The sequence below is a fragment of the Muntiacus reevesi genome, chromosome 7 (assembly GCF_963930625.1).
Source record: "Muntiacus reevesi chromosome 7, mMunRee1.1, whole genome shotgun sequence".
Classification (NCBI taxonomy): Eukaryota; Metazoa; Chordata; class Mammalia; order Artiodactyla; family Cervidae; genus Muntiacus; species Muntiacus reevesi.
This window is the reverse complement of record NC_089255.1, coordinates 83,914,143-84,202,500: the sequence shown is the minus strand read 5'-3', so window position 1 is coordinate 84,202,500 and position 288,358 is coordinate 83,914,143. Positions and strand designations below refer to the sequence as shown.

General features: G+C 45.5%; 3 protein-coding genes and 1 non-coding gene across 10 annotated transcripts; 2 read left to right on the top strand and 2 right to left on the bottom strand.

Annotated features, from left to right (window-relative positions):
* Positions 1-10,752: 10,752 nt before the first annotated feature.
* GPATCH2L (G-patch domain containing 2 like) lies at positions 10,753-77,533 on the bottom strand. 5 transcript variants are annotated; one of them, XM_065941739.1, is made up of 10 exons: positions 77,458-77,533; positions 74,578-75,253; positions 59,868-59,932; positions 53,838-54,014; positions 51,860-51,939; positions 48,774-48,841; positions 47,841-47,880; positions 45,753-45,838; positions 29,310-29,404; positions 10,753-22,716 (listed from the first exon to the last, which is right to left on the bottom strand). In XM_065941739.1, exons 2-10 carry the CDS (start codon positions 75,237-75,239, stop codon positions 22,556-22,558), a joined length of 1,434 nt encoding a protein of 477 aa, XP_065797811.1. In that variant the 5' UTR covers positions 75,240-75,253; positions 77,458-77,533; the 3' UTR covers positions 10,753-22,555. The 5 variants fall into 5 exon arrangements, with proteins under 5 accessions (XP_065797811.1, XP_065797809.1, XP_065797810.1 ...); XM_065941737.1 differs by lacking the exon at positions 47,841-47,880 and adding an exon at positions 47,735-47,789; XM_065941738.1 differs by lacking the exon at positions 47,841-47,880 and adding an exon at positions 47,735-47,789 and having other exon boundaries at positions 74,578-75,249; positions 77,458-77,514.
* TRNAL-AAG (transfer RNA leucine (anticodon AAG)) lies at positions 48,994-49,067 on the top strand. The gene has a single exon. It is a non-coding gene; the product is annotated as a tRNA-Leu (tRNA).
* A 74,992-nt stretch (positions 77,534-152,525) lies between the features above and the next one.
* IFT43 (intraflagellar transport 43) lies at positions 152,526-258,293 on the bottom strand. Its single transcript, XM_065940551.1, has 9 exons — positions 258,219-258,293; positions 255,189-255,281; positions 213,396-213,460; positions 182,594-182,626; positions 181,892-181,938; positions 153,761-153,833; positions 153,446-153,521; positions 152,903-152,965; positions 152,526-152,774 (listed from the first exon to the last, which is right to left on the bottom strand). Exons 1-9 carry the CDS (start codon positions 258,270-258,272, stop codon positions 152,655-152,657), a joined length of 624 nt encoding a protein of 207 aa, XP_065796623.1. The 5' UTR covers positions 258,273-258,293; the 3' UTR covers positions 152,526-152,654.
* On the top strand, positions 255,245-287,470 carry TGFB3 (transforming growth factor beta 3). 3 transcript variants are annotated; one of them, XM_065940548.1, is made up of 8 exons: positions 255,245-255,354; positions 263,452-264,655; positions 273,446-273,609; positions 274,112-274,241; positions 279,319-279,426; positions 282,038-282,203; positions 284,763-284,916; positions 286,215-287,470. In XM_065940548.1, exons 2-8 carry the CDS (start codon positions 264,178-264,180, stop codon positions 286,371-286,373), a joined length of 1,359 nt encoding a protein of 452 aa, XP_065796620.1. In that variant the 5' UTR covers positions 255,245-255,354; positions 263,452-264,177; the 3' UTR covers positions 286,374-287,470. The 3 variants fall into 3 exon arrangements, with proteins under 3 accessions (XP_065796620.1, XP_065796622.1, XP_065796621.1); XM_065940550.1 differs by having other exon boundaries at positions 255,256-255,354; positions 263,835-264,655; XM_065940549.1 differs by lacking the exon at positions 255,245-255,354 and having other exon boundaries at positions 263,197-263,690; positions 263,835-264,655.
* Positions 287,471-288,358: the final 888 nt, after the last annotated feature.

Genomic DNA, 288,358 nt, shown 5'->3' with positions numbered 1-288,358 from the left:
ATGGAACTGGTTTTGTTTAATTGGTAAAGATAAGATCAAGATTTATACTGCAAGTAAATATTCAGCTGAATGAGCACCTTTATGAAAGATCATCCATTCCTCACTATGCTGCATAGTCATCTTTGTCCTTAGCAAGGGATCGTATGTATAATGGGTCACTTCTTATCTCTATTCTATGCCACTGGTCTACTTGTCTATATGTACATCAATACCGCATAGCACTATAGCTTTATAAGAAGTCTTGATACCTGGCAGTATAAGTCTTCCAGCTTTGTTCCTTCAAGATTATCTTCTCTATTCTTGGTCCTTAACATTTTCATATAAATATTGAAATTAGCTTGTTAATTTCCCCCTCCCACCCCCTCTCCCCCACAAAAGCTTTCATTTTGACTGGATTGCATTCCTTCTAAGAACTGATAGTTGAGCCTTCAATTCATGAACACTGCAACTTCTCCATAAAGTCTTTTTGATCTTTCAATGTTTTCTCTTTGAAGGTCTTGTATATCTTTCATTAGATATATTCTCACGTATTTTGTATCTTTGATGCTATTATAAATAGTATTTTAAATTTTCATTTTCAGTTTATTACAGATATGTAGAAATATGTAGTTCTTGAATCCAGAGACCTTTCTATATTTATTTTTAGTAATTCCAGCTATAGATTCCTTAGAATTTTCTACCTTAAGCAATAATTTTATCTGTGAATAAGGACAGTTTTAATTTCTTCCTTTCTAGTTTTTCTAGAATCCACCTGCAATGTTGGACACCTGGGTTCGATCCCTGGGTCAGGAAGATCTGCTGGAGAAGGGAAAGGCTACTCAGTACAGTATTCTTGGGCTTCCCTGGTGGCTCAGCTGGTGAAAAATCTGCCTGCAATGCGGGAGACCTGGGTTTGATTCCTGGATTGGGAAGATCCCCTGGAGAAGGGAAAGGCTACCCACTCTGGTATTCTGGCCTGGAGAATTCCATGGACTGTATACTCAGGGGGTCCCCAAAAGTTGGAAACTACTGAGCGACTTTCACTTCTAGTTTTTATAACTTTTTTTCTTGCTACAATAGTTAGACTCACTAATTCTTTTTTCTCTTGTTACAGTGGTTAGAATCACTAGAATTCCTAACTTAGCATAATACTGAATAGAAGGAATATTAAGAGGTATTCCTAATTTCAGGGTGAAGGCATTCAATATCTCACTATTAACTATGATACTCTCTATAAGATTTTTATAGATGATCTTCACCAATTTAGTGGAGTTTCCTGCTATTCCTAGTGTGTTAAGAGTATTTGTCATGAAAAGCACTTGATTTTATTTTTAAATGTTTTTTCTATATCTATCTGTATCATTTAGGGATTCCCAAGTGGCACTAGTGGTAAAGAACCTGCCTGCCAATGCAGGAGATGCAAGAGACACGGATTCAATCCCTGGATCGGGAAGATCCCCTGGAGTAAGAAATGGCACCCACTCCAGTACTCTTGCCAGGAGAGGAACCTGGTGGGCTACCGTCCATGGGGCCTCAAAGAGTCCAACACGACCAAGCGCATACTTACATATTTCATTCTACTGAGATGATCTTATCCTTTTTCTACTTTTTAAAGTTAATTTGGTTAAACAGACTCATTTTTAAATTGAGATATAATTCATATACCACAGTAGTCATCCTTTTAAAGTGTACAGTTCTGTGGTCTTTCAGGATATTTATAAAGTTGTACAAGCATCAACAGTATTGAATTCCAGGACATTTCAGTCACCCCCAGAAAGAAACTCCCTACCCATCAGCAATCATTCCTCATTAACTTCTCCCTCCCAGACTGTCGTAGCCACTAACCTACTTTCCGTCTCTGTAGATTTGCCTTTTCTGGACATTTCATATAAGGGGACTCATAATATGTGGCCTTTTGTGCCTGACTTCTTTCACTTAGCACAGTGTTACCAAGATTCATTCACATTGTATTGAGTTAGTACTTCATCCCCTTTCATGGCTGAATAATATTCCATCATATGGATAGACCACATCTGTTTGTCCATTCATTAGTCAATGGACATCTGGATTGTTTCCACTCCTCTTCTATTATTATTATCCATACTCCTATGTACATGGGGAGATAGGCTCATAGGTTTTTCGTTCTTGAGTAAATACCTAGGAGTAAAACTGCTGGGTCATATGGTAACTTGTGATTAACTTTTTGAGGAACTGTCCAGCTCTTTTCCAGGGTGGCGTACACCATTTTACATTCCCACAGCAATTTGTGAGAGTTCCAATGTCTTCACATCCTTGCCTTATTCGTTATTGCCTATATATATAATATTTATATATATATATATATTTTTTTTTTTATTACAGTCTTCTTCATGGGTGTGAAGTAGTGTACCATTGTGTTTTGACTTACATTTCCCTAATGACTAATAATGTTGAGCATCTTTTCACCACTTATTGGCCATTTGTATATTTTCTTTAGAGAAATGTTTACTCCAGTCCTTTGCCATTTTTTTTTAAGTTGGGTTGTATGTCTTTTTGTTGTTTCATTGTAAGAATAACTTAAATATTCTGAATTTAAACCCTTATCTGATATATGAATTGCAAATATTTTCTCCTACTTTGTGGGTTATCTATTTTCTTTACAGAGTCTTTTGGAGGACAAAAGCTTAAACTTTCGATGAAGTTCAATTTATCTTTTTTTGTCTTTGCTTGCTTGTGTTTTTGGTGTCATATCTAAGGAACCATGGCCTAACAATGTCATGAAGATTTACACTTGTATTTTCTTCTAAGAGTTTTATGTTTCGGCTCTTACATTTAGATTTTTGATCCATTTTGAGTTAATTTTTACATATGGTATATGAAGAGATCCAATTTTGTATTTCACATGTGGCTATCCAGTTGTGCCAGCACCATTTGTTGAAAACAGTTTGATTTTGTAATGTTAAGCCAAACTTGTATTCCTAAAATAAATCATGCAATTTGACACTACTTGCTACAGTTTTGTTTAGTATATTTGTAAATGTGTTCATGAGAAATATTGGTCTATAATTCTGCTTATTATAGCATACCAGCCACCCTTTGGTATTTAAAATTATGAGTTGGAAATTTTCTCTTATTTTTCTATTATTTGGAAGTTTATGTAAGATTATGGTCATTTCTTTAAATATTTAGACAAAATTGCTAGTTTCAGTTACAGATACAACTTCTTAAACAAATATAAAACATTTAGATTTTCTTTTTCCCCTTTAGTTGGTAATTGTGTTTTCCTAAAAATTTCATGTAGATTTTCAAATTTATAGGCATGAAATTCTTTGTAGTATCTACTTATGACACTGATAACTTGTACCTTCTTTTTTCTTCTTTATTTTCTTGATCTGGCAGTTTTTCCCTTGTTAGCAGTTATTAATTATATTGGTCTTCTCAAAGAACCTACCTCTGGATTTGTTGACTTTCTTTTACCTATTTTTCTGTTTCATTACTTTCTGCTAGTATTTTCATATCTTCAGTTTTTTCCTCCATTCCTCTATCTTTGGATTTAATGTGCTATTATTTTTCTACTTTTTGAGACAGACACTTAGCTTTATTTTTAACCTTTATTATCTTTTATTTTATGAAATTTTAAAGAAACAAATTTCCCTAGAAGTACAGTTTTAGTTTTGTTCTTCAAATTTTTGTATGCCATATTTTGTCATTTAGCTCAAAATACTAATGCTCATTGTAATTTCTTTTGAATTATTGTTTATTTAGAATATATTGCTTGATTTCCAAATATGTGAGGGTTTTCTAGTTACCTTTATGTTATTGATTACTGCCTTAATCCCAACTTTGGTCAAAGAATATATTTTGGATGGTTTTACCTTTTGGAACTTGTTGGAACTTACCAGCATATGGTAAGTGTTCCATGATTACTTAGAAAGAATACATACTCAGATAAGGTTGATTGTAGTATGGTATGTATGTCAATTAGATTAAATTTATTACTCACGTAGTTGCAATCTCCTATGTGTACACTCAGTCGCTCAGGCGTGACCGATTTTTTGTGACCCCATGGACTGTAGGCCTCCAGGAGCCTCTTCCCATATTCTCCTTTTTTTCCCACTCTTTATTCCATCAGTTCCTTATAGTTCTGTGATTGTGCTTTTAAAGCTGAATTAAGTGCGTCAAAATACAGAATTATTATATCTTCTTGTCAGACTTGTCTTTTTATCTTTATGAACTGATCTTCTATCTTCAGTAATACTTCTTGACTTAAATTTACCTTGACTGCTATTTGTATGGCTACATCAGCCTCCTTTGGGTTAGTCTTTGCTGGGTGTATTTTTTCATTGCTTTGCTTTCGATCTTTCTTTGTCTTTACACTTAAAAGTGTGCCTCTTGAAAGCAGTATACAGTTAGGTTTTTAAAATGTTTTTCCACGTAGTAAGTAGTTTCTTTAAGATGATTTCAAATGATCTTCACCTCTTGTCATTCAAGCCCTTGTTAATCTCTTCCCACTAGCATGTGCATTGAACCTGACACACCTCTAGTGAATTCTAATGGCCAGCAAAGTCAGAAGTTATTTCACACATACACAACTGTATGTTAGGAGCAAAGCATGGCATCAACTAAATTTTTTCCAGAATACCATTCAGTGGTCCCCACTTCCTGAATATTTTCCGCACTGAATGAAAAGCTGCCTTAACCATATACTCAACTCCCATACATATTTAGGTCTATTTCTGAACTGTTTTGTTATGCTGATCTATTTATAAAGTATGACCACACTGTTTTAATTGCTGTAAATTTACAAGTTTTAAAATATCTATGGAGTTAATCTCCCTCTGTCACCATCCCTTTCTTTCCTGTATATTCTTGCTTATTTGTTTTTCCATATCAATCTCAGAGTCAGCCTGTGTAAATCTTTTTCTTTTTAATCCTATTGGTATTGATATAGGATATCACATAGATTAAGAAGAGGTGACATCTTTATGATACTGATTGTTCCTACTCAAGAACATGGTATGTCTTTCCATTTATTCAGGTCTTGTTTTATGTCCCTCATTAGCATTTTAAAGTTTCCTATAAAATAATGTTTCTTAAGCTTATTCCCAAGTATTTTGTATCTTACGTTTTTGGCTATTATAAAATGACCTTTTCGTTCCTTAGAGAATGTAATTGGACATTGTGCATACAAAGGCTATTTCCTGACAATTAATTTTGTACCTATTTAATTTATTAAATTCTGATTTGTTTTTGGTTGGTCTTCCTTTAGTTCCTAAGTAAACAATCCAGTCATATCATCTACAAATTATAAGCCTGTCCTCTCTTCCTTTCTAATTTCTGTACCTTTAACTTCTTTGGTCTAATTGTTTTGTCTAAGTCCTAGAGAACAATTTTAAATGATGGTAATGATTAGTAAATGTCTTTGTCTTGCTTCTGACTTTAATGAAATTGCTTCTCTAATTCTCATTTAAGCATGATGCTGGCTTTGGACTGAGATAAACATATTTTATCATATTAAGGAAACACTCAGTTAGTTAGTCTTAATATGAAATGAGCCTTGTTTTCCTGAAACAAAATAATGTTTTCCTCATTTTGTCATGAACTACTAGGAGTAGGTGAACTACTCCTAGCTAGAGTCAGCTTGATTGGGTTCAAATTCTGTTACCATTATTGACTAGTTGAGCATTTATTAGGACACTTGATCTCTTTTGACTCAGTTTTATTTTCTGTAAAATAGGAATGTTAAGAATATCCACTTCACTCACTACGTTGCTTTGAAAATCAAATAACTATGGAAAGTTGAGCATTTTTTTCAAATGTTTAAGGGGCATTTGTTTTTTTTTTCTGTAATCTAGTCATATCCTTTCCCTATTTTTCCATAGGATCTCCTCTATTTTTAGAAGCTCTTTATAAATTAGAGGGGTTTCCCTGGTGGCTCTGGTAAAGAATTTGCCTGCAATGAGGAAGACGTGGGTTCGATCCCTAGGTTGGGAAGATCCCCTAGAGAAGGGAACAGCTACCCAATCAAGTATTCTGGCCTGGAGAATTCCATGGACTGGGGTCTACGGGGTTACAAAGAGTCGGACAGGACTGAGCATCAGTTTAGCTATAAATTAGAGAGACTAGCCCTTAACCTGTGAAATAAATTGATGATGTTTTCTTAGTTGTCACTTGTACTTTACTTTGGTATATGTGAGATGCAAAAGGGATGTTTTTGTTTTGGTTTTTTAGCATAGCCAAATATAGCTCTGTTGTATCTAGATTTTTAAGTTGTCTTTAGTCTGGAGGATACATTAGCCCCAGTTCTTCACCCTTTATCTGTATCCCCATGCTTTGCCATGTGAACTTACAATCCCCTCCACCATCTGGGTGGAGAATATTTTCCTACTGACCCAAGGAGACTGAAAGTCATGTGGTGTTATTATGCAATGACTAATCATTACTGTTAGGAAAGTTTCCTCACTCTCAGGTTATAGAGCAGGAATGACAACTTTTAAAAAATATTTAAGTAAATATTTTAGAGTTTACAGCCAGATATGTTCATGTATTATTCCTTCTCCTCCTTATTAAACTGTTCAAAAGTGAAAAAAAAATTCTTACTTAGCTTTCAGCAGTCCAAAAATAGTCTCGTAGATTTGGACCAACCTGTCTACTGAGGAATTCACCTTATTTTTTCCAGTATGTCTTAATATTGTACAATTAAATCTCTGATCAATTTGAAAATTATTCTGGCACATAGTATGAGGAATAGATCAATTTTCATTTTCATATGACTATTGAGCTATCCCAATACTATTCATTTCTATAGTTCATCTTTCCTCCTCACTGACTTAAGGTACTACCTTTTATTTTCTTTTTTATTATATAAAAAAATAAGTATAGTTGACTTACATAATTATATTTCAGGTGTATAGTGCAGTGGTTCAATATTTTTATAGATTATATTCCATTTAAAGTTATTACAAAATAAGGGCTATACTTCCTGTTCTGTACAATATATCCTTGTTACTTATCTATTCAATATATAGTAATTTGCATCTTTTAATCCTGTCTGTTTTGAGCTCCTTCCCTCTTCTCTCTCTCCACTGGTATTAAATAGTTTGTTTTCTATAACTGTGAGTCTGTTTGTTTTGTTGTTATATACATTTATTTATAGATTCCACATACAAGTGATAACATTTCAATAAGTATATTTTCTAGGTCCATCCACATTGTTGCAAATGGCAGAATTTCATTCCTTTTTATGACTGAGTAATTTTGTTGGTGTTTTTCAGTTGGATGGTCATGTCTGACTCTTTGCAAACACATGGAGTGCAGCACACCAGGCTTCCCTGTCCTTCACTATCTCTCAGAGTTTGCTCAAACTCATGTCCATTGGTTCAGTGATGCCATCCACCTATCTCATCCTCTGTTGGCCCCTTCTCTTCCTGCCTTCAATCTTTCCCAGCATCAGGGCCTTTTCCAATGAGTCAGTTCTTTGCATCAGATGGCCAAAATATTGGAGCTTCAGCATCAGTCCTTCCAATGAATATTCAAGGTTGATTTCCTTTCAGGTTGATTGGTTTGATCTCCTTGCAGTCCAAAGGACTCTCAAGAGTCCTCTTCAGGACCACAATTAGAAAGCATCAATTCTTCAGCGCCCAGCCTTTGTTATGGTCCAACTCTCACATCCATATATGACTACTAGCAAAACCATAGCTTTGACTATACAGACCTTTGCTGGCAAAGTGATGTCTCTGCTCTTTAAAACGCTGTCTAGGTTTGTTCACAGCATTTTTCCAAGGCTTCCCTGATAGCTCAGTTGGTAAAGAATCCACCTGCAATGCAGGAGATCCTGGTTTGATTCCTGGGTCGGGAAGATCGGCTGGAGAAGGGGTAGGCTACCCACTCCAGTATTCTGGCCTGGAGAATTCCATGGACTGTATAGTCATGGGGTCGCAAAGAGTCAGATATGACTGAGCGACTTGCACTTTCACTTTCTTTCAAGGAGCAAGTGTCTTTTAACTTCATGACTGCAGTCACCATTCACAGTGAGTCTGGAGCCCAAGAAAATAAAGTCTGTCATTGTTCCATTTTTTCCCCCATCTATTTGCCATGAAGTGATAGGACCAAACGCCATGATCTTCGGTTTTTGAATGTTGAGTTTTAAGTTGGATTTTTCATTCTCCTCTTTCACCTTAATCAACAGGCTCTTTAGTTCATCTTCACTTTCTGCCATAAGGGTGGTGTCATCTGCATATCTGAGCTTATTGATTCTCAAGATTTTCCTGGCAATCTTGATTCCAGCTTGTGCTTTATCCAGTCTGGCATTTCGCATGATGTACTCTGCATATTAGTTAAATAAGCAGGGTGACAATATACAGCCTTGACGTACTCCTTTCCCAATTTTGAACCAGTTCATTGTTCCATGTTGGTTCCATCTGCTGCTTCTTGATCTGTGTAAGAAGGTTTCTCAGGAGGCAGGTAAGGTGATCTGCTATTCCCATCTCTTCAAGAATTTTCCAGTTTGTTGTGATCCACACAGTCAAAGGTTTTAGTGTAGGCTGAGAAATACTCCCTTGTATATATAGACAGAGTTATAGATATAGATATGCACCACATCTTTATCCATTCATCTGCTGATGGATGCTTGGGTTGCTTCCATATTTTGGCTATTGTAAACAATGCAAGTATCATTTCAAATTAGTATTTTGGGGTTTTATTTGTTTGTTTTCAATAAATACCCAGGAGTGGAATTGCTGAACCATATGGTAGTTCTATTTTTAGCTTTTTGAGGAGCCTCCATACTGTTTTTTCAATTGAGGTATTGTAGATGTACAATATTAATTAAGTTGCAAGTGTATAGTATATTCACAATTTCTAAAGGTTATAATCCACTTATAGTTATTATAAAATATATTCCCCATGTTGTACAATATATCCTTGTAGCTTACTTATTTTATATAGAATACTTTGTATCTCTTAATCTATTATCCCTAACTTGCCCTTCCTCCTTTCTATCTCCCCACTGGTAACCTCTAGTTGTTTTTTAAAAATAATTTATGTTTATTTTTGACCGTGCTGGGTCTCTGTCCCTGCATGTGGCTTTCCCTAGCTTGCAGCAAGTGGGAGACACTCTCTAGCGGCGGTCTGCAGGCTTCTCACTGTGGTGGCTTCCCTTGTGGAGCATGGGCTCTAGGGTGCCCAGGCTTCAGTGGCTGTGGCACAGAGGCTTAGCTGCCCCACAGCATGTGGATTTTCCTGGACCAGGGACCGAACCCAAGTCCTCTGCATTGGTAGATGGATTCTTAATCACTGGACTATCAGGGAAGCCCTAACCACTGGTTTGTTCTCTATATCTGTGAGTCTGTTTCTTTTTTCTTATATTTACTTGCTGTCATATTTTTTAGTTCCACAAATATAGTATTTGTCTCTCTGTGACTTATCATAAGTTCACTTATCATAAGATCCTCCAAGTCCATCCACACTGTTGCAAACAGCAAAATGTCCCTCTTTTTTCATGGCTAAGTAGTAGTAATAGTTCATTGTATATATATACCACATCTTCTTTATCCATTTATCTGTTGATAAACACTTAGGCTGCTGCCTTATCTTGGCAATTATAAATAATTTACACTTTACTGGTATATTTACTACTGTATTTGAATCCTTTTACCATCTTGTATACTTTTTATTTTTCTTAACTTTCTAGTTTATTTTCTTGCTTTACCTTTTATCCATTATCAGTTTAAATGCTATATTCTTTATATTTATTCTTTTAATAGTTACTCCAAATATTTTAACATATCTACTTACTAAAGTCCCAAATTAATAAGATTCTTTAGTCCCCTCTTGAACAATTAAAGGGCAGTAAGACATGTTAACTCTCATCAACCCCTTTCAAAAGTATATGCTTTTGTTGCCTGGTGTTTTGAAGCCTCTCTTTGACTTCCTGAAATATATTTAAAACATGTATAACATGTTTATATTTTGTGCTTATAAGTGCAATATCCACGTTGTTTGTGAGTCTGATTCTCCTATATATTGTTTCTCATGATTTTCACTCACGGTATCGTATTTCCTTCTTGGGTTTGTGGTTTTTAAGTGTGAGCTACCCATATTCTTTGTAATTTTATCTGTGAAAATTTTTTTGATACCTAGATTGGAGTTTCATTCTTCCAGAAAAGTGTATATTTGCTTCTGCCAGTCATCTGGAGTTACCACCTACCTTGGTCCCCTATAAATTAAATTCCTACTTGCAGTATTTTGGACCACCAAAGTGGTATAAATTTGGGCCACAAACCTCTGTAAGGGACAACTTGTTAAAGATTTTTAGGTTAAATTAAAAGTCCTTCCTCCATCCAGGGCTAAGGTCAAGAAAATTATGTTCCCTTGCTGTTATTTCTGCTTGGTGTGTTTATTTAGTATTTACCCTTACACTGCAAGTGTAGCACTTCCGAGCTCCTCGCTCTGGGAGAGCTCAGATCTTACTGCCTTGAGCAGACCCTGCTTTCCTCCTCACTCAAAAGTCATCAGGACAGAGACTCAAGGAGACCAAGTCTCAGCAGACACCTTCAGGGTGAAAGATGGCTTTCGTCTTGACTCCCAAGTTTCGAGCTTTCCCATCCCTTTTGGCCTCTCCAGATTCTTTCATTTCTTGCCTCTGTTCTGTGCACGTAGAAAGCTAATTTTGACCCTCAACGATAAAACTAACCCCAAAAGTAAAAGCACTAGGTAAGTTAGCAGGATAAAAAATTAGCATATAATAATCAACAGCCTTCATACATAAGAACAATAACCAAGTAGAAGACATAATGGCAGAGAAAACCCCATTTACTAGCAACAAGGATTAAATACATAGGGAAAAACCTTAACAAGAAGCACATTAAAGCTATTCAAGGAAAATTTTAAAGCCGTCCTTAAAAGGCACACAAATAGATTTGAACAGTAGAAACACGCCCCCTGTTCTTGGATAGGATGATTCAACAATGTAAAGATGTCCGTTTTCTCTGTTAGTTAATAAATGTTTTATGATCTCAAAAATATCAAGACATTATTTTTATGGAGTTACATGGGTTGATACTAAAGTTTATAAAGAAATATAAACATGTAAGGTTAGGAAAACACTGAAAAATTATGACAGGGACTAGCTCTCCCAGACATTAAAATATAAGTTTTCCATAATTGAAACAGTGTGGTATGTGTACGAGGAGACAAACAGACCAATGGAACAGAAGAGAAAGTTCAGAGAGACACAAATGCATGTCGATCCCGGATTGAATCCTTAACCAGAGAAAGCACGTTATTGGGAAAAGTGGTAAAATTCAAATGAAGTATGCAGTGCAGTTAACAGGATCGTGTCAGTGTTCATTTCCTGGTTTTGACACTTGTTTCTTGGCTACGTAAATTTGCCAACGTTAGAAATTGGGAGAAGGGCATATGTCAATTCCTCGTCCTAGTCTTGCAGTTTTCCTTCAGTCCAAAATTATTTAAAAATAAAACGTGTGTTTTAAGGTTTTGAATCACGGACCCCAGAGAATACAGACAGAAGACTGAGTCACAGTAATGTGGCGCCAGAAAAAGGGCCACTGCTCACCACTGTTGGCCAGAAACACTTATTGGCTTTGCTTTACACAGTTCCGAAGGGTTTCACTCACCTTATTTACTTACAGCGTGGTATCAGTAAGGTGAAAATCACAGATCAGCACTAAGAGTGGGCCAGCTGCTTGGTTTCACCCTATGGATGTTTTCTACAGCCTTGAAACTGCCAAGATTGTGAAGGGCCCTGATCTAAAAAGTGCGAGAGGATCAACACATTTACTGTTACTACGGAGAAATAAAGCCTCAAAGGCATAACTGGGGGTTGGCAGCAACAGCTCTGTTACTGAAGAACAGTACTAGGGATTAAGACCATCACATTGTGCTTTAAATTCTACCAAGATAAGATGATTCAAGGGGAATAACTTCAGGCCGGTATCACCAATAGAACAAGTAAGGGAACTGGTCAGCCATGGTATAAACTGGTATTTCCAATCAGGTTAAATGTATGTCCGAAGTATGTCAGTAGCTCTTACAAACAGGGAGACCTGATTACATTTCCCAGAAAAGTAATTAAGGAGGTGCAAACCAGTTTCCATCTCAGTTCCAGGGCTTTGCTGGCACACTGGGCTGGTTGCGGTAGGGTTTCCATGACTGCACAGAGAATTCTATCACAGCTCTCCAAATCAACAAGCAAGCCTGTGTCCACAGAGCCCTCGACCTTCTGTCTCCCGCCTACCGTTCCCTGCTCCTCTGTATGCTTTATATGCCAGCCATGCCAAAGGACTTGCAGGGCCCTAAGCAGACCATGCTCTCTACCTTTGGATGGCCTCATCCTCTCTTAACACTTACTTATCCTTCAAGATCTGTTACAGTATTTTTTTAATCTTCCCTCTGTTCATGTTGAGTTGAGTCACTTCCTCCTTGCTGCCAAAATACCTTAAAATTCTTATCTCAAAATCACTCCACATTGTAGTATTTGCTTTCCTTGTCTCTTCTTCAGAAGACCATGAACTTCATAAGAGCAGAAATGCCTTCCCTCTTTGCTCCCAGCAGAATGGTTGGCATACAATGTGTTCTTTTTTTTTTTTTTTTACAATGTGTTCTATACACATCTATGGGGCTTCCCAGGTGGCACTGGTGGTAAAGAACCAGCCTGCCAATGCAGGAGACATGAGACAAGGGTTCAACCCCTGGGTCGGGAAGATCCCCTGGAGGAGGGCATGGCAACCCACTCCTGTATTCTTGCTGGAGAATCCCATGGACAAAGGAGCCTGGTGGGCTACAGCCCATGGGGTCGCAAAGGGTCAGATACGACTGAAGCGACTTAGCAGGCAGCAGGCAGGCATACACATCTACTGATTGAAAGCACATGTATGAAGGCCAAGACTTAAAAGACAGCTATTTGACTAGCAGTTCCATAAGGTTAGCAAGGTGTTACAGTCCCTCACTACCCGTAACAACTCAAAGCCGTGTTCTCCTGGTTTAGGGATCAGTTTCGCTTTGGCACACAAAGGACAGTACCTTTTTATAACCATTGATTGGTTAGGTTTTATTGACTTGTGCTCTTGTCACTCTCAAAAACAAAAGTAGGTCAGTGTAGGAGGTGCCACAGAGGCTGGCTGTCTTCTTTCAGGGCTATAAGCACAGAGATTAGACCAGGCCGTGTATAGATGCTCTCACAGAGAAACAGCCCACCAGAAGCAACACATAAATGAAGTAAAGGCATCTCACCAGACACCCGCCCCTGGGTCCAGTGCACAAGTTTATTTCAGATATACATGCCCACAGTTCATTAGTATTGTAAAAAGGGCAGCGTAGGGTATTGGTTGGGAATAGAACCTCCAGCATCAAATAGACTTAAATTTGAATTCTGGTTGATACTTAATAGTTATGTGACTTTGAGTAAGTTAATTAAAACTGTAAGTGTATTTTGCTGATTTAAAACAGAGATAAAGTCCCTATCTTAGAGTTGCTGAAGATTAAGGAAGATGCTGTTTACAAATAGCACATAATACTCAGTAAACAGTCACCATTATTAGGAGGAGGACGATGGGCTCTGAATAGTACTCTACTGGTTTCCAGCAGCGTCTAGGGACCCAGGGATGTCCTGCTTTGTGGCAGCCACCCTCTTCCCCAGAAGTGCCTGACAAGGCAAGCTGAGTGAGTTCTCAGCAATCACCTGTTGTATCAGTGAACAGGGCAATGGTTCTAGTGGACCTTTATCATTCCCATCAGCCGTTCAGTATCTAACCTGCCCTCCTGTGTTTGGAGGACTCATCCATACTCAACAGAAGCTAAACATTCCAGATGATCTCATTCTCCCTTCCCACAGTCAGGACACAGGCAACCTGACGACTAATCAGACCTACCTGTCCCAGGTTTTAAATCAGAAACTAGTGATGTGAAGAAGCCAGAAACATACGGAGTCCCTTCTGGTGATGGTGGAACCCCTACACAGAGATCAAGAGGCAGACGCAGTGATGTGGAAAATCAAGTTCCACTTCATTGTTAGTAAGGATACTGCCTGAGACACCAACGAGAAGTTCTCTGAGAAAGGAAGCTCCAACAAGGCACCCAAGGTCAAAAAGAGGTGACAATATGGGTCTGTCTCATCCCTGAAACCCAAACTAAACTCCTGGGTTTAGCAAATAAAAAAACCACTAAAGCACGCACTTGATGAGGGGGTAGTCTCCTTATTTGTAAAAGTGGGCCCAGGCCTCCTTGACAGTCCAAGACCCTGGAAGGGAGAAAGCAGAAAAGGGACCACAGTTTAGCCTGACTTTTCAAGAACAGCAACTCCACCCACTAGTAAGTAGGGGTGATCCATCATAGAGCTTGACTAGCGTGGTTAGCAATTCTTCCTACTCTGGTGGGTTTGAAGGAGGAACAAAGAGAAGTGACGAAAGGAACAGACACCTTGAGTTGGCTTTTCTTATGGATGATAATTATCCATGAAAGAAAATGCTTCCCTCCAATCAGTGCTTTAAGCCAGCACACTAAGGCGGCGTGGCAAAGGAACTCATCAGCTCATGGGTATTCATGAAGTAAAGGCGGCGAGGACAGAGGCAGACTTCAGTCTGTGCTGAATTGACCTACCAACCAGTCTGCCCATCTGTGAAGGCTGAGGCAGTATAGAAGTAGGAGAAAGATCAGGGAAGCAGGCTCAGAAAAGGCAGAATTCCAGAAAGGAAGCAGTTATGTGGTATCAAGACATCAAGAGTGTCTCTTCACATGTACCCCAATGCCCACTGCAGCACTGTTTACAATAGCTGGGGCATGGAAGCAACCTAGAAGTCCATCTGCAGACGAATGGATGAGAGGTTGTGGTACATATGCACAATAGAGCGTTACTCGGCTATAAAAAAGATTGCATTTGAGTCAGTTCTAATGAGGTGGATGAAACAGAAGCCTATTATACACAGTGAAGTAAGTCAGAAAGAGAAACACCAATACAGTATGCTAACACATACACATGGAATTTAGAAAGATGGTAACTACAATTCTATATGCAAGGCAGCAAAAGAGACACAGATGTAAAGAACAGACTATTATTGGACTATGTGGGAGAAGGTGAGGGTGGGATGATATGAGAGAATAGCATTGAAACATGTATTTTACCATATGTAAAATAGATGAACAGCACAAGTCCAATGCATGAAGTGGGACACTCAAAGCTGGTGCTCTGGGACAACCTAGAGGGATGGGGAGGGGAGGGAAGGGAAGTGAGAAGGGGTGTTCGGGATGGGGGAGGGGTGCAGGTACTCCCGTGGCTGATTCATGTTGATGTGTGACAGGGGCCACCACAGTAATGTGAAGTGATTGTCCTCCAATTAAAAATTTTTTTTACAAGTGTCTCTTATATCTCCTGCATTGGCAAGCAGGTTCTTTACCATGAGCACCAGCTGGGAAGCCCAAAGATCAACCTAAAGACTAACTTTTGGCAACTAGAGGTCATTGGTGAACCAGGCAAGAACAATTGTAACTGTTCAACTGATGAGGGTGGCAGCCAGGTTTTAGCATCTCTGTTCTCAGCCCCAGGGGCACGTTGGCTGCACCACCTTGTTTTAAAGACTGTCCCGCCACCACCCCATTCCTGTGTAACTGGCCTGGGGTTCAGTTGAGGGAATTAGGGTTTTTGTTTTTTTTTTTATCTCCCCAGATGATCCCAGTGTGCAGCCAGGGTTAAAAACTACTGCTTCAGTGGATTGAGAATTAACAGAAAGTGCAGGAAAGGGCAGTACTGTTAGTGCTAGTCAAGAGGTTCAAAGAGTTGAGGAAAGGTATTTTTGTTTGAAGGGGAAGTCTTTGAACATGGTTAAATGCAAAGCTGTACGTGTCAGGAGTGAGAAGTTGTCTTGAGCAAGGCATCTGATCTAGGGAGAGGCTCTGAGTGTAGGAGAAGGGATTCTTTAGGGGCAGGACAGGCATTTCCAAGACAAAGAGGAGGTGAGGAAGGGTGTATGTGAAGGTGTGTAAGTGGGCTTTCCCCCTCTAATGCTCTATTATCTCTTAGGGGAAAGTGAGAGTCCCAGCTGGGAGTGAAAGGTGGGAACTGAAAGGGTTTAAAAAGGTCAGTTTGTGAGAGCTAGTGACAACAGGTGGGAGAATGAGTAAGACAAATATTTAGAGCAGTTGAAATTGTCACCATGATTTGGCGGTGACAGATGTTTCATGGAGAAATACATGGCCCACTGTGGGGTGCGTGTGTGTGTGTGTGTGTGTGTGTGTGTGTGCACGGAGCAAGGTGTAGAATCTATACCCAGTGAGTTGACTTACATCACCAAGGCCGCTGGGGAGTTCTTGGATAATTTCTTTCCTTTTTTAATTAAACATTTGCATAAGGGATCTGCAATCACTTCTAGGGAAAGAAAACATTGATTTTCATAAACTTTTATGTCTTGAAAATTTTTTATACTCCCATACCATGATAAAATCTAGTAAAACTACCATGATTAGCCAGAGGTGCTTTTTAACTAGTTTTCAAGATTGAAAAGAAAAATCATGTGATGCTTTAAAACACTACAAAAATGGAAAGGTGAGCTAAACAGTCTATTACGCATGTGTATTAATCATGTTTTTTATTTCTTATGTATTATGATGTTTTGACATCTTAAATAAGGTTTCTGGATGGGGAGACTGTCCCTCCCAGGGTTGGCCAGTTCTTAGACCCAGCAAGGGACTCAGCCCCCAGCGTGCGTCTGATGTGCAAACTAACCAAGTCCATGGAGACATACCTCCTCCCTTTGGGCTGCACATCTCAGGCTGCAATCATCCCAGGCCAGGCACCCGGCAACTAGAGCCTACAATGTAGCCTTAAGGACTAGGAATTATTGGGAATTATTCACTAGCCATTCCTAAACTGTTCTCCCTGCCCTGCTTTGCCTTTCCCAAGAAAACCCCCATCAAGGCTCTGGCCTAAAACTATCGCTTGTTCCCATCCCCTGCCTTCTGATCCAAACTTGGTGTGGCCCTGCCTGGCAAACCATGCCTCTTGTTTCTAGGGGAGCTGTAACATCAGACTCTTCTTTCAATGGCACTGACCTCTCTCCATGGTACCACTCAGTTGCATTTATAAAAATCCAGGCACAAAACATGAGCATCGGAGGAAATGATACTAGACAACTCCTCTGTAGCTACACATATTCCCAGGTTTTAGTAATATAGTCGGACCCAGGTCAATTCAAAGAAATAAAATCTAAAGGAAAAATGGCCATGACTTCATTTCAAAGCTTCAAGATTATTGTCTTCTGAAACACTGAATAGGAAGTCAGCTAAAGAAAACATGTAACACGCTGTTACTACGGGTCCCCAACCCCCGTGGAATCACTCGGTGAAATGTAAAACAAAGACGATAGGGTGTGATTAACTGGGACCACTGAAAATTGATTTTCACATGCTCTGAAGTACTGAGATTAATTCCCAACAAAAGACTACCAATAACCCAACGGGTATTTATTACACAATAGCTATGTATTGGAGGTGGGGATTTTTTCCTTTTTTTTTTTGTGAGCCACACTTTAAAGGCTTCATCATTATGATGCTGGAGAATACATGACATTTCCCCTAAGATGTAATGAACAGGTATCATAAAATCATGGATAGCAGTATCTTGCACAAATGTTTTACCATCAATGGCGAAAAACAACTTATCACTCACAGACTAAAAATCAACTGTTATATTTTAATCCACTTTTTAAAAAAGCTGTTTTCCATCCATCTAAAAACGTCCTCGATGGCATTTTTCTCCACATCACCCTATCTCAGTATTTCCAGATCTTTCAGGACCTTGAGGGGAAAAGTGTGGTAAATAAGACATTTAATATTTCTGCAAAGAACCATACACAAACATTTCTATACTTATGGAGGAAAGTATAAGAGCACCTCAGAGCTTAGGGGGGATATCGGTATATTAAAACACTTCTTTCCAACTATGGCAAAGCCTGCAGTTCTAACACATCATGTGGAGTCCCCTGGAGGGCTTGGAAGAGTGCTGGGCCTCACCCTCAGCTTCTGATTCAGCCGATCTGGTTGGCAAGAGAATGTGTGGGTGCTGTTGGTCTCAGGGTCCTAGCGTGCCTGCTCTAAGCGTCTCCTTCTCTTCCCCTCGCCTTCTCACTCTGGATCTTGCCAATATTCCTTTCCTTGGTGAACATCTTCAGGATCTGCCCCACTCTTCAAATACTGTGCTTGAAAAATTTATTCCCCACATCTGGCAGTTTTACCTAGAGCAGTGGCAGGAAAATGTTTTCTTTGGGCCATTAAGTTTGTTTTGCTGAGCTTCTTACAAACTTTATAATTCACACTCTTCAGTCAAGATTACTCGATATCCTGTTTCTTTTCAACGTTGCTATTTGTAGGCATTTGATGTTCATCTGTTTTGTGACCTTAACAGAGATGAAGGCGTCACTGGACCACTTGTGTTCAGTGCTAACAGCAGAACCCACCAATTTCCTCACCTTCTCCCTCTGTGCCAGTTTTCTAATGGGGTAGAAACCCAACCTGAATGCTGTCACTGTCGGTCACTCCACTAACTGTCATGACTAGAGTGGGAGATCAGGAGATAAGGAAATACTGACAACTAAAATGGGCATTAACCAATGAAGCTGCCGACAGTAAGAGCAACCTGCTTCCACAACCCCTCCCACCATCATACGAACCATGATACAGTCCATCAGCTGTGCCCCAACCAGAAGGGAAACACAGCTGCCAGACAAAGTCACTCTGCTCTCATCCCAGCTCAAGGTAAGGTTCACCAAATATACAGAATGCTGAATACGGATTCTAACACTGAGATTTTTACCTACCCAGATCCCCAGGAAACAAAAGCTTGTGGCTCAGAATCATGTAGTAAAGTCAAAATAAAGCAAAGACTTGACATGAATCATGCATCACCAGGAGCCTTTGCCTTGAGCCAAAGTGGGGAACCCATCACACTAGCCACGACAGTGCTCACCTGGCTTCCTCGCTCAACACTGTGATTTGTTTGACTCTAGATGATTTCTGTGATAACTCTGCTCCTGTACTTGGGAGCATCTAAACTTGCTGTGCTGTGGTCTAGACTGCACTTCTGGTTCCAAAATGCAGCGATATCTGATTCATCCATTTGGGATTCAGAAATAGTTTAATTACCTGTCCAAGGTGTTGAGCTTCACTTAGCAAAGGATGCCATAAGCATCACAGATTAAGAATCTTTATTTCAGCTTTTGGTAATTTTGTTGCCAAAACGGCCTTTTTTGCAGCCTATCTGTACAGCCCAGCAAAACAATGTCACCTGAAATTTCCAATTATGCTTGATTTCTATAGAATTCAAGGCCTATTTATCAAGAACACACCACTCAACAAAGATCATGCTCTGCTCCTCCAAATTTGGCACCAAAAAACACCTACTAGTTTCTTCTGAATAGTTCTTACCAAAATGCAACAAAAGTTCTGATGTAAATGAAGTTGTTCCCTTTAAAACACTGAATTTGAAATATAATCTCAAATTTTCTTGAATCTGTAAGCAGAATTATCCTTTATGAAAGATGCTCATGCAAATAGATAATGTCTTGACTTTCGTCAAATGTGAAAAATACCCAAGACTAGGATCTAGACAGGCAGACTACATAGCATGCTGGGATAGATCAGAATCCTGAAATAAGGAAGAACTGTGGAACTCTGCATCAGTTATTACTTTTGAGCAGATCATACGTATGTGGGCTCAAAAATTATCCTCAAAGGAAGTCAAGCTATTGGGTTTTCTTCCAACAGATTACAAAACTTGATTTTGAAATTATTTTTTTGTTCAAAGGTAACAGATTTTTCTTAATTTGTAACATTACACACTTTGCTGTATAAAAAGGAAATTTAAAGCTTAAGATTCAAAATACGCTTGATTCTAAGGTTAGTCCTCTGGAATGGACTCACAAAAAACAAGCAGACTCAGTCAGTCTTCTATAAGCATGCTCATGCGGCAGCTTTAAAGGAGCAGCACAGTTTACAACCCTGTGTTGGAAATGTACTTGTGTGCTTAATGGCTATTCTCTTAGGCAATTAATTTTCTTTCCTGCTTGGCATTTTGGGGCTTCCCTGGTAGATCAGCTGGTAAAGAATCTGCCTGCAATGCAGGAGACCCCCGGTTCAGGTCCTGAGTCGGGAAGATCCCCTGGAGAAGGGACAGGCTACCCACTCTAGTATTCATGGGCTTCCGTGGTGGCTCAGACAGTAAAGAATCTGGCCGCAGTGCGGGAGACCTGGGTTTGATCCCTGGGTTGGGAAGATCCCCTGGAGGAGGGCATGGCAACCCACTCCAGTATTCCTGCCTGGAGAATCCCACGGACAGAGGAGCCTGGCGGGCTGCAGCCCATGGGGCTGCACAGAGTCGGATACGACTGAGCGACTAGGCACAGCAGAGCGTGGCATTCTGGGGTGCTCCCTGCTCAAAGTACTCAAAATACGCAGGGAAGACTGATCAAGAAAGGACATACAGCTGGTCTGGCATACCGTTTCAAAAATATGAGCCTCAGAGTGACTCAGTTCTATCAATGAAAAACAAAAGATTACAACCCAGGACTAAGAAAGTCTGCAAGTCTGGGATTTTAGTCTTGGCTTGATTATGTGATTTGGGGTAAGTCACAAACTTCTGTGACTATTCTTAACCTTATAAAATAGTAGTAATCACCCACCTTTTCATCACAGAGATATTTAAAATGTAAGTAAAGCTGTTCATATAAATTAGTTTTAATCACAGGTAAAAAGAATTATTAGGTTATGTGTCATGAAGAAAAAGATGCTACCCAAACTACAGAGGTCTCAACAGGCCGTTGTCACAAGACTGATCTCTGCATGAGCCATGGAGCTTACTGCAGAGAAAATAAAAGCATTATGTTCGTGGATTTCTCCCCCAAATCCAACAAATTGTTAGAGATGTGTGCCTCAGGACACTCCTGGGACTAAGTAAGGATGCACATGACAACAGAAAGCTGCCTCCATCACTGAAAACAACAGAGGAGAGCCACTCTGCAGCCAACAGACCGTGCTCCCTACACCAGTGCGGGTGCAGCCCGTGCGGCGAGGAAGGCCACGCGCCGCTACAGGAGCTCCCGGGTGGCTCCCAGGGAAGCTGGGCTGGCTTGAGCACTACTCCTCACTCCGTAACCTCCACCTGCCCCTCGCTCCGCCACATCCCTTGTTATGGATGACGGCCAGGTTCTCAGTCTTCGACAAAGTGCTACGGAAACTTCGCTTCCGGTCCCCCTTGCCCACCGGATTCACACCCACCTCACTGATATGGACCACTGACCAGGATGACAGGTTTCAAAGGACCACAGTGGAGCGGCCACCGTTACGTCCTGCGTGAGAAAAGAGGCGCAGCTGCGCTTCCGGGAGGGGAGGCTCTGTCCCGCCAGGGGCGGGCGTGCGAGGTGCTCCAGAGCGTCACCAGAGCAGTGGGCACTTGAGAACGGCTCCTGTGTATTTCAGAGGAAAAGCACTCAATTTGTACCAAAAAAGAGCCCACTGCCAACCAGGTCCCGGGATGACAGATACTCTTGATGATACTTTTTTACAAAGGGTGGCTTTTCTCCAATAGCTGTAGGCAGTCACGTACTCCTCATTTTGACAAAGGATCATCCAACTTCAAGCATGGCTGTATATATAACTCCACAGGCAGCTAAGCCGTCATAAACACGCCAAGTATAAAGCCACGTCGAAAAGGCATTTTTCCTCCCCAAAGTATGGCCCCAAGAAGCCATTATTATAATAGAGTATGAATTTCTGCTACAGGTTATTGACCTATAATACTAACAATAAAAGTCTCATTTAGTACATAAAGGCTTACACTGTGACATGAAGTATTTAGACACAATTCACTGACTATTTTAAAACTGCTGTATACCTAAAGGACCTTCTTCATTATACCAATCTGTATATATATATAGATCCTCTTTCGGTAGAACACAGACTTTGGAGATGAGGCAACATACAATGCAGCTGCTGGCGATTCCAACAGGCCATCTAGAAAAACAGAATAAGTTCCCAAGGCCCATGCTGCTGGTGTCTCTTCTGAGGCATCAAATTAAGAAACGTTCTGGATTTATCTTATTGGCACTCTGCTTGAATCAAGACCAGGCTCAAAGGCAAGACTTATCTCCTGCAAGTTAATTCCACACATAGGTCTTAACTCTGTGTTTGGAACTGACTGCAAATTTAGAACTTCCTCAAATGGTATTAAAAGCACTACACAAAAAATACACAAAAGCAGTTACTGGTTTTTCAAGAAAAACAAGACATATCTGCAAACATCAGCAGCTGTGTAATAGAGCTGTAGGTAACTGACGGACAACAATAGCAATTTAACACATACAGCGTCCGATGGCCTTTTTAAAAAAACTGTGGTCTCAATACTTCATAATAAAAAAAAGATCTGCACAACATGATTTTCTAAGAGAAAGAGTTCACTTCTTTGTGTGAAGAGGAGTCAGTCCCGATGGCGAAAGGACTGGGAATGTCAATTAAGATACGCAAGACAATATAATACAAAGTCTAATATTTGTTTCAACAACATCCAGTCAGCTCCTGGTGGGTGAAATACTGCGGTCTAGCTGTATCCAGGGCTCTTTTCCTGTGGCATTTTAAAAAACGTAGCTGCAGCTGAGTCAGTGGCTTTCTCTGCGCCAGAGGTCCTGACCAGCCACTCAGAGTCTGGAGGTTTGGGTGCCTGTGACGCTGGTGTGGCGGACTCCACTGCATCCATGTGAACTGGGGTAAGGGTGTCACCATTAAAGTAAAGAGGAAAAAAGTCAGAGAGAGACAAATTAGAATGAGAGACATGTCAACACAAGACTTTCTTAGTCCTTATATTTTATGTCCTATTAAACCAAGCAGCTACATAGTTACATAGGGTTTTTTTTTTTAACTAAAAACTAAAGGCAAGATTTAAGTATGATAAGTATTTCTCCACATCAGAAAATAGGTTTAACTGAATAAATGAATAAATTCAGGAGTACAAATTCTTAATGTACTAATAACCACTTATGAAGCATTTATGTGCCAGGAACTGTACTATATAAACACAGCATACTTAACAATCTTTTTTTTTTTTTAACTGAACATAGGTTTAATATTTAGTACATGCACAATAATCAAGAAATTATTATTTTTATATAGTTATTCTTCTGACCTTTTGCAAAGTTCATTAATTAACCCAATGTTACATACAATCTTATTTCTTAATGTAAACTCTTAGAAATAGGTATTGCCATCTCCATTTTTTTTGGGTCAGAAAACTGAGGCATAGAGGAAGCAGATAATTCGTTCAGATACATGACTGTTTAAGCAGCAAGACACAAACTCATATACTAGACTCCAAGCCCTCTGCTCTCTCTATAATGTTCCATGCCTCCAATATGACAGTGTCACCAATAAACACTGAACAGTAAGGAAAATGGTAGAAAAATTACACAGCCGGGCCATCTGTTTTTCAGCAAGGACATTAAGACATTCTGGATAGGATAACCACTGCTTGTGCAGGGCTGTCCTATTCCTTTTAGGACACCTACCCTTCTGGACTCTATCCCTGAATGCTCAAAGCATTCCCAGTCACTGTGATAATCCAACACTGCTCCCACATTTGCAAATGCCCCCTGAGCAGAGTAGCACAAACCACCATCACTCTACTGAAAACAAATATACACTAAAATAAAGCAAAACATTAAAATTTTTCATTTTTATCCTGTCACAATAATTCTACTCCCAGGAATATAATCTAGAAAAGTAATTTTCAAATTATGGGTCACAAAACCAATGTAGTAGGTCGTGACAAATACTTTTTTTTTTCTTAATGAAAAAGAATAGAAAATATCAGAGGGCACCCAAAGGTTTATTTCAGATTTTACAGGTACACCCAATATATATTCAAACATGAATTTCTTACTGTGAGTTATCAGGAAAAAAATCGAAAGCTATTACTCTATGGCACACATACAAGTTTTTTAGAGGGGAGTAGTTTTCAAACAGTTCAGAACCTCAACCCCAGCAGCAAGAAATACATACGACATCATCACCCAAATCTCTCTTTTTCATACATAAGTATGCATGCTCATTCATTCTTATATAAGTGAAAATAAATTTCATAAAAACCATACCTACCATTACCACAAGGTCATCAACCATGGGGAAAAAAACTTTTCTGAGAAAAACTTTTTGTGTTGGCTACAAATATATATTTTTTTATTATGGCAAAATACACATAAAATGTACCATTCTAATAACTTCTAAACATACTCCTCAGTAGCATTCAGTACATCCGCACTGTTGCACAACCATCACCACCACCCATGTCCAGAACTTTTTCTTCATCCCAGATGGAAATTCTCAACTCATTAAACAATAACTCCCCATTTTCCTCCTCCCCCAGCCCTTGGCAACCACCGTTTTACTTTCTGTTTCTATGAATTAGATTTGTTTTAGGTACCTCTTGTAAGTCGAATCAAATAACATTCATCCTTTTGTGTCTGGCTTATCTTCCTTAACACACTGCCTTCATTCATATTATAATGTGTCATAATTTCATTCTGATAATGAAAGTTTTCAGGTTGAATAATAACTTATTGAATGTATGGATCACATCTTGTTTATCCGTTCATCCAGTGTGAACATTTGGGTTGCTTCTACTTCTGGACTACTGTGAATAATGTTGCTGTGAACACAGGTGTACATATACCTATTTAAATCCTTGCTTTCAATTCTGTTGGGGGATACATATCCAGAAACAGAACTGCCGGATCACAGGGTAGTTTTATGTCTAAATTTTTGAGGAACCACCAGATCTTTAGAGCGGCTGCACTATTTTATAGTCCCACCAACAATACACAAGGTTTCCAATTTTTCCACATTCTTCAAACAACGTATGCTGTTTTTTGTTTTTGTTTGCTTGTTTTGATACAGCCATCATAAGAACTGAGAAATGGCCAAGAAAAACTTCTGCATATGTTCTTCCACAGAATGGTGCAACACTTTCCCCAGCAGCACAAACCAGCATAAGAATATGATTGAAATGTTTATCAAGAATGATTAACTGTAATATATTCATCATGCTCAGAAATGGAATACTATACATATGGCAATAATGAATGGATTCTGGTAGGATAAAATGTGAATGAATGAAGAACTAGGTGAAACTTGTAACTTATAAAATATGACATTCCATTTACAGAAGCTTCAAAAAAATGTAAAACCAGACAATATAATGCTTAGAGATACATGTATCTGTCAAAACTATTTGAAAACAACAAAGAATGACAAATAATTAACCAAAAATATATACTAAGGTAATATATTCCCACTCTCCTTCAGAGAGTGGGAAGAAAATTTTTTAAAAAGACATTCTTTTTTTCCCCCTAAGGGAATCTTTTTTTGTTTAAATATTTATTTATTTGACTGCGCCAGGTCTTAGTTATGGTACTTGGGATCTTGGGTCTTTGTTGCAGCATGCATTATCTTTAGTTGCAGCATGTGAACTCTTGCAGTTGCAGCGTAAGAGATCTGGTTTCCTGACCAAGGATTGAATCCAGGTGGAGTCTCAGCCTTGGACCACCAGAAAAGTCCTGATGCTCTTTTTTGTAAAGTAGATGGTGAGTACATAGATACTTGTATTGTTTTTCTTTACACCATGTATATATTCTATAAATGTTCTTTTGCAGCCATTCAATATTTATTTTCAAAAACATTTTTAACTTAAAAAAACATTTAAACCTAATTAAAAGGCATAGTGGGCAATAAGAATCTGCCCTATGACTCCTGAGACAAGGGCCAACCTAAAATGGAACTACTGAATCCAATCACAGGGTTAGAATAATATTGAGAATAATTCTGTTTTAAAGATTCTACTCACTTAATTCATACATTAAATATCTAAGGAGATTGTTCTATGTGTGGAGTACTGTTTTTTTAGATGCTGGGGGTACAGCAGTGAGTAAGACAGGTAAAACTTCCTGCCCTGGTGAATGCACTGTTAGCATGGCTGGCCTGGTATCTGAAATCTTATACAACTAATTAACAGGTTAACTGTTGGGTACCCTTTCAAGGACACATATCCTATCCCAAGAAGGTCAAAAAAGGCTCTTGGAAGGGCCAATACAGTCAAGGTTTTGGGGACTTCCCTGGCAGCCCAGTGGTTAGGACTCTGTACTTCCAGTGCAGGGAGCACAGTTGGGAAATTCAGATCCCCATCCCCCTCCAACCCCCCCCACACAAAAAAAGTCAGAACTCTCAACAGAACATCTTGTCATCCCAATTCTCCATCACTTAAGGCTATGCGTTTACCTTTTGAAAAAAATGGAATTTGCACCCCCAGAGCTCTGATCTGCCACCCTGATGAAGAAAATCATCACAAGATAAAGAAGTCCTGTTTCATCTGAGCTCCTCACCCTTCTTTTAACTACTAAGTCTCTCAAATTTTCAAGAAAATAACCCTTTTTTCTTTTCCAGTTGCATTCTTTAAGAACACACACAATGGCTGGGTGACTGCAGCATGGGACATCCGGTGCTGGGCATTCCCTGTTCTGGTGTATCAACCGTAAAGGCGGGTTAACACACTCACTCACTAGGGTCCAGGGTGGACCCCTGTGCACCAGGCACAAGCATGTTTCAAAGCCACAGAGGGAAGAGGAGTGGAGATGGATCTACCCAACGACCCCACGATAAGGCTCTTCTCCCTGGTCTTCCTTAACATTAATACAAAAAGACAGGAAGGCACGTTTTTCCTTTTTGTTCTTCACCTTTCTAGTCTTATTAATATCTTTAAATCCAGTCAATTTCAACTCAAAACTTTCCACTAATGGGGGAGGGGGAAAGGGAAAAGATTTGTGGCTGCATGTTTAAGAAAGAAGCTGAATTCATCACGGTGACAGGGGAGAGTGTTGGCAGAGATCTGAGCTATTTATTCTTTTAGGAAAATCCTATAAAGAATGACACAAGGAAGCCTCTATCTGCAGTCGTGTTCATCACACTGGTGAAGAGCCCGATAACAGATGTATGCAGGAGCGTGATTTAGTGCCAGGAGCTGGCCCCTGATGTGTATTAATACACGGCAAAGCGGAACGCACCTCTCTTCATCACTCATTTCTATAAAAGAGGTGGAATCCGAGATGGCCCGATGTTAGGCAGAGCAAGCCCATTTGTTCTACTGACTGATGGCACGGGCTTGGGCTATGTCCTTCACCTCCATGGGGCACTCAGGTTGTGGATAGGGGAGAAAAAAAAGAAAATGTTCAGTGAAGCAGGCCTTAGTCAACAAGTGAGAGGAGTTGGGCTCAAAAGGGGAAATGTTTAAGGCTCAAGTCTTCTTAATACCTCCCAGTACACTTCCTGATTTGAATATGGAGTAAGGACTGTCAACTCTTCTCAACAGTTCTGTTATTATCAGCAATTAAAAGCTAAAAACATAAGCTAGATATCAAAGGGGGAAAAACAACAAAAAGATGAAAAGGGGAGACTATGTTTCACCACTTCTATTAATTTCACAGACTCGATGAAGACCTGAGTTTTGACATGGAGTCATGGTTTGGAAGCAATCCTGTCATATACAAGACCAAACACCTGCCATGTTTAAGAGGGCAGCTTGAGAGTCATAGGGAAACTGGACTGAGTCTTGGTCTACAATTTATCAACCATGTAACCTCCGTGACTATTTTAACCTCTTTAAGCTTCAATTTTCCCGTGTGTAAACTGGGAATTAAAAACAGCATCTCCCTTGTTAAGTTGTTGCAAAGATTAAGTGAAATAATTCAGACAAAATGTTCAGTTCATGGTATGGCCATGTGAAAACTCACTTAAAAAAAAAGTTTTCTACAACCATCAGAACTGTGATTGAGACTGTTCAATATGAACCACTATCAGGTAGCCATCCAAACAGAAGCTTACACAGGTCAATTTCAGAGTATGCTGAAACTTGCTAATAAGTTAGAGAGGTAAGAGTTCCAATCTGTCTGAGGTCTACTCTTTTACTCAGGTATCAACTGCTCTGATCTATATATTATTGGGCTGGACAAAAAGTTCACTCCGGTTTTCCCTTAAGCTATAATGGAAAAATCTGAATGAACTTTTTGGCCAACCCAGTATCTATTTTCTAAAGAGAATAAAATAATTTATGATATACTCAATTCCCTCAGAGTGAATTCACCATCAGTAAGAAAATAGCCATAAGTACTTCTGATAGGTCCTACAAGCAGATATGGTCTTTTTAACCAGACTGTTGCTGCTGCTGCTGCTAAGTCACTTCAGTCGTGTCCGACTCTGTGCAACCCCATAGATGGCGGCCTCCCAGGCTCCCCCGTCCCTGGGATTCTCCAGGCAAGAACACTGGAGTGGGTTGCCATTTCCTCCTCCAATGTATGAAAGTGAAAAGTGAAAGTGAAGTCGCTCAGTCGTGTCCGACTCGTAGCGACCCCATGGAGTGCAGCCCACCAGGCTCCTCTGTTCATGGGATTTTCCAGGCAAGAGTACTGGAGAGGGTTGCCACTGCCTGCTCCGTTTAACCAGAGTAATTTATCCTAAAATGTACTGCAATACATAAAGTATTTCCCATGATTACTAATTACATTTAATTATCTTAACTCTGAAGAAAAACATCTACAGACATCCAATATTCTTGGTGATATAAATGTATAATCATCCCCCTTTTTTCCTCTAAGGCTAACATACATACAGAGCACCTAAATCAATGAATCTTTATATGTGCATATACTCATGTAATCCCCACCTAGTTCATGATATAAAGCATTTCCAGCATTGCAGAAAATTTTATGTCATCCTCTGGTCCCTACCCTATACTGAACGTAACTACTATTTTGGTTTCTATAACTAATTTTGCCCAGAAAACGTTTAAGTCTTAACTTGAAAACTTAATTAGAAATTTCATGAATAGAAAAATATTAGCACTCTACTAGACATTAAAACAGTGATAATGTATTGTACTGTACACCAAACACGAAAGGAAATAAACCCACGTGGCTCCTTTACTACTGACTAAACTGCCACCCTCCCAGGGTTTTCATTACCACACGTCTAGCTTCCTGTCTGTGCTGCAGCAGAAGTGCAGATGACTCCAGATTGCTGATGGTGAAATACAGGGATTCAAACTCAAGAAAGCATAAGACAGTGAAAAAGCATAGACTTTTGGGTCAGAGAGACTTTAAGCAAATTACTTTTCACATTCTCAGTTTTCCCATATAAAATGGGAATAAAATGACCTACTTTCTCATAAAGGTGAGATGAAAAGGTGTATAAAACATATAATTTAGTGCCTGACACACAGCAGGTAGTCAATAAAGGATAACTACATATATAATTACCGGCATTTGGGCTGGACAGAGACGCTGTGGCCACAGGTTTCCGTTTCCTCTTGATGTCACGTGAACATGGGGGCCCCAGGTGTATGTTTGTCTGTCTGCAGATATGAGGAAGAAAAAATACTGCTTTAACTGTGTAATTCTTATTGTAAGACATTACGTTCAGCCCAGATGAAACTCCTCACCCATTACGGACATATACTAACAAAATGGGCACCACCCTTTGTCATCAAGTGTCAGTACAAGATTATTCAGAATTAATTCTAACTTATTCTTTACACACAGTATATACCCATTTTAAACTTATTACCTGAATTCAGAACAGACATTCAAGATTAATTTCAATAAATATGTGCTTCATTACATGCTGATTTTGTACAATTATTTTTCATAAAAACTGCAATTGTTCTAAACTTGTTAATGAAATACTTACTCCCAAGTGGTAATATATTGAAAAGTTTAATGCTGCATGAACAGAGACATTTGCATAGAATTTTAATGGCAGGTTTAACACTTCTATCAGTACACATCTGGATTTTTAACAGTGACTGTATCGCAAAATAAGTTTAGTTTCTGTGATTTTAAAAAATATTAATTTATGTGCTAACAATAGGTTCCCTGAAATAAATATTCAGCTTATTTAAAAAAGAAAAAAATAAGAATTTCAAAGCTAGAAAAGCAAAAGATTCTCTGAAAGGCAGTGGACTTAACACTGAAATTGCTGGCAGGCTATTTTATTTAATTTTTATTTTATATTGAAGTATAGTTGATTTAATATCTGTCAAGATGGCACCCACCAGAACAAGACCCAGTTTTACCCACAGCCAGTCACCAGGAAGCTTCTACAAGCCTCTTATCCTCATCCATCAGACGGCATACAGAATGAAAATCATAATCACAGAAAACTAATCAAACTGATCACATGGATCACAACCTTGTCTAACTCAATGAAATTACGAGCCATTTCTGTGGCTGTGTAGGGTCACCCAAGACAGACGGGTCATGGTGAAGAGTTCTGACAAAACGTGGTCCACTGGAGAAGGGAATGGCAAACCACTTCAGCATTCTTGCCTTGAGAACCCCATGAACAGAATGAAAAGGTGAAAAGATGACACTTAAAGATGAACTCCCCAGGTTGGTAGATGCTCAATATGCTCCTGGAGTAGAGTGGAGAAATAGCTCCAGAAGGAATGAAGAGGCTAAGCCAAAGCAAAAACAATGAAAAATTGTGGATATGTATGGTGCTGAAAGTAAAGTTCACTGCATGTTAGGTCCATGCATCAAGGTAAGTTCGAAGTGGTCAAACAGGAGATGGCAAGAGTGAACATCAACATTTTAGGAATCAGTGAACTAAAATGGACCAGAATGGGCAAATTTAATTCAAATGACTATTATATCTACTACTGTGGACAAGAATCCCTTAGGAAAAATGGAGTAGCCCTCACAGTCAACAAAGAGTCCGAACTGCAGTACCTGGATGCAATCTCAAAAACGACAGAATGATCTCTATTCATTTTCAAGGCAAACCATTCAATATCACAGTAATCCAAGTCTACGTCCCAACCACTAATGTCAAAGAAGCTGAAGCTGAACAGTTCTGTGAAAATCTGCAAGACTTTCTAGAACTAACACCAAAATAGATGTCCTTTTTCATCATGCAAAAGTAGGAAGTCAAGAGTTATCTGGAGTATCAGGCAAGTTTGGTCTTGGAGTATAAAATGAAGCAGGGCAAAGGCTAACAGAGTTTTGCCAAGAGAACACACTGGTCATAGCAAACACCCTCTTCCAACAACACAAGAGAAGACTCTACACATGGACATCACAAGATGGTCAACACCGAAATCAGACTGATATTATTTTTTGCAGCCAAAGATGGAGAAGCTCTATACAGTCGGCAAAAACAAGACTGGGAACTGACTGTGGCTCAGATCATGAACTCCTTATTGCAAAATTCAGACTTAAATTGAAGAAAGTAGGGAAAACCACTAGGCCACTAAGGTATGACCTAAATCAAATTCCTTACGATTACACAGTAGAAGTGACTAATAGATTCAGGGATTAGATCTGACAGAGTGCCTGAAGAACTATGGACAGAGGTTCATGACATTGTACAGGAGGTGGTGATCAAAACCATCCCCAAGAAAAAGAAATGCAGACAGTCAAATGACTGTCTGAGGAGGCCTTACAAATAGCTGAGAGAAGAAGAGAAGCAAAAGGCATAGGAGACAAGGAAAGGTATACCCATCTGAATGCAGAGTTCCAAAGAACAGTAAGGAGAGATAAGAAAGCCTTCCTCAGTGATCAATGCAAAGAAATACAGGAAAACAATAGAATGGGAAAGACTAGAGATCTCTTCAAGAATATTAGACATACTAAGGGAAGTTTTCATGCAAGATGGGCACAATAAAGGACAGAAATGGAATGGACCTAACAGAAGCAGAAGATATTAAAAAGAAGCGGCAGTAATACACAGAAGAACTATAAAAAAAAGATCTTCACAACCCAGATAATCACGATGGTGTGATCACTCACGTAAAGCCAGACACTGTGAAGTGTGAAGTCAAGTGGGCCTTAGGAAGCATCACTACGAACAAAGCTAGTAGAGGTGATAGAATTCCAGTTTGAGCTATTTCAAATCCTAAGAGATGACACTGTGAAAGTGTTGCAATCAATATGCCAGCAAATATGGAAAACTCAGCAGTGACCACAGGACTGGAAAAGGTCAGTTTTCATTCCAATTCCAAAGAGCAATGCCAAAGAATGTTCAAGCTACTGCACAACTGCACTCATTTCACATGCTAGTAAAGTAATGCTCAAAATTCTCCAAGCCAGGCTTCAACAGTACTTGAACTGAGAACTTTCAGATGTTCAACCTGGATTTAGAAAAGACAGTGGAACCAGAGATCAAACTGCCAACATTCACTGGATCATAGAAAAAGCAAGAGAATTCCAGAAAAACATCTGCTTCACTGACTGCTAAAGCCTTCGACTATGTGGATCATAACAAACTGTGGAAAATTCTTAAAGAGACAGAACTACCAGACCACTGTACCTGCCTCCTAAGAAACCTGTATGCAGGTCAGGAAGCAACAGTTAGAACTGGACATGGAACAATGGACTGGTTCCAAACGGGGAAAAGGAGTACATCAAGGCTGTATATCGTCACTCTGCTTATTTAACTTCTATGCAGAGTACATCATGTGAAATGCTTAGCTGGATGAAGCACAAGCTGGAATCAAGATTGCCAACAACTAAGATCATGGCATCCAGTCCCATCACTTCATGGCAAATAGATGGGGGAACAATGGAAACAATGACAGACTTCATTTTCTGGGGCTGCAAAATCACTGCAGATGGTGACTGCAGTCATGGAATTAAGACACTCGCTTCCTGGAAGAAAAGCTAAGACAAACCTAGACACTGTATTAAAAAGCAGAGGCACTACTTTGGTAACAAAGGTCCATATAGTCAAAGCTATAGTTTTTCCAATAGTCATGTATGGATGTGAGAGTTAGACCATAAAGGAGGCTGAACGCCAAAGAATTGATGCTTTTGAATTGTGGTGTTGGAGAAGACTCTTGAGAGTCTCGTGGACTGCAAGGAGATCAAACCAGTCAATACTAAAGGAAATCAACTCTGAATATTCATTGGAAGGACTGGTGCTGGTTTCAATAATTTGGCTACCTGATGCAAAGAGCTGCCTCATTTGAAAAGACCCTGATGCTGGGAAAGATTGAAGGCAGCAGCAGAAGGGGACGACAGAGGATATGTTGGATGGCATCAGTGACTCAATATACGTAAGTTTGAGCAAGCTCCAGGTGATAGTGAAGGACAGGGTAGCCTAGTGTGCTGCAGTCCATGGGGTTGCAGAGAGTTGGACACGACTAAGCGACTGAACAATAAATACCTGATTTACAGTATTGTGTTAATTTCAGGTGTAAAGCAAAGTGATTCAGTTATACATATACACCTAGCCATTCTTTTTTATTTTTTCCATATAGCTTATTACAGAATATTGAGTTCTTTGTGCTATACAGTAGGTCCTTGTTGATTATTTTATATATAGTAGTGTTTACATGTCAATCCCAAACTCTTAAATTTATCCCTCCCCCCAACCTTTCCCCTCTGGTAACAGTAAGTTTGTTTTCTATGTCTGTGAGTCATTTCTGTTTCGTAAGTATAATTCATTTCTATTGTATTTTAGAGTCCACATATAAGTGATATCATGTATCTGTCTTTTTCTGACTTACTTGACTCAGTCTGATAATCTCTAGGCCTATCCATGTTGCTGCAAATGGCATTATTTCATTTTTTATGGCTCAGTAATACACCATTGTGTGTGTGTGTGTGTAGTACACATGTATTTTCTTTATCCATTTCTCTGTCAATATACATTTAGGTTGCTTCCATGTCTTGGCTATTGTAAATAGTGCTGCAATGAACACTGAGGTGCATGTATCTTTTTGAATTACTGTTTTCTGCAGATATATGCCCAGGAATGGGACTGCTGGACCATATGGTAATTCTATTTTTAGTTTTCTGAGAAACCTCCATTCTGTTTTCCAGTGGCTGCACCAAGTTACATTCCCAACAGTGTAAGACGTTCCCCTTTTCTGTACACCCTCTCCAGCATTTGTTATCTGTAGACTTTCTAATGATGGGCATTCTGACTGGTGTGAGGTGGTATTTCACTGTAGTTTCAATTTGCATTTCTCTAAGTATTAGTGATATTGAGCATCTTTTCATATGCTTTTTGGTCATCTGTATGTCTTCTTTAGAAAAATGTCTATTTAGATCTGCTAATTTTTTGACTGGGTTGTTTATTTTTTTGATATTGAGCTGCATGAGCTGTTTGTATATTTTGGAGATTAACTGCTTGCTGGTCACTTCACTTGCAAATATTTTCTCCCATTCTATGGGCTGTCTTTTCATTTTGTTTATGGTTCCCTATGCTATGTAAAAGTTTTTAAGTTGAATTAGGTTCCACCTGTTTATTTTTGGTTTTATTTTCATTACTCAAGGAGGTGGACCCAAAAATATATTGCTGTGATTTAAGTCAGAGTTTTCTGACCATGTTTTTCTCAGGGTTTTAGAGCATCTGGCCTTACACTTAGGTTTATAATCCATTTTGAGTTTATTTTTGTGTATGGTGTTAGAGGGTGTTCTTTTTTTTTTTTTTTTTTGCATTTTCTTTTCTTTTTCTTTTTTTTTTCTTTTTCTTTTTTTTTTATTTTTCAGTGGGTTTTGTCATACATTGATGTGAATCAGCCATAGAGTTACATGAATTCCCCATCCCGGTCTCCCAGCTGTCTAGCTTTCCTAGTACAACTTATGGAAGAGACTGTCTTTTCTCCATCGTATATTCCTGCCTCCTTTTATCACAGATTGATCATAGATGTGTGGATTCATTTCTGGGCTTTTTATCCTATTCCACTGATGTATATTTCTGTTTTTGTGCCAATACCAATACTGTTTTGATAAGTGTAGTTTTGTAGTAGAGTATGTGGTCAGGGAACCCAATTCCTTCAGCACTCTTCAGGATGACTTTGGCTACTTGGGGTCTTCTGTATTTCCATACAAATTAAAATTTTTTGTTCTAGTTCTGTGAAAATGCCATTGGTAATCTGATAGGGATTGCATTGAATCTACAGGCTGCTTTGGGTAGTACAGTATTTTGACAATATTGATTCTTAAGAACATTGTATATCTTTCCATATGTTGTGTGTCATCTTTGATTTCTTTCATCAGTATATTAACAGTTTTCAGAGTACAGGTCTTTTGTCTCCTTAGGTAGGTTTATTCAGAAGTATTTTCTTTTTGATGTGATGGTAAATGGGACTGTTCCCTTAATTTCTCTTTCTTATCTTCTGTTGTTAGTATATAGAAATTCAAGAAATTTTTGTGTATTAATTTTGTATCCTGCAACTTTACTGAATTCCCTGATGAGCTCGAGTAGTTTTCTGGTAGCATCTTTAGAATTTTCTATGTATAGTATATGTCATTTCCAATTTGGATTCCTTTCATTACTTTTTCTTCTCTGATTGCCATGGCTAGGATGCTGGTATGCTATTTTAGTTCCCTGCTTCCTCCTTCCTCTCAACCTAGACAGATCCTACCCCTGATTAAGGACCAAGCTGAGTGAGTCTCACATCTGCACACAGCTCTCCTTGAACATTCTAGGCCTTATCGCCCATTACTCATTATTTAACTGGTGTATATGTATCTGATTTCTCTAAAGAGGCTAACGTCCTTGAGAACAAGGACCACGTTTACATTTCTTTCATAATCTTCCAGTGACCTATCAACTTCAGCACAAGGCACATAGCTGACCCCCACTAAGTATCTGTTGACTAAAACGGATATGAATGAATAAAGGTTTTAAAAACAAAAATTCTCAATTGTACACTTACGGGGGATTCAAATGGCAAATTTTTTTTTAGCCATGCCACACAGTTTGCAGGATCTTAGTACCCTGACCAGGGATCAAACTTTGGCCTATGGCAGTGAAAGCAGTCAGTCCTAACCACTGGACCACCAGGGTATTCCCTAAAATGGTAAATTTTATGTTATGATATTTTAATACAACTTCAAAAACACCACCAGAGTACAAAGCATATACAAAAGACTCTAATAAAATTATATCAGATGAATTCCTAATTGGTATGAATAGGTAGTCCTAGCTGGGGAATCAAGTCTCATGGCTTAATAGCCTTAAAAATGAAACCTCAGTCAAATCTAAGAGAATCTAGTTAGCACAGCAACAAGACTACTGTTGAATAGGCAAATTTTCCTATTCAGAGGTCCCCAATCTGGCAACTTGCACAGTTTAAAAGCATATGGGGATGTGCACCCACATGCTTCCTTCTCACCCTCACACACACACATATACTCTCTCTCTTTAAATAGCAAAAGTTTAAAGAGTCAATTCAGTTTATAAACAAGAAAAAATAAGAATTTGACTGAAATCATAAGAAATATTTTAGAATGCAAAGAACACTACAAAAGGCAGATATTTACAATATAAAGCCTATGGTCCAAAAAATTCCACCTAAGTTTCTTTTTATTGATCATTCGCATCTATATGGCAAAAGACTGTAAGTTAGGTACTCCATGAATAGTTAATTCTGAAATCCCAAGTGAAATGTAAGCATAAATATGTAAAATAGCAGAAATGATCTATTTTTTATACCTTACAGAGTTCTGGGAATAAGTCTAAATCAGCATGCTGATTTAATAATAAGAAACACATAAGACAGAATGTCAGAGGTAGACAGGTCTAAATGTAGAGGTATTAATTGCCTTTGAAGTCAAAGACACGACAGAAAAGAAAGTGACACTACAAATTTTGTTTCTCCTCAAAACAGCGAAATGTACAGAATAGCGCTTCCATCTTTTCCACAAGCAAGGTGCTTGAGTAAATACTATCCAAGCCCTTTGTTCTAGTTCAATCAAAAGTGAAAGTGAAAGCTGCTCAGTCTGGTTTGACTCTTTGCGACCCCATGGACAGCCCATGGACTTCTCCAGGCCAGAATACTGGAGTGGATTGCTGTTCCCTTCTCCAGGGGATGTTCCCAACCCAGGGATCGAACCCCAGTCTCTCGCATTGCGGGCGGATTCTTTACCAGCTGAGCCACCAGGGAAGCCCAGCTCAATCATGCTTCTCCTAAAGACCTGGAGAAAGAGAAAGTCAAGCAAAATGGTAACAGTTTACAGCCATGCTCCTTTCTTCTTTACCTTAAGCTCACCAAAGGACTCTTTAAAATGTTTCAGATTAAACATTAAACCCATTTCTTCAAACTAAACTATGTTACTGGACATCAAGACAGTGGCTACCCTTGAGCTGTGGATAGTGGAGGAAAAGGGACCGCGACCAGTAAAGGCTCCAAGGAACTTGTGGGATTCTTTCTGGGAATGTTCCATTTCTGGATCTAGATGCTGGGTTACCTGGATGTAGCTTCATGAAAATTCATCAGGTGTGTATTTCTTTGTACATATATTACTTCTCTGTACATATATTATCCTTCAGTAAAAAGTTTAATTAAAAACTATTGCTTCTTCAAGGTCAATGTTCATGAAATGCTAAGTTTTGACAGATACAAAACAAGCATAAGAAAAACACTCAAAGGGGTTTTAAGGTAGTAATTCTCAAAGTATCAACATGAGCTAAACAAAACAAACACTGCCTTTTATTTACACATCATCCATCATTTCACAGCTCTGCGTGCTTGATACATGTCAGCAAGGTGGCTGAGGGCACATATTATCACTCTTTATGGACCTAGTCAGTAATATTTGTCCCACATTTTCAAGGAATGAAACATTTTAGAATAAAAATGTTTACATTTTAAACCACTTTAAATGGAAATGTGATGGGTTTTTTTAATGCTTATTTTAGTAAAATGAAAATAAGTATTACTTGCCTACTGTTCTACATACAGGTATCCACTGCACTATACAGTGCAACATTCTGAGGAGGCTGCTGTGTGCTCAAGGTGGTCCTTGCACCAGCTGCCCCCTGGGCCTTGCTTCCTGGATCCCCCACTGGTCTCTGCTCAGTGATGTTGAGAGCTTCAGGGTTAACTGTCCCTACATTAAATGACTTGCGACTGCGAAAGTCTTCAGCCTGTCACTTCTCTGCAGTAAACAGTCTACTTCTACCATCCCATTCCCACTCCTAATTGTTACATCTTCAAAGTTCATAAATTCCTCTTAGGAAAGAACTAGGGGCTTTCTGAAACCAGATAACACAGTTAAATCGATAACATTATTTTGTCATAAAAGTATGTAGTTCTGTGTGGACTATTTCCTTTCTACTCAGGAGGGGAGTTTTGCTCCTTTCACTGTTCACTGAGTTACTACCTGGTGGGGGAGATGATATGGTGGTGAACAAAACAGTCTCCTCCCTAACGGGCTTTATAGCCTGGGCCCACTTCCAGAAGCACAGCTTTCCCAGTTATAGAACCTGTAGAGAAAGGAACTGAGGCAGGCCTAAAGAGACGTCACGCTCAGTCCTAAAATTCAGGTTAGCGCTCCTTCCCTCTTAAAACATTTCTCTTAAGACCATTTCCAGGTTGGAGAGTTATTTCGTAAGAGGCAGAATAACTTCACAACCTAGGGCTGAGTAACAACAAATATTGTGTTGTTTTCAGTCTGACAATGTCGCTGTCTCTTAAGACAGAAACTGAAAAGGGACAACACACAGGTGAGGAGCCATCACAAAGGACTGGGCAACAGTCCCTTCTCGCTGGCTCACAGACCCCGATCCTTATCCACTGAGTGGTAGAAAATTTAACTAGATTTCTTTTTTTTAAACCCTTTTTTTTCTTTTAAAGAGCAGTACAAGTTGCTCTTGTGTGGTGAACCATGTACTGTGTGAGGAGGGAGGTGATCGTTCAATTATGCAGAGGCAAAAAAAGGCTAAGTACTAGTTAAGCTAAAGCCACCACCAAGTTAAAACTCCCTTCTCAACTGAAGTGTCATATGGTTAACAGAATCATGTAAGGAGCTTTTGCAAAATACACATCTCCCACCATGCAGGGATGGAAGAAGAATCTGTAATATGTTTATTTTGAAATTCTACCTCAGGTAATTCTGATAAGCTTCTACCTACTGTGAAAATTACTGAGCTTAAAAAAAAACAAAACTCTCAAGGCCAAGCTAGTCCATAAAATAGATCTAAATATTTAACTTAAAGAATAACAGAATGACTAAATGAATATAAATGTAGATGAAAAATGTATTTATTATTCCCCAGTATGCAAGCAATTAACCCAGAGAAAAGACAGACTACGTTCTGTCTCGTCTGATCTGGGCCTCAGTATTCTTCGGGCACTACTTCTTTCACAGCATGAGTGCTGGGTCAGTCCTTCTCCTAAAAGCATCACATTCAGCAGCACTTGCTGAAAAGATCTGGGGGCGGTGGGGGTGGAATGAACATTAAAGACATTAAATACAGTCTTTAAAAATTCTTACTTCAGGAAAAAAAATCACTAAATTCACATTGTAACTGTGAAGGTGAATGCTGAAGATTAAAAATTAATTGAAAGAGTATTCTGTATATTCACACGTAAACACGTCTATTTTATTTTTTACTGCAGGTAACTAAAAAGATCAGGTGAGTTGTTAAAACTGCGGTGTTACTTAGGAAACTGGGCAGGTCACTATGTCCTTGGGGCAGGAATGTACTTTAAGGGGAAGAAAAACTTACTTTGAGAAATACATGCATGTTTAATACAACCAGTGTTGGCAAAAAATAAATAACTGAAGTGACTGCTTTAGATTTAGAACAAAGATGTTTAAAGTCATTTCTAAGGGAAGAAAACAGTCTTCCTCTGTCAACAGCAAACTAATTTTTAAGGAATGGTTCACCTTCAAAAACCACTCATTTTTAAAATTCATTGAAAAGTTCATGTTTTGGTATGAAATAAAAATAAAATTTATTTTAAAGAGATATTTATTTGCCGTACTTTTCCTTTAAAACACACAAATAAGTAACACCAGGAAGAAACTATTGATATTTCTAAAGACCAAAGGTCACATACATCATATATTCCAATTATTCCCCTTAATTACTAATCTATTCACCTCGATTATTTTTAACAAAAATTTATGAGGCCTACACTGTGCTGGGTGCAGAGGTTATACACAAAATGACTGAGCCAGGGGTCCGTTCACCAGGAGCTCACAACAGAGGGAAGGCGGCTGATGCATAAAGAGCTAACAGGTGATACAAGACACGGAGCTGTAATCCAGGAGCAAGGGAAGTGAGAGGAGAACAACAGAAAAGAGGATTAACCCTGAGGAGCACAGACCCCTTCCCTCACGTGTGATTTTACCTTCAGGGTTAGGCGACATTTATTAAATACCCAGTCAGGGAGATGTATCTTCACAGACTTGCACATATGACAGGATCCAGGCCTATGACACTAGAAACAGGAGTGTTGTAGGGAGGAGAGAAAACCACCCCCCGATCAGAGGACACAAAGGAGGTTTTAGGAAGAGACCCTGGCAATCCCACTCGTGTTTTCACCCAAACCAAACCCTCAGCAGTTTGTGACAAGCTGCTCGCCAGCACCTGGACATGCTCTGTAATCTGCTTACTTCCCTTCGCTGGGCGAAGGCTGGCACATCCTGAAGCTGTCTCATGCCACCCACAGGAACAGAACAGCTCCATATCCATTGGAAGGATGGGTATATTACAGTAGCAAAACGAGAGAGAGAGAAAATGCTTTCATCATTCCACACCTGGCAGTAAGATGCCAGCTGGCTGAGCGCTGCTATAAACAAGACTGTCCAACGGAGGACAAAAGATTCCAGAACTGTGCGCTACAGAATGGGAAGTTCCGGTAGGAGTGGGCTGCCTTATGGACAACATTTCAGCGCAAACATTTCCTAACACATGACTGAAACCAAGCACTAAAGAGGTGAGCAGAGCTGCTGTGCATCACAGCATCCCCAGCAGACAGAGGACTAATAAAAGGTTCTCTCCCCCAAGCCCTGAGGTAAAACCTGAGGCTGTTTACTATGGCTCCAAAGGTCAAAATTAATAGCATGAATTGAGTCTTCTTTTTGCTCTTTGAAACTCCTTGTCAAGCGGCACAGCCAGCTGGGCACACAACTCTGATATGCAGATCACAGCGTTTGTGAACAGATAAAATGAATTACAATGAGTGCAGCCCATCATATTTCAACTAACAGGAAGGGCTCTCTTCTTCACCCAAGTGCTGTCCAAATGTCTTCTCTTACAGCCCACTTGGGGTCATTTTAAACACCTCGAGAGTCTATACTAAATACTCATTAGCAATGACTCTGGAAGCCAACTCAAGGTTTGTAAAACTGCAGCTATCCTTAGAACAGGGTAGTGTAGTTAACTATATAACAAAAATAAGTATCAGCTACCAGTATGCTAAATATCCAAGTATATTATTTCATTTTGATCCCCACCAGCCCCCAAAATAATGATATTTTCATTTTTAAGGTGAGGAAATTGAAGGATGGGGAGGTTAATTCTTGTGCCCAGGTAAAAGCCAAGACTCTTACCTGAGTCTGCCTCAAACTAATATGAGATTAAAAACTTAAAAGAAGGAATAAAAGAAATGGTGATATACTATGAAGTGATCACCCAAAATAGAGGAAAGATCAGGAAAGTTGAAGAAACTCAAAACTGCCGCAAGATATTCAAAAACTACAACTGGCGACTTGTGCATCATACAAAGAGATGTAGCAATTTATAAGTTCCAGTTATGGTTCTCTAAGACAATAATGGTTTAAAAAAAAAAACAACAACTACCTTTCAATCAATAAATCTCTCATTTTGGAAAAAGCTGCCTACAGCACTAGTTCCTTATTACCATTATGGGACTGTGTCCTTGACAGCAATACCAGCGCTTCCACCAGAACACCAATCACACCATCTGCTGTCTGAGCAGCAGCAATTCTTAACACTGGCACCCGGCCTTACTACTTTAATAGCAACAGCCCAAGGCCAGCAACCAAAACAACCAAACCCAAACAGCTGGCTTACGAATTTTATCCACATATACCCTGCCCACGATCCAGCTACCCACAAACCCACCCACCAACTCTGCCCATTTGCCCACCACCGCGTGCTGGGCACCGTGCTGGACCCACCTGCAGCAGTTCTCCAACGTAAGAGAAGCCCTGCATTGTCCCTTCCACACAGAACTGTGCTCACAGCACCCAAGCACAGGCCAATTATGAAATGGGCTTTCCTGTTAAGTAAATTACAAAGCACCAATCATAAAACCATATGCATTTAGGGCAACAGTTCCCAACCCTGGCTGCATGTTAGAGATACCTGGGAGCTTCAAAATACTGCCAATGCCTGGGCCTCATCCCAGGCCAATTAAATCAGAATCGTGCAAAGTCGGGGACCAGTCTGGATATACCTGTGTTTTTTTTTTTAAAGCTTCTCTTGTGACTCAAAAGTACAGCCAGGGTTGAAAAACAGCAAACTTCAGTATTTTTAGGATGGTATTTCTGAACACCTCTTAGCCCACAAATGAGTTAGGTGGTATAAAGACCACAAAGGTTCGCGCTCACTGCACCCGCCATCTGGGCGGTATTAAGATGATACGCTGATAAAATGTTCTCTTAAAATCAAGTCCCCATTATGTCTTTGTTTATAGCAATGGAATGCTAAACAAGAGAGTACCTTGAGGTCACTCACCGCCCCCCAGCGGCCCCAAGCCTCACTTGGAGAAGGCTCTTGCAGTGAGGAGGTGCTTGAGGAGCCCTCCCTCTCTCGCAGCTGAGGGTTTGGGGGGGAGTTGAACCGGTCCCATCCAGGCAGGAAGCAACCTCAGCTCAGTAACCCGACAGGAGGAAACCTTCACAGTTCAGGCATGATTATCAAACTCTTTGTGCTCTTACAGGAGAGTAATTATAGGCATGTGAAAAAAGGGAAGCACTCCCCGAGGAACTCTTCCTCACATGCTTCCCAAGAGGCAGTAGGGCCATTAAAAATTCCATGATGAAGAGGAAAAACAGCCTGGGAACAGCCAGGAGGCAATACAGCAAATTAATACACCAGGCCTCCTCGGGGAAAGCTGTGATAAAACAGGAAACACTTCTCTCTTCGCAAAATAAAATTATACCGCTAATGATAACATAGTCACCACACACACACACGCACAAATCGTTCTAATGATGGGTGTGAAATTCCCAATGCTGCCCAGATGCTTTGAAAGGAATCTTTACGGCAAATAAAATGAAACAAGAAGACAAAATTTCCATTCAAAACAATTTTTAATATGGCAATTCACCTGCTTCTTCCCTAATACCACTGCTCTTTTAACAGTCCTTCCCTAGGTGCCAGGTTTTGTTAAATGGTCCACTCTTTGCAAAGCCCACCATCCACTTCTGAATCCAACTGCATCCAGTCAGCCACACTGGAGCTAGACTGCTCCTTCTCTGCTGACCGCTTGTCGGGCAGGGACCTCACTGTTAAGGAAAACAGGGAGCCCCGAGGTAAGTGTCTCATCACCCACATTTCCTAAAACCTGTGGCAGTCACTTGTGCTGACCATTTCCCACATATTGGGGGTTCCCAAACTTTACTGCTCGTGTGCCCTCATCAGTAAAAAATCTGAACAGTCCTTATATATATAATACATACACATAAAACAACAATATGTGCTGCTAGACTAATATATGTATAACTTTAAAAATAATTTTAAGAATAAGATAATAAATAAACATAAGTTAAAAAATGTTCTTCCCTTGCCCCAAAGAACCTTCATGTTTGCAACCCCACTTTGTATCCACCGCCCCAGGAATGATGTCAGGCAGGACAAGGATGAGCTGTAAGCGTCCACACTCTCTCATCCTACTTTCAGCAATAGTCTGAAGCAATAAGCATTATCTCCACAGAGCTGAATGCACCAGAAACACGGCCTCGGCTTCCTTATGTTTCCAAATCTGGCCACAAGCACGGCCAGTAAGAGAACAAAGATAATGATGTGGATAATGAGACACACAAAGAAACATGAAGCTCACACCCACTCCAACTAGGATGAGGCCTTAAAGGCAATAGGAAACCTGACAAAAGCGTGGCTATATCAATCTCAGCACAGCTCAAGGCAGCAGAAGTAAGGGGAGGAGGACAAATAATCCACCTTCAGTTTCTGACATGACACAGTGTTACTCATATAGTCTTCCTAAAGAGCACACATGGACATTATTTTATTTGGTATTAAGAAAAGTAGCCGGAGGACTGCTTTCCTATGAACTGCAACTTCATTTTCCAAGACGGCCTGAGCACTACCACCTCTAAGAAAAGCTCCCTGAGCCTGAGTTAGGAGCTGCTCTTCTAAGTTTCTATCACTCCGGTGGACACATTTAGGTACCTGTCTGTCATTCCTAACTGTAGTTGTCCATTTCTTTAGGATAGTATTAAATATCTAAACAAAGTACCTGGCACATAGTAAAGTGAAAGGAAGTGAAAGTGTTAGTCACTCAGTTGTGACTGACTCTTTGAGAACCCAGGGACTGTAGCCCACCAGGCTCCTCTGTCCGTGGGATTTTCCAGGCAAGGATATTGGAGTGGGTTGCCATTCCCTTCCCCAGGGAATCTGTCCCACCCAGGAACTGAACCTGGATCTCCTGCATTGCAGGCAGATTCTTTGCCATCTGACCCACTAATGAAGGTTTCCCAGGAAGGCACATAGTAAGGAGTCAGCAAATGATGAATGAATGATGGCTAAATAGCATGTGACTAAGAAAAGGCATTACAGTAGTTTACTAATATCCTCTAATTTTCCAAGCTCTTACTTAACACCATGCGTGACAGTCTCTCTTTTCAAAAGATTTTTCCTACTGAAATACTACTTTTCCAGTAGAAGGCCAGGCAGGCGGTTATAGTGCAGAGTTCATTATTACAGGCCATAGCAAATATCCTAACTATATCCATGAAAAAAATAATTTCTTTGTGCAGCCTGCCCCCCAAATCTATGAATATATCCGCTTAACAATGTGTTAGGAAGAATAAAGAAAAAAAAAATCATTGGAACCTTGGAAAGAAATTCTTTGTGCCACGAGAAATAATAAAAGTTCTATGGTTCAGCCTATTAGCTGCTCCTTGTGCGTAATAACCCACTAGGGCATGCCATCATAGAAACCATATTTACTCTGCATTTCACCCAACTTGAGAGAATGTATATTCAGAGGCACTGATTTCATTCTGCTATGCAAGTGCAGGATTTATCCTGACAAATTCATACTGAATGCCCCGTAAGTGCCAGACCACTGTGTTAGGTGTGGGGGACGGACTTATCAGGGAACAAGACAAGGTCCAGGCACTCTGAAGCTTAAGAGTCTAGTGACAGACAAGAGGAAAAGTAAGAAAAACAAAACAACAATAAAGTCATTACAGACTGTAATTAAAGCTCTAAAGGAAAGAGAGAGATAACGAGCAGTGAGAGGTACAGGCAGGCGCTTTTACACAGGATAGCCCGAGGGGGTCCTCCCAGAGGAGGTGGCCCCAGCTGCAGTGAGAAAGAGCCAACCACAGGAAGAGCTCTAAGACGGCAGTCCAGCAGAGGGAATGCGTGTGAAGGTTCAGCAGCAGGAAAGAGTTGTGAATCTGAAGAATAAAACAGAGCTCCCAGGCACAGCTGGGTCTCTCCCTCAGTGAGGAGGAAGAAGTCTATGAAAGGAGGCTGGACAAGAAGGCAGGAGTCAGATCACAGAGGATGAGTCAGAACTTAGGTCAAACCTGAGGTTTTAAATCATCTAGTAAGCCATGGGACCACAGGAAAGATACTTCAACACTCTGCCTCAGTTTCTGCCTCTCTAAAACAACTCCTGACCTCAGAAAGTTGTTGAGAAATCAAAGTGGACAGTATACACTAAGATACTTTAATCTGAAAAGGGTTATAAAAGGACAACAGTATCATCCAGAAAAAAACAGTCACTAGAACACAATTACCTGGCAGAGCAGTGTGCTGGTGAACATCTTCGGTGAGAAGCATCAGCAAGAACATCCAGGGAGTAAAGGGGAGAGAGAGGATTAAACTGCAGGAATAAATAAGATTATTTCAGTAAGGCTTACATGAAACAGACCTAATCCTAAAGGGCTACATGCTACTTGTTTACTTTTCCCCTTTGACTCTTCAACTCTCCTGTCATACCACAGACACCGTTCAATCAACTGCACAGTCAGCAGTGTACCCACAAATGTAGTGTAACTAATCTAACCAGCCTCAAAAACAGACTATTCCTTGGTAAGCAGCAATTTTTCAAAAACTTCTGATACATAATAAATACTTAAGTGGCAGAATACAGTACTTTCTAACTGACATAAAGGGAACTTATGCCTACTGATTTTCAGCCCTTGTTCCCAAGAATACTAGCATGAAATTACCGTGTCCTTATCCTGGCAGATGTTTCCAGTGAATAACTGGTTAGCACAAACCAGCAGCAGTGTAGTGGAAACAGAACTAGATTAGGAATTAGAATATCCAACGTTTAGTTCCAGCCTACCACTGAGTTGTCATATATTAAAAACTACAAATTCTCTTTGGGCTTTACTATCCTCATCTGTAAAACAGATGTATTACTATCTGTCTTACCTATTTCATGGGATTACGGTGAGGGCTACATAAAATATTGCTTTTGCTTTAGAAAGTAATTTCAGTTTCTCATCTGTAAAACACCTATTCACCTCAAAAGCGGGGGTGGGTGGTGGCAGTAAGGATCAACTGGGACACTATATAAAAGTACCTCACTTTATGTTGGCTAGCCTTCTTTGGATTTTTTTCCACAATAAATACTCCTCCCCACCACATTTCAGAAATAAATATATATGAATACTAGAAGAACAGTGAATGGTGTTAATAATTTCAAAAGAACTTAAAAAGTACACAAATAAAGCAATTGTCTGTCACAGAGGTTCCAGTCCCAGTGCTGTCTGACTTTGGGCAAATAGTTTAAACCTCATTTGTAAACAATCCATCTCATCTGTAAATAACAGGTCTGGATGAGATGATCATCACAGGTCTCTGTGCCTTTAGATTCTGAAGGAAACACAGTTGATACTCTAGCATAGCAATCCCCAAACTTCAGTCTCTGACATTCCACCTTAATGACTCTATCTGCCCATCACCTGCTCTACTACTTATTTCATATTTTCCATCATATTAATTTTTACTCAGCATTGTCATCACTATATTTCTGTGAAATAACAAGTTTGATAAAATGATTACATTTTTCTATAAACTATTATAACTAAAGTAAAAACTGGGTACCCACATGCCATCTAGAATCATATAGATTCATACCAGTTAGGTCTATCTCTGATCTAGTCCATTTTGAAATAGTAACTTCAAGACAAAAATTCCAAGTCTAAAAAGTATTATCAACTTATTAACAAGCTAATAAGCAGAAAAATCAAAACACCTATCAGTATTCATCTACTTTACAACTAATCATCAAGATGACGCAAACTCTCCCAACAAGACTCAGAGGCTCGGACATTAAAGGGCCACACTGAGAGCCACGGACAGTGAGTTTAAATCAGGTCCCTTATAAAGTCCTAGACGTGCCAAGGGCCCCTCAGGAGCAGCTGGGGAAAAGAGTAAGAGGCTCTAAGGCCTCAACCCCATTTCACCCAAAGCAGCTCTACCTTCCTCTGCTTCATGTGTTTAGGATTCAACATTGCATTTCTCAGCATGGGATGCTAATACTGAACTCAAAAATAGGCAAATGAAGTTCATTCTGATTTCTTACTGCAAAGTTTAAAACCAGAATAAAAACTGGATTCCTATGAAATATGTTACAAGTAATAAAACAAAGATCACAGTTGAACCTAAAAAGGGGAACTGGCTCTTGTTCTTATTAGTGAATACTAAGATATTTTTGGAAAACAGTTCTCCAAGAAAATCAGAATAACTTAAGGAACAGGAACCTTACCTCATGTGCACAAGCAGAAATGTGAGGAAAATCAGAAGCCAAGGCTTTATTCTTTCTAAAGAAAAGGAAATCAAATGATAAAGATGACAAAGAAAAATAATCTTACCTGATTTCGTTCTCTTTTCCCAGCTGATGGTAACCAGAAACTAAAGAGAGGGAGAGAATAAGAGGAAAGAAAACAATAAAAGAAGTGGTAGGAACATTATTAGAGATGAGAAGATAAAAAAGATATTGAATTAATGAAGTGAAGAAAAAAGAAATCAGGAAAAAAAATGGAATCAGAGGAGAAAAGGAGATGTTAAATGTGTATGAACTTTTTTTTTTTTTTGGCAGAAAATGACTCTTTAAAGTAAAAAGTTGGAATACAGAAGACTGGACACTAAAACAACTCAAGATGATGGTGTGAAACCAATGCACTCTCAGCTGTGTAGTGAGAACAGGATCCCAGTTCAACAAGAGCACAGACCACACCTTGTCAATTTTATAACAACCAACCAGGCTGAAAGGATATAGGATCATAACTGGACACTAACCATGATACAAACTAGAGACACCAAAGAGGCAATCATGTTAGGAGGCAAGGCTGTCACAAGAAAAGGTAGAACGATTCTTCTGGAGCTACACACAGGCTCTCCAGTAGCACTTATCATAGTAGTTAGAACAAAAAGATATTTCTCTGTCTAGAGGTTTAAAAATGGGAAGTGCATACAGAAGAGAATACAGAAGCAATCACATACTTTGAACGAAAAAATTTTAAAAGATGGAAAAACTGATTTAAAATATAACATTCTCATTAGAGGCTACTTTTATAACGGAGCACCTAGAGATATAAAATGCAAAGAAATAAAAACTAGTCTAGAAAGGAAAAAACAATCACTCTCACGAACTTAGCATGTTAGCCATGGCATAAAGTACCAATCTTTAAGATGACCTCATTCAGTTCTACAACAGAATCTCCAGGTTTCTTCATAAAACATTCTTCTGCGGTCTCCTCCAAGGAACAGGATAGGAGAGCACCGGTAAATACAGAAGCACTTACTCTTTCTGACGAGGGTCACTAATGAGGTGGCCTATCCTCTCAGTACCCAGATTACTTATGCTGGACTCCTGAAAAGGCAAAGAAGGTAAAACAAGCATTAAGTATGATCTGTCACCAAACTCACACCTTCCCACGATTATACCAGCAACCCCAAAGCACATGTCAGATGTCAATCTTAAAATCCAATAGCAACTAGACAGCTTTTTGTGGAACTCTACAGGGCTGGTTAGCTCAGTTGGTTAGAGCGTGGTGCTAAGAACGCCAAGGTCGCGGGTTCGATCCCCGTACAGGCCACTCTCCTTGACTTCCCTGGTGGATCAGACGGTAAAGTGTCTGTCTACAACTCGGAAGACCTGGGTTCAATCCCTGGGTTGGGAAGATTCCCTGCAGAAGGAAATGGCAACCGACTCCAGTACTCTTGCCTAGAAAATTCCAAGGATAGAGGAGCCTGGTGCAGGCTACTGTCCATGGGGTTGCAAAGAGCTGGACACGACTGAGCGACTTCATACCTTCATACCTACTGTAAAAGTATTGCATATTATTCTAGACTTAGTTTTTTTTAGTGCTCAAAAAAAGTCTTTTTTTGAAACTATGTATAGTATTTTAATATAACCTCCTGGACTTATTAAAAAATGTCAAAATAGAAACAGCTTTTAAAAAATCCAACAGCAGCCAATTTTTAATAAGCCAGCACACCAAGATCCCTAGAGTCATTCACTTAAAGCCTCAAGAGCCTTCATAATGTGACATTTACAGAGTCCTCACTAGGAACACCTAAGTATCTACTGACTAAATGTATGCATGTCAAAAGATTCCTGAAACTTATAAAAATTATCACCCTGTATTTGGTCTGTTAAACATCATCTCCTAAAGTAAAAATACAAGTTTGTATAAACTGGTTCTTAAATTAGTGGTTCTCAAGATTGTAATACAAAATCATACCCATACCACCACGAGCAATTCAGAAACTAATCATCTCTAAGAAACTGGAAAATGGCAGAAGGCACTCACCCTTCATTTAACTTGAGTACATTTACAGTGAGTATCTATCACAGAACTTGGGGAAGCGTATTGACAGTACATAAGCAAGAGTTACACGCATATGAGGACTTGTTAAGATGAAAGAGCATAAGTCATGGGCATGAATGTCAAAAATGTCAAGCCTGTTACTCAAACACATTTGTTTCTGGGCCAACACTATTATCTGTATTCATCTGTGTGTGGATTAGCCTAAATATGAGGGTACACATTTCAGCAGAACTGGCTGTAGAAAAATTAACTTGGAGGTTAGATTTTGAGTGGGAGTGGAGCTAAATGAAAATGCTTCCCATACTGTATTCTTCCTATTTTTCACTCCTTACACCTACGCCTCTTGGTCACCGGCACAGCCACAGTAATGCAGCCAAGAGAAAAGATAGGTGAAAAATGAGCTATTTGTTACAGCAGAAAAATTATTAACTTAAAGTGCCGTAATGTTTAAATTTACAGTTTATTACTGTGTAAATTACAAGCAGTACTTTGCGTAATTAGCAGCTCGCTGGCAGGGAGCTGTGAATGAAACTCATTATTTATGATTACAATTTAGAAAAAGAGGAGAGAGATAGGGGAGGTAGAAGAAGGGGGGCAGAACAGTGACCTCTGCTAGAAATGACAAATATCCCTTTAAGGTGATGAAGATGAATTAACCAAGTAAATATTATCCTATTCATTTGACATCATTATAGGCACATCCAACAGGCCCTACTTTCCTTCCAGGCAAGCTAAAGGGGGTCTCCAGGATGAAATTATTTACTTCCATGGGCGTGGAAGGCTCTTATTTTATAGGAGCTGAAACAAAAAAAGGTAGGTGTTAGGGAGAACACCATGTGTCAAGCCTAACCAATAAAGAAAAAAAGTCAAACCATTGCTCTGTTCCCCACTCCCAACATCCTGGGGCCTCCCTCCACTCCATGTCTTCCTACCTGCTAGCTGTCCTGTTAGAATAAGCTCCCACAATAGCAAATGCAGCCCTGTATTGTCTATAAAATGAGTAATCCAAAAGAAAAGATATTCTTCCAATAATCAAATATTTTTCTAATTACAAAATAGAATTTAAAAACAGATAAAAATATGAATTCATCTGAAAATAAACAGACTAATTTCTTTTGCAGAAAACAGTCCTCTGATTAATCTATAAAAACAGTAGCTCCCTGAAGGCAGGAAGACTATGGCTCTGATCACTACATACCTGGCTGGGCACAGGGCCTGTCACACTCAGGTACTCTAGATACTTACTAAATGAGCAAACATATCAATGCTCTAAAAATGCCTCTCCCACCCTTACTCTTTTCTCCACCACAATCTTCTCTGACTGGTATTGAGCCCCAGTCTTATTTTCAAGCTCAAAGCCAGAGTGAAAAATAAGTAATTAATTATATTTAAAAAGATAAAAGAGAAGTAGACCTGGGTTCAATTCTCTGTGTTTTGCCACTTCTATCTGGATAACATCAGACATTCCTTAACACCTTTGAATCCATTTTCCTCATCCTTTAAAGAAAATATCACCTTTTTAACAAGAGTTTTGGGAAGACTGTACTTTCCCAGTACAGTCCCTGGGAAAGGCAGAACTGAGTAAGCTGGTAGACAGTCCTCCCTTATGGCCAAGGAGGGATTTTGAAATCTGATAACAGGTCTTGTTTCCCATTTCTTTTTTTAATGAATTCTAGAATAAAAGACCAAAGTTAAAACAAAAGAAGCATTTGTGAATTCAAGAGGAGTCATAAAGAAGCCAAGAGCATTTCAACTTCTATAATAATAATATGATCAGCAGAGTAGAAGGGACAGAGATCGAGCCTCTAGGTTTACAGACCACTGACACTGTCATGACAGCCTTTGCTTTGTCAGAACTTCTGTATGAATCAAGCTTCATCTTTCATGTATGTATCCACTCATGTCCTATATAACATTCACTCTTGTGAACGTGCAAGATACATCTGGTTTATTAACCCCAAGGAGTTCTTCAGCACCTTTGATTACCAATAGGGTAAACAAATCTCTTGGGGAACATTATCCTCCCAGTGAGCCTAGGAAATAGTGAGAGCTATCACCTTGCCCACAAGCCTTCTTCGCCCTTTTCTGAGGCATCGAGCTGCAGCTCCAGGCAGACGATTAAAGCGAGCGTGGTACCCTAAACAAAAAAGAAGACAGACCTCAGTAACTGAATGCACAAGATTCATTAGCAGTGATATGCTTCTAATACACAAAGGCCTTTCAAATGGGATCTTAATAGATTGACCCTTAAACTAGTATCATTAGGCTACTTGCCAAGTATTTACTATTCCTTTCTCTTTGTCACCAGTGGTATGATCTTAGGCATGTCCTTTACCCGTGACCTAGGCATCCTTGTTTATAAAAAGGGAACAATCATTTGCTCAGTCCTCTTTTACAGAATTTCAAGACTCCATGAAACAGCACATGGAAGGTATTTTATAAACTGAAAACACTACATAAATATAAGGTATTCTCAACAACTTCTAATTAAAAATTAAATGTTAGCTATCATCTCACAAGCATTCTAACTCAGGAGCTTCCCTGGTGGCTCAGGGGTAAAAGGAACTGCCTGCCGGTGCAGGAGACACAGGTTCAATCCCTGGTCCAGGAAGATCCCATGTACTGCGAAGCAGGTGAGCCTGCGGGCCACAACCACTGAGCCTGAGCGCTAGAGCCCACGGGCCGCAACAACTGGGGTCGACGTGCCCTAAGCCCGTGCTCTGCAACAAGAGGAGCCACGGCAATAAGAAGTCTGAGTGCCACAGTGAAGACTGGCCCTTGCTCACCATAGCTAGAGAAAAGCCTGCAGAGCAATGAAGACCCAGCACAGCAAAAAAATAAATAAATAAACAAGAGTATTTAAAAAAAATTTTTTAAAGACATTCTAGTTCATGAAACAGGTAAAAACAAATAGCATGTATAATATAATCCCATTTTTCTAATTGCTGTATATGTTCTATACATAGAAGAGACTACTGGAAGAATCCACATGAAAATGTTATCAGTGAGTCTGTATGTGGGATTACAGGCCATTTAAAGTTTCTTCTTTCTAGTCTTGCTTGTTTGCATGTACTTTAAGTAGTCCATAAAGGACTTTTATGAATGGTCATTGATGTGTTTATGAAAACTATTAAGGTACCAAATGATGTGCCTCGGCCAGGCGTCCTTACCAAGAACCGACTGCTTTGAGAAGGCGTTTCAATCACCCAAATGCATAATGAAACACCGCAGAGCAGGAATTTACAACTCTTAGTACAAAGCTGCCCCGACAGATGCTCAACATACACTTGGAAACTGGATGACTATTGGCTTCTGCGGATCTTTGCATCATAAATTTATAGAGCTAAAAGAAACCTCTGAAACAACACTGTTCAATGTCACGATATCCTAAGTCATCACTCTGATGCTCCAGGAAAAGGAAGTGACTGCCAGTCACAGAGCTAGGAACAGTCCCAGAAGCTAGTCCCACCTTTCCTTCCCCTGTCCTAGGCTCTACCCACTCCACTCTGTTACATCATCATCTGTGGGAAAGCCCAGGGAAAGGATGCACATTTGTGTTAAAGCCCACAATAACAGAATTACTAAAATTAAAAAAATTGTTAATATTTAAAACTCATCCATTTAAAAAATGTCATTATGCCTGTTGTTGTGAATGTTGTTACTGAAATCTGTTCTCTTCCAAGATCCACGATTTCAGGCTTCTACTGAGCACTCAGGAGCCCATCGGCTTCACAGCAGGACACGCAGCAGTGACACAGCGCTAGGCTTCTTAAATCCGGCACCGACGGCAACAGCAAGCTGAAGGAATGCCTTGCTAACATAAATTCTGAGGGTCTCCGTGGACTGATTCAGGTGAGAATGGAGGGAACCTCAAGCTTTGAGACTGACCGTTGAACCTTCTGGACAACTCCCTGGCCTAGTTCTAAAATTCACAGTCAATGCATGCTTACAGGCATGAGTAGGCTGGCCATGGGCGGACTGCCCCCAGAGAGAACGTAAAAGTATGAGGTGTGTTTTGGTCTCCTTGGAACTCACCTCTTTGAGCTGGTCGAGAAGGTAAAAGGAATGTGGAATCGGAAAGTTTATCCAGTCCAGAATCCATTCTCTCTACTTCGGAGCAGTGGTCAGGAGCCCAGCTGGGCAGCAGGTTAGGGACAGTGAATCCTGGGACGCATTCTCCTTCATAGAACCAATCACTCTGCTCATCGTCCCCTAAAGGAAAGAGATTCTGTCATAAGCTGGGATTTTCAATGTGCTCTAAGAGAAGCCAAATGGGAAGATGATGTCTCGGCGCTATAGGTTTGATTATATTTTTTTACATAAAGTCAAAATACCAAAAAAAAAAAAAAAGAAAAAATGTTTGCTACTTCTTGATCCATACTATGAGAAAAACAGGGGCATCAAACTAGTTTCACATAAATGTCACATTGAAGCAAACTGTGAAGCTTTTGATAGCAAAAACTAACAAAGTTACTGCTTACTAAATCCTGTCCACCTACCAGAACCCATGATAAAAAAATCTGTAAATTTGTTATCTCTTCCAAACATTACACTAACTTCAACTTATCAATTAGGTAACTAAAGCCCAGAAAAATCAAGATAAGAGTTAGTAATGGTGAGCCACGGTATGAATCCAAAGCCTGAATAACTCCAAAGCCTTTAACATAAAAATAAACTGCCTCTCATCTACCATTCTAAGTGGCATAAATGAACTTGGAGGTTAAAAATCCACAAATATTTCTCACTTCGCATTGCTATTTCTGCAGGATTTCTTGCTGTTATTTCCTGTAATAGGTGAATAAAGGATGTATATTCACACCTTGTTTCTTCCTTGGTACCTCATTAATGGGACAAAAAATCATCTTGACAGTAGCAACCCAGGCTACCAGAAAAAAAAACTAACCACAAAGACAATATAACCCCCCAAGGCTTGTCGAGAAGTTATACCATTTGCCCAAGGCCATACTCAATTATTGACAAAGTCAAGACTAGAACCATACAGCCAGACTCTTGGTTCAAACTTCTTTCTACCAGCTACTATGATAGCATCTCAATTTCCAAAAGAGCTTATTCCTGCCCACAAAGAGTAAGACGGATAACTTTCTGTCTGCTACCCCTCACCCTTTTCAAAACAGCAAGGATGAAGGAAATTATACTAGAACATCTAAAGAGTTCACATTGCATTCATTCTCTGATGGGTACTGGATCTCAGGGAAGCTGCTCAGACCTGTTAATCACAAGAAGTATCAGATTCATGGATCACTAATGATAACTCTTAAATCACTGCAGAGATCTTTAAAAGGGAAAAGAAGCCACTAAAGAAGCTGCTCCAAATATTCCCTTATAAAAACACAACATCAACAGCTGTTTTTCAAAACAGTGGTTCTCAATCTTTAGTGTGCTTCAGAAGGATGGGGAAGGGCTACTAGAACACAGACTGCTAGGCTGTACTGCCAAAATTTCTGATTCTGGCCTAAACAGGACCAAGAACGCACATTTCTAACAAGTTCCCTGGAGATGCTAAACTGGTCTGGAGATCACATTTGAAGAACCATTAGTCTAAAAGCATCTAACCTAACCAGGTACAAGAAAGAACAAAAGATAGGCATCAGAATTAACAATGATTAATTTCACTGCAAGTCAATACAGTGATTCCTTCCTATTCATAAGCATTCCGTGGGCCCTTTATTAATTAGTATATTTACCTAGATCATAATTTTCTGGTAACAAATGGCAGACTATAAGCGAATTTTTTTGTTTGTTTTGGTTCTCAAGCATTCACTCCAGATTTTTGATAATACAAAAATGGACTCACTGAACTGGAAGGAACCTTGTGACATCATCTAGGCCAGTAGTCTTCAACTCTAGTTCACTAGGATGCCTGATGCAGGAGCTCCTCAAAAGAGGGCTGCCAGAGAATAAGGGAGAGGCTGAGTGGGTCAGGCTCTGACCTCCTGCTCCTCTAGGAGCTTGCTTTAATCACAGTGAGTTTAGTTGTTTTATAATTTGAGGTTCTGTGTACAATTTTGTTTCAGGAAGAGAAAGGATAATTTCCCCCTTATCTGTGTTCCCCAATAATTATTAAGAGCTTATTATATGCCAGATAATGTGTTACTACTGTGGTAGAAGATAAAAAAAAAAGACAACAACCAAAAACTCCTGCCTCTGAAAAGCTTCAATGGAAAACGCATGCATCTTTTAACAACAAAGTAATACGGCTAGTGAAGAAAGCAGTAAGTTCAGGGAAAGAAAAAGAATTAAGAGTTCTAGGAGATGATGTGTACGCTGATTGTATCAGAATCCCTTTAGGAAACATGTACATTTAAACAGGGTATTTGAGACTTTAGTGATTATTTACAAACATGTAGACAGTACTAAGAGACGCCAAAGGGATGTTGAAGCACCCCGGGGCAGCAGAGCAGTGAGTCTTTACCATTCCTAGACCTGAAGAAGCAAGGGGAAAGAATGGTTACCAGAACATAGAGAACTGTGGTTATAGGGGAAGGGTCCAAACAGGAGTGGTAGCCTTCAGCAGAACACAAATATGAGCACCCGGCAGAAAGGGAGCCAGGGACAGTTCTAATCCAATGTGGTACCCTGCAATATGGTTTTCACCTCTTCACTGCCTCCCCATAATAGAATGATACATTCACACCCTTTGCCCTTTGCCCTGGGATTCCACAGAGCCTACCCTTTGAGGAAGAGCACACTTTTTCATCCCACAGACATGGGGCTTAGTCATCTGACTGGCTTCAGGTAGAACATTAGCAGATGTGATTCAAGCAAAAGCTTTAAATATTCATATATGATCTGGTTTGGTCACTTGGCATTCATGTCCTCTGCCCTGAGAAGTCCATGTCATGCAGAGCCATTCCTCCTTTAGCCTAGGTCCCAGAATAAGAAAAAATTGAGTAGATACAAACCTAACTTGAAGCTTGGAGACAGGATGAGCCCAGGCAAGAGCAGCTGAACCACAGCCAACCCCCAGCCCCATAGCAAGAAATGAATGTACCGGATTGGCCACAAAGTTTGTTCGGGTTTTCCCATAGCATCTTACAGCAAAACCTGAACAGACTGTTTGGCCAACTGAACAATAAACCACTGAAACCTAGGGACTGTTAAACAGTATTATCATAATAAAAACTTGACTGATACAACCAATCTCATTCACCTCCCCCCTACACACACACACTTCCACTGTTGCCTCCTGAATGGCCAAACCCAACCAGAAGCTGAGAGCAAAAAACCCATGGATGTAGTCCATAAACATGCCCCGGAGGAGCAAACTGAGAACAGTCTTGGAGGACGACCAGCCATTCAAGGAAAGGGAAAGATGAGATTTCAGGCAGAGAGACCAACAAAAGGAAAGACACAGAAGCAGGAAGAAACAGACCTTTGTGCTGAGAACTCTAAGCATCTAACTATCACCAGAATGTGTGAAGTTGAGGCAGAGACAAAGGGAAAAGCTGGGGCTATAAAATAGTCTGTGACCTTCCATAATACACCAAGGATTTCTTGTCATTGGAAGGCCTTCCAAAGGCCCAAAACTTAATCTGTTGTAGTAACTCCACACTTTCTTACACCTCTGTATACACATCATAACCTTTGAGAGACGCATTATGAACTACAGTAAAAGCAAAGAAAAAGAGCAAATATTAATATTAGTAATTCTGAAAGTATGTTCCAGTTCATTCATGAAAAGACAACCAAACTTTCCTGGTATGAAATAAGAGAATCAAAACCGTACCTACAGACTATGCAGGAGTATACATGCACAGTTTCTAATGACGCCTAGCTCCCTCAGAACCAGAAAGGGATAGGAATGCACTCACAACAGCCTCCATTAGAGTGGGAAACTCAACAGCTCCACTTGTGCCCACAACTCTGAGGCATGGGTGAGACACCTCCCCATGGTCTCTTTCCAAAATTAGGATTTGGCACCTAAGTCTCACAGTCCTGGGATCCCTTCAGTTACTAAGGAGCCAATCTGGATCACCCTAGACATATAGCCACTGTGCTTCTGGCTTTCAATCACTTAACCCTCAGAGAAAAATCACTGGATTTCAGAAGGGACTTTAGAGATCTACAAATCACTCACTTAGATTAAGAAAACCACAGTCTACCCTTTATAAAATTACATTCTCAAACCAGTTAATCCTAAAGGAAATCAACCCGTAATATTCATTGGAAGAACTGATGCTGAAGCTGAAGCTCCAATACTTTGGCCACCTGATACGAACAGTCAATTCATTGGAAAAGACTCTGATGCTGGGAAAGATTGAAGGCAAAAAGGAGAATGGGGCAGCAGAGGATGAGATGGTTAAATATCACCACTGACTCAATGGACGTGAATTTGAGCAAACTCCGGGAGACAGTGGAGGATAGGGAGGCCTGGCGTGCTGCAGTCCATGGCGTCTCAAAAAGCTGGAAACGACTGAGCGACTGAACTGAACTAGCAATAAAAGGGAACAATACTCATAAATGAAAATATCACAGATAAATTTTACAGACTTTAGATGAGCAGAAGAAGCCAAACACAAAGAAATGAACATTCTGTAATTCCATTTATGAAGTTCTCCAACTGGCAAAAGTAATCTAAAGTGGAAAATAAAATCAGAACATTAATTGCCAGGGCAGGGAATGACAAAGAAAGGACACAAAAGAAATCCCTGGACAGATAGCAATGTTCTATATTATGAGTTGGGAGGTTACAAGACTTCATTTGTTTGTCAAAATCATGTAGCTAAGATATGCACATTTCAATTTATATAAATTATAACTCAAAAAAGTGATAAAAATAATAAATGGAATGTGGGGTGGAGTGTGGGTGGAAACATGAAATAACGGCAGTAAGTTGATAAGTGTTGAAACTATCTGGCTCATGAGGTTCATTATTCTATTTTGTTTACTTTCCATATGATATCTGTTTAGAATTAAAAACTTAATATATGTAAACAAATAAATAAATTGCCTTATACCTGACTTCTGGAAAAGATTAAAAAAAAAAAGAAAAGAAAACCACAGTCTAAAAGAGCTATATAAAATTCTTACTGTTACACACTTAGTATAGCACCAAAGTGTATATAGTACAAGATCAAGCTACTGTTTAAATAGTAAAAATTAAAGAACTGATAATTAACACACACAAGCCTTCCTCACAGGAAGTTTCTACTAGACTTTTCTACTTTTCTAGTAAAAAATATCTTTTCTATAATCTATTCACCCAGAACACTATGGTCATTTATTGTTGTTGTTTAATCGCCCAGTCGTGTCCAACTCTTTTGCGACCCCATGGACTGCAGCACGCCAGGCCTCCTTGTCCCTCACCATCTCTCAGAGTTTGCCCAAGTTCCTATTCATTGTTTCAGTGATGCCCCCTTCATGGATCACAGCCTTGTCATGGCGAGTGGGCTTGCATAACTCAATGAAGCTGAGTCAAGCCGTGCAGGGCCACCCAAGATGAATGAGTCATAGCAGATGAGTCATAGCAGAGTTCTGACAAAACGCGATCCACTGGAGGAGAGAATAGCAAACCACCCCAGTATACTTGTCATGAGAACCTCATGAACTATATAAATGGTCATTTATAAGTAAGGTTAAAAAAGTGAATTTTCTCCATGTGAAAACAAGACTGTCTTACCATCCAGTAATACAATGTTACAAAATAACCTTGTGGTTATTCTTTGGTTTTAATAAAAAGCAACTTACCATCCAGTAATACATAAGGTTATTTTTTGGTTTTAATAAAAAGCAACTTTCCAAAGTTCCATCCTTGACACTATAACACCCCTGGATCAATGATCCTCAAATTCTGAACTACCTGCATAAAAAAAAAAAATCACCACAGGTACTTACGGAAAATGCAGACTCCTGGGGCTAACTCCAGACCAATCCGAGGAGCTCAGGAACTTGCAGTTTTAACAGTTCCCCACATGGTTTTTATGCCTTAAAGTTTGAGAACCACTTTCACAGACAACCATCAAACTCGCAGTGAGGCACTTCTAGAACCATCCGAATCCTCCCAGAAACGCTGAACCAACGTCCCAAAGCTAGGATCATGATTACCTTGCCGGCCTTCATCGTTGGTAAAGAGCCCCGTGTCACTGCTGCTACACACACTGCTGGTTTCACTGGAAAAAAGTAAAACACAAGAGAACACATCAGGTCCAGTCAAAACGAAACTGTCCATTCATCTTCTGGTTTTCAAGTCGAAAGATCCCAAGTTTCCCTCATTTCACTCTAACTCATTAGCCAATCAGAAATATAAATTTCACATTTAAGTATAGGGATAAATTCATTTTCCCCCAAACAAAAGAAATGTAAGAAGAGGAGAATTGTAAAACTTTTACTTATATTTTAAACTACTTTCAAAAGATCACAAGTCACTTTGTTAGTTTACCAAGAAGAAGTTATTTATAGACGCTCATGGAGGTCATTTCCAACCTGCTTTGGTATATTAAACAACACAAATTTATCAACCAATTTTATTTTTAAATATTGTCAACTATCAATTTCAAATGAAGCCATGCAACTTAAAAGATATCCAGCATGTTTCAAGTTAACAAAGCAGCAAACAAAAATCAGGAAAAAAAAAAATCAGTATGACAAAAATTATATTTTCTAAATTTAACGTCTCTTGATATCAAGTAGATACAACAAAAATTCACTTTAAAAATAAGGTTAAAAATGAAAATGTAAAAACAAATTCCATGTGAATTCACCAAAATAAAAACTTTGGTGCCACAGAATGCTGTCCAAGTCAGCTTCATCCTGTGCTAATTCTAACAACTGATTCTGCCTCTTTGGATGCTGCGTTTCTCCCACCTAATCATCAAATTCGATTTATCTGGCGCAAGAAAAATTTCTCTATTCTTTACAATACTAGCCATTTCCTTGATGGGGATATTTTCTTCCAAGCTAGTCAAGTTCATTCACGTGCTCTAGAAGACAGAAGCATCCTCACCCTGCTGCATAAAGAACAGGCTTGGCAAAACCCCAGTCTACACTTCTGGATCCAAACTCTGAAAATATTTTGTATTTTGCAACATTTCCAAATGTCTTGCCAACACTAAATCCTAAAAATGCCAGTTAAATTATGTAGCAGTGCTTCCTCACTTAAGCTTGTCTGTGGGTAACAGATCCAAGAAATTTGTTGCAGTAAGAGCCAATAAAACATACCTGATTTCTTTAAAGCTTCTTTCATTTTCCTCTGCACTTAAAAATGGGAACATTCTCCAGTGTCATTCTGAGAAATGTCTCACAAAACTTAGCACCACTGGATTCTGATGGATTTAGAATCTTCAAAGCACTCTGCAGTTAAATCCAGAAGACATCCTCACGGGGTACTTACTGCATTCTTCCTACTTCTGAGTTTAAGGAATGGTGCCTGCTAACTTGATGGTGCTGTTTTTGTTTTGAGCAAGTTCCTGAGAGTATTAGTGGTATACTCTAACTCCACTCAATCTTACTACACATTCTCTCATATCAACTACTTTATTACTATCATCTTACCTCAAAGGTAAAGCATATTTTGTTTATTTTTCAGCTCCTCTAGATGTTAAGGAGGGCTTAAAAAGCACATCAGACCATAAAACAAATATTCTACTCCACCATTGTGTTATATGCATTCTTGGTTAGCATATCACTGAGATGTAAGGGTCATCAAACAACAGTCTGTCAACTATTTTTGTATAGGCTGTGAACTAAGAATGGTTTTTATAGTTTTAAATCACCGGGTTAGGGGAAGATCAAATGGAGACTATTTTGTGACATAGAGACATGACACAAAATTCAAATTTCAGTGTCCATAAATGAAGTTTTATTGGAATAAAAGTTCCAATACAGTTTTGTTCATTCATTGATTCTGGCTTCTTTCACACTACAACTGCAGAGCTGAGGAGCTGCAATAGAGAACATATATTACCCACGAAGCCCCCAAATATTGGCTAACTGGCTTTTTACAGAGGAAATTTGCTGCTTCCTGCTCTATGAGTGTTACAAGTTCTACCCTGCAATGTCTATGGGCTCCTCTATTTGAATATTTCCAATTAAGAAATTAAAACTATGGCCTTTTTACAAAGTCTGTGGATTCTGCCCCCATTTATTTCCAGCCACCTGTAAGCACTACAAGATACCATGTTTCTTTCATCCTTTTTTGCACGGATTCCATTATCTCCTCTGACTCTAAATAAAGGGAATGATCTGCTGGATCCAGGAAGGTATGGGTAACCTAAAACCTTCCTGTCCCTGTATATTTTCTATTTCTGTCAACAGTATTTAAGGAGACTCACTGTTCTTGAAAGAGCCTGAACTAAACTTGTCTGTAAGTTTTCTATATATAGTTAGAATAACAGCAATGATGTCACAGAAATATCCCTAGGATTTTAAGACTGTGTTCAAGGGAGATATGTATTTTCTTCATTGAGAAAATAATGTGTGCCTTACAGAACACTTATTACATAGAAGTATCATCATTCCACCAATATCTGGAAATGACTGTTTCATCTGATAGCGTCTGCTAATTCTATCTATGTCCCCAAAAGAACCTGCATGGTGAAAATCTAATTGCATAATTTACTGAGGACAAAAAAACAGAACTTCATGGCATTATCTGCACATAAACACTATGATACAGCATACAAAAATGTAGGGCTAGCTATGAAACAGAAGCAAATTTTTCCTTTTCCAATTTATAGGCCAAAGTCCTGTGGCCTTGATTCACTTCTGAATCAGAGATTACCATTAAAAAAAATAATCAGATTAGTAGGATTTTAATAATGATTCAGTCAACTGTAAAATGTTAATTCAGTTAATTAAACAGAATGTTTAATATTCTGTTAAAAATAAGCACTTATCTTCCAATAAAAACAACTGTCTTTTAGTACCTTTATAGATCACAAGGTCAAAAAGTTAAAAGATGGTAGACTACTACACATTTTTCCTATTACAAAATCTTGACGAGCTTACACCTTTTTTTTGATATGGGCAATTTTACTAGGCAAGGAAAATAGCTCTGTTCCTCATTTTTATAAGAAAAAGAAAATGAGATCCTACCTCTAGTATCCACTTCACTATAGTTCTCTGAAGCTTAGCCAGTAAGACAGAAACTCAACCTTGATTAATCATCAGAAAAAGTAACAAGACAAAGCCCACAAAGATGGCAGGTAGTGAAATCTTCTTTTCCTAAAATGACAGCAACTCCTACAGGCACCAGGCCTCCTGCCTTTGCCTGGGGAGCTGTTCTGTACTCCTTGTCTCACATGATTCTAATCCGTAGAGAGTTTGCATATAAAAGTCTTCATTGAATATTTCGAAAATATTTTGGGGCAGAAATGTATCAATCCTACAATACATCATTCAAAAATATTCTATTGTAAATTGGGGCAATAAAAAGTCTCTAACAGGAAAAAGAGGAGGAAGGATTTTCCCCACTATTTCCCCTAAATTTTCACTCATTCACTTAGTAAGCATTTATTAAGTTTTACTTTATACCAGACCCTGCTATAACCAGCACTAAAACTAACAAGGAAGCAGGCCAACTACGATTTAAATGCATGTATTTAAAAAAAAAAAAAAAAAAAAACACTTGGTCTAGTCCGTGGGAGAAGACTGTGAAAACACGTAAAGAGTGCTTTCCAATGAAGAAAATTCTTCAATGAGGGATGGTGCAAGTTCAGAATTTAACCTTATAATACTGAGAAAATCACCCCATTTTAGAAGCCAGAAAATACCTCAAAAATATTCATATGTGAGTAAAAATAGTAGTAATACATCACACTTCCCTGGTTTTTAGTGAAAACAAAAAAGTTCCAAAATTTAACAGCATAGTCGCTATTTAAGATAAGACCAAATAAATAAATAAATAAATAAAGCCTAGATTTTTGGATGACCAGTTAATTGTATTAATATTACCTACTTTTTACAATATTGTTAGAAAAAAGATTGAACCATATCCAACTGAAATACATAAATGTAAAGAAAGTCAACCTAACCAGCAGTTCCAAAGGTTTTCCTCTCTCAACATTTTATTATGAAGATGTCCAAACAAACAAAAAAACTGAAAGAACTTACCGCTCACACTCTATCACCTCGGTATTGCAATTAACATTTTGGTTTTCCTGTCTTGTCACGCATATGTCCGCCTAAACTTAACCAAGCATCTTGGTAATTCAAGGCACTCTGGGTAAACCAGATGACTGGGCATGGCATCCATTTTCAGAGGGATAGACTATTATAGGAATCAAGCCTAATAAAATACTATTGATATTTTTCATCCACTTAAATAGTTAATTCCAGGGTAGAGTTAGCTAAACATTGTAAATTTTGGTGCAAATTTTTAAAAGCTTTCATCTGAACTGCTCTTCTTTCCAAGTTCTGAAAATGAATTGCCTGTCCTTTTCAAGAACAATTTTAAAACATATGGTTTTCAAATTAGGAAAAACTCTCCATTTTTAAATCATAATATTTTTATTCTATAGAATAAATCAATGTTTTGGTCTTACTGAGTATTCTAATTTGAAAGTCATGCTTGTTGGTAAAAGCAGAGTCAATGAAGTAAAAAACTCCATCTCAGTACCAGAAACATCGAGAGCAGTGGTTCTCAACTAGAGGTAATTTTGTTCCCCTTCTCCTATCTTCCTGCCCCACCCCAGCCCTTGGGGTCACTTGGCAATATCTGGGAAAGGTTTTTCTGTCAGGACTTGGAGGCAGGTAGAGGGAGCTAGTATTCTATTGGCAATTAGCAAGCAGAGGCCAGGGATGCCACTAACATCCTACAATGCACAAGACAGCCCCTACAACAGAGAATCATCCAGCCCAAAACTGTTGGCAGCATCAAAGGTGAGAACCCTCATCTAGAGTGATGAATAAAGTGGAGGGATGAAGGGAGTGGGACATCACAGTTAAGGAGGGAAAGCACTTCAGAGGAGGGGCAGAGGTCAACATCGTATAGAAGAAACAATGTCATTCTGTCGCCAGGACTGAGTCAGGGCCTCAGTCTGAGGTCTAGCAGATCCCACCATGAGCAGGTAGCTGGACCTTCAGGCTAACTGGTCTGAAGAACTGAAACTCCTTACGAGTTGCATAGGTCACCCTTCCCAGCTTAGCCCAGACAGAAAGAATATCCTACAGCCATGGAAGAGAAAGATCCAGGCTGGGAAAGAAGGAAATACGTCGCTCACCTCAATGTCCCCGATGCCTAATGTAGCACCTGGCATACAACAGGCACTCAGTAAGTGTTGCGTAAATGAAATGAACTCATTCAGATCAGCTCTGTCACCTCCCCTTGTACAGCTTTTGTGTCATGCCACTGCACCTCTCTAATCCTACTTCCACGCACGTTAAAATGCGGATGGATTGTTCTGAGGATGTGATATGAGAACACATAACGTATCACGTACGTTATCACGTATGGAGTCTAGGATGTATCTGTGGAGTCTAGAGCTATTATACAAAGGCAAAGGATGAAAGACTCAAAGGTTACTTCTAGGGTCGTAATTTTTGTATGTTTCCAAATAATATTATTTTAGAGGCTAATAGCAGTACTCTCCTCATTGGCATTCTTATTAAAATAATCATCTAAATTCAATGGGACTTTCAATTATACCTCAATCTAAAAATTCTGTAGGACTCAAATCTATTTTCACTTTGAATGGAAAATTAATATGTGACCTACGAAACCTAGCATTTTTCCCACACTGGGTTTCACCCAAGAGAGGCAGACACTGCTCTCAGGAGATATTAGACAAGGGTCCCAAGAAGGGGTTCGGCCCTTGAATTACTAGAAAAACTACTAATACAGAAAGCTACTGTTCTGTATGACTCAGGGAACTCAAACCAGGGCTCTGTAACAACCTAGAGGGGTGGGTTGGGGAGGGATGTGGTAGGGAGCTTCAAGAGGGAGGGGACATAGATACCTATGGCTGATTCATGTTGATGTTTGGCAGAAACCAACACAATATTGTAAAGCAATTATCCTTCAACTAAAAATAAATAAATTTAATTATTTAAAAAAAGGCTACCATTACCTATTGACACCAATAACATCATTTACTGCGTTTTACTATAGACCCAACAAAGTACTGTTTTATATTCATTATTTCATTTCTTTTACCCTAAAGGTCTATGAGATAACTATGTCAACCTCATATTATAGATGAAGGAATGTGGCTTAGAACGATTAAGCAACTTGTCCCACACTGCACAACAAGCATCAGAAGCTGGGTAGTATATCTCCACAGCCCAGGTACTCACTGAATGGCCACTAAAACACAGGTGATGCAATCATCTCACTTACTGAAAGTCAATTCAGGTTTACTCAGAACGTAATTATGAATTTCAGCACTTCTCATTTTCATTTACGTGAAAACGCAAACAGACTGACTGAACTAGGGAAAGAGTTTACTCTTTGCTTTTCACTACTTAGAACATTCAGACACAGCTGAAATTCTAGCTGTATTTTGATGACTACAGCTTATAAGCTAAAAATACATCATACATGCTGAATAGCATCAAAATGATTTACAAACTCACTCCAGAAAAGATCTTCTCTCCTTTCGTGCTACATCTTAAAATTTAAAATATAAACATCCATTTTCAGTATACTTAAAATACAACAATACATTCTCAGGAATCTACATCTTGCTTGCCTTTATAGTTCCTGAATGTCCTTTCTTTGAAATCAAAGTAAAAACATTCTCTTAGTTTGTTCTGGGGAAATAATTACTCTGAGAATATTATTCCTGAATTTAGCTTCACGCTAAGTAACAAAAAATTTTCAGAAGACCAGTAGCCACCTGTGGTAACCAGACTCCCGTGTGACTCCCGATGACGCCAGCCTTCTGGTATTTCACACCCTGGTTGGCCTGTGTAACCAACAGCACAGGCAGATGTAATGGTATGTTCAAGTCTGAGATTTGGGTACTTAAGGGAGAGCCTGCTCTCTCCCTCTCTCCTGTCAGACCATTGGCTCTATGGGAGGTCAATGACAATTTCTCAAGGATGCTAACAGTCCTATAAGAGGGGCCCATGGAAAGGAATTGAGACCCTCAATCCAGCAGGCTATAAGGAAATGAGATCTACCAAGAGCCCTGTGAGCGAGCGTGGAAGTGGATTCCTCAGCCCCAGTTGACCCCTGAGACAACGAGAGCCCTTACCGACCGTGAGACTGCAAAAGAGAGATTCTGAACCAGAATCGCACAGCCAAACTGCTCCTAGATTCCTGACTTCAGGAACTGAACTTGAAGCCAATGTTTTATAAAGCTCCTAAGTTTTAGGGCAACATTTTCCGTAGCAATAAATACAGCATCTTTATGAATTCTCCTTGCCTTCTAGCCCTAATGAGAAGCTTCTAACTTCAAGAAGTCGAATCTCTCTGAATTCCCACAACTAAGAGCTTGTTCTCTGACCTGTGCAGTGTTTAGTCACTCAGTTGTGTCCGACTCTGTGACCCCATGGACTGCAGCCCGCCAGGCTCCTCTGTCCATGGGGATTCTCCAGGCAAGAGTACTGGAGTGGGCTGCCATGCCCTCCTCCAGGAGATCTTCCCAACCCAGGGATTGAACCCAGGTCTCCCGCACTGCAGGCAGATTCTTTACCATCTGACCCACAAGGGAAGCCTCTGACTTGAGAGCTTACTAATTCTATCAAATTCCTGACCATAGAAAACTACATATTGAGACCTGAATGGGAGTACTTTATACCTGTCACCATTACAGTAAGGAGGTACAGAATTTGTGCTATCAGTTATACTCAGAAGTTGTATCAGTAACTTTACCACCTGGGATTCTCACCCATTTAAGATTATTAACCAAGTAGCTTAAGTAAGATGTATCTTTTACAACTAATTTTAAAAGAAATAAGCGGACGGAGTTAATGGCTTATAGTATCAGGCTAAAAAATAAGGGGTTCCATTTTAATTTTTATTAAATAATAATAAACACATTAAAAAAATTTAATTGTCTTAGAATTTACAAAAACAGAAAGGTCACTCCCAGACCTATCACCTGAAACACCTCTCCTGGATTTTTTTTCCTTCTTTTTCCTAAACTAAAGTGGTATATTTGTAATCATATGTAATCAGACTTCTAATTATGAAAGCAAACATGAATGAGGGACAGATTTTTCAGAGAAGTATCTCCCACCAACTGCAAAATTATTCCCACAGTAAGTTATGAGAATATGTAATGAAGGAGGTTATTTTTTCAGTTTCTTCAGATGGCACCCATGAAAGAAGGCAGCAACCTCTCCAGTTTCACAGGTCAATTAACATGGCCACTGCAATCAGGTATACTTCGTGGAGCTAATGATCTCTGTCAGGATTTTGTTACTGAGCTGTGGCAGTGACTTAGAGAAGTCCACCCCCTCCTTTTACGGCTGTTAACAGATTCATCCTCAGTAAGACAAGATGCCTATTCAAAGTAAGTTTTTAAAAAGCGTGTATTTTGAGACTTGACTACCTGAGAATCTTTCTGGCGTCTTCCCAGCTATCTGAGCTATACATAAAATTCAGGGTAGGGAGGGGAGAGGAGGAGGGGTGCAACCTGTCCCCCCTCAAAATTCTACAGGCAAGTCTATTAGCCTCTGGAGTATAGTACTCTAGGGATGGACACCAACCTTATTTTCATGCCTTTAAAGACTCTTTGTAACTGTTCCACTCCCACCACCAATGCAGAATGCAAAAATGTTGCTAGGATATGACTTGGTAAAGGTCTCTTTTCATCAGCTTTCCCTTTTAATCTATACGCTTAATTTGTTCAACCCGGGAACACGTTCTCTCTTCAGTTAGATTTTTTAAATCATTCTTCTATCCCAATGCTTTGGTTTCTTCCTTGGGAGTATTCACGTACCTGCAGACTGGGCCTCCATTCCTGTGCTCCAGATCTATCACCTTCTCTCTCATTTTTATCTCCTCTGTGCATTTTGGGAGGGCTTCCAAAGTTTTCCACATCATCAACTCAATTTTCTGCAGAATGAATTGTCCTTCATTTTAACATTACATTTCAAATCTCCCTACACTCTTTCCTCCCATACTGCTGGGTTGTCAAACAGCTATCTTTCTGTCCTTATGACTTATTGGTCCTGTTTCAAAGTGATTATACTTCCTTGCATCCGTATGAAGATTTTCTAAAATGTTCTTCCGGTTTTCACTGGCTGGCATTTTCAAAGATGTGTGTGTTCTTCCTCTGAACACTCAGGAGGATGTGCCCTCCGCCTTATTCTGCAGAACTTGCTCAAAAGCCTCTTGCTGAGAACTGGTTGACCTAGAATTTGGTATCTGCCAACAGAAGGGGTAGCTAAATTACTCCTGGTCCCATTCTCTACTCCCTTGGATACAGGTAACACGCTCTTTTCATATCTATAACAAGTTAGGAAGATAGGCAGAGCCCCTGGCCTAATTCACCCATAGATTTTTATCTCATACAGCTATGTGGGAGATTGAGATGGGATCTTCTTCTGATCCTCACTGCCTGATTCTGACCCCATTCCAGGAGTCTGCAATAAATGAAGGTATATAAAATACTACAGTCTCCAGAATGCACTACTAATAGGAGTGCTTTTTCCTTCTCTGTCTACGCCAACAGTAAACTACTCTTGGAGACTTATTTCCCAGGCCTCAGTATGCTATGACTGCCTCCTACTCCCAAACATAAATATACACACAGAAAACACTATGATTCCCTATCCAAGTACATTCTGGGAGTTATAGCCTCCAAACAGAAAGTCAAGGATACTGATTGGGAAGTTAAGGGTGCAACAACACTCTGGTTAAAACTACAGCAGCCCAATTTCCTGACTGAACCGGATCCTGCCTTTCTGAACCAAGGGTAGACTATACGGAAAGAATGCAGGGCCTCAGTACTGACAGTCAGGGTGTGCTCAGCACTGCTATGGGCTTCCTACTGCACTCTCCAGAGCATTTCTATCAGCCTTGGAGTTTGACAAAATCTTGGCAATAAGTCAGCTTTAAGTCCTGGTCTCTGGCAATGTGACTTTGCAATGTTTCACATCTTCATAAATATTTTAGGGGGTGGCTGAGGTTACTTATCAGATGCTTTTTAAGATGTGAAGTTATAATGATGTGAAGGAGATTGTGACAAAACAATTACAGAATCTCAGTGTTACAAAGGACCTTACAGATCATTCAGTTCAGCCTCTCCAACTCTATAATTCAATAAGTGGTCATCAAGCCCAGACCTGAAGTGATCTACCTGGTAAAACAACTAAATTTTTATGGAGATTTCATTTTCAGAATGCTATATTTTATAGTGAGGCAACACTTCACACCCTGCACTTTGTATCTATGAATTCTAGTTCCTTCCTCTAGAGTCACAGAATAATCATAACATTTAAGAGACAGATCTTCAAGTACAATAATGTAACATTAAATCCACCTCCCAAGTTGTTTTTTCCCCCCCAGTTATTCCTTAGCATATAGTAGCAGAGCTTTGAATAAATCTATGTAAGCACACTGTGCCAGCTATGCAATACTCTCAAATGTGACGGTACAACGGCAACAATGGTAAATATCCTCTTGGTCAGCATCCCTATTTACAGAATAGAAAACAGAACATCCTCAACCTACCACATATAGTTTTTTCCACAGCTCCAGTAAACCCCTGATTAATGACCTCCACTTGCAAAGGAGGCTACTTACCTTAACCATGAAATAATGAATGCTATTGATCCAACAAGCTACTGCTATAGAGTGTTATTGATCACCCAATCTTTGGTTAAAATGGTCCTCATTTAGCAATTTCACTGTTGCAAACACCTGGAGCAAAGCATGCTCATAATTAAAAAGAGTTTGGGAGAGTTAAAGTGAGAGGTGATGGACAGAGATCTCAGCTTTCCACCATTTATTCTTGCTTCTGAGCTATTATTTGTGTCAGAAGGGATATTGATTTTCTATAAAAATAAGAAAACAAGAGGCACCAAGGGGCCGCAGAAGGTCAGCTTGGGCTAGAACAGGAGGGGGGAGGTTTAGCACTCTATCTCTGTCATTTGGCTTCCAAGAGAAGAGAATATTTTCTTTCCTGTGAGATTGGCTTCTAATACATCACCTTAGGAAGGCTCCTGACTGCAACTTCAGGCCACCACCAAACCAATTCACTTACAAAAGAAAAGAAGCTAAATTATATTCAAGGGGAAAAAAATGAATGATGTTAGTGAAGAATAAAGCAAAATTGGGCTATGACTCACCTAATTAATAGTCACTGTACAGACAATTTGAATAAAGATCAGTAGAAAGTAATTTTACAAAAGAGTTGATCCATTCTAGAATGGAACACACACGGATGGAAAAATATTAAAATAATAATTGAGCTTTTTACATCATAACCACTTTCAGTCCCTCAGAACTCTTGAGGGATTGAATTGAAGAAAGAAGAGAAACAGAAAAGCAAAAAGAATTATAGGTTAAAGTTAAAACTACTCTATATTTGTAAGTATAAATTTTAAGGAAAGTAGAAATAAAGTTTGCTGATCGAGACATAGATTTTCAAACCTAAAACACCTAATATATGCTTTTTAAAAGAACTATCTATTTACTAGGCAAAGTAAAGCTTAATGAGCAACTTCATCCTAACAATTTTACAAACTGGATCATATATTCTGCCAACCCTCAAAAACACTGATATAAAGTTCTACACTTTGATCTGTATGCAAACTGGCACATCCAAGCAGATTTATGACAGAGTAATAACCAAGAGGATTCTTAAAAGGATTTCTTTCAACGCAGAAAAAAAGGTTGAAAAATTTTGATAGAATCAACTCACCAAGACAGTATAACATCTAAATCATGAATTACTGCCTACTTAAAACATATGCTAATGCTAGTCCTGTTTATAGGGTGCATTTAATAATCTAAGGCAGAGATTTTGGTTCCAATTTACTGTTGACAGGCAGAACATAATGTGCAGTCAAAGAATAACTAAGAATCACCATGAGACTTTCCTGGTGGTCCAGTAGTTAAGACTCTGCACTTTCACTGCAGGGGACACAGGATCCTGTTCAATGAACTAAGACCCCACATGTCACAAGGCATGCCCCCCCCCCCCAAAAAAAAGAATCATCTTCCTTCCTCATAGAGTATATTTAGGAGGGGAAAAATACAAAGCACATCTGCTTGTAACTAAGATGAATCAGCATCAATCAAGGTGAGTTGAAGACTCCTAAATACACTCTAAAGAATTTTTCTCATTCTGTGTCTGCTACTTCTCCACCCAACATTCCCTTAGCTACAAGGATTTTGGTGTCCACCAAAAATCTCTTGTTCTTTGAAAGAACTCTGAAGTTATGGGCCAGGAAGAGAGCCCCAATGTGGGAACAGGTCTCAATTTGAAGAGAAGAATTTCCTAAGAACTACTGCCTACTTCAATTTACCCAAGCTCGCAGATAACTAGATATGTATTGTCACAATCTGACTATAACATGTGACAGATGTATCTGGGGTAAGAAGGACCTAGAAAGACTGAAGTGCCTCACTGCAAAGTTACAGGCTCTGTATCTGCAACCACACTTGGGCTGTGATCTTAGAGAAGACAGAGTTAACAGTCACTCACACACACAATTAAGTCACAGTTTAACAAGAAATTCTGGGGAAGAAATACATACACCTGAAAATAACATCCCAAAAAGCTGTTGTTGTCTCTTTAACTGTCATTCTTAATAGTAAGATGATTATTATTTGGTATGTAAGCTTGATATTGAAACAAACTTGAACACCTCAATTGAGAGTTTCACCATTATGAAAGGATACAAGTTAACTAAGCATTTCTTGTCTGATTAAATATAGCATGATGAGAAAAAAAAAAAAGGGTTTATAATCCAAAATCATACATTTAAATTGGGTAGAAAGGCCCTAGAATATACAGTGAAGGAAAATCAGGAGAGCCAAATTATAAGCCTACCAAGTCCGACTTTCTGCAACCCTATGGACTGTAGCCCACCAGGTTCCTCTGTCCATGGGATTTTCTAGGCAAGAGTACTGGAGCAGGTTGCCATTCCCTTCTTCAGGGGATCCTCCCGACCCAGGGATCAAACCCGTGTCTCTTGCATCTCCTGCACTGGCAGGGATGTTCGTTACCACTAAGCCACCTGGGAAGCCCCACCTAGTTGCACAGCCTTGCAAACATCAAGTTAGTAAGAAAAAATTTTAAAAATAGATTAAAAACCATCCATGAAAGGTACAGGCATACAGACCTGAACAGCTTTTCCTATTCCTGACAAAGTCTCACCTTCAAGTTCCTAAGATTTACACCTTTGTTTTTCAGACAAATGTCAGAAGAAGCAAAACCCTAAGAAAGATCATCTGTTCTATCCGTTGTAAAAGTTAAGCTGAGACAGAAAAGTGCCATGGAAAAAGCAAGCTCAAAGAGCAGTGAAACACAGTGGTTACCTATGAGCTATGGAATTAGGTTTGATTCCCAGTTTTGCTACTAGATGACCTTGGGCAAATTATCTCCACACTCATAAGCTCTATTTCCTCGTCTATAAAATACAAACGGCGGTCCCTACCAGACAGGGGAGTTGTGAACATTAAAAAAGAATATATGTTCTGCACAACAGTACAGGGCCTGGCACACAGTTAGTGCTTAATAAATGCTAACTAACACTGTTAAGGGCTTCCCTCAGAGCTCAGTCGATAAAGAATCTGCCTGCAATGCAGGAGACCTGGGTTCAACTCCGGGTCGGGAAGATCCTCTGGAGAAGGAAATGGCAACCCACTCTAGTATTCTCGCCTGGAGAATCCCATGGACAGAGCAGCCTGGCGGACTACAGTCCATGGGGTCACAAGAGTAGGACACAACTTAGGGACTAAACCACAATAGTAACAGCAATACACTGGTCCTCAACTGAGAGTACTCACTACGAGGGAGCATCCATGAAGGCTGGTGAGAACTACATAGGATGCCAAACATGGGACATCCCTCATCACAGAGAACTGCCTCACCCAAAACACCTACAGCATCAGCATGGAGAAACAGACATCACACATTAATATTCATTACAATATTAAAGCATCAAGCTGGGGAGTATCGATGTTTCTAAGACTACCTATTTGAGACGTAAAAAATTTAAAAGTCACCCAAAACTACACTGACATTTTAAGCATGCACCCATCAGAGACAAATTTTGCTGGCTCAATGACATCTGGTATAAGACTAATGGGATTCAGTACTGTTATTTTCAAAGTCTACCATGTGTTTCGACAACTTGAATGTCAGTCATTAAAATAAACTCACAGTTAAACTGTAAGTAGTAGAGAACACAAATAGAGCCCAGAAATATTACTATCTAAAGCCATGGTTCTTAATGGGTAAAGGCAGCTTACCAAGAACATTTATAAATTCCATATGCCTGGCACCGGCATTTTCTCTCCCACACACATGCACACGCGCACACACACATACACGTGTCTCTGCTGAGGCCCTGCTTCAGCATAACTATACATAAAGAATAGTTATGTATGTATGAACTGCATGGCATAAAGAGCAGCAAAATGTTTTAAAAATAAAACTCTCGGTTATGCGTTTGAGATACACATTTTAAATAACTTTCAGAAATAAATGTGTTGGTATAAAATATAGCCTTCTTGATATAGGGTAACAGGATCATGAAGCCAGAGATAAACACAACCTGACTGGTTAAAAGAAAGCTACAAAGTCAGTGTATCAGAGGCTGGTTTGAAAAAAAGTTGAAATCATCAAGACTGTGGATTTGTGCTCTGGGTAAAATTAATCAGGAAAATCTTTTGACTTAGTAAGGGAGATCTCACCATTCTGACATGTTCTCATCAGAGCCCTGTTTTTGTTCATCTGCTTCACACTCCATCCTTTCTTTCCTTCCCGTTTTGCTTAGGAAAGTCCTGTTTTCTGCTGATTCACACAACCCGTGACCTGATGAGGTCCAGGGAGTATTCTCCTTCCAGCGGGACAGACGCTGCTTCTTGGCCGACTTGAACCTGCAGCCTCTCTCGTAGCTCCAATCTGACACTTTGAGCTTCTGCTGAAGGCTGGCGGCCACCTCTGACGTCACTCGCTTCACCTTCCGCCTGCGCCTGAGCGGTCGACAGGGTGCATTTTCAGTAAAGGAGTCAGATTCATGCCAAGAATGCTGCTTACTCTTAACAATGGCGTTGAGAGCTGGGTGCCGTTTGGCTACCATCGTGTCATCAGAGTCACTGAAATTGGTGACCGGGGCCATTTCTCGACAGTCCTTGAGAGCCTCATCCAGACTGGACTCGGAGGCCTCACTGTAGCAGCAGGTATGCTCCGCCAGGTGAGTGAAGTCTGAACGGCGCTTCCGGCCTCTCCGTTTGCGAAGTTGCCGCCTCTGCTGCCGCGGGCTCAGAGCCATCTCCTCCCAGAGCTCACCAAGCTTATTCTGCTCAGATGTCTGCTCTAAGGCTGAGGCTAAGTCATGAACCAGCTCATCCATGAGGCCACATCTACCTAAAGGAGGTTCAGAAGAAAAGAAGACAAGAGAAAGACTGAATAGGATCTGTTGCTTTAGGATAATTTTTTAATAGATTGTGGCACTGCAGAGTCCACTCCATCTATAGAAAATTAACCTGTGTTCACCTGGCTACACACAAGATTATATTCCTACCATCCATGCTCCATTAAATCACTAAAAATAGGTGTCTGGCCCTTGTTAAATGCCTATAGCCATCATGTTCTTAAGCACAAAAACTCAAAATACTCACCAGATGACAAGTGGGTTATTAGAAAAAATAAGCAAACTCAGGGGAATAAATCACTCCCTTTTCCCAATTAAACTTGCTCAACAAAATTACCTGATGATGAGATCTAAAAGGTTTAGAGAATGTCTCATTAGACAGGAACAGACAAACACTCAACTTCAAAACCACAGATGAAAAGACTGTTCTATAGTCTTGGGTCCCTCATAAGAAGTGTTCTGGCAGGAACAGAAAAACAACCTAGTGACACACTCTACAGAGGGCTGCCTGCAGCTTTGGTGATCCAAGAATTTGTAGTGACCCAGGTGCGTACTGTGCACGGGGGGAAAAAAAATAAAAGACGGTTTGCACTCACTCTGGTTCCAGCTACCACCCAGAGGCTATGAAGTAAAGAGCTTTAAAGAGTTTGTCATAAACTTGTGAATAACTAGCAACTTTAAAGTTCTTCTCACTCTCCTTCAGAAAATAAAGTGATCATCCAAATTCTGTGCTTCGGTGCCAGACAATCACACAGAAACAGGATGTACCTGAGGCTGAAATGACAATGAGTGCAGTCTCTAAGATTTCTAGATAATAGCTTTCCAAAATTTCCTATTTTTCAACTCATTATTGTCAAAACCATCATACTTCAGGGATCACTTCAGAGGCAAACCTTCCAGAGGCAGAGAGCAGGAGGAACAATTTTCAAAATGCCCTTTTTTAAAGGGAAATATATAACATACTTCGTACACCTAAATAAATACATGTTAAACTAGCACTTTTCCCCTAGCCGTTACAAGTTCAACCTATTTCAAGACAGTAATTAGAGCTTAAAACTCTATGGTGCCACTCTCAGACAGTATTTCCGTTCACACAGTTTACATTTTGCAAAGGACTTTCTAAAAACCTATTTTCATGCCATCCCCATGTCAACCAACTCAAAGGCAGGAGGAGCAATGGCGATACCTTGTGCAAAACCACCAACCAAACAAAACTTCTCAAAGTGTCAAAAGCCACACTCACTTAAGCAGTAAGTAGTTTAAAAATGCCATGACGGGGGTTTAGAGAGACAACTATCCCTAAAAACCAAATAGGTAGCAGGGACACACTTGTCTATTTTCCTCATTGAGAAATCCTGCTTTAAAAACTCGGGTAAAACTGTACAAACTTTAACACGGAACGAAGTCACCAAACAACTAGAAGCTGAATGCCTTGCCTGTGCAGTCGGATGCCAGCCTTTCAAAGACTGCAAAAATTGGAACAGCAGGTGACAGAAGAACCCTGGAACTCCCACCCTCCCTGGATGCACCGTCCAAGAGGATCCGGGGCCAGGCAAGCAAGCACTCGGGGAGAGGCAAGGCTGTCCGAGTCGCGCAAAGAAAGAGCCCAGAAACCAGCAAAAGTTTAAAAAAAAAAAAAAGAAAAAAGAGGCAGGCAGGGCAGGGTCGTGTAGGTGGAGACCGGGTTGGGGCGGGGGGAGACGTTGGGGGAAGACAGGAGGGAACTTATCAGTTGGGGCGACCGAGGAGCAGAGAGTCAGCTCTTCCAGGGCAGAAACTGCCAAGATGCAAGCCCTGGCGATCTAAACTCCCTCCGTGCCAGGGGTCGTAACATGACCACATCTTTGAGGGAAAAAAAATGTGTTTCCAAGGGCTCTCCCCCCACGCCAGGGGCCCGCCCCCGAGGACGAGGGCGACCACAGCTCGGGACACCAAACCCTGTCGCCAGCCCCAAAAGAGCCAGAAAGGAGAGGAGAGAGAAGATGACTGTCGCCTGGCAGATGGCCCGAAACCCTCATCCCCCTCGGATTCGGGGGTAGATGGGCCCTGAAAAACAAGGCCCGCCACCCTCACCCCCTCCCGCCAGCCTCTGCCGCCCCCCCTGACGCCCCCGGTCGCTGCGCCGCGGCCCAGAGCCCGGAACCCCGATGGCGCCGACTCCCGCGACCCCGACCCTCTCATGCCCAGTCCCCCTCACCCGCAGCCGCAGCCACCTCCAAAGGCCGCCGCTTGAGGGGCCGAGTCTCCCCGCCCGAGCTTTCCTCTCTGACCTCATTTCCGGTCTGGGCCGGAGGGGTGGGGCGGCGGCGGGATAGGAGGAACTTGGAGGCGCGGGAGGCCCCGCCCCAGCACGGCGCTTCCTGCCATCAGCCCCGCCCACTTCCGTCCCGTGGGACGCTGGGGGCAACGAGAACCCGGAAGGAAGGCGAGGGGGTCAGGATCGGTGGTGTTTTGGGGGCAGACCAAGGACCGGGGTTGACAGGACCGTGGCGCTGAGATGCCCATCTTGGGGAAGAGCCTACCCCGTGCAGGCCTTGTCTGCCTTGGAGACGTCAGGAAATTGGGCCCTAGGGAGGGGCGTGGGCCTTGTCCTTGCTTGCTGACCGGCTTTATACAAGCGTGTGGAAGTTAGGGAAATGAATCTTCATTTCCTAACTATGGGATTTGTACAGCCTTTGGCAGGATAGCGTCGTAGTGAGTTAGACTATTAAAGATGCACTTTGCCTTGAGTAACAAAAAAGTAGTACTGGATTATAACTTGAAGTGTAGAATTGATGCTTTTGAATTGTGGTGTGGGAGAAGACTCTTGAGGGTCCTTTGGACTGCAAGGAGATCCAACCAGTCCATCCTAAAGGAAATCAGTCCTGAAAATTCACTGAAAGGACTGATGCTGAAGCTGAAACTCCAACACTTTGGCCACCTGATGTGAAGAACTGACTCATTGGAAAAGACCCTGATGCTGGGAAAGATTGAAGGCGGGAGGAGAAGGGGATGACAGAAGATGAGATGGTTGGATGGCATCACCAACTCAAGGGACATGAGTTTGAGTAAACTGCAGGAGTTGGTGATGGACAGGGAGGCCTTGTAGTCCATGGGGTCGCAAAGAGTTGGACACGACTGAGCGACTGGACTGAACTAAACTGAAAGGTAACATCCATAGTCAAACTGGGGTAAATGAATCACTTATACAAATAAATGTATAAGTGGGGAAGGAGAGGTTAAGTCTTTGGTGTAGAATTCTAAACAATTTTTATAGATACTCCACCATGAGGCCTAATTCCTCATTCTAAATGTGGACTGTGCAGTGACTTCCTTATGAAGAGTACCATGTGAAAAGTGGGTGAAAGAGAGTAACTTTTATAGTGGAGAAACTAAACAAGCACTGCCTCAGTCAGGTGATCAAGGTTATTATCAACAGTGATAGATCATGTTGATAGTATGTGCACTACCAATGATATGACAAAAATGGCTTTTTATCTCTGGGATACTTTCCTTCTAAAACTCATAGTCCCAGTCTCAGTGAAAGGAAAAAAGTGAACAGCCCCCACATGAGGGACATTCTACAAAATGTCTGACCAGTATTCCTCAAAATTGTCAAGATTTTCAAAGACAAAGTCTGAGAAACTGCCACAGCCAAAAGGAGCTTATGGAGACGTGCCAAGTAAATAATATTGTATCCTGATGTGATACTGGAATAGAAAAAGGATATTTGGTAAAAACTAAAGAAATCTGGATAAATTATGGGCTTTAGTAAATAATAATGTCCCAACATTAGTTCATTAATTGTGACGAACGTTGTTTACTAATGTGAGATGTTAATAATGGAGGAACCTGAGTGTGGGGTATGTGGGAACAGTAGTACCTCTGAATTCTCCTGGAAACCTAAAGCTATTGTGAAATTTAAAATGTATTTTTAAATAACTTTTGACCCTGAAATTCTGCCTCTATGAATTTTGTCTAAAGAAAAAATTAGAAATGGACAATGTAAAGTACAGATAATTAATCTTTGTAGTACCAACTTAAAAAAGAAAAAAATGCCTAATGTGAGAGTTGCAAGTTAAGTTTTATTGGGGCAAAATGAGGACTATAGCCCAGGAGATAGCATCTCAGATAGCTCTGAGAAACTGCTCCAAAGAGGTGGAGGGGAAGGTCAGTGGATATGTGGTTTTGGTAAAGCGGGAGCACATGCAACCAAGCACGTTTTCTTTTGTTTGGCAGAATGTTTCTGCTAGTCACCAGAAGCAGTCATCACCATGAAGGACTTTAGGACTTCTCTGGATGTAAGGAGATACAAGAACTGGGCTCATAAAATCGACTCTGAAATTATTTAACCCTCTGAAGACCTGTTCTGCCAGTTTTCCCCAGAGAACAGAGTGCCTCATTTCTGCCCTCCACCCTGAATTGTTGAAAGTCAGTATGATTTAATCCTTGTAGAGGTAGATGGCAAGTGCCAGTTTGTAGTTGACAGGAGCACTGTGGGAGGGAGGCGTGAGAATACTAGAAAAAAGCCAGAAATCCTACAGCAGGGATTGCTTATCTAAACTACAGTATGTCTATGGGATGGAATATCTTGCAGCCTTTTGACAGTGATTATAGAAGAATATTTAATTTCGTGAAAAGTCATCAATTTCTGATTGTGTACATTTCTGTACAATGGTTGTGCTTTAATTAAAACATTCCTTTAAAGAAGAAAGTGGGGGAAAAAACTTCTTTTAAAAATGTAGAGACTCATACATTTAAAAATATATGAGACTCTTCATGCATAAAGGAAATTAAATCTATATTTACATAGGAATATGACCATAATAATACATTACTTATCATCCAAAATAGTTCCATTATAAGTTATTGTATCTCCTACATGTTGTTTTTATGGGTTTTCAGAATTTTCTATAGGTGAAACATTGTGTAAAGAATGAAAGGAGTAGACAAAAATGACTGAAGTTTTGAGCCAGAGTGACTAACAGAGTAAAGTGAAGTGAAAATCAGTCATGTCCAACTCTTTGCAACCCCATGGACTATAGTCTGCCAGACTCCTCTGTCTATGGAATTCTCTGGGCAAGAATACTGGAGTGGGTAGCCATTCCCTTCTCCAGAGGATCTTCCCAACCCAGGGATCGAACCCAGGTCTCCTGCATTGCGGGCAGATTCCTTACCAGCTGAGCCACCAGGGAAGCCCAAGAATACTGGGCTAACAGAGGGGTTGGTGCCTTTTGCACAGCTGGAGAAGTCAAGGAGAGAAAAAAGTTTGGTAGAAAGATGATTAATTCCACTTTGGACATGCTGAATTTGTGACTCCCACAGGACAAAAAGATGGGAATGTTCAAAAGGTGTCCACAGCCATCAGCCTCTTTTCTGCTTAAGTGAAGTTCTCTCCCATAAATCATATCAGCTCCCATAGTGTCACTTCCCTCCATCAGCACTGAACGCTCCCACATTTCTTGAAATCCAGCTTTTGGTTTCAGATTTATACTAGATAATTTCCACTTATTTTCTCAACCAGCACCTCCAGGTTAAGATGTCAAAACAAATCTTAGTTTCTTCCACAGTCCCTATCATATTTGTCCTTCCCCCACTGTTCCCAGTTTGGGAAATGTCACCGCCATCATGCAGTTACCCAGGTGAATTAGCTGTTAGCCCCTGTTTTTTTCCTTAATACTTTGTCTTCTAACTAAATGCCAAGCTTCAGGGCTTCTACTTTGATAGTATTCTTGCATCCACCCTCCCCCTTTTGCTTTCTGTCTGTCGTGGGCCACATTTGGGTAGGCAACCACTCCTCTGGATGGCATAGCAGCCTCCTTACTGGTCTTGCCACCTTCCATTCTCTCCCCCAAAAGTCATTCTCTACACAAGGCACCAGAGTGAGATTCCTAAAACACCATTTCACTTCAACTGTCGTCCACTATCTCCTGCATCACGCTGGGCACACTGAACCACTTGCTCTTTCTTGAACACCCCTGGGGCTTGGGATTTAAAGGCTCAGTGTCAGGGTCACCTCCATGAGGTCTTCACCGTGCTTACCTACTCTTTGGGATCTCTCAGAACTTGCTGGTATCTTTTTTTTTTTTTTTTTTTCCTTGCTGGTATCTTTATTAGAGAATTTCTTCACTCAACCTTGAATCTGAGACAATTCTGTGCAAGTTTGCCTCCCCAGCTAAATTACTCTTAAAACAAATATTCACTGAGTACCTATCACACACGTGGCCTACACTAAGCCCTGGAGATACAGCTGGGTGAAGAAGAATGAAGCCTACTCCACTGCCCCAGGGACTCTTCTAGCCATTGTATTTCCCCCAATTCCAGGCACAGTGCTTTGTACATGGTGGGTGCTCCCTAACTACTGTCAGTTGACAGAAGTAAATATTTGTTTACTGTGCCAGAACAGGAAATTAGAATTGCTTGTCTCAATCTTAAGAGAAAGTTGAAATGAAAGCCAGTGACGGTGGGAGCCATGGGCAGGGCCACTCACGGAAAGGGTACAAGAGAAGAAACCCAGGGAGGGCAAAGCAGTGAGCTCAAAGGACAGAGAGCAGTGGAAAAGAACCAGTGTGTGAAGCCAGAAAAGGGTGACATTTACGAAAAAGAGACCAAGAGGACAATTAGGGAGAAACAGGTCTCAGGAGAGGCCATCACACTTGCTAAGTGAAGCAAGCACAGATGATAGGGTTTATTTAGACTTGGAGCAGGTAAAGTGGAGGCGGGAGAGAAACCAAGAGTGAAGCTCCATACGTGATAAGCTGTGTCCTGCCCTGACAGGTTAACTTCCTCATCTGTCTGTCACAAGAGACAACAGCAAAACATACTCATCTCTTGGGTGGAGATTAAATGAAATAATGCAAAATGTTTCATTTAGAGCCCAACACAAATTAAGCACTCTAAAAATGTTAGTAATTACAGAGTCAAGTCAGTTCAGTTCAGTCGCTCAGTCATATCTGACTCTTTGCAACCCCATGAATCGCCGCACGCCAGGCCTCCCTGTCCATCACGAACTCCCGGAGTTTACTCGAACTCATGTGCATCGAGTCAGTGATGCCATCCAGCCGTCTCATCCTCTGTCGTCCCCTTCTCCTCCTGCCCCCAATCCCTCCCAGCATCAGGGTCTTTTCCAATGAGTCAACTCTTCGCATGAGGTGGCCAAAGTATTGGAGTTTCAGCTTCAGTGTCAGTCCTTCCAATGAACACCCAGGACTGATCTCCTTTAGGATGGACTGGTTGGATCTCCTGGCAGTCCAAGGGACTCTCAAGAGTCTTCTCCAACACCACAATTCAAAAGCATCAATTTTTCGGCGCTCAGCTTTCTTCACAGTCCAGCTCTCACATCCATACATGACCACTGGAAAAACCATAGCCTTGACTAGATGGACCTTTGTTGGCAAAGTAATGTCTGTGCTTTTAAATATGCTATCTAGGTTGGTCATAACTTTCCTTCCAAGGAGTAAACGTCTTTTTTTTTTTTTTTTTTTTTTATTTATTTATTTTTAACTTTTTTTTTTTTTTTTTTCATTGGGTTTTGTCATACATTGATGTGAATCAGCCATAGAGTTACACGAATTCCCCATCCCGGTCTCCCATCCCACCTCCCTCTCCACCCGATCCCCCTGGATCTTCCCAGCCCAACAGGCCCGAGCACTTGACTCATGCCTCCCACCTGGGCTGGTGGTCTGTTTCACCACAGATAATATACATGCTGTTATTTCGAAACATCCCACCCTCCCCTTCTCCCACAGAGTTCAAAAGTCTGTTCTGTTCTTCTGCGTCTCTTCTTCTGCCCTGCATATAGGCGTCTTTTAATTTCACGGCTGCAATCACCATCTGCTGTGATTTTGGAGCCCCAAAAAATAAAGTCTGACACCACTTCCACTGTTTCCCCATCTATTTCCCATGAAGTGATGGGACCAGATGCCATGATCTTAGTTTTCTGAATGTTGAGCTTTAAGCCAACTTTTTCACTATCCTCTAATTACAGAGTAGAGGAAGTAGAAAAAGTTTCCCTTAACTGGCCATCAGGATGGAACTTCAAGTTGAATGAGCAAATCACCAGCTGAAAAGGATCTGCACACAGTAAGGAACAACAGGCTTCTCCCTTCTTTGTTTCCCACAGAGGAAAAAATAAGTACCTCCAGTGTCTGATTCATCAGATTCCATGCAGTTATAATAACCTGAATGTCCTCTGCATGCTGCACAACCTAGGATATGGTCCCTGCCCCATGCTGCTAGTACCAGCCCATAAACTCTTCCTCCATGTCTCCCCACTCACACCCCAGGGCCTTGATATATGCTGTCCTGAAACCAAGAATACCTGTCTTTTAGGGCTTTGCAGGTGGGGGTCATGGAATATCCTCATCTTTGAAGTTTTGGCTAAAATGTCACTTCCACAAAGTGGCCTTTTCTAATACCATCTTACTTAAGAAATCCTACTCCCCTAAAGCCATTTTCTATCTCATTGTCTTCTTTATTTCACTTATGGCCTATTTTATAATCCAACATTACCTTATTTTGTGTGTATTTGTTTATGCTCTGTCCACCTCCCACTAGACTATAAATATAAGAACAAGGAGACTGTCTTTTCTTATGCTTTTGTGTTCCTCCACAATTCGTCTCAGCAAAGTTATGGTTTTTCCAGTAGTCATGTATGGGTGTTGGAGAAGGAAATGGCAACCCACTCCAGTATTCTTGCCTAGAGAGTGCTGTGGATGGAGGAGCCTGGTAGGCTGCTGTCTGTGGGGTCCCACAGAGTCGGAAACGACTGAAGCGACTTAGCATGCATGCGTGCATGTATGGATGTGGGAGCTGGACTATAAAGAAAGCCGAGCACCAAAGAATTGATGGTTTTGAACTGTGGTGTCAGAGAAGACTCTTGAGAGTCGCTTGGACAGCAAGGCGATCCAACCAGTCCATCCTAAAGGAAATCAGTCCTGAATATTCACTGGAAGGACTGATGCTGAAGCTGAAACTCCAATAATTTGGCCACCTGATATAAAGAACTGATTGATTGGAAGAGACCCTGATGCTGGGAAAGATTGAAGGCAGGAAGAAAAGAGGATGACAGAAGATGAGATGGTTGGATGGCATCACCAACTCAATAGACATGAGTTTGAGTAAATTCCAGGAGTTGGTGATGGACAGGGAGGCCTGGTGTGCTGCAGTCCATGGAGTCGCAAAGAGTCGGACACAACTGAGCAACTGAACTGAACTGAACAATTCATCTCCTTGTTCAGAGCTTCTCTAAACTGATCCAAGACATTCTGAATCTTTCTCCCAAATATTCCAATAGCCACTGAAGAGATGTTGTTAATACTAATAGAAGCAGTGTCCACTAGGGAGGAGAGGAAGTGTTTGCATTTACCTGAAAAATGGGTGACTCCCTGAAACTTGCCCTCCTCCCTGGCCCCAGCCCTTCTGACACCTTCTCTTTGGCAGGTGGCAGATGGCAGAGATTTGTCAAATTCTACCTATGGCCCAGCTCGCTTACTCTCTCACTTACCTTCCTCAACAACATCGAATTTGGGGGGTTGTCAAGGTAGCATTTATCAAAGGCTTCCTATGGGCCAGGCATCATGCTAAAGACTTTAAATTCATCATTTCATCTTCTCAGTATCCTTTTTGATGTTGGTGTGTGTATTAATTTCCTGTTGCTGCTAAAACAAATCACTACATGGTGACTTCAAACAACACAAATTTATTATCTTAAAATTCCGTAGGTAGGTCAGAAGTTCCACATGGATCTCACTAGGCTAAAATCAAGGTGCTAAAATCATGGCTTGTTCCTTTCTGAAGGCTCTAGGGGAGAGCACATTTGTTGGCTTTTTCTAGCTTTGACAGGCCTCCAAAATTCCTCAGCTTGTGCCCTCCCACCATCTTCAAAGCCAACAATGTCGAGTCTCTCTGATCCTCCTTCTGCCACCACGCCTGTCTCTGACCACAGCTGGGAGAGATTCTCTGTTTTTAGGAACCCATGTGCACCCACGTGAATAATTCAGGATAATCATTCCGTCTCAAGATCCTTAACTTTAATCATATCTGCAAGGTGTATTTGTTTGCCAGGGCTGTCATAACAAAGTACTACAGACTAGGTGCCAAAAACAACAGTAATGTATTTTCTCACAATTCTGGAAGTTTAAAGTCTAAGATCAAGACGTAAGGAAGTTTGGTTTCTTCTGAGCCCTCTCTCCTTGGCTTATAGATAGGCTGTCTTCACTGTGTATCTTCACACTGTCTTCCCTCCAAGTATGTCCATGTCTCAAGTTCCATTTCTTTTTTTTTTTTTTCATTTATTTTTATTAGTTGGAGGCTAATCACTTTACAATACCGCAGTGGGTCTTGTCATACATTGACATGAATCAGCCATGGATTTACATGTATTCCCCATCCCGATCCCCCCTCCCACCTCCCTCTCTACCCAATCCCTCTGGGTCTTCCCAGTGCCCCAGGCCCGAGCACTTGTCTCATGCATCTAACCTGGGCTGGTGATCTGTTTCACTATAGATAATATACATGTTTTGATGCTGTTCTTGCGAAACATCCCACCCTTGCCTTCTCCCACAGAGTCCAAAAGTCTATTCTGTACATCTGTGTCTCTTTTTCTGTTTTGCATATAGTTCCATTTCTTATAAGGGCACCAGTCATTGGATTAGGGCTCACACTAACAGTCTCATTTTAACTTAATTATCTCTTTAAAGATCCTATTATCAAATATAGTCAAATTCTGAGATACTAGGAGTTAATACATCAACATATGAATCTGGGGATACAGCCCATAACAGTTAGATTTAAATCTATCATCATGCCATGTATTTTCAATCTGTCCCATCTGTTCTTTGTTCTTTTTCCCTATTTTTCTTCCTTCTTTTGGATTGAGTGTTTTTTATTATTTCATTTTATGTTCTTTGTTAGTTTATTGGTTTTATCTCTGTTTTATGTTTTTAGTGATTGCTTTAGGATTAATAACTTATTAATTTATTCTGACTTCAAGTAATATTATAACACTTTATACCTCATATAAAAAGCTTACAACAGTGTCCGCCATTTCCTCTCTCCTAGACTTTGTGCTATTGTTATCACACATTTTACTTCTAAAATATAGCAGAAATCCCCAAATACATTCTTTTTTAAAAATTAATGAATTAATTTTGGCTGCATTGGGTCTGTGTTGCTAAAGTGGGCTTTCTCTAGTTGTAGCAAGTGGGGACTACTCTGTTGTGGTGCGTGGGCCATTGCAGTGGTTTCTCTTGTTGTGAAGTATGAGCGCTAGGTGCACAGGCTTCCAGTAGATGTCTGGGCTCAGTTCCAGCATGTGGGCTCTGTAGTTGTGGCTTGAGGGCTCTAGAGTGCAGGTTTAGTAGTTGTGGTGCATGGAATTAGCTGCTCAATGGCACGTGCAATCTCCCTGTACCAGGGATCAAACCTATGTCCCCAGCATTGGCAGGTCGATTCTTATCCGCTGTACCACCAGGGAAGTTCCCCACAATACACTCTTATTTGTTTGCCTTAAACAATCTGTTATCACTTACAGAAATTTTTTTTTTTAATTAGGTAAAAGAGTTATAATTTCATAAATGCCATTTTTGGTGCTTTTCATTTCTTTGTATAGATCCAGATTTTTATGTAGTATAAATTTTCCTTCTACCCAAAGTATTTTACCTTAACATTTCTTGTAGTTCTGGTATGTTCTTGATGATTCCTTCAGGTTTGTCTGAAAAAAAAAAAAAAAAAGCTTTATATCATCTTCATTTTTGAAAGATAGTTTGCTGAGTATAGGATCTTAGGTTGATGGTGCTTTCAGTATTTTAAAGATATTGCCCCATTGTCTTCTGGCTTATGTTATTTCCGAGATAAAGTCTGCTGTTACTCTTATCTTTGTGCCTTTTCCAGAGAACACCTTTATACTGTTGCTGCTATTTTTTTTCTCTGTATCTCTAGTTTTAAGCAAGTTGACTATGATGTGTCTTAGTATTCTTTTCATCATGTCTATTGTCCTTGGGATTCATTGACCATTTTGGATCTATGGGTTTATAATTTTCATTCAATTTGGAAAGTTTTTGGCTCTTATTTCTTCAAATATTATTTTTCTCCTCTCACTTGCTCTCTACTTCTGGGACTCCGATTACACATATTTTAGATTGTTTCAAGTTGTTCTCTAGTTCTTTCTTTTTTGTTATTGTTGTGTTCTATCCCCCCCTCCCCATGTGCTTTATTTTGAATAGTTTATATTGCTATATCTTAAGAGTCACAATAGTTTCTTCTATATCATCTAATCTATTGTGACTCTCACCCAATATATTTTTCATCTCAGACATTATATATTTTTAGAACTTAGATTTGGGGCTTTAAAAAATCTTTCATGTTTTTCCTTAATATGCTTATATTTTTTCTACCTTGTTAAACATGAAATATAGTTATAAAAGCTGTTTAATGTCCTCATCTAATAGTTCTGTCATCTGTGTAATTCTGAGTCTGTTTTTATTGATTGTTTTTTCTTTACATTATGATTGTATCTTCATGCTTCTTTGTGCCTGGTAATTTTTTAAACTGCTTTTCAGACATAACTAATTTTATGTTGTTGTATAGTGGAAAATTTTGTATTCCTTTAATTATTTAAGGTGGGAGTAAATACAGCCCCTAGCTGGTACAGTGGTAAAGAATCCTCCTGACAATGCAGGAGATGCAAGAGATGCAGATTTGATCCCTGAGTTGGGAAGATCCCATGGAATAGGAAATGGCAACCCACTTAAGTATTCTTGCCTGGAAAACTCCGTGGACAGAGAAGCCTGGTGGGCTACAGTCCATGGGGTCTCAAAGAGTCAGACACAACTAAACGCACACACATGCACAAGCATATACTCCATTAATGCCAGAAAAAGAAGTCCCAGGCCCTGGATTACATTGAAAATATTTTATTGGCTTGTGAGACTAGAGATTATTTTTTAATTCAGAAAGCTCTAGTCCCTTTATATTGCCTCTAAATTCTGTTGACAAGCTAGTTGTTTCCTTCTGAAGTCGACCTCTTACTTAGAAAGAGCCAGCTGATCATTTCAATACTCTACCTGGAAATTTCACTACTCAAATCCATAAGTTGATTAAGTACCTTTTCTACTGTCCAAATTACCTCAGACAAGTTTTACTGATTGTTTAACCATACATAATATGGGCTACCTTTTTTCCAACCTGCTATAGTAGTATCTTTATCATCTTTCCCAGTCTACCTACTTGCTTTCCAATCCCAAAATCAATGTTTGTATCTTTGTCTTGGGTTTTGATTTATTTTTGTTTTTGGCAGCATCAAACTTCTAAGTACCAATTTATGTATCAGTTATCCACTTCAGAATAATACTGCATAACAAGTCACTCCAAAATTTGGTTGCTTAAAACAACATCCACTTATTATTTCTCACAAGTCTACAGGCTGACTGATTAGGATTGCCCATCTGGGGAGGACTGGCAGATCTCGTCTGGGCTTGTTCATGTCCCTGCAATCAGCAGGGAGACAGTTGCTCTAGTGAATCTTCATCTGGGACAACTTGACTGTCTTCCACATGCCTCCAACACAGTCATGTTCTCATGACCAGAGTCTAGCCCTGGTATGTTCTCATGTGTGTTAGTCGCTAAATCGTGTCTGACTTTTTGCAACCTCATGGATTGTAGCTCACCAGGCTCCTCTGTCCGTGGAATTCTCCCAGCAAGAATACTGGAGTGGATAACCCTTCCCTTCTCCAGAGGATCTTCCCAACCCAGGGTTTGAACCCAGGTCTCCTGCATTACAGAGGCATTCTTTATAGTCTGAGCCACCAGGGAAGCCCATATTCTCATGAGTGTGGTCGTGTTCTAAGAGAGGTACACACAGAACTACACATTCTAAGATAGAAACACACAGTGATGACTCTACTCCAATGAAGCTTATAATTGACACATTGGCCAAAGCTAGTGATGTGGCTAAGCCCAGAGTCAGCATGGAAAGGCATTAACAAAGGGAGGCATGAAACACCAGAACAGTGATGCAATGAGCTATCCTACCCCTAAGTTTTATCATTGCCCCCATTTTACAGATAGGAAACTGAGGCATACGGAAGTTAAATGACTTGCCCAGGGTATCAACCCACGTGTGGGGGAGCTTGGGTTTGAACCCAGGTGATCTGGCTGTGGAGGCATGTACACAGTACTGAACTACCCTCTGGGAGTAGGCATTATGAGGGGTCTCTACCCACCGCCCACCGCTACTTGGATAACGGGTCATCTAGCCTCCTCTTGGGGCCTTCCAGAGACAGATGGAAGCCACTCCCTCCCCAGAGGTCAGCCGGAAGTCACAGGCCTACAAGGTCTTGGAGCAGTGGTCCATGGGGTGGGCCCTGCCAGCCCCTGTTTCCCGGCCTCCCCGTGTCTGTGGCCACACGGCGAAGTCTTTCAGGGGTTAAAGGCAAGGAAGAGGGAAACAAAAGAAGGAATAAAGTCAAGAAATGTGCCATGAAGCTTCTTGCGGCGGCGGCGGCGGCGCAAAGCAGAGAAAGTCATTTCCAACTTCTTTCATCTCCTAGATGAAGCCACTAAATAAAGGGGCAAAAGCGGCGAACACAAGGGCTTTTAATCTGTCTCATCTCCTTCATAATAACTGCAAATTCTCCCCGGGCCCCTGGGAGTGAGCCTCTTCCCTCGGCTCGGCCTTATCTCCCCCCTCCACATTTCGCGGGCGCCGCGCCGCCCCCCGCGCGCGCTGCCCCGGCCGTCCCGGCGAGGCCTGGGGGAGCCGGCGCTCCCCGCCTCATTGTTCCGGCGGCCCGGGGCTCGGAGGAGGGATGAAGGCCGGTCAAAGGGAAGCGGGCTCGCCGCGGCTTCATTAACGGCGGCCTTTCAGCGGCGCGCATATCAGAGCCCGGGCTTTTCAGAGGCGCTAATTAGCAATTTGGATCCTTCCCCCCTCTGGAGAGGCGCCTTCAATCTAACAAGTGGGAACAGCGCGGCGCGCTCGCTCTCTCTTTTTCTTGCACTTAATATTTATTGTTTTCCGTTTCTCTCTCTCCTTTTCTTCCCCTTCCCCACCGGCCGCATTGTCCGGCTCCGCCACCAGATAAGGCCTGCGGGCGGGGGCTGGGGGTTGGGGAGCTGGGGAGGGATGCATCATTAACCGCTCTTAATTTCTTTGCGAATGATAACTTCCTCTCTAGCACGGAGAGAAGTTAATCTTTCTGGGATGTTGAGAGAAAAAGGAGAGTTGGGACAGGATGGAGCTGGGGTGGGTGACCACAGAAGGGCGGAGATGACGGAAGGGATTACTCTCCTCGAATCCTCCCCACGCACCCGACTTCCCAACTTTCCTGCCCGACTCCTTGGCCTTAGAACTGGATACTCGCATTCTTTGACCCGCCCCGGCTCGGCTCCGCAGCAACCTTTCCCAACCTATAGAAATCGAACTCACTCTCCAAAGGTCAGGTCGGCTGCCACCGCCTCTGTGACGCCCACCTTGATTGCCCCGGCCTGCCAGAGTTTCCCTCCCTCCCCCTTCTGAAATCCCATAGCAGTCGGGACACCACTTTTATATGGTGAATTCTGCCTGCCTTCTGGGTGTTCACGACTCAAGTGTAGGGACCACCAAATCTTTAAAATGTCTATAGGATCAGCACGCAGTAAATGTTTGTTGAATGAATAGTCAGGAATACCAAATTCCTGACTGCCACCAGAGTACAGGTTTGTCTCCTGTGTCAGTGTTATTTTTACTTCCTTACCAAATATATAAATAGTACCTGCTGCCTCTCAGGTACTATTCTAAGTAAACTACATTAAATTAAAATGTCATTAAATGACATTCAGTCATTTAATCCTCATACAGCCCTAGGAGGTAGGTGTGATCTGCATTTTACATATGAGAAAACCAAGGCACAGAGAGATTAAGTAACTTGCCTATGATCACAGGGACTTCCCCAGTAGCTCAACAGTAAAGAATCTGCCTGCAATGCAGGAGACGCAGGAGACATGGGTTTGATTCCTAAGTTGGGAAGATCCCCTGGAGGAGGAAACCGGCAACCCACTTCAGCATTCATCCCTAAGAAATCCCATGGACAGAGAAACCTGGCAGGCTACAGTCCATGGGTTGCCAAGAGTGGAACACAACGAGCAACAGTATTATGGTCACAGAGATGTTCAGCAGAGTTGGGATTCAAACCTAGGCTACCTTGCTCCAGACTCTGTGTTCTTAAAACCACCTTGCCAGAATATGATCTTGGCTTCCACGGAGACTTCTGCCTCTCTAGCTGGATGGGAGGGAGGCCCAAGCCAAAAGTCCGGGCAGGCACGGAAGGGATGGGTAAAAGTGGTAAATTAGCAAGGCCTTCACCTGGAAAGTCCACACAACAGCCAGATTTGACACCTGGTGTTTGGCATTTGGCCACTGAGTCAGCGATATCGGTGATGCCCAAAGTCCAGGTCCCGTGGACCATGCTGATACTCCCCAGCTAACCTGATCTCCTTGCTCATCCCAGGCCCGCTCTGCTCACAGAGGCAGCAGGGCAAAATCCCCAACAAACTCTGGTTTCTGCTATTCCGAAGTGCACGGAGCGGAGAGGGAGGGAGGGCAGGAGAGCCCCTGAAAATCCCCTCCGAATTATAAACATATCCTCTTTAAGTACATTTCTAAGGATAACATTTGTATTACTCTGTCCTGTGCCTGCAGATAGGGCCGTGCCTATCTCTTCCATCTCCCCTCCTTTCTCTCCACTCTGCTGGGAGCGGTCCCTATCTGAAGCGACGCTGGCAATCCGGCTTCCCTGCAATTGTTTCGATCGAGGGAAAAAATTAATTTCTGCCTATCGTTAATTGAGAGAATTGTGTGGAGGGCGAGGGAAGGGGAGGGGAGAGGAGAGGAAGGAAGAAGGCGGAGGGGAGCAATCGTGTTATTAACCGTGTCCCTTTCATAAGCAAATATTCTGATTGCCATCAGTGAGATGAGAGGCTCATTAATGCAGGAAGCAGAGAGGTGATTAGAGAACTTTCAAGAGCTATTGAGCTAAGTGGGAGGGAGGGTGGCAGGGATCTGGAGGCCGAGGGAATTTGGGAAGGACTAGGATGTTGGGGGTGGGGGAAGCCACTGGCCTTTTAGATGGGCTTTCCTGCTCTTCTGCCCCCCCTTCCCCTCTTCCCAGTACTCACTTCCAAATGGTCCCCAAAGTCATCAGCCAGAGTTGGGAAAAATGCAAAACGGTGAGTGAAAACTTTGCAAAAGACACACCTTCTCCAAAGACTCCGTACATCCTGATGCTAGACTAGTAGTCCACAGGTCAAATTGTCTAGCCCCTTACAGGTTTGTCTTATGCCTGTGTTTTAAAAATTATGTTGTTATCTTTACAAGATTGCCTCTACTCTCTGATGCCAGTCCCCACCAGTTCCTGTTTACTGCTCTCCATTCTGCCTCACTTGTTTACATCCTTCACTTGTTTCCTGCTAGTCTGTGACAGCATTTATGTCCCACTGGAGGCCCGGGGGAGTGGGGATTGAGAGAGGGGGGCTGTTGAGAAGAGGTGGGCATGTGAAAAGGTAGCAGGAGTAGATGCCACTGATGTCACCTCCCATCCTCCTGGCCCCCCCCCCCCACCTCTGGTTTCAGCCATAGCTGTGCTCACCAGGTACATGTGAACCCACCCCAACCAAACCTACCTCCAGCCAGAGCCTCGCACTTCTCTCCAGTTTTCTGTCTTAGGGACTTCTCCAGGAAGACGGTGCTTAGCAGTACCCATCACCAACACACAAGCATGGTGGAGAAGCAGGAGAGAGTTGAAGTGTATACCTGTGAATGACTGAGTCACTTTGCTGTAGAGAGAAATTAACATTGTCAATCAACTATACTTCAATTAAAAAGTATATCGCCCTAGGGCCAACCCCTAGCCAATGGGGCACAGAGGTCCGTGGACAAATACCCCAACCTTTCCAGAAGCACAATTCTGGGAGGCATTCTGAACCCAGTACAGAGCACCTGATGGAGCTGAACCCCATTCCCCATAACAGCCCTCTCAATAATCCCCCTTTTATTCTCCTCTTTATCACTCTCGTTTTCTTCATCCTTCACTCCTGCTTCCTGGCGTCATCTCTCAAACTATCTATTCCCAAGTCTACCCAAGCTCTGCTTTCAGGGGAACACAAATGAAGATGGTGGCCATGTGTGTCCCGAACACAAAGGACAGGAGATGATCACCAGGGAGAAGTAGCATGTGCCCCATCAGTGATGGCTCCATGTGGCTCTGGGCAGCAGTGGTGTTAAAGACGAGCGCGTGTGTGTGAGGCCAGAAGAGCCAAGGCCAGGAGCCAAGGAGGGCATGGAAGCTGTACACTGTGCTCAGGTACTGAGACGAAGCCATATGGGGACGCAGAGATGGGAGCACCTGGAAACCAACACCCTGCCTTGGTCAGGAAGAGCCCTGGATGCAGCCCCGTGGCAGTACGGCCCAGTGGCCAACCTCCCGCTGTGGCCAGCCACGGCACCAGGGCTCAGCCTGCTTCAGGACACTGTGCGACCAGCTCCAGGTGCCTCCCAGCCCCTCCCAAACCTCCCCTCCAAATGTGGATATGACAAAGTCCCCATGACAAATGGGAAACCTGCCCATCCTTCCTCACACCATGGTACTTTACCTCCCAGAATCCAATGCCAATGCCTGTTTTCACAGTAAGATGGTCCCAGCTGGAGGCACAGACAGGCAGAGGCTGCCTCTGGCCAAGGAATCCCAGGGAGAGACAGCTGGAGGGTCAGACAGCTGTGGTGGTTCTGCCCCCAGCCCCCACATCCAAAGAACATTCGGATTCTCTTCCAGGAACCAAATGTTCTCTTCCATCATATTCGGACTCTAAAATCCACCAGCAAAGAGACCAAGACCAAAAAGAGGCCAAGGAAAGAACTGGGAAGAGGAAAAGCAGAAAAGGGTGAAAAGTGGGGGAGAAGCAAGAGAGCCGAGCACTTGGAGATTTTCAGAACAATCTCCACTCTCTACGGTGCTTTCTGTTAAAAAAAAAAAAATGAAAAAGGAATGATGGAGAAGGGGAGAGAGTCAGACAAGTTTAATGATGTGTGTTCAAAGCTCAGATTGGAAAAATGACAGAGAAAAGCAGCCTGTTTCGGCACTAATAAATTGTTCTCTGCCGTAAGAAGCGCCTGTCGCGGCATTAATACAGGCCCCTAATACACGGGTCAGGGTTAAGTAATTCTCTCCGGCAACTTAAGCGAATAATGAAGCTGGCAGCGGCTGGTGGTGCGGTGGGAGAGATGGTCTATGCCGCCAGCACTTTGTCTTCATTTATTATGCCAGCGGCCGCCCGGACGGGAAGCCTCCGCCGAGGAGATATCGCTTCATTTCGGCAAGGTAATGAAAGCCGGGTTGGGGGGAGGATAAACCAATTTGCCGGCTGACACTGGAAGGAGTGATTTGCAGACTCAAGAAGGGGAGAGGAGGGCCCATGTACAAGGAGGCACAAGGCTAAGCCAAAGTGGGCCAAGGCCCTTCCACTGTGCACAGACCACACGGGGCGCTGAGTGGGAAAGGCATGCCAAGCCAGGGGAAGGGCAGAGCCAAGTCAGGGCCCAGGCCAGTGGGGAGGTGGCTGGAAGGATCCGCTAGGAATAAGGGGAAGGAACAGAGGATAGCCAAGGAAGAGAAAGGTCTCAGACATACTGGGTGGAGGCTTGGGCATGAGGCATTGTGAGAAGAAAACAGAAAGTGGAGGACAAGTAAAAGGCAAGGCTAGTCTGGCATGGAAAGCCAGATGAGAATGGCAGCGGGGAAGAGTATATGTTGGCTGATGACAAACTTGAACTACCTGGAGCTAAACTGTCTTTGAAGGGAGAGTCTGAAATTTCCACAGAACACCCTGATGTTGAGTGATTGCTTCCTCTATGGGCAGCGTGGGCCAGCTTGGCCATCTGAATCATCTTTGGCAGTTTCTGTTCTCCAATGATCTCCTCAGACAATCTAAATTTGGGGACAGAGGGTCTGAGATTGTTATTAAAGAGGAGTAAGTTGGAGGTGCATCTCTTCGGAGCATTTCTTCAGTCTGGATATGTCCAAGTCACAGCAGAAGCCCCTCACACCCACACACCCCCGCCATCAGTTCTGTCTTAAAAATCGGGGGAAATCTTCCCCCAGGTCAGGTGTTCAGTTGAGTCTCCCTTGCAGTTGAGTACCTCCCTTGAGCAGTCTGGCCCAATTACAAGATGCCATTCTTCTCTGCCACACAGGAGGTAGAGATGATGAAGAGACCTAATCCTGCCAGTCCTCATGGAATGTTTATAACTGGGTGTTACCAACTTGCACATGTTTCATTTGAGCCGGATGAAATACCTATAGGAGCGGGCATAATGCCAGGGATCTAGAAAGGGTCTAGTAACATAATCCTAGGGATCTAGTAACATCGTCCTGTAATCTTCCCAAATATTATCAAATTTCTTTCATCCTTTCAGCACCAAGACTTTTGGACAGCTCCAGGCAGACATTCAGGTAATTAAGCAGGCTTTCTGCCCCCTATATTAACTCATTTTCAAACCTGTTCCAGGTTTCCCAGGTGGCTGAGTGTTAAAGAATCTGCCTGCCAATGCAGGAGATAAGGGTTCAATCCCTGGGTCAGGAAGATCTCCTAGAAGAGGAAATGGCAACCCACTCCAGTATTCTTGCCTGGGAAATCCCACAGACAGAGGAACGTGGTGGGCTACAGTCCATAAGGTCACAAAGAGTTGGACATGACTTGGCAACTGAGCAGGCATGCAAGATCTATTCCTTCTCCCTTGCCCCAAGGTTAAGGTGATCGGATCTTCAGCAATCATAAATGGAGAAGAATCTCAACTTCTCTGTCTTCCCCTTGCCAACATGCATTTCTCTCCCTCTTGCCCTACACCCAGTCCTCCTCCCCATCCTCCCACTCACACACTCCCAAGTAACACTGCCACTTTTCTCCCCTGATGTGGGTTAAGGATTTCCAATAAGGACCAAGTATTTGAAGCTTAGCACTGCAGTCTCTGGAGGAGCCAGGCCAATTTCACACTAATCTAACCCATGAAGGGAGAGAGCATCGGAAGCAAAAATTACATCAAAGAGAAGTTAATGCTGAGAAGCAGGCGACATAAAAAGGAGCTGCTTTCAGTTTCAAATGACTACACCAATCTGGATTAAGAGATCAGCCTGCCGAATGCTTGTATCACCATTTCTGTGCCCGGGCACCAGGCAGAATGAAGTCTTGTCCTCAGGCACTTCTCTGAATGGGGATCAGGGGAGAAAATAAAGCTGCCAACTTACCTGCACATTCAGTGAGGTAGGACAGGCCCTGGGCTAGGCACTTTTGAGGGAGAAATAGTTAGATATATAAGAAAAAAAGACTAGAAGGAAGCACACACTACTGTATATAAAATAGATAATCAACAAGGACCTATTATATAGCACAAGGAACTCTACTCAATATTCTGTAACAACCTATAATGAAAAAGAATCTGAAAAAGAATAGCTATAGGTATAATGGAATCACTTTGCTGTACCCCTGAAAATAACACAACATTGTAAACCAACTATCCTCCAATATAAAATAAAAAAAATTTTTTTTAAAGACTAGAAGGAAGCATATTAAAATGTTTGTTTTGGAGTGATTTTTTCCCTTTCTCTATTGCTCCACATGTTCTGTAATGAAGTTACATTATTTTCACAGTGACAGAAATAAAGTAGATGTTTAAACAGCAATGGAAATTGAGTGTTTTTCTCTCCAGCTGGAGTTTATATCTCCAGGTATTTTCCCTGGCACAGCACTAGGCATGGTTATGCTTATATGTGAAAAAAATCACTCTATAAAGAACTACACTAAGGATTCTAATGGTGTGGTCAGTGATGGAGGGGAACTATAGGTTCCCTGACGAAGACAGAAGTGGCAACCTGAGAAGTTCTTAACACTTTAATTTTCCCCTTTCTCATAGGATCTGGGGGCTCTGCGTTTTTGAATTCTTGGCACTTCACACAGAGACTGACTGAACATCACTTATTAAATGAGCAAAAGAACGAATGAAAGGAAAACTAAAGATCTTCTCCATTTCATTTGACCACAGATAGAATTGCTCCAAAGTAGTCAGTTTAAATCTATCCCCTATTCCCCACCAGGCCACATGGCTCCCTCCCAAACACACAACCTGGGGCCCAGGACAGAATCCTTTTTTGCCCTCAGACGCTCTCAGCCTGACAGAGTCCCTTGGGCAGCCACTACGCCCGCCCCAGTGGGGTCCATCCGCCCTAATCTTCCCACCGTTGGGCTTCTTCCCACTCCTTGAGCCTGTTCCACTGACCCCCGGGGAATGACCCAGAGGATGAAGTGGAAAGTCAGCGAGAGCCAGTGGCCTCAGTCTGCCCGGCTCCCCGGGTGAAAAGCCGCCAAAGCCACGAGTCATCCCGTCTTAAGTAAGTGGAGCTGAAGTGAGACCAGCCTGCTGCCCACCCCTCCTCCTGCCCACCCTCAGGCGGCAGCCTGACAAGTGTAAATCCCAGAATGAATGAAGGCGCCCGGCCTCGGGGAGCCGGTGTCTCCGCGCGCATCTCCGCGCTGATTGACTTGTCGCCTCTGTGAGGCTGACTCTATCAGCTCCTCGGCGCCTCCAATTCCAGGTGTGATTTAGTTTGGAGATGAGAGGTGACAGTTAACATTGGTACTCGTCACTGTAGATCAGACGCAGTCACGCTGTCTTCCCCCTCTTCTCCTCCCCGGCCCGCCCGGCCCTCCTCCGCGGTCAGCGCACCGGCTCCCGCCGCGCCCACCCACCTCCCAGCCGGCGGCCGTGATCCGGATCTGCCCGCTCCTGGCCGAATCCTTTCCGCCCTCTGCCTTCCCAAGGGTTTTCTCCAAGCCCGGGGCCTTCCTGGAACCTGACCCCGGACGGTCCACGTACCCTGTCTCCCCCGCGAAGCCTGAGAGGCTTTTTGGTTCTTTCTCCTCCTCATTTTCTCTTTCCTGGTAACCCCAGCCTCTGGGTGCCCTCCTACCTGCTGGCATCATACTTATGACATCAAAGAACCGGCCTGGCGCTCACAGCTAGACCGTGGCGCTTTCCTGGGGATTGCAAACAAGTTCACAGAACACCAACGCCAGGCAAAGCCACTCCCTGGCCACGGTGAGCCAGGGTGAAAACAAGACCACTTCACCATCACACCTGAACACAGATAAAAACAAGAACCTCATCCAAAGCACAAAATGACCAGCCACCCCTCTAACCTAGCCAATAGGATGACGGCTGCTTCTTTACCTATCATAGCTTTAGCCGAGGTCTAGTCTTGTCTTCTGGATAAGATTCATGAAAATACCCCAGTCATAGAATTAGCCCAGCTTCCTGTCAGCATCTCACCCAGAGCACAGTCCCGATTCCTTGAAGCCTGCCCTGTATCACCTAGCCTGAGCCCAAATCCTCTAATAGCTAATTTCTAACACCTCCTTATCCAGACATCCTACAGCGCACTATGGTGAGCGCTCTGCATCACCGCAAGTTAGTACGTCCAGCTTTGCTCACGTCCAACTTTGTTCAAGTGCAGGTACGTTCCTGAGGGCTTTGGCTGGGGGACGTCGGCACACACGTTGCATTTTCCCCATTCACAAACTTTAATGCAGAGGCCCAAGGACAGAAAGTGATGTGCGTGAGTGAGGGAAGTTGGCAGGAGTATGTGTGTGCTGGGTCAGCAGGGAGCAGGGTTCAAGTCAGAAGGAAAATGAAAAATGTGTAAGTCTTCCATCTCTCATATGGGTGTTTCAAAGCTCTCCACACTCCAGGGAAGTGAGGGATGCAAGCCCCATTTTTACAACTGAGGAGACAGAGTTTGAGAGAGAATAATAATTTGCCAGAGTCACATAGTAAATGACTGGGATTCTAACTCAGGTGTTATAGAATAAATATTTGTGACTCTCCAAAATTCATATATTGAAGTCGTAACCCCCAGTGTAATGGTATTTGAAGGTGGGGACTTTGAGCTTAGATTTTGATGAGGTTATGAAGGTCGGGTCCACCCCATGATGGGATTAGTGTCCTTATAAGAAGAGAAAGATAAGCCAGAGAGCTCTCTCCCTCTCTCTGCCTTGTGAAGACACAGCAAGAAAGTGGCTCTCTACAAGCCAGGAATTGGGTTGTTACCAGGACCTGAATCAGTTAGCACCTTGATCCTGAATTTCCCAGCTTCCAGGGCAATGAGAAATAAATGTCTGTTGTTTAAGCCACTCAGTCTACTGTATTTTGTTACTGCAACCTGAGCAAACTAAGACATTAAGATCTACATCATAGAAAGCCACACTCCTGGGACTTCCCTGGTGGTCCAGTGGTTAAAAATTTACCTGCCAAAGATGGGAACATGGGTTTGATCCTTGGTCTGGGGAGTTAGATCCCACATGCTGTGGGGCAATTAAGCCCATGCACCACAGCTGCTGAGCCTGCATGCCCTCGAACCTGTGCTCCAAAACAAAAGAAGCCACTGCAATGAGAAGCCACTGCACCACAGCTAGAGAGTAGCCCCCACTTTCCGCAACTAGAGAAAGCCCACATGCAGCAACAAAGAGCCTGTGCACCACAAGGAAGATCCAGCACAAGCACGAATAAATTAATTAATAATAAATAAATAAGAGAACCCCACTCCCCGATAGATTCTCCCCATTTTAGTATTAAAATTTAATTATAAAAGTAATACACTAATAAATTAGCATCATAAAAAATATATATTACTGCTAATGTTTGACCAAGCTTGATATCTCCTTGATCTTTCAGAGGTATTGCCATTAGCAGTTTGGTATACAAACTTTCAGTTCTTTTTCTATGTACTTACATCCATATATAAATATCCATAGAAAATATATATCATTGTTCCGTGGTGTGACGTTATCTTTACAGAAAGTCTTTCTCCAGGAGCCCTACAAGCTCAGGGATTTTTTTTTCTGGATCTTGAACCTCCATGTTCACAGCTGCATCTCCAGGACCTAGAAGAGTGCCTGGCACATACTCGGTGCTCAGTAAACATTTGTTGGTTGGATAAATGAGTGAAAAATCGTGGGATCTTAGAAAGTCTTTCATGTGAAGGCCTCGGGAACTACCACATTCTCTTCACCACCTCCTGGCACTCCATGGTGGGCGGGGCAGGATGGTTCTGTCGTTTGTGCAGCAGTGCCCTGTTGATGGACACTTTGGTTGTTCTGGTTTGTCACCACCATGCAGTGGACATTGTATGCATCTCACCTTGTGCACGCATGCACAGGTTTCTTTAGAATAGACACCAAGAAGTGGCACTGTGGGTCATAAGGAATGCGTGGTTTTAATTGTCTCTTCCAAACAGTCCTTTCCAAGAGGCTTTCAATTTATTCTCCCTCCAGCCGTATGTATGCCCAAATTCTTGATAATACTTGATATTGCATGCGTGCGTGCTAAGTCGCTTCAGTTGTGTCTGACTCTTTGCAACTCTGTGGACTGTATACTACCAGGGTCCTCTGCTCAGGGGATTCTCCAAGCAAGAATACTGGAGTGGGTTGCCATGCCTTAACTTCAGGAGATCTTCCAGACCCAGGAATTGAACCCCTGTCTCTTAAGTCTTCTGCATTGGTAGACTGGTTCTTTACCACTAGTGCACCTGGGAAGCACTAATACTCGATATTAACTACACTTTAAAATGTTTACCTACTTGAAGGGTGGGAAATGATACCTGCTTTTTTTTCCCCACATGATTACTTGTACCAAAAGTTCCCTACTATAATTTCTGTGCAAGAAAAGTAAAGAGAAAGAGGAACCTCAGAGTATATTCACGGAAACCAAATAAAATTATAATAGCTGGCATTATTAAACACAGCCCTGTGTAGATGCTAAATAAATCCATACCTGGGAGGCAGACACATCTGACTTTCAATCCTGGACAAGCCCCATGCTAGCTGTGTAATCTCAAGGGAGTCATTTAGCCTTTCTGGGTCTTGGGCCTCCTTATCTATTAAATGGGGGAAATAATGGTACCCACATTACAGGGTTGTAAGAAGAATTAAGTGAGTTAATATTTGTCAAGTTCTTAACATTCCTGACCATCACACTCTATAAGTGGTCATTGGATAACTAAAAATGGATAGTTATCTATTGGATAACTAACATGTCAGAGTCTACTTTTTTATTATGTATTGACTCATTTCAGTCTCCCATCCGTTTTAATGAGGCAAAAACAATTGTTAATCTTCTTTCAAGAAGAAAAAGAGGTTGAGAAATCCATCCAAGGTCACATAGTTTTGCTGTTACAAGCAGAGCTAGGATTTGAACCCAGATTTCCAGCACCACTTAACCACTGCACTGTATGTCAATGTTGGCAAAGGGGAGAGGCAGATTTTTCTTTTTGCAGGAGCTGTGAAAAGTGGAGGAAAACTCTGAGGCATTGAGGAAGAGGCCACCATAGCCTCCATCAAAGAACACCCCAGCCTTGTCCAGAGAACCCAGCCTCTGGACCGGGCACTTCCCTCCATCCTGACTAGTTCTGGTGTCCAGAGTCCAAAACCTTGTGTCCACACTGCAGCCCCAGCACTACCTTGCTCTCTGAGCTCAGGCAAACCTCCCACCCTGGAGAGCCTCCTGTCTTCCTCTGTCAAAACTCCATCTGAACAGGCTTCCCAGGTGGCACTAGCGGTAAAGAATCCACCTGCCAATCCAGGAGACAAAATGCCGGCAGAGTTCCCCTGAGGATCAAAAGCAATAATCCCACAAAAGCCCTGAGTCTAACAGAGGCCCAAGAAAACCTCATTGTCCTTCCTTCCTGGGGATTTAGGGTCATTTCTCCAGTCAGCCTCTTCCCAATTCTCTCCCCTTGAGGCTCACATCATCATGAGGGTGGACCAGTGACACTCCAGGGATGGGGCGCTGAGCACAGTCTGCACCAGGTACTGCAATAACGGGCTGCATTTTCATAAAGAATTTAAAGACAAATCATTGAAACTCAGTCTGCTTTTTATTATTAACATGCTGTAGTGATTTTAAACTATACCAGTGATAAAATACTCCTCCCTGAAAAAAAAAAAAAAAAAAACAACTTTTGTTGATTTAAGTTCTAAATGCCTGCACTCAGGGTGGACCAGCTCCCCACCTTGCCCTTGGTACGCCACTGAGCAGGAATTCCACTTGGTGCAGGAGCATCTGCTTCAGTAATGAGTCCTCACCTGGACCTCTTTGGGGGAGGGTAGCAAGAGGCAAGGGAGCATGACTCAGTGGACCACAGAGGAGAGTCCTTTGTTGCTGCATAACAAATCATTCCAAAATAACATGGCTTAAAACAAGCACTATGCTATCGCTTACGATGCTGTGGGCTGGTTGGGCAGGGCTCAGCGGGGATGGCTCATCTCTGCTCCATGTGGTTTTTCCTGGGCTTGGTCTGCGGCTGCAATTTGGGCTGAAAGGAACAAAACAGCCTTCCTCTCCTGCCTGGCCCCTCAGTGGAGATGGCTGGGACACTGCAACTTTTCTTTACTCCTTGTTTTTCATCTTCTAGACTCTTCTCTGCATGTCATTGTTCTAACAGTATGACCCAGACAGTTTTTACCCTGTGGCTCAGAACTCCAGGACAGTGAAAGTAGAAGCTCTCAAGGGCCTCTTTGGACCTGGGCCTAGAACTTGTGCAACCTTCCTTTGGCCACCAGTCATGGACCAGACCAGGTTTGGTATGACTGGGAACTACACAAGAATGTCAATCAGAGAAGTTCAGTACCCCACCCAGCAAGGTACCATCTGGAAGCTGTGACTGTCCTGCAGTCAGGGAGTGGTTGAGCCTGGGTGAAAGAGCTATGCAGATGAGGGTTTCCTCTGAAACCTTCTACAGCCCCACCCAAGGACACACTTACCTTCCTCTGAGTAAGGCCCAGCCTCCCCAGGACCACCCTCCCCCCAAATCCACCCACGGGAACAACCCTTTCCAACTCCCATGAAAACTTACTCTCAGGACTGAAGTGCCCTACTGACCTGGGCTGACATGTCGTGCTGTGTGTGAATAAGCCCCGGGCAGTCCTGGGCCTGGCCCTCCCACCCCCCAGGGGGCCACAGCGGAGAGTGAAAGTGTTAGTCGCTCAGTCATGTCCGACTCTATGTGACCCCATAGAGTAGCCTGCCAGGCTCCTCTGTCCTTGGGATTCTCCAGGCAAGAATACTGGAGTGGGTAGCCATTCCCTTCTCCAGGGGATCTTCCCTATCCTGAGATCGAACCCAGGTCTCCTGCAATGCAGGCAAACTTCTTACCACCTGAGCCACCAAGTCCCTTGGTAAAACTCCAGGCACTTCAGCAACTGGGTGCAGGAGAGGTTCCCAAGCAGGTGGGGGTGTGGTATCTCCCAGTTGCCCATGCCCCTGACTGACTATATGCCAATGGGAACTGCCCATCTGTCCAGAAAATTAGAGCCCCCTCAGTCCAGGCCATCCGGGGGTTTTCTATTCATTACCTTCTCAGTTTATTCTCCGGGTGCCTTTCCGTAATCATTTCCTTCAGAGCTAACAGCAATCACTACCGCAACGGCAAGTACCGCTTCTCTGTCCCAGGCTTGTGTTGTGGTCTTGGGGAGCTGCCTCACTGCGAGGAGGGGGCTGCTGTCTGGGGGGGGGTGGGGGGAGCCCACTGATGCTCCTCCATCCTCTGTGCTCTAAGCCCACGTGCGAGGCCCATTACCCGAGGCCCCTTCCGGCAGGCCCTCCCAGCGCCTCTTAGCATCGCGCCCTCCCCCTCTCTCTGAGCTGCACCCAAGTGTGTGTGTCTATTACAGGAAGGGGGAGAAGAACCCAGCAGTATGTCACGGGAGTAATAATTACATCCCCAACTCCCATCATGCCGTCTGCTGCTGACCTTTCACCCTTCCTCTCTTTTAATCACCCCCCAGCATCACTCACGCTGACAGAGCAGCAGCACGGGCCCTGTGACCTGTCAGCCTGGGGACATGACTTATAGGGCCTTGCAGGTGGACAAAGGGAAGGGAGATAGGCCACATAAATCTCCCTGGTGAATAAAGGGGAGTAATGGAGTGCGCTCCCCAGGCCCGCGCTAGCAGACTCCCGCGGTCTCGTTATTCGGCACAGAGTTTCGGTGATGAGGAAGTGGCCCCGGCTGACATGTGGGCCGCAGGCAACCTTGCCAAAGCCAGCAGCTCTACGGGAGCCCCAATGTCACATCCACCCTGATGTCCCCAGAGAGGGCAGGACGGGGAGGGCAGCTGGCTCCCAGGCTGGTTTATTGCATCTGCAAGTGGAGAAGGACTTAGTCGCTCAGTCGTATCCGGCTCTTGAGACTCATAGCCTGTAGCCAGCCAGGCTCCTCTGTCCAGGGGATTCTCCAGGCAAGAATACTGCAGTGGGTTGCCATTTCCTTCTCCAGGGGATCTTCCCGACCCAAGGATCGAACCTAGATTTCCTGCATTGCAGTCAGACTCTTTACCAACTGAGCTACAAGGGAAGCCTGCAAGTGGAGGGGAGGAAGGGAACCCACCTAAAGCCAAGCAGCGCCTGGCCCGGCCCCTCCTTGGGTGGTGGTCCCTAAGCAGCTTGGTCAGGAGCTTCTTCCAGGAAGGAGAGAGGGCAGGAGCATCCCCAGGCCTGGAGCTGTCTCTCTAGAGAGAGCCCAGAGTGGTGCCCCTTACCTGGGAAGGGGTCCCCTGGACAGAAAACACCAAGGGGGTGACTTGGCAGATTGTATGCAGGATTCACTGGGATCCTTCCAAGCTTCACTAATTAGCATGAGAGAACCTGTCCTCACTAAGGCATCTAGGAAGAAATGGGTGCCCGATGGCCTGGAACCCTGAGCTAGGCAGGAATGACCCCCTTTCATGGGCAAACCCTTCAAGTTGGGATGAGTTGCTGATTCTGAAACTCACTCATTCATTTCAACACCAACTGCCTCTCAAGACTTTCTTTACCTGTTTGTTTAGCTGCTGGGCTGCAAGCTAGGGTCCATAAGCCAAACACAGCCCACGGGTGTCTTTTGTTTAGTCTGGAGTTGTTTTATCAAATTAGAATTTGCAGTTCTTTAGACGGTACTGGCTCACTCCAGTACACACTCCACAGACACCTGCCATCACACTTAATCCTGGTTCCAGTCATCCGCATCACCTGCCTCTTTCCTGTAGACAGTTTGACCCCAAGGAAGCCCAGGCCTGGTTCCTAGGTGGTCCCACTCAGACCCTCCATCCTTCTTGAGGACTGTTTCCACCTCACCTCCTACCTCTGCCTGGAGAGCACATCAACTTGCTTGAACCTTTACAGCTTTTACTGCATCTGAGCCTCAGAATAACTCCCTGAGACAGCAAATGGCATTATCCCCATTTGGACGGGTGGACAGGTGGAGAACATGGGTAAGAAGAGTAACTGGCTTGCTTTAGGCCACACAACTGGTCAATGAAAGACAGAGGAGGACCCAAAGTTTCTGATTCCAGATGTCTTTTTTTCTACCAGATCATCAGTTCAGGCATACCAGGCTTCCTTGTCCATTGCCAACTCCTAGAGCTTGCTCAAACTCATGTCCATTGGGTCAGTGATGCCATCCAACCATCTCATCCTCTGTCGTCCCCTTTTATTCCTGCCTTCAATCTTTCCCAGTATCAGGGTCTTTTCTAAGGAGTCAGTTCTTCGCATCAGGTGGACAAAGTACTGAAGCTTCAGCTTCAGCATCAGTCCTTCCAATGAATATTAGGACTGATTTCCTTTAGGATTGGCTGGTTTGATCTCCTTGCAGTCCAAGGGACTCTCAAGAGTCTTCTCCAACACCACAATTCAAAACATCAATTCTTTAGCACTCAGCTTTCTTTATGGTCCTGCTCTCACATCTATACATGACTACTGGAAAAACCATAGCTTTGACTAGATGGACCTTTGTTGGCAAAGTACACCAGACCATAATTCTAATGAATTGTTGCCCCCACCACACCCAACTACACATTTATAGTTGGATCATCATATCTCAGAGTGCAAGGGCTGTTGGGTCCAATTCTCTACCTTGATGCACAAACAGCCTTCGTGATAACTCCAACACAGATGGTCCCAAAGCCCCTGCTGACACCTTCTGGGGCCAAGGGACTCACAATTTCAGAGGGATGGTTTATTCCATCCTTGTGGAGTATTTGCCTTTAGAAAACTCTTTATCATCTTTCTGGAGCCCAAATCTGTGAGGTCCTCTTTCCACCATCATTGGCTCTCCTGCTGCTCTTAGTATCCACATGGAAGCGGCTCTCTCACTTGAAGGATCTGAAGACCCTTTGTCAGGCTTGACAGGCTCAGTTGCTTTATCGGTCAGGATCACAAGGGACAAAATACTGACCCTAAAGGGAATTTATTGATTCATGAAACTGGCAAGATCCAGGATTAGGTGTTAGGGGACCCAAGGGTACAAATAGCATCTGAGGAGCTTGTCCCCATTTCTCAGCTCTGCCTTCCTCTACACTGACATTGTTCTCAGATAAGTGCTCCAGATGTGGAGGCATCTGGGCAGACTCAGCCTAAATCCCACCAACTCAGTAAATGCCATGAGAAAGAGATCCCCTTTCCCAAGAATTCCAGAAAAACCCATGGTAGAACTGTCTTTGATGGAGCTTTGGGTTACATGTCTACCCATGAACCAGTCCCTGTGTCCAGGAAGATGGAGATCTTTGAATGGTCAGGACTGGGTCATACATCCACCTCCAGGGATTGGTCTCACCTATATGATATGCCCAGCGAGGTGGGGGGAGTCCCCGAAGGAAAATCATGGAGCACTTTACAGAACATGGGAAGGTGGAGATTGGCCCACTGTAGTAGTCATGGTTTCAAGGCCTATGCCACCCTGATCATTCTCTGTGCGTTCTCTGGTGTATTTCTTTCTTTGTGTAGTGTAGTGGGTTCAGAGAGTAGGACACCCCACTTCTATCAGACATGAAGGGTCCCATTCGGGACCACACTGCTGTTCTGGCCCCCTGGGCCTGCAGTCAACTAACACGCCTGGGTCTCGTACTGCCCTTTGGCCACCAACCTCCACCTCTGGGTTAGTACAATGGGGATTTTGAAAACAAAGGTGTAACCCTATTCCATCAAGCTTAATCATTTCAGCCCCATCATTGCAGCTCATTAGAATCATTTAACATATGTTCGTTCTGGCAGTCCAAAACTGTGGTCATATGTTTTTTATTCTAGTCTCTGTCATATAAAGCTTAGTAGGACAGGATTAAGAGCATAGCCCTATGGCCTGCCTCTAGAGACTCCATTCAGCCTGACATCAGTTCAATGATTAGACCTCTTTAGTGAGAATAACAATAGAACCAATCTCAAAAGATTGTCATGATGATTAAATGAACTAATATTTGTAAAGCCCTTAGAACAGGACCTAGCACATGGTGAGTGATATGAAAGTGTTGGCTAAACAGACAGCTGGGCCTTGATTAATCAAGAGATATGAACTAGAGCTGTGCTATTATTCAACCCCCATTTTCTGTACCAGGCCCCACGTCTCTTGTGATAGGTTTTATCAAATGCCTTGACATACAAGAATGATATCTCTGCCTTTCCCCTCATCAGTGTTATAAAACACAGAAAGTGAGGTTTGGCTGGTATAAACAATGATGACCCCTTGTGACCCACATTCCTTTCTATGAGCTCCAAATCCATCTACTTGATAAGTGTACTGTTCTAAAACTAGGGACTATCAATCTTTCTGATTAAGAACGTGTGGTACCACCTATTGGAAATTTCGGACAACGTGGTATTAGTGTCTCTGTTCTTGGAGTCAAAGTTATACTCAATTAAGGAGAGTAAATTCAGTTTCCTTGAGACCCAAAACAACAATCCCCAAAGTCAGGACCCTGCCCCTGATCACTCACTAAACCAAGCTAAGCAATAGAGGAAGGTGTTTGGATCAGTTAGAAGTGCCGTGTGTGACCTGCAAGTAACAGAACACACAGACACCATAGCTTGATCATAAGGATTGGCATAACCAAGAAGTTCAGAGGTGGCAGGTCTTAGGATTGGCTGAGCATTGGTTAACCATGTATTAAGAACCCACACTCTTTCTGTTTCAGTTCTGCCATCCTTAGCTTTTGGTTTGTGCCTCATAGTTATAAGATTGCTGCTGTGCCTCCTTCAAAGAGCCACAAAGAAAGCGGATTCTCTTCCTTTTCCTATGGGGTAACAAAATATATTATCTAGAAATCCCCAGTGTACTTCTCGCTTGTACATCATTAGCCCTAAGAAGGTTACATGGTTTTCCCTAGCTACAAGTAAGGCTAGGGACTGGAGTACCTATGTTGTATAGAGAGTGGTGGCAAAGGATAAGTGGGTTAGGAATGGCTGTTAGGTAGCCAACAAACAAGGCCTACCATGACTTTCCAGGCAGGACGGAAGCCCTGTTTATCCACCACCACACCCCAGAGCCCCTGGAGGAGGGCATGGCAACCCATTCCAGTGTTCTTGCCTTGAGAATCCCCATGGGCAGAGGAGCCTGCAAGGCTGCCGTCCATGGGGTCGGGAAGAGTTGGACGTGACTGAGAGAATAACCACAGCATAGCACCCCCTAGACCATATGTTAGCACTAGAAGTAACCTTCAATTCATCTTGTGCAGCTTCATCTGGCTGTGATAAAACAGAGACCCAAAGAGAAAAAGACTTGTCCAAGGTCACACAGCTAGTTAGTAACTAGTGAGTAGCTGAACAGTGTTTTTAATCCATAAATGAGGATAATAAAGTTTTAATCAAGCTAGGTTCTCTCTCAAAGAGAGAAAGAATGTTTAATTTTAAGGCTCATTGAATTGGGCAGGCCAGCAGCCTGGAAATTCAGGTAAGAATTGATGTTGCAGTTTTGAATTCCAGCTCTTAAGGGCAGCAGGCTGGAAACTCAGGCAGGATTTCTATGTTGCAGTCTTGAGAATTTCTTCAGGAAATCTCGGTCTTAAGATGTTCAACTGATTAGATGTGGCCCATCCACATTATAGAGGGTGATCTGCTTTACTCAAAGTCTGCGTGCTAAATATACCTAAAAAATACCATTACAGCAACATCTAGATTGGTGCTTACCCAAACAGCTGGCTACTAGAGCCTCATCAAGTTGGCACATAAGTCAATCATCACACAATAGCATCTATCCAATAAGATTGTTATGATATTAAATGAATTAATACTTATAAAGCTCTTAGAAGTACAGAATCAGTACTTGAACCTGTGCTAAATAAATAGATATATAAACGAAAAAACAAACTGGGACTTGAACCCAGGTCTTCCAGCACCATGGTTGCCAAACTGTGGTCTCCTGGGCACTCCTCACACACGGGGGCATCACAGGATGTTATAAACTTTCCCAGCAAACAGTCAACAACTGCCAGCGTTGAGGAAATACTTGATATCTGCCAAACACGATGTGAATTACCAACCTGAGGTAGTTCACAGCTTCAGCGTTGGATCATACTACATTCTTAGGAGTGGTTGCATATCTTCAAGAAGCTGGATTTTCAGTGGTTGCTACAATAAAAGTCAAAGCAGAGCTGGTCAATCTTATTCCAAAGTCTGAGAAGATGTGTGATGGCCAACAGGCACATATGTCCCATCAGTATGTGATTATAGTTAACAGTGAAATAAAACATTTTTAAATTTAAATTTATGTCAGGACTTCCCTCATGGTCCAGTGGCTAAGACTCTATGCTTCCAATGCAGGGGGCCCAATTTCGATCCCTGGTCAGGGAACTAAATCCCACATGCTGCAACTAAAAGTCAACATGGCGCAGCGAAAGATCCCACGTGTTACAACAAAGATGGAAGACCCCACGTGCCACAGCTAAGACCAGGCTCAGCCAAATAAATTACAATAATTTAAAAAATTTATGTGTACCTTCCTTTTTTTCAAACGGCTAATCAGTTTTGAAAACACAAATATTTCAGCTGTTTAGACCTAACTACTTAAGAAATACAACTTTTAGGTATTTCTTTGGACCCAGGGGTATTGCAAAAAAATTATCAAGACCCTAAGAGTGTCATGAATAAAGAACATTTAGAAAACTTCGTTCCTTCTGTTTCATTACATTTCTTGTTATTGCACCTAATGCTTGTCCACCCCAAACATCCTGAAAGACGACAGGAAGGGTAAGGAGTTTGGCAAGGCTTCATTTACTCAGTGACTGAAAAAAGCCCTGGGTGGGGGTGTTCCAGGTGAAACCAGGAGCCTGGCAGGTGGGCCAACGGGTCGCCCTGTCTGGCCCTAGAGACAAACCCAAACCCCGGCCCCCTTTTCCTCTGGGACAGCATCTGGATACTAAGCCGCGTTGCCCCCATCCCCCCTCTGCCAGCCCCACCCCCACTCCAGCAGTGTGAGGCTCAGCTGAAAGGCTGCATTCTTGCTAGAAAGGGCGATGCCATGCAGCCCTGGGGCAAGGCAGGGGAGAGAAGACCTTCCCTAGCCTCCCCCGCTGGGCGGGTACCTCGGAAGAGCTGCAGGACCCAGCACCCCTGCCCTCCTCGCATCTGCCGTTTAACGATGATGGAAGCTGCTGTCAGTGCGCGGGGACAGTAATAAACACTCTTCTTAATAACACAGGGTGTACCTCTTATTAAAATGAATGGACTCCCACGGCGCAGCCTGGGGCTGCACGGCTGGCAGCCAGCCGGGGCCGGCAACCCTCAACTGGAGCAGTTTATCTGCTGTAATTACTGGCAGGACAGCACCGTAGGGGCTTCTGGGGGCAGGCTGGGAGTGGGTCCAGGCCTAGGCTCAGCTTAGAGCTACAATCACACACGTGGAGACACCCCACACAGACCTCACACCCAAGAGCACACCTTCCCACATCCAGGGGTGTGAAGACACACCTATCCAGAGTCACATGCATACACCTGGAGTTGACACAGGAACCCTCTGATGGGATCCATGTGCCTGATGTGGCAAAAGGCAGCAAGAGGAACTGCCGTGTTCTCAGGGCTGGCCCAAGACCACAGGGATGGGTGAGAAATGTGCACTGTGCTTAGTCGCTCAGTTGCAACCCCATGGGCTGCAGCCCCGGCAGGCTCCTCTGTCCATGGGGATTCTCCAGGCAAGAGTACTGGAGTGGGTAGCCACACCCTCCTCCAGGGTGAGGAATAGGGCTCTGCAAATAAATAAAGCTCAGAGAACACCCACAGAACTTCAAGGGGTGCGGGAACCAGGTGGTAAGCTACTTGGCAGTGCTCGGGATCAGAGAGACCTACAGAGAGCTCTGGGCCCATGACATCACAGGATCATGGGCATATGCTCTCATGGAGCCATGGGAGGCACTTAACAGAATTAGAATTGACTATCTTAAGATTTGTTACTTAAGAGTGTTAAAGGAATATGTGACTGGAGGAGTGAGTGCATTAGTGAAGTGACCAGAAGTTCTGCAGGGAATGTGATGAGCACACATCCAGAGATGCACACGTGAACACGCACTCAGGCACAGACACACAGGCAGAGGCACACACAGACACATGTACATGTGGATGGACACACACACACAGGAACACACAGTCACACACGCACACACCTGCACAGACACATACACGTTCACAGCTCACATCTGACACACCCCTTTTTCTGGCTCAGCCAGTGCTAGCAACGTCGGTCAGTGCTAGGAACACACACACTGTCAGCTCAGGCAGGTGACCTCAGATCCACTATGAGAGACTTTGATTTTTAAGATACTTTTCTTTTGAGAAGTGAGAGATAAGTGTTTTGTGAAGACCCAAGAGAAGGTGAGACAAAGGGACTCAGGGACCCGCAGCATTCCTTCCTTGTGACCCCCAGTTCAGCCCAGCCTGCCCGTGATGAGGTTGAAGCCCCATCAAGCAGAGGTCCCGCCCTGCCTCTCCATGGAATCTTCCAAGCCAGAATACTGGAGTGGCTAGCTTTTCCCTTCTCCAGGGGATCTTCCCAACCCAGGGATGGAACCCAGGTCTCCCACATTGCAGGCGGATTCTTTACCAGCTGAGCCACAAGGGAAGCCCTCCCACAAGGTAGTGGTTTCCAACTCTATTCCTCCCCTGGTTTTGCAGGAGTTCCACTGGAGGGGGCAGTGGGGAAACAGAGAGAGAGGGAGCGGGGTGCGGTGGTGGGGGGGAGGCGCATGTCTGTAGGTGGATGTGTGTGCCTACAGCACAAGGAGAGCCAGAATTTCTATTCCCCCATTGGAGCAAATCTCCTCTTCCATCCTAGTATGGGGCTGCACAAAAGAATTTGCCCAAAGGGCTCCATTCTTTACAAATATACAAAAATTGAAAACCACCAAACTAGCCTGGGAACAACTACATCTTGCTCATCTCAGTCCAAGCTGGACATCAGAATGGAGATGAAGTTTTAACCCATGAGATGCTGATAAAATCAGTCATTTCCAGCTTCTACCAAGCATTTCCTCTGGGCCAGGCCTGGCTGTGCACTTAGAGAGGCCATCTCATCAAATTCCCACATCAACCCTGTCATCATCTCCACTTTATAAAGGAACAAGTAGGTAGGAAGTAACAGGACCAGGACTCACTCCCAGGCTGCCTGATCCCAGAACTCATGTTCTCCATCAGTATACAACACTGCCTTTGGAGGTAGCAAGTACATGAACTTGACCTCAGCAACTGACACGGCAACTATCAGCATTTTCCAGCTTCTTGGAAGCTACTCCTCACAAATGAGATGCTAGGTGGGAGGTAGCCTCTCACACTAGCCTCCTACAGGCGATCGTGGCTGCAGTAGGGGAGCTGGTCCTGCACCTTACAGCCATGAGAGTGCACTGCTTCTAAATTTGGACAGCTAGCTTGTACCTGGCCAACTCCAGCTTCTGAGAATAACTACTAAACCTGGACTTAAAAACACAATATATACAAACATGGATGACCCTTGGGAACATTAGACTAAGTGAAACAAACCAGTCCCCAAAAGACAACACTGCAGCACCTTTTCTGATCACAACTGTGTGAAACTAGAAATCAATGATAAGAGGAAAACTAGAAAAGTCACACATATGTGGAGATTAAACAACATGCTACTGAATGGCTAATGGGTTACCATTTCCTTCTCCAGGGGATCTTCCTGACTCAGGGATTGAACCTGGCTCTGCCTATTTGCAGGCAGACTCTTTACAGACTGAGCTACAAGTGAAGCCCTTAATGGGTCAATAAAGAAATAAAAAAGAAATTTAAAAATATCTTGGGACAAGTGAAAATGGAAATACAATCTACCGAAACTTATGGAACACAGTTATAAGAAGAAAGTTAATAGAAATAAATGCTTACTTGAAACAAGAAAAATCTCAAACAACCTAACTTTTTACAAGAAACTAGAAAAAGAATAAATGAAGCCCAGAGTTAGTAAATAACCAAAATCAGAGCAGAAATAAAAAAGGCTAAAGAGGAAAAATATAAGATCAATGAAACTAAGAGCTGTTTCTTTAAAAAGTTCAATAAAATTGACAAAACTTTAGACTCACTCAGAAAAAAAGAGAAAGGACTCAAAAACCAGAAATGAAAGAGGAGACATTACAATTGTTACCACAGACATAAGAGACTACTATAAACAATTTTATGCAAACAGATTGTACGACCTAGAAGAAATGGATACATTCTTAGAAACAAAAAGCTTTCCAAGACTGAATCAAGAAATAGAAAATCTGAATAAACCAACTACTAGCATGAAGATTGACTCAGTAATCAAAATCCTCCCAATAAACAGAAGCCCAGAACCAGGCAGCTTCGTGGTGAATTCCATCAAACAGTCAGAGTAGAATTAACACCAATCCTTGTCAAACTCTTCCAAAAGATAGAACAAGAAGGAATGTTTACCAACTCATTTTATGAGACCAGCATTACTCAGACATAGGAACCAGAAAAGGACACCACAAGAAAAGACAGTCACAGGTCAATTTCCTTGATGAAGGGCCTTCCCAGGTGCCTCAGTGGTAAAGAATCCACCTGCCAATGCAAGAGACACAAATTTGATCCCTGGGTCGGGAAGATCCCCAGGAGAAGGAAATGGCAACCCACTCCAGTATCCACATCCAGAGAATCCCATGGACAGAGGAGCTTGGCAGGCTGCATTCCATGGGGTCACAAGAGTCAAACATGACTTAGCAACTAAACAACAACAGCCCCTGGTGAATAAAGATGTAAAAATCTCAATAAAATATTAGCAAACCTAATTCAACAGTATATTAAAAGGATCACACACCTCAATCAAAAGGCATTTATTCCAGGAATACAAAGATGGTCTGACATATATATACACATTATTATTAGTAGTAGTAGTAGTATTAAGAAGAATGAAATCTTAACATTTGCAACAACAGGACGGACCTTGACGGCATTATGGTAAGGAAAGTGAGTCAGACAGAGAAAGATGATACACTCTCATTTATACGTGGAATCTAAAAGAAAAAAACCAAGCTCATAGATGCAGAGAACAGACTGGTGGTTGTTAGAGGTCGGGGAAAGCATGAAAGGGGTAAAGGGAGTCCAAATGTATAAACTTCCAGTTATAAAACAAGTCATTTGGAGGTAATATACAGCAGAGCGACTATAGTTAATAATACTGTATTATACATTTGCAAGTTTCAAAGAGAGTAAATCTTAAAATATCTCAGTACAAGAAGAAAATCTGTAACTCTGTATGATATGGATATTAATTAAACTTGATTGTCATGATTTCACAATACATGCAAATATTAAATCATTATGCTGTGCGACTGAAACTAATATAAAATTGTATGTCAATTATAAGTCAGTAAAGAAAAAGAAAGAAAAAAAGAAAGTGGTTAAAATGGTTAAGATGTGTCTTTTCCCACAAATACAAATGGAATGAAGGGTTTGGAACAGCTAGGCCAGCAGGAAGTGTCCCCAAAGAGGGCTGCAGGGGATCTGGGTGTCAAGCCTCCAGCATCCATCTCTGGTCCTTCTCCTACCACCGCACATCCTGAGTCTTCCCACACTCCCCAGATGATGAACAGGTCAGTCTTCAGCTGAGGGTGGCCCTGAAGCAACATCTCCAAAATTAAGCCCTTGATCCCCTTCTCCTCCTCCTCTTTTCCCTTCTCCCTCTCCCCATGGTTTGCCCTCCTGACCTGAGCCACAGCTACAAACAGCTGGTATGCTCCTCTGGTTCCTCTGGTTTTGTGTTTCCACTATGCTTAACTTGGCTCCAATTATGGGAACCACAGCGAAAGAGGAGAGTGAAAAATTTGGCTTAAAACTCAACATCCAGAAAACTAAGATCATGGCATCAGGTCCCATCACTTCATGGCAAATAGATGGGAAAACAATGGAAACAGTGAGGAGCTTTATTTGGGGGGGCTCCCAAATCACTGTAGATGGTGACTGCAGTCATGAAATTAAAAGACGCTTGCTTCTTGGAAGAAAAGCTATGACCAACCTAGACAGCATAATAAAAAGCAGAGACATTACTTTACCAAAAAAGGTCCGTCCAGTCAAGGCTATGGTTTTTCCAGTAGCCATGTACGGATGTGAGAGTTGTACTATAAAGAAAGCTGAGCACCGAAGAATTGACACTTTTGAACTGGTGGTGTTGGAGAAGACTCTTGACGGTCCCTGAGACTGCAAGGAGACCCAACTGGTTAATCCTAAAGGAAATCAGGATTTCCCTAAATATTCATTGGATGGACCGATGCTGAAGCTGAAACTCCAGTACTTTGGCTGCCTGATACAAAGAGCTGACTCACTGGAAAAGACCCTGATGCTGGGAAAGATTGAGGGCAGGAGGAGAAGCGGATGACAGAGGATGAGATGGTTGGATGACATCACCGACTCAATGGACAAGAGTTTGGGTAAACTCTGGGAGTTGGCGATGGACAGGGAGGTCTGGCGTGCTGCAGTCCATGGGGTCGCAAAGAGTCAGACATGACTGAATGACTGAACTGAACTGAACTGATGGGAACCACCAAGTTAAAGCAGAACCAGTTTAAAACTGCATTTACCATCACAGTTCAGGTTGTTCTAGGACCAGCTTTTGACGGTGGGTGATGAGGAGGCAGGGTCCAGAATTTAAAGATCATAAAATGACATGCCTTTGGTGCATACCATGTGAAAAGGGTTTCACAATCATTGTTTCCTTTCATGCTCACAACAAAGCTATGGTGGTAGTGTGAGCCCGTTTTACAGATGAGGAAACTGAAGCTCTGAGTGATTACCCAAACTGCCCAAGGCCCCAAGCTTTTAATCACTGAGCCATGCTGCTTCCTCTGCTCTTGGAGGAATCCAGACACCTCTTCCCCTCCCAGGAGGAAAGAGGACGGCAAGTGTCTTCGTTTGGGATGAAAGATTGGGACTGTAATGACTTCCGTCGTGCCTTTGGGCAGCTGTGACGACAGGAGTGAGAAAGTGGCCGGGCAACACTCACTGTCAGGCCTCCAGTGACTAAGCTCATCAGACGCTGGGTCTAAAGACGTCTAATGAACAGGCTGGCTGCTGGGCCACCCGTGGTGGGGCCCTGCAGGTGAGGCTTTCAGTAACCCTCATCTTGGGCCCCTCCAAAATTTGTGTCCAGGTGTCCTCAAGGGAAGCCTTAAATGGAACAGGAAGTTGTGAAGAAGGATGCGGCACAGAAGGGGCAGTCTCACCTGATCTGCGTTGGCCGCGATGACATCACTATTGGCAGTGATGACATCACTACTGGCCACGATGACAATAATAACCGAAGCACCACTGTTTGAGTACCCACCATGAACCAGGCCCTTGCTCTGATCGTCTACGCCCTTGTTACTAAAATTGTGATCCATTGGCATCACCTGGAAGCTGATTACAAATAAAGGCGCTCAGGCCCTATCCCAAACTTGCTGAGTCAGCATCTCCTTTTTTCACCAGGTCCTCAGGTGATTCACAGGCACTGCCTCACACCTTGTCTTATTCAGTCCTTAGTGCCATGTTCCCAGGAAATTGTGTTTTTTCTGCTCAGATTTTACAGATGAGGAAGCTGAGACCCAAGAGGCTGAATTTCATTGTCCAGGGACAAGAGGAGGAAATAGTTGGAATCTGACCCTGTGGGCAATGCGGCTTCAAACCTAAGAAAGAGGTGATGGGAAGCTTATGAGCTGTCCTCTGATTCTGGGCTTTTGATTCTTGTCCCAGGCTGCCCCCTGGAAGGACACCTGAGGCTCCCTGCAAGCAGGAGGAGTTACTTGAGGGCTGCCCTGGACCTCAGTCTTGCTCCTTCCTCCTGCACCCCAAGTGGGGCTTCCCCAAACTTGGCCACAGCATCCCCTTAAGGGAGGTGCTTGGGAGGGCAGTGCTCAGAGGGAAACAAGGACGCTCTCTCACCTGCCGCTCCAGCTTGGTCCTCCTGACACTCACAGGCAGCCAAAGGGGGCCAACCTAGGGCCTGCCGGGTTAGCCCAGCTCCCAATGAGCCAGAGACATTCTCTCCCCCGCCCAGGAATGTGGCGCCCGCTCCCTCCTTCAGGAAGCCCACGAAGCCACGCGACCTACGCCAGCAGCATCCTTGCCCATGGGGCTGTGGCCCACGCCGCATCTCATTCCGAACGCCTCAATCTCTCCCATTAGCTGAGACTGCAGGTTCAGAGCACAAACATCGCCGCCTGTCACAGCCGCTGCACGTCCTCCACCAGCCGGGAATGGTCTCGTCTCCTTCAATCCATCACGGAGGGTTTGTACCGCTCTCCCTCGGTGCGCCCTTCCCCCAGCGCCTGGCCCAGGGGAGTGGCTGGGCTGCCAGGTGGGCGGAGAGAGACGGCAGGAAGCTGAGAGCAGGGACCTCTCGGGGCCCTGAGTCCTGCAGAACTTAGCACCCAAAGAACCCAGCGCCGACCACAGAGCAGGCCTGCTCCAGACCCCGAGGAAGCAAATGAGGAGGTGGCGGGAACAGAAGGGTTAGTCGCTCAGCCGTGTCCGACTCTGCAACCCCACGGACTGTAGCCCGCCAGGCTCCTCTGTCCCTGGGGATTCTCCAGGCCAGAATACTGGAGTGGCTTGCCATTCCTTCCTTCAGGGGATCTTCCTGATCCAGGGATCAAACCTGGGTCTCCTGCATCTTTACCATCTGAGCCACCAGCGAAGCCCCCGGTAGGAGCAGAGACCTTCCCTAACACTCCCCAGGCCTGGGATGTACACTTGCTGCCCCCGGAGATGAAGTCACTGGTTTTAGAATTGTGAATCTGGGGGCCTCATCCCTGGGCATTCTGACTCCGGGTATCTGGGGCATAGCCTGAGAATCTGCATTTTTTAACAGAGCTGCTCCCTGTGATTCTGAGATCATAGGTCCCCGGACCCAAAAGTTGGCAACTTGGCTGATGGAGCCTCTTTTCAGTAGGTTAGACCGGATGGCGCTGTCGTAACAAACAACCCCTACATCCTCAGGGGGTTAATACAATAACGATTCATTTCTTGCATCTCCATGCCCAAAGCTAGTTGGCTGGAAGTTCCTTTCACTGGGGTTATTCAGAGACCCAGCTGAGGAAACTCGTCTGGACCAGATTTCTGTGATTGCCGGTGAGGAGCACAGCTGAGGGGTCAAGCCGACCAGTGCTCCAGCCTGAAAGCAACACGAAACACCCCTGCCCACAACCCACTGGCAGAACTAATGCTAGAACCCTGCCCAGCTTTGAGAGGATGGGGAGAAATAACCCCTCAACGTGTGCCAGGAGAGAGAGAGAGAGGAGTGGAACACGGGGGAACCATCTGGGCGTTCCCTCTGGATGGCACTGCCCCTGCCTGCTGATGCCTGACCCACTGGCTGCAGCGCAGCAAGACGGACCACAGGAGGTGAAGGCCTGGGCCCGCTGTCTATTTCCACGGCACTTAGTCATCGCCAAAGTTTAGTCACATGCGTTATTGCATTCATGATTCTTGCTGCAGCAGGATTATCTATACATGCATATTATTTGTTATGTTGTGTGTTATGCTGTGCATGTGTGTCACTCAGCCGTGTCCAACTCTGTGCAACCCCATGGATTGTAGCCCACCAGGCTTCCTGGTTCATGGAATTCTCCAGGCAAGAACATTGGAGTGGGTTGCCATGCCCTTCTCCAATGTTATGTTACGTTTTATCATTTCACTTAGTTTTTAGAGCAGTTGAGCGTATAACCCTTGAGGCCACACTTAGTTACAGGGGAGGACTGAGCTTAGTGCCCAGGTGTTTGGGATCCTAGGCCAGGGCCCTTCTGATCAGGCTCAGGCCAAGGCAGAGCCAGGGCAGGTTGGTCCCATGAACTTCAAGCTTGTTGGTTTGGGTTGGGCCTCCCCCACTGGACTGGGTCCTCTGCTCTTGGAAGTCTCATGTTAGATCCGCAAGGGTCCAACTCCACTCTCCCACCCCTGGGATGCTACTGTTAGCCCCAGAGCTAACCAACTTTCTTTCTCTTCCATCTGCTAGGAAAAGGGAGACTCCATCAGCCCCCGACCACCAGCAGTCTCCCTATTAATATTTAGGCCCACCCCTCCAAGCCTGGGGCTTCCTTCAGTTGGTAAAGAATCCGCCTGCAACGTAGAACACCCTGGTTCAATTCCTGGGTCAGGAAGATCCCCTGGGGAAGGGATAGGCTACCCACTCCAGTATTCTTGGGCTTCCCTGGTGGCTCAGCTGGTAAAGAATCTGCCTGCAGTGTGGAAGACCAGGGTTTGATCCCTGGGTTGGGAAGGTCCCCTGGAGAAGGGAAAGGTTACCCACTCCAGTATTCTGGCCTGGAGAAGTCCATGGGGTTGCAAAGAGTCGGACACAATGGAGCGACTTTCACTTTTCACTTTCACTCCAAGCCTGGCAGACAACATGTGCCAGGATTCAAGTTTAAGGGTAATGGGGAACTCGCAAGTGAGTGGTGTATCTGAGACTAGGTAGGTTTTCTATGGGATATCAAGGCAGGAGTTTGGAGGCAGGGAAGACTTGTCTAGTCATTTTTGGGAAATTAAGGAGATGAAAAAGTTAGTCTAATCAAACTCTTATTTTACTGCCTAGCTATGAAACCCCGGCTAGAAAAGGCCAGTGAAAAGAGGAAAATTGGTTACACAGTCCACATTCTCAAATGTTCCCAGGGCCCCAGGAAACTGTGGAGGCCCACAGACGTCCCGAGGCTGTCTTCTGGTAGGGCTGAGTGCTTGCCACAGCCAGTGCAGCGAAGCGACTCTTGTGAACACAAGTACTGAAATGTGGCCACTTCTGTACTTTTCATGTTAAAATAGGTTTGTGCCCCCTCATACATGCCTTTTATTTTCTCCTAAGAAAAATACAACATGGGGGCTCAGGGGTTCCCAGATCCCTTGAGAGAGTGTGTGCTGTCACTGAACCACTCCACGACCTTCAACCCATACCTCATTTTCCCCTGCCTCATCGTTTTGTACCCACTCTCACCCCAGATAGTCAAAGGTGGGGTGGAGAAGAATGAGCTTGAGCCCGCTGACCCTCCGCTGGGGTGTACTCATGGGGTGTATGGCCTCAGATCATGAAACTTCACAGAGGCCGGGAGTTGGGGGGCAGGGGGTAGGGATAATTTTCAAGTTCAAAGACCTGGGATGGAGTTCCTGGCTCAATGATTTGCTATCTACATGGTCTTGATAAATCTCTTAATCTTATTAACTTCCTTATCTGTAAAATTGGACGATAATAACCATCTGCTTTCTAAGACTTTTCAGTTCTTTCCTCCAACAAATATTTATGGAGTAGGTGCAACAGTTGGTGGGGTGGGAGGGAGTAGACAATAAGCAAGGGCACTAAGGAGGTACTTACCGTGGTGGTAAGTGCCATGAAAAAGGCCATCTGGATGGTGAGATGAAGGGTAACGGGGTGAAGCTGGGAGATGGCTATTTAGACTAGGAGATCAGAGAACATCCCTCTGAGGAGGTTGCATTTGATCTCAGACTAAAGTGCATGTGAAGACCTGGGGCAATGCATTCAGACTGAGGGAAGTGCAAAGGCCCTATGGTAGGAAAGGGTTTGTCAGGCTGACAGGCACTGGGGCAGCCAGTGTTTTGGGAGAAGACAAAGCCCTCAGTGAGGCCAGCCCTGGGAGAAACGTGAGCTCCAGTTCAGGCCACAATAAGCAAGGCCTAGGGCCTAGTAGGTGGAAGTCCAGGCTCCTTGCCTTGGGATTTCTCCCCTCAGACCTGTCCCTGCCTTGTAGCTGCCCCAGGGGAACCAGAAGTGGTTAGACAGCTGGTTAGACTGCCCTGGGATCACAGAAGCCTTCCCGCCTCACCTGGGCAAGCTCACACACTCGGTTGGTCTGACTCATAGGAGAACTGCTCATGACCTCTCAGGTCCAGACAATGGGGAAGGCTGGTGCTCTCACTCCTGGTCAGGTAGGCTTGGATGAATCTTCTCAGGAGATGCCTGGGCACCCACTCAGCAGTCCTATTTCTGCCCTTCAGTCTACACACACAGAGGAAGAGTGACCTCTAGTGATGGATGCCCGGCAGAGAGCTCAGTTGCCCAGCTGGCTGCCACCAGGCCTTGCTTCAGAGCCCAGAGTGGGCAAAGGTGGGGCAAGACTTCGTGGGAACCAAGGAACCCAGGGCAACTGTGGACCCAGAGCACAGGCTGTTCTCTGAGGGGTGAGAAACAGCCTCACGTGCTGGCCAGGGCACTCAGCTGGGCTAAGGAACCCTAAACAGAACCCAAGACTGGGTGACCTAGGGATCTGAAAGTCCCCCAGCTTCAGTTTCCCCTTCTAGGCTGTCCATGATCCCCATGAGTCTCCTATCAAGACTCTACGGTAGGTATTGGTCTCTTCATTTTAGAGATGAAGACACGGAGGCACATATGGGGAGAGAAAGTACCAGAGCCAAGATTCAAGTCCAAATCAGTGACATCCAAAGCCCACTCCTTTCCATTGTGCCTCACCCTCCCTCAGCCTGGACCTCACCGGGAACCTGGCCGTCTTGGGACACTGGTGAGCTCCAGGGCATGGTCAGCCCTCTGCAGGCCCATCTGGGGCTGCATGGGAGGCAGAGACAAGTCAGTGTGCCTGAGCAGGAAGCCCGTGTGGCAGGGTACTTGTGGGTGCGGGACCCATGTGTGTTCAGGGTCCACGCATGTGTGCAGGGTCTGTGTGTGCAGGAGATGGTTTGTCCAGCAAGCCATGGGCCTTCCCAGGTCTACCAGGTATCCTCCTTTTCTTCTTACCCAGGAACTTGCAGAGCCCCCCACCTCAGGATTGAGGGCGGGGGTGGGGGTAAATGCTGAGTCTCCCCTCTATTGTGTTTTCCTGTTCATTTGCATTTCCATCTGCACAGCTGAAGAACTTGACAGGAAGACCCTCAAAGGTCCTGATGTCTGAGTCTTCTCTACAACATCTAGCTTCAGGAGGGATGCCTCCGATGGGGAAGACCCACTGCCTCCATCACCACAACCCATTCCAATCTGTAGCATCCATTAGTCACAGAAAACTCCTCTTTATGCTAAGCTGTCATCTGCCTCCAATGAACTTTGAACTGTCAAGTCTAGCTTTCTTCCTAGAGTCATATGAGATAACCCCATGGATCCTTCTTATGATATCTTTGAAAACACCTATTAAAAACTCTTCTAAGAGAGCTCCTTCTACTTGCAGAGGGATTCCCTCTAGTTATTGCCTGAGAACTGGTCAGTACATGTGTGAGAAGCTGCTAGAGGTTGAGAAAGAACCACTGCAAAGCAGTAAGTACTAAATAGGTTCTCAATTTCACACCCGGCTAGATCTAGTTTGTATTCCTGCCAGCCCAAATGGAAAGACCTCATAATAAACTGGGCATGGGGTAAAATCCTTGGAAGTGGGAACACATTAGATCTAGACGACAGACTATTCTGGATCAGCATGATAAAGCATAGAAGTGATGAAACCTCCTGGATGAATGATTGTGGGGAAGAAAAGGGGAGTTGAGGACCAGGGTCAGGGCTTGAAGTATAGCTTCCTGTTCACTACACACCTTTTTTTACTGTTTGAAATTTTTACTGTGTATATACATTCCTTTTAAAAAACTTTTTTTTTTTTTTTTTTTTAAGAGGGCAGGCTCTGGAGTCAGACTGTTTGAGAATCTGACTCCATCTCTTATAAGCTGGTTAAACTCAGGCAAATCACTGAAACACTCCAAGCCTTGGGATTCTCATGGATGAAATGAACTTTGTCCTTTTGTTTCAGGCGACCATGACCATCCCTCAGTTCCAGAGATGGGCATATTATGATGATCTTAGGTGTTGGGGTGATTAGATCATGAGGATGGAGCCCTCAGGAATGCAGTTAGTGCCCTCATATAAGAGCCCCTGGATTTGAAAAAAAATTGAAGAAGAGGAGATACATGTATATGAATCACTTTGCGGTACACCTGAAACTAACACAACATTGCTAATAAACTGTCCCAATATAAAATAAAAAGTTAAAAAATTAAAAAGAAAAACTCTTCTGCAGGAAAGATCTAAATAGACGTTTCTCCAAAGAAGACATACAGATGGCCAACAGACACATGAAAAGATGTTCCATATTGCTAATTATAAAAGAAATGCAAATCAAAATTGCAGTGAGAATTATACTCCAATAAGAAAAAAAAAAAATACAATGAGGGGTCACCTCACACCAGTCAAAATGGCCATCATCCAAGAGTCTGCAAATAATTAATGCTGGAGAGGGTGTGGTGAAAAGGGAACTCTCCTACACTATTGGGAACGTAAATTGGTGCTGCCACTATGGAGAACGGTATGAAGGTTCCATAAAAAGCTACAAACAGGGCTACCGTATGATCCAGCAATTCCACTCCTGAGTATCTATACCCAGAAAAGAACTGACCACCAATTCAAAAATATACACGCACCCCACGGTTCACAGTAGCACTATTTACAATAACTAAGACATGGAAACAACCTAAATATCTACTGATGACTTCCCTGGTGGCTCAGACGGTAAAGCGTCTGCCTACAATGCGGGAGACCCTGGTTCATTCCCTGAGCCGGGAAGGAAATGGCAACCCACTCCAGTACTCTTGCCTGGAAAATCCCATAGACGGAGGAGCCTGGTAGGCTACAGTCCATGGGGTCGCAGAGTTGGACACGACATCTATCCACTGATAGATGAGTGGATAAAGAAGATGTGCCATATACATACAGTGGAATACTACTCAGCCATAGAAAAGAGTGAAATAATGCCATTTGCAGCTGCATGGATGAACCTAGAGATTATCATACCAAGTGAAGTAAGTCAGAGATAAAGGCCATATATTCCACTTATATGTGGAATCTAAAAAAATTACACAAATGAACTTCTTTATAAAATAGAAATAGATTCACTGACACAGAAAACAAACTAATGGTTATGAAAGGGGAAAGAGGGGAGATACATTAGGATTGATAAATTTTGATGAACAGGTATACACTACTATATATAAAATAGATAAACAACAGGGATCTACTGTGTGTAGCACACAGAACTATATTTAGTATCTTTTACTAACCTATAATGGAAAAGAACCTGAAGCGGGACACCTGAAACTAGCACAACATTGTAAATCAACTAAAGTTTAATAAATAAAATAAAAATGAAAAACATGGAAAAGAAATGAAAAAGATTCTCTTCTGCAAGAAAAATAGTTTGGGTTCCTTTGACCATTTCTAATTGTCTAGCTTCTGTCCTACCCTGGCCGCCTGCTGACAACTTGTCTCTTCGAAGCAAGTCAAACACTTTGGGAAACTGTATGTGAAAAGGACTCATTATGATAAAGAAGCTTGGGGGAGAAAAAAGCCATGAACATAACCCAATTTTACTATATATGCTGTATGTTCCTACAAAATAGGAGGAAAGATTGGAATCAATTAGTTTAGAAAGAGCAGAAATAGTATAGTTTCTTGTTTACGTTGATTCAACAGCCATCCTAGAGCTATCAACAAAAAACCCATATATTTAGTCAATATACAGTTGCTTAATGAAAAGAGAAGGTAGACAAGAAGAAGAGAGAGACACACCATCGCCTTATTTTCCCCACCCCGTCTCCTTGCCATCAACCACTGGGCCCTAGAACATACCTTCAATTCAATAAAAATTTACAGAGAATCTGGAGGCCTCAGAGCTCTGGCTCACCTTTCTGTTGGGGAATAAATCCTTTTGTTCGCTTGTTTTGGCTGCACTGGGTCTTCGTTGCTGTGCTCGGGTTCTTTGTTATGGCATGGTGACCCGCAGCATCTGGGATCTTAGTTCCCCAACCAGGGACTGAACCCACGTCCCCCGCACTGGAAGGCAGATTCTTTACCACTGGATCACCAGGGAAGTCCGTGGGAATAAGTTCTTGAATTGCCCTCATGTGAGGTGACCAGATATTCAGAGTGGAGAAGAAGCCATTGTGTGAGTAATAGAAAGTTTTTTAAAAAGGAAAATTTTTTTCTTCCAACTGTTTCTCCCCCAGTCTCAGCCCTCTGCAGCCCCAGCTCAGAGCTGGTAATCTAGTCTGGAGCCAATTCCAGCTTCTGTCATCCTGTTCCCACAGCTGCTTTATAAACAGGGACCTGCCTCAGTCAAAGCCAATGGGACACAACGAGTCTATTATTTCTGGGAATCTGAAAAGAGGGTCCTCTCAATAGATCTGAGGACCTAGCGTGTGAGATGAGTGCAATTATGCAGTAGTTTGAACATTCTTTGGCATTGCCTTTCTTTGGGATTGGAATGAAAACTGACCTTTTCCAGTCCTGTGGCCACTGCTGAATTTTCCAAATCTGCTGGCATATTGAGTGCAGCACTTTCACAGCATCATCTTTTAGGATTTAAAATAGCTCAACTGGAATTCCATCACCTCCACTAGCTTTGTTTGTACTGATGCTTCCTAAGGCCCACTTGCCTTCCCATTCCAGGATGTCTGCTTCTAGGTGAGTGATCACACCATCGTGATTATCTGGGTCGTGAAGATCTTTTCTGTACAGTTCTTCTGTGTATTCTTGTCACTTCTTCTTAATATCTTATGCTTCTGTTAGGTCCATACCATTTCTGTCCTTTATTGAGACTCTTGAGAGTCCCTTGGACTGCAAGAAGATCCAACTAGTCCATCCTAAAGGAGATCAGTCCATTGGAAGGACTGATGCTGAAACTGAAACTCCAATACTTTGGCCACCTCATGCGAAGAACTGACTCATTTGAAAAGACCCTGATGCTGGGAAAGATTAAGGGCAGGAGGAAAAGGGAACGACAGAGGATGAGATGGTTGGATGGCATCACCGACTCAATGGACATGAGTTTGGGTAAACTCTGGGAGTTGGTGATGGACAGGGAGGCCTGGCGTGCTATGATTCATGGGGTTGCAAAGAGTCGGACACGACTGAGCAACTGAACTGAACTGAACTGAAAATCTGGAGCTGCTGCAGCCATCTTGTAATGATGAAGTGAACGGGCTGTAACATATTTAAAAATGTAAAAATGAACATGTTGGTTTGTCCCCAGAAGGATCTTGCTGTCCTGCCTCTGTGTGTTTAGGTTTATATGGTATGGGGGACAATCTCTGTTCCCTCCATCTAGCCCACCTTCCCTCACAGCCACCCACCTGGATCTCTGAGCTCCCAGACTTGGTGCAGGTTCCAGGGTCACTGCCTTCTGCATTACCATTCTCTGAAGACACTTTCTTCCCATGTTGGCCAAGAACACTAGACCCCTTCGATGTCCACAACCAGAGTTTCTAGATCAAAAGTCAGCCCCCGCGCCTGACCTGCCTGGCTGCTATAACAACTCAGTTAATGAGACCTCTGATTTCTGGAAAGGTCTGGAAAATGTTTTGCCTATGAAGGGAGCTGGATCTTGACTGAACACACACACAAAAAAAACCATGAACATGGTCCTGGCTCCTAAGTGAGGAGAATCACCCTGAGCCTTAAAGGGCCAGTGGCACAGGCCCAAATGTAGGCTGCCCAGCATCACCACTGCCCCTTTATTGTTCTTAGTCCTGGAGAAAAGAAGAGAAATCAAGGGAAAAGATAAGGCAAAGTCTGAGGTCAGGTGCCTTGGGACCTAGAGGAAGCAGTCTGTGGGCAATCCTTATACCCAGTGTTGGGAGGTGGCATCCTGAGGGGGCTTTTGGACCCTGGAGGGGACCCAGGCCCTGTCCTCTGCATTCCTGCCCCTGCCTTCTGAGTCCCGCAGCCCTGAGTGTCCTCTCCAAGATTGGCCCCGATCTCTGCCTCACCCTAACTCAGGTTCTGGCTCACAGGGTCTTCAGGAGTGGGGACCAAATCTCAACAGCTGCCTGGGGCCTCTCACAGCATTGAGCACACTAGAACCAGCCTCCCTGCCCCAGGGGAGGGGTGGAGAGGATTTGCAGGGCTGGGTCAAAGCAGGGAGAGTGTGGTTGCTGTGATGGAGTTTTGGGAAGGGCTGGGGGACAATATGAGGCCTCCAGCATTTCTGGGGCTTGGAGACACAAGCAAAGGTCTTCCCAGCCATTTCTCAGGTATAAACACCTTCTTCCCCATTCGCCCATCACAAGGAATGACAGTGCACAACAGCCGTGTCGGGCTGTTCTCAGGCTGGAATAGACCTCGTCTGATTTCATTCATGTCACAAGTCAATGAGCATGCGGCCCTTCTAGGAACTGGAGAGATAGAGCGCACAAAATAGAATCTCCGTTCTTCTGAGGACTCTGCTCTAATGGGGCAAACAATGAATAAAGATGAACAAGAAAATATCCGATAACAAATACATGCCAGGCAAAAAATTTAAATGGGGTGAAGTGACAGAAGACTACTTCAGCCTGGATGGCTGGGGAATCTGAATTAAAAGTAGTCAACCTTGGATGTCCCTGGTGGTCCAGTGGTTAAGAATCCACCTGCCAGTGCAGGGGACATAGGTTCAATCCCTGGTCTGGGAAGATCCCACATGCTGCAGAGCAACTAACCTCTAGCACCATAATTACTGAAGCCCCAGCGCCCTAGAATCCATGCTCCACAACAAGAGAAGTCACTGCAATGGGAATCCTGAGCACCGCAACCAGAAAGTAGCCCTTGCTTGCTGCAACTAGAGAAAGGCCCACATGCGCCAATGAAGACCCAGTGCAACCAAAATTAAATAAAAAAATTTTTTAAAAAGGAGTCAACCTTAGGAAAATCTAGGGAAGAATCTTCTGGATAGAGGGATGGGCTAGTGCAAAGGCTCTGGAGTGGGAAGATGCTTGGCCTATTGGAGGAAGAGATGCCAAGTAAGAACGTCTTGCCTTTTATCGACCACTTATTAAGTGTCAGGCAATGTTCTAAGACATTTACATTTCATTTAATTCTCACAATCACCCTATGGGATAAAGGACTTCATCACTGCCCTTTCAAAGATGGCAAGCCCGACACATACAAAGGTCGCCCAAGGTCTCATAATTAATAAATGGCTAAAGTGAAAAGTGAAGTCGCTCAGTCATGTCCGACTCTTTGCAACCCCATGGAGTGTAGCCTACCAGGCTCCTCCGTCCATGGGATTTTCCAGGCAATAGTACTGGAGTGGATTGCCATTTCCTTCTCCAGGGAAACTTCCCGACCCAGAGATTGAACCCGGGTCTCCTGAATTGTAGACAGACGCTTTACCATCTGAGTCACCAGGGAAGTCTAATAAATGGCTAAGTTGAGACCCAATTCTAGGCAGTCTGACTGCGGGGTCTGTGCTCTTGACCACCATGCAAGGCTTCTTGAGGCAAGGGCAACGCTGCAGAAATAGACATGAGAGTCTTGGACGTGGATGACCCTTGAAGTGGCAGGGCTCACTAGGTGGGTCAGGTTCAAGTCAAGAGAGAGGAAAGAAAGAGAAGAGTGCCCATAGGAGCCCTCCAACCTTAGGAGGTGGAGCAGAGAACAAGGAACAGAGAAGGAGCAGCCCAGGAGGAGGGAGGGAAACTGGAGACTGTGTTGTCATGGCAACCAAGGAGGAGGCTGTTTGAGAGAGTGAAGTCAGTGGTACCTGTGTAACACGCTGGGGAGAGGCCAAGTGAGTTGAACACAGAGAAGTGACCATAATTTGGTATCAAGAGGGGTCGCTGTTGATCTAGAGAAGAACAGCTTCAATGCGGTGGAGGGGTCAGAAACCACTGGAGAGGTTGAGAGAAGAATGTAAGGTGAGCAAGCAGAGATGGCAAATTCAGTTGGCTCTGTGATGGAGGAAGAACAGGAATCTCAAGACTCCCCAAGGACTGGGCCTGTGGTCTTGAACCAGGGGTCTAACTTTTCTGAGCCTCAGTTTCCTCATCTGTAAAATGGGGATAACAGTAATACCTCTTCTGCAGGACTGCAATGAGGAATCAAATGAAAGAAATGAAAATGCTTCAAAACTCACAAAGCCCTGTGAAGATGTAAGATATTTCAGGGCTCTCGAATGCCTCTATGTGTGTGAGTTGGGATTTGCTCCCCCCCTTTTTCTGCTTTAACCATCTGTCTCTCCAATCTGAAATCTGTTCTGCCTGACCCCTAGCTGACCAGAGCCTTCCTTCTCCCTCTGTCCTGCCACAGCCTCCTCTTCACAATCCTGACTTGGCTCTGGGGGGCTCTGTTGAATATGCAAATGTCTCCCCAGCCAGCTGGTGTCTGCCTCCCAGAAACACATGTTCCAAAGCCCCTCTGCTTCACCAGGGAGGGGGGCCAGAGCCTCTGCCGTCCCCCCTCCCCAGCCCAGAGAAGACACATGGCCGGGCAAGGAAAGACATAGCCAGCAGATGGGGAAGGGCTGCTAGGCACAGGCGAAGATGCCAGGAGAGGGGCTGGGGATGCGTACCAGTGGGCAGGGAGGAAGGGACAGAGTGTCAGAGGCAGGCCCATACACCACGGGAGCACACTGTCCCCCGATGCATCCATCCCTGTTCGTCCATCCATGGGGCTTCTTGGTATATTTTACAGCCTCCAAAATTCTACTGGGTTTTGCAAAATCAGCCTTGCCTACAGTAAAAAAAAAAAAAAATATATATATATATATATATATATATGTCATAAAATACTTGAGACCTACAAAAATGTCTCAAGAATAACACAAAAAGACAAGTATACACTGCGATATTTAAAATGTTTAACCAAGGGCCTACTGTATATATAGCACAGGGAACTCTGCTCAATGTTAGATGGCAGCCTGGATGAGAGAGGGCTTTGGGGGAGAATGGGCTTCTCATTGCGGTGTCTTTTCTTGTTGCTGGGAAAGACTGAGGGCAGGAGGAGAAGGTGGAGACGGGAGCTGAGATGGTTGGAGTTTGAGCAAACTCTGAGAGATGGTGAAGGACAGGGAAGCCTGGTGTGCTGCAGTCCGTGGGGTCACAAAGAGTCGGACACGACTGAGCGACTGAACAACAATGCCTAGTAGGGCTGGAAGGATGAGCTGCAGGAGCAGGGCTGCTAACCACCACCAGCCCCACCATCACTCGGCACAACACAATGTGCCAAGCGCCATTCCAAGCACTTGTTAAAAAAATTTTAATTTATTGACTGTCGGTTGCACTGTGTCTTTGTTGCGGTGTGAGGGCTTTCTCTAGTTGCGGTGAGTGAGGGCTTCTCTTTGCTGCGGTGTGTGGGCTTCTCACTGTGGTGTCTATTCTTGTTGCAGAGCATGGGCTCCAGGTGCTTGGACTCAGTTGCTCCGCAGCATGTGGAACTTTCCCAGACCAGGGATCGAACCCATGTCCTCTGCATTGGCAGGTGGATTCTTAACCACTGGACCACAAGGGAAGTCCCCATTCCAAGCCCTTTAAATGCACTGATTCATTCAATTCTCATACAACCCCATAGGGTAAATACTATTATTTCCCCCATTTTCCAAGTGAGGAAATGGAGGCAGAGAGTGTTGAAATAACTTGCTCAAAGTCACAGTTATAGAGCCAGGACTTGACCCAACCCTGCACGTACCACAACACTGTTGCCCCAAGTGTACCCCAGGTTTCACCATGTGCCGCTCCTCATCAGCCAGGTGATGGTCACGTCTGGGCCCGAGAAGTTGATGCCCAGGGGCTGTAAGGTCCTGAGCCTGGGGACACAGCTAACTTGGTGCCTAAGGAGCCCTAGGAAAGCATCAGGCAGACAACGGAGCAGGGGTCTTCTTTCCAGGGTATAGGTGGTTGTGAGCCTGGCTTCCTGAGAGCGGGAGGCATGTGCCTGAGGGCAGCCTGGAACAGCTGATCAGATGCAATAGGTGTTGTGCAGGTTAGGAAAATGGGTGGACAAAATAAGACAGCGTCAAGGTTTTTGACTATGGTTTGTAAAATCTCTTCCATCTCCCAAGTCACATGATTCTACAACAGAAGCTGGCAAATATATCTGTGGTATATGCATGTCCGACTCTTTGTGACCCCATGGACTGTAGCCCATCAGACTCCTCTGTCCATGGATTTCCCAGGCAGGAATACTGGTCATGCTCCTGCTAAGTCGCTTCAGTCGTGTCCGACTCCTTGCGACCCCATGGACCGTAACCCGTCAGGCTCCTCTGTCCGTGGGATTCTCCAGGCAAGCCTATTGGAGTGGTGGCCATTTCCTTCTCCAGGGGATCTTCCCGACCCAGGGATCGAACCCATGTCTCTTCCATCTCCTGGACTGGCAGGCAGACTCCTTACCCGTCGCGCCACCTGGGAAGCCCATTTCTGTAAAGGCCCAGAAAGTAAATACTTGAGGCTTTGAAGACCATACAGTCTGTGTCACAACCAACAAACTTGGCCAGTGAAGAGAGAAAGCACCAGACAATATGTAAAAAGATGGGTGCGGCTGTCTTCCAGTAAAACTATGAATATTAGAAAGTTGAAGTTTATATCATTTTCACTTGTCCTTAAGTATTGTTTTCTTCTTTTCATTTTCCCCTAACTATTTAAAAATGCAAAAACCTTTCTTAGTTCACAGGTCACGTGAAAAATGGGTGGCAGGTGGCAGTTTGCCAGCTCCCGCTCTAGAAGAGCCCGGATGGGGAGACTTGGAGTCCTGGATTTGAATGGCACGTCTGCCATTCTTAGCTATGCCATAACCTCTCTGAACCTGATACCTCCTAGGTACAAAGGAGGTACCACCGTCTACCCACCCCCACCAGCTTGGACTGAAATGAGAAGATTCGAGAGCATACAGTCAGGTCTTGGCAGCAGAGGTGGTCCTCTGGAATATCAGTGGGTCCATGATTTATCCCCGGAAAGCCCTTCCAAGCTGAAAAGTGGAGGACACGGTTGGTCCTTTTCCATCCTTTGCTGCCACCTCTTCCTCCATCCCCCAGCCCTGGGTCACCTCGGCTGCCCAGCACCTGCTCCTCTGAAGGTCCAAGCCATGTGTCACAGAAAGCCCAGGGTCAGAGCATGCTCCGCTGGCCATCCTGGCCCCTGAGAGGGGCGTGTCCATCATGTCAGGGTCCTTGGGAGTATGCACACACATCGCTCTTATCAGACATTCAGACCTTGGAAGGCTCTTCATTCATGCCTCCTTTTTTCCTTTTTAAACAGCTCTTTGTTCTGGAATTTTATTGACTGGGTGGTTCTAGTTGTACCAGGAATCTGGCTTCTGCAAACGCCCTGTGTCACCAACATGGGATACTCTTTTCTGAGCAATGGCAAAAAGGGATGAGGCCTAAGAGCAGAAGCAAGGGATGGAAGCTGGACCTCACAGATCTGTGAGCATCCCATCCTCAGGGCCTGAGGGTGGGCAGCACTGAGCCTCGGAGGAAGGACCTGGGCAAAGGTCGGCATGCACAGTCCCTTCTGGTATTCACATGTCATCTAGATTCTGCCCCACTGGGAAAGGGAAGCAGCTAGAGTTTCCGTCTTTGGTACTTTCAAGCCCACATTATGTATGTCTGGGCCAGGGAGGGAGGGGCCCCAGGACAAGGAGCATCACAGGCAAGTTTCCTGCAACATCTCACCCTCTGTGTTAGCTTGCTGGGGCTGCCAGACCAAAGTACCACACTGACTGACTAGCTTAAGCAACGGAAATTTATTTTCTCACAGTTCTGGAGGCTGGACATCCAAGATTAAGGTGCTGACAGGGTTGGTTTCTCCTAAGACCTCCCTCCCTGGCTTGCAGATGGCCATCCTGTGCCCTCACATGGCCTTCCTCTGTACGAGCATCCCTGCTATCTCTCTCTCTTCTTCTAGGGACACCAGTCATTTGCACTTAGGGTCCACTTATTGGACCTCTTATTACCTTAGCTCAGTTCAGTTCAGTTGCTCAGTCATGTCTGACTCTCTGTGACCCCATGGACTGCAGTACGTCAGGCCTCCCTGTCCAACACCAACTCCTGGAGTTTACTCAAACTTATGTCCATTGAGTCGGTGATGCCATCCAACCATCTCATCCTCTGTTGTCCCCTTCTCCTCCTGCCTTCAATCAGGGTCTTTTCAAGTGAGTCAATTCTTTGCATCAGGTGGCCAAAGCATTGGAGTTTCAGCTTCAGCATCAGTCCTTCCAATGAATATTCAGGACTGATTTTCTTTAGGATGGACTGGTTGTCCTCTCAAAGACCCCATCTTCAAACACGGTCACAGTCTGAGGTACTGGGGGTCAGGACCCCAACATAGGAATTTTGCGAGGCCCCAGTTCAGCTGAGAGTACCGTCTCTCCACCTCCAAGCCTGAGCTCCTCAAAGCCTCCCCACCCTGTGATGAGGTGGGCAGTGGGGGAGCCCTTGAGGTCCCCAGCCCTCAGCTTCTTGCAGACAAGAAAGGGGAGCCTTACAAGGGAAGGGTAAATGTTTTTGGAGGTGGCAGTGAAGGTATGAATGAACAACACGTGAGGTGGGTAGGAAAGTGGGTCGTTCCGTGTAGAAGTGGCACATTCCTTGAGGACCTGAAGGAGGAAACAGACAGAACAGGCTCCATCTTGAAAGCAGGACTCCGTCTTGGGCCGGACTGTGGACTTTGAGCTCTATGCTCAGTATCTATAGAAACGACATACCAACTGGAACACTAGACCGCCCAGATGGAAGAGCCCCAGGGCTCGACCTAGACTCTCCATCGCCTAGAAGAATACCCTAATCATCCATGTAACCGGATAGAATCATAAATTCTATTATGCTTCTAGGGGTATGACCACAGGCCTATTGATAATTGTCACTGTTAACTACCTAGGCTTAAGGCATATGAATCACGGTTAACTTTGATTGTATCTTTCTTTTCCTTTGTTCCGGCTAGTTTCAGGGAATTTGGGGAGGTGGGTTTGAGCACATACACTTAGGGTATATAAGGTTTTCACAAAGACTGGTCGGGGTCCTTGGCTAAGAGGAGGCTCTGCCTTGGGCCCGCCGCTGTAATAAACTGCACTCCACTATCTGCATTGTCCTTCTGAGTGAGTTTGTTTCCCAGAGCCCGCGGCTACCACAGACCACCAGGACCGTCTGTGATTCCAGGGACTGATGGGTTGGGCTCCCAGAGGACACTCTTGACGCCCACAGACCCACAGCCTGGAGACTGCATCTGCCCCCTGAAGGGCGGCACCGACCCCAGCTCCGCGTGTGGCTGGCAAACCTGAGTAGCAGCCCTGACCTGAGTTTTTGATCTAAAGAGAGTCCCACTGCAGCCCGTTCAAAATTACCCCGGGCTCCCCTGAGCTCCGCCCACCTCGCCCTCCCCTCAGAGGAGGTTGGGGGCTGCTGCAGGCTGAGGGTGCAGAAGGGTGGAAGGGAGGGCACCCAGCACGTTGACACGGCCTTCCTCTCAGCCTCTCAGGCCCGCCCCCAGCCGTGCCCTCTCTGCCGCCACCGCCCCGTGGAGAAAACTTTCTCTAACTTGCGTGCTTCCTTCCTGAGCTCTCTCTCCCCGCCGCCCGGCCCGGGGTTGGAGGGAGGCCGGCTGGGGGGCTGGGAGCTGGCTCACGCGCCGCCTCTCCCCGAGCGGCACCTTCTGGTACGATTATTAAACGCAAATTACAAAAGACGTGACCCACGTGATCTTTATTTCTTCTTTCAACAAGTGCTGCCTGCAGGGCCCTGATTCCGAATTCCGTTTCAATTATCTCGGCTATTTTAGACACAAAGCGCCTGGTGTTTGTGATCTGCCAGCGACGAAGGAGGCGGAGAGAGGAAGGTCCGGTGGCTCAGACAGGCAAGCCTGCCTCTCCCGTCTGAACTTGCATTTGCGGCAATTAAAGGCACCTAAAGCCAAAGGAAATGGCAACCCACTCCAGTATTCTTGCCTGGAGAATCCCATGGACAGAGGAGCCTGGTGGGCTACAGTCCATGGGGTCGTAAAGAGTCGGACACGACTGAGCGACTTCACTTTCACTTTCAAAGTCAAAGATGAGACCGGCTGAAACAAGTCGCATCCCCGCAGTACTCGATGCACTGGGGGTGAGGTTACAGACCCACAAGCCCCAGTGGCTCCCCGGGTGGGAGAAGGTGCTGGAGCAGTCCTCCTGGGGGCTTCCCCTAGTACTCCCCGCGCTCCTCGGTGCTGCCAGCACCCTCAGTGCTCCCGGATGGAGGAGGCTTCCCCACCTCTCATCACTGGTTCTGGGCTGAAGATGCAACACAGCTCCCCTGCACAGGGCTGGTGGTGCCGGCAGGAGGACCCTCGTGAAGCAGAGAAGGAAACCAGTTGTGAAGCCGTTATCTTCCAGCAGGACCCACAGTGCCCGCAGTGCGACATCAGAAACCCTGGAGGAGGGAGATTACATCCTGCTCCCTGACATGCCCAGCCCTGGGCCACGCACACAGGACGCGGTGATGACGAGTCCTGATTCCCGGGTCCCGGTCCCCGAAGAGCCTTGAGTCCCGGAAGTCTGCCCTCCCGCTTGCCATTGACAAGCCAGACGACCTTGGGCAAGCTCTGTGACCTTGCTAGACTGACATCAGGGTTTTCATCCGTGTGAGATAGGGACAGTCATGGTAACTGCACCTCGTAGAGTTTTGGGGAGGATTAAAGACAATATGATGGCGAGCTTCAGCGTGGTGCCTGGCACATGGAAGCGTGCAGAGCGCCAGTGGAGCTCTGGCCCAAAACCAGCAGAAGTCTGAGCGGCTCCAGCCAAAGCCACAGGTGTAAACATGTCAGGGGTCCCTGCCCTCCCACCTCCCACCCTGCCCCTCCTGGACGCCTGTGATCCTGGGAAGGCCTTGGGGGTGCTGGCCAAGGGCTGGTCCGCTGGCCGCCCGTCCCTACTGCCCGGCTGCGGGGACCGGGCCTGCCCAGCCACGGGAGGGCCGATTTATAGCTGCGCTTAGATGGCTGGCGAGCCATCTGTCACGCGGGCTCGGGCACCTTGTTCCACCTGTGTTGAGTGTGTTTTATTGGTGTTGAGCAGAGTGAGGCCAGAGTCGAGTCGGGGATAGGAAACCCACTCAAGTGAAAAATGAGGAGAGCCAAATGGGATTGAGAGAGCGATAGGGGGAGAGCCAGCGAGAAGGAGGTGAAGGGGTGGATTGTAAAACACAAGACAAATGGGTGCTGTGGCCTTGGGGCTGCTGGAGATGGGTACTGAAGGCTGGGGCCTTCTACACCTTCCCCGCTGTGTCGGGACCCCATGGGGGCCCAGGGAGTCACCAGTGGCTGTGATGGCAGGCAGGTCAGAACCATCCAGAGAGAGAGACATAGACACAGAGACGTAGGAGCAGGGGCTGCAGGCTCTGGACTGGTGGAGCCTCTGAGCCTGCAGGTCATGGTACAGAAAAAAGGTTTTAAAAAGAAAAGCAAACCCATCTCGGGGCCCGGGGCTCCCCAGTCCTCCCCCGGCAGAGTCTCACTCCCCAGCCTACTCTGGGAAAAGAAGGCCGGGCTGATCAGCTTCCAATTTCACCCCATTGCCTCGGTGTCCCACAGCACAGAAGTTTCAAGTCCAAAACCATGCAAAGGGGCTGCGGCGAGGCAGATTTAGAGATCTCCCTGTTAGAAACAAGAAAGGAAAGAGAGGGAGACAGAGGCAAAGAAAGAGGGGGAGAGAGTGAGGGAGACAGAGAGAGAGAGACACTGGGCTTTGTGCCTGCAACAAGCCACTGAAGGTGCATTTTTAATTAAATTTATACAAAATGTGTCAGTTTTATCTCTAGGTTTCAAACCTGACTCTTTTTCTATCAAAGAGGAGTATTGATCTCCATTGCCCCGGAGCTACCTGACTGAATTAAACAGAATAAATAGAAGGAGGAGGACTGAAAGGGCTCAGAAACAACTGCAGAGAGGCAAAAATCTAATGGCTCCACAGTCATTTGCTGCAATTAAAAAACAAAACCATTTAGAGAGCCTGTTAACACCTTGAAGTTAGAAAACTCTCAGTTCAAAAAAAAAAAAAAAAAAAAGGCTCCAAACAGCTCCCAGGCAAAACATTTTAATTGCTCTAAATCCTTCCATCTCTGGTGGGCACTTGGGTATCTATGCATTTCCCTGTGACACCCAGGCACGTGCGTGGTTCCGTCCCCTGGCAGTCCCGCCCTCCCCAACCCCTCCCGGTATTGACCCCCTAGTTCTGGGCTTGTTTGCACTGAGCCACTCCCAGCCCCAGATGCACACTCAGGCTTCAGCAGCTGGCTCCCTCCCTCACTAGGCGAGTGACCGGACCTCTCTCCACCTCAGTTTCCTCATCTGTAAAAGACAGACAATAATACACACTTTATGGGGTAGTTGCAAGGATAAAGTAATATAGTAAATGACTCTGCAATGCCTGGAAGAGGTAAAGGCATAATCACTGGTCATTCACAGACCTCAGGCTCTCAAGGTGGTGATTTTGCATAAATACTGGCTATGGTACCCTTCCCTGTGTCCTGCTAGCAACTTCTTTGAGGTATGATTACCCAATCGTGTTTTCCTAGTTGGGCCTTTCTTCTCATAAGATGCTCAGTTGCGATTCTTGGGCCCTGTGACCTCTGGTTTAGTCTCTGTGGCATCGGGAGTGGACGTTCCCATCACCGAGGAGACTGGCAGTGACCGAGGGGCCCTGAGGTGGTGGTGGTTCTATGTGGCTCTGACGCTGCTGCGGGGAACCTCAGACAGGCGGCGTCCTGGCGTGTGGTCGTGTCGTCCCACAGAGCCCTGCACTTTATTGTTAGTATTTTCCTTGGCGTAGAGTTGTTCTACAATGTTGTGTCAATTTCTGCTGCACGGCAAAGTGAATCAACTCTGTGTTTACACGTATCCCCTCTCTTTTGGGTTTCCTTCCCATGTGGGTCACCAGAGAGCACTTGAGTAGAGTTCCGCGTGCTCCAGAGCAGATTCACATTAGTTATCTATCCTATCAGCCCTGCACTTTAGAAAGGTCCCAACACTGGGGCTGATGCTCTGTGGTCCTCATCTTGAAATCCTCAATTTTTGAACAATAGGCCTCGCATTTTCACTTTTCACTAGGCCCTGCAAGCTCTGTAGCTGGTCTTGACCTTGGCATATCCCCACCTCACCCTCATGCATTCCCTCTGTACTTAATTCTGTCAAGTAGCACCATGCTGCCATTTACTCAAAATCGTGGAGGAATCTTCACGTCTCTCCTTCACTGCCCCTTCTGTTACCGGGACCCTGCTGCCGCTCTAGGCCAGGTGTCGAATCCACGTTCATCCCTTTCCTTTCAGTCCGAGCTCCCCCCAGCTCAAGCCCTCCCCACCTCACATCTGGGAACTGCAGGAATTTCCCCCTGCTCAAGTCTCTTCCTCTGCAGCCCACGCCCATCAAGGCACACTTGGGCCTGGCCAGGGTCTGGCACTCAGCTGAGGTCAGCCCACTCATGCGGGGCTACTCAAAAATGCAGTCCTTTCACCTGCCGCAACAGCACCACCTGGGAGCTTACCAGGAGGAATTCAGATTCATGGCTGCCTGCCAAATTAGAATCGCTGATGGGGTCCGGGAATCTGTGTCTCAACAGGACCTCCCGGTGATTCTAAGGCTGAGGTTTGAGAAAAGTGAAAGTCACTCAGTCATGTTTGACTCTTTGCAACCCCATAGACTATACAGTCCATGGAATTCTCCAGGCTAGAATACTGGAGCGGGTAGCCTTTCCCTTCTCCAGGAGATTTTCCCAACCCAGGGATCGAACCCAGGTCTCCCACATTGCAGGCGGATTCTTTACCAGCTGAGCCACAAGGGAAGCCCTTGAAAACTGGAGTGGGTAGCCTGTCCCTTCTCCAGTGGATCTTCCTGACCCAGGAATCAAACTGGGGTCTCCTGCATTGCAGGTGGATTTGAGAAGCACTGATTTGAAGTGCTTTAAAAGGTTTGAGAAGCACAGCTCTTAAAAAAAAAAAAAGTACAGAAAAACAACCTTTTTATCTTCTATTGAAGCATAGCCAGTCAGGAGCCTGGTGGGCTACAGTCCATGGGGTTACAAAAGAGTCGGACATGACTTAGCGACTAAACAACAGGAAGAACATATTCGATCAACAATGTTGTGCCAGTTTCAGGTGAACAGCAGAGGGACTCAGCCATACAGACAGACATGTGGATTCATTCTCCCCCAAACTGCCCTCCCTTCCAGGCTGCCACACATTTAATAACACTGAGCAGAGTTCCCTATGCTACAGCAGAGTTGTTGCTTATCCAGTTTAAATATTGTGTACATGTCGATCCCAAACTCCCTAACTATCTCTTCCCCTCATCCTTGCCCCTGGCAACCATAAGTTCGTTCTGAGAAGCACTGCTTTTTGATGAATATTGGTCATCAACCGGCCATGACTCCCCAGTCTTCCAGACCCGATGTGGCTCTGCCTGGGACACGTGCTCCTACCCTTAGGCCCCTCTGGGAAAGTGGAATGTCCAGGCCACCGAGCCCATCAGTCCCCTGCCTATCAGGTGAACTGATCATGCCCATCTCCACGTGGGCAGTAGTGGGCTGCCCAACGTGGCTTAATTAAACAGGGGAAAAGATCAGGTTAATGGCAGATAAGCAGGCAGGATTAAAACAGACAGAAAGAATGGACAAAGGGGGAGTTGTCAGCACCCTGGCCTGTCTAGAATGATTATTAATAATGATAAGCTGGAGAACAAGAATAATAAAGGAATAATGAACTGGTTCTGAAAGTGACAGGAGATGGGATCTGATAGAGGGCTGAGCCCTGGGGGCCTGATGACCTGGGGGTGGGCAGCAGGGTTTGTGGTGGAGGCTCAGGGCTGGGGAAAGGACTCTTTTCCTTCAAGGAAGCCAAAGACCCAGGAAGTCGATTGGACCCAGGGCCCAGTTAAAGCTATATTCACTCTCCTCCCTCTAGATGACTGCAGGTCTTAAAGCCGTACAGTGTAACAAAATCACCTGGAGTACCACATTGAAAATGCAGATTCCTGGGCCTGACCCCAGAGGTGCTTATCCCCTAGGTCTAAGGCGAAGGCCAGGCATCAGCATTTTGGCCGCCTTCCTAGGAGGATCTGCTGTAGTGGTCCATGAACTTTGCTTTTAGAAACATTTATCTTATATGCCAGGGACGGTATCTACCTGGAGCAGGGGGTACATTTCATGTTTGGATCATTCTGAAAACACATCTGGCAGCTGCTGCCAAAGGAGAGAGAGAGAAGAGGGCAGGGAAGGGTGAACGGATGCCTTCCATGTGAGCTCTGCAAAGCAGGACGAAGGCAGGCCTACATCCAGGGAGGAAGCTGCACCAGCTTTGGCCTTGCTGTCATGCCCTGGTGCCTGGCATTGGCATTGACAGGTACAAGCCCTGCCATCTCCTCTGGCCAGGGGCCACAAACTCACAGTGGCCATGGAAGCAACGGAAGAGGCAGGCCTGGGGGCGCCTCCAGGGTGCGCAGTAAGGGAAGGCAGGTTCGGTGCCACCGGATCTTTGCAAGAAGTGGAGGTCCGTTTGCTTTTTCCTGTGATACTCCTGATTTTTATATGTTGTCAGGTAAGGCATAAATGTCAAGAACACTGTTTCAGCCAATACACTATGAGTGCAGACTGCAGTCTGTGATGTGACAGTTTGCATGCTTCTTGAACAGGGTCGGAGGTTTGGCAAGGTGATCGTTCAAAATGCTTCTACTCAGGTGCCCCCTGCCGGGTCTCTAATCTTGCAGGTCAGGCTTGGGAACCTGTATGTTTGGTAAGGTCTGTGGAGTCCTCAGAGGCAGGCGGGCCGTGCCAGGCAGCCGCCTCTGAGAAGCCCTGGCTTGCAAGTATTGTCGTTTTGCCTCTAGACTCTAGGGTAACACTTTAAACAGCCCACTGAAAGGTGGGCAGACGGAAAACCTGACGTCCTTGTCATCCTGTGCCCGGTGCTCCTGTCCTGCTGAGTGACGGGCAGAGCTTCAAGGCTCTGGCATTGCTGGTACAAAAACTGCCCCTCACGGGAGAGACCCCAGTGTGAGGTCAGAACCTTGTTCCAGCCCCCGTCAGGAGAAGGAACCAACAGAACACTGGATGTACTCCGAAGAGGAATGGACACTTCCCCCACTCATCTAGTGTTTCGTGAAGATGGAATGAGAAAGCCCTGGGTTTAAGCCTTACTTTCTCTTACTTGTAAAATGGGCACAATTGCAGTACTCCCTCGTTGAGTTGAGATGATTGAGTGAGATACTATGCAGAGAGCTTTGCATCTGTTGCCTGAAACCTGATAAGGGCTTCATAAATGATAGCTATTATTGTTGTTGTTCAGTCACTAAGATGTATCTTCACTCTTTCCAACCCATGGACTGCAGCCTGCCAAGCTCCCCTGTCCCTCACTATCTCCTAGAGTTTGCTCAGATTATTCATATCCATTGAGTCAGTGATGCCATCCAACCATCTCATCCTCTGTTGTCCCCTTCTCCTGCCCTCAATCTTTCCTAGTAGCAGGGTCTTTTCCAATGAGTCGGCTCTTCACATCAGATGGCCGGAGCTTCAACTTAGCAATCCTTCCAATGAATATTCGGGGTTGATTCCCTTTAGGATTGACTTGTTTGTCCTCTTTGCAGTCCAAGGGACTCTAAAGTCTTCTCCAGCACCACAGTTTGAAAGCATCAATTTTTCAGCACTCAGCTTTCTTCTTCTTCTTTTTTAAATGGACCAACTCTCACATCCATACATGACTACTGGAAAAACCATGGCTTTGACTATACAGACCTTTATTGGCAAAGTGATGTCTCTACTTTTTTAATATGCTGTCTAGGTTTGTCATAGCTTTCCTTGCAGGGAGCAAGAGTCTTGTAATTTCATGGCTGTGGTCACCATCTGTAGTGATTTTGGAGCCCAAGAACATAAGATCTGTCACTGCTTCTATTTTTTCTTGACCTATTTGCCTTGAAGTGATGGGACTGGAGACCATAATCTTTGTTTTTTGAATAAATGATAGCCACCGTTGGACATAAACATGAACTGGGACACATGCTAACAGGGACACAGGAGGTGCTTGGCTCTCAGTCTTGGCCGGGACAAAGCTGTCTCAGGGGACAGTGCCTGACACTGTGCCTGCTAAGAGTGCGCATCAGTGTGTTAGACACGTGATCAAGAGGCCAACAGCGAATTCCCACTCTGATTTTCCCTCTGGGACCGACTAGGACAGGCCAGCCTCACCCTCCCCCACACAGACTGGTCTAGCTTTTCAAGTCAGGCCTCCCCTGTTTCCACCAGCGTCTTCTCCCTGTGGGCTCACCATCACTCTCCTAAGGCCCCCTTTGTCCTGGACCAGCCATCCCAGGGGACTGCTCTTCCCTCTGCCATTTCTTACCTGGTGGGCAGCTGGAATGAACAGAAGAGCTGCCTGTCTTTTCAGGGGCTTGATGGGAATTGGGCAGAAGGAACTAGAGGTGAGGCAGTGCTGGAGGGCAGCAGGTCCCTCAGAGCTGTCAGGGTGGAAGGAGGTTGGCTCCGTCTGAATGATCATAGCGTAGAAGGGCTAACGAGGGGATGAACTGTGAGCAAGCCAATCTACAGAATAACGCTCATCATTGAAAAGGATGCAGGAGAGAGGTACCGAAAGGAAGGTTCTACAAGATGTGTTGTTAAGCAGAAAAAGCAAAATCTAGGCCATCCTTGCAGAATGGTCCCTACTACCTAAATAAAACTAAGCTCTGGGTCTCTATTTTTATGTCCATGTATATGTAAGTGCACAGAAATCTCTGGAATGATATCACAGTCACCTCTGGGGAGGGCTGTGGAATGGAAGGGGGCAGGGCAGTGTAAAAAAAGATATTCACTATATTTAGATATACAGTTTTAAACATAGTGATTATGTATCTATGTATATAATTTCATGAATATGTGCAAGTTAAAGATCATATTTTAAAAATGGGATTTGTGAGCTTTTAAAAAAAAGAATTTTTTTTATTTTAAAGAGCTGGCATCAAAAGTTCCTATATCCCTGCTCATCCCCCAGGTCAGAAGATTTATTGCAATGCAAAAGATGGCATACCCTGTTCTCTCTGGGGTCACATCTGTTTTAATCGGTCTTGGGTCTTCAAGGTTCCCTGAGTCCTCCCTTACTCTGGGCTCAGTGGACCTGCACTCCCATTAGAAAGTCAAATATGAATCCCAAATGCCTGTGCTTTACTTCACATCAGACTACCTGTGGTAGGCAGACTTACTGGCTTTTCTTTTCATGGAAACTCACAGAAGACTAAACTTCAGAAAAGACTGTGAAGCCAGCTCTGGAGGCTGAGTAGACTCCTAGTCCGAGAGGCAGGGGCTGAAGTGGCCTTTCTGCAGGGCCTCTTTGCTTCCCGAACCAGTTCTCAGGGGCGGCCAGGCTGCTGGGACACAGGGCACAGGGGATGTTGCAAAAACTGTATGATGCTCTGCCACCTCCGCTATCTGAGGGGTGAGGGGACAACAGTGAGAATCACATTCACTGATGTACAATTTACATACCATAAAATCACCCTTTTTTAAGTGAATCGCTTGATGAGTTTTATAAACAGACATGTGACCAATTGTACAATCAAATTATGGAACATTTCCATCCCCCTAAAATGTTCCCTCCCGCCTCTATGTAGTATCCCCACCCCACCCTCCCCTGCCTCACCTAGGTTTGGGTTTTATTTATTTATTTTGTTTTCTAGTTAAGGAATTAAGTGTTAGTCAGTCAGTCATGCCCGACTCTTTGCGACCCCAGGGACTGCAGCCCACCAGGCTCCTCTGTTCATGAGATTTTCCAGGCAAGGATACTGGAGTGGGTTGCCATTTCCTTCTCCAGGGGATCTTCCCAACCCAGGGATCGAACCTGGGTCTCCTGCACTGCAGGCAGATTCTTTACCATCTGAGCTACAGGTGAAGCCCAAAGGCTACACTAATTTTTTTCTCTTTGCTTCAGCTTCCCCTGCCGGTGCTATCTCCTCCAACTACACCCTAGGAGGTGGCTTTCCTGTTCAGTCTTGGTTCCATTGTCTTTGTCCTTAAAGTTGCATGAGCCCCCTGGAGAGCGTGTGTCTCGGGTACAGTGCAGACTGCCTGCTGAGCTTCCATCAGAACAAACCTGGCCCTTCACAAAGCCCCCAGCAGCCTCCCCTCTGCTGGGGGAGAGCATGTCATCACGACAGCTGTGAGCAAGAGTGGCTTGTCTACCAGGCCCCGCCCGCGGAGAGGTCTGGGGCACAGTCGAGCGGCATCTCTTCTCCCACCTTCAGCAATGACCATCCCTCCCTCAGACTCCGAAGGAGGGCACACCCCATCTCCTGGCAGGCCTGGTATCCACGACACCCCCTGTTCTCTGCCCATAAAGCCACCAATAGAGTCTTCAGGCCTGACCTCAGCAAAAAAGAGAGAGCTGTTTTCTCCTCTGGCTGAGAGGACACCGGATTCTTTCGTCAAACACCTGCTGGGGGCTTCAGCTCCTCCTCGGTTGGACTGGGTTCTACACTGGCACTTCGATGAGTGAGAGGAACCAAGCTCTGGCCAACCTCCCCCCGTTCCTCTCCAGGAATCCCAAACCTACCCGCACCCCAGCCAGACCACAGGGGTCTGGGAGGCGTCTGGATTTTGGAGAAGCTGTTGCCTACCCCCCTAACCAGGTGCCTCCTCTCAGCCCTGCTCCAGAGTCTCGGCTGGACCACCACGTCTAGTGGACTACCCCAGGCCCACTGTTTGGGCCCTGCAGGAAGCAGACACCCAGACTGAAAGATAAAGACGAAAGGAAGCAGGACGTAACAGGAAGAGGCTTCAGGCGGGTATGAAGGGCTGACAGCTTGGGAGAGAGAGGAGAGGAAGGAGGATCGGATAGCAAGGATCTCAGACCGCCATGCAGCTCTGACAAAGCTGCCGCCAGCCCCAGGAGGAGGTCTGGTGAGAAGACTGCTCTAGAGGAGTCCTGTGCTGGCCTGGACTGGCAAGCCCCAAACCACAGGTTCAGCAATGGTCTGGGAAGCTCGCAGCCTGGACCTGGAAACAGATCCTGAAGGCACGTCACTTCTTAAGCAAATTTCCCAAAGGGTGCAACTGACACGTCCATCCTTCTGCACCTGGCATGGAGACCCCGGTGGCTGGCAGACAGGGTGGCTTCTCCTGCTCCCAAGGCCTGGAAGCCAGGCACATCCCCGGCAGCCTTATCTCCGTCACACCTCTGTAGCATGACTGAGGCACTGGGGGCAGCCACAGAAAGAAGGCAAACCTGCTAACATTCTTCTGCTGAGCTGGACCTTTATCAGGAGCAGACGCCATCAGCTCCAGGGCAGAGTTTAAATGGTTCAATGGAGGGCAATGACTGAGGGTCCAGTTATTGGCCCTGCAAGTATCCCGGACTCTGCTCAAACTCTCTTCAGACCCATGCTGGACACCGAGTTAGACTTCTGATCAGAGGGGGATAACCCCAAAGTAGGTAACACGGGACCTCCTCCAGAGCTCATGTGGTTTTAACGTGTCCGTCAGGCAGGGGGCCTGCTTACTGACAAAACGACACTGGCCTGCCAGTCAGGACTCAAGTTCCAATACCCATGACCTTGGATGAACGCCCTTGAGGAACAGGATTTATTGTTCAGTCATTCAGTTGTGCCTGACTCTTTGCCGACCCCATGGACTGCAGCACGCCAGGCTTCCCTGTCCTTCACCATCTCATCCTCTGTGGTCCCCTTTTCCTCCTGCCTTCAATCTTTCCCAGCATCGGTGTCTTTTCCAATGAGTTGGCTCTTTGCATCAGGTGTCCAAAGTATTGGAGCTTTAGCCTTAGCATCAGTCCCTCCAATGACTACTCAGTGTTGATTTCCTTTAGGATAGACTGGTTGGATCTCCTTGCAGTCCAAGGGACTCTCAAGAGTCTTCTCCAACACCATGGTTCAAAAGCATCAATTCTTCGGCGCTCAGCCTTCTTTATGGTCCAGTTCTCATATTCACTGGCAGAGTGAGGAGATGGGGCAGGGTCTTGCAGTCAGCGCCTGGAGCGTCTGGTCAGAAATGTAAGTGAGGGTGGGGTGGGGTGTGCTGACCTGCCCCTATTCAACGGAGCTCTGGCCTCACTGCTCATGGCAGTCTCTGCCCCAGGAACTGTGGCCTGGTGGACAGAGCTCCCAATTTCATAAGAGAAGCTGGAAATCCGGGTTTAAAAATGAAAACTTTCCATTTTAAATGTTGATAATTAACCAAACAATGAAAAAAATCATGCGTTAGCGAAATCACACATGTCCCGTGGGTCAAAATCAGCCTGTGGACCTCCCACTCATGACCTTGGGGTAGACGTCCACGTGTAATCAGTGCCAAATATGCAGCCATCCGGGCGAGAGGGCATTGTCTGTCCAACCAGCGTGATCAGGGCTCAGCTCCGTTGAGAGCTGGCTTCGTACGGGACACTGTTAAAACAACACAATAATGCTTTGGTACAGGAACTGTTTTCTACAGATGAGAAAACCGAGGCACCGGGAGGCAGGGAGTCTGCCTGAGGACTTGAGGGCAAGTGCAGGGATTTGAACCTGGGATTGTCTCCATTCTCAGCCTCTGCGCCCTCCTGCCTTGCTCCCTCCATGCTGACCTCGGACTCCCAAGGGACAGTTAAGCACCAAGCAGGCTGAAGAGTACTCGGGGGGTTGGGAGGTGCGGATTTGGGACTGGTACTTAGGAGGGCGCCCCATCCCTGTGCAGTCCTTCCATGCAGGGCTGTGGGTCCTCTGCCCCTGCCCTTCCCAGTGCCATCGGTGGTCTGTCTGCCAGCAGGACCTGTGGCTGGTGGGTGGCGTCTACTGCAGCCTGAGAGAGAGCTCTGGAAGAGGTGGCCTTCTGCGGGGCTCTTCCTGGTCTTCGCCCAGCCCCTCCCAGCAGGTGTCCTCCGGCGGGGGAGCACTCCCCCCGCGCAGTGCTGTTCGCTGCAGCTGCAGCAGATGCTGCCGGGCTGAGTTGGCCAGCCCTCGTTCTGTGGGAGCCAGGAGCCCCTGCGGCCCCCGGGGAATTCGGGGCTAATGCTCCACCCCGGCACGGTCCCCTCTCTTGCTGAGCCCTCCGGTCCAGGTCACCATGACAGATGCTAGGAACATATGCCGGGAATTAATTCACTCCAGCTCAGCCACGAGAGGGGCGGCCTCTTCCTCCGCTTGCTCCCGACACCCTTCCTCTCTGATGTCTGCTTCGCCAAAGGAAAAAAAAAATCAGGCTTTCCCTTCCTCCTTTGCTCCTAACCTCCCGCCACTGGGCTTCTCACCAGTATTCTGAACCTGCTGCCCAAGGTATCTGAGTCCTGGAGACTGCCCCCTCCCCTGCTCCTGTCTTAAATACGACCAAAGGCCAAGCATCCCAGTTAGTCTCTCCAGCTTTTTGCTTCCTGACAGATTCTGTCCCAACTGAAAATGATGAGGGGGTTTTTTGCTTGTTTTTTCCTTTTCTTAAGGGCAGTTTCTCTCTCTCTCTCTCTCTCTCTCTTTTAGGAGCCCAGAATCCCCCCATCCTTCCAGCCTTTCTTTCCATCTAACTCAGCTCACTCCTGCTGTGATTGCTTTTCTGAATGGTGACACGCAGCTGAACTTTGGAAGCCTGCGGCTCTTGTTATTTCTTTTTCGTCTAAGGAGGGATTGGCAAACTTTTTCTGTAAAGGGCTAGAGAGTAAATAATTCAGGCTTTGCAGCCCACACGGTCTGTCACAACTAAGTTCTGCTACTACAGCCCCAAGGTAGCCATAGGCAGTATGTAAATGAAGTACGTGGCCGTGTTCCAGTAAACTTTACACAAGCAGGTGGCGGGCTGGATTCGGGCCACAGGCTGCAGTACGCTGACCCCTGCTCTAAGCACACCAACCCCCCTCTGCATTTCTTGGTGGACAAACCAAGCTCCCTCTCTCTTCCTTCATCTGCACTTTACAGTGGATTATTTGGGTTCCTGCACTCGTCTGGAAAGCCTCTGTGTTTTTCAAAACCAATGCATTGAGAACACAGAGGAATCTTGTGTCTTTCAGGCCATGTCTTATTTGACTTTGAACTCCTGGAATATGCAAAAGCCTGGAAAGAAACTCAAACAACACCCCTCTTATCCTGGAGAAGCTTACAGGCTGGTGGGGAGAGTGGACAGATGAGTTCTGTGTTCTCAGCAGAGATAAGCTCACTGACAGGAAGAAGGCGGAGAGGGAGGAACCAGGAGACTGTGCCTCCTATTAACTTGGCAGTGACCTTTGAAAAAACTTTCGGGAAGGAGATAAGAAAAAAAATCTTAATTTTTACTGAATTAATCCTGATACGATAAAGCACTGAAAAGCCAAACAAATAAAACTGATGCCCTGGAAAAGTTTGGCAGTTAAAAGTTAAACATAAAGGTACCATAGAATACTGGAGTGGGTAGCCATATCCTTCTCCAGGGGATCTTCCCGACCCAAGGACCAAACCCGTGTCTCCTGAATTGCAGGCAGTTTCTTTACCGTCTGAGCTACCAGGGAAGACCTAAATATACCATGTGACCCAGGAATTTCACTCCTAGGAATCTACCTTGGAGAAATGAAAATCATGTGTCCACACAAAGACATGGACATGAATGTCCACAGGGGCTTTATTCTTAAGTCCAAACTAGAAATGACTCAAATGTTCAGGAGCTGGGGAATGTCAAGCAGAACATGGTATGTGTCCATATCAAGAGAAGAACCTTCCGTAATCCACAGGATGAAGCACTGGCACAAGGGAATGACATGGATGGACCTTGAAAATATGGTAAGTGGAAACAGCCAGACTCAAAAGACCACAGGTAATAGGAGTTCCACTGACATAAAATTCCCAGAAAAGACCATTTGAGGGTGAGCAAGCAGATGAGTGGTTGCCTGGGGCTGGTCGTGGAAGAGGAGGTTAACTGTAAACTGGCACAAGGGAGCCTTAGGGGATGATGAAAGTGTTCTGGAGACAGAATTATGGTGATGGTTGCGTAACGCCATCAATTCACTAAAATCGCTGAATTGTATACTTCCAGGGGGTAAATTTCAAGGCCTGCAAATTATGCCTCAATAAAGTTGTTCTAAAAACAAAACAACCCCGTTGCCAAACCATTATCTAGCCATGGCTGAGAGATGATGCAGGCGGGGGAATGGAGGGTGGGAGCCCCTCGCGAGATGCAGGTGCTTGCTGCCGCAATAAAATATCCAATGTGACTTTCCCTAGGCTCACTTTCCTACCCCGTTCGCTTCCAAAATCTAACAGCCGTCAGCTTTCACTGGGCATCACAATCCTAAGATTATCCCCATTTTAGAGATGAGAAAATAGGGTCAGAAGGGGAAAGGAGCTCGCTCAAGGACCCAGAGTGACTAAATGGCAGAACTGGGCCAGGACCCTAGGACTGTCTGACTCCAGAAGCTGTGTTCTTGGACACTGCTCCCTTCCCTCCCCCTTCCATTCATCCCCTTCCCCACTGACTCTTTGCCTCCCCCGCTCCACTCCCCTACCCCGGGTAGGGGGAAGCATAGCACTGCTTGGAAAAGCAGAGCAAGGATGCTAAAGCTTCCTTATCTCGAAAATCTTTTCATTCAAGCCTCCTGCACCCATGCTCCCAGGAGCCACCCTCACCAAAGGTGTTGACTTCCATGAGCAGCCATGCTCTCTGTTCTGGCAGCCCTGGACTGGTACTAGCATCAGTTTCCATCTGGAGCCTGTAGCTCTAGAAGCCTGTCTGGGAGGTGTCCTGGGGTTTAGCAAAGAGGAGCCAATCACCAGGGGCAGAGATGACCTCAGGTTCAGCCATAGACTGGCCCAGACGAATTTCTTGCTTGAGCGTCTCATCAGAGTTACAAGTTTCCAGGGAGTGTTCCATGCAGGGGTCTCACAGTGCCGCCGTCTGCCCTGCACACAGCAGGCCCTGGCCTGGGGAAGCTGACCACAGCCTCCGGACCTCTATTTCATGTCCGAAGAGCTCATGGTTCCTCTCTCCCTCAAGGTGGCATTAACCCCTCTCTCCAGGCCGAGGCACAAAGAGGTCCTGCAGGCGTTTGAGGAAACTTTTCCCCAAGGCTGCCTGGCAAGCCCACGGAGGCCTGAGGTGCTCGTGTCACTGGAGGGAGCGGACCCCACACGTGCAGAGGCCTTTTCTGTGATGAGCCCGGCCGCCCAGCAAGACACAGCATCTCCTCTCTGCTGGCCCCCTCCTCACCAGGCACACCGCCTCCTGCTGCTACTCAAAGCAGCCAGGCCTCCACTGCACTACAGGCTTTCATAAATACTGCTCTCTCTTCTTAGAACACTCTTTCCCAGGTACCAGTCCTGCTCCTTCCTTCACCTTCTTCAAATCTTTGCCCACCCGTCACCTTCTCAGTGAGGCATCCCCTAAACGCTCCACCTAACACTGCACCCCCTGAGCCCAGCACCCCTGTCCCCGGCCTGCTGAGATTCTCTCCCCAGCACTGATGACCATCTGACATCCTCTTTTACTTACTGGTCCATCTCCCCCACCGGAACGGAAGCACTTTGAGGGAAGAGAATTTTGCTTGTCCTGTTCCCTGTCTGTAGAGTTTGAAACAGCACCTGGCATGTATTACTACATAGTCACCAGAATCTCATGAATGAACTTCCCCACCAGGGCCCAGCCTATGAACTTCAGCTCTGTGACTACCACCCCACGCCCAACTTAGCCGGGCACCGGCTGGGGCTTCTCTGACACGAGCCAGTCTGGGAGAAACTGGAAGGGAACCCATCAACCCACCACATGCAAGAGGCCCCCTCCATGCCTCCCACCCCCAGTCCCCCACCATGTCTGCAGAAAACCACCCTGGGGTGCCTGTCAAAGCTTGTCCGGTCTATCGGGCCTCTTGCATCATCTTGGGAGGCCCTCTGCAGTGGCGGGCTGGAGGGCACGCAAAGGTGTCTGAGAAGTAAAGGGAGGGAATCAAAACCCAGCCCCGGCTCAAGCTGCTGGCTGAAGACCTCCAAGGTTGCCAGGGTCCCGAGGCACTTGAACGTGCCAGGGATTAAGGTACCAGAAACAGACAGTCTTCGGGTTTCAGAATCTTGCAGGCTCAAGAAAAACCAGCCTGGACGGAAACTTCTCAGTGACCATGGGAATTATTCCAAAGAGGGGCTAAAAGTGTGACTCTGGAAAAGGATGAGACAGGACCCAAAGCCCCTAAATCCCTGAGTTTATAATTAACACACATGCGTTCTCTTTGCCTGCTCCGAGCCAAGCCTGGTGGCTCACCGGGGGAAGGGCACCGTAGTCAGACAAAATCACCCCCCAGTGGGTTTTTGAAGTGTTGAGCCTCTTTGTTTTCCTGAATTTTAATGAAGGGCTTTCCAGGCAGGATGAGAGCAGCACTCAGCGCTCCCCACAGCCAGGAGTGGGCCTTGGCTAGCGGCCGCCAGCCTGCACGGGCCTGATCCAAAGTGGCACCTAGGAGAAGCAGGCGGGAGATGTCTTATCCTCAGACAGGATGTCTTGCGCAGAAAGAGAAAAACAAAAACAAAAGATGTCTCTGTTTCGATCAAGGGCTGGGCTCCGCTCCAGATCTTAGCACACTTTGGAAATAGGCGGTGATGATGCTTGGAGTTGGGGAGAGCAGTGGAGATAAACAGCTCTGTGTTGGAAATGTTGCGAGTAGTCAGGGGAGAGGCCTGGGATTCCCTGAGAGTTTTTGCAGACATCTCAGGGCTGCCGAGCTGCCCTCTGCTAATGAGAACCAGAAACAAGACCCTGGGAACCTGGGGTGGGGGTGGGAAGAAGGGAAACACGTGCTTTGGGAGCTCCAGGCCTGGGTTGCAGGAAGCAGGAGGGAAGGGGCCCACTGTCAGAAGGGCCACCAAACCCTGACATGGGCAATGGGGTCAACTCATCACGCTTTCTGCTGTGCTGTCTCCTAAGTGGCCCTGAAAGCAGGAAGGAGACAGTGCCACGTCACCAATGTCACTGACCATCCAAAGGGAGAAAGGCGTCCAGCCAGGCCCTCCCCAGGACCCCAGCAGGCAGCCGCCTGATCCCCCCACATCCCTGCGTCCAGGCGTTCACAGGGAGATGCTCCCTGGAGCTGCTGTGGCCTCTGTGAACAGAACAGTTTCCAGGAGCGCAAAGCCTTCTCCTCCCCGCATCTAGCTTTCCCTCTTGCTCTTCAGTGATGGGGCGAGTTCCCATCAGTGGCTCGAAAGATGCCTTCCTTCACTCCTGATGGATTTTTCCAACAGGGCGCTGCAAATGATTTGAAGAGAGGGCTACAAAGCAAAAGCAATTTCTTGTCACAGAACGATGCAATTTCTTACAACAGAAAATATTTTTATTACAAAATAGTCCATATATAAAAATCCTGAGCCGCTTGCGAGCGTCTTTAGGTTTATGGCCTTTTCCTTGAGTCCAGAGTGGAGGTGTACACATGCAGGGAGCGCAACCCCCCGGCTCAGGTGTGTGCGGGCGGCCCCACGGGGCTCTCCTTGTCCGTCTGCAGTGCGTCCCACTCGCTGAGGAGCTCGGAGGACACCTCCGTGTACAGATGGTCCCAGTCCCAGCTGACATCGTCCTGCCGAGAGAGGCATCCTGGGGTGAGACAGCGGAGGCCCTCCCCTTGGGCACGGCCAGCCTCCCGCCAAGGTCAGCCTCGGGGCCCGCTGCCACGGCCGAGGGGCGGGACCTGCCGCTGCCACGTACCTCTCGAACCTCATGCTCAGGCGCCAGGACTTTGGTGAGGAGCTTCAGGTCAATCTCTCCATCCTGTGAACATGGTCGGGGGGAAGGGGTTTGTGTACCGTGGGGCCTTTGGACCTCTGGGGACCAAGTTGAGTGGGGTAGAACTTTCCAAACCCAGGCCTGCAGGAACAGCTTGTGAACCAGCAAAATTGCGGGTGGACCACACGGCCACTGAGAGCTGGGGGGATACCCACACCACGATGTCCTGTGGGCTCGGCCCTCCTTGGGGCAGAGTGAACACCAGGAGGGGGCAGGCATGACGCAGCACATCTACTGATTCCGAGGGGGCAGGCGGGGGCACGGGGGAGACTGGCCCTGAGAACACTGGGACAGGCTGGGTCCAGGGATGCTCTCACACCCGAGGAGGATGTCTCCAGCAAAGGGACTGTCGCCTGGCAGCCTCAGAGCCGCACAGAGGAGGGGCTGCAAGGCCTGGGAGGAACTGAGAAATCCCCGCATGTGTCGATGGGAGTCTGCCCCTCTGCGTAGCAGCTGTCCACTCACCAAGGTCTGAAAGGCCGAGTACTTCATGAGGTCACTGTCCAGGTCTCGGTAGGTCATCACTCGGTTCACCTGGATGCTGTGGGAAAGAGAATGTGGGCAGGAACTGATGCCAGCAGTGCTGCCAGGCTGCCATCCCCAGAGCCTCCCGGCAGCTGGGAAGGACCAAAATGGGGGAAAAATGTGCAATAAAATGGGAACCCTGGGATGGGGCCCATCACTAGAGACGTGTGGATCTCCCCAAGGGGGCAACATCACTGCTAATGGCGCCTGGCATGTTCCCCAGCCTCCCGCCAACTTCAGGAGAATATAACATACCTGGGAGGGGCTGCCACCTGCAAGACGAAGTCTTCCTCCTGTACCTCTTCCAGGTCCGGAATAACAGGGATATCTGCAATGAGAGGGTAGGCAAAACTCTCAGCAGCATGAGCGGGGATCTAGTCTGCTTCCCCACTGATGACTTACCACCTTCAATACCCTGGCCACCGTGAGGGCTACAGGCTTTGGGTAGAATGGACACTCCAGATAGTCTCTGGCCTCCAGGCCCCCCCCTGTCCAGGGTGGGGGAACTGAACTTGAGGTGTGCGTGAGAATTGAAGGCAGAATGTCAACAATTTCCAAATCTCAGGCTTTACCCCTGAACCTGCAGGAATTAAAGTCTTCTGGGTGGGGCCTGCTGGGAGGCTGAATTTTTCCATAAGATTTCTTGGGTGGTCCTGATGTTTGGTCCACGTTAGGAGCTATGGGAGTAGCTCTCCATGGAGAAATGTAAAGAAATGAGAAAAAAGTCCTAGACAGCCCTGGGGGTAAGTGCTTAGAGGAGAGGAAGGAAAAGAGGAGCTGAGTGAGCCTGGCGTGGGCAGAGACAGAGGAGGGGAGCACTGAGTGAGCCTGGTGCGGGCAGTCAGAGGAGGGGAGCACTGAGTGAGCCTGGCGCAGGCAGTCAGAGGAGGGGAGCACTGAGTGAGCCTGGCGCAGGCAGTCAGAGGAGGGGAGCACTGAGTGAGCCTGGCGCAGGCAGTCAGAGGAGGGGAGCACTGAGTGAGCCTGACGTGGGCAGAGACAGAGGAGGGGAGCACTGAGTGAGCCTGGTGCGGGCAGTCAGAGGAGGGGAGCACTGAGTGAGCCTGGCGCGGGCAGTCAGAGGGGAGCACTGAGGGAGCCTGGCGCGGGCAGAGACAGAGGAGGGGAGCACTGAGTGAGCCTGGCGCAGGCAGTCAGAGGAGGGGAGCACTGAGTGAGCCTGACGTGGGCAGAGACAGAGGAGGGGAGCACTGAGTGAGCCTGGTGTGGGCAGAGACAGAGGAGGGGAGCACTGAGTGAGCCTGGTGCGGGCAGTCAGAGGAGGGGAGCACTGAGTGAGCCTGGTGCGGGCAGTCAGAGAAGGGGAGCACTGAGTGAGCCTGGCGCAGGCAGTCAGAGGAGGGGAGCACTGAGTGAGCCTGGCGCAGGCAGTCAGAGGAGGGGAGCACTGAGTGAGCCTGACGTGGGCAGAGACAGAGGAGGGGAGCACTGAGTGAGCCTGGTGCGGGCAGTCAGAGGAGGGGAGCACTGAGTGAGCCTGGCGCGGGCAGTCAGAGGGGAGCACTGAGGGAGCCTGGCGCGGGCAGAGACAGAGGAGGGGAGCACTGAGTGAGCCTGGCGCGGGTAGTCAGAGGAGGGGGAGCACTGAGTGAGCCTGGCACGGGTAGTCAGAGGAGGGGGAGCACTGAGTGAGCCTGGCGCGGGCAGTCAGAGGAGGGGAGCACTGAGTGAGCCTGGTGTGGGCAGAGACAGAGGAGGGGAGCACTGAGTGAGCCTGGTGCGGGCAGTCAGAGGAGGGGAGCACTGAGTGAGCCTGGCGCGGGCAGTCAGAGGGGAGCACTGAGGGAGCCTGGCGCGGGCAGAGACAGAGGAGGGGAGCACGGAGTGAGCCTGGTGCAGGCAGTGAGAGGAGGGGAGCACTCAGTGAGCCTGGCGCAGGCAGACAGAGGAGGGGAGCACTGAGTGAGCCTGGCGCAGGCAGACAGAGGAGGGGAGCACTGAGTGAGCCTGGCGCGGGCAGTCAGAGGAGGGGAGCACTGAGTGAGCCTGGCGCGGGCAGTCAGAGGAGGGGAGCACTGAGTGAGCCTGGTGCGGGCAGTCAGAGGAGGGGAGCACTGAGTGAGCCTGGCGCGGGCAGTCAGAGGAGGGGGAGCACTAAGTGAGCCTGATGTGGGCAGTCACAGGAGGGGAGCACTGAGTAAGCCTGGCGCGAAAGAGACAGAGGAGGGGAGCACTGAGTGAGCCTGGCGTGGGAAGACAGAGGAGTGGGAGCACTGAGTGAGCCTGGCGTGGGCAGAGACAGAGGAGGGGGAGCACTGAGTGAGCCTGGAACAGGAAGACAGAGGAGCGGGGAGCACTGAGTGAGCCTGGCATGAAAGAGACAGAGGAGCGGGGAGCACTGAGTGAGCCTGCCATGAAAGAGACAGAGGAGGGGAGCACTGAGTGAGCCTGGCGCGGGAAGACAGAGGAGGGGGAGCACTGAGTGAGCCTGGCGCAGGCAGAGACAGAGGAGCGGGGAGCATGTGTGTCATCAGAGGCAGATGTCTCCACGAGCGCACCTCCTTACGACCGAGGCCCACACGTGCATCAGCTCGTTCTAGTCTTTGCAACCGTCACAGCCCTGAGACTGTATCTGCAAGGTCACTTTACACGTAATGATGTGACCTGGATCCCCAGCAGTGTCCAGGAGCAGAGTTTCCACTGAAAGTGAAAGTGAAGGTCACTCAGTTGTGTCTGACTCTTTGTGACCCCATGGACTATACAGTCCATGGAATTCTCCAGGCCAGAATACTGGAGTGGGTAGCCTTTCCCTTCTCCAGGGAATCTTCCCAACCCAGGAATCGAACCGGGGTCTCCTGCATTGCAGTCGGATTCTTTACCAGCTGAGCCACAAGGGAAGCCCAAGAATAATGGAGTGGGTAGCCTATCCCTTCTCCAGGGGATCTTCCCAACCCAGGAATCAAACCGGGGTCTCCTGCATGGCAGGCGGATTCTTTACCAACTAAGCTATGAGGGAAGCCCGAGTCTCCATTGCCCAGGTCTAATATCCTAAACAATGCTGACTCTAAAGATGACACTTCCCCTCCTGTCCCCTGGAGATTCTTCTCTGAATTCTCCCTATGAGATGGACATACAGACACAGGAGGAGACACGAGGCCATTTCTTTCGTCAATCTAACAAGCTCATGCAAAGGGAGAAACAGAGAGATGGTGCATCACTTTATTGTGGCAACGAGCTTACAGCAGAAAAACCATCCATCTTCTCGAGCACCCTAGAGAAGGACTGCCTTCTCTCAGTGAGTATCACTGACTGGCAGAGGGGTTTCTCTGTTTTAACCAGTCTGCACAGAGATAAAAAGAGATGGGGCAGAGAAAAAAGAAGGGGGAAGCAGGGAGAGACAGCCCTGGAAATCCCAAACCAACTACGAATATTAAAAGAAGGGAAAATTCCAGAGAGGAGACAACAGTGCAGACACGCTTCGTTTTTGCTTCTATGAACTAAATTAACTTTTTTTTTTAAGAGACAGAATCATTCCAAGAGCAGCTGGAAAGGACCCTTCCCACTTTCAGCTATTCATTATTTAGACTTTGCAATGGTTCTAGTCAAGCTTAGCCGGAGTATATATAAATGTCAGTTCACAGCCTGGTGTCTTTATTACTGCTAACGATGGCAGAGTTACAGATGTTGTAACTGGAAAGACAGAGAGAGAGAGAGAGCATGCAAGGGAGAGACGGAGACACGGAAAATAAGACAGAGAGAAAGAGACAGGCAGAGAAAGACAGTGAGTAAAAGGATGAAAATAAAAAGAAATGGCTGATAACAGGGAAATAAAGAGGACGCACACACCAGCCCCGCAGTAATGAATCACACTCAGCAAGTCCTCTACCCAGAAAGAAGCTGTTCAGAGCTTAGATGGTATCTCTCTATCCTGCTAGAGAATTAGATACGGAATTCTCTAATTTTCTATTTCTTATGCTAATAGAAATTCAGCGTGCTCTGAGCGGATCCAGTCCACTGCTGGCTGACGGCACAGTCCCTGAGTCTGGGGCGAGGGGCCTCCCAGGCTGGTGAGCCAGGGCGGGCCCTGCGGCCGGGCCAGGAGGAAGCTGGCCATGCCACGTGCCATCAGCACCGTGACAGGTCCGCTGTGAGACAGCAGGCTACTCTTGGCTCTGCTCGGCGTGGGGCCCAGCCTGAGATGAATATTCAGGAGCTGCTAAGAAAATGCCCCCCCTCTGCTGAGCTTCAGGCTCAGGCCCGGGTCTTCCCCAGTCCTCCCTTGCTCTGCAATGTCAGCCTCTGGGTCCTGTCAACCCTGCCCAGTTCCTCCCAGCGCTGAGGAGCTGCACTTCGGCCCGCGGTCCGCTCCAGGTCCCCAAGGGGCTTCCCCCCCTCATCCCCGCCTCCCTCCTCCAAATGCGCAGGCAGGCGAGTGGGGCTGGCCCCATCTGCGCCAGAGCGGAGGTCAGCGCGGGCCTTGGCAAAGGGGCTGCTCGGAGGGACGCGGGTGGCGCTGGCCACACAGTGGGGTCTCTCTCTAATTGGAAGCCTGGTGCCCGACAGAGCCCAGCGAAGCGCCGGAGAGGGATGGAGCCAGCGATGACAGCCAGGCCGAGGCAGGCTGGAGCATTCCGGTACAGTGACAGCTTGAGCTCGTCGCTGCAGAGCCCTGGCCATCCAAACCCAGCCCCGGAGGAACAGGGGGCTGTGGAGCAGGTCTTCGGCAAATTTCAAAGAACTTCCTCATTCTACAGTTTCTGATTTACAGTCACAGACTAGGGCTTGCTTATGAGTACGTGACACGTTCCCAACAGTTTCTGTCCTCTTTGCTTCTTTCTTTCCCCCCAGTTCCACTCGCCTCTCTCTCACACACACATACGTGATGAACCAACCTAGAAAAAGAAAACGGGCTTGAGAAATCAATGCGCTTCTTTACAAAATGACCTGCAAGGAATGATGCAGCAGCACCTGCAGTCAGCGACGGCTACGTCACCTGTAGGCCTGGACTGGAGACCTGGATGATTCAGGGTGTCAAGTTTAACATCCCAAGGTGTATGACTTTAACAGCGACGATAAGAGGAATAAAGGAATTTGCTCTAGCACCACGGAAAGTTCAGTCATTCTTCTGGCTTTAGCCTCATTTTCTTCCATGCTGCTAACAGTAAGAATGTAACAGAAACAGTGGGTTTGTTAAGCATGCGGGCAGGACGCCTGTCCAGTGGTAAAGTGTGCAGGCACTGGAGGCCTTCACAGCCTGGCTGGCTCCCCCACGGACAAGCTGTGTGACTTTACCCTCCCGATGCCTCAGCTTCTACAGCTGTAAAATGGGGATCATAACTACACCCATTTCATATGTTGCTTAAGGAATGCATGGGACGCTTTTTATAAAACACTAAGCGCTATGCTGGGCACCTAGCAAATATCCTGTACTATTCTTATTTGTCTGACAGATAAAACATTGAGCATGGAGAGAAGCTACACAGCGTTATCCTCATTTTCGCATTTAATCCTGCCCATTTGCCTCATTTCCCAGACGACACTGAGGCTCAGCAAGATGGAGCAGTTTGCATGGAGTGAGGCATTAGGAACGGACAGAGCAGGCTTCCCACTCCAGTTCAGCTGCAACCACCCCCGACTCCCAGCTTGTGCCGCTCTCAGGCTTTCTTTGCAAAGGCGCAGGGACTTCAAGCCGCTCTGGCTAGTGGAGGGGTGAGACAACCGCCTAGAGCAGGGGCAACCTGTTTGGCCCGGAGCTTCGGGGTCCTCTGTGTTCGGGCATTCCTCTGCCTCCCAGGAGCCACAACTAAGCTAACTCTCTCCCTCACCATCCGCCCCACTGGCTACGTGCCTACAACAAGGCCGCTGGAGCAGAGACGAAAACGGACCAACAGGCGAGAGCCCAGAGACTCCCTCCCCTGCTGGCCATGTGGCATTAAACCAGTGAGGAGGAGGAGGTGGCTGAGATACCTCAGACACACCCAGGAAAGGGTCTGGCGAGGCAAGAGGGCTGACATGACAGCACCCCGGGAGCAGAGCCCTCATCCTTGATCTTGGTCCCCAAAGAGGGCGCCCCCCACTCCCAACCTTCCACTTGGGCTCCTTAATAAAACGGGCCTTCCTGCTGGGTATTTGCTCTGGGCCTGTCACGTCAGCAGTCTCACTTGCTCTTCACCTGCTTCTGGGCCCACGTGGTGCCCAATTAGTCACACGGTGGGGAAACTGCATTTGTGCAACTCCATGGACTGTACGGCCCATGGAATTCTCCAGGCCAGAATATTAGAGTGGGTAGCTGTTTCCTTCTCCAGGGGATCTTCCCAACCCAGGGATCGAACCCAGGCCTCCCGCATTGCAGGCAGATTCTTTACCATCTGAGCCACCAGGTAAAAGTAACATCATATATGGCAACAAATTCAAATGCTACAGACAAGTTTAAGGCGGAAAACATCCTTCCCTTATATGAAACCCAGTCGTCTCCCTAGAGGTGATCGCTATTAATCATTTCTCATATATGGTTACTGAAAAGAATTTCTGCATATACAGCATGGAAGGACTGATGCTGAAGCTGAAACTCCAATACTTTGGCCACCTCATGCGAAGAGTTGACTCATTGGAAAAGACCCTGATGCTGGGAGGGATTGGGGGCAGGAGGAGAAGGGGATGACAGAGGATGAGATGGCTGGATGGCATCACTGACTCGATGGACATGAGTTTGAGTAAACTCCGGGAGATAGACAGGGAGGCCTGGCGTGCTGTGATTCATGGGGTCACAAAGAGTTGGACACGACTGAGTGACTGAACTGAACTGATGTCCTTTTAAAGATGTTTGCAAACGGCACACTACATATCCATTGTTCTGTGACTGATTTTTATATTTCCTTTTCAGTATACAGATTCATCTTATCCTTTTAAATGGCCACATAGTATTCTATGGGTTTCCCTGATAGCTCAGATGGTAAAGAATCTGTCTGCAATGCGGGAGACCAAGGTTCAATCCCTGGGTCGGGAAGATCCCCTGGAGAAGGGAATGGCTACCCACTCCAGTATGGCTGCCTGGAGAATTCCATGGACAGAGGAGCCTGACGGGATAGTGTTCTACTGAACGGATGCTGCATAATGCACTCCATTCCATCCAGAGAGAATCTAACTTGGGGTTTTGAGGGGTGGTGTGAGGGGTGAGGGGAGGTCTCAGAACTTGGCCAGAGCAGCTGGAGGATAAACAGCACTAAGCCAGGCAGGGACAGCATGCCCAAAGGCGCCAGGAGACGAGGAGCAGCTCATAGAGGAAGGCGGGTGTGGCTGACGTGGAGGGCTCGGGAGAGAGCCGCACAGAGCGAGGCAGGAGAGAGGGCGTCAGGTGCCAGGTGGGGCAGAACCTGCATTGACCAGCCAGGAGACACGTGCCCGATGGGTGCCTGCTACAGGCAAGACCCCTCCAGAGGCACCTTAGGGGCAAACCAAGACGGACTGAATAAGCATGGACAAGTTGCAGTGGGAGGGCCTATACACTTACAAAATGATGACAAATGAGCAGAATAAGTAAAATGAACATCCCTTCCTTTGCAGATCATCTGGGAAGCCAAAAGCAGAATTCAGAGTTTCCTCTGTCTTTCCATAATACTTTACTCAAGGCCACAGGATGGACCTGATCACCTTGCTGTAGGTAGAGTAAGTGAAATTTGCCCTCGACCTACCTCCTAGATGATGAACTAGTTGAGGGTGAGGACCGTGTCTCAGTCACTTCTGCATTCCCAAAGACAGGCAAACTAAAGGACAATCGAACAGAACTGACATCAATAAATGTCTCTCAAATCTGAAAGCCACACCCATAGAAGGATGCCATGTTCACTTTTCTCTAGATTGTTCCAGTTGTAGTATAAGTGCTATTGAGTCTCAGAGCTGCTTAAGCAGGATTCATTTCACAAGAACAACCAAGAGCCATCCTTAGACACTTCCTGGGTTTGATGGCATCATAGCAAAGGCTTTGCCTTACTTGAGAGCTGCAAGGCCTGCTGGGAAAGGCCTGTGCATATACAAGAAATGACAGAGCAGTGAGGACAAAGTTACAGAGGAAGAGTCACTTAAATATTGTCCCTACAGACCCCTTGGCTTCCATCCTGAGGCTGGGTCACACTGCCCTTCACCAATCTCCCTGAGCTTCCTCTTGATCTCTGGCGTGCCCCAGTCTTACCACTCCACTTTCTGGGAGTCCCAGTAAAGGCTTGTTAACGTACGGCAACAACAGCAGGAACTACTTCCAAAGGGAGAGGTTGCCAAATGGAAAACTCATCACGACACCAGCACACCAGTCTGCCAACAGACCTACCAACCAACCAACCATCAGGTGAAACCACAGAAATAGATGAGGGGTGCTTAAATAAATAATAGAAATAAATAATAGAAACGTGGGAACATCAGCAGGATCAATTACAACTGATTTCAAAGATGTGAGAAGCTGCCATTTGCCCTGAGATCCATTCATTATGGATAATACCATCACACCCTCGAACTAATATGCGAAGTACCCAGGAAGTCCCAGTGGGATCCTTTTCAGCCGCTGTGGCTTGACAGCAAGAAGCCTGCCTGCCTCTTGCAAAAACCCTGGCCCCAGATCACTGCGATGAGCCTGCCTTCACATCTGGCTGTCGTCTGCTTGTTTTGGTATAAGAACAGAAGGTGATTTCTTGGATTGGACTCCACTTGTGATGAGGGCACCCTGAGCATAACTCAGGCTCTTCCCCTGGAGCATAAATCTTCCTGCAGAGGAAGGAGACAACAAAGGAGACACCCTGATCCGGCCCCTGGTCCCATCCAGGCAAAGATGGTACAGGCAGGGAGCTACTCCTGTGTTTCTTTAGGTTCTACTCTGTGCTGATGTTCTTGGTTGGGGGTTTCTGAACGGGATTCCATAGTTGTGGCCAGAAGGGTTTCTGGAGAGCTACATGAAGTCTCTTCTAAACTCTGGCACATTCTGATCTTGATGCCTTAGTAAACGGTACTGGGGTTGGCCTACCTGGCCAGGTCCTTCTAGATGCTGACTGATGACATCTGTCCCTCTCGATTCACTCACTAAGCTCACCCCAGCTCCCCGGGGTAGAGGACCCACACAGCCCCACACAACTCTCCTCTGGCAGTACCCCGGCCACTGCAGAGCACTCGTGGGCTGCCAAGGACTCATGTCCACCCTTTGTAAGGCACAGCCAAGTTCAACAACCAACCCACCTGAAAGGGACCTGACACGCTGCAGAGGGGACACCCCAAGAAGAGCAGTCGAGACAACCCCCAATGTGTGTTCAAAGTCAACAGACCCTCAGCAGAGTTCATGAGCTCTCCAAAGGATGCTCACGCTTCTAGGAGATGGCAACTTCACGCCCAAGATCATTATCATCTTTCTCTGCAGCTGCAAAACTTTGTTTTACTGAATGCTGTTACCTTCTGCATCACGTACGGGGAATTTTAAACAGGCAAATGGAAGAAGGTCTGATTGAAGATGAAGTTAAGTGAAAGAAATTGGTCTCATTTAGCACATGACAGGATTCATCTGTGTTCCCAAGTCCACTGAGGTGGCATCATGGGCGTTTCATATTCATGAGCGGCTGCGACACTGTGTCCCCTCATTTACAAAGAGCCGTGTTCAGCAAATTCTGTCCCCGTGGACACTCCATGCATTTCATGGTCTTGTCAGAGAGACATCAAACGCTCCAGTAACCAAATACCAGAAAATGGCTTTAATTAGTGTGGATCTCAATCGTATAAATAATTTTTTTTCTAAGTGAAAAAATGGAGCCTTTTTTTTTTCTTTTAAGGGAGAAGAAAAGGGGAAAGCAGTAGGCAACAGGCTTCAAACAGCCAAAGGAACAAGGGGAATGGACGCTCTCAGAGGAGCTCTGGGCCCTTGCAGTCCCCGGGTGGACTTGGGTTCCAGGGCAAAAAGGCACCCGCGGATCCCGGGCAGGTCTGCTCCATGAAGACTGGTCCCCAGTCGGGCCACTGGGCCGGGAGGAGATGGGCGGCCCTCAGAGAAGAGAGGCTGAACACTGTGACAGCACTGGCCAGGTTCTGACTGTGAGCAAAAGGCACACAAGCAGGTCCCTGAGGAAATCAGTGCCAGAGACAGAAAGAAGATGCCCGTCTCCCGAAGGGCTGGCTGCCGGGGGGTGTGGGGGTCTTCATCCATATCCCATATACCTTGAGAAGTCTCCATGCTTCTACCCAAACAACCCCCTTCTTCATGCTGCTGGGGAGAGATCACCGACCTCAAGAAGAACATCAAAACAGCTGGTGTTGAACTTCCGTGCCAAGCAGAAAGAGAGACAGGGACGCAGAGAAGAGACGGACGGACACCAGCGGGGGAGGAGGGTAGGATGAACTGGGAGATTGGGACTGACATGTATATCAATACGTTACTGTGCACGGAATGGATAAGTAATGGGAACCTGCTATATAGCACAGCGAGCTCTCGTCAATGCTCTGTGGTGACCTAAACGGGAAGGAAACCCAAAAAAGAGGGGATATATGTATACATATGGCTGATTCATTTTGTTGCATGGCAGAAACTAATATAATACTGTAAAGCATTTACAGTCCAATAAAAAAAAAAAAAAATGGAGTTGGTTGCTCCGTCCAGCCCCCCACGCTGTGGCAACTGTCCTGGCTGATGCTGGGCCGGGAGAGCAGGGCTGGGACTGAGTCAGTGTCTGAGACAAGCCAGGTATCAGCGGGTGTGGTGCTGGCTGGATGGTGGGCAGATGGGAGGCGGTGCTGAGTGGTGACTCAGCTTGTGGCCTGCCTCGGGCATGCAGGCCCGGCCTCATCATGCAGGGGGACAGTAGCACATTCCAGAAGCAGCCTCGAATGTGATGCTCCAGAAGGAGACTGCCCCGTCATCCCAGCCAGTCCACCCACCCCACAGGCTACGCGAGAGTCCATATCGACCACATGAAGGGTCATCAACCAGGGCTGACCCTTTTGCAGCAATTAAAGGTGGTGTTCCTGAGAGACAAAGCAGACCCAATGATGGCCTCCACAGGGAAACACCTCGTCCAGCCCAGGAGCCTAACACGGGGAGGGAGTCCAATGTCACCTGAGAGGGGTGACCTCTAGCGAACGCAATGTACACGACTTCCCTGGTGGCTCAGATTGTAAAGCGTCTGCCTACAACGCAGGAGACCCTGGTTCCATCCCTGGGTCGGGAAGATCCCCCTGGAGAAGGAAATGGTAACCCACTCCAGTATTCTTGCCTGGGAAATCCCATGGATGGAGGAGCCTGGTAGGCTACAGTCCATGCGGTGGCAGAGTTGGACACGACTGAGCGACTTCACTTTTTTGATACACTGGTTACTACCAGTTGAAGGAAAGGAAAATAATGAACAGGGAGGCTCCCGGTTACTCCCAGCAGCTCTCACTTGGCACTTCACTGCAGTTCCAGCTTTGATCTGGGAGAGACGTGTTAAGGATGGGGAGGGGTAAGGGTCTTTAAAGGTGACGAGGGATGAAGTGGCTGGAAGGGACGGAAAAGGGAGGACCTCTCTGCTCTCTTCAACAAGGCCCGAGACACAGCGAATATAGAATGAATGTGACAGACAGCGGCCTTCTCAGAGCCGCCACTAGAAGTGTGTTAGAAACCCAGCATATCTGATTCTATTTCATCCTCTTCGTGTTATGCTGGGAAAAAAAAAAACAACAAGACAAACTCCACTGCTTTTATTCTAAATCCTTAGGTTTTGTGTTTTTCCTTATATATATTTATTAAAAAAATGCTCCTTTGATCGGTGCCACCCGTGACACCCCCACATACGGAACGGCTTCTGAGCGGTTTCCTCCGTGCAAGGCCACCGCTGGTGACAGCCAGCTGGTTTTGATCACAGTCATTCCGAATCGGATTTTCATAAGATAGATGAGGAGTCTTACCGCTGCTCTGTCTCTTATCAGATGCGAAACAGAGGGGGCGGGGGGGCCACGGGTCCTGAGGGAACAGCCCAACAATCAAGGGCTGCCTGGCTCTCTCTCCGTCCCTCCGCTGCTGCAATTTTCAAAGGCGTTTGCCTCGGGCACTTTTAAATGATGGTGTCTCAATTCTGTAATCATCTTTCAAGAGCTTTCTCTTAAAGGGTCTTTTAGGTAAACCCAGTCCGTCAACCACACTTATGGACTCAGGAATCATTTTCCCTACATCTGCCCTCCTGCGTGTGCGTACGTATAGGCAGGTGTACCCATGCACACATGGCAAACATCTGGGCATGTTTAGAAAGCTGGGAGGACCTGAAACTGGAAAGGAAGACCCTACCGGTTGGCCATACCAAGTTCATCTCTTGCTAAGGTAAGAGGGTCCCCTATCACCCCTATCACCACTCCCCTGGACTTCTAGGCTTTGCTATCTGCAGGTGTTGGAAGGGAAGACTTCTCCCACTGAGGCCCAAGTGATGTGCTGAGTCCCAACCTCAGATGCACAATCAAGCCTGTTCCTTCCCGTCTCACCTAAGTGCTGTCTGACCCTCAGACTTCAAGACAAGTGAGATACCACAGCTACCTGCTTGGAGAATACAGTCCTCAGGCCACAGCTGACAGTGGCTTTAATTACGGACTGTTTGGAGCAACTCCTACAAATCCATTTGTCTCTTTTAGTTGCGGAGAACACTGCGCCTCTTCTCTATATAGTCCCCATCGCTTGAAACAGACATCCTACAGCATCGAGCCTCTATTTCTTTCTAATCACATAAAAACCTAAGGAGCCTAAGATGTCCCTGGGCAGTGGTTCTCACCAAACTGGCTTTGTCTCCTCTCATCCCTCATCCATCATTCCCTTCACAGCTCTGTGGAGAAGGAGCTGTGCTTCTCCCCAAAGCTGGACCGTGGCTCACAGTCACACCTAGGACCATCTCACACAGGTATGTGGGATTAGCTTTGTCCTACCCCAATCCTGTCTTCTGTATTCAATAGGGAAAGAACCCAAGGAGTTATAGAGTAAATACCCAGGTCTCCATAGCTATTTCAGGGAGGCTGAGCTCTCTTTTGCCTTTGTCAGTGCCTAATGTTGGAAGATTTATTATTAATCACATTCTTCCAAACAGACCATGGCACCACGGGATGCTGACCGAGCCCTCCCTGTGTTCCTGGAGGAAGGTCAAAACAGGCTGCTTCGTTTATGACGGTCGTGCATGTGTGGTGCAAAGACTTGCTTCGTCCTCCCCATCCCACCTCTTCGGACAGGGACATCCCAGAAAGCTGCTCACGTGAACAAAGAAACTGGAGCCCCAGAGACTGGTCACTGTCAACTGCCTTTTGGGTAGAGATGTTCGTGATGGAGGGTTTGGGAAGGCTGGTGTGACCCAGAGAGGGCAGGGGACCCCCAAGCGGCCTAGAGATGGTGTTCCAGCTCCGCCAGTGAGCGGGAGGTCTGCTCAACACTCCGGGCTGTGCTCTGCAGCTGGACTGGAGGAGATAGGGGGCAAAGCAGAGCCACCAAAGCCTGGTCCACGCTTAACTCCGTTTCCAAAACCTGCCCTGATGCTGCCTTTTTGAGAGGCAAGAAGAACAGAGCCAAACCAGTCTCTATTAAGCTAGCTGAGTCAAGACATCCCATTAACTCCCAGACACCTACTCTGATGGCGTATGCTTTTCCCATGGTGGGATCACGGGACCTTGAACATAAAACCAAGTTACAACAACTTCTCTTGCTGCATTAATGAAACTTCAGGCCAGTTCCCTATAACTTCTCTGGTGTCTCATTGGCTCTGGGGACCAGCCCCGGCCAAAACCACAATGAGGAGCTGTGAAGTCAGCCACTGGGGCCTCAAGAGTTTCCATCTACTGCAGTTCATCTCTCTTTTCCCACAAGGAGTGCGGCTTTCACTGTCTATCACGGAAGAACCAAATCCAGACTCCAGCTGTGCAGAGCTGTCCCAGAGGGCAGACCCAGTCAGGAGTCAGGAAACCGGTGGCCCACGTCTGCCCCTTACCTGCTGACCTTGTGCCGTTATTTGTCAGCTCTGCTCCTAAGTTTCCTTATCACCAAAACAACATGCCTTCTACCTCAAAGACATCCTTATTTCTGGGGTGTCCACTGGAATATATCTCATGATATAATCTTTAAAAAACACCTTACTTACTGTCACATTGGCCTGTGGCGCAGTCTTCCCAAATATTCCAGCCACAGACACCACCTACGTGTCTGTAAGGCAAGCTGGGTCTTTTGTTTAGAGAATCACTGTAAACTGACCTCCCTGGTGGTTAGGAATCCACCCCCCAGTGTACGGGACTCACGTTCAACCCCTGTTCGGGGAACTAAAAATCCCACATGCCATGGAACAATGAAGGCCAATGTAAGATCCCTCATGCTGCAATGAAGACCTCATGCAGCCAAAATAAACAAACTTTGAAAAAGGAGAATTGCTGTATGGAAAGTTCATTATCTCTAATGCAATGAGCCTGCATAGACTCCTGTGACCCACAGTGAACTCAGCTCAGTATTCGCACCATGATCCAACACCCTGAACTGGGGAATCTTTGATGTCCCATGCAGTGTCTGTGATGTCCTAAGTCTCTGGGACGTCAATTTGTTCACCCTCAGCTGCGTCTCAAGGATGAGGCTGGTGGGAGAGTTCCAACCAGAGCCCTTCATGGCCCAGGGAGCACCCTGTGGGGGTCTCTGTTCTTCTAAATGTCCCACACTCCCTGGTGTTCATGCTACCACCCTCACAAGGCTCTCTTTCCTCTCACCCTAAGACAGGAGCTCCTCTCTGAAAGACCCAGCAGAGTCGAAGAATTCCTTATTTAAAAACAATCCCAGGACTTCCCTGGTGGTCCAGTGGCTAAGACTCTGTGCTCCCAAAACAAGGGGCCCAGGTTTGATCCCTGGTCAGGGAACTAGATCCCACATGCCACAACTAAAGATCTTGCCGCAGCAAAGATTGAATGAACGAATGAGTATTTTAAAATGTAACAATAAAAAAGCAATCCCAATGGATCTGATTGAAAATAAAACGTAAGATGGGGGAGGAGTGGTCCAACCTGAAGATTCTGTTTCGTGTCACAGAGCTTTAAAGACCTAGCTTCTCTGGCTTTTCTCTACTCAGCCCCGGTATTGTCGACAAGACTTCACCGAGAGAGCATCAGTGGAGCTGAGGACAGGGGCCAGCGGGTTAATCTGAGAACCAGGAAAGGAGAGCAAACTTGCACCAGGGCGCTGAGAAGATGAGTGGAGGCCAGCTTCCCAGATAAGCAAGCTGGAGAAAGGGACCTAGCGCTTTGACAGTAAATAGGAAGGTGCTAAGAGCAGGTGATTGGAAGTCACGAAGGCCACGTCCCAACTCCAGCTCTGTCATTTACTAGCGGTGATGTTCTGGAGCAGTTCGGGCTGTCTAACATGTTTGGGAATTTCGCATGCAGATTGTTACACAGAAACATTATTAAAGATTACATTATATATTGTTGTTGCTGTTCAGTCCCTAAGTCCTGTCTGACTGACTCTCTGTGACCCCGTGGATTGCAGCACGCCAGGCTTCCCTGTCTTTCACTATGTCCTGGAGTTAATTAAATAGGGCTTCCCTGATGGCTCAACAGGTAAAGAATCCACCTGCAATGCAGGAGACACGGGAGATGTGGGTTTGACCCCTGGGTTGGGAAGATCTCCTAGAGGAGGAAACTGCAACTCGTCCCAGTATTCGTGCCTGAAAAATCCCATGGACAGAGGAGCCTGGCAGGCTACTGTCCAATGGGTCGCAGAGTCAGACATGACTGAGCGACTAAGCAGAACACAACACAGCATAATTAAATAAGTTATATTAAAAACAAAGGTAATACTCAAAACTTGCCACTTTCTACGTTTTACTGCATTTTACTTTACCTATGCTTATGAACTTATTTACATCCAATGGACTATGTGTTTAGTTGCTCAGTTGTGTCCGACTCTTTGCGACCCCATGGACTTAACTTTCCCCTATGGAGCCCTTTCCCCAGAGGAGCCCAGGCTCCTTTGTCCATGGAATTCTCCAGGCAAGAATACTGGAGTGGGTTGCCATTTCCTTCTCCATCCAAAGGACTGGTGTGATGGGAATACAATATGCTGGTGTGCTACTGCTCATCTCTTCCCGGTTTTGTGGTCTCTGGTGTCATGCTGGGAGCTTGAAACCAGCCATGGCAGGAGTGTGTGTGTTCAATCACTGTAGCCCACCAGGATCCTCGGTCCATGGAATTTTCCAGACAAGAATACTGGAGTGGGTTGCCATTTCCTCCTCCAGGGAATCTTCCTGACTCTTGGGTCTCCTGCATTGGCAGGCAGATTCTTTACCACTGCGTCACCTAGGAACTCTACCCAATGAGGACTTTGCCCCCTCCCCACCTTGGAGAGATGGTTGTTAAATAAGTACATGTCTGCTTATTAGTCATGTGACCTCTGAAGCTATTTAACTTCCCAAAGCTTCAATTTCTTTTCCTGGAAAAGGGTAATGATCACAGTGTCTCCTCATAGAAATGCCGAGAACTGACTAAAGTACTGCAGGGAAAATAGCACAAAGCCTGGCTCTTGGCAAACACACACATTAATTATCAATCCCATTTTCTTGTAAGAAGGACTTTTTCCAATCTCATACTTACTATACTATAAACAACAGCAAGTTTAACAAGGCAGAGACAGCAGACCCGACAGTTACTCCTTGGATTATTGAATCCCACCCCACCCCACCCCTGCCTTCTTTCCTGCTCTATGTTTAGTTAAAAGGAACCCTGGTTAGAATAGCTTTTTTTTTTTTTTTTTTTAATTAGGGAGGCAGGACTTCCCTGGTGGTCCAGTGGTTAGGAATCCACCTGCCAAAGCAGGGACACAGGTTTGACCCCTGGTCCAGGAAGATCCCGCAGGCCACGGGGCAACTAAGCCCATGTGCCGCAGCTACTAAAGCCCAAATGCTTTGGAGCCCGTGATCTGCAATGAGAAGCCACGGTGATGAGAAGCCTGCGCACTGCAACTAGAGAGCGGTCCCTGCTCGCCGCAACTAGAGGAAGCCCGCAAGCGGCAACAAAGACAAAAGGAAATAAAATAAATAAATAAAATTAGGGAGGCAAAGGGACTAGGTTTGGGTACCACCTGAGAAGTCTGATGTGCTGTGTTAAGCTTAAGGAGGGAATGCCTAATGTTCCCTTAGTCAGGGAACACTCTGACTAAGCAAGAGAAAAGAATTGAGACATCAGGGTTCCAATTTATCCGCACTAAGAGAATTCTTCCCACTCTTTCTCCGCATGAAAACTGCTTGGGCTAAGACTGACTGCTGTTTGCAGGAGAATGGATGAAAGATATGGTGGCAGAATTTGGAACGAGAAAGAGCCCAAAAGAGCCACGGAAAGCCTGGGGGCAGGGATGAACAGGCAAAGGGGCCACAGAGCAACAGCCCACTACAGACAGTGCTTTTCTAACTGCTGACAGGCCGGCGCCTCACATCTCATCCAACCTCATTGCTGGGATGAGTTCAGGCACTTTTACCTATTTTCCCTGTTGACATGGATAGAAAATTGAGCAATTACCCTTAAACTCAGAGCTCTCAGATCATCCAGATTGTTACACTCGCAGAATTAAGTCCCCAATTGCCCCTGGCTAAAAGGGGCTCAACTCAGCCTGTCCTTTAGGAATTACACACTTTTGGGTTGGCCATGGGATTTATTATTCCTCAGGTTTTGAGGTATTTGATTCTGTCAAAACTGGACCCCAGGATACAAAAAGCACCACCCTCTCCAGCGAGAAGCTGACGTACCCCAGAGGCGTGGGAGCTGCCAGGAAGAGTTACTGAAAATCCCACCTGCAGTCCTGGATTACGCCAAGATGCGATGGTTACATCCAAGAAAGAGCTAATTCTTTTTTTTAAAGCTCCTGTTTCCTGAGACTTTCCCCTTTTCCTGAGACTTTCCTGGTTTTAAACCACGTTCTTTCCTAATTTGAATTTACCTGGGAGGTAAGCTTTTTGAAAGTTGAGTCCGTATCTAGTTGTGTTTCTCAGAGATTCTCTCGCTCTGAAGTCTGTTCATCTTTTCTAAAGACAAAGAGTTCTTCTCTCCCATTTGCGTGCTGCTCAGTGTTCCAAGCTTTACTATTCCTCGGAGTTCACTTTCTGAGAGTTGGATTTCAGAGCTCAAACAGCCCTGGGAATTCTAGTCTCTGATGCTTCTGGCATCAGAGAGGTGACTGGACGCTGCGTCTGCTGTCTCCTCTACCGGCGTCCCCGAGCTCCCAGCACCCACCCGGCTGTTGCTGGCAGCTTCTGTATGTCCTTCAAGTTTTGACGTTTGAAAGCCATTTCTTCAGAGAGGTCCTCCCTCATCACCCAACCCAAATCAGGTCTCTACATCATTCTCTTCCATGGCACCCCGACTCTCCCTTCAGGAGACTCAACTACAATCTGTACATACTCATTTAATGTGTGACTGTTTGCTCAGTATCCCTTTCCCCAACTAGACTGTAAGCTGCATGAGGGGAAGGACTAAGAAAGTCTTCTTGTACACCATCATGCCCCCAGTGCCAGCCCCAAGCATCATACATAGTAGGTATTCAACAAATGGTGGTTAAAGAAATGAATAAATGAATTACCTGCCCAGTATCACCTGTAGAGACTGGATCCAATTCTATTCCAGATCTGATGTTTTCTCTTAACACCATGCAACCTTTCATGACAGAAAAAGTCTAGAGGTCTTAGGGCAAACCAGAAACTTGATTCCAAGAATAGGGATGGATAATTAAGCCACTAAAAGGAAGATCAGTCTTGCCATCCTGCAATTTGGGGACCCTGAGATCATCTGGGGGCTCTGGCTGTCCATTACAGGGCTTTCCCCATGGCTCAGAGGTAAAGAACCCAATTGCAGTGCAAGAGATGCGAGAGACACAGGCTCGATCCCTGGGTCAGGAAGATCCCCTGGAGGAGGGCATGGTAACTCACCTCAGTATTCTTGCTGGGAACATCCCATGGACAGAGGTGCCTGGCGAGCTACAGTCCATGGGGTCACAGAGAGTCGGACATGACTGAGCAACTGAGCACAGAGCTGTCTGCTACTCTCAGCTCTTCTCCATAACCATGAAGCCCAACTTCCCTGAAGCACTTTACCAGTTCTAGCTGCGAGCCAACCCAGAATCAGCAAATTAGATGACTGGCACTCTTCAAACTTCATGAAAGGCGGTTTACATGAGGATATTGAATATGTGTAGTTGAGAATGGTCCAGAATTAGGGCTTGGATCTGCAGAACCAGCTTCTTTCCTAGTAACAGTGAATTCCTTATTCATCCTCCAAGTGGAGTCACTCCTGATGCCAGGAAGCTTACCATGGAAGGCTGTGCACACGTTTCTCTGCCTAACCTAATCCTATCTAGCCTACAGAACCCGAGCGAGTTCTACTTTCTTCCTGAAGGGCCGGCAACCCACAGAGATCGCTTCCTCTTCTGACCTCACAGCACTTTACAAGGTAAATCACTAATATAGTAACAACTGCTTGTTAACTTTGCCACTCACCACACTGCTACTTTAGTTACTTAATCCTTGGATAGATTTTCATTTTTCGTGTTTGGTCTTCCCAGCAAAGTTCCCTGCTCCTTTAGAGCAGAGCCCTCCAAGGTTGTTTGTTGTTTTCAGTTGCTAGGCTGTGTCATGACACTTTGCGACCCCATGGACTGCAGCTTGCCAGGCTTCCCTGTCCTTCACTATCTCCTGGAGTTTGCTCAAACTCATGTCCATTGAGTCGGTGATGCCATCCAACCATCTCATCCTCTGCCATCCTCTTCTCCTGCCCTCAATCTTTCCCAGAATCAGGGTCTTTTCTAGTGAGTCGGCTTGTTGCATCAGGTGGACAAAGTATTGGAGCTTCAGCATCAGTCCTTCCAAAGAATATTCAAGGTTGATTTCCTTTAGGATTGATTGGTTTGATTTCCTTGTTGTCCAAGGGACTCGCAAGAGTCTTCTCCATCACCACAATTCAAAAGCATCAATTCTTCGGTGCTCAGCCTTCTTTATGGACAAACTCTCATATTCATACATGACTACTATAAAAATCATAGCTTTGACTATACAGACCTTTGTCAGCAAAGTGGTATCTCTGCTTTTTAATACACTGTCTAGGTTTGTCATAGCTTTTCTTCCAAGGAGTGAGCATCTTTTAATTTCATGGCTGCAGTCACTGTCTGCAGTGATTCTGCAGCTCAAGAAAATAAAATCAGTCATGGTTTCCACTCTTTCCCATCTATTCGCTGTGCAGTGATGGGATTGAATATGCCATGATCTTAGTTTTTTTAATGTTGAGTTTTAAGCCAGCTTTTTCATTCTCCTGTTTCACCTTCATCAAGAGGCTCTTTAATTCCTTTTGCTTTCTGCCACTGTCTGTATCATCTGCATCTCTGAGGTTGGTGATACTTCTACCAGGAACCTTGATTTCAGCTTATGATTTATCCAACCTGGCATCTCGCATGATGTATTCTGCATATAAGTTAAATAAGCATGATGACAATATACAGCCTTCACATACTCCTTTTGCAATTTGGAACCAGTCCATTGTTCCATGTTTAGTTACAACTGTTGCTTCTTGACCTGCATACAGGTTTCTCAGGAGACAGGTAAGGTGATCTGCTATTCCCAGCTCTTTATGACTTTTCCACAGTTTGTTGTGATCCACACAGTCAAAGGCTTTAGTGTAGTCAGTGAAGCAGAGTAGATGTTTCTCTGGAATTCCTTTGCTTTTCTATGACCCAATGGATGTTGGCATGGTCTTATGAAGGATTTACAAATCACTTCCTAAAGGCCTAATCCAACTTGAAGATGCATTTTGTTCTGTTCATACAGTGATGTTTAAAACTTGCCATTATTTGAAAAAAAATAAATAAATAAAACTTGTCATTATTTGAAATATGAATTTGACAACTTTCAGGTCATGCCATCTCCCCTCGAAGCTCCCCACAGGCCTCACCATTATGGTCAAAGACGCCTGCTGTTTCAAGTATTTATATTTTCTGCCGAGCCCCTACAAACATCTGAGTTCACAGTCTGCCTTGGTCTTGCAAACAGTCCCTCTGCAATACATTCTGGTTAACCAACAGATCCCCACACCACCTCTGCATAGCACTTACTCTCTGCTTCTCATTCAAAAAACACATCCCATCCCAATAGCTCCTTCCTTTCTGTTTTTCTGTTCTCTTCCCTCAGAAGCCCGAGAGAAACATCAATAAACAAGAGGATATGTTTCTCTTCTCTCCCTCAGCTTCTTCCCCAGGGAAGGAGGAGGAGCACCAGGTATCAAGAGAGATGTAGGACTTCTCTGGCCCTCCAGTGGTCAAAACTCCATGCTTCCAATACAGCGGATGTAGGTTTGATCCCTGGTCTGGAAATTAAGATCCCACATGCTGTGCAGCGCAGCCAAAAAAATAAAAATAAAGCAAAAGCAGAAACATTTTTTGAAGAGTGATCTAGGGAGGTTGAATGATGAGAAATATATCTCAAGAGACAGGGCTTCTCAAAGTCTATATAAAAGACGAGGAGGAAAGAAGGCCAGGCATGCCTCACTAGATCACAGAATCCTGGAGGGCAGGGGCTGTCTCACTCACCACTATTTCTGAGACCTGGAGCAGCACTGGCCACAGGAGATGTTTCATGAAGACCCCCTGGCTTTCCTCGGTGAAGGTTCATCTCCAAGAGGCTCAGAGGAGGCCCTGGACCTTGGCTCCTCACTTCTGTTCCTGGAGGTTCACCTTCTCCTTTGAGATGGCTCGTCAATCACACAGCCCTACCAAGTACCAGAAGACGAGTGGCCCCTTCCCAGGTGAGAACACGCCTCACTGATGACCTCAAAGAACCCGGATGTGATTTTATCTTTTTAATTAAAAAAGTGTATTTATTTATTTGGCGGTGCTGGGTCTTGGCTGCTGTGGGGGCTTTTCTTTAGTTGCGGCGAGCGGGGGCTATTCTCTAGTTGCTGTGTGCAGGGTTCTCGTTGTGGTGGCTTCTCCTGTTATGAAGCATGCGGTCTAGGGCATGCCAACCTCAGCAGTTGTGTCTGTAGTTGCAACTCCCAGGCTCTAGAGCGTAGGCATATGGCCTTAGCTGCTCCGAGCCATGTGGGATCTTCCCGAACCACGGATCAAACCGGTGTCTCCTGCACTGGCAGGCAGATTCTTTAATACTGAGCCACCAGAGAAGCCCCCAGATGTGATTTTATTAAGGGAACCAGTAGGTTTCCTCACAGGTGCCCAGAGATCTGTTTAACGTCATTGCCGAATGAGTGTCCAGGATGGTTCAGGGCAATCATTCATGGAGCTTCCCCACCCACTGGCTATTCTAAGTTCAAAGGAGCAGCCTTAACTAGCCAACCAAGTAATTCCCTGAGTAAAGATAATTCTAGAGACTAGTTATATGTAACATATGATTCCTACTGCAAAATGGATTCTAAACATTCACATACAGTGAAATGGACTAAGTCGAGTGTGAAGTGTAACATATGAACTGATTTTCCATTAAAGGACTCAGGAATAACTGCATGGAAAACAGATTTATGCCAGGGCAGAGACATACCTCCTAGAAGGTAACATCAAGTGTACTCTGACAAGAAAGGCTTTTTTTTTTTTGCTTCAAACCCCTGGAGCCAAAATAAAGGTCAAATCAAAATTTTCACATTCCAAGTTTATGAAGGGGAAAAGAATACCAGAGGTATTCTCCAAAAACAGTGACTTTCTTCTCTCCTTCCTTAATGGAATTGCATCAAGCATCCTATCAATCATGCCAGCATTCTATCTTATACACTGGGGAGCTGACATTTACACAACTGACCTGTGCAAGGAGATGCCAACACAGTGGAGGGTCGTGCTATTTGTTACAGCCCAGAGGCCAAGAGCAGGGACTCTGGGGCCAAGATATGTGTTCAAATCCTGGTGCTGGGCTGCGCTATGCTAGTAACACGTGGTGAACACAGCTGCCTTCCAAACCCTGGTGTTGCCACTTACTGGTCATATGACCTTCGGCAAGGTTGCCTTTCTTTGCCTTAGTCTCCCCGTCCTTAAAATGGGGATGATGACCAATTAAAATGTCCTTTAACAGGTGAATAGATAACCAAGATAACCAAAATGTGCTATCTATCCATTCAAGGGATATTATCAATAAAAATGAACTGGGTAATGATACACGCAACCAGCTGGATGGATCTCAAAATCGTTCTAATGAGTGAAAAAAGTCAATTTCAGAAACTACAAACCACTCCATCATGACAAAAAAGAGATCACAGTTGCCTAGAGACAGGGGCAGAGGGAGGATGGACTGAAAAGAGCGAGAGCAACTTCCGGGGTTGATGGAAATGTTCTGTAAGTTGATGGTGATGGAGGTTTCAGTGGGTATACACAGCTGTAAAAATTCACACTGTGCACTTTGAATGAATGCAGTCTATCATATGCAAATCAGACCTCAATAAAACTGATATAAAAAAAAACTCTCCCACAGGTTTGAGAACTCGACGAGGAAAAAAACGTGCAACACACTAGGCTCCGTAGCTGGCACACGGTGCTGGTGGAGACCACGGCAAGAGAATGGAGAGCTCCCGTGGGAGTCAGAGGACCGGAGTCCCTATTCAGCCCAATAAGTCCGTGTAAGAGTGCTTAAGCCTCAATCTCTCAACAAGTCAAATGGCAGGCCTGGACACCAAGGCATACAGAGACGCCAAAAGCTGCAACGATTTGATTCTAACCTGATGACGCCACAATGGCAACCAGCGCCGCCTTCTAATGATGCATGTGTGATGGATGTAAACTTCAGCATTCAGAGGGTTTTGCTGTGATATAGTTACTCCTTGAAATGGAGCATTTTCACACAGTTGAGGGCTTCCCTGGTGGCTCAGACAGTCAAGAATCAGCCGGCGATGCAGGAGACCTGGGTTTGACCCCTGGTGTTGGGAAGATCCTTTAGAGAAGGGAATGGCAACCCACTCCAGTATTCTTGCCTGGAGAATTCCATGGACAGAGGAGCCTGGTGGGCTACAGTCCAGGGGGCTGCAAAGAGTCAGACACGACTGAGTGACTAACACTTTCTTTTTCTCCCAATTGACAAAAATGGAGAAGGGAGGATTTCAGAAGTCCTTTGAGGGGAGTTGAAAAGAAGTCCAAGCCAGGGTGGGAAGAGGTGTGAAGAGTTCCAGTTGAGTAGACCTTCTGCAGACCAGGAATTCAATGAGTCCTCCAGCGTCATCAGCATCACAGTCTCCAAGCACACCATACCTTGACCACCTGCTAGGGACCCTGCCTCCTTGAGGCCATTGGCACATCCTCCTGAGTGGTTGCCCTGCAGCCCTGTGTAACCAACGGCTGAAGCCACAGTCTCTGAGGACAGGCCAGCCCGAAGTGTGGCAGAAGCCACCAGTCAGTGAGCATCACAGCTGTCACTGTAGCGGCGGCAGGAACACGTCTGGGAAGATAGACTCTGGGGACAGAAGCGAGGGGTACCTTGTTGACCAGCACCAGCAGGAGTTATTGGTGGATGGAGTAGCTTCGCAGCTGAGAGGAATTGAGTGAGAAGAGCTGAGGGGGAATATCTGGCAAAAACAGATGAACTTGTTGATGAGAGACAACGGAAAAGCAATGAAAGTGGTGAAGAATGATGGGAGGAGACTCAGGGGCTCTTACTAACTCCTAGAGCAAGTGCAGACTCAATTCCTGACCTCTAGAGACTACCTTTCTACCTTCACACCCCTTTGGGACACGATGAGACAGAAGTACTTGTGCACACGCCTCCCTCTCCTGTCCTCAGTCCTGGCTTTGGAGGCATCACAGCAGGGTTGTCAAACTTCAATGCGCAAACTATTTATCTGGGGAGCTTACTTTGATGCAGATTCCCGCTTCTGCTTTGCCAGTGGCTTGGGAATCTGCATTTTTAAACTTTTTATTTTGTACTGGGGTGTAGCCAACTGACAATGTCGTAATGGTGTCAGGCAAACAGCAAAGGGACTCAGCCACAGATACGCATGTATCCATTTTCCCCCAGGGCTTCCCCAGTGGTTCAGATGGTAAAAAATCTGCCTGCAATGTGGGAGACCTGGGTTCGATCCCTGGCTGGGGAAGATCCCCTGAAGAAGGGAACAGCTACCCACTCCAGTACTCTTGCCTGGAGAATCCCACGGACAGAGGAGCCTGGCAGGCTACAGTCCACGGGGTTGCAAAGGGTCGGACACAACGAGCAACCAAGCACTAAACACGTTGTCCCCCAAAAGCCCCCTGCCACCCAGGCTGGCACTTAACACGGAGCAGCGTCCCCTGCGCTATACACAGGCCCTTGTTGGCTATTCACACTAAACACAGCAGTGTGCACATGTCCCCCCAAACTCTGGGAACCTGTATTTTAACCGCCCGCCTGGCATACTCATAACTGTCCTATATGACTCTCACGCTAATCCTGTGCAGTACTATGGCACAGAGAATCATCTCTGTTCCACAGATTTAATTCTCCCCTTCACCTTAGTCACATGCAAAGGTTAGTGAATAGAAGGCTTTGGAACTCCACTTCTAGCCATGAGAGAGTAACTGGTGCCAGACTTGCCTTCCTCCCAATAAACAATCAGAAAACTGGAAAAAATACAAGAAACAGCTGTTTTCACACAGCGGACAAGAGGTAACACAGAACTGAGATCCCCGAGGAAAGGGAAATGCATGAAGTGGGCCCTGCAGTCACCCTGGCTTCGGCTTAGAGGTGCTTCCTGGGCACTGGTGCAGGGGAGGGAACGCCGAGTGGGGCACCGGGAGGTCTGGCTGAGTTGAGGAGACACAGGTCAAAGTTTAGGTGGCCGGGATTCGAGAAACAACCTAAGTGTCCACAGATAGATGAATGGATAAGGAAGATATGGTGTGTGTGTGTATATACACACACACATACATATACAAGGCTTCCCTGGTGGTGCTAGTGGTAAACAACCTGCCTGCCAATGCAGGAGACTTGAGAGACACAGGGTTTGATACCTGGGTCAGGAAGATCCCCTGGAGGAGGAAATGGCAAACCCATTCCAGTGTTCTTGCCTGGAGAATCCCATGGACAGAAACGCCAGGCAGGCTACAGTCGAAGGGTCGCAGAGTCGGACATGACTGAAGCAACTTAGCACACAGCACACACACACCCATACATATATACACACATGCATGTGTACACACGTATGTGTATATGCGCATGTATATCCATGCAGGTGTATGTATGTGCATATATACATGTATGTGTATATACATGTGTGTGCACACATACATATACATGTGTGTGCGCGTGTGTATATATACACCTGTATGTGTGTGTATATATATGTGTATGTATCTATGTGCGCTGTGTGCTAAGTTGCTTCTATATATATATATATACAATGTAAATATATGTGGGGCTTCCCAGGTGGTGCTAGTGGTAAAGAACCCGTCTGCCAATGCAGGAGACGCAGGAGACCCAGGTTTGATCCCTGGGTCGGGAAGATCGCCTGGAGCGGGAAATGGCAACTCACTTCAGGATTCTTCCCTGGGAAATCCCATGGACAGAGGAGCTTGGTGGACTACAGTCCATGGAGTTGCAAAGAGTCAGGCACGACTGAAGCGACTTCGCACAGCATATGTACACTCACAGACATATGTGCGCGCGCGCGCGCACACACACACACACACACACACACACACACACACACACACACACACACACACACACACACACACACACACAGTGGAAAGCTGCTCAGCCATGAACAGTGAAATCTTGCTGATGTGACAACATGGATGGGCCTGGAGGGTGTTAGGCTTAAGTGAAATAAATCAGACAGAGGACGACAAATACCGTATGATCTCACTTATGTGTGGAATCTAAAAAACAAAACAGACAGGAAACATAACAGGCTTATACACACAGAGAACAAACAGGCGGCTGCCAGAGCAGGGGGTGGGGTGAAATTGGGGAGCAGGATTAAGAGGTACAAACTTCCAGTGATAAAGTAAGTAAACCACTGGGAAGTTACATACAGCATAAGGAATATGGTCAATAAAGCTGTAATAACTTGCATGGGGAGAGATTTATCATGAGATCATTAATGGATGCAAACGTCAAACCAACACATGGCACACCTGATACCAGCATAACACTGTACATCAACCATGCTTCAATTAAACCAAAAGAAACAATGGCCACAATTATCTGAATCTGATGAAAACCATAAATCCACAGACTCAAGACGTTCAAGTAGGATAAACCCAAAGTAAACCCCAACAAGGCACATCGTGACCAAATTGCTGAAAATAACAGATAAGGGAAAATAAGTCTTAAAAGCAGGAGAAAAAGACAGTGCATACAGGGGAACAAAGATAAGGATGACCACTGACTTCTCAGCAGACAAAGCAAGCCAAAGGACAATGAACTGAGTATCTAAAAGACTAAAAGGAAAAACAGAGTCGTCAGCCCAGAATTCTTTATCGGGTGAAAAGTAAAGACATTTTCAGATGAACAAGACTGAGAGAATTTGTTGCCAGAGGACCCGCTCTACAAAAAAATAAAATGTTACACGAAGTGCCTCAGGCACAAGGAAAATGATACTAGATGGAAATTGAGCTCTACACAAAGGAACAGACTGAGGAAATGGTAAATATGTGAGTTAAAAAAGAGGCTTTGATCATTCAGGTCCTAAAGATAACCTCCCCTCTAGTAGGTTTCTTGCAAAAGGTACACACAAACTTTATCTCTTCTCGAGTTTTGAACACGGGCTTCAGCTGTGACATGGCTGCTGGCCACTGAAGTGCTATTTCTCCCTCATTTACAGCGTCAGCCTTTAACCAACTAGGTGCCATGCACTAGAGATGCAAAGGTAAATAAGGCACAGTGTCCACTATCAAGGGGCTCAGAGCCTGGTGGGAAGAACAACTGAGCCAATAGAGAGTTAAAAAGCATGAGGGTCACTCAGTCCTGTGACCACAGGCAGCTCAATCTCTCTGTACTTTAGTTTCCTCAAATATAAAAGGGGGATAATAACAGTACTACCTCGTAGGGCTGCTATGAAAATGAAATGCTTTAGCATCTATAAATTGGGAGAACAGTGCCTGAGACATAATAACGAGCTAGTAAGTACCAGCTACTATTGCTGTTTGCCCTCCTGGGCAAACAATGGACGTTTGCCCAGGAGGTTGTGGGCACATGGAGAAACAGCACCTGAGTCAGAGAGGGGGGGTGGGATGGAAAGGGAACAGAGGAGGTGATGCTTCTGGCTGAGTGCTGAAGGACGAGGAGGATTAAAGGATAAGGAAGTGGGGAGGGACCCCAGGCAGACGCGGCAGCACTCGGCCAGGCACAGAGATGCAACTGACAGGCTAGGACGAGGCCACAGGGATGTGTCCAGTAAAGCCTGCAGCAAGTGGCACCTTGCTGTAGCCCAGGAGATGCTCTGGGACGTCTCTGGAAGCCCTTCTGACTTCCTCCACGGGCATCTTACCTCCTCCGTCATCTGATCTATCCAGGCTCTGCTGTCTGAGGCGGCGGCTGCCCCCCAAAAAGAAGGAAAAGAAAGGAGGAAGTGAGTTTCAAACACAGGAAGGAACAACCTATTACACTTTGACTGCTTCCATTCCTTTTCCTAGGTGAAAGTGTCTCTGGACCCACCTTCCTCCAGCAGCCCGGTCAGACCTGCTTCGTCAGTCGGTCTGTGCACGGCGCACAAGCTGTACCAGCCCATCAGCAGCATCACACCAACTGCGAAGGGATGCTCCTCCCACCCCACAGGTGTGAGCGCGGTGGCCCTACCTGCACACTCCGTCGTCACCTAGAAACCTGCCTTCTTTCTCTTTGATATGTCTGGGGAGGAGGCTAGGATTAGAAGGCTGGTGTTACTTCTGCCCATCTGCGTCGATAAAGCAGAACCTAAGGGTCAGTACTTTTGACACCTGAATGTACCATCTAAGAACCAGAGGGTGGGAGACAGGACATGGGCATCGACGCCAGAGTCCAGCCCTTCAGCTGCAGAAGCAGCATTCGCTGAGCCCTTGACTAGCGCTCCGATCTCCTGCCCGAGCCCAGCCCGCTCCCTACTGTCTATTTTCAGATGCTACATTCAAGAAAGGCTGAACTGATGAGGACCGCACAGACCGCATGGCTGACTAGGGTCACACAGGATGCCGTAAGAATACTGGAAACATACTCTTCTATTTCTTTAGAAGCCCTCCTTCTTGACCTGAAAAAGAGAGAGAGACAAAGTTTATGAGAACCTGCTAATCTCTGCACTGGTGTGGCACGCTGGCAGGGTGTTTCAATAGGGGGATAAAATGAGAATAACTGAAGTGATCTATTTGTCTGGATTCCTCTTTATAGACCAAGGCCCACAACCGATGAGAGACAATGACGGTAATGCCTTCTTATGTCCTTCTTTCAGCATGTCTCCACATTAAGTTGTTGAGCTCAAGTGCTTAAATTGAAGGAGAAGCTTAAAACTCCAAAGCGGTGTGGATGATACCGTGCCTTCTTTTTCTTTCAACAATGAACTGATCAATTTACAGGAGCACACTCTTAGGACTGAGGTCGTGGGTCTCGTTTGGAGCTGTTGTGCTAACACATGTAGCTCCCCATGAGCAGAAGGGGATGAACCAGCCGTGCAGTTCAAGCCTGACTTCTTGCCTCCCCCACGGGAAGGACCGCAAGGCCCTGTGAGTGATGGTGGCCTGTTCACATGCTCATGTGAGGCCCGGGTTCTCCAACCTGAACGTGTGTTAGAATCATCTGGGAAGCTTGTCAGACATGCGGATCGCTGGGCCCAGCAGTGAGAGACTTCTGGATCAGCTGTCTAGGGAAGGGGGAATACATCTTAACTTTAAAGGTCGTCAGCCTTTAGCCAGTCTTACTTAGAAGACTTAAGACCACCATTTCTCAGAGGCTCAGTAGTGACCTGCTTGGATTAGAATTCCTGGGAACTTGAGTGTGCATTACACAGAGATTACTTTTCTGTGTATGTGACGATCTCTGTCATAACAGAGTATTTGTTTTTTTATGAATTCTTTTAAGTCAGAGATCAATCACCACGATCAGTGCGGGCACAGGGTGATGGCGATGCCATGGCTGGGAGGCAGGATGCCTGAAGTCCCTCCCCAGGAAAAGCGACCTCGGAACCAACCGGCACCTTCTGCAAAAATGCAAATAATTCTCCCCAAGAGGGGAACGGGAAAGTAAACCCTGGGACCACTGCCTCTGACTGTCGTGGTGAAGTTGAACACTATAAACCTGCTGTCCGAAGGACCCAGTCCTCTGTCACCAGCAGCAGGACGGCTTGGATGGAAACCGGGATCAGAGCAGAGGAACAGGCTACAGGAGGGTGGTCGCCCAGGCCAGCACCTTCCCACTCTACAGAAGGGGCGGTGCCGTCTCTGGTTACCCTCAGGAGTCTTAACAGAATCGTTCCTTCCGAAGTCCTGTGCCAGGGGAAGCAGCAGCAGTGACTCGGTCGGAAGGAAACCATAACGATAAGGTTACTCTTCGGGGGAAGGCTGATTAATTGCCATTTATTCACTCATCATCTGAATCGGTGTAATTGCTGGTGAGCCCACGTCCTGCTCCGTCCTACTCTCGGGGTAGCCCAGGATCTTCGAGCATCTCGTTGCATCCCACAGGGAAGGAGCTGGAACTAGAGACCACGGCCCCCAGGGATGGAGGGCGGGGATGTCCTCAGGTGGTATTCTGTCTGTCTTTCCATCTCTCCTGCCAGAAATAGCAGGTTCTGGGTGAGCTTTCTGTTTGAGAGATGGAAAGCCTAGTGGGAACCTGGGTGGGGCCCCAGAGAAACGGCGTGAAACCCTGCCTGTAGAACAGGGGGCCACTTTCAGGCCATACCGAGCTTCAGGAAAGTTTGGGCCACGCCACAACACTGCTGATTTTGATTTGGTTTCATTTTGTTCTGTTTTAACATGAATTTGGTGTCCAAATTGGTATATTTTGTACCAAAAAAAAAAAAAATCTGGATTTCTGAATTCTTCAAATACAAACCCTGGCAATACTGCACTTACATTCCCTTAAGGAAAACTTGGGGAAGCCGGGCTGTGCCCAACCCTCTACCCACTGGGAGCCTGAGCTCCGCCCTCTTAGAACTGGGGGGTCCCTACTAGCTGAGGCTGGGAAAGATTGAAGGCAGGAGGAGAAGGGGATGACAGAAGATGAGATAGTTGGATGGCATCACCAAGTCGATGGACAGGAGTCTGAGTAAACTCCAGGAGTTGGTGATGGACAGGGAGGCCTGGTGTGCTGCAGTCCGTGGGGTCGCAAAGAGTCGAACACGACTGAACTGAACTGAACTAGGTGTTCATCACTGAACCTGCAGTGCCAGTTTTCCAACAGAAGTGAAGGAGCAAGTGAAGCATTTCCTGCAGCTGCTATGCAGCTACCAAAAGTGAGAAAGCAAAAGGCAGTGGGACGCATGCTTCAGGAAAACAGGCAGAGGGTTCCTTTCTTTACAGAACTGTGACTATGCAAACAACTTCTGTACCTCAGTGATAAAATTTAAGGTGCTATTCTGAAATAATCCCCACTTCACAGATTTACTATACTTGCCCAGTCAGTCCCCAGAGGCACCTCAGGCCATGCAGTGACGGTGAATCCAGTACAAGGATTTTCAAGTCACAGGTCGTGACCCATTAGTGAGCCGTGAAACCCATTTAGAGAATCACCACCAGCCTTTCTTTTTTAATCTTTCTTTTTGTTCAATAGCAAAGAATAGTGAAGAGAGTGTATTGCAAATCGTAAAGATAAATATCACGTAAGTTTTTTTTCTTAGGTTTATATATATAGATATACCCTGTCATGATGTAGAGTGCATTTTTAAAATTGCTGGTGACAGGTTAAAAAAAAAATGAAAACATGGTGTTCTATCACTGCCCAGTAGGTAACCGGAGAGGGAAGGACGTGGGGCTGCAGTCCTGTCTTTCCCAGGCTGTGTGGGTGGGTGGAGGCTGACGGAGGGGACAGAGGTTCTGGGTCATCTCTTCCTTGCAGACACATTTCCGGGCACACGGTGTGAGCCGGTCCAACCCCGAGGCGGGAGGACTGCAGAGTGGCGGCCAGCTCCGCCCCGGGCTTTGGGTCACTCATCGCCCTTGTAGCTTCCCCAGAAGTGCTGTGAGACGGTTTGGGAACCTGGCAACTATCATACTGGTGAGCCCACTGTGTAGAGACCCAGCACGCTCTGGGACCGTCAGGGACTCTCGTGTCTATCAGCATCAGTTTTGGACAGGAGGCAGCCGCAGGCTCCAGGAGCACCACGTCACACAGACTGGGACCGTGGGCGCCGCGCCCTGTGCTTCTGTCCACGCCACAGAGCCGGTGGGCAGTGAGGCTGAAACGAGACTCCCCATCTCCCACCTGCCACCCTAGATTCCAAATGCGCTGCCCCGAGCCCTTGCAAAAGCAGGTACCCGCTGATTCTTAGCTGTCCCCGGGGCTCCCCAAGCGATGCTTGGATTTACTGGGCTCACATGTTTCCCATACTCACAGGAGACAACAGACAGCTCATTGAAAGCTTGAGAGAACCCTTTACACGAGGGGTCTTAACCAGTGGACCGCAAGAGAATCACCCCTGGGGAGCTTTTGCTGTGTCCATGTGCTAGGCGTCACCCCAGGCCCCCTGAGGGAGTAACTTCTAGAAAAGGAACGAGTCATGGACGTGAGGATCACTGCCTGAAACCTTATGTCAGAGAGCAGGCTGAACTTGCTAGCTGCTAAGCAGCAGGAGGTTAGCCTTTTTGCCTCGTCCTTCCGAGTCGCCTGCTTCCTCCTCTGTGTGTCAGTCGCTCAGTCATGTCCAACTCTTTGAGACCCCATGGACTGTAGCCCACCAGACTCCTCTATCCATGGAATTCTCCAGGCAAGAATCCTGGAGTGGATAGCCATTCCCTTCTTCAGGGGATCTTCCCAACCCAGGGATCGAACGTGGGTCTCCTGCACTGCGGGCAGACTCTTTACCACCTGAGCCACCAGGGAAGCCCTTCCTCCTAACACAAGTGGCAGGCTGAGGGGAGGGAGGAAACGGCCTCACGGACTAAAGGTTCCGTCCCAAGTGACCCTGGACTGGCTTTCCCGAGACTCAGCCGGGATTCCCTGGTGTTCAAAAGCTCAGCAGGTGCCCTCCACCCGGGGAGGCCCAGAAGCAATTCAGATCCGATTAGAGATGCTTGTTCAATATTCAAAATGTAAAACACAGAGGTTGCTGAACCAGCACTTTGAAAAGTTAATTAAATGCCAGGTTTCTTTTTAAGAGCTACTCCATCACTTGCTGATTGCTTTGGCCATTTTGCAGAATGGGGCTTTAACTCCGGACAATGAGAGCACATGTTCTCCCTCACCTCCCACCTTGGGGAGACAGGGTGACGGGAATAAGGGCACCCTGGTCTCCTGCTCTGCAGAGAGCGACGGCTGGATCTGGTCGGTAACTTGCCAAGAAGGGAAACCATGGCCCTCTCTGTGTGGAGATTTTCAAGTCACTAAGATCGCTCGGCTTCACATGAAGCTGTCTGCTCTTTAAACACTGAGTTCCCAGGTGGAGACTTGAAGGTTAGAGGCACTGTCTGGTTTTCCCTACTTTACTTTATTTAAAACTTATTTTTATTTGTTTTTATCTTTTGGCTGTGCCACACAGCATGTGGGATCTTAGTTCCCTGACTAGGGATCGAACCTGTGTCCTCTGCGTTGGAAGAGAGGCGTCTTAACCACTGGACCAACAGAAAAGTCCCCTGGTTTTTCCCTACTTTCTTTAAAGCCCAGCCCTCCAGCTCCACACTCAATCGGTCCCTTCCTGGTGTTCACCTCTGCTTCTCCACAATCCACACTAGGGTGTTTCCTCCTCAGCTCTACACATTTACCCTCAATTCTCAGGGAAAGGACCCTTCCCAGGCCCTTGCCCCCACAGACCTGTAAGGCTGATGACTGATGATAGCAACAATTAACATTTATAGAGCTTGCTGGGTGCTAGGCACTCTTATTTAAATATCAGTGTTATATAACACTATATAAGAATTACACATTCACATATTACCTTATTTATTTATCACATTATCTTCTTTAATATGCTCTCTTTTATAGATGAGGAGCCTGGAGCTCAGAGAAGTAAAGTTAATTTCACTAAAGTCACCCAGCTGGAAAGTGATTGGGCCAGAATGCAAATTCCAGTTCTTAACCCCTATGTGATACAGGCACACAGGCAGCTCTACTGACCAGGGGAAGGGCTCATTCTACATTCTGCTTCAAACTCAATTCACACTTTCCACGATGAGATGAGCACATAAGACTGTAAGACTTTCGCCTTAGAGTAGCACGGCAGCTTTGTACCATGGGGCAGTTAATGTTGGCCTAATTGTTCTGACTGTTCGTGTATTTTTATTTACAACCTGACAGCTCACGTAATGGCAGAGAGGAGACCCCATCTAGCCAGGTCACCCTTCCCTCCATGTCCTCACCTTTCCAAACTTCCTCTGCTCAGATGCAATTCCTTTCTTTTGACATTTAGAGACCACGCTGACATGCGCTGGAAATGATTTTGGTCAGCAAGGACAAGCTTGATGGCTTCCGGCACAACTCATGCCTGCAGCCACACAGAACCACGGCCCGATCCCGGATGCTCGGTTTCACCCTGGGGCTCAGCGGCAGAGGAGGACCTCAGTGTGAAAACCCTCCCCGCCTGTGCGGCCCATCTCCTCTGCCCGCCCTCCTGCATCAGGCAGAAGGCCTCAGCTGCTGCCTACACGGGTCACGTGCTGAAGGGTGAAAGGCGGCCCTAATGTAGACATCATCTCAGTTAAAATGTTGCTCTCGAGTTTAATGGAATACCGCAGAGATCTAAATGGAGATAAAGTACCACGGCTCAGAGAACAGCCAGGATGCTATCTTTATGCGGCATGACAATGTTCAGTGGTTAATTAGACACCGTTAACCTATTTTAGCAGGGGACATAAATGGGATAAATGGGGGGAAGTGTCCTTGAAGTCTCTTAATATCCACAGCACATATTGGACCCTAGACTCACCTCCCTGCTGCAAGACAGCACAGGCTTAAAATAGATCAAAGAGCTGGGCATGGACGTGCCCAGCGGGAGACGCTCTATCAGCCCACCCCGCCTGGGCCACGGCCTCTAACCAGTGAGGGATGTGAAGGGTTTGGACAAGTGGTTACTAGTGCCACTTGTTGCCCATGAGAGAAGTGCTAAAGCCACCGTAGGGGGCTTACGGGCTCCGTGACAAAAGAAGAAACTGCAGCCAGGGACCAAATTCGTAAATACTTAGCAAGGGCAAGAGCAGGAGTGAGAGAACAGCTGAAGTGAAGCTAAGGCTACCTTATATTTTCAAAACATATCACTCCTCTGGAGGAAAGGCAGGCCAAATACCACTTTCTTGCGAGGTTTTCAACTGTCATAATTCTTAAATGTCCAATAAAAATCTCACAAACCTCGCTGAGGTCAGTTTTACCAAGATGTGAGAGAAGGGAAGTCATTTGTCCCAGATCATATAACACATCACCAGTACATCCAACATTGAGGCTCTACTTTATAAACTGTATGACCCAGCAAATAAGCCTTCACAGCAAAAACCCGAATCTGAGCAGACGAGAAATTTTCCATTGTAATCTCGGCTACCAGCTCCATTCAGCATTAGGCAGAGGACCGCTAAACCCGGGTCTCTCTGCTCTAAGTGTCCCCACCACCTACAATACTGATTAACAACCAGATAGTTCTCATGAACTGAAGATTTCTTCGGCTAAAAGATTTCTTCTCATTGAAAATCTCTCCTGAAAGTTGAAACCCCCACTCTTTCCCCCGGGTTCCTAATTCTTGCCACTCATGCATTTAGAGTCTAGAATGTTTTTCGAGGTATTGTTTGCTTTCCTTTCTTTTTAAAAACAAACACGAACTCCCACAGCACCCAAATTCTGGCACTTTGGAATTTTATATCACCTTACTGTACAGTTAGCTCCTACTGGCATTATCAGCAAACAAGGTGTCTAGTAGGAAGACAACCTCCAAATCCTATCTGTAGATTCCCAAGCCCTACCAAGTGGAAGGGATGGGGAATTACACGGCAATTCCTGGGTGAAGTCTGCCCCCTGCTGGTCAGATTCAAAACAACATCTTTGTTCCGATTCAAACTTGAAAGCAGCATATCCATCAGGAAGAAAAAAAGAGATTGAAATATACAGAAGCCGTCTTAGTAGCTAAAAAGTAATTATGGGAACATATAATATGCATATACTTGATATAAATAAACAAAAAAGTTGAAGAGTTCACACCTCTAGATCTTAGGTACCTTGAATGAACACTTAATCAGAAAAAACGGCGGGTGTTGGGATTTGCGGATCTTTTGCTCAGGATTTTACAATTGGGCTGCATAAAAAGAACCCTATAGAGATGACAGTAATGCTCCAGAATTCTGACCTACCGCAGTGCCTGAAAGACTGCCGCCACCCTGCCACCTGCGCATCTTGTAGGTATGTAAGAGGAAGTAAGAGACCAGGAGATGCCAAAGCAACTTCATTACAGCCCCAAAGTGAGGTGGACACACAGCTGGAACTAGAAATCAACAATTCCTCACCTACTGTTGGTTCTATTACGGCCCAGATTTGACAGAATAAGTGTGTTGATCACTCAATTGTATCAGACTCCTGTGACCCCATGGACTGTAGCCCACCAGGCTCCTCTGTCCATGGGATTCTCCAGGCAAGAGTACTGGAGTGCACAGTCATTCCCTTCTCCAGGGGATCTTCCCAACCCAGGGATCAAACCTGGGTCTCCCACACTGCAGGCAGATTCTTTACTGCCCGAGCCACCATGGAAGCCCAAAAGAGCAAGTGAGGTCAGAGCAAAATATCATGGTAACACTAAAGACAGAACTAATCCTTCCGGCTGGGTGACACTGGAGAGACTCCCTAAAAAACGTGCTTGAGACTGGCAGAAAAGTTGCAGGAGGAAAAAAACCTAAATAAGGGCAGGAGGCGTAAAAGGGCCAGGTGTGCTCAGAGAACTGCGGGGGAGCTGGTACAGCTGAAATACAAAGGGTGGTGGCTGAGAAAGGGAAGGGCGGAGGAACTGACTGGACGTGCTGACGGACTGGAACAAGATGCTCTTCCACGCAGGTATCAACCCCAGAAACATAGACGCTGACACGGCTCAGGCAGGGCTGGAACGAGGGGGCTACACATTTTTCACTGGGCTCCTTTCTTCCCCTTCAGGTTACTAAGACAATTGAGGGAGGGCACAATGAACGGTAGGCCACCTACCACATAGCTGGCAATACAAAACCAGCATTTATTAAGTGGAAGACGCTCAGTCATCCTTCCTGCTGGAGAAGAAGGATGGGGAGGAAAAACCTCTGGGAAGAAGTGCTGCCGAAACATCTACCACGCTCACATGCCACCCTCACGTATTTTGCTGTAAGTAGACTTCCTGCAACTACTTTATACGTTGACGCCTTACTTTTACTTTAATTTACTTAAAAGAAAACTTTACATTCTCAATGGAAATTCTGCATTACCAACCATAGAGAAGGTAGTTACAAAAAAACAATACAGCTTAAACAAAACACAACATTTATTATAGCTACATATTGCTATTTGCCAAAGTCTGAGCCTATGGCATATTTCTCCTTTGCTAAAAAGGTAGATTAGCAAGGTTAGAAAGGTATTAAGGAAATACGAGGTGCAAACTGAGACTTTCCTGCTGATATAACTGGAGGGGGCTGAAAGCCGATGGGAGAGACAGTAACTTTGAGATGTAGGGCTGGTCTCTGGGAAATGTGGCCACAAGGATGAAGAGTGAAATGACACAGGCTGTGGTAACCGAAACAAGTGGAAATCATGGCTCCACAAGTCATTTTTGTTGTTGTTCAGTTACTCAGTCGTGTCCGACTCTTTGTGACCCCACGGACTGCAGCACGCCAGGCCTTCTTGTCCTTCACCATTTCCTGGAGCCTGCTCAAACTCATGTCCATTGTGTCAGTGATGCCATCCAACCATCTTGTCCTCTGTCATCCCTTCTCCTGCCTTCTATCTTTTCCAGCATCAGGGTCTTTTCCAATGAGTTGGCTCTTTGCATCAGTTGGCCAAAGTACTAGAGCTTCAGCATTAGTCCTTCCAATGAATCTTCAGGGTTGATTTCCTTAAGAATTGACTGGTTTGATCTCCCTGCAGTCCAAGGGACTCTCAAGAGTCTTTTCCAGCACCACAGTTGAAAAAGCATCAATTCTTCAGTGCTCAGCCTTCTTTCTGGCCCAATTCTCACATCCATACATGACTACTGGAGAAACCATAGCTTTTATGGACCTTGGTCGACAAAGTCAGGGGGCAAACTTTCATCAGTTCAGTTCAGTTCAGTCACTCAGTCGTGTCTGACTCTGAGACCCCATGAACCGCAGCACACCAGGCCTCCCTGTCCATCACCAACTCCCGGAGTCCACCCAAACCCATGTCCATCGAGTCAGTGATGCCATCCAACCATCTCATCCTCTGTCGTTCCCTTCTCCTCCTGCCCTCAATCTTTCCCAGCATCAGGGTCTTTTCAAATGAGTCAGCTCTTCGCATCAGGTGGCCAAAGTACTGGAGTTTCAGCTTCAGCATCAGTCCTTCCAAAGGACACCCAGGACTGATCTCCCTTAGGATGGACTGGTTGGATCTCCTTGCAGTCCAAGGGACTCTCAAGAGTCTTCTCCAACACCACAGTTCAAAAGCATCAATTCTTCAGTGCTCAACCTTCTTTATAGTCCAACTCTCACATCCATACATGACCACGGGAAAAACCATAGCCTTGACTAGATGGACCTTTGTTGGCAAAGTAATGTCTCTGCCTTTTAATATGCTGTCCAGGTTGGTCATAACTTTCCTTCCAAGGAGTAAGCGTCTTTTAATTTCATGACTGCAATCACCATCTGCAGTGATTTTGGAGCCCAGAAAAACACTGTTTCCACTGTCTCCCCATCTATTTCCCATGAAGTGATGGGACCAGATGCCATGATCTTCATTTCATCAGTGCTTCTGAAAACTTTTGTTTTAGTCCATTTAAAAAAAAGCTAGAGTTGATTTACACTGAATGGGTTGTATCTTTTACTTCTCCTAGAATTTTCTTCTCCGTAATAAAGCAACTGGTAGAGACTTCCTTTTAGTCACTCACTAGTGGTCTCCTCTGTCTTTCCGTTGCATCCTGTGGTCCCCCACAGGCCCGCAATCACACTGGGACTCCCCCAAGTGAGAAGCTACCCACATGGAAGGTGGTGCGGTGGCACCTGCCCCTAGAGGTGGCCCCCCTCCACTGCTGGTGTGCAAGGCCCTCCTGGGGCCTGGCAGGGTACTGTGTGGGGCAGCCTGCTGGAAGGCTCAGGATCCAACCCGGGGACTCCCAGGTACAGAACCGAGGATACTCGGGTACTTCTCAATATGGCCTCTTGTGTGATGACTGCTGGGAAACCAGGAGAAAGAGGCCTAGCCCCCAGTAACCAGTGGTGGTGAGGGTAGACGGGACAAAAAGTAAAACCACCAGCAGACCCACCAGACCAGAAAAGAACCGAGCTTATATGAAAGGGGTTCTATTTCGTGTGCATAAATTATACCTAAGTCTGCCCAGGCTGCGGCTTCGACAACGAAAACTGCTTTCAGTTACTTCTCAATAAAGAACTAAAAAGAGAAGGGAAAAGGCAGGTATGATGTTCACAGATGCATTTTATTTTTGAGAGACTGAATCCATCAAAGGGAGAACAAGGAGATCATGTATGCCGGGAGAATTCTAACCAATGGCGGGCGCCCCCATCGCTCCCTGCTGGCTTTCAGCCGGCTCACTCTGCGAAGCGGCACATCCCCCTTTAGCAGACGGGCTGGCTCAGGGGACACAACTTCTTTTCCTTGAAAGTTTTTTTTTTTGGTTCAGTAAGATTGCTTCATATGATCAACATCTCATTTCTGCGAGGGTCCCGGAGGACCACAGTAAAGACGGGTTTTATTCTCACAGACGCGCTGTTGCACAAATAGTGTAGTGCACGGCCTTTTCATGAACTTGAGATGAATGCCTGCCGCTCTCCAGGTTTGAGAATGGCATGGCTGCAGAATGAGAGGCACATTCTATTACACTAATTAGCTGGATGACCTTGGGCGGCGGGGCAAGGTGACATCTGCCGGCTTTTCTAAGTCTTGAGATTCTACCCCTGAGCCACTGAACCACCCCAGGCCTCATTTTCTCCATCTCCAAACTGAAGGGGCCCCACCTCGTGACCTCTCAGGTGCCCCCTCGGCTCTGTGAATGACACTGACCCTGCCTCCACTGGCCCCCACGCCCCAGTCTGTTCCCATGAAAACCACTTCCTACTCTGACAGCCTCCCTAGCCGCCCCTTTCCCACAACTGGTTTATGTGCTCAGCCGCTAAGTCGTGCCGACTCTGCGACCCCACGGACCGTCGCCCACCAGGCTCCTGTGACCATGGGATTCTCCAGGCAAAAAATACTGGAGTGGGGTTGCCATTTCCTTCTCCGGGGGAATCTTCCCAATCCCCACAACTGGTTTAATCCAGCCCTAAAATTTCAATCTCTGTCATATGCTGGTTTGGAGATTCCCAAAGTCAACATATGGGGAAAACAAAACCTAAGCGGAAAGGGGAGGAAGGGAGGAGGAGGGCAGGGAAAGAGGAAGGGAACAGTAGGAAAGGAGGCGGGGGGGGGGGGGGACCCTTCTCCCTTATTCAGTCATTTCTAGAGACAACAAAGTTAACACAAACTCTCTTCCTACTGAAGAATTTAAGACATTTTCCTGCTTGGTCCTCCCTTCCCATTTCTGGTGCGCTGTCGCTTCGGCCAAGTCTGACTCTGCAGCCCTAGGGAGCATACCCCATCAGACTCCTCCGTCCGTGGGATGCTCCAGGCAAGAACACTGGAGTGGTGGCCATACCCTCCTCTAGGGGATCTTCCCGACCCAGGGACTGAACTCGCATCTCCTGCATCTCCAGCATTGCCGGTGGGTTCTTTACTCACTGAGCCCACCTGGGAAGCCCTCTTTTCTTGAAGAAGTGAAGTGAAGTCACTCAGTCGTGTCCGCCTCTTTGTGATCCCATGGACTGTAGCCCACCAGGCTCTTCTGTCCGTGGGATGCTCCAGGCAAGCATACTGGAGTGGGTTGCCATTTCCTTCTCCAGGGGATCTTCCCAACCCGGGGATCGAAGCTGGGTGTCCCGCATTGCAGGCAGATTCTTTACCGTCTAAGCCACCAGGGAAGCCTCTTTTCTTAGGTGTTATCATAACCTGCCACACTCTCCCAGCCTCAACAGGGAACCTTAACCTTTCCTTCCCACTCCTCTGCTAACCCCGGTGGCTCTCTTTCTCCTGACTCTGATTCCTTTCTACTTCCTTTTCCTCTAAGCAGTGGGAGAGAAGGACCTGCTGACCCTCCGGACCTTCGAACAGGGCATGTCAGAAATCAACGCTCTGCTCTCCCAGTCCCAGAGGGCTGGAGGCCCCGGGGCTCAGCTGGCTCTGAATACCAGCTCTGGAGTCAGAGGGTTCAAAGCCGAGCATCACCATTCACTGGCTGTGTGCTCTTGGGCAAGTCACTTAAACTCTGCAAAACTGGTGATGGTACCATATTTTGCTTCACGGGGTTGTCATTAGAATCATGTAAGTTAATTTACATCAAGTATTTAGCACAGTACTTGTCACACAGGATGAAACGGGGAACAGCCGTTGTGACTGCCATTACAATCATAACGAGGATGCTTTTCACTCTGGTCTCCACTCCCTGTGCTCAAGACACTGTCTTTCTCCTCCTCAATGCTATAACTGAACCCCTGCCCAGAGATGGGTGCCAGCTAGGTGTGCACAGCCACTGCTTCATACTTTCTGCTCCTAACCCCCTCACTCCCCTGCTTCCCACTGCTGCCTCTGGCTCAACCTGTTGGGAACCCCTCAGCCAAAATGCCGGGCAGCCAACCCTGGAGGAATGAGATACACCCGCCCTCCCCAGCTGGCCGGCTGCCCGCCATCTACACACACCCCCGTCCCCACGCCAGCCGCCCACCACTTCCCCCGACGCTGACTCGGTCTCCAGGCTCATCCTCAGCCTTCTCAGTGCACACCCTTCTCGCACTATCCATCTCCTGCGTTTCACTTTCTCTGCCTCTTGGCTCCCTTCCTTCACGTCAGCCACTTTTGTTTATCCCTGTCTCAAAAGCAACTTTTTCTGCCTTTTGAATCCTTTCTAAACGATTCCCCATTTCTAAGAAGCTTCCAGCATTAGGTGAGACTGTTTTTTATGCTCCTTAGCACACCCGACTCTCTACATCACATGACACAGTCTCAGAAAGAATCCCAAACCAGTGATTTCTGTCTCTCGGTCTGATGGGGTCGACCAGAGAAAACAACATGGCACCTACTCAGAACTCATGTCCTCGTCCTGTCAACTGAAACCCTAATTCTGCTTTAGTTGGTAACAAGCCTAACTAAAAATATTCCACTCCCCAGCCTCTTCTGCACTGAGGGGTGAGCATATACATTCCTGATCAATGAGAAAGGTGCAGCAGTCCCTGGAAACCATATTCTACCCCCTCACCTCCAAAAGACAAATTCTTGCTAGGAAAGAACCCTTTGTCTTCTCCTCCATATCATCCGCCATTCTTCTTGCCTGGAAAACAGAGGTGAGGTCTGGAGGCACAGCAGCCATTATACCACTCTGAGGCATGTGCATGATGACAAAGGCCCACATGTGAAGGATGGTGGGCAGGAAGATGGAAAGAGTTCCATCCCTGCTGTCACCACGGAGCTGCCACATCAGCCCTGGACCACAAAGTCCTGGACCTCCTATTTTCTGAGATAAATCTCTTTCCATTTAGACCTCTGCTAATACAGTTCTCTGCTGCTTGCCAATGCAGGAGCCTCAGGAGACAGGATTTCGATCCCTGGGTTGGGAAGATTCCCTGGAGGAGGAAATGGCAACCCACTCCAGTATTCTTGCTGTGATAATGCCATGGAAAGAAAAGCCTGGTGGGCTAGAGTCCATGAGGTCACAAAGAGTGGGACACAACAGAGTGACTGAGCACACATGTACGCCACTGCTTGCAGATGAATTCAACCTCAGATGAATTCAACCTCACTAATACAACAAAACTGATGGCAAATGAGAAGTCATTCCAGGTGAGGAGGAACACATATCCTATGGAAAAACCACCCTCATGAAATCATAATTAGGTAACCTTAATAAATAGTCTCATAAGAGAAAGTAATGATTTGAAATGGATACAAGGAGAGAGCAATTCACAGGAAATGGATGAGTGACACCACCAAAATCTGCCGGAAAAAAAAGGGATGTCAAACTCAAGGGGAAAGCTGAGCAGGCCTCTCCACAACTCCATCTAGCCTAGAGAGAGGAGCACTCACCATACAGAGTGGAGCTGGGGCAGCCCTTAAGAGGAGGCCTCTGTGGGAGAAACAGGTGACTTTTTACATCTGCAAATACCCCAAGATGGTGCCACATCAGAAAGGCATTCAGAAGAGGTGTGATCGTGCCCCTTGCACCACCGGTCACAGCTGTCAACACGTGCAAGGCTCCTGGTAAAGCACACACCTGGAACTCACGGCCCTGCATACAGGCTTTCTCTACCTTGTCCACCCACTTCCTTCACTCCTCCAGGCAGGCCATGGGCTTCCATTTCCCCCGGGCTCTGCCTACTCCAAGCACACAGGGGCACATCCAGGCCCCCTCCTCTGGCCCCTGTGCCTGGGAGGCCTGCTGCATCTCGGGGTCTGTCAACTGTTCCATTTCAAGGCCATGGTTTATGCACCCAGATGATTTGTCTCGAGCAGCTGTCCAGAAAGCACAGTTCAGACGGGCAGACACTCTTCCCAAGTTGTGCAGGGCCTTAGAGACCATTCAGCTCTAATGCTGAAGAGACACAGCCCAAGGGTGTGGAGCTGGGAGCACCAGGAAAAACTGGACCATCCCACTCTCTCCCGGACAGAGCTCAGTGGGAAGAAATCCCAGGACCACAGGCCCTGAAAATGGGGGATTTCCCAGGATCGTGACATCCTACAGCTGAACGGGGGAGCTTCGAGATCATCTAGTCCAAATCCTTTGGGACCCTCAGCCCAAAGAGTCCATATGACCCGCCTGTGCCAGGGTCACAGGGGAGTGGGTGACAGACAGGGTGATGGGACTAGACCACGGGCAGATGTTTCGACTTCCAACAGGCACAGGGCGGGGGAGGGTAGGAAGGAGTGACCCTCGGAAGGCGGGTGATGGGGAGGGGGGAGTCTGGGGAAGGTGGGCACGGGAAATAGCCCCCCAGGCAGATGCCTGCCTTCATTTCATGAGCGCTTGGAGCGCCTGCTCTGGGCTGAGAGCCCATGGACCACTCTGCCCTCGGCCCTGGAAGGAGTCACGGACGAAACCTGTAAGTAGAACTGGCTCCCGAGCTGGCTGCCTGGGGATGGATCCAGTTCTTGGAGGGCACAGCAAGCTTAGAAGTAACGAATGCCTAATGGAACTGAACCATGAGCCTAACTAGGCATGTTGACGGTGTGACTGGCGTGACCTTGGCCTGTGTAGACTGCATCCTTTGTGCTCACCGTCTCTGTGGGCAGGCAGCTGTGGGCCACATGTTCACAGCGTGCTGCTCTGCCCTCGGGGAACATCCGCCGAGACTCCAGCCAGTGCACACACACAATGCCAGGGGTCAAGGGCATGAAACGGAAGGTGGCAAGGCCCCAGAAGAAGAGCGTGACCCACAGTCAGACTCACCTGGTTCAAATCCTGCTGGGCTCTTCCTGGCTAGGTGACCGGGAGGCAGGTTAGTCAGCCTTTCTGAAGTCTGGTTTCCCCGTCTTTTAGTGGGGATAATAAGAGAACCTATCTAATGGAGGGGGGGGGGGCGGCTTTGAGGATAAATTAAGACAACTGTGCTTAGCACAGTAGCCAGGGCAAAAGCCACAGTGAATGTTGTGTGTGTGTGTTTCCCCTTCCATGGAAGAGGGATGGGCACAACATGTGGGTTGTCCACACACAGTTCTGCAGTGTGGCCCCAGAAGGTGGACTCCAGGTCACAGGATGGAGCTGCAAACTTCCTAAAGAGGAGCTGTTTAAAAAAACATGGCAGGGGTGGGGGGGTGTTTGTATATATGTGTATTTACGTGTAATATATATGTGTGTACACACACACACACACACACACACACACACACACACACAGAGTCCTCCCTCCATATCCATGGGTTCTGCATCTGCGGATTTAACCAACCATGGATTGAAAACATATGAAGGAAAAAAAAAGTCTCAAAAAGCAAAACTTTAACTTGCCACACCCTGCCAACTCTTTACATAGCATTTACATTGTATTTACAACTATTTAAATAGCATTTACATCGTATTAAGAATCATAAGTAATGCAGAGATGATTTAAAGTACATGAGAGGATGTGTGTAGGTTATATGCAAATGCCATGCCATGTGATATAAGGGATTTAAACACTGATGATTTTTATACCTATGGGTGTCCTGGAAGCAGTCCCCCTTGGATCCCAAGGGACAACTACATATATATATATATATATATATATATATATATATATATATATATATATATGTACTTTTGAAGGTGTATCTATTGTGCAAAATTATATAATATATATATTGTTGGTAAAAGATACCAACAAACTGTTATGAGTAGCTATTTCTAGCGAGATGAGTAGGATTGGAGGAAATGGTAGTTTCAGGCAAATTTAGCTTCATGTCTTGTTTGAATTTTTTTTTTCTTGTTTGAATTTTTATATCATTAAAGTGTCCTTGGTTTGCTTATATAACTACAAAAGACTTTAAAAAAATATAAATGTTTCCATTGAATCCCCCAGCAGTGGAAGGAGTTCAGTCAGACCCAGGGTAGCAACTGTAGAGGCACCAGAATCTGAAAGGATTTGGACAGAACCTTCTAGTTTCAAGATCTCTGCACTAAGTGATAATCCAGAGAGACATAGGAACATTCCATGGACGTTTGCTTTTTCAGCTACTGTTAATTAAGGGACCCCTCTGTGGGCCTGTCAATCCCTTCCCGAACCTCAGAGACTCCCTCTTTTATGATCCTACCGTTGGTTCCCAGCTCTAGTCACACGAGAATTTGCACCTCTGCAAAACTAGAAACCGCAAAGGACCAAAAAGTCAAAGCCTTCACAGGACATGCCAAGAACCTATTCTAGAATCACTCCTGGCTTTCAATCATAAAGATAAAACTCAAGGGTAGTTTAACTCGTCAAGAAAAGCTGCAGGCCTGAAGAGAGGCTGGGTGCAGGTTCTGGGCGGGGTGGGGATCGGAGCCTGTTACTTTGCAGTCTTAGGCAGCCTTTCCAGCAGGTCTCCCACAGGCGGCTGGGAAGCAGGACCCTGGCGCGGGCTCCAGAAACACAGCTCCTGGGCACCGTGCAGCCTCCGGGCTCAGCTGTCCCCTCCTGGTGCACAAGCGAAGGCAGCAGGTCCCTCTCAAGTCACTGCGTGCACCCTCCCCACCTCCCTGGGCATCAGGCGCTCACCTCTGCTCCAGGGAGGGCCTGAGCAGGGCTGCCTGTCAGGAAGACTGCTCCACCTTTCAGAGTGGGAAGGGAAGTATCCAAATGCTACTCCACGTGGGGCTTACGGGAACAGACTGCTATCACCCTCAACTGGGAGGCACTTGACAGAATTGCAAGATTCCAATTATTTCATATTTAGTCATTTGCATAAGTAAACTGGGTTCTGTGACACTAGACAAGCCATCCAGGCCCCTAAACTGCAATGAATATAACACAGAACATCACTTTTATTGATCCAAATGGCAATGCATGAAAACGCCCCTCTCTCAATCTTCAATGAAAAAAACATTGATGTATGCTTCCGATTTGTTCTCCAGCCCATGGAATTTATATGTATCATATCTGAAGCCTTTGGTATTTTCTAAAGAGTCATGTTACAGCTATTACATGAATAAACTGCCAGTCTACTTTTACAGCCCGGGAAAATATCATATCTATTGTCTGCTCATGATTACTTTTATTGAGATAGGAAATTTTGGAGTACTGTGTAGCCCTTAAAAATGAGGCAGTTCTACTCTGTATTGAGATTCCGCAAGATCACCAAGAAAGACTGTTATATGATAAAAGAAAAATGCAGAACAGACATGCTACCGTTTACTGGGGGGTGGGGCGTAGTTATAGAACACTTTAACTTATATTTTTTGTAAATGCACAGAGTATCTTTGGCAGGAAAGTCAATAAAGCGAGTGAACAGCGGCTGACACAGGCAGGGAATCTGAGTATCTGGGGACACAAAAAACAGAGAAAGAAACCTTCCTTTTATTTATTTATTTATTTTTTTGGTTTATTTTATTTTATTAGTTGGAGGCCAATTAGAAACTTTCCTTTTATATCCCAGCCTCTTTTTTTTTTTAAGCTTTAATGAGGCACAATTGACTGAGATTATATATATTTAAGGAGCACAATGTTGATCACAATCAATACATCCATCATCTCACGCAGTTACCATTTGTGTGCATGTGTAGTGGGAATATTTAAGATCTACTGTCTTAGCAAATTTCACGAACCCAGTCTCTTTAATCTTTTGAATTCCATACCATGATCTTTTAAATACAGGGAATATCTAGAAAAACGGCACAGATGAACCTCCTTGCAGGGCGGGAATAGACACAGACGTACAGAGTGGCCTTGTGGACACAGGGAGGGAGCAGGGAGCGTGGGATGAACTGGGAGGGCAGCTCCGGCAAATACACACCGTCACGTGTGAAACAGCCAGCAGGAGGCTACTGTGCAGACGGGGGCCGCGCTCGGGGCTCGGTGACGACCCAGAGGGCTGGGGTGGGGGTGTGGGAGGGCAGCTCAAGAGGGAGGGGGTATGTATATATATAGTTGATTCACTTTGTTGTACAACAGAAACTAACATGACATTGCAAAGCAATTATACTCTAATAATAAAATAAAAATAATAATAAGAGTTGAAAAAAATAAAATGTATTTAAAATAAAATGAAAAATTCACTCAGAGTTCTAATGTCGCAAAAGATGGGGTGCAGTTATACAACGTCTAAAACGTAAGGATCTGCGCTGTCTCTGCATCCTACTCTTTCTCTCTCTCACAGTTCTCTTCAGGAAATGAGCCACCTTTCTCAACTTAGCTACATTTGAGTTTTAAGGTCAAATAGACCTTACTCCCAGAGAAGGCAATGGCAACCCACTCCAGTACTCTTGCCTGGAAAATTCCATGGATGGAAGAGCCTGGTGGGCTGTAGTCCATGGGGCCGCGAAGAGTCGTACAGGACTGAGCGACTTCACTTTCACTTTTCACTGTCATGCACAGGAGAAGGAAATGGCAACCCACTCCAGTGTCCTTGCCTGGAGAATCCCAGGGACGGTGGAGTCTGGTGGGCTGCCGTCTATGGGGTCACACAGAGTCGGACATGACTGAAGCGACTTAGCAGCTTAGCAGACCTTACTCCACAAAGAGGCAGAATATCCTCATTATGAAAAGGGGTTCTGTCTACCAAAGCTGGACCTGGGGGCACGCGCTGGCCCAGGCACAGTACTCTGTCCACGTGTCTGCAGGATGAACCAACGCTCACCTTCACCTCTGCCCACGGGGCGTGACCTGCAGGGCGTACCTCACGGCCGTGCGCACTTCGGGGCTGAGTCGGAAAGGACAGTTCAGCGGAGTCCTGCTTCATGCCCCCTACCTACCAGCCACCAACACAGTACAAGCGTTTGAAGACAAGAGAGTCTAAGGACAGAATGAGCTCAACAAATCACACACTCTTCCCCACTTCCTAAGGACACGTTTTTCACTGGTTATTTCAATGGACGCAGTTTTGGTATCTATTTCATCTTCAGGTCCAACTGAACATAAATGATTTACAGCGATAAACAACGCAATGAAATTCTCAATGATCTAGACAAACAAAATCAGCAAGCCGAAAAAATCCCTATGAATTCTCTAAGTTCATTAAAGTAAAAAACTTAACTAGATGGTCCTTTATCATCTTTCCATCCAGGTTCTGAACATAGCTTAAGAGCAAGGCAAGAAATTCCTTTTTTGGGAGCCCACATAGATCAAACAAATGGAAGGTGTGCATTAAAAATGTATCTTGTTGCTTGGCCCTGAAGCCACCTTTTTTTAATCTGTTGCGTCTCAGAAGCCATGTGGAGGAAAAGAACATGTGAAGGCAGAAGCAGTAAAGACAAAGATGAAGACAGAGGTTCAAGCAGGGGCTCGCATGGGCATCTCCGACAGCCTCAGTAACAGGGACACAGCGCCCGAGCCCTGGGCACAGCCTTTGGAAACAGATGTACAATACCTACTAAGACTTCCCTTCTCAACCATCTCATCGTGTGCTATGGCCTTATCTGATTTCATCCAACACTAGACACTCATCTCCGATACCTGACCAACCTCACTGAGAGCTAGATAAATGTTCAGTCATGGTGCTCAGGACCCCTGCCATGTTATACCAGTTCTGGGATCTCTGTGGCTCAGCAGCATGTGGAAAAGAAACTCTCCATACTGCTAAACTTATCTATTGATGAAAATTCTGAAGGTCAAGGGCTCAAGGGTACCTGGTCCCTTTTTAATTACTGGAGCTCTGTAAGAAATGTCCAAAAGACTCAATGATCACATATGTACTGAGAACCTGTATATGTCAAGTACCAAGTAATGCAAAGGCAAAGCCAGCTGCCACTCTCAAACAGTTCAGAAAAAATTTAAAAAAATAGAAAATGAGGAAAGAGCCACGTGCAGTAAAACATTAGCAATGGGAAGGATGTTTTGTTGTACTATTCTTGCAACTTTTCTACAGATTTGAAAATTTTCAAACTAAAAAGACTGAAGTAGGGGGAAAAGCAGGATGACGGGTATAATAAATTGTATTTCAGGCAACCAAACAGTTGGAGAGGAAGTATTTTATGGAAGAATTTCTGTCATGAGTGAAAATTAGCAAATTACCATATGACACCTGTTAATGAAATCACAGCTCAAGGCAACAGTCATCAGTGGGTGCTCTGACCAGTAGGTGGGAGTCTGGTGGGCAATGTAACATGGAGGTCGCACCCCTGACTGCAAGGACCAATCACAGCTTCACTTATAGTGGGACCCGGGATACCCGTGCCTACGGACAAGATGCAGCAGGATGTACACAACATGACTTCCAGAGTGCTTCTGCCAGATGAAGAGTCTGTGCCTAACCATCAGCTGACCTAAATCTAACTCCCAGCCTCACTGGGAACATGGGGGCCAGAGGAGGAAGTCAGATAGCACGACTAGGAATCAATAGGCCAAATCCAGAATGTGAGACGCCCTGTAGGACAAGTTTCTCGAAGGGGAAAAAAAAAAATCAATGGTGTGGGAGAAAAAAAGAAGCAGGTGTGAGGTGGGGATGGCTGCAGAATGAAAGAGATTAAAGACATCTAATGACTACATACAGGTGAGGACCTTGATTTGCCCTTTTATACAATCAACTATAAAAAGACATCAAGACAATGGAAGTGCTCGTGAATATACTCTGGCTATCAGATGACATTAAGGAACCATTATTAATTTTGATAGGCATGATAATGGAATGATGGTTAATAAACAAAAACAGTCCCTATCAGTTAACAAAAATTATCTTCAACAGGAAAGGAAGGAGGGAGGATGGCAATGACATTTTAATATGTTGTCGAGCACCTCTGCTCATCCTTGGCCTCATAAAGGATAAAGGATTTTTCATACCCACAGGTACACCTTCTTAAGATGAAGTAAGTATATACCCTTATATATATCTAGCCCAGCACCTCCCCATCTCTTTAAAGACTTGGGGGCACTTAATAATAGCTGAATAGAAAATTGGGGTTGGACAGATGAGACTGCTTGTGGCCGCAGGTGACAGCTTAGGGTCCTTGGCAGCTCTAAGCCGGGCCCCAAAGGCCCAAGGACAGAGCACCTATATTCTGCACACAGCACCCCCAGTGGGCAGGCTCCAGCTAACCCACCTTCGGTGACATCTTTCTAAGAAACTGACTTCTATGGGGATGGACAGCCTGGAACAGAGCTGCTTTAAAGAGGACAAAACACGTCTGCAACTGTGCTCACAGATCTAGAGCCTGGCAGCTCTGAATTTTTTGCCTTTCACACTTTGGTAGCCTAATAAGAATTAACTACTCGCTGCTAACAAGAAGGTAAAGAGACTCCGGTATGGCAATGACATCGAGGGAGAGGACAGAAGCCCTTTAGTATTCCTGGAACATCTATGCCATTAAAAAAAAAAAAAAAGCAAGAGGGAAAGAGAGAAGGAGGAGGGAAGGGGGCAACCTCAGGACCAGCACACGGACTGTTCTACCGCCATCTTGATGTCCTTGACGCGTGCAGATGGTGTGGAAGTGGCTGGCACCAGAACGGCCCATGAGAAGGAATGAGCGGCCAATGGAGATTTATGTGAGGAGAGTGAGATGGACAAGGTAAAATTGTCAGGAGGAGTTGTTAGAAAGTAAAATATATTGTGACAATTCCACTCCTGCCGTTCATCAATAAACTGACAGATCATTTAGTGTCAATTAGGAGTGATAGATGGACAAGTCCCCATGATCCTGGGCCAAAATTAATGGCTGGGAGGGAGAGGGTGATTGAAAATGACGGCTGACATTGAGAGCAAAGTCCTGAAAGTCCCCAAGGGGCCATTACTTGCCTCATTCCCTTGCAGATCAATGCAGGGACAAACCCAAAAACAGACACTTTGAGACAAAACTTAATCAGACTACCTTTCCTTTCTCTCTTTCCCAAGTCTGGCTGACTCTCGTTCGGCTCTATTCCCCACGGAGTACAAGCACCCCACCCCGGACAACTTCAGAGCCAAGGCCAGCCTGGCTCCAAGATGGATTCTTTGGTATAGCTACATCCAGGGTGTCGGGAGAGGGAGCAGGCAGTGATTCCAGGTCCCAGGCCATTCCTGAATACAGCCTTTTCCTAAGTGGCTCAGGGGTGAGTATTTCGGTTCCAGTAGCCAACAGCTCTGGCCAGGGAGGTGGGCGACACATAATCTGGTCTCTAGCTTGGACAGGTTTATACAAACAAAACAAAGGTATCCCAGAAATTCACACCCCTGTGGCTGTGGGCTGCAAGCCTCTCAGTAAGCAGCTTTCCTATTTCCCACTGGGGACAACGCAGACCTCTCTAAGCCTTACCTTCCTTCTCCCCCTGCCCTTGTACTGGGATACCTTAAAAACTAGAATCTACCAAATACGGTTGGTATAATGCACAGGTAAGGTGCAGCTATGGACTGAATGTTTATGGACCCCAAATTCAAACGTTGAAACCCTAATCCCCAATTCAACGGTGTTTGTAGGTGGGGCCTTTGGGAACTAATTAGGGTTAGATGAGGTCATAAGGGTGGAGCCCCCATGATGGGATTAGTGCCCTCATAAAATGAGGAAGAGACGGGAGATCTCTGTGCATGCATGCACCAAGGAAGGCCATGCTAGCATCCAGATCTCAGAATTCTAGCCTCCAGCACTGTGAGAAATAAATGTTTGCTGTTTAAGCCACCCTGATTATGAGACCGTTGTTGAAGCCTGAACTGACTGAGACAGGTGCCTAGCACATCCCCAAAGAATTTAAGGGCACACTATTTTTAGAGTGACTTCTCTGCTCTAACCAGACTGACAATATGGTAACTGCTCCCCACCCCCAATACTTACACCTACACTAACCCTTGAACCAAAACCTTTCCTCATGATCCTCTTTGCCCACCAGAATTCCCCCAGCTTGACCCCCAGCTCCTCTTCAAGGGGCTCCCTGACCACCGTGATCACTCTCCTCTGACGTCACATCATTAAGGTTGGGCCACTCCATTAGTTTCTCACTTACGATGTGCTCCAGGCAATCCTGATTTTTTGTGCATGAAAATGCCTCATCTCCCCAACTGGAACCCAAGTTCTCGCGGGGCAGAAAGCCTACTGACACCCTGGACTCCCTGGGGCGCGTGCAAACAGCAGGAGTTCATGTTCTCAGCTTCATGGGGCAGATCCTCAATGCAGCCCAGCAACTGCCTCTCTTACAGCCAGCCAATCCCCCTTCCTCTTTCTGCTTCAAATCTTTTCTACTAGGCCCCAGACGCCAGCTCTCCTTTGCTCGAACAAGCTCAACACTCAAGTTTGCCCTCTCACTTTGAAAAAAAGAAGGGAAAAAAAAAAGATGTCATTTCAAAATGAAATACCCCCCAATTCCCTACTTCTCTCAGCCTTTCTTGATAACTTACAGGCCTTTCCAAACCCCTTCTTGTCCTGAAGGAAAAAATGTCCCTGCCTCTTCCTGTCCAAGGTTAGTTAGTCTTTCTTGGAAGGTTTTATCCCATCCCTCAGGACGCTACTTCTTCACACCACCTCCCTTTCATCTGTAGTCACTCTTTGCCAGGTATTACACACGAGGCCCAACACAGATTCCTCCTTCCAAATACTGTCCCACCTGTGTCCACTCCTTCTCAGAGTAGGAGCCTGTACCACTGTTCCCACCCCTTCACTTCCACCTTTCGCTTCTACACGCTTTAACTGACTCTGGCCTCAACACAAATCACTGCAATCACTTTCTCAAAGGCCCCTAGTAATCTCCAAACAGCCAAATCCAAGGCTCTGTCTTTGTCTTCTATTTGTACAGATGGCTCAAATTGCAACTGCTTTTCAACCTCTCTCCTAGACTCTACACTGAGGAAATGATCTACAGTCTCTGCCACCAGCTCCCAAGTCAAGTCTCTCTTTCTGCCTTCCTCATCTGATGGCACCACTACCAAGCAGTCACCGAGATCAGGCACCTTACAATGACCTTAAACTCTGCCTTCTGCCCTATATCCAACCAATGGCACTTCGGTTAACTCTTTCTCCAAAATGTCTCCAAATCTCCTTCCTGTCCACGCTCACACCACTGCCTTGGTTCAGGCTCTTCATACAGAGTATCACCTCCCCAATAGATCTGCCAGTTTCCAGAGTTCTAGTCCCACAGTGACACAGTAAGTGACCCACCAGAACTACTGATCTCATCATTCATGTGTTCAATAAATAGTCACTGAGAGCTTATTATGGACTGGCACTGTTTGAGAGACCTGGGGGTATGTGATCAAGTGTATGTCTCCTCTCACAGAGCTAACAAGACAGTAGAGAGAAAAAGACAATACATGTATGTGTGTTTACACATGTATGGGCTTCCCTGGTGGCTCAGATGGTAATGAATCTGCCTGCAATGCAGGAGATCTGGGTTCTATCCCCGGGTTGGGAAGATACTCTGGAGAAGGGAATGGCTACCCACTCCATTTTTGCCTGGAGAATTCCATGGACAGAAGAACCTGGCAGGCTACAGTCCATGGGGCAGCAAAGAGTCTCAGCAACACACAACTGAGTAACTAACATACACACACACCATACACGTGTGTATGGATGTATGTCAGGTGGTGACTCTCTCAGCAGGAGGTGGGGAAGAGTGATGCAGGGTGCTATAGACAGTGAGGTCACGTGGAGCCTGGGAAGCCATGGTAAAGACTGTGTGGTTTACTTTTTGGGGGAGATGCCCCTGGAGGGTTCTGAGCTGTTAAAAGTGAAATGACCTCACCTATGCTGTAAAGAGGTCATTCTGGCTCCTGTAGTTGAGACTGAAGGAGGCAGAGGCAGGTAGGGAGGAAGGCCTGGTTCGAGTCAGCGCCAGGAATGATGCTGGCAGTGCAGAAAACAGGTGTGCTTCAAGGGTAGAATGAACATGGTTTGCTGACGGACTGAACCTGAGTGGAGACTGAAGGGTCCAGCGTGATCCCAAAGTTCAGAGTCTGAGTGAAAGGGAAGGTGGAGCCCATTTATGGAGACCTGAGGGGGCTTGGGGAGGTGCAGGCTAGGGGAGAGGGTGGAAAGGGCAGAAGGGGCAGAAATTAAGAGGACCAACTTGGATACGTTAGGATTGAGCTGCACATTCAAGTAGAAAGCTAGATGCTCAGTGGAAGGACTGGGCTAGAGGTACAAACTCTGCGCAAGGGTCATCAGTGTGCAGGTGATGGGAGAACAACCAGGACTGAACGGAGATTATGCCAAGAGTGAGCGTTGACAGAGAAGAGGCTGGTGGATAAGCCCCGGGCACACTGCCATTGAGTGGTCAGGACTGGGTCGTGGACCAAGGAAGCCGAACAAGGAAATCCCTTGAAAAGTAACAAGGGAAATGGAAAAGCGCCTCCCTCCCAGGAGAAACTGATCTGATCTGGAAAAATTTTTAATATATTCATTGAGGACATAACATGAGATTCCCTTTTTTTTTCCCCTCTAAGAAGCAGATATAGGATTTGTCTCATTTCCATATTTCAAAACAAATTCCAGATAATACAAACACAAGAATCCCTTAATAACTTAGTAGCTTCTCACTAGAACTTCTCACTCCTCTTCTTGTAATTGGTTAACATGAAAAAGGAGTGTTATGTTCAGCAAGGAACAGTGTGATACTTAATGATATATGAATAGAAAGACCACTGGAACAGAATCATGAGTCCAGAAGTAGACCCAGGTACATACATAGAAGTAGACTACGGAGAAGGTGGGAAAGGATGAATTTTCAAATAAATGATGCTGGGACAAAAGTTATTTAGAAAAAAGAAAAAACTGGATCCACACCCCACATATCCACACCTCAGGATTAATTTCACATAGATGAGAGATCTAACTTTTAAAATGTAGATTTACATATCAGTGTCCTCTTATGTCAGTCTCCCAATGCAATTTAAAAAAAGGGGGGGACTTATCTACTTACAAGCTTTTGCACAGTAAAGGAAACCATAACTAAAATGAAAAGACAACCCACAAATGGAAGAAGATATTTGCAAACAATGTGACCGACATGGGCTTAATTTCCAAAATATACAAACAGCTCACATAACTCAACAATAAAAAAACAAACAACCCAATCAAAAGATGGGTAGAAGACCTAAATAGATATTTCTCCAAAGAAGACAAACAGATGGCCAGTAGGCACATGACAAGATGCTGAACATCGCTAATTATTACAGAAATGTGAATCAAAACTACAGGGAGGCCAGATGGTGAGAATGGCCATCATTAAAAAGTCTACAAATAATAAGTGCTGGAAAGGGTGTGGGGAATAGGGAACTCTCTGACATTGTTGGTGGGACTGCAGAAAGCAGTATGGAGGCTCCTCAAGAAACTAAAAACAGAATTACCATGTGATCCAGCAATCCTACTCCTGGGCATATACACAGACAAAAGTATAACTCAAAAAGATACATAGCAGCACCATTCACAATAGCCAAGACATGGAAACAACCTATGTCCATCAACAGAGAAATGGATAAAGAAGAGGCACTTATATACCATGGAACATTACTCAGCCATAAAAAGAATGAAATAATGCCATTTGTAGCAACATGGCTGTAACTGAAGATGATCATAGGAAGTGAAGTTAGAAAAAGAAAGACAAATATCATATGGTATCACTTACATGCAGAATCTAAAATATGACTCAAATGAACCTATCTATGAAATGGAAAGAGAATCAGGGACATTAAAACTAAATTGGTCGTTGCCAAGGGGGCAGGAGGTGGGAGAGGGGTGCAGTGGGAGTTTGGGATTATCAGACGGGTACACACAATGGATAAACAACAAGGTCCTACCGCACCGCACAGGGCACTATATTCAGTATCCAGGGATAAATTATATGGAAAAGAATATGAAAAAGAAGTGTGTATACATGTAAAACTGAGTCACTTTGCTGTAAGCAGTAATTAACACAACACTGCGAATCAACTATACTTCAATTAAAAATAAACAGATAAAATGTAGGTTTATAATGTGGTCATGTTCCAAGAAAACGTGATCTATAAAAATAGGTGGCTGTGCACTTATGGTCAACTGACCTTTGGCGAGGGATGCACGAATATACCATGGAGAAAAGTCAATTTCTTCAACAAATGGTGATGGGAAAACTCGATAGCTACATGTGAAAGAATGAAATTGCAACATTCTCTGATACCATATACAAAAACAAAGTCAAAATGGATTAAAGACGGGAATGTAAGACTGGCTACTATAAAACTCACTGAGGAAACAGGCAGAGCACTCTGACACAAATTGCAGCAAGGCTTTCTTTTGGATCTCCTAAAGCAAAGGAAAGAAAAGCAAAAATAAACAAAATGGGGCCTAATTAAACTTAAAAGTTCTTGCACAAAAAAAGGGACTATAAACAAAATGAAAAGACAACATACTGAATGGGAGGAAATATTTGCAAACGACAGGACCAATAAGCAGTTAATATACAACACATATAAACAGCTCATATAACTCAACATAAAAAAAAAAACCCACCAAGCAACTCAATTAAAAAATGGGTGGAAGAACTGAACAGATATTTTTTCAAAGAGGATATGCAGACGGCCAACAGGCACATCAAAAGATGCTAGATATCACTAACCGTCAGGGAAATGCAAATCAAAACCACAGTGAGGTACCACCTCATACCTGTCAGAATGGCTATCATCAAAAAAAAAAAGGAACACAAACAACAAATGTTAGTGAGGATGTGGAGAAAAGGAAACCCTTATACACTGTTGGTGGGAATATAAATTGGTGCAGGCACTGTGGGAAATTTTGAAGGTTTCTAAAAAAAACTAACAATGGAACCATCATATGACCCAGCAACTACACTCCTGGGTATATACTCAAAAAACAAAAACACCAATTTGAAAGGATACATGCACCCCAATGTTCAAAGCAGCATTATTTACAATTGCCAAAATGTGGACGCAACCTAACCGTCCATCAACAAAGTGAATGGATTAAGAAGAAATGGTGTACACATATAGATATACAGAATGGAATACTACTCAGTCGCAAAAAGAACAAAATTTTGTCATTTGTAGCAACATAGATGCACTTGTAGGACATTACACTAAGTGAAATAAGTCAGGCAGAGAAAGACAAATACTGTATGATTTCACTTATATGTGGAATCTAAAAAAAATACAACAAACTTGTGAATATAACAAAAAGAACCAGACTCACAGAGAACAAACTAGTGGTTACCAGTGGGGAATGGTGGTGAGGAAGGGCAACATAGGGAGGTAAAAACTATTGGGTGTAAGACAGGTTCAAGGATGTATTACACAACACAGGGGCATATAGTCAATATTCTATAATAACTATAATGGAAGGAAACCTTTAAAAACTGCATAGAAAGCAGATGGCTGGTCTGTGGGCCACAGGTTTCTAAGTCTTAGTATATACAAACAAATAAGGATACATTAAAAATTTTATATATACACTTATTATTTTTACAAAAAGAAGGATAGGAAGGATAAACCAGAAACTAATAAAGAAGTTACCCGTAGGAGATGGATAGAAATGAGGTAGAAGGAATAAGGATGGGAGTAGGATATCTCTGAGTATATATTTGTATGCCATTTTGAGACAATAAAAAGTATACAGTATCATCTGCTCTTGCCAAGAACCTTTAATTTGAATCATGAAGAATCAATCAGCAAAGTCCAGAGTGTGAGACATTCTACAACTGACCTGGATTCCTCAAAAAAGTCAATTATATTGGGTGAAGGTGTGGTAGCAGGGAAGAGGAGATGGAAATATTTTAGAGAGTAAAAGATCCTAAAAAGAGATAGAACTACTAACACAATATATGAACTCTGATTGGATCCTGGAACTACAGAAGATACCTTGGAGACAACTGGGGAAATTCAGACTATATTTTAAATATTAAATCATTATGAAATTTTTTAGATGTGACAATTATACAGTGATTATTTGGAGAATGTCCTTAACAGAGATTCATGCAAGAGTATTCAGAGATTAAATATGATGACTGCATCTTGTTTTCAAATGCTTCAGGAGAGAAGAAAGCATATGTGTGGTGTGTGTGTGTCTATGTTTAGAGGTGGGGAGAGGAACAGAGGAGGAAGAGGGGAACACTGGAAAAAAATATTTTTGATAATGCTATTTTCAAGGCAACAACTGCTGAAAGAAATTCAGAACAAAAGTAATACCTATTCTTTGAGAAAAGGAAATTCCTCTCCTGAGTTTATCTTTAGTTAAACTTTATTGTTGGCCAAGTGCAGTAAATATATATATATATATGTACTGGTTTACCATTCATCTAAGACTTAGTACAGGGAACTGAAGACCAAAGTGATCTGTAACCCAGCAGTAACCAACAGGCAATTCCAGTGTGTTTAGAAAAGTAACTTAAAGAAGAACACCCAATGTCAGAATATGGATGAACTTTTAAAACATTATGCCAAGTGAAAGAAGCCACTCATAAAGGACCACAAGATACAGTAAGTCCCCAACATACGAACCTTCGAGTTGTAGACTTTCAAAGATGCAAACATGCATGCCAGTGCCTGTATGCCAGCTGCTGAACTGTACTACTGTACTTTTCAAGGTACTATAAGATTAAAAATGTTTTATTTTTTGTGTTTGTTTTTTCATGTACGCATTATTTGTGTGAAAAGTGTTATAAACCTGTTACAGTACAGTACCATACAGCTGACTGTGTTAGGTGTGTACCTAAGCTAACTCTGTTGGACTTCTGAATAAGCTCTCAGAACGGAACTCGCCGGTATGCAGTAGACTTATGGTATATGATTCCATTTACACTAAATGTCCAAAAATGGCAAATCAGGGAGTCAGAAAACAGGTTGGTCGTTGTCTAGGGCAGGGGAGCTTGAGGGGAAAAGGGCAGTGATTGATAATGGGTATGGGATAAGAAGGGATGGTAATAAATACGGCCTAAAAGTGATTGTGGTGATGACAGTACAACTCTGAATATACTAAGAATGACTCAACTGTACATTTCCAATGGGTGAATTGTCAGGTATATGAATTACATCTCAACAGAGCTATTATTAAAAAAAACAGAAGAATACAGGACTGCAATGTCCCCCATTCCACCCCACAACCCTGAGCTGCTGGCACTCACTTGGAAACCTTCACAGAGTCATCTGTCCAGCCTCCTTGCTGGCGGGGTGGCTTGGGAGGGGGAACCTGCAAGGGACAGAAGCCAACGAAATAGTAACTTAGCATCAGCGTTCCAGCAAACTGGGGCTGAAGTTAAGGTCACTTAAACCGACCTTCAGCCTCCCAAAAGCTTCTGAGTAAAAATACAACACTGTGAAACCTGGGTGCTTTCATACGTTTCATACCAGGAGGGCAGTCTGGCATCAGTCAACTGAAAGCCCTAGAAGTGTTCACACTTTCTGAGCCAACAATTCTAACCCCAGGAATTTATCTCAAGGAAATAATCAGAGAGAAATGCAATGTCATTTTTTAATATAGTGAACAACTAGAAACAATCAAGAGGGTTAGTCGCTCAGTCGTGTCTGGCTCTTTCCAACCCCATGCCTACCAGGTACCTCTGTCTGTGGGATTCTCCAGGCAAGAATACTGGAGTAGGTTGCTACTTCCTTCTCCAAGAGATCTTCCTGACCCAGGGATCTTCCTGACCAAAGAATCTGCATTGTAGGCAGATTCTTTACTGTCTGAGCCACCAGGGAAGCCCTCAGAAACAATCAAAATGGACTTCCATAAGGAATTAAGTAAATCATGAAATACACACGTGAAAATACTAAGCAATAATGAGAAACTGTTAAAAAAGAATACTTAATGATATGAGTTAATGATATAAATGTTATATAATGTTATAAATGTTAACTTTTTGAAACATATTGCAAAACAGTAGGTATATGCTTCTGACTGTGTGAAAGAAAATCACATATATAATATCATACCTGATTGAGAGGGAATCCAGTGATAGAATTAAGGCAGTTTTTCTTTTTCCTTCTCTATGTGTACATTTTCTAATTCTTTTTTTTTTTTTTTTTTTTACTTACACCACTTATACCACTTTCATAAACAGAAAAGTAATAAAAGTATAAGAGACAGGCTTGCTTCAAAGATACAAACTCAATCAGTGGGTTAAAAATCTACTTAAGTTATATGGGCAAGAAGCATTCACTTGCAATAGACACATCCAGGAACCCAAGTCCAGGAATTCTTGTCTAACTATTTCAACTAAAAATACCAAGGTGGGAATTGACCAGTCTACTGAAATACTCACACTGGACAAAAGAGCAAAAGTTTTTCCTATTTTGAATTACCCAGGACTCATCTAGGACTGCTGAGTTATCAACTTTCTTTTTCCAAGAACCTCACATAATCATAACTATTGTTCTCAGTCTGAGGAGATTCTTAGATAAGTGGACTAAACAGAGGTTGGCAAACTTTTTCTAAAAGGGCGAGGTGGGAAATATTTTTGACTTTGTGGGTTGCAAAGGCTCTGTTGTATCCACTCATCTCTGATAATGCAGGGCAATAAACAGCCACAGACAAGAATTAAATGCCTGGGTGTAATATGTACCAATAAAACTTTAAAAAAACAAGCGTGCATGTGTGCTCGGTCACTTGGTTGGGTCCGACCCTCTGAGACCTCATGGACTGTAGCCTGCCAGGCTCCTGTGTCCATGGGACTTTCCCAGCAAAACACTAGAGTGGACTGCCATTTCCTTCTCCAGAAACAAGCAGTGTGCCAAATTTTGCAGGAAGTATGTGGCCTGTAGTCTCTGGGGCTAAAATCACTGCAATATCCTCTCAATATGTTGCTTAAAACCTAACTTGCTCCTTTTAAAAAAAAAATTAATTAAATTTGAGGCTAATTACTTTACAATATTGTGGTGGTTTTTGCCATACACTGACATGAATCAGTCACGGGTATACATGTGTCTCCCCCATCCTGAACCCCCCTCCCACCTTCCTCTCCACCCCACCCCTCTAGGTTATCCCAGAGCACCAGCTTTGAGTGTCCTGCTTCATTCACTGAACTTACACTGGTCATCTATTTTACCTATGGTAAAATACATGTTTCAATGCTATTATCTCATATTGTACAACCCTCACCTTCTCCTACATAGTCCAAAAGTCTGTTCTTTACATCTGAGTCTCTTATACTGTCTTGCATTTAGGGTCATTGTTACTGTCTTTCTAAATTCTATATATATGCATTAATATACTGTATTGGTGTTTCTCTTTCTGACTTGCTTCACTCTACATAATAGGCTCCAGTTTTGTCCACCTCATTAGAACTGACTCAAATGCATTCTTTTTTTATAGCTGAGTAATATTTCATTGTGTATATGTACCACAGCTTTCTTATCCATTCATCTCCCAATGGACATCTAGGTTGCTTCCATATTCTAGCTATTGTAAACAGTGCTGCAATGAACATTGGGGTACATGTGTCTCTTTAATTTCTGGTTTCCTTGGTGTGTATGCCCAGCAGTGGGATTGCTAGGTCATATGGCAGTTCTGTTTCCAGTTTTCTAAGGAATCTCTACACTCTTCTCCATAGTGGCTGTACTAGTTTGCACTCCCACCAACAGTGTAAGAGGGTTCCCTTTTCTCCACACCCTCTCCAGCATTTATTGTTTGTAGACTTTTTGATGGCAGCCACTCTAACTGGCATGAGATGGTACCTCATTATGGTTTTGATTTGCATTTCTCTGATAACAAGTGATGTTGAGCATCTTTTCATGTGTTTTTTAGCTGTCTGTATGTCTTCTTTGGAGAAATGTCTGTTTAGTTCTTTGGCCCATTTTTTGATTGGGTCATTTATCTTTCTGGTATTGAGCTGCATGAACTGCTTGTATATTTTTGGAGATTAATTCTTTGTCAGTTGTTTCATTTGCTATTATTTTCTCCCACTCTGATAGCTGCCTTTTCACCTTGCTTAAGAGTTTCTTTCATTATGTGAAAGTTTTTAAGTTTAATTAGGTCTCATTTGTTTATTTTTGTTTTTATTTCCATTACTCTGGGAGATGGGTCATAAAGGATCTTGCTGTGATTTATGTCAGTGAGTGTTCTGCCTATATTTTCCTCTAAGAGTTTTGTAGTTTCTAGTCTTACATTTAGATCTTTAATCTAGTTTGAGTTTCTTTTCATGTATGGCATTAGAAAGTGTTCTAGTTTCATTCTTTTACAGGTGGTTGGCCGGTTTTCCCAGGACCACTTGTTAAAGAGATTGTCTTTTCTTCATTGTATATTTTTGCCTCCTTTGTCAAAGATAAGGTGTCCATAGGTGTGTGGATTTATCTCTGGGCTTTCTATTTTGTTCCACTGATCTGTATTTCTGTCTTTGTGCCAGTACCATACTGTCTTGATGACTGTAGCTTTGTTGTATAGTCTGAAGTCAGGCAGGTTGATTCCTCCAGTTCCATTCTTTTTTCTCAAGATTGTTTTGACTATTTGAGGTTTTTTCTGTTTCCATACAAATTGTGAAATTATTTGTTCCAGTTCTGTGAAAAATACCATTGGTAGCTTGATAGGGATTGCACTGAATCTATAGATTGCTTTGGGTAGTATGCTCATTTTCACTATATTGATTCTTCCAATCCATGAACATGGTATATTTCTCCACCTAATTGTGTCATCTTTGATTTCTTTCATCAGTGTTTTAGAGTTTTCTATATATAGGTCTTTTGTTTCTTTAGGTAAATTTATTTCTAAGTAATTTATTCTTTTCACTGAAGGAGACTATAGCAAAAATCAACAAAACTAAAAGCTGGTTCTTTGAGAAGATAAATAGACAAACCATTAGCCCGACTCATCTAGAAAAAGAGGGAGATGAATCAAATTGATAAAATTAGAAACAAAAATGGAGAAATCACAACAGGCATCACAGAAATACAAAAGATCGTAAGAGACTACTATCAGCAACTATATGCCAATAAAATGGACAACTTGGAAGAAATGGATGAATTCTTAGAAAAGGATAACCTTCTGAAACTGAACCAGGGAGAAATAGAAAATCTTAACAGACCCATCACAAGCACAGAAACTGAAGCTGTAATCAACAGACAAACAAAGGCCTGGGACTAGATGGCTTCACGGGAGAATTCTACCAAAAATTTAGAGAAGAGCTAACACCTACCCTACTCAAACTCTTTCCAGAAAATTGCAGACAAAGGTCAACTCCAAAATTCATTCTATGAGGCCATCACCACCCATATCAAAATCAGACAAAGATGCCACAAAAAAAAGAAAGCTACAGGCCAATATTACTGATGAACATAGATGTAAAAATCCTCAACAAAATTCTAGCAAACAGAATCCAACAACATATTAAAAAGATCACACATCATGACCAAGTGGGCTTTATCCCAGGGATGCAAGGATTCTGCAATATTCACAAATCAATCAATGTGAAACACCATATTAACTGAAAGATAAAAACCATATGATTATCTCAATAGATGCAGAGAAAGCCTTTAACAAAATTCAGCACCCATTTATGATAAAAACTCTCCAGAAAGCAGGGATAATAGGAACATATCTCAACATAATAAAAGCCATATATGACAAATTCACAACAAACATTATCCTCAATGGCAAAAAATTGAAAGAGTTCCTTTAAAATCAGGAACAAGACAAGGGTGCCCACTCTCACCACTACCATTCAATGCAGTTTTGGAAGTCCTAGCCATAGCAATCAGAGAAGAAAAAGACATAAAAGGAATCCAGATTGGAAAAGAAGAAGTAAAACTCTCACTGCTTGCAGATGACATGATCCTCTACAAAGAAAACCACAAAGATACCACCAGAAAATTACTAGGGCTAATCAATGAATATAGTAAAGTTGCAGGATACAAAATTCATACACAGAAATCCCTTGCATTCCTATACACTAACAATGAGAAAACAGATAAATTAAGGACTCAATCCCATTCACCATTGCAACTAACTTGCAGCTTTTTAAGAAAACATTCCTTCAACGTGCCGAAATACATTTCACTTCTGGATGTTTTTATTTTACACCAAGATGCACTCCCTTTCCTGCTTCTGCAGTAGCCTGCCAAGGATGAGCTCCATCTGGAGACTGGGCCTTTCTGTGGGGAGAGGAAGAACCTGCTGGAAAGGCCTGATGGAGGAGAAGCCAAGACTTGGAAAGCCTGCATCCAAAAGACTTAGCTCCCAAGAAACCTAGGCAGTACTTTAGAGAAAACAAACTTGGGTAATGGTGCTTTGTACGCTCAGAAATGAGTAAAATGTAGGAGTAGAAAATGAACTATTGCTTAGGTTCTCAGCAGGGAACCCACAGAAGATGAAGGAAGAGATCCCAACATCGATTCCCAGTCCACATATCCTGTTTTGGTGTCTCTGCCACCCACACTCACCTGTCCCCAGATTGGATGGAGAAGACTTTCATCCCAAGACCCCTCTTTCCTTAGACACAGCTGATTGAACTAGGGGTGCACTAGTCAGACCCAGTCAGAACCAGTTGAGTTCTTGGTCCCAGGAATCTGGAACTGAAGCTCAGAGGTTAGGCTGCTCGGACAGTACTGAGTGTTGGAACTATAAGGACCAGCTGGAAATCAGAATAAAACCAAATGGACACAAGCCAAAGTTGTGTATATGCAGAGATCAGGAATGCTTTCTTGCTCAGCTCTTACTGTGCCAAAGTTGTGTATATGCAGAGATCAGGAACGCTGTCTTGCTCACCTCTTATTGTGCTTGCAAAGGTTAAAGAGATCGGAACTGAACCATATCAGGCACCTCCAGGAGGTTTTAAACCAATCTGGCTCACAGTTTTCTTTCCTATGCTTTTGCAGATAACATCCCACTTTTCTTTACCCAAGCGTAGGACCATCTTTTGACAAGGAGCATTAATGAATCTGGAGGTCACAAACTAGGAACCACAAGTTTGGTCTGGCCATACAGTGGCTTTTGTCTGTTTCTAAATTTAAATTACCATTTTAAAAATGGCAAGATTTCTGCACAAAACAGCAGTTTCCAGCTTCTCTCAGAAAACTGGAAGCTCTAGAGGTCTGGGGCCGAGCAGCAGCCACCCTCTGGTGACTGGACATGCGCCTTCCAGTTTGCCACAGTCCCCATGCACCCTGCCTGTCTCCTTCCTGCCCCATCAAGTGCCAGTGGACATCTATGACGATGGCGATCGTGCTGCTGTTTCTCTTCCAGTACAGAATTCCCTCCGGTTCCTATGACAACAGGAAGTGGGAAAATGAAAGCTGTGTCTGCTGTTTTGACAAAAACGGGAACGAGCATATATTTCTTGGTTGGAAGTGGGGTCTCTTCTTACCGCATCAGCATGCAGACCGCAGGTGTGCCTGTGTCTAACCCCTAGGCCCGCTTCACTCCCCCAGGCACCCTGCCTACCCCTGTGGCATCTGGGTGTTGGAAGGACAGGAGGAACCCATGTGAAATCCAAGGTGCCCACAGGGTCAAGAGGCCCAGGTCTACCTGGCGCTTTTCCACCGAGAGCCCTTAAGAAGAAGGGAAGGGACCCTGCTGCCTCGGCAAGGTTCCTCAACCTGAGTGTCTTGGCCCTGCCTCCGTTTTCTGCCATGGGGTGTGGGTGACAAGGGGGCAGGAGAAGCAGAGACTGAACTGGGGAGGGATTGTGAGACTAGGCAGCAGGGAAAACGGGTATAAGTGACATCAAACGAGGTCAAGATGCACTCATCTGAGTAACCACTAACCTGTTGAGGGATTAAATGAGTGACTATATGGTAAATGCTCAGAGCAGTGCCTGGCACATAGTAAGTGCTGGATCTTTACTGTTATCGGCAGCAGCAGCAGCAGCATCACTAATGTCAATAAAGGAAAGGTTAGACCATGTGTAATAAAATACACTACACCATCTGGAGAAGGAGGTGGGGGCAAGATTCCTCTGAGTGTAGCCTGAGCTGTCATTTTGATGATTAACCCATCATATGGTTAATAAAGTCCCCTAAGATTCCCAGGGCTTCTCTGGTGACTCGGCTGGTAAAGAATCTGCCTGCGATGTGGGAGACCTGGGTTCAGTCTCTGGGTTGGGAAGATCCCCTGGAGAAGGGAAAGGCTACCTACTATAGTATGGTGACCTGGAGAATTCCATGGACTGTATAGTCCCTGGGGTCACAAGGAGTCAGACACAACTGAGCGACTTTCACTTTCACAAGAGTCCCAAACCCAAAATGATCTGCTTTATCCTCTTCAACCACAAACCTCAGAAAGTCACAGCCATTGGGAAGATGAGTGAGAATCCTTTCTGCCCAGAGGTCACACACAGACACGTTTTCTCTCATCTTCTTTCCATTCCGAAATGGTGCCAGCTGCTAACACAGCAGCTTCCAAACAGAAAGACCACCACCAAATAGTCACTCCTCCACAGCCAGAAGACCTTAACACCTTGTTCCCAAATCAAAGAGGCTTGCACACTAATAACTGAAGACTTCCGGAGCTGACAAAATGCTGTAAAAACTGCGTAGGCTGCTTTTCCTTGAAATCACTAAGAGTTACAAAGACCTTCTCTATACCAAATGGGCAGAGTTTAGCGGCCTTCCCTGCTCCCCACCGAGAGTCTTGGCCACACTTGGGAGAGAGAGCACTGAAGGGGCTGGGAGATAGGGGCAGGCAGAACTCAGTTCTCTGCAAGGTAAGGCTTGGGTGTTTAGTGGGGGTTGTCTTTTCTGAAAGGAAATCCCTATGCTCATGATTTAGCACCCTGAGTCCAAGGGTAAGAAAAACATTGTTTTGTAAATCTTCCTACTATGAGTCTTGTTATGGCCACCCACAAATACCCTGTCTGCATGAGACAGATGTAATTAACCTCTCCTCAGTCAGTTCAGTCACTCAGTCATGTCTGACTCTTTGTGATCCCATGGGCTGCAGCACACCAGGCTTCGCCATCCTTCACTATCTACTGGAGTTTGCTCAAATTCTTGTCCATTGAGTCGGTAAGGCCATCCAACCATCTCATCCTCTGTCGCCCTCTTCTCCTCCTGCCCTCAAACTTTCCCAGCATCAGGGTCTTTTCCAATGAGTTGGCTCTTCCCATCAGGTGGCCAGAGTACTAGAACTTCAACTTCAGCATCAGTCCTTCCAGTGAATATTCAGGGTTGATTAAGACTGACTGGTTTGATCTCCCTACTGTCCGAGGGACTCTGAAAGAGTCTTCTCCAGCACTGCAGTTCGAAAGCATCAATTCTGTGGTGCTCAGCCTCCTTTATGGTTCAACTCTCACATCGGTACATGATCCAGTGACAAAGGCTCCTTCCCAGAATTCAATTTTGTTCTTCTCTGGAGAGCTGAGCACTGCCCTACACACACCAGGTGAGGTAAAGTAAGCAGAAGACGTCACCCCTGTTCTCAAATGAGACCCCGGTCCAGTGAGGCCGGGAAGACACAGAACTAAGGGTGGATCAGGTCTTTGTGAAATCTATGTGGTGGACATCCAGCTTAATCTGAAACTACAAAGGCCACACTGGAGGGGGGACGTAGGCATCAGGGATGGAGGAACTGGGGGGTCCTTCCAGGGAGAGGCTTCATTCAGGGTCCAAAGGTGAAGCTGAGGAGGAAGCCCTCAGCTGTGGGGTGGTTCCACTGAATTTTGCCGTTTTCTCATCACCTGCGGTGGTTTTTACTGGGCCACAGTCTTCCTGGGGCATCATTCAGGCAGTGTTCTGACAAGCATGCATAAGCTTGCAAGACAGGACTGAAGGCTACACGGAATAATACCAATGTGGGCAGTGCTGAGGACAAGGAGGCTGACAGAAGTTTTATGGAGTAAGTGGGGCTTGCCCTGGATTGGGAAGATAAGCAGAAATGAAAAGGAAAAGCAATCCAGAAGCAACCTGAAAAGGTGCAATGCGACCAGGACAGCACATAACACACGGGCTGTAGCTGATGCTGCTCCCTGATCATCATCCTGGTGGGGAGCCGAGGTCCTCAGCAGCTACTATATACGGTGCTGGCTGGAGTGAAAGCTGATGTGACTTGATCACAATGGAGTAGTTTAAAATCAGGTGCAAACGATCTGTTTGAAAATGCAAGTGATGACTGGCTTTTCACAGTACGATTTAAAAGGTCTGGTGGGTTCTTCTGTGCAGTCTAGCCCCTGAAAGCCTGGCTCCTCTCCCTAAAAGCTATGATGATATCACACAGACACCTGTTAGCACTGTTTCAGAAAGAGCCCTGCGCTCTCTCCCTGGGACGATCTGAAACACAGGACACACTCTAGATGGAGACGCTACTGTTGCTCCTTTTAGAATCAGCTGCCAGCACTGCTACATTCTCCCGGCCGCGGTGACAGAGAAGATGCTGGGGACACTCTGGAAGCCAGAATGCTCTCCCCAGTGCACGGTCAGAGCCCAGCGCATGGTCAGATCCCAATCCTCCCAGTCCCCAGAGAGCTCTGAGAAACCATCACCCTTCATTATAGAGCCCTCCATTCGGACCAGGGGAGGTCCTGCCCACGAGGTGTGGGCAGGACAAGAGGAGATGTGAATGTGTCATTGATTATTTTTCAAACAGTGTGTGTCTGAGGTCTCTGTGCAATGGCCTAGGCATTTAAAGAAAAAGTAATTGACTCATGCCCCATCCTTGAAACTAGAAACTCAGTCTAAGACAGTGGTGACCTTTTCCATGGGGCCTGCAAACACCGTAATCCTCCTTGACCAGGCACTTGGGAAGACACCACCAATCTGTATGAAGCATGGCTCTGGAAGAGGTCTGTTTCCTAGCCCTGTGTTAGGAAAGAGGGGGAAAAAAAACCAAAACCCTGGATAGGTGAGAGAGAGTAGAGCTCAAATGGATCTTAAAAATGAAGAGAGGACCTAGACCTAGAATTCAAAAGCCCTGGTTTATTCTTCACATTGCTCTGCTTCCGAAATTCAGAGGCACAGCCCCAAGACATCTGCTGGGCAAATGATTTCCAATTTTGGCAGAATTGGTACCAGGTAACATTACCCAAACTTGTTTTTTTGTTTTTGTTTTTAAAAAGAAAGAGTCTTAAAATGTGCAACACCAGGAGGGACAGAAATAGGAGTGGGTGACGGTAGCCCTGAGGCAGTGAATCCCTCACGTTCTCTCCTAAAAGCTGGAGTCATGTCTCGAGTGTGGGAAAGCGGCACAGCCTGCCGGGGCTGCCGCCTGATGGACGGAGGGGCCAGGACCCTGCATAGCTCCTGGAGAGAAGCAAAAATGTGCTCTCTCCAAAAATAAACAGGGGCAGGAATGACTGTGAGTAAAGGGTTGGAAGCACGTGACCAGTGGTTGCAGTCCTGAAATACCAGCTTTCGACAAAAAGGAGGCAGAGAGCAGGAAATTCAGGAAACGGCCACTTTATATGGTCTCATCCGAATGGGCAAGGATTCAACTAACTGGAATTACCAAGTCACAGGGAGCCTTGAGGGCTAGACTTGTTTCTGATCTTTATATGGTTCCCCCAGATTCTTCAGATGCCGAAACAGAAAAGACACTGCAGTGCCAAAAAAGGAGCCTTTCGAGTTTAGAAACTTCTCACACACTCTCAGAAGTCCTGGAGAAACCCCACAGTGTGAAGCAGTCCAAAAGCCCAACTGCAACCTATTTCAAAAAAGCCAGTCCAAATGGATGCGTGAATCCCCAACAGAAAAGACATTCAGTTCAGTAAGGATCCACTGCACACCTCACGTCTCCCATCTTCCAGGGGCCATACCCCTCCCACGCTCAACCCTAGCTAGAAACAAACCTCCTTTCCTTTCTCCGGCAACCTGAGAAAAGATGCAGGAAAGCTTACGTGCTTCATAAGAGAGAAGACTAACCCTTATTAATACATGCATGTGCTGTAGAGGCGGTGTGTGTTCTTCAGATCTGTCCACCAAGCACCGTTCCATCTCTTAAAAAAAAATTTTTTTTTTGATGTGGACCATTTTAAAAGTCTTTATTGAACTTGTTACAATATGGTTTCTGTTTCAGGCTTTGGTTTTTTGGCCACGAGGCATGTAGAACCTGAGCTCCCCGACCAGGGATCAAACCCACACCTCCTGCGCTGGAAGGTGAAGTCTTAACCAGTGGACCACCAGGGAAGTCCTCCACGGTTTCATCTCTGCCAATTTCTCCCTCTAGCCTCACACTGGGTCTGACAACTAATTCACCACAGACCTGAGTTTTTCCCCTCGTGGGTTTAAGGTCATGGCAGGTAATGGGCCATCCGAGCTTATAACTGAACCCTTATGAGGAAATGTAGCTCTTTCAAGCTGTAACGTACCTAACAACATGCAAGATCTATTTTAAGCATGAGACAGAAACCTGACCGCCAAGAGATGCTAAAGCCACTAAGCGATTGACTGACAGGGAACTGTACATTCTCCTGGTGCCAAGGAATCACCCCAAGTGTGTGCCCGGTGTGAGGGAGAAAAATGTTCCTTAACAGGAGACATCTACTGGCCTCCTAACTCAGGGAACAACCTTAGCCTGGGAACGGTGGGGACCGCTGCACTGCACACGGTGCCGCCCAGGAAAAGCTAGTGCCGCCAAGGCTTCACGGGAAATGCAAGCAAGCCTTCCAGTCTGGTTACTCCCAACCTGCCTACTGTCGGTCAGGTGAGACGGGAGGAAGTTCAGGGACACTAAGGAAGAAAGAACCAGAAAAACCCAGCACGAGGGAAAATAAGGGGCTCCAACTCTTCAAAAAGTCCACACCATTAAAAAGAGGGGATGAAATAGGAGACTATTCCAAAACAAAAGAGACTTAAGAGAGAGAGAAACTTAGTGGAGTGGATCTTGATTGGACCCTAGTTTGAAAAAAAATTAGCTGTAATAGATTATTTTGGAGACAATTGGGGAAATGAACAAGGTCTGGGTAACAGAGCATTAGGCAACTGCTAATATTGTTAGGTATGGAGTTGTGGATTTCGAGGAAAATGTCCCTATTTCTCAGAGCTGTGTGCTTAAGTATTTAAGTGACATTTCATGATGGTGGCTCTCAAATAGTTCAGCAAAAAGTTACATGTAAAACATGTAAATACATATTTTTAGGTATTTTAAAAATTATCATTTAAGCAAATATGGAAAATGTTGAAAACAGCTGAACCTAGGTGATGGGTATATGTTTTCCATGGTACTATCATTTCTAGATGTTTCAAATTTTAATGAAAAGTAAAAGCTAAAAAAGAAAAACTGGATGCATGAAGTTTAGGCTAACAAAAGGGAAAAAAGACAGGGGTGATAAGGAGGAGAGTTCCAGTATGAGGGTTGTTCGTGGGTAAATCTGCTCAAGGAAGACCTGTGCCAAATAGGAACAGAGACCTTTTCCACTTTGGAGGTGGAAACTCCTGACACCAGCATCCTGAAGGCCAGAAAATCACTCTACACCCATAAGATCAGATCAGATCCCTGCCAGGGCTAGATGTGATGGGAGAATGAGTTTGTAAATAAAAGTGCCTCCCTGCGCCTCCTGCCCCCATCCCTCATTCTACTGCGTTTTAATTGTGTATATATGCGTACATGAAATTTGGGCAAAGAAAAAAAAAAGGTGGTAGAAAGAACACTAGGCTAGACTGCTTCTAATCTGGGCTCTGTTTCTGACTCTGCCACTAACTAATCATGATCCTGGATTTTAATTCATAATAGAGGTTATTCCCCCCAGTTCTATAATAATTCTGTGATTCTTTGAGTCTGTGAAATTGTTGTTTTTCAATCTAGGGAAAGGGTATCTAGGCAAAAAGATGTAAACGATGACATGAAATGTTTACCATCGATTTGAACTTGTATGAAGGGGAAGGGGACATAAAACAGAGAACACAAGGTTACAGAGAAAAATGAGAACATGTACGCACAAAGACTTCACCAGTGGTGAGACATCCGAGGCAATGAGAAACAACACGTCAGTCTATAGCTAACAATTACAATTTGATTTGGACAGCAAGGACATCAAACTAGTTGATCCTAAAGGAAATCAACCCTGAATACTCATTGGAAGGACTGATGCTGAAGCTGAAGCTCTAACACTTTGGCCACCTGACACAGAGTTGACCCATTGGAAAAGATCCTGATGCTGGGAAAGACTGAGGGCAGGAGAAGAGGACGACAGAGGATGAGATGGTTGGATGGCATCACCGACTCAATGCACACGGGTTAGAGCAAGCTCCGAATATAGTGAAGGACAGGGAAGCCTGCATGCTACGGCCCATGGGGTCGCAAAGAGTCGGACATGACAACAAATGATTATAACAATAACAACAACAACAAATTATAAAAAATAACAACAACAAATAATTATAATGATATCCAACACCTACTGAGGGTTTGCTCTGGGCCAAAGCTTTAGTAGGATTACTAAAGAATCCCTGTGACCCACTGAACTGTCCATGACATTACCTCATGACAAGTTTACTCACGAGGAAAACTGAGGCTTGGATACCATTAACTCACCTAAAATAATTTGAGTGGTAAAAAAAGGAGCAAGGGATCAAATCCAATTTACTTTCTGATACCAAAGCGTCACACTGAACCAGATGGTATCTGACTTCCTAGACGCTCAGTGCGTGCCAGCAAGCACAGGCTTGAAAGGACACAGCGGCTACAGAAAAGAATCTGTCTGGGCTGCAACAAAGTGCCCAAGTACAAGAGAGACTAGATCAATGACAAGGGTAAGACCTGGGAAGTCTAAACTAAAAGGACCATCTCCTTCATATACCTTCTGGACATGAAGTACAGTTGACTGTTGAACTATACTGGTCTGAACTGTCTGGGTCTACTGATTTGCAGATTTTTTTTTTTCAATAAATACAGAGCAACACAATCAGTGGTTGCTTGAGTCCATGGATGAGGAACCATGGATATGGAGGGCCGACTATGGGACTTAACATCTGCGGGTCTGGATATCCATGAGTGGGAGAGGGGTATCTTGGAACCAAATCTGAACCTGCTGATAACATAAATATGTTCAGTGAGACAGAGAGGCTTGGTCTGACCCTTACCTCTTTAGTGAGGCAAGCTGAGGGAAGGGTTAAGGATAAAGTCAGAATTAAAACCAAACAACAGCTTGAATTCAGCTTGATTAAGGCTGAATTCAATATAAATCTCTGCACCGAGAAAGTAGCTGTCTCTTTACTGCACATCACAGATCTCCTCCACATACCAACAGTCCGGTGCCGTGCCTGCTAAGTTGCTTCAGTTGCGATCCTATGAACTGTAGCCCGCCAGGCTCCTCAGTCTATGGGATTCTCTAGGCAAGAATACTACAGTGGATTGCCATTCCCTTCTCCAGGGGATCTTCCCGACCCAGGGATCGAACCGGCGTTGTCTTACATCAACCTGCATTGGCAGGAGGGTTCTTAACCACTAGCACCACCTGGGAAGCCCCCCAACAGTGCAGTACCTTTGAAGAATGAGTGACTAGGTGGAGGACAGGAGTTTGCCAGAAAGAAATAAAGAGGCAAAGCTATAGTGTGAAAGGGTTAGTTCAAGGGGGAAGAGAAGGAGGAGAGAGAAAAGAGGGAAAGGAGTGATGCTCCTGGGCTCAGACTCTAGAATCACCTCTTTCTAGCTACATAAGCCTTGGGCTAGTCACACCTTCACTAAATCTCTCTTTCCTCTGCACAGAATGAAAGCGGTCTGTGCTCTTTTATGGACTCGCTGTAAACATGGGAGACAACCTTGGGTACAAAGCAGATATTAGTAAGCAGCTGCTATATTATTTATCAGAAAAAAAGAAAAGCAATGAAATGCAATCTTTGGGGGCTTCCCCGGTGGCTCAGATGGTAAAGAATCTGCCTGCAGTGCAGGAGACACGGCTTCAATCCCTATGATGGGAAGACCCCCTGGAGGAGGAAATGGCAACCCACTCCAGTATTCTTTCCTGGGGAATCCTATGGACACTGGAGCCTGGCAGGCTACAGTCCCTGGGGTCACAAAGAGTCAGACACGACGGCACACATGCAGCCTTTGAAACAAACAAACAAACATTTCATTAATGCCCAGGGCTGAGACAACCGGAAGCCTGGGGGAGGTAAACACAGCAGCGTCTCTTATTTGGGACTGCCTTGCACAAGCTCATGCCAGGGGTCCAGCTCTTACTTTAGTCCACCTTCCCTGAACAGAGAGAAATGCTTTCAAGTTGCCTGAACCGAGAGGCGGAAGCCCCAGTTCCTCTGTGCACCGGGAGATCCGTGCGATGTTCAGACAACCACAGTGTCTGGCAATGACTCTTGTGGTGTCATTCTTTCCCCAATATTCCCACACGCCCTATCGTAAAAAGGCCCAAATCCCATATCTCAAAACACATCAAACTGCCCACTTCAAATGACTCATGAGACAGGGCCGCCAGCCATTTGTCGGAGAGGCTGATCCAAAGACGACAGATTTCAGCCTGCAAATTGTTCTTGAAATTCATCCTGGATGTTCCTAATTTGGGTGGCATCCTCTTAATCTCAATTATACCCCTTCCGGTCATTCAAAATCAGCTTTCTCAGGTCTGCGCCTTCCATACACTTGTCAAGAAACACCCTTGTTTCCCCCAGACTTTCTTCTGTTCAGCCTGAATAAACATTCCTTTTAACTTTCATCATAAATCAAGACCTGTATGCTTGTGTCATCTTCTTAACGCCTGTCAGCTTGTTAAAACCCATCCGGCAGGGATGTAACCGGAAGGATGCACAGTGTTGTGGGTGGAAAGTGCCCAGCCCACAGGAAGCGACCCCTCCCGGCACCTGTGACTTTGGATAAGCAGTGTCCAGACTCGCTCCCTCAACGAAATCCACACTGGGATGACCTGGAGCAAGTGGAGAGCAGAGGAGGAAATGGTAACCTTGCTGGTTTAGGAAACCTGATCTCTCATGACCCCTCAAGGGCGATGATGGAAAAGAAGTTGGGGGGAGCGAGGAGCAAGTGTTAACCTGTGAGTCATCAGAAGCGGGCAGTTTGAGGATGTGCACTGAGATGTGAGGCTTGGATCTTCTTATGGTAGGGTATGCCGGAGTAGTCGGGAATATTCCTCACACTGTGAGAGGCAGAGAGGAATGTCCGTCTGCATCCCCCACTCTGTTTAGTACCTTGAGACCACAGACATCAATCACAGGCCTCCTCTCACAGTTCTTTATCCTGCTGTGGTCCCTGAGGTGAGAAGATGCTCTGGGTGAGCGCAAGGTCATGGCTGGCAAATTAGCCCTACAACCCCCACCCCCACAACATGGCAAGTGACTCCGGCAATCCTAAAAAGTTGTAACCTTCTAGGACAGTGTTTCCTAAACTTTTAGATTTCATGGACAGCCAATATTTCAAACAACAAATTTTATTTGGGTATCTGGTGGCTCAGATGGTAAAGCGCCTGTCTGCAATGCAGGAGACCTGGGGTTTGATCCCTGGGTTGGGAAGATCCCCTGGAGAAGGAGATGGCAGCCCACTCCAGTATTCTTGCCTGAAAATCCCATGGACGGAGCAGCTACAGTCCATGGGGTCACAAAGAGTTGTACATGACTGAGAGACTTCACTGAGTTTACAGCTTTTAATTTCGTTAAGAATCTTAAAACACACACACTATTTCCTTTCACCTTTATTTCATTAAAGAAGGGATCTTTTCAAGTTCCCCAAATTAGGAAGGACATAAACCACAACAAATAATGGTCCTTTAAGCTGAATAAATTCAGTTTATGAAAAATATGCTACATTGTTCTTGGTTTGCTCATTTTGGGGGAAAAACAGTCCTCCTACGGACCAGTGTTAAGGAGTGCTATACTCTCTCTCTTCTTCAGCTTTTCAGGCCACGCCCGAGGGTGACTTCTCAGGCTCCCTTCCCACTCTTTCTCACACAAGAAGGGCTGAAAGCCATCTGTTCGACTGCTCCCAGATGACAGTGGCCTGACGCGAAAGGCATGGCCTGGGTTCACTTACCCCATAAATCTTCCTACTTGGCTTGAGGCTTTACATGAAGAACCCCTGCCCTTGACATAGCATCCTGCCAACCTCTCCAACTCTAGAGGCCTTCCTTTTTTTTCCTTCCAGTTTTATTGAGATTTAATTGACGTACAGCACTGTATAAGTTGAAGGTGTACAGAATAATGATCTGATTTTCATATATTGTGGAGTGATTATCACTGCAAGTTTAATGAATATCTGTCATCTCACAGAGATACAGAATTAAAGAAATAGAAATTTTTTCTTGTGATGACAGCTCTTAGGATTTACTTGCTTAACAACTTTCATATATAACATATAGCACTGTTCATTATATTTATCATGTTCTATGTGATAGCTCAGTTGGTAAAGAATCCACCTGCAATTAAGGAGACCCCGGTTCGATTCCTGGGTCAGGAAGATCCACTGGAGAAGGGCTAGGCTACCCACTCCAGTATTCTTGCGCTTCCCTGGTGGCTCAGCTGGTAAAGAATCCACCTGCAATGCGGGAGACCTGGGTTCGATCCCTGGGTTGGAAAGATCCCCTGGAGAAGGGAAAGGCTACCCACTCCAGTATCCTGGCCTAGAGAATTCCATAGACTGTATAGTCCATGGGGTCGCAAAGAGTCGGACATGACTGAGCGACTTTCACTTGCACTTTTCATGTTAAATCCCTAGTTCTTATTTATCTTATAACAGGAAGTTTGTACCTTTTGATTGCCTTTTTCCACCTCCCTCTCCCACTCCCACCTCTGGTAATCACAAATCTGATCTCCATTCCCAAGAGTTTGTTTTCTGAAGTATAAACTGACCTATGTGAGTTCCTGTTATACAACATAGTGATTCGATATTTGTACACATTTCAAAACGATCATCACAATGAGTCTAGTTACCATCCGTCATCATACAAAGGTCTTATCGTTATTGACTATACTCCTCACGCTGTACATTTCATCCCCACAACTCATGTGTTTTGCAGCTGGAAGTTGGTAGCTTTTAATCTCCCTCACCTATTTATTTCCTTGCCTAGCTCTCTCCCCTCAGACAAACATCTCCTTATTCTCTGGATCTATAACTCCAGAGTCCCTTCTACACTGACATTTCAGAGTGCTCAGTACAGCACATGCAAGGATAAGCACTTACACCCAGGTGACGGAATCCCAGGTCTCTGGGCCTCTTTTCTACCCATGTTTCTGATCATCACTACCAATTCACCATTGATATCAGAATACTTCCTGTCCCAACAGCTAACATACCTGAATGCCCATGTCAGTTATCTCAAGAGAAAACAGACACATCTTTTTCTGCAACAACCACTCTCATTCTTTTCTTGCCAACAGTACCACTCAAAAACAACCACAGTGTATTCTGAAGCAATCTCAAAGCAATTTGCAGCTTCTAGATCCAATAATGCAGGAGCAGATTGTGTTCAACTAACCTTCACATAGATATCAAATATAAACTCTGGACAAAATATATGAAACAACTATTTGAAGGTACTGGAGGGCAAACAAAACCCGTAGGGGAAACTGGAGGGGATCTGACCCTTGAAAGACAAGAACTGCACTGGGTTAAAAAAAAATCCGTGTTTAAATGGACTTTCCCTTTGAAAGTGCACTCTCCAGTCTGGGCAGTGACAGAGCAGCTAGAATTCAAACAGAAAGCTGTAGTTTTATTGGTTTCAAGACAAATTTGGGGCTGCCAGAGTCACTAAAAATAGATTGGAGAAATCCTGGGAAGGAGGGAGCCCCAAATCTGCATATGAACTCCCCTAAAATCCTTTAGTCAATACCTGAACTATGCATCCATGGAGAAGACTCCAAGAAACTCGGTGAAAAGAAATTGCAGTAGGGCTTTAAAAAAATGAATGGAGGTAAGATTTCAGCTGCTGCAGCCTGTAGACAAGACAGAGATTGGAATACGAGTTTCAAGTTAAAGGTACTTGGTACACACCTTGGGTTTTCCACTGAAATTCCAGAAAAACCACCCCTTAGGAGTAAAGTCTATGTCCTGGGTCTATGGTATTTGCTCTGGGACTAAGGCCAAAACCAAAACAGACCTGACCTAGCAAAGCCTAAAACCAATCTTCATAAATTCAAGGTGATCTGCAAATAATTAAACTGCCTGCTCAAACAAAAATCAAAACTTTCCAAAGAAAGATAACATAACCCAGAGTTTCTAAGCTTTATTATCCACGACATCCTGCATACCAACAAAAACTACTTGACATGTGAAGAAACATGAAAACATGACCTATAGTCAAAAGTAAAAACAATAAAAACTGATCCCAAGATGACTCAGATACTGGAATTAACAGACAAGGGTTTTAAAACAGCTATGATAATAAATATTTTCAAGGATTTAAAAGATGGCTATAATGAATGAACAAGTGGGAAATCTAATAAAGAAACAGAAGCTATGGGAAAAAAATATGGAAATTTGGAATTTAAAAGTTCAGTATCTGAAAAGTTCAAATCGGAGACAGCAGAAGAAATAATCAGTGAACTTGAAGACAGATCGACAAAAAGTACCCAATTTGAAGAACAAAAAGATAAAGGAAAGAGGAAAATGAGCCATGCTTCAGGGACAAAAAATACAGGACAAACCTATGGGACAATAGCAAGCAGTTTAACAAACAGGCAACTGGAGTCCCAGCAAGGAGAGAGAAAGTGGGGCAGAAAAGATATTGGAAATAGTAATGATCTAAAATTCTCCGACCTGGTGAGACATACTGATTTACTAAATCTACAAACTGCAGCAAATTCCAAGCAGAATAAATACGAAGCCAACTGCCTAGGCACATCATAGTCAAACTGCTGGAATCCAAAGATAAAAAGAAAGTCTTTAATGCAATCAGAGGGAGGAGAAAACGACTTACATAATGGAGCACAATCATCAGAAACAATAAAGGCAAAGGAATGACAACATTTAGTGTTGAAAGGAAAAAAAATTCTCAATTCAGAATTCTGTACTGATAGAAAAGATCTTTCAAAAATGAGGGTAAGATAAAAGTATTTTTAGTAGAGCAAATAGAGAAGTTGTTCTTGGCAAACCTGTACTAAAAGAAGTTCTTCAGGCTAAACAGAAATGACACTGTTGCAGTGAAAAGGGAAAAAGAGGAATGAGTTTTTCTTTCTTTTCTTTCCCTTTCCTGAGAACAAAGATAAAAAGAACACCGAATAGGACTGATCACTCCCAATTTTTACTTTAACTATCTCTAATCTATAGCTCGTAACTAAATTTGTTTACTTCAAAACTACCTGACATAGGTAAGGTACACCCTGCACCCTTTAACTCTATGCTAATTACACCCTGTGCATTCATCCAATTCTCTTCAGACCACCCCTTGTAGCTCTTTGCGTTTCAGAAAGGAGGCTGCAGTGCAATAAACTGGAGACAAATGGACCCAATTACCTGGCTACCGGGACTGCCAGACCCAATTACCAGGCAACCTGACGCCAGCTATGACTGTGCTAAAGCAATGCAAGAAGGAGAATGTTAGATTCTATGACTTTGTTTCTTATCCTTTACTCCAGACTGTGAGCCCGACCTATAAAGTCTCTCAGTTCCCCTAGGGCGGGGGCACAGTTCTTGCACTAGCCTGCAGTGTTCCCCCCTCCACCGGCTGTGGATTAAAGCCATCTCTCTATTTCCTCCAAGCTCTGTCTCCGTAATTTTTTTATTCAGCTTTGGTGGGCAGAGAAAGCCAAGGTTTTGGTCGTATCAACACTTAGATGGAAATCTGCATCTACAGGAGGAAATGAAGAACAATGATAAAGGTAATAAGCATTTATTTGGTGCTCAGTCATGTCCAGCTCTTTGCAGCCCCAGAGATTATATAGCCTGCCAGGTTCCTCTATCCATGGAATTTTCCAGGCAAGAATACTGGAGTGAGGTGTCATTTCCTTCTCCAGGGGATCTTCTTGACCCAGGGAATGTGTCTCAACCCAGGAAATGCGTCTCGGATTCTTTACTGCTAGTGCCACCTGGGAAGTCCACATAGATGAATATAAAAGACTACCTTTTTTCCTTAATTTCTCTAAGTGGCAACTGTTCAAAGTGAAATGGCAATTGTATTGTGGGGTTTATAAAGTATGCAACTTTTTAAAAGTATGACATTACTGGTACAGAGAATAAAAGGGGACAAATGGATTTATTCTGTCACAAGGGTCTCGCATTTCATGTGAAGTGATATAATACTATCTAGCCAGTGATAACGATGCATAGTCTAACCCCTAGAGCAACCACTAAAAAAATAGTTCAAAAAGCTATACCTAAACAGGCAATGGAGAGATTAAAATGGAATATAAAAGCAATCGGCCAAACACAGTGACATAATTCACTATTACACTGGGTAAAGGCATGTGACCAGAAATGTTTCAGTCTATCGCCAGCGACATTCAACATTAGGCAGAACCCTTTTCCTGTAAAGTATCATTATTAAAAGAATATTTTATGACTATCCTGCTCCTTTTCAGTAATTATTGACATGCTACATAATGAGAAGAAATCTGGCCTAGCTAATGATTTCAATGAGGCTTTCTGACCACAATCCTATGGTTCCCAAGCTGATTAGACATTCTATATTCACAGCCCACCCTTTCCATCTCCTTGCCTCTCTTAAATCCTGGCTTTCCCCCATAGACTTCATTTCTCCTGCAGCTCTTTCAGGTAGGGCCAGCTCATTCTTCAAAACCCTACAAATCAGGGTCCCAAGATAACCCTCCTATCTCACTCCCTAAAGTTCCTCTAGACCATTGCTCTTTCAAATTACTATGGAACATTTCCTTTGAGATTCATATTGTTCAGCTACATCACTTCACTTCCCTTCTTCATTCCTGTCACTAATAATTGCCTGAGCGCACATTGACCAAAAATGTGAGCATTCCGGGGCTACAACCAGTCCCACTAATGTTCACATGTAAAGTCAACCTTCCCACAAACTATCCATCTAGTACTTGGCTTCATAGTTCCTGGACCCTTTAAATGCCAATGACCTTGCTACTTTCCCAAATTCGTTATCTGGAACCGCTCCAATCTGAGATATCTAGTCTTCTCCTTCCCTCCGGATCTAGGAACCTCCTTCTTGGTTTCTCTTCCTTCCCTATCAACCCAGTTCACTTCCATGGTCCTGACGGTGTCCATGGCCTCCATGTCCCCTAGAACTGCCCCAAACCTGGATCAAGCCAGCCCTCTGCCTTCACTGTGTCAATACCCTGCTGAGGGGTGTTGGAGAGACTTGCACAACCACGCAAATAAAGACTTCAGAAGCTCAAACTCTGCCTTCTCTCAGATGGGTCCCACCTGGGCTCCCTGCTTCCAGTCTCTCCTTTCCCAAATCTATACCCTCCACCTATGCACAGGCCCCTAGGAGTTCCAGAGAGTTCCAGATGAAGATGAGCAGCTAGCTCTCAATCAGGAGCCAAATCTACACAGGCATGTCAGATACACTGTCTGATAAGGACTCCAAGAAAGAAATCTGAGAATCCAAGACCTGCTAACTTGGCTGTGAATTCTTTTCTCATTATAAGAAAGTATTCACTTTCCTGTCTATTTTGAATTCATAATTTTCTATTATATTTCTTAAAGAAGGTCTCTAAATTGTATAAGTTTCAAGACCCATAAAACCTGGATCCATCCTTGACCAATTATTGTCAGTGTGTTCTTTCTAAAATGCACAACTGATTGTATCTCTTTTTGGTTTCAAATCACACATTTGCACCTAGAAATAAAGAGGGTCTCTCTGCATACAAAAGAATCAGAAGTTCTTTCTATATGTTCCTCTTAGAGACTCCAGAATGTATGATATTAATATATGCTGGTCACGCCCACATCTGTTAACACTCATTTCCAACCTTCTCTCTTAAGCTCCAGACCAAATTTTCAACTGCTTACTCAACAGGTCTCTTCGAAAATCCTGAAAGCGATTCACATTCAACAGGCCCAAAATTAAAATAATCATCTCTTCTTGCTCCCCCTACTACTGAGACTCTTAAATTCTCAGTCTCAGAAACATCATTACCCATTCAGCCTTCTCAGCTACACATGGGAGTCCACACCAGACCTGCCTCCCCCTCCTACCTCCAACAGCCAATCTGTTACCACCTCTTACCCATCTTCCTTGAAAAATGTCTCTGAGTACTGCCCTCGTCTATTCACCTCTCTGTGAGGCTTTAATTTTTTGTTTCCCAAAGTAGGGTACATAAGCCAATGGTGTAAGCAAGATGATTGGGGGTGGTACAAAAATGTGTCTCTTAAAAATTGCCACATGTGGAACTTCCCTGGTGGTCCCGTGGTAAAGAATCGGCCTTCCAATGTAGGGGACGTGGGTTCGATCCCTGGTCAGGGAACTAAGATCCAACATGATGGGGGGGCAACTAAGCCCACACACTGCGACTATAGAGTCTATACGCTGCAACTATGGAAGTCTGTGCTGCAGCCAGAGAAAGCCTGTACACCACAGTGAAGACCCGCATAGCCAAAAAGCAACAACAAAACACACAGCCATGTGTGTATTTTAATATGTATCGGGCAAAATATAGCTTTTACAAACTGCACTTTCCGTTCAAAAATAAATGTATTTAAATATAAACAGGGAGCAGATTTAAAGAAAATTATTAACACTCATGTGAGTGGTATGTGAATACCCCAAACTACCAAAACAGTCTGGGAATGCCTGAAGTTTGGGAACCTTGCCTGTTTCATGGCTCATCATCTCAGGAAGAGATGCTCCAACTGCCTCCCTCCCACCAGACTCCCTGCCAACAAGTCCTCCCCCTCTAAACTATCCTCCACGTAGCTGCCAGACTCACCTTCCTAGAAAACAAAGTCAGTAACATCATCTCCTGCTTTAAAATCTTTGTGGAATCCCCACAACATACAAAATAAACCCAAACTCCTCCACTTGGAATGCCAGGCCTTCATTCCTAAGACACTGAGTTGTTCGCTGTGCTCTGGAAACACCAGGCCCCTGGGAGACACAGGCCTTAGTATAGCTTTTTCTGCTGCCCTTCCCTCTCACCGGCAAATCTCTCCTCGTTTACTGCAACCCACCTCCCAGGTCACCTCCTTCAGGACACATTTCCTAAGTCCCAGACAGGGTCAGTTACTCCTTCCATGCTCCCACTCTCTGGTGCCACTTAAATATATTATAATTCTTTTGTCTGCAGAAAAGCCAGAGATCAAATTGCAAACATCCTTTGGATCATAGAAAAAGCAACGGATGTCCAGAAAAACATCTACTTCTGTTTCATTAATCATACTAAAGCCTTTGATTATGTGGATCACAACAAAGTATAGACTTTTCTTCAAGAGATGGGAATACCAGACCACCTTACCTGTCTTCTGAGAAATCTGTATGCAGGTCAAGAAAGTTAGAACTGGACATGGAACAACAAACTGGTTCAAAATTGGGAAAGGAGTATGTCAAGGCTGCATATTGTCACCCTATTTACTTAATTTCTATACAAGTACATCATGCAAAATGCCAAACTGGATGAGGCTCAAGCTAGAATCAAGATTGCAGCTAGAAATATCAATAAGCTCAGATATTCAGATGACACCAGCCTAAAGGCAGAAAGCAAAGAGGAACTAAAGAGCCTCTCGATGAAGGTGAAAGAGGACAGTGAAAAGGCTGGCTTAAAACTCAACATTCAGAAAACCAAGGTCATGGCATCCAGTCCCATCACTTCATCACAAATAGATGGGGAAACAATGGAAACAGTGAGAAACTTTATTTTCTTGGGCTCCAAAAATCACTGCAGATGATGACTGCAGCCATGAAATTAAAAGACACCTGCTCCTTGGAAGAAAAGCTATGACAAACCTATACAGTGTATTAAAAAGCAGATATATCACTTTGCTGACAAAGATCCATATAGTCAAAGCTATGGTTTTTCCAGTAGTCATGTATGGCTGTGAGAGTTGGACCATAACGAAGGCTGAGCACTGAAGAATTGATGCTTTTGAATAGTGGTGCTGGAGAAGATTCTTGAGAATCCCTTGAACTGCAAGGAGATCAAACCAGTTAATCCTAAAGGAAATCAGTCCTAAACATTCATTGGAACGACTGATGCTGAAGCTGAAGCTCCAATAATTTGGCCATGTGATATAAAGAGTTGACTCACTGGAAAAGACCCTGATGCTGGGAAAGACTGAGGGTAGGAGAAAGGGGTGACAGAGGATGAGATGGTTGGATGGCATCATCAACTCAATGGACATGAGTTTGAGCAAGCTCTGGGAGATAGTGAAGGACAAGGAAGTCTGGTGTGCTGCAGTCCATGGGGTTGCAGAGTCAGACACAACTGAGCAACTGAACAAAAGCTTGTGATCTATATAACTAGAATATGGAGTTATTGTACTCATTTTTGAATTGGAAAGTATATATGAAATGTACAAATAATAAGTGAATAAATGAATGAAAGAATAAAGTGCTCATAAATACATCAATAAAAATATGTATGAATGGATGGGCAAAAGGGGGTATGGGGGATGGAGTTCTCTGTTATCACTGGTAAAGAATGAAAAACAGGAAGAGATACAGGAAAAAGAGAAAGAGGAGGGGAAAAGGGAGAAACAGAGGAATGCTCAATAACAGAAGAAAAGGCGAAAAAAGATCTGGGAAGGAGATGGGGAGTGTCATGAGTGTCACAATTATTCATGCAATTCTTTCAACAAATATTTGAGAACCTACCTGGTGTAGGGCATGTGGAACTGCATCAGGTGCACGCCGCCCCTCTTCGACTGCTTCCCTGTAAGTACAGGGAACCCCCAGTTGCTAAATCAAATAGATCCTGCTCCAGAGGGAGGGTCTGGTCTTCCTGGACCCACTCAGTGGCATGAATCACTCTTGTCCCCTGAGTCCTTGACCCTCTCTCTTATCTTGGTTCTGGATGCCACAGGGACCTGCTGTTGCCCTCTCCCCTCTGGCCATCCTTGGTCTCCTCTTGTGAGCTCTTTGGCTGTGTGTGCCTTAAACGTGGGTGTTCCTTGGGTTCTACTGACTCCCCTTTAACAAGAGTTGGACTCTCATTTACCACGTCAATAGGAACGACTCCCAAACCTTTAGCTCCGGCTCTGAGCCTAGTCCAAAGCATAGGTCCCACAGTCAAAGCCTCCTGGACTGACCTCCAGCTAGTGGTCTCACAGGCCCCTCAAACTAACTTTATCCCTGAACTGAACGCATCACCCCCCCACACACACCTGGTCCTCATTCATTGGACTGGGGGCCTACAAAGTGTAGCTCACGGGACCAAAACAGGAACTCTTGGAAAGTGCAGGTAGTGAGGGAGACGGACCTGAACAATGACAACGACATACAGTGGCAAACTGCAGGTGAGGTGATAGAGAAAACATAGAAAACTAAAAAAAAAAAATACTATGAGAGAGTACAACACAGGGAGCAAATTTAAATAAGATTATTCTCATCTAAATGAAAGAAAGGATATTCAAGCTGAACCCTTGGAAGAAGTTGGAATTGATAGGGACAGGGTGGAGGGACAGTGTAGGTGATTAGTTAATCCCACTAGGTGATTATAAGTAAAAATATATATATATATGGGAGAACCCTGCAAGTTCATGATGACTCAAAAGAACAGGTTTGCTTAAGCACAAAACCAGGCAGCAGAAGCACGGGCCATGCTCCAAAACAATAAAACAATGGCATGAAAGCCACATTCTGCCCAGTAAGCTCGGTAAGTTAATGATCCCTAGGACATGCTCTCTGCAAACATGAAAAACAGTACTTTGTGGACCCTGCTTGACTGTGTAGGGACCAACAAACCCCCCTGCTCAACCTGGAGGAGCTGATAATGGAAGCATGACATCTGCTCAAGAATGACAAAGAAGTTCTTTTCCGTCTCCCCACTTTTCCTTTGACTGAATTGTAGCCCAGCATGTTCTTGGGGCACAGCATTCTCTCACTGGCCTGCTTGTGAGGCTCTCAAGTGTCCTAGTCTAATAAATTACTTCTCATCCACCACTTTGCTCTTGCTGAATTCTTCTCTGAGGCATGAAAGACTATGGTACTGGAGCTCTTTGGAGCCCCGCAAACAACACCAAATGGTTTCAGAGTCAGCCCAGCAAAGAGTCTAGATAAGTATTCCAGAGAATTCTATTCTATGGAGTTACAGTACTCTAGGGAACTAGAATCATACAGCAAAGTAAAGACTCCCTGCGAATGCCACAAGGAAGCAGGTGTGAGATGGGGGTGGAGACACAGGAAGGCCCAAATCACGAAAGGGCAAAGTAAGCATTTGGGATTTTTTGTCCTGAGGGCAATGGGTATCCTTTAAGGGCTCTGAGTATGAAATGAATTATGTACATTTTATAAGACCACTGCAGCTGACCTGCAGGAGGACAAAAAAGTTCAGTTGCTCAGTCGTGTCCGACTCTTTGCAACCCCATGGACTATAGCATGCCAGGCCTCCCTGTCCATTACCAGCTCTTGGAGTTTACTCAAACTCATGTCCATTGAGTCGGTGATACCATCTAACCATCTCATCCTTGCATCCTAAAAGGAGAGGCCAGTCATGAGGCAAGTGACTCAGTCCAGGAGAGTTTATAGTGGCTTAAGTTTGAGAAAGCTCCAGGAGCTGGTAATGGACAGGGAAGCCTGGCATACTGCAGTCCATGGGGTTGCAAAGAGTTGGACATGACTGAGCAACTGAACTGAACCCATTTCTTTACTTCTCAATTTATTTTTTCCTACCAGAATGCTATTTACAGTCAAAGATTCTCAAAGTCTGCTCTGGGAACTTTGCTTGAAATACAAGTCAATTCTCATTACAACAAAAGTATTACCATGAAAATTTTCATGTACAAAAAAAAGAAAAAGAAAATCTCTGAACATAAGTCAGTAGTCTACTCCTCCAAGGAGTCAAACCAAATTCCAATATTACAATAGAGTGAGATCCACAGCAAACAGGTCAGATATGACTGATAAATGGATTACTCCTGTCATATCAGTAAATAAGGATATCACAGTCATCAGTGATAACTGTGCAACCCTCCAGTACTGAAGGTGGGAGGAGAAGGGGACAACAGAGGATGAGATGGCTGGATGGCATCACAAACTCAATGAACATGAGTTTGAGTAAACTCCGGGAGCTGGTGATGGACAGGGAGGCCTGGCGTGCTGCAGTCAGACATGGGTTGCAGAGTCAGACATGACGGAGTGACTGAACTGAACTGAACTGACTGAATATGAGCTGGTGAGCCCTAAAGGCACTCAAGAAGAACACCTGAGACGTAGCAGTCATCAGACCTCAGCCACTCCCTATGGTAAGGAAGCTCCAGATGTCAAAAAGCACAGGATACTGGCCCCAGATAGCAGAGATGCATGTGAAAGGAATGATTTCAGTGAGCCCAGACTCTTGCATCTTCCCATACATAGAAAAGCACTAAATTCCTTAACTTGGGTTATCTGGTTTTAATTAACAAAATTTTTTGATGTTCAGACTCCCTGCCCTTTGTTGCAAAACTTCTATATAACCTGGCTCCTCCACTTACCTCCTTGGAGACTTGTCTCAGGGCTACTTCAGATGCTGCTTCCCAGGCTTAAGCTCTAAAAATTTCTGCCGAATAAACTATTATAACTTTTTAGATTGTGACTGAACTTTTAGGTTGTGATTATTTTTTAAGTCGATATGACCTATGGTTGATAATCATGTATATGCAGATTAGGAATGCCGAGAGGAAAAAGACAAGGGTTCTCATCTTTCTTGAGGCAACAAAGTAGTAAGAGGTCACAGGCACTAACTGGGTTTATATCACTGGCTCACTTACACACATTTTTATTAAACAGCTAGCATACACCTGTAATTAGTAGAATCTAGGTGACTTAATCTCTTATTCTGTGAAATCAAAAGACATTTTCTAAACCCTATCGGATCACAACTAATTCAATATTACTCCCATGATTTCTCTCCTAGAGTTACCAGGATCTAATACACACACATAAACACATACACAATATCTATCCTCATAGGAAGCTAGGGATTTTTAAGATATAAATTAAGCATGAACACTGCAAACTACTGGTCTATCAAGCCCTTTCTTATAAAGAATGAGCCAGAAGAGTTCCAAGCCATCAATACTATACTTGAGCACATCTCAAAAGTTCAGAAAACATACATGCATAGGGAGAAAACTGTAATGGCTACATTGAAGATGCATCAATGAACAAGAAACATTGAAAAATATTGAAATGTCAGAGTCTAAATCTCATAATATTGCCAATTATTTCAGTGTCAAACAAGAAATGCTGGTCTCATATGGTTCATTTTCAAAAAAGGCAAGGGGGTTATTTTCTGAATACTGGAAAAACGTGACATTGCTTGCAAGAGTCGCTGAGGACCACCACTTCATCGCCTATATGGTCAACTGCTCCCCTAACAAATCTAATGCGCCATGCTTTCCCTCACCTCCAAAACTTGGCATGTGCTCATGCCTCTACTTGAAGTATCCTCCCTTCCTTGGCCCACTCTGGCCCACCCCTTCCCTTGGCTAACTTCTATTCAACCTTCAAGTCTCAACTCAAACATGATTTTTACCTAGATCACGTTTCCAGATGTCCCTAAGAGTAGAAGCGTTCAGTGATAGCATTCCCATATCCTTCTGTGTTCACCCCAACCTCACGTTTAGTTCTCTGCAGCTCTGAGAGGAAGGTTCTAAGTGGACAGGGAGCATGTCCGATTTATCACCATACTGCCAGGTTCAAGCACAAGCCTGGCACACTGAGGCTCTCAATCAAGTTTCATAAGTGAATGAAGGAAGAGATGAATGGATGTCACCCTCTATTCCAAGGTCACTGAGATCACCAAGGTTGCTCCTGCCCTCTTCATTTTCGACCCATGTGCCTCAGAGTAACAAAATTATGTTAAGTCAGCAATTAAGGAACATTCTTTGAAAAGACTGCCAACCTCTAGACAGAGGGTCGGGTTGTGGAAAGAAGATGAAAAGGTATTCGCAAATAAGCATATTTGCTAATAAAAGTATTGGCAAATAAGAATACCTCTGTATCATGAACAGAATTGCACCTGAGGATAAACTGATAATACTTTCTAATTCTCATCAGTTCGGTTCAGTTCAGTCGCTCAGTCAGTGGGGATAACACAGGTTTAAGCCGTGGGTCAATTCTGGTCCATTTCATATGTCTCCTTCTGGAATCCAGTATGAAGGCATAGTGGGCATGCTCTCCTCAGTTCAGTTCAGTCGCTCAGTTGTGTCTGACTCTTTGCGACCCCATGAATTGCAGCACGCCAGGTTTCCCTGTCCATTACCAACTCCCAGAGTTTACCCAAACTCACGTCCATTGAGTTGGTGATGCCATCCAACCATCTCATCCTCTGTCATCCCCTTCTCCTCCTGCCCTCAATCTTTCCCAGCATCAAGGTCTTTTCAAATGACTCAGCTCTTCGCATGAGGTGGCCAAAGTACTGGAGTTTCAGCTTCAACATCAGTCCTTCCAATGAACACCCAGGACTGATCTCCTTTAGGATGGACAGGTTGGATCTCCGTGCAGTCCAGCAGACTCTCAGGAGTCTTCTCCAACACCACAGTTCAAAAGCATCAATTCTTTGGCAATCAGCTTTCTTTATAGAAAGCTCACATCCAACTCTCACATCCATACATGACCACTGGAAAAACCATAGCCTTGACTAGATGGACCTTTGTTGGCGAAGTAATGTCTCTGCTTTTTAATATGACAAAAATAATGACAATAATAGTATGTGGCAAGCACTGTCCTAAAAGCTTTATACATTCTCTTATTTAATCTACCAGCAACCATAGGAGATAGTTACTATTATCAGCTCCATTCAGCAGATGAGGAATGGGCTCAGAGTAGCTAAGCAAATTGTCCAGGATAGACACTGAGTAACCGGCAGAGCTGATATTAAAGATAAAATGACCATCATTTCTACTTCTCAGGTTGGATAGATATTAACAGTAGCTAACTTATTGGACTAACTTATTGGAAAAACTATGGTTTTTCCAGTGGTCATGTATGGATGTGAGAGTTGGACTGTGAAGAAAGCTGAACACCGAAAAATTGATGCTTTTGAACTGTGGTGTTGGAGAAGACTCTTGAGAGTCCCTTGGACTGCAAGGAGATCCAACCAGTCCATCCTAAAGGAGATCAGTCCTGGGTGTTCATTGGAAGGACTGATGCTGAAGCTGAAACTCCAGCTTCTTTGAAACAAAGTACTGAAACTCCAGTACTTTGGCTACCTCATGCGAACAGCTGACTCATTGGAAAAGACCCTGATGCTGGGAGGGATTGGGGGCAGGAGGAGGAGGGGATGACAGAGTATGAGATGGCTGGGTGGCATCACCAACTCGATGGGCGTAAGTTTGAGTAAACTCCAGGAGTTGGTGATGGACAGGGAGGCCTGGCGTGCTGCAATTCATGGGGTCACAAAGAGTCGGACACGACTGAGCAACTGAACTGAACTGAACTGAACTTGTTGGAGCACTGAGCTAAATAAACTCTCCCATGTAGCTCTGACTAAACCCTCCCCATAGGTAAGGGAAGGAATTTTAGGTGCTCTTCAAGCACCACCTTTCTGTAGGAAGCCAGCTTTACACAAAGTAGAGAGAAACATCTACTTCTGCTTTATTGACTACACCAAAGTCTTTGACTGTGGATCACAACAAACTGTGGAAAATTCCTAAAAAGATGGTAATACCAGACCACCTTACCTGCCTCCTGAGAAATCTGTATGCAGGTCAAGAAGCAACAGAACTGAACATGGAAAAATGGATTGGTTCCAAATTAGGAAAGGAGTACGTCAAGCCTGCATATTGTCACCCTGCTTATTTAACTTCTATGCAGAGTACATCATGTGAAATACTGGGCTGGATGAAGCTCAAGCTAGAATCAAGACTGCTGGAAGAAATATCAATAACCTCAAATGTGCAGATGATACCACCCTTATTGCAGAAAGCAAAGAGGAACTAAAGAGCCTCTTAATGAAAGTGAAAGAGGAGAGTGAAAAAGCCGGCTTAAAACTCAACATTCAAAAAACGAAGATCATGGCTTCCAGTCCCATCACTCCATCACAAATAGATGGGGAAACAATGGAAACAGTGAGAGACTTTATTTTCTAGGGCTCCAAAATCACTGCAGATGGTGATGGCAGCCATGAAATTAAAAGACACTTGCTCCTTGGAAGAAAAGCTACGACCAACCTAGACAGCATATTTAAAAGCAGAAACATTACTTTGATGACAAAGGTCCATCTAGTCAAAGCTATGGTTTTTCCAGTAGTCATGTATGGCTGTGAGAGTTGGACCATAAAGATGGGCACCGAAAAACTGATGCTTTTGAACTGTGGTGTTGGAGGAGATTCTTGAGAGTCCCTTGGACTGCAAGATTAAACCAGTCAATCCTAAAGGAAATCAGTCCTGAATATTCATTGGAACGATCGATGCTGAAGTTGAAACTCCAATACTTTGGCCACCTGATGCGAAGAGCTGACTCATTTGACAAGACCCTGATTCTGGGATAGAGTGAAGGTGGGAGAAGGGGACAACAGAGGATGAGATGGTTGGATGGTCACCGACTCAATGGACTTGAGTTTGAGCAAGCTCCGGGAGTTGGTGAGGGACAGGAGCAAGCTCCTGGCATGCTGCAGTCCATGAGTTTGCAAAGAGTCAGACACAACTGAGCGACTGGACTGAACTGAAAAGGAGGTGTGAGGCACTGTCCTGGGCACTGATAGAGCCCAAGGAAGCGCTGTAGGGGAATCGTGAACGCTATTCCCAACCGCGTGATCTAGCCCCAGGGATGATGTTCCCGCCTATACAGCGAGCAGCCCTAGGGATGGGTCGGCGAAGCACATGGGCCCAGCTCCGAGGGAGTGTTCAAAAGTCGGGCATACAGAACGTGACCTGAAGACAAAGTGTGGAAAACACATTCCTTGTGAACGGGTCCATGCTGGACTTCCCCGCGTCCCTCTCTGAACGACGTTGTCAGAAGCATCATTCAATTCAGCCCGTTGGAGAGGGACTACGAAAAAGGCTGAAAAATGTGACTAATCTAGGAAAGTTATTTTTGTGAGAAAGAAGAAAAAATGTCACCAAAAAGGGTCAGCAGATAACCCTAGCTGGGCTGAAAATAACTGCCCGCTGGCAGACCAGTCAGAAATAGGCAGAGGGCAAGAGACGTAATACAATGTGCCAGGGGAGCTCCAGCTGAGAGGAGCTGCTGGGGGATGAGGAAACTGGCCTAATTTGGGAACATGAGCCCAGCAGCATTGCTCAGATTCCTGCAAGAGAATCTGGCTGAATTTCAGTTCTGTGTCCTGGGAGGAGCACCAGAGGGATGGGGGAGGGGGGGGGGGCGGGAGGTGCAGGGCAGAGGAGGAAGAGAAAAGAGAACAGCTGTGTCTCAAACGCTTTTCCAGACAAGTGGATGAATAAGGATGATCAAGTGAGAACTCACATCCTCGCCAAAAGGATTCCAAGAAGCAAACCCAAAAGTCTCTCAGCTCCCTCCAAAAGCCTTTCTCTATACTAGGAAGTCTGTGCATCTAACCATCTTTAGGAGGTAGGAGAAGTCAGGTGGTGATTAAGCACCTGCCTGGAGGGAGAGAGAGGAAAGTCATGTGTTAGCTGAAGGACTGTGGACAGGTCACTCGATTCCTTGAAGGCTCAGTGTCCTCAGAGCTAAAATGAGACCTACTTCGGGAGTGACCACAGGCTTAAAAAGGACAGTGTGTGTAACTGGCAGCTGCCCCAATGTCAGCTATTATTATTATTATTATTACAAGGACAATCTGCAAAATGGAAGCTAAGCTACAAACTGGTCTAGACCCAACTGAGAAATACTCATCCAGAAGACAGGCAAGGGAATCCCCTGGCAGTCCAGTGGTTAGGACTCTGTGTTTTCACTGCTGAGGGACCACATTCAATCCCTGGTTGGGGAACTAAAATCCCACAGGCCTCACCAGGCAGCAAAAAAAAAAAAATCCCCCCAAATAAAAAACAGTCCTGAGAGGTTCTGCCTCGAGATTCCTCTTCCCCAACCTCAGTGTACGGCAGTATCACTTCCCAGGAGAAAGTGTCCAGGTTTTCTCTTGAGGTTGAGTAGGCGCAGTAACATTTGTACAGATGTACAGTCAAGTTCAGGCACAGAAATCCAGTTTAATGCCCAGGGCTGCTCTTCCAGAGAAAGTTATTCACTATAGATGTGGAGGTGCTTAGGGCATCAGTTAAAGTGTCCACAATTGTAACACCACTCTGAATTGCGAACTGAACCATGCATCTAGTGATCTAAGCCTGACTGGTGACAAATGGCAAAAACATGCACACACACAGAGTCATAAACCTTCTAAGTGCTTACAATTTCCTGAGGGGTGCCTGTGTGCAGACACCTTTATGTGCATTACCTAATCTGACCTTTGCAACAACCTGAAAGAAGCAGGCAGGACTCGATAGTCAACTCTGAGCTACTAAAACTACTAGAATAGCTATCAGTATGATTTAGACAGGTATATTCTTCCAAATTCTTTTAAAATTTATAGATTGACCAAGCAACTAAAGGGACCTTTCCTCTTCTTTCAGAGAATTAGACTTAGGCCAGTCTAATTACCTGGGCTAAGTCACAGGTACTCTACAGGTAGAAAATCCTGAATGGTTACAGATAAAACAGGAAGAAGGAAAAGATGGAGAAGGGACAACATTGGCAAGTGCATCAAGTATCTTGGAACTTCGGGGCATACAGATTTTCTCTGAACTCCATACAACCCCAAATTAGAAAACTGGAGAGGAATGTGGATAATTTTTTCTTTTTTTGGCTACTAAAAATAATTCTTTCCTTTTATACCCAAGCCTACAAGAAAAAAAAAATCTTTACATACATTTTTTAAAATTGTTATGTCATAAATTGCCTACTCAGTGACTCCTCTTCTCCCTAACCCCCCAAACCCCAACGTGATGGGTATGGCAATGTGCCCAGTTGAAAATCTCCTTTGAAATTTAAAGTGGTTTTAAGACCTAGTTCTGACTGATAATATGTAACTAGGAAAGTCTACTTGGTGAAGTCTCTGGCTATCGCTTTCCTATTAAGAAGGCACATAGTTTCTTGGTAGGACCCTGGACTCTTCCCCTTGTGCCTCTCTCCTCACCTAGAATACAGATCAGATCCCTGGGGAACAACCGACTATGATGTGAACAATCACGAGAAGCTACAAGCTCCAGATGGCAGAGCAGGTGTCTAGAAGGGGTGAGGCTAACATAGGACCTTCCCCACTGACTGTACCTGCCCTGCCCTCCACTGGACTTCTTACTGTGAGAAAAATCACTCCCGTATGCTCCAAGTCCTGCGGCTGAGTTTCTGATGGGTGTAGTCAAATTTAATACCCATAGATACACAAGGATACCTGAAAAATCAATCCATCCTAAAAGAGCAGGAGTTTTAAACTCAACTGGAAACAGGAGTCAGGCAGATCAGATGTGAGTAAATCTGACCAGGTGTATTCAAGTAAGAAGGGTGAGCTGGAGAGGGCAGGCCATGTAGAAGCAAGCACCCTTATCAGCTGTTTCAAAGAGGAGCCCCAAATTAGATATTCACGCAAAGTTTCCTACCTTACAAAAGATGATACCCAAGTTTAAAAAATGCTTAACTCTGTCTGGATCAAAGAAGACCTGACTATAGGCTAAGGTTCGCGGGAAGCTTTCAACCTCAGTAGATAGGGTTAAGGCACAATAATAGAATACCCAAGTTCTGGAGAGATAATAATATAATGAGCACTTATGTGTCAGACTGGGTTAAGGGCTTACTTTACACATGTTTATCTTATTTTTTCTTTCTGGCCACCCTATTCAATCCCAAAGAAAGGCAATGCCAAAGAATGTTCAAACCACCACACAATTGCACTCATTTTACATGCTAGCAAGTCCGACTCTTTGTGACCCCATGGACTGCAGTCCCTGGAATTCTCCAGGCCAGAATATTGGAGTGGGTAGCCTTTCTCTTTTCCAGGGGATCTTCCCAACCCATGGATCAAAACCAGGTCTCCTGTATTTCAGGCGAATTCTTTACCAGCTGAGCCACAACAGAAGCCCAAGAATACTGGAGTGGGTAACCTAACCCTTCTCCAGGGGATCTTCCCAACCTAGAAATCGAACCGGGGTCTCCTGCATTGCAGGTGGATTCTTTACCAACGGAGCTCTCAGGGAAGCCCACATGCTAGAAATGTAATGCTCAAAACCCATCACACTAGGTTTCAGCAACATGTGAACCAAGAACTTCCAGATGTTCGAGCTGGATTTAGAAGAAGAGAAGTCGCTCAGTCGTGTCTGACTCTTTGTGACTCCATGGACTGTAGCCTACCAGGCTCCTCCATTCATGGGATTTTCCAGGCAAGAGTACTGGAGTGGGCTGCCATTTCCTTCTCCAGAGGAAGAGAGATCTTCCTCTGAGAGAGAAATCTCTCCAGAAATCAAATTGCCAACATCTGTTGGATCACAGAAAAATCAAGAGAATTCCGAAGAGAGCTTTCTCTTGCTTCATGCTGCTGCTGCTGCGTCGCTTCACTTGTGTCCGACTCTGTGCGACCCCATAGACGGCAGCCCACCAGGCTCCTCCGACCCTGGGATTCTCCAGGCAAGAACACTGGAGTGGGTTGCCATTTCCTTCTCCAGTGCATGCATACATGTTAAGTTGCTTCAGACGTATCTGACTGTGTGACCCTATGGACAGCAGCCCAATAGCTCCTCTATCCACAAGATTCTCCAGGCAAGAATACGGGAGTCTCTTATTTCATTGACTACAATAAAGCCCTTGACTGTGTGGATCACAATAAACTGTGGAAAATTCTTAAAGAGATGGGAATACCAGACCACCTTACCTGCCTCCTGAGAAACCTGTTTGCAGGTCAAGAAGCAACAGTTATAACTGGACGTGGAACAACAAACTGGTTCAAAATTGGGAAAGGAGTATGTCAAAGCTGTATACTGTCACCCTGATTATTTAACTTATATGCAGAATACATCATGTGAAATGACAGGCTGGATAAATCACAAGCTGGAATCAAGACTGCCGGGAGAAATATCAACAATCTCAGATATGCAGATGATATCACCCTAATGGCAGAAAGTGAAAAGGAACTAAAGAGCCTCTTGATGAGGGTAAAAGAGGAGAGTAAAAAAAGGTGGCTTAAAACTCAACATTCAAAAATCTAAGATCATGGCATCCAGTCTCATCACTTCATGGCAAATAGAAGGGGCGAAAGTGGAAGCAGTGACAGATTTTATTTTCTTGGGCTCCAAAATCACTGGGGACGGTGACTGCAGCCACAAAATTAAAAAACGCTTGCTCCTTGGAAGAAAAGCTATAACAAACCTAGAGAGCATATTAAAAAGCAGAGATATCACTTTGCTGACAAAGGTCTGTATAGTCAAAGATATGATTTTTCCAGTAATGTACAGATGTGAGAGTTGGGCCATAAAGAAGGCTGAGTGCCAAAGAATTGATGCTTTGAAATTGTGCTGGAGAAGACTCTTGAGAGTCCCATGCACAGCAAGCAGATCAAACCAGTCAATCCTAAAGGAAATTAACCCTGAATATTCATTGGAAGGACTGATGCTGCAGATGATGCAAAGAGTCAACTCATTGGAAAAAACCCTGATTCTGGGAAAGGTTGAAGACAGGAGGAAAAGAGGGCGGCAGAGGATGAGATGGTTGGATACCATCACCGACTCTATGGACATGAGTTTAGGCAAGCTCTGGGAGATGGTGAAGGACAGAGAAACCTGGTATGCTATAGCCCATGGGGTCAGAAAGAGTCAGACACAACTTGGCGAATGAACAACAACATTTTACCAATGAGGAAACTGAGGTTTGAAAAGGTTAAGAAACTTGCTGAGCCTTTGAGCTAACCTGTGGCAAAGGTAGGATTTCAGCCCATGGCTGTCTGACCCCAAGGCCTGTGTCCTTGTCCACCCTTCAGGAGGAATGCCCGCTGCATCCGGAAAGCAAAAAACCTGCTTCAAATCATTATTCGTCAGCCTGTGGATAAATGAGTAGCAACCCTTGGAAAGACTTCCAAATCAGTTCGAAGAGACCAGGCTCGCATCCTCCTTCTCTGTAGCCCTTCAATAACAAGAGCAAAGCTCTGTCCAAATATCCTTGTTCACCACTCACTGAATGAACGAACGTTTGTTCTGTGCCTTTCAGTTTATTAAAGTGCTTTTAAACGCATATCTCACTTAATCCTCACATCAACCTGGTGGTGTTGTTACCACTGTTTGACAGATAATGAAACGGAGGATTAGAGAGATTAGTGGATTTGTTCAAGATCCAGGCAATTAGCAGAGTACAGGCTCAAACCCTGGTCTTTCTGATGCCAAGCCTGCATTCTCTCTATTTCAGCAGACTGCTGCCAGACTTCCTCTATGAGTTCCCCGCCTGCCGCCTCACTTTAAATTCATCATTTGGGATTCCTCTGATGGTCCCGTGTCTAAGACTCCACACTCCCAATGTGAGCCCTGGACAGGGAACTACAGCCTGCATGCCCCAGCTAAAAGTCTGCTTGCCATAACTAAAAGATATCACATAGGTTGCAGCTAAGACCAGGCGCAGTAAATAAATAAATAATATTTTGAAAAATTAATAAAGTAAAAAAATCATCATTTGTTTGAACTAATTCCTGCATGACTCTAAAGTAACTCCAGGACTTCCCTGGTGGTCCAGTGGTTAAGAATCTGCCTGCTAACGCAGGGGACAGGAATTCAATCCCTGCTCCAGGAAGATTCCACATGCCACCGGGCAACTAAGCGCAGGGATCACAACTACTGAGCCTACATGTCACAACTACTGAAGCCCGAATGCTCCAGAGACCGTGCTCTGCAACGGGAGAAGCCACTGCAGTGAGAAGCCCGCATACTACAACCAGAGAGTAGCCCCCTGCTTGCTGCAACTAGAGAATGCCCCTGTGCAGCAACAAAGACCCAGTGCAGTCAAAAATAAAATAAAAAAATTTTTAAAAGTAATTGCAGTATGTCTGACAGCCCCCAGGTACCATATTTATGTTTTCATGAATAGTTTCATCCTAGAATATACTCAGTGAGAGGACAAAAATAAATATATCAAGTAATACATTCAGAACTGGAATGTAAATGGGCACACACACAAGTCTTGGAAATCTAATTTTAGAAAGAATCAGTCAAAAAGTCCCACACAGCACAGTGTGCATCTGGCCTGAGGGAGGCTGCCCACACTGCTTTAAACCTCAATTAACTCAGGGAGAGAAGGAATCCTGGAATTCTTACTGGCATTTTGCTGTCAGAGGCACCAGGTAGGTGAAGAACAGAATGACTTTTCATCATGTTCTCCCAGAAAAAAATACTAAGGCCCAGAGTTGGTTTTTTCTTTTTTAAAAAAAAAAAAAGGGTACATGGCTCGGTGGAAATAAGTAGGTATTCCAAAAAGGCTGACATGTTGATAGGTGCATTATTCTGGAGTTAGGTGCTCACAGCTCTGACTCTCACTTGAGCTAAGGGGAAGGGAAGGTGGGTAAACCTGCCTAGTGACCCCAGCCTGGAAGCTGATCTGGGGTGGGGGCCACAAAGGACTTCAAGGCCATCAGGACATCTCGGCCCATCTTGGGCTCACTCACCTCACCACTTGAGGTGGCTATAACCTCCTTCACAATGGGGCAGGTTTGTAATTAGCCTTCGTGACTGCTAGTGATCATGCAAATGTAAGTTCCATTACCGTATGGGATTTGTCTCTTGTTTACTGAAATATGCCAAGCCCCGAAAACGGGTGCCTGGCACACAGTAAGCGTCAATAAATGCTTGTTAAATAAATGAATGAATGATCTGGGGGTGGGATGGATCTTCCCTGGCCCACAGGCTAAAGTGGCCAAAGGTCAAGAGCAGACTTCCATTACCCTGGTCACTGGCTGGCTCATCTCTTCACAGACATACACCACTGCAGTTTAAGCTCCTTAAGATCCAGGGTTGGGTCTGGTATGTCTTCTTTCACTGTCTCCCCTCCATTACACCCCTTTCACTATGCCTCCAATGTGCCACTATCTGCCACCCCAACCCTGTAACACTCTTCTTCAGCTTCCAAGGGCCCTCATCACACACTATGAACTTTACCCCCCTCACCCTCTGCATTCCTGCTCTGTGCCAGGCACTGTGATAAACAAAGGAGATAGGGACTTCCCTGGTGGTCCAGTGGTGACTGGACTCTGTGACTCTACTGTAGGAGGCATAGGTTTGATCCCTGGTCCGGGAACTAAAATCCCGCATGCCAATGCAGCATGGCCAAAAAAAATAGTTTTTTTTAAACACCCCTTGCCTTCCAAAAGGGAACATCTTCTGAGGGAGCCAAGAACATAAACAATTTAGAATACAATACTTTGGGTTGGCCAAAAAGTTTGAGTTTTTCCATGTGCTCATATGGAAAAGTCTGAATGAACCTTCTGGCCAAACTAATAAGCTCTATAAAAGAGGCACTATGGTCAAAGTCACAAACTGACAACCCTCAGGCCTAATATAGCCCATACAGTGATTTAATTTTTATCATTAGTCACTGATGTCTAAAAATGTGTTGCTTTTACATAAAATTTTAGACTGCCAGAGTCTCTTGGAAAATCAGAAGAGCTGGCAGTACAGGACCTCCGGACACCAGGCAGTGGTTACTCCAGGCAGTGGTTACATGTGGCCTCCACAGTCCCTCCCCAAGCTCCCCCTACTGACTTCAGACTGTGAGGCCAAGGGTCGGCCCCCAGTTTTCCTGTGTTGGCATGGCTGTTATCTGGGGTCACCTGCGTGGCTCAGTGGTAAAGAATCTGCCTGCCAATGCAGGAGAGGCAGATTCAATCCCTGGGTTGAGAAGATCCCTTGGAGAAGGAAATGGTAACCCACTTGTCTGGGAAATCCCATGGACAGAAAAGCCTGGTAGGCTACAGTCCATGGGGCTGCAAAGAGTTGGCCACAATCTAGCAACTAAACAACAACAATCAATGATTGTTATCTGAGAGGGAAACTGCTTCTCTGTACCCATATGTCTATAATCAGTGAGAAAATAGAAGAGAAACTGAAAGGCCCATGTGGAGCGCTTGAGAGCATGGCAGAGAACTTATTTCTGATGAAAGTGAAGGATATTCCTACCTATGTGATATGTAAGTCAAGTGGGTCTGTCCTGTCCCCGGCATGCTGTGCTCAGGTACCTACCTGTCCATCAAGCCTCCCAGCAGAGCTGCCCTCATAAACCCACTGTAGGCTAATGAGCCGGGCAACTGAGGAGCCATGCTGCCTGTTCAGAAACTCACTCGCTAGTGGGCCAGACACATAAACAGAAAATGAGTGCCTAATGTGAGGAGTTGTCTAACAGGTACTATGGCAGTTGAGCAGTATGAGCCCTAAGTCAGCCTGGAGAAGTGAGGAAAAGCTGACAGTGAGAATTACCCTGAAGCCAGCTCTAGAAAAGGGCAGAAGTTTCTTCAAACAGGGCAGAGGAGGGTGAAAAGAAGTCCTGAGTAAACTGCCAAAAATAGTGCTCTGGCATCAAAAGCATTGCTCATCAAGATTACCCACCCTCCCTGGAGAAGCTGGATAAATTCCCACGATTCCAGGCCACTTGGAAAAGCTTCCAAGAAAGAAAGGCCAGTACAAGCCCGGGTTCCCTTCCCGCCTGAAAACTGTAGAAAGCGCAGGTCACCACTGAGAACAAAACGTCCAGTTGTGTAATTCAACTTTACGTCACCAGCATGCCTCACTGGCTTTTATCTGGCAGGAATAAAAACTCGGATTTTGGCTGGATTTTGAAAGCTCCCAGTCCCTTGCTTCAGTTAACGTACAAAACTTCTTCACTGGGAATATAAAGCAATGCAGAGAAACTACTCTGGCATCAAAAGAAAAAAGTTATTCTTTCATTTCTTGCTAATAGGACAAAGGCTGGGGAAGGGAATTCCCAAATCAAGATAGGAGGAAGGCTGATATTAAAGAAAAAGAAAATAATAATAATATGTAAGGCCAAATCCTTGCTCATTGAGTAATCACCAACTGTTAAGAGCTGAAAGCTTTTTCAGAATTTTTTAACACCCACCTCTGCAGTCAGAGTCGAAGAGGAATTCTTGCCACTGAGATGATTCTCGGCTTGGGCGGACTCCTGTTGAGCTCGGCGCCCCATCTTGGCCCCCTGTAAGGAGAGATGAGGGGTGCTGCTGACTCAAACGTCTTTGAGCCACTATGAGGAAGACAATTCTGCCAAGGTAAGCAAGGACTGGATTTCTGATGACATGGGGTGGATGGGATTTGAGCAACTCGAGGATACTTAGAAAATGCTCCAAACCCTTCAAACAAAAGTGCCCAAAGTCAGTTATATATGGTAGGGCAGGAAACCCATGTGTTGATCACTTAGAAAACGCTCCAAACCCTTCAAACAAAGTGCCCAAAGTCAGTTCTATATGGTAGGATAAAAAATTCATGCGTTGATCACAATCTTTTCTTTTAATGGCAATAGACCTATTCTACCCAAAGAAATGCAGCTAGAACTTCCTCTAGAATGGACAGGGAGCTCATGCCACAGCTCAGGCAGAGTATGGTCAAGGCTCCTATGTACCGACGTGGGATTTCAGGAGGGTCTAATTTCAAAGCTGCAGCTTGGCATGAAAATAGTTATCAAAAAGGCATTTGGTGGGGGAAGAAATTCCATGGAAACTGAAACCAGAGAAATACAGATAGCATTTCCTTTGACGTATATGCTAATTGGATTTGCACTTACAGACATTAAAGGAAAGCTCTTACAAGAATTTTTTGAGACATCAGCTTTGGAAATCAGAACACTTCAAATTTTGAGTCATCAAAGGAACCATTTGCAGGTGTTTCCCAAAGCCCTCCTAGGGTGGAGGGCTCCATCTGTGTCTCTAATACCTCCCAGCACACACAAACATTATTTGGGCAGACTGGAGAGTGTTCAAATGTTTATATTTTTCTTTTTTGCTCTTTAAGAAAAAAAAAAACAGCATTACTGTAAGCATTTTTAGATCTCATCTGATGCAGCTTCATTTGATTTCACAATAATAGGGACTGGGACTGAGGCCATTTTACAAATGATGTAATTGAGACCCAGGAAAGCAATAAAGTGGCAAATAAACATAAGAGCAAAATCTTCTGCCTTCAAATTCTGAAGGCTTTTTCTGTGCCCTGCTGGAATTTCAGTTTTAAGATGTTCTAAGAACCAAGTGCGTCAATAAATTGAGAGAAGTTACATGAGAGCTGCATAAAACCCTTATGTAGTGTTTACATATGAAATTCTAATCAATCATTTAGAATTCAGGAATGACAGAAACAATATTTTGGACAATAAGCAGCTCATTTTCTTCCCAAGGCAGGCAATTCTACTTCTTCACCTGTGGCTGCCCTTTTCCATGTATGATAACATTGGGTATCTGAATATGGCATATTACATGGAGTGATTATGCTCAAACAAAACTTCAAGGATCTTGTCTCTACTGTTTATAGACGGTTTCTCTAGTGTATTTGTCAAGGATTTTAAGGTTTTAAACTTTTGGAAGACCCTGTATAAATCCACAGGATTGACTGGTAGAGAAACTACATTACTACCTGGTTTTATATATTTTAAATGTATGGTCTCTTTATTGCCCATCTTCCTCCACTGAAACATAAGCCCCATGAGGGCAGGGGCTTAGTTTTTTTTCCACTGTTATATTTCTAGCACCTAGGACAATCAATGCCTGATACACAAAAGGAGCTCAGTAAATATTTGTTGAAAGAATAAATGAATAACTACACTCATTTTCTCCTGGTACTAAAAAAAACACACATATCAAGAAAGGCCTGATGACATAATATTCTCCTTGGTCAGTCAAGCAACCTGCTTCTTTCTAGAACAATTTGCTCCCATTCCTCATATCTCCTCTCTAGCAATGTGGAGGCTATCAGATGTTACTAGGGCACTTCAAGACACGGAGAGATTTCACAGCAGAAACTAAAGACTTGTGGGCCAATCTTTTAGTGACTGTGCTCTTCAGTAATTTTAGATGTAAAAAGGTTTGGTGAGGCCGTGATGGAGTTAAGACACACACACACACACACACACACACACACACACACACAGAACTTGGGTCTTGAATCTAGCTCAGTCATTTATATATATGTGCTAAGCCGCTTCAGTTGTGTCGGACTCTTTGTGACCCTATAGACTGTAACCCTTCAGGCTCCTTTGTCCATGGGATTCTCCAGGCAAGAATTCTGAAGTGGGGTGCCATGCCCTCCTCCAGGGGATCTTCCCCACACTGGGATATAACCTTGGGTAAATCACGACCTCAGAAGCCACAGCCGCTAACCTCTTCTAATAACTGCACATGCCAGTTACTGTATTAAATGCTTTCCAGGCACGTCTCATTTCATCTTCATCTCCTTGAAGGAGACATAAATCTTCACTCTAAAGACAAGGAAATCGAGTTTCCGAGAAGTTAACTTTCTTTAACCCATGCAACAGCTTTATACTCCCTCTGACCTCTGGGTTCCCCACCTCGCCCCCAGCCACACCCTCGTTCTATAAAACTGAGGTAACGCCCAACTCCCCTTGGGATGAGTGGAAAGAAAGGCCCTCCCTAACTCCTTTCCTTCCTTCCACGCTTAAAACAGTACGGATTTTACATCAACTCCTGGAATGACATGACCAAGGGAAAAAGCTCTAGCGTGAGTGCAAGTGTGACCCTCGCCAGGGGCCCTCCAATCACTCTCTGATCTATCTGTCCATCCTAGGGAAGTTGGCAAGTTGGAGCTCCAGAGAGCGGAGAGAAGCTGGGAAATTTCCCACCGTTCTCACAGGCCGGCAGGGGCAGGATCTGTTTTCCCGTTTTCCTGTCTTTGAGAATTTTAAAGAAAGCAAACCCTAGGCCAGCAGCGGAGCTCCCCGCTGCCCCAGGGGCGGGGCGAGGGAGGCCACCTCCTCGCCGGCCTCACCCCCGAGAGGCTCAGAGCCCGCTGGCTTTTGGCGCCAGGGACAGGCTGGGCCGAGGCGGCTCAGGGAAGCCAGGGCCGGCGGGGTCGCCCCTCCCCACCCGCTAATTCTTGGCCCCGATCCCCGCCCCGAGTCGGTCCTCACGGAGGTGGCCGGGCCGCGACGCCGCTCCTCGTCTAGGTCCAGCAAGTCCTCCATCTCCGCGGTTGCCTGACGTAACTTCCTGGAAACCCAGACGCTCAGTCGCGTCCCTGACGACGGCTCCGCCCTTTCACCCCAGGACTTAAAGGGTCCGCTTCATTGTTTCCTGGAGTGTTTGTGCCATCCTAAAATTTAAACCAAATCTTTCCTAAACCTACCTTTTCTGACATGTGGAAGGAATCTCCACACATTAAATCCTGATGAGGGTGCTCCTGTGGGACAGTGAAAAATTGTAGTCTTTAGAAACTGCCTACCTGTGTTCGTTCAGTTACTCAGTCATGTCCGACTCTTTGCGACCCCATGAATCACAGCACGCCAGGCCTCACTGTCCATCACCAACTCCCAGAGTTTACTCAAACTCATGTCCATCGAGTAGGTGATGCCATCCAGCCATCTCATCCTCTGTCGTCCCCTTCTCCTCCTGCCCCCAATCCTTCCCAGCATCAGGGTCTTCTCCAATGAGTCAGCTCTTCGCATGAGGTGGCCAAAGTACTGGAGTTTCAGCTTCAGCGTCAGCCTTCTAATGAACACGTGTAGCTCTGTTCAGATAGGTAAGTTGTAACGTGCAAAGCACTATTATAAGTAGTAATTATTCTCACCGTTTTCATGTGTATAGCTCTTGTCAATGTACAGAGGAACTTCACAATTACTAGCGCATGGAAAATGCATAACAACTTTGTAGGAGACAAGATAAGTTATACTGTCTCCATTGGACGGACACCCTGAGGGTCAGGTGCTAATAAACGGTTTAAGATGAAAAGTGCAATATACCTACTTTCTGCCTTCAAGAAGTTGAAAGAGCAGTTGAACCAACACATCAAATATAACTTTAAAAAGTACAAATAACCACTCCAAGCTCCCCATGAAGTGAGCAAAAGTAGTATTTCTATCCAACAATTGAAGACAGTGAGGTGCAGAACAGTACCTTGAGGAAAATCACCTGAGTATTAAGCAGCAGAGCCACGCACTTTTCTGACAGCTGCTCTTACTGGTGTTTTTCTCTAGCGTGTATTACCGGGTGCCAGCCAGTCTCGTGGGCAAGTAGAGGAAGATGGCCCCCAAATTCCCAGCTTAATGGGACTATCAACTTGAGTCTTCATTGATTCTACATGTAAGGTTCCCTATGTCAATAACACTGACCAGTCCTTGGTACTGGGGACTCCCAGCTGGGGCCCCAGAACTTGAGTTCATGGCCCTGAAAGTGAAGTGTCCCCAGCATCATCCTAGGGGTAAGGCTTTAGACGGCTTCTCAAAAGCAAAGACATGTAAGAGGGATTACCAACCCTAAAACTGGAATGTAGGATTTCTTCGATCCCTAATAAATGATTAGGTCCAACCATTTATCCACACGTTTACTGGGTAGGGCTATGTGTTAGAATGCCTGTGACAACAATAGTACTGTCTGGGTGTCAGAAGAGTTGAAACCTCATCCTAGCTCAGCTGATACCTACCGGTGTAGCCCAGCAGAACTTTCTCAGCTTCCTCCCTTGTAGCAACTCTTTGAGATTACCCCTAAAACCTTTTACTCACGAGTTCTGATTCTCAGTAATACCCTGTTAGATTTTAACCTGAATAAACATACACTGCTAAAGATCTAAGATGCATGAAATACAGGCTCCAGTGAAGCCCTTGTTCCCTTCTTCCTTGGTGCCAGATGAGGAAGAAGGGATTAATCTTAGGATTTTCCCATTTCTTGTGATTGCTGTCAAATAGTAATCAATATGGAGGCTGCAAAGAGTAAAGAGCTTTATTGAGGGGGTGGGGGTCTGAAAAATTGCAATTTGGGAGACAGAGATTCTGGTAAAATCAAGAGTGTTCCAAGGAAAGAGGAAGGGCAAGGAGATTACAAAGGCAAAGGCCATGAGGCTGTTCTCTGATGCAAGAAAGGAAATATTTGTCCTTAAGGAATCAAGAGTTGTTTTACAGTAAGGGTCTGACGCAAAGAACCGACTCATTGGAAAAGACCCTGATGCTGGGAAAGACTGAGGGCAGGAGGAAAAGGGGCCAACAGAGGTTGAGACGGTTGGATGGCATCACCGACTCAATGGACATGAGTTTGAGCAAGCTCCAGGACACAGTGAAGGACAGGGAAGCCTGGCGTGCTGCAGTTCATGGGGTCGCAAAGAGGTGGACAGAACTGAGCGACCAAAAAACAACTGATAAGTAGAAAGGCTGCCACAAGTTATTATAAGATAGGGACCTGATAAGTATCTCAATTTCTGGCAGAGCTTCAGGATGCCTTCACTAGGACAGCGAGTGGACAAAAGTTTAGGTTTTACCCAGGCTGAGCCTCGCATAATTCATACTGCCTTAATGGCCTTCTGATTCCATTTTAGAGAGCTCTTTTAGCAATACTGCCTCCATTTCTATTTTCTTTCCACTTTTTATAGCCACACTACCACCACTAGCTTCCAAACCTTCACTCCCACTTCTTCCCCAAGTTCCTGAAAGCAAAAGGTGCTCACTCTGGGTAGAAAGAAGCCCTGGAATAGTGGCTTCCAAACCTTGCTGAGCACCTGAATCAGCTGTGAAGTTTGTTAAAAATACATGTGTCAGAGCCCTTACCTGTAGACTCTGATTGGTAGAGGTGGTATCCAAAAGTATATAACTTTAATAATTTCCCCCCTCATTTTGCAAGTATTTACTTTAAAGTCTCAGTAAGGCCTTCTCTGATTTTAAATTGCAACATCCCCTCAACGTGGGCACTCTGTCTTCTCTGGTTTATTTTCCACCATGGCACTTACCTTTTATCACACCACATTATTTACGTATTTTAATTCACTTATTGCCTTCCCCATGGTGCTACCTCCACTTGTAGAATGTAAAGTCCTTAAGGGAATGATGTGGTTTGTTTTGTTCACCGTTGCCTCCACAGAGCCTAGAACAGTGCCTGGCATATAGCAGGTGTCAAAAATATTTTTCAAATGGTAGCAGAATTCCAGAGGAAATAGAGCATAATATTTAAGTGCACTGGAGGAGGGCATGGCAGCCCACTCCAGTACTCTTGCCTGGAGAATCCCCATGGACAGAGGAGCCTGGTGGGCTACAGCCCACAGGGTCACAAGGAGTTGGAAAAGACGGCGACTAAGCAGAACATATTTAGTGCATAGATGCTGGCAACAGACTTCCTGTGTCCAAATCTCAGGGTTGACTCCCCCTGATTATATGACCTAAAAGTAATTCAGACGCAAGTTACTTTAAGCTTTTTACACCTAGGATCCCTCATTTCTTATGCAAATAAAAATAATGTCTTCCCAAATCAGAGAGCCCATGTTAAATCTCACTTCGACCACTCAGAAGCAGTGAAGCCTCTTAAACAGGTCTGCTGTGTCTCCATTTCCTCAACTTAAGCTGATCAACCACAGCTCTGGGGATGCAGAGAACGTCCTTTCCGTTAATGTCCTAGGATCCAGGGTCAGGAAGGCTGGGGCGAAGTGGGATGGGGTGGCGGGGAGCAGCACCGACTCCCTGGAAAGCGACCAATTCGGAGATTATCCCGTGTCGGAGCGGGGTGGGGGGGTGAGTGGGCAGTCGGGTGAAAGGAAGGGGCATTGTGGTTTGCCCTCCCGAAACTTTTGGTGAGAAAAGACCTAGAAACTTAGGCTGAGAGAAGGAACGAAGGCGGAGGAAAAAAATCAAAAAACCCTCCCCTCACCCATCTGGGAAATGGGCTCGGGCCAACTGCTGACTCCGCGCTGGCTGGCGGAGCTCCCCGCGGAACCCTCGGCCGGGGAGGGAGGCCGCGCACATCTGGAGGACATTTCTGCGAGCGACGGCGGAGCGGGGCTCGGGGAAGGAAGAGGTGCCCGTGTGTGCACGTGGGGCCCGCAGAGAGCGAGGCTGTTCCCCAAGGCACCCCGGCTTGTTTTTCCTCGCCCTCTTTCGAGCCCTTCTCCCCAGGTTCCCGGCATCACACACCTCCCCAACCACCCCCGCAGACTCCCCCCAACCAGCCCCTAACCACCCCCCCACCAGCCCTCTCTTCAGCACCCCCCCGCCTCCCAGCCCTCCCCTCCAGCTCCCCCAGCCCCTCCACGCCCCCAAGCTCCCCTTCCCCGCCTCCCAGCTGCCCCGCCCGCCAGCTCCTCCCCACTCCTTCCCCGCCAAGCTCCCCCCCCATCCAGCTCTCCCCGCGTCCAGCCCTCCCCTCATCCAGCCCTCCAGACCTTCCCGGCTCCGACCCACCGAGCCTCCGTCACTGGCGGTCTCGCCTCGCCAGAGGGCACCCTCGGTCTGCCGGAAAACGCCACCCCTTTTTCAATGCCCATGGAGCATCTCCAGGCTTCCGGGAGCCACCCGACTCCACAGTCTTGTCAATGAAGAGTCGGGGCCAGGATAGCTGGGGGGCTGAACCCAACTCCAATCCCGCTCCGAGGCCGGGCGTCAACCTCCCCCACCCCAGCCCCGAGGGGTGGGCACGGCGGCCGTGCCCAGGCCCCTGCCCAGGGTCCTGCCAGGCCGGGGGACGGGGGACCGGGGGAGGGGGCCGCGTCTACACGGGAGCAAGAGACCCGCCGAGGAGAGGACCGACTGACAGCTGGCGAGAGGGCGAAGGAGTTGGGGGAGAAGGAGGGGAGGGGATTCATCGGCCGTAACTTTCCAGAAAAACAGTCAACGTGTAGCCGGAGTGACTCCAAGGGCGGGGGGGGGGGAGAAAAAGTTCAGTTACCACGTCGATCGAGCGGGACTCGCAAAGTATTTTTCAAATGGGCTCGGCTTTTCCTGTGCCTGTTTAAAACATTAAAATCGTGCAGCAAAGGAGCCTGCGTGGTGCTCGGGGCCCTCCCCCCACCCACTCCACCCTCCACCTCTCTTCGCCCCCTCCTCGCCGCTCACCACCGGCCCCCCGCCCCCCGCCCCGGGGCCAGAAACGTCATGGGAGGGAGGTATAAAATTTCAGCAGCGAGAAATAGAGAAAGCAGTGTGTGTGCATGTGAGTGTGTGCGAGAGAGAGAGGGGGAGAGGAGCTTGAGCGAGAGGGAGAGGCAGAGAGAAGCTGGAGGGAGAGAAAGGGAGGGAATCCGAAAGCCAAGTCCAAGGGCATGAGCAAGAGAGGCGAGAGATAGGGGAAGAAGCCTGAGAAAGAAGGAATAACAGCTTTCCGGAGGAGGCGTGCAGTGAACTGGCTTTTATTTTATTTGTCTTTCCTTTTTTTTTTTTTTTTAATTTTTTAAAGATAATCAGGGAACAGAAGCAGAGGCCGAGGGAGAAGAGGAGGTGCTGGTGACCTGGGCGTCCAAGTGGATTACTGGGGATGCTCTCCAGGGGCTGTAGCCCCCCTGCCTTCCAATTGCAAACATAAGCCCACATCCCAGCCAATGAAGATGAGAGGCAGCGTGAACAAAGTCATTTAGAAAGCCCCCCCGAGGAAGTGTAAACAAAAGAGAAAGCATGAATGGTGTGCCTGAGAGACAAGTGTGTGTTGCGCTGCCCCCCACCTTGAGCTGGGCCAGCAGCTGCCTAGCCCTGCCTCTCCCCACCTACCCACTGGTGATTTTTATTTTTTAATAATTTTTTTTTCTCTTTTCTTTTCCATCCTCTTTTCTTACTCTCCTTCAGGGCAAGGCAAGGATTTTGATTTGGGGACCCAGCCATGGTCCTTCTTTAAAATTACCCACTTTCTCCCCATCACCAAGCGGCGTTTGGCAATATCAGATATCCGCTCTATTTATTTTTACCTAAGGAAAAACTCCAGCTCCCTTCCCACTCCCAGCTGCCTTGCCACCCCTCCCAGCCCTCTGCTTTGCCCTCCACCTGGCCTGCTAGAAGTCAGAGCCCAGCAGAACCTGTTTAGACACATGGAGAAGAAACCCAGAGCTTCACGGCACACAGTCGGCTTCTTCGCGCTCAGGGTTGCCAGCGCTTCCTGGAAGTCCTGAAGCTCTCGCAGTGCAGTGAGTTCATGCACCTTCTTGCCAAGCCTCAGTCTTCGGGATCTAGGGAGGCCGCCTGGTTTGCCTCCCTCCTTCTGCACGACTGCCGGGGTCTCCTCCTGCCAGGCCTTGCGGCCTTCCTCCCCGGCCCCCGCCTGAAGATGCACTTGCAGAGGGCTCTGGTGGTCCTGGCCCTGCTGAACTTTGCCACGGTCAGCCTCTCCATGTCCACTTGCACCACCTTGGACTTCAACCACATCAAGAGGAAGCGGGTGGAAGCCATTAGGGGACAGATCTTGAGCAAACTCAGGCTCACCAGTCCCCCCGATCCATCTGGGTTGGCCAGTATCCCCATCCAGGTCCTGGATCTTTACAACAGCACCCGAGAGCTGCTGGAGGAGGTGCACGGGGAGAGGGGAGACGTCTGCACGCAAGCAAACACCGAGTCGGAGTATTATGCCAAAGAAATCTATAAATTCGACATGATCCAGGGGCTGGAGGAGCACAGTAAGTCCAGATTCCCCACTGGGGGTGTCTTCTCTGGAGGGTCTGAGCTGGGGTGGGGACCTCCAAGGGGGGCAGGGGGGGCTAGCGATGACCACAGGGCAGGGTGCCCCGGGTATGCTCCACACCAGCGATTGGGGGACACATGAGGTGTGATGCGCAGTTGGGGCTGGGTGGGTGAGGAGGGGGAGACAGAGCCATTCTGCTCAGAGTCTGATGCCGCTGGGAGGCCAGGAGCCCTGGAGTTGAGCGGCATAGGGGAACTCACATCACATCGATGAGGGATTTTAATTGGGAGTGACACTGTCCCATTTTTGTGCTGTGGCACGTGTGGTCAGACAGGTAACTAGAAGCGTGCAGAGCCAGAGAGGGGCAGGGCTGGATGCTCTTCTAAGAGAGCCCGCGCGGTTCCAAGAGGCTGGAGACCTTGGTCTCCTCCCTGCTGTCCACCCCTCATTGTGACACGTCTCACGTTCCGTTTTTCCAGTTCTGAGAAAGAAGCGTATACCTGCCCCCAGCTCATGTCTTGCCCAGCTTCTTGAAGCCCAAGCAAGAGGCAGCCTCTGATTGTTTAGGCCTTTCGGTCCACGCCACGCATGCGACCCACGTGAGCTGTGTGCGTGGGGGGAGGGGACGCACCTATGTTCACATAGCTGCGTGCTTGACAGCGATGCATCGTCCCATTTTGTCCCGTAGACAGACTCGTGTGCGCAACATGGGCATCCTCTGGGCCCGTGGACGTGGGGGAAAGCGAGGATGTGGCTCCGGACGTGTAGATGGCTGCTGGCAGCCCTTTTGTGTCTGCGTCTCAGGGGAAGAGAGGGTGGGCGGTGTGGCCGTGGGTGCACAGGGGACATGTGTCTGGGAGCGTGTCTTCCCAGGAGACTGCTGTCTGTGCCAAGAAGCCGGGAGGCTTCTGGGTGAGCCGTCTGTGTGTGTGTTTGTACACGTGTGGAAGTCATGTGTGTTTACTGAACGGGGATTTAAAAGAAACCTCAATACGAGAGAGAGATTTGGCAGATGCTGGGAAACTGACAGCCCAGGAAGGAGGAATGCGAACCCGCTCACAGGCCCAGGGACTCTGAGCAGCTCTGCTTGCTTTTCCTACCAGCAGGTGTCCTCGATGGTCAGGCTGCCTCGGCCCAGTCGGGGTGGGAGAGTGGGATGGAGCGGGCCAGGTGAGGGTGGTCCGCAGGGGCACCTGGATAGAGAGAAGGGGGAGTGGGCAGCCCAGGGGTGCACCAGCTCTGGCAGAAAGTGTGGAAGGCTTCGCTGGGAACTTGCCCGTGCCGGGGCCCAGGAGCCTGTGGTTCCTGGCGAGGGGCTCCTGCTCCAGTTTCCTGTGGCTGCCTTGGGCGGTAGCTCCCGTGTGGGGCAGAGGCCGGAGAAGGAGTTGCAGCTAGTGCTCCCTGCCCAGGGTTCTCCAGGCCAGCCTGACTCCCGGTCTCTGAGGGCCTTGTGGTTCCCAGCGGCACCAGCAGCTGAACGCCTGGACAAACCCCCAGCGCCCTGGGCACCCACAGAGGCGGGAGATGGTGGCCAAACATGGGAGGAGGGTGGAAAGCTGAGACCTGCAGGAGAGGTGTGAGGAAAGTCCAGGGCGGGAGGGAAGGACTGGGACCTTAAGGATCCGGGTCAGGAGGAGGAGTCCCAGGGAGGAGGAATTCTGAGTCACCCGGGCCCACCCAGCCTGGAATCCCAAGCTGAGAACGAATGAGCCAGAGAGACGCAAGGGCACACAGGTGCCAGTGGACATGTGTGTGCAGACTCAGGGCACAATTAGTGGACAGCCCTGGGGATCAGCCAGGACAGGGCGGCGCAGATGCTGGGCAGCTCTGGGCTGCAGCAGCAGGACCTTCCTTGAAGCTGTTGTAGGTGAGGGAGGCCCTGGGGCCGTGGAGCTGTGATCAGGCCGGGAGGAAACCTGGCACAGTGAGCAGGGGACTGCTTGGGATATCATGGAGGATCTGGGGCCCCATGGGACCCGAGTGATGCCAGCGAGGCTTGCAGGTGCAAGCAGGAAGCAGGCCCAGACTGTGCAGCTGGTGGAGGTGACACAGAGGCTGAGCAGACGCAGGCCTGGCCCGCCCTGCAGCTGGTCAGGTGCTGAGCCAGCCCCAGAGAGGCAGATGCACAACGCACCCTAATTATAAAGAAGGCAGTGGGCAGATGCAAACGTCTAACAGATGCCGAGAGGGATCAGAGAGCCATCCTCCAAGGCCTGGGGTGAGGGAATCGTGTCTAGAACTCATGAGGGTGGACTGGGGTCTGAGTGCCAGAGCCCCGGCTGCTGGGGTGATGGGATTCCACTCGCTTCCACATCTCATCACTCCCAGCCCCTTCTGGTACCTAGTGGGACAGGCTCTCAGAGGAAGGTGGCAGCAGGAGTTGGGGCAAGCAGACAGAGGTGCCTGGAGGGCAAAGTGGAAGAAGGACTAACCGCTAGAGGCACAGAAAGGGCACCAAGGTGAGCAAAGAGGATAAGACCGTTCTCTGGCTCTGCCTGTCAGATGGGTGCCCTGATTTCCCTGTTTTCCAGATGAGAAGACTGTAACGTGCATCAGTTAAGTGAATTGCCCTTAAGGAACTAGGGTTGTAACCTAGACATTCTGCCTGCAGAATGCATGCTGTCAAGTACTAATGCAAACTGTAAAAATACATACTGTCAGTCCTACGTTTAACCTTTAGGCTCCAAGAGAACTTTGGTTTATAATATGAATGAATTGGGCTTCCCCAATGGCTCAGACAGTGAAGAATCTGCCTGCAAGGCAGGAGACCCAGGTTCCATCCCTGGGTCAGGAATATCCCCTGGAAAAGGAAATGGCAACCCATGTCAGGATTCTTGCCTGGGAAATCCCGTGGACAGGGGAGCCTGGTGGGCTACAGTCTGTGGATCACAAAGAGGCGGACGTAACTGAGTGACTAACACACACACACATACACACATATGAATGAATCACAGTTTGGACCAAGCAGGTAGGCATAGGAACCTGTAACAGTGGTGGCAGATTGTATAGCGGGATCACTGGGTGTTTTCTTTCTTAGCTCTGCCTATTTTTATGGCTGGGAGATTCATATAGCCACAGACATTCTCCTGGAAGTGTTTTCTTTATCTGCTGAAGAATCCCAAGCAGGTTAAGCAGCTACACTGTGTGGAAGTGAGCAAATCACCTCTCTGACCCTCCGTTTCCTCATCAGTAAAGTTAACCTCTAAACTCCCTTCCAGCTGAAACAATTCTATTGGGTTGGCCAAAAACTTCATTCAGATGTTACAGATGAACTTTTGGTCTACCCAATATATATACATCTGGGGTGATTCAGCAGATCTCTGCTGGGAGGTGAAGGCAAGACTTACATATATATATATATATATATATATATATATATATATATATATATATATATATCTTATTCCTTTATAATTCCCCAGGATTTTGCTATGGGAAGTGGGTGGAGGCTTTCTTTGACCCACATGGTGGGGACCCACGTATCTTTTTCAGTTCTTTTGTCATCCTTGTTATCAAGATTTACCAGTGTAGGTGTTGTTTTAACTTCTGGCTTATAATTATCTGTGTCTGGCAAGAGACTCTCGTTTTTATCCAAGGTCTGGTGCTAAGACAACCAGCAAAACCAGAATTCACAAGCAAAGAGAGAACTTGATATTTTAGCATTTCTTTTCTGGATGCTACTTTTAGATCTTGTTCATTCTGAAAATTAAAAGATATTTCCTATTGAAAGAACCTGTTTGTTCTAAGTGCCAATGCCCTTGGCATGCTAGGTCAGTGTTTCTCTAAGTGTGGTTCATAGGTTAGGTAAATGTGAAAAATGTGGATTCCCAGGCCCCAATCCACCCTTACAGAGTCAGAGTCTCTGGGGGTGGGGGGTCAGTGTCATCTTGGAGAATCTGTGTTTTTAACATGCTCCTTATTGATTTGTAAGTGCACTGATGCTTAAGACTCAATGAAAGAGGGCAAAACACTTCCTTAGAGGGCCTGCAAACACAAGTGCCTACAGAGGCCAGGCAGCTGATGCAGATAATCTGGAGGAAAAGCTGCAGCACAGGGACCACAGTGAACTGCATGGGACACTTGACCTCAGGGTCACAGAGAGAACAGGCTGTGTAGAGGAGGCTGGTAGGAGGGGGGCCTGGAAAATCCAATGAAAAGATGGCACCTACTGCTCAGCTCCTACAGATGTTTGAATTTGGGAACGTGTGTCCAATTTGACTAGATCCTGACTGCTTCCCAGAATAGCAGAAAATCTGAATCTTGCCATGAAATTTCCCAGTTTTTAACCTACCTGGGCTTAAAACATTTGTGGCTTCTAATTCAAAATTTTACAAAATGATGCATTGGCCAAACAGTATTTTAATGGGTTAACATTTAAAGGGTAAATCCTTAAAGCTGTGGCTTATCAAACTTCCAGGGCATCTGGATGCCATGGTGCCCTTTGCAGAGCACTATAAACCATGGTTCTCAGTCCTGGCTACATCTGAGAATCATCTGGAGGTCTTTTGGAAAAAAGAAGTTCTGGACCCACCCACACTCCAACAAGGTCATCAGAATCTCTGGAGAGCAGGTCCAGGCATCATCTGTTTTTAAAGCTCTCCAGGTGATTCTCGGGAACAGCTAGGGTGGAGGAACACTGCCACACTGATGTATGTAGTCCCGTCATTGGAGCAAGCAGCAGTTTTACTCGCTGAAATGATGGACACAGCAGCGGTACATCTAGGAGCCCAGGTGTCTGAAACATTTAAAAAAAAAATGCATGGTCTAAACATGGTCAGCTGTTTCCAGGTTTTTCCATGAATACTCTGCATGAATATTCTTTGTTTATTTTTCTTTCCCTATAGCAAAAAAGGAGAAAATGGCACCCATTAATACATATACTTTGTGTGCAGTGGAAAAAGTTGGTCATAATTTAATTTGTCACAGTGGACCCCCTCGTTCAGCTTTCAATAATACTAGTGTTCTGCAGAAGCGGGTCTTAATCACCAAACTGACTGGGACCTGGCTTTTGTCTGAGGCTTAAGTTGGTACTCTAGGCCCATTTCATGGAATCCTGCTACGTTTTGTTGGTGAAACCATCCCTCCAGTAGATGATCTCTGAGGTCCCCTCCAACTTCCAGATTCTCTGTTCAGTAAATGAGGTCAGAACCTGGGTTCAAATCCCACCTCTGCCACCTACTAGCTGAATGATTTTTTTAAAAAATCTTTATTTATTTGTTGATTTTTGGCCATACTGGGGCTTCGTTGCCGTGTGGGCTTTTCTGTAGTTGGAATGAGTGTGGGCTGGTCTCTCGTTTTGGTGTGCGGGCTTCCTTTGTCTCAGAGCACAGGCTCTAGAGTGCATGGGTTTCGGTAATTGCAGCATGTGGGCTGGGTAGTTGCAGTTCCCAGGCTCTACAGCACAGGCTCAGTAGTTGTGGGCATGGATGGACTTTGTTGCTCCGTGGCATATGGGGTCTTTCCGAACCGGGGATCAAACCCGCATCTCCTGCATTGGCAGGCGGATTCTTTACCACTGGGTCACCAGGGTAACCCTCAGCTGAGTGATCTTGGAAAAGTGACTTAACCTTCCTGATGCTCACGCTTCTCTTTTTAAAATGGTAAATTTTACTGATTCTCCTCAAGGATTGTTAGAGGGTCAGGTGAGTTAATAGAAGTTCTATGAAATGTAAGAGAGTGTTATTACATTTTATTTATTTATACTCTGGCTCATTCCACGAAATATTTAAAGCATTGTTAGTATTCAGTGGATTTAACGGTCAAGGAGATTGTGTCTGCATTTTATTTTCTCTCCCACTAATGATTGTGTCTGAGCTTTGCTTGCTAGTGTCAGTTTGCGTGTATCAACTAATTCATGTGTCACCCTGGCCAAGACCCCTCTAGGCATGAATTTCTTCATCTGAAGTGGGTTGTACTAGATCAGCTGTCCCCAGCCTTTTTGGCACCAGGGACCAGTTTCATGGAAAACAATTTTTCCACGGACAGGGGGCGATGGGGGTGAAGTGGAGCTCAGGCAGTAATGGGAGTGATGGGGAGCGGCGGTGAATACAGATGAAACTTCACTGGGCCACCCTGCTGCTCGCCTCCTGCTGTGAAGCCCAGTTCCTAGTTCCCTGAGGAACTAGAGGACCCCTAATATTCCTTCTGAGTCTGATAGAAATCTGTAGATCCTAAGGAGTTCAAAATGACCTTTCCCACCTCCTTGAAATCTCCCTGAAATTCCCACCAAGAGGAGTCTATCTTGGGGAACAGTAACTGATGGATGAACTGGAAGAGACAAAGAAAGAGAGGTGACTAGGGTGTCCTGATCCTCTTGGCTTCCCATTCTCCCATCTCCTGGCTCCCCACTGCCTTGTCCCCACTCTGAGTCACCTCACTGGCACAGACTATCTTGTTTCCCTTTTCCTTTTTATAGCAATGTGCACACTGCGAGGAGATATCTTTTATCCCCTCTTGAAACAGTTACTGGAGGTACTAGGTACTAGCCATGTTGCTTTGCTGTTCAGTCGCTCAGTCGTGTCCCACTCTGCAACCCCATGGACTACAGCCCGCCAGGCTTCCCTGTCATTTACCATCTCCCGGAGTTTGCTCAAACTCACTTCCATTGAGTCGGTGATGCCATCCAACCATTTCATCCTCTTTTGCCCTCCTTATCCTCCTTGCCCTCAACCTTTCCCAGCATCAGTGTCTTTTCCAATGAGTCAGCTCTTCGCACCAGGTGGTCAAAGGATTGGAGTTTCAGCTTCAGCATCAGTCCTTCCAATGAATTTTCAGGGTCTATTTCCTTTAGGATGGACTGGTTTGATCTCCTTGCTGTCAGGGACTCTCAAGAGTCTTCTCTAGAACCACAGTTTGAAAGCATCAATTCTTCAGTGCTCAGCCTTCTTTATGGTCCAGCTCTCACATCTGCAAGGAGCTTACCTATGTCCAGGGGGTTACAGACTTTCAAACTCAAAAAAACTGAACTGCCAATATGATCCCTCTTTCTGGTCTTATCTGAAATGGTTTAGGGGAATCATTGGCGGTATTCATTCTTTCAAAGCCAGTTATTAATCAGGGCTTCATTAGCTGGCATTCACACATCTGTTTTCCCAACATCTGTTCCATTGATTTTCTAAGAGCCAGTGTCAGACCCACCAGATGGCAATTTCCAGAAACACTCACTCATCCTTTCCTAAAGCTCAGTAGCGCGTGTGCTTGTGTCCAGGCCTCTGATCCTCCCGCCCTGTCCATGACTTCCTAAACCACCCCTGGGGTGATTATGGGCTTGTTCCAGCCATGTTCATTATGTGTGGAATCTGGGTCTCTGAGCTTGAATTTCAAGTTCTGGCTGTTGTTACCATTTGTGTGAAAAGTGTTTCTCTGGGGTGTTAATGCTGCTCAGACCTTCAGGTTGTAAAGAAAAGGCAGGATCTTTTTGTTTCCCTTGTCTCTGATGGAGTGGGAAATAGCATGTGCTGCCTTCTGTCTGTGGACAGAGGTGCAGAGGCTGGCGTGGCATGTGCAGACTTGGAAAGTAACTCTTGGGAGCCAATGGTGATGGACCCACTTCATGTGATGAAGAAGCATCTGGGGGTCTGCCAGGCTCTAGATGTGGGCTCTTTGTCACCCCTGTGCTATCTTGTTAGAGCTAAAGTGTCACTTTCCATGACTCCCTACTGTTCATGATATAAAATCAACCCCTCGGTCTGACCTTTCATCCTCCCCACAGGTAGATCCCAATCGACTGTCTTGACCTTGTCTCATGGGCTGCAGCTTGGCTGCTTCGGGTCCCTCTTACTCACTTGCATTTTCCTCTCCTTCTTGCTTTTGCTTCCAGTATCCCTCCACATAAAATTTCTTTCCTTTGCATCCTTAGACCCTTTCCTCCCGTTGGACCCATATCAAATAATCACTGATGCAATGTGCTGTCACTGTCTGCCTCCTCTGACCTGTTTACAGCAACTTCTGAGCGTCTCCAAAGGCCCTTAGTGCTTTCTGTCTGGTCCTGTTGTTTGGTCCACGCACTAATAGCCCCGCCTCTGAATGCTAATCTCCTTGAAGGCAGGGCCCCTGTCTGTCCATTTTTAAAATGTTATTTATTTGACTGTGTCGGATTTTTGTTTCTGCACACAGGATCTTCATGGCTTCACGTGGGATCTTTCGTTGTGGCACGTGGACTCTGGTTGTGGTGCGTGGGCTCAGTAGTTGCAGAACTTGGGTGTAGTTTCTCCCCAGACACCTGAGATCTCAATTCTCTGACCAGGGATTGAATCCACGTCCCCTGTCTTGATGGTGGATACTTTACCATTGGCCCACCAGGGACCATTTTTGCTTCCCACCGTTAGCCTGTTCTCAGCATATAGCATTTGCTCAACGCATGTCTGATGAATGAATAAATGCCTGAATGAACAAAGGCGTGAATGATTCAGCTAGCTATGCAGTGATGAAACTTCTAGGGGAAATTGCTGATGCTGTTGGAGAATCTATATTTTTTAAAGGAGTAGGAAAGCAGGTTAGACAGCCTGACAGAGTGGGGATAACGCGACGAGAGGTTGGAGGGGCCAGTTGTTAGTGCCATGTCCTGGGTGGGGCTCCATGCCTTGCTTCTCCATCAGGCCCGTGTGTGATTCCGGGGCCACCAAGGATCTTCCCATTTTTTACCTGTAGGTCTGAGGCCTCAAGGCTCTAGCGCGGTCACAGGTGGGCCCCCAGCCCCTTGATGAATGTCCACTGGCAGCACACTGTCCCCATGGGTGTCGCTCACGCTGTGCTTCCCCCCCTCCCCCAATGCTCTGCCTCCTAGATGATCTGACCGTCTGCCCCAAAGGCATCACCTCCAAGATTTTCCGCTTCAACGTGTCCTCAGTGGAGAAAAATGAAACCAACCTGTTCCGAGCAGAATTCCGGGTCTTTCGGATGCCCAACCCTGCCTCCAAGCGCAGCGAGCAGAGGATTGAGCTCTTCCAGGTGAACCTCCTCCCGGGACGGACACCACGTGGCCGGGGCGGGGGGAAATCAGTTCCTTTGCCAGACTGAGCCTGCGCTCTGCTCAGAGAGCAGCAGACCTGGGTGTGAATCCCGCCTTCTCTGAGCCTTAGTTTCTGTACCTGTGTCTGTCATTAAGAACAGGGGTCCCTAACCTCTGGGCCACGGACCGGTACCTCCTGTCAGATCAGCGGCCGGCGGCATTAGATTAGAAATAAAGTGCACGATAAAGGTAATGCGCTTGAAACATCCCGAGACCACCCCCCTCCTTCCCGATCCATGGAAAAGTTATCTTCCATGAAACTGGTCCCCAGTGTCAAAGAGTTTGGGGACTGCTGCTTAAGAGGATTAAGACTTAACTGAGGAGCTCGAAAGAGCATTTCAGAAGTCTTAGTTTGCTCCTGTCCCCGCCCCGTACTGCTGCACCGTGACGCCCAGGTGCCCTGTCCTGGCCTCGGGACTTACTCCTACCTCTGCCCCGTAGATCCTCCAGCCGGGCGAGCACATAGCCAAGCAGCGGTATATCGATGGCAAGAACCTGCCCACGCGGGGCACTGGCGAGTGGCTTTCTTTCGACGTCACAGACACCGTGCGTGAATGGCTCTTGCGGAGAGGTAGGTCGACTCAGGATGAGGATTTTGGAAGGAACCTCTGGTCCCTTCTTTCTTCCTGACACAGGGAAAGGGATGGCACTAGGGGAGACAAGAGATCTGGGTTCAAAGCCCAGGTTGGCCATTAACTTGCAGTGTGTCCATCAATCCTTCACTCAGCTGATACTGAGTAAATGCTCTGAGCCAGGCCCTTGGGGATCCAGCAGTGAACCAGACAAGCAGGGTCCCAGATCTCATGGGGCTTTTGTTCTGGTGGGAGAGACACGTAGTAAACAAATAAACACTGAGGAAGAAGACTTTCCAACAGTGATGAGTACCAAGTGAAACAGAAAGAGGGCGAAGTGATGGTGCCTGAGTGGGACCCATCATCAGATACACAGCGAGAGCCTCTATGAAGAAGGAACTGGTGCACGGAGATCTGAGGGATGGGAAAGAGCCAGTCTGTGAAGCTCAGGATAAAGGATGTGCTAAAGCAAAAGCAATGAAACCCAGGCTCAGTTGTTCTGGCAGCAGCAGACTGCCTGGTGTGACTGGAGCTGGGGCGTTCAGAGAGGACCAGGAGCCAAGACGTAGGACCCGCAAGGCTGTGGTCAGGCGTTAGAACTTATTGCAAGTGTGATGAGATGTTACAAGCGGGGCTGGGAACGTGGGGTGAGGTGATTTGGTTTAAGATCCTCTGGTTGTCGTGAGGTCAGGGGAAGAAGTGAGGGGCCACTGCAGCAGCCCATGCGAGAGCACTGTGGGCATTGACTGGGCCCGTGTGCTCTGGAGTGTTGGTTTGTTCTGTATTGTGGAGGCGGAGCCAATAGGATTGATGGGGCTGATTAGGTGTGGGGGCGAGAGGACACAAGAGGATTCTAGATGACTCTGAAGATTTGGGACTGAACTCCCAGATGGTAACTCTTACTGAAATAAGGAGGCCTGGGAGACGAGCAGGTTTGGAGGTAGGTTCTATTTTGTTGGTTAATTTTGAAAGGCCTGGTAGCCATACAAGTAGGGCTGTCTAGTATGCATATCAGACTTCATATGGTCCAAATCTCTCCTCCACTCATTCTGCTTCCTCACCTTCCCTGCATGCCTCACAGAGCCATTTTAAAGATCCATTGTATTTAAAGAACCTCCAGATTTTTGGCTCATTATGTGAGTGCTGTGTGTGGTCACTCAGTTATGTTGACTCTGCCACCCCATGGACTGTAGCCCTCCAGGCTCCTCTGTCCAGGGAATTTGTCTGGGCAAGAATACTGGAATGGGTTGTCATTTTCTACTCCAGGGGATCTTCTCAAATCAGCAGTTGAACCGTCTTGTGCCTCCTGCATTGATTGGCAGGTGGATTCTTTACCACTGCGCCCCCTGGGAAGCCCATTATGGGAGAGTAAGCTTCTATTAGGTCAGATGAGGAAATGGAGGCCCAGAGAAGTTAAGTGGCTTGACCAGGGTCATTGAGCCTGGATTAGAGCTTGAATTTCCTGACTGACAGTCTTGGGCACTCAGGGCATCACACTCCACTATTTCTCCTCTTCTTCACTTGGTGGTACTTCCTGGTCTGGTGCTCAGTGGGCTGAGGGTACCTAAGGCAGTCCTGTGTGGTCCTTGTATCCCTCTTGCGAAGAATTTTCTACCTTCATCAGCTGCCGTGGATCCACGGTCCACCCACATGTGGATACCCAGAGTCTCTGGGACAGGTGGGTCCTTCCTTGTCCTCCTCGATGGTTTAGGAAATTAAGGGTTAACACTTGAAGGCAGCGATCACAAACACGTTGGCCTACATTATTGTTTTTGATTTAACTAGCGGTTAACAGTTTTAATTAATGTCTGGAGATTTCACATAAAACCTAGACATTCGACTTTTCTTGACAAATAGGTAACAATCCATCAGAGATGAGTAGGACCACCTCTTGAAGAAGGTGGGGCATGCGGTCTTCCTGTCACCCCAGGCCCCCCCATCCCCCAGTGTTCCCCATGAGTGAGACTGACAGTCCCAGTTCAGCATGACGCACGGGCTCACTTTGCTCACATAACTTGCTGGGCTCTCTCGGCATCTGAGTGTGCAGGCCCCCATCTGAGGGGCATAACCTGGTGGCTGAGCTGACAGATAGTGGGCTGGAGGTCCTGCCTCAGCTCCAAGGGTTCCGGGAACTCCATGGAGTCTCCCCAACTGCACAGGAAAGGAGGAAACCTCAGAGAACCCAGGCGCATCAGCTAAGAGCAGCACCGTGGGAATTCTGACTCAGCCAGCACTCTGCCTAGAAGTCAACATGGCTGCAGAGAAGAGAGGCCAGGGAGATTCATCTCTTAGCTTCCCTGTCTGATTTTGATCAGCTCCACCTGGATTTCTTTGAAGCCCTGGGCACTTAGAGTTCTTATGTTCACAGCTGCAGAACTCAATGAGAAGTTTGCATTGAGAATGATTTCCATCCTCCTTGAGACATCAAAAAAGATAATTTCGTAATAAAACCTATGGGTGTCCCACCCACCATCCACACCACTGCCAATTCTGAGGTTACTCCTTCCCTGGAACCTTCTGTTCCCGCTCTAGCAGATGCTGCCCACCCGTGTTTGGGGGAGTCAGACACAGACCTTTACTCTGAAGAGTTCCTGAGTCTCTTGAGGGTTCTTGGCCCCAAACAAAGTGGTAAATGGACTGAAAATGGAGGAGTCAGCAGTGTGGACTGTGAGGAAACTGAGTCACATGTCCAGTCTTGTATTAGTTCAGCAAACATCAAAGAGCCTGCTCTGTACCAATTCCCTTCTGGGCTAAGAGCCAGCTGGAGCCCTCTCCAGGGTTGGGGGCCCAGTCCTCACACCCTTGTGCAATTGGTCCAATGTGTTGGCTTCTCTGTGTGCAGAGCCAGGCCTCCCTGAGCAGGCCGAGTGAGGAGCACGCCCAGTGCCTCGGCTCAGGATAAGGGGCACACTGGGAAAATACAACTGTTTTGTATCTCAGTGACTGGGTGGGCATCTTCCTTGGTGGTCCCTGCTGGGCCCTCTTTGTTCTTCTTTGTCTCGAATAGTCAGGAGTGTGGCTCTGATGTCAGGCTGCTTGTGTTTGAATCTTGGTTCTACCACTTACTGGACATCTCCATCAAGCCATTTAGTTTTTCCTGAGCCTCAGTGTCCTCATGTGGATAATGGGAGGGAAGGAATAACAGTCCATGCTCTGTAGGATTAGTATGGAGATTTCATACATGAGTTAAGGCATGCAGAATCTTAGAGCGTGCACAGAGCAATGCTCAATAAACGTTGGTGATTGTCCCCGTCATTCTCTGAGCCTCCTGCCTAGATGGAGCCTGTTAGCTCCAGGCATCATCTCACATTCACCACCTGCACCCTAACCCTAACTCTCCCCAACACGTCTGCATCTCAGCCTTCTAACTCACAGACCCATGGTTCTTTCAGTCTCTCCTGGACTGAAAATTCTTCTGGGTAATAGAAGTGTACTATGTTTTATGTAGCCCATTTCAGCTACTCCAGCTCCTTCTTCTACCTGCCTTAAACCAGAAAGAGTACACTCCTTATGCCTCCCTCTCTGTCCACTTCTAGTTCTCCATCTGGGGCTCAGCATCCTTATTATATTGGCTCCTCCCCTCCCTACCAGAGCTCACCTGGAACAGAAAGCTCAGCAGGTGTCCGTGTGTCCCAGATGCTGCCGTGACTGGGGTGGGACAGATGAAGCTGGGATCTAGAGTTTATGGAAGAAGGGACTGAGCTGGTTTTTTAAAAATTATTTATGACTGTGCTGCATCTTTGTCACTGAGTGCGGGCTTTCTGTAATTGTGGACAGCAGGGGCTACTCTCTAGTTGCGGTGCACAGGCTTCTCATTGCAGTGGCTTCTCTCGTTGCAGAACATGGGCTCTAGGGGGCACGGGCTTCAGTAGTTCAGGCAAGTGGGCTCCGCAGTTGTGGCTCCCGGGCTCTAGAGCACAAGGTCAGCAATTCTGGCCCCAGCATGTGGGATCTTCCTGGATCAGGGATGGAACCTGTCTCCTGCATTGGCAGGCAGATTCTTTCCCACTGAGCCTCTGGGGAAGCCCCTTGAGCTGGCTTTTAACCAGTAGAATTGGGACATCCAGGTCTGCCCAACGCTGCCTGCAGTCTGGGGTTGGGCCATTCTGCCCATGAGAAGGATGTTGAGCTGGCCCGGACTCTTTGGGGTTTTCCCTGATGACATCAGATTTCTGGAAGACTCCAGGTTGGCCCCAGGGCTGGATGCTCACACAGAACTAGGGTGATCTCAGACAGCAGTACATCTCTGAACTCAGGGTGACCCTGAACTCAGAGGTCATCGCCCACGTCCTCTCACACCTGATCACTGCCCTGGATCAAGAGAGGTTCCCTGGTTCTTACCCACCAGAATTGGCATGATCCTAGACTCTACCTGGTTCCTCTGTACAAAACTACTGGATTCAGTTCAAATTTTTCATTTATTTTTCTCCCTTTCTTCCTTCCATTTTATATTCAACCCCTTTTACTAATTTCCTTGCTTTCCCAGTTTTAGTTACCAAAATACCTAATCCCACAGCCAATAGGAGAAAGGGCCAGAGCTGGCCTTTTAGCCCCAGAATATGAGTCACCAAACCCTGGCAGTCCAGGCTTCCTCACACTTGTCAACTCTTGTTCCTCTTCCTCTCTGCTCCATCCTTTCTCAGCAGGTTGGTTGAACCTCTCCTCTCCCAGCTGACACATCGGGGGTGTGACTGTTTTCCTGCTCCTTTGCTGCACCCTCATTCTTTCACCCCTACTAGGCTGGTGACAGCTTTTCCCTAATACCATCCTTGGAAAAATAGATGCCTATTAAAATTCTCCTGCATGAGGCCCACTAGTGTATGCCCCCATTTGGTGACACGTAACACAACAGAAATATTGGAACAAGCAACACGAGCATGAAGGTCCACGATAGCTTTGGGAGCACTTTCTGTCTCCTGTGACCCTCAGTCTGACTCTGGTCCCATGACTGTGTGTGGCGGGAGAAACCTTGGATCGTCCGTGTGTGTCTGTGGGTATATAGCTACGTGGGCATACAGGCTGCATGCTTCATCATGCAGACTGCTTTTCTCACCAACTCTGTGTCTTATTTTGCAGAATCTAACTTAGGTCTGGAAATCAGTATCCACTGTCCATGTCACACCTTTCAGCCCAATGGGGATATCCTGGAAAACATTCAAGAGCTGATGGAAATCAAATTCAAAGGTAACAAAAGGGATGTTTATGGTAGGATGCGTGGGGGGAGTTAATAAAGTTAGATAAAACAGGAGACCCCTGGCCAGATCCTGAGAAGAGGAAGCAAGCTCCCTCACAGAGATGGCTGACTGTTTTGTATTGGGTTGGCCAGAAAGTTCATTTGGGTTTTTTCCATAACAGAGTTTTGTCCTCAAAGCAAGAACTCCCTAGTCTATAGAGAGTGCATGAGGATCTGGAAGACAGTCTTGTGCTGATAAGAGCTCTGAAATCATACAGGCAAGCTGGTCCACTTCTCTGAGCTTAGTCAGCAAACTGGGGGTGAGGGTACCTCTTTTACAGGGTTGTCATGAAATTATATGAGATTACATATGTGAAATAAAGTGCTTGAATACTCAGCAAATGAGAGTTGTCTTCACTTCCGCTAAAAGCAATGGACTTTGGTGGCCCTGAGCACGAGCGCTCTGACTGTTGGGCTTTCCAGATGTTGCACAGCCCACCCAGGGCGTCATCTGGGTTTGAGCTGCTTCAGGCCTCAGGGTGCTTGGCTTGGAGAGGCCAAGCAAGCTGAGAGACATTTCTGGTTTTCCAGTATGTTTTCAAGCTGCTGAAACTAGACAGTCTCTGAATGTCACAGAAGTTCTGTTTTCTTTGCAAAGCCCTGTTGTGGGCTCACGGAGGCACTCCTGAGGCCAAGTGGTTTGTCCAGGTCAAACTAACCAATTTAAAGCCTAAGGTCAGAGATGTGTCTGGAAAAAGGTACCTGTTTCAGGGCCTCTCTTGACTATGAGTCCTGGGAAGTCCCTCATGAACTTTATTTCTGAGCCTAATTTTTTTTTGGCTGTACTGAGAGTCCCTTGGACTGCAAGGAGATCCAACCAGTCCATCCTAAAGGAGATCAATCCTGGGTGTTCATTGGAAGGACTGATGTTGAAGCTGAAACTCCAGTACTTGGCTACCTGATGTGAAGAGCTGACTCATTGGAAAAGACCCTGATGCTGGGAAAGATTGAGGGCAGGAGGAGAAGGGGACGACAGAGAATGAGATGGTTGGACGGCATCACCGACTCAATGGACATGAGTTTGGGTAGCCTCTGGCAGTTGGTGGTGGACAGGGAGACCTGGTGTGCTGTGGTTCATGGGGTCGCAAAGAGTCAGACACGACTGAGCGACTGAACTGAACTGAGTCTTTGTTGTTGCACTCAGGCTTTCTCTACTTGTGGCATGAGAGTCTTCTCTAGTTGTGATGCAAGGGCTTCTCACCGAGGTGCAGGCTTTTCTTGTTGCAGACATGGGTGGGCTCTAGAGTGTGTGGTCTTGGTAGTTGCCATGTGCAACAGAGCCTATTTTTTTTTTTTTTAAAGCAAATCATTGGACATCCTAATCACAGAACCTCAGAGCTCAAAAGACCTTTGAAGTCCTTACCTACATCTTGAATTGGGATGAAATCCTCCCATTTCAGTCAATAGTTATCTTGTTCAGAAAGATTTTCAGAAAAAACGAAACTTGCGATCCAGCTTGCCATTGATCTCCCAGTCCTACTGCCCGTGCGTGAGGTCCATGTCCCTCCTACAGTTCAGTTCAGCTCAGTTCAGTTGCTTGGTCGTGTCCGACTCTTTGCGACCCCATGGACTGCAGCACGCCAGGCCTCCCTGTCCATCCTGTCACCACACAAATCCTGCTCCTCCCGTTCCTGTCCCTGGTGGAGATGGACAACCGCCGGCAGCTGGCCATCAAAATAGATCTTCTTGTAGTTGAGACTCGAATTCAGTTTCCAGGCATTGCAGATGAACTAGCAGGTTTCCTTTTGGAGTTTATCTGCTGTTTTCATACACTTCATGATCCTATCTGAGTTTTATAGAGAAAACACTTTGAAACTGTAAGTGCAGTGTGAATGTTGTGTGTGTGTGTGTTAGCCCCTCAGTCGTGTCCAGCTCTTTGTTGACCCCGTGGACTGCACCCCGCCAGGCTCCTCTGTCCATGGGATTTCTTGGGCACGAGTACTGGAGAGGGTTGCCATTCCCTTCTCTAGAGATCTTTCCAACCCAGGGATTGAACGCAGGTCTCCCACATTGCAGGCGGATTCTTTACCGTCTGGGCCACCAGGGAAGGCCTGATGCGAACGTTAGCAATTGTTGATTCTTGTTCCTCTGGCTCCCATTCAAACTGTCTTAAATTGTGACATCTGGAAAGCATAGGGGGACGTAATGGCATCTTGACCAGTTCAGATTATGAGAGGAGACTCACACCTCAAGCTCTAAGTCTCAGGATCTAAACTGACAACTCAAAGGAATGTGCTAGAGCCTCGTAGTGACAAGGATGCTTCAGGTATCTCTGTAGATTCTCTAGGAAGCATCGCAGGAATGGCTGTGCCCTCTGGGGGATTACCCACAGGAGTCACAAGGGCATCTGACCACAGGCATCTTGCAGGTCCCTTGATACCAGTTCTTCCATTGGGTCTTCTTGTTCCTGCAGCTGGACATTAGCATGAAGCTGTGTCTTACCCATGCCTTCCTCGCAGACCCCAGCATCCCACCTCCTGAACAGGGTGGGGATGGGATGAGAAAGTAGAGTCCACCCTGCCCTCCTCAGACCGGAGACCATCACCTTCTTTCCTTCTGCAGGTGTGGACAGTGATGATGATCCGGGCCGCGGAGATCTGGGGCGACTTAAGAAGAAGAAGGAACACATCCCTCATCTAATTCTCATGATGATTCCCCCAAACCGGCTAGACAGCCCAGGCCACAGTCAGAGGAAGAAGCGGGCCCTGGACACCAATTACTGCTTCCGGTAACCCTGGGCCCACTCAGAACCTATGAATTCCTGAGACAACATTGACTGCTCGCCTATTGCCCCAGACCTAGGCCTTGTGCAACTGAGGGCCCTCGATGCTTTTCACAAACACCTCGGGGAATGGAGATTTAGAACCTGTTACAAATCTCTGTTTTTCTGGGAGCCCCACTGTTTTTCCGCAGCCCAGTCCTGTAAAGACCTGGACGAACTAAAGGAGGAGGAGAGTGTTGCTAAGATGGCTTGGATTAGAGGCTTGGTCTCTCCATGGTTTTCATGCTTTAAAATACTCTTAAGGTCTGCTTGTGTGGCGGGGAGATTAAAGCAGAGATTTCCATTAAAGGCTCAGTTCCCTAGGGAGGGTCCAAGGATGCTACTGGATGAGTGAAAATAAGACAAGTTTCCATTTGCAATGGGGAAGGGAGCTAGAGAATTTATGAATTTGGAAATAGTTGGATAGCCATTGTAAAGAGGTTAAAAAAAGAGCATCCATTTTCTCTTATTTCAGAATAGTTTCTCACTTATAAGGAAGGAAGATAAAAAAGCACAGACAGTGATTACTTAAAGGTAGACAATGACCACATCCATGAGAAGGTCTGAAGGATAAAATGCTTTAAGAATTTGGGACATGGAACTTCCCTGGTGGTCCAGTGGTTAAGACTTCACCTTCAGTGTAGGGGGTATGGGTTCAATCCCTGGTCGGGGAGCTAAATCCCACGTGTCTCTCGGCCATAAAACCAAAACAGAAATAACAAGTATTGTAACAAATTCAATAAAGGCTTTAGAAGTGGTCCACATTAAAAAAATAATCTTAGAAAAGAATTTGGGACAAGGAGCTCATCTGTGGAAGCAGGGAAGTCTTCAGAAAGGTGTGGAAGGAGCTGGGTCTTCAGGGATGAGTGAGGCTCGGGTATGTAGGGTTATGGGAGGAGGAAGCACTTCTGGTAAAGGAAGGTGTGTGAATGGGTCATTTTGGCTGGAGAGGAGGATGCCTGAATGGAGCTGGGGAGAATGAATTGGGAGATTTTTAGATCTAAAACCAGGTCTTTTGAGGAACAACAGAACAAAATGGGGATGTTGAGTTTGAGGAACGGAGCATATAGGAAAGGCAGCTTGGTTGCCTCCAACTGTCTGAAGGCTGGCATGTCTGTGTAGCTCTCCCATCAGATAGGAATGGATGATCTTGGCTTCCAGGGCCAGTGACTTAAGCCACGGGGGACTTCCTGTTCATAAGAAGTATGTAGGAGCAGCCCCAGGGTTGGTCTGGCTGCTTGCTTAATGTTATTGAGGACACAGGCTTTCTCTCTGCCATGCTCAGTACATTGGCTTGTCACCACCTTGGTTATGGTCACATAAGCATAAGCATAAGCATAAGCAAGACTGCTAGAGTTCTTGGCATCTTGTCCATGCTCAAGACAAGAGGAGGAGGGAAGTAGCAGAAACAGCAGCTTTCCTTTTCCATCTGACTTAAAAAAAAAAAAATTATTTATTTATTTGGCTACACCAGCTCTTAGTTGCAGCACATGGGATCTTTGATCTTCCTTGCACCATGTGAGATCTTTAGTTGTGGCATGTGGGATTTAGTTCCCTTACCAGGGATGGAACCCGTGTCCCCTGCATTGGGAGCGTGGAGTCTTAGCCACTGAACCACAAAGTAGGTCCCTCATCTTTGACTTATAAAGAATCAAATACCTTTGACAGAACTTGCCCTTGCCCACTACATACTTCTGCTTCTGTCTGATTGGTCTATGCAGGGTTGTATGACAATCTCTACCTGCAAGGGAGGCCAGGAAAACAAGTATCTGGTGTTTCAGACTGTAACGGGAGGTGGCAAGAGAGAAGAGGAGTAGGAACAGCTCTTGAGTATAAAAACAAGAATGTCTACCACGGTTCACCAGGGAACCCACAAGAAGCCAGATTTTGGCCAATAGCTGCCTTTGGAAGTAGCGAGTTTCTAGGTCTCAGCACAGGCTAGATGCCCACTTGGCAAATGGAATCCTGCAGGCAACAGAACTGAAGTGGTCTGATAGTCGCATTGGGGGTAATCTAGGAATCATGAGTCTAATGGAAGGATATGTCTCGTTTTGATTCAATAGACTGAGCAGTCATTTACTATAGCGTATAAGTGCCTGAGCCTGCCATTTCTGGTTGGGTGCACATTAGGGAGGTAACAGTAAAACCAGCTCAACAAAGTTGAGTTGGCTAATAACACTCAGGTCTTGGTTTTAGGTGGAATACTTCAAGTCTTTATTTTGATTCATGGTGTAAAAGAGACAGGACCACTTTTGCCTTTTTTCTCTCCATCATATAATATTTATGTATCTATGCCTTCTATGTCCTTGGGATTCTGGCCTTCAACAGAGGAAAATGCCTTTATAGTTAACACAGCTCAGTGCACTTGAACCTGGGATTCCACTGATTGGAGCCACCTCTTACGATGACCAGGAAGGACTCCAGGTGCCCAGATGAGGGCTGTTTGTGAAGTTTTTGTGGTAGTGATTTCCGTGTCAGTTGGTTATTATTTTTTTTTAATAATTTATTTTTCTGTTGTTGTTGCAGCAATTTGGAGGAGAACTGCTGTGTGCGCCCTCTCTATATTGACTTCCGACAGGATCTGGGCTGGAAATGGGTCCATGAACCTAAGGGCTACTATGCCAACTTCTGCTCAGGCCCATGCCCATACCTCCGCAGCTCAGACACAACCCACAGCACGGTATGGGACAGGGTCATGCTATATGGGGTGCTGGGGCTGAGCTGACCAGGCCACTTGTTTAAAAAGGATGCATGACGGGTTGCAGGTTGAATGAGTGGATCGATGATGATCTGGGGTGTAAAATCCCTTATGGTGAAGGTTCTGATTTCGGCCCAACTTCAGTGGGCAACATTATACCCTTTATAACTTTCATGCATAGTTTCAAGCAGACTTTTAAGCTGTTTATTTGCTCTTGTACTATGGGAATTACTTAGCTGTCACATGCCACCCCATATGTCAGAATTTGGGGGCCAAAAGACTTCTACGATCAGATGCTGCTGCTGCTGCTGCTGCGTCTCTTTAGTTGTGTCCGATTCTTTTCGACCCCATAGACAGCAACCCACCAGGCTTCTCTGTCCCTGAGACTCTCCAGGCAAGAACACTGGAGTGGGTTGCCATTTCCTTCTCCAATGCATGCACGCATGCTAAGTCGCTTCAGTCATGTCTGACTCTGTGCGACCCTGTGGACAGCAGCCCACCAGGCTCCTCTGTCCACAGGATTCTCCAGGCAAGAGTACTGGAGTGGGTTGCCATTTCCATCTGTGATCAGATAAAAAACTCTAATAATTCTTTTCTCTTGAATGTAGAAGTTATTTTAAAAGATAATGTAAAACACACAGAAGAAACCAACATGAAACAAAGGGAAGAGACTAGAGAGAGAGAGGGAAGTCCACGACCGAAGCTAGCTCTTCTTTCTCTCCAGGGGATCCGAGAGAGGGCAGTAACTTGTCAAGCATATTTCCTCATAGCTCCTCACCAAAGTGACCAGTTACAGCTAGGAGGAACCAACACAGGCGTGTTTCTTCCCAGCCAAGAGAATTTCATGATCAGTTTCAAGTCCCCTGGTTCTTGGGGTCATGCTTAAACCAGTAATGCTCAGACCAATACTGTGTGTTGCCTTCCCTGTGGATGAGCGGCAACCTGCCACTCACCCAAACTGGGTTCCGCCAGGTCCTCTGAAATACCATCAGTGGCCCATTTTGGTAGCTCATGGTAAAGAATTTGCTGGCAATGCAGGAGACCCAGATTTGATCCCTTGGTCAGGAAGATCCCCCTGGAGAAGGGAATGGCAACACACTCCAGTACTGTTGGCTGGAGAACTCCATGGACAGAGGAGCCTAGCGGGCTACTGTCCTTGGGGCCGCAAAGAATTGGACACTCAGCACGCAGACTCTGGAGCAGCCCCAAGACCTTGTAGAGTCCCTGGGCCCCGGCTTGAAGCTCTGTTTTCCCAGCCTCTCTGATGCCTCCCTCCCCAGGTGCTGGGCCTGTACAACACCCTGAACCCTGAAGCCTCAGCCTCCCCTTGCTGCGTACCCCAGGACTTGGAGCCCCTGACCATCCTGTACTATGTCGGGAGGACCCCCAAAGTGGAGCAGCTGTCTAACATGGTGGTGAAGTCCTGCAAGTGCAGCTGAGGCCCGACCGCCACAGGGAGAGAGGAGGGATTACCACTGCCTGCCTGCCTGCCCCTCGGGAAACACAGCAGCGACGGACCTCACCGCGAGGCCTGGGGCCCGCGACCTCCGGCTCCAGGCAGATGATGGCTGAGACGGGGGTTCCCCTTCTGGAACATTTCTTTTTCTTGCTGGCTCTGAGAATCACTGTAGTAAAGCAAGTGTGGGTTTGGTTAGGGGAAGGTCGATTTCTTCAGGAGACATGGATTTTCCGTGTCAGAGGTGATGGGGACGGAGGAAGAGGGGTGGTTGAGTCGACGCAATGCAGGGTTCACGGGATTCGGGACACCCTACGGGGCAAGGTGGGGTGGAGAACGGCCTGGACAGGGCCAGACTGGAAGACCCTTGGCGCTGAGGTCAGATTGCTCATCCATCGCTGCCCCACGTCTGCTCGAGGGGCATCCGGATCACATCATACCAGGCAAGCATCTTTCTTTAGGCAGGTTCCCAAGACAAAAGTCCCAGAATTGTATCTCGTACTTACCTGGGATTAAGGACAAGTCTGTTAGTTTTGCAAATTGTCCCCTGGATGTCAATCAGTATCGAGGGTCGTTCCGGGAGAAGATCCAGGTAACGCAGGTCCCGGGGGTCATCAACTATATTGGGCCCAATGGATGTGCAGAACTCCGAGGTAGAGGGTGGGAACTGACCCTTTCTGGTCTGCTCCTGGGGTTCCTCCTCTCGCCTTCTTCCTTGATCGTTATTTCTCCTTGGACATTTGGCTAGACACCTTCCAGGTCAGGGCGCACATGACTGGAGTTTGGGTCTCTGCAGCCTGGGGCATCATGGGTTTCCCCTCCTGATCCCCACGCCCCCACCCCGAGACCCTGTGTTCATCTGGTGTTCCTGGAAGCAGGTGCTACGTGAGAGGCATGCAGGGAAGTCGCACACGTGCCACACAATGACTTGGCCCCAGACGCATAGACTGAGGTATAAAGACAAATACAAATATTACTCTCAAAATCTTTGTATAAATTTTTGGGGAATCTTGGATCGTTTCATCTTCTGGAAGATTGTTTCTAAACAATAAAAGCCTTATTCTAAGGTGTAAATCTTGACTCATGAGGTATCCTTAATTTATTCTTAATTCCGTATCCACATCTAATGATCAGAGGGAACTGGAATCTGAGGGCCGAGACTGAAACACTACGACACCGCTGACTGTGAATTCCCTGGATGGTGCGCACTGCGCTGCCCTCTGCCCACCGCCTGCACTGTTCAGGGAATTCATGGGGCCGGAGGCAGTGGCTGAGATTCGGGCAGAAATCATCTCCATTTGACCTGCATTTAAATGCGGGCAAAAATCACTTGGTGTGATTTTTGCATATGGAAATGTGTTGGCTTGTACATTCACTATAAATTCAGGTGAGAATTAGAGAAACTGTCTGTGGCAAATGGTCTACGAATATGAGGCTAATTCTGTTCTCAGGTGGACCCTAGAAGAGCTCACCAGGGACTCCTTTTTGGAGGATGGGCCTCTTGTCAGGGATTTTTGGAATGGAAGAAGGCAAGAAAAGCACAACCTCATAGTTCTCATGTGAGGTCATGGATGCCAGAGCAATGCACAATTCTACTGTGGTTTCATGTCCACCGGAAACAACCAGCTACAATAAGTGAGGAACCATCTAGCATGTTCCTCTATTGAAATTACCACTGGTTAAAAAAAAAAAAAGTCTGAAGCTAGAATTTGAGAGTGTAGGATGTGTACAATATGTTCATGCCTGTGTGTATGTGTCTGTCTGTGTTCACCTTGCTCCTTCTTGTCCCAAATTAAACTCCTGCATTTGGTCACTAAGACCCTTTTCCTGCTTTGTCTATGCCCAGCCAATTCTGAGGGCTCCTCACTCATACTCCATCCCATGTGACACCCATTTACTTCCACACTATTTCAGGAAGTATGTCCTGGCTGTAAAATCAGAGCTGGTGGGATTGTCCTCTGTCTTACC

Excerpts from the sequence above, each read along its gene's own strand:
- GPATCH2L (XM_065941737.1), bottom strand. The coding sequence starts at position 75,239 with ATGGATGAGCTGGTTCATGACTTAGCCTCAGCCTTAGAGCAGACATCT. Across the intron at positions 54,015-59,867 it reads CAACGATGAAGGCCGGCAAG|GGGACGATGAGCAGAGTGAT; the intron begins GTAATCATGATC and ends TCTTTCCTTTAG. Across the intron at positions 45,839-47,734 it reads TTTCTGCTTGTGCACATGAG|TTTAATCCTCTCTCTCCCCT; the intron begins GTAAGGTTCCTG and ends TTATTCCTGCAG.
- IFT43 (XM_065940551.1), bottom strand. The coding sequence starts at position 258,272 with ATGGAGGACTTGCTGGACCTAGACGAGGAGCGGCGTCGCGGCCCGGCC. Across the intron at positions 153,522-153,760 it reads CAGGTGGCAGCCCCTCCCAG|CATCCAGGTGAACCGAGTGA; the intron begins GTATGTTATATT and ends TCTTTCCCACAG. Across the intron at positions 152,775-152,902 it reads CTGAGCATGAGGTTCGAGAG|GACGATGTCAGCTGGGACTG; the intron begins GTACGTGGCAGC and ends CTCTCTCGGCAG.
- TGFB3 (XM_065940548.1), top strand. The coding sequence starts at position 264,178 with ATGCACCTTCTTGCCAAGCCTCAGTCTTCGGGATCTAGGGAGGCCGCC. Across the intron at positions 264,656-273,445 it reads CCAGGGGCTGGAGGAGCACA|ATGATCTGACCGTCTGCCCC; the intron begins GTAAGTCCAGAT and ends TCTGCCTCCTAG. Across the intron at positions 282,204-284,762 it reads GACACCAATTACTGCTTCCG|CAATTTGGAGGAGAACTGCT; the intron begins GTAACCCTGGGC and ends TTGTTGTTGCAG.